The sequence below is a fragment of the Canis lupus genome, chromosome 5 (assembly GCF_048164855.1).
Source record: "Canis lupus baileyi chromosome 5, mCanLup2.hap1, whole genome shotgun sequence".
Classification (NCBI taxonomy): Eukaryota; Metazoa; Chordata; class Mammalia; order Carnivora; family Canidae; genus Canis; species Canis lupus.
Window position 1 is genome coordinate 48494747 of NC_132842.1, and position 288358 is coordinate 48783104.

General features: G+C 40.8%; 2 protein-coding genes, 2 long non-coding RNA genes and 2 pseudogenes across 5 annotated transcripts; 5 read left to right on the plus strand and 1 right to left on the minus strand.

Annotated features, from left to right (window-relative positions):
- The first annotated feature begins 3241 nt into the window (after window positions 1-3241).
- LOC140633673 (large ribosomal subunit protein eL31-like) lies at window positions 3242-3715 on the plus strand. Its single transcript, XM_072826589.1, has one exon. It carries the CDS (start codon window positions 3265-3267, stop codon window positions 3640-3642), a length of 378 nt encoding a protein of 125 aa, XP_072682690.1. The 5' UTR covers window positions 3242-3264; the 3' UTR covers window positions 3643-3715.
- Window positions 3716-23084: 19369 nt separating this feature from the next.
- LOC140633677 (uncharacterized) lies at window positions 23085-32760 on the plus strand. 2 transcript variants are annotated; one of them, XR_012031259.1, is made up of 3 exons: window positions 23085-23398; window positions 31480-31593; window positions 32567-32760. It is a non-coding gene; the product is annotated as an uncharacterized lncRNA (long non-coding RNA). The 2 variants fall into 2 exon arrangements; XR_012031258.1 differs by having other exon boundaries at window positions 23087-23398; window positions 31480-31626.
- Window positions 32761-36053: 3293 nt separating this feature from the next.
- Window positions 36054-39084, plus strand: LOC140633678 (uncharacterized). The gene is made up of 2 exons (XR_012031260.1): window positions 36054-36482; window positions 38342-39084. It is a non-coding gene; the product is annotated as an uncharacterized lncRNA (long non-coding RNA).
- Window positions 39085-48678: 9594 nt separating this feature from the next.
- Window positions 48679-242708, plus strand: ZSWIM6 (zinc finger SWIM-type containing 6). Its single transcript, XM_072826598.1, has 14 exons — window positions 48679-49357; window positions 173392-173748; window positions 188312-188460; window positions 191894-192044; window positions 218175-218354; window positions 222656-222832; window positions 223108-223254; window positions 226880-227026; window positions 228322-228582; window positions 232410-232545; window positions 235596-235753; window positions 236391-236554; window positions 238228-238309; window positions 239955-242708. Exons 1-14 carry the CDS (start codon window positions 48694-48696, stop codon window positions 240815-240817), a joined length of 3636 nt encoding a protein of 1211 aa, XP_072682699.1. The 5' UTR covers window positions 48679-48693; the 3' UTR covers window positions 240818-242708.
- Window positions 84593-86247, minus strand: LOC140633101 (membrane-associated tyrosine- and threonine-specific cdc2-inhibitory kinase pseudogene; annotated as a pseudogene).
- Window positions 209612-210975, plus strand: LOC140633102 (cytochrome b-c1 complex subunit 7 pseudogene; annotated as a pseudogene).
- Window positions 242709-288358: the final 45650 nt, after the last annotated feature.

Here is a 288358-nt window from a genome sequence, read left to right on the forward strand (position 1 = left end):
AATTGAAGGTGGCGCATTCATCCCCAAAATCCCCATGTTAAACCAGTCAGGCCACTGAAGCAAACCAACTGGCTCACCAACAACACACATCTTCCCACGAGTTCCACTCAGCAACCAGTTCGTCAAACAACTCCAAAGCCACTGTTATCCTATCCTTTAATATTTACTCATATTAATGTGTGAGTAGTTGTGTCGCTTGTTTCTTTTGTGTAGAGCTGAAGACAGAGATCAAGGGTAACCATTCTAGTAGCCCCCACAATGGCTAGCTTAGCATTTTTCACATGGAGGCATTCAATGAATGATAGAACTGCAAAAGGAGCTTCCTTTGTCCAGAGTCCATACTGAAAACTTATAAACTCTTTCAAAAAACTGACAAAATCTTTCTCAATTTCCCAGATGGATTTATTTTTTTGAAATTTATTAAAAACTGATTTTAATATTTATTTTTTTTAAATCAAACACACAAGAATAGCTAGAAAAAAATACCGTGAACAAGTTTAAAAACCAAATACAGACTCGGAAAAGCATTTGCAAGACTGTAGATGTGAATAACAAAGGGTCAATATCCTTAGTCTATAAGAGTGGACAAAGAATGTGATCTGGGAATTTACAAAATGAGAAATGACTATTCAACATATGAAAGCATTTTCAACCTTCCTAGTAACCAAAGAATACAAATGGAATCAGATACCTCTTTTCATCTATCATATAAAGAAAAACCTGAGTTGTACTAGATGTGGGTTATTTGACTGTACTAGATGTGGGTTATTTGACACTTTCACGCACCACCCATGGCAATGCAAAATGAAATGACCTTTCTGGAAGGCAAATTGTCAATGTATATTTAAAGGTGAAACTCTATGACCTGCAGAAATTCATCCCAATTGAATGACTGCCTCCCAGATAAATATGTAAAGATCTGTATAAGCAAACCAGAAGAGCTTAAATGTTGAACAACAGAAGATTAATCAAATGAGATAAACTACACCCATCATGTAGCCATTAAATTGGTAAAATTCATATTTATTAGTTGGACTAGAAAGACATTTAAAACATATTAAGAAAAAAAGCAGGCCACAGAAAAGTATGATCAAGTTTTTGAAAAACATATTTATACATATACACACATCTGTTTATATTTACACACATGCACACAAACATATAGGTTTAGCTCTGTAAGATAGCTGTGATTTACACCTTCCTCAGTGTTGTTTTCCTATGAAAAGATTGATTGAGCTTAGCTCTGTGATAATAAATATAGGGTTTTGTTCAAACATACGTAAAGCTTTTATTTATTATTTATTTATTTATCTATTTATTTATTTTCAAGCCAAACATTTAAAATATTTAATATTAAAAATATTGGAGTATTAAATATTTAAACCAAACAAAAACCGAAGATTTAATTCAGCTGACAGAGGTTTGGACATACAGAAGAGTGTATCAGAGGAGAACTTCTACAGCTGCTTGCTTGATTAATGATGAATGTACTAATGGTTTTTTTTTTCCTTGCCAGAGATCAGACTGGATTAGGTTTTTAGACTTAAATATTAGTCAGTGTGAAATGTGAATATATACATATGCATGTAGGAATGGGGAGGTTGGATTAAAATGAAACCTAACAAGTCTTCCATGCTTCAGATTTGCTCCATTATAACTATATGCAATCAACCCTTGACTTATGCTGCACTGGATATTGGAGGATTATTTCAAGTCTGAGGTTGGTTGTACCGTTTCAAATATTTGGAGGAGGGGAAATTAATGGGGAAGTGAGGGAGAGTAACAAAACAGGAGGGAAAAACTATAAAAGGGTAGGGGGAAAAAGAATCTTTGTTTTAATGCCTTAGAAAATCAGTTGGTGGAGAATAGTTGAAAATTACTAAAGTTGAATATAGTAAATCAAATTAGCATTAGTATTTGTGAGTATGTGATTGTGAAAAGATGAGCTAAATGACTATCTAACTGTCTTTTCAAGACCATTGGTAATAGAATCAATTATGGTTCATTATTAACTATATTAACAGAAAATTAGCCTTACCAGCTCCTAAAAATATGAGGTTGTTATAATAGACTGTGGTCCCTTATCAGCATATGTAAAACTTAGAGGCTTATAAAGCAGCTCCCTTCCCAGAACTACACTAGATTAGATGATCAATTAATGGCTAAAATGTTATTGTATCTCTTTTTAATATTTCTTGTCAAAAACTTAAATGTTCCTGATTCAACTTGTGTTTCTATTTGAGTAATATAATTTGGTCATAATTGGTTTCATTTCGATTGTCTTTACATTTTGGGTACTTATTATCTTTTCTCTCACCCACTGGGAATGCCAAGTACCAATTTTTGCTGTTTAGCAAGTCAGTAAGGAGCTTCCCACTGAGTTCCTTAATTATTGTTAATTGAATATTGTAAATGGTTTTTCAGGATCACCGTCTTGGCAATCTATGTGACATTTTTCTCAGTTAGCAAGAGTTAAAGCACCAAGAATCCTTCTACCCCTTTCCATACAATCATCCTATCAAATAACCAGTTCCTATAAAAACTAGTCTCCTCTCTTCATATGTCAAGTCACATGCATGCTTCCTGTGGCACTTAGAACATGGGGACTACTCAACGAGTATTGAACAACAGCTGTCCTTTAAAATAGAATGATTCCCAGGTCCAGTATGTGAGGGAACATACCCTTTCACTTTCCAGAGCTCTTACCATGCCTCTCATTCAGCATGTCAGACCTGGTACTCTTAGGTAGAGTTCGTCCATTCTCACGTACCAGGACCAAGCTTTCTAGTGCTTTTTGCTGCTCTTTAATCAAAAGAAAGTAAAAAAAAAAAAAAAAAAAAAGTAAATAAAAAGGCTCAGAAGATCTGAGAATGTCAGAAATGCCACAGGCAAAAAACTGGAGAGTAGAAAAATCACTGAGCCAGCCTTCCTATGTCCTTCTTGCCTTACGATGAACAATAAAAAAGAAGTGAGAAATCTATGATGTGCCTTTTGAACTTTCAAACTGTGTCTCTGTTTTGGGGGGAGGCAAGTGGGTGAGGCTTCAATGTACTGAAGTTGTGTTGGAGGTTGGTTTTTAGCTACATGAAATCTTCCCTTTCTTAGTGATTTGTCTTCTTGCCTGGTCAATGAAACCTCAACCATCCTTAAGAGATCAGGACCAGAAGAAGCCTTAGGACATGATCTAGAGTCTTCTTTTCTATCACGGTGCCCTAGAAATTACCAGAAAGAGAGACAGAGCCTTTCCAACTAGGGCCCGGCAGAATGGCTCCCGCAAAGAAGGGTAGCGAGAAGAAGAAGGGCCGTTCTGCCATCAACGAGGTAGTGACCAGAGAATACACCATCAACATTCACAAACGTATCCATGGAGTGGGTTTCAAGAAGCGTGCCCCTCGGGCACTCAAAGAGATCCGGAAATTTGCCATGAAGGAGATGGGAACTCCAGATGTGCGCATTGACACCAGGCTCAACAAAGCTGTCTGGGCCAAAGGAATAAGGAATGTTCCATACCGTATCCGTGTGCGGTTGTCCAGAAAACGTAACGAGGATGAAGATTCACCAAACAAGCTCTACACGCTGGTTACCTACGTACCTGTCACCACTTTCAAAAATCTACAGACTGTTAATGTGGATGAGAACTAATCGCTGATTGTCAAATAAAGGTATAAAACTGCAAAAAAAAAAAAGAAAGAGAGACAGAGAGAGACAAAGAGTGATTGTCTCTTTGGAGGGGCAAGCTTCCTCAGGCTGGGCTAGTAATCCCTTTGAACATAAATGACATTTTCTGCCAGGACTTTTGCCTCGTATCTGGCCAATTGCTACTCAATTTGGCAGGTTTCAGGTGGAGATACAAATGCAAGGCCTACCTTTACTAATTTTCCAATGTTGAGTGCTCACTTCGGCAGCACATATACTAATTTTCCAATGTTGAGCTTTATGGACTACATGGTGATCATTCTGTCCATGGCTTTTTATTTTTCTATTCTTAGGAAAATAAGAATTTACATGTTTCTCAACTATTTGATCCTTGTTTATTATATATAGATTTTACAAGCCACCCCAAATCTTCTATGATAGATGAGTCAGAAGGAATAAGTGATTAAATGAATAAAATAATAATAATGTACCAAAGCTCAAGTTTAAGAGCACGTTTGCTAGTTCTGAAGAAGACCTGGTTATCATTACTTTTTAATTAGAGACAGCAATCAGAGCCTGCTTACACCACAGCCGTTTCTCACGAGAAATGCCCTAAACACACCCTTTTACTTCCCACCACTCGTTTGCTCCTAGGAATTGGACCAGAGGCAGACACCTGACCTGTGGGGAATCATTGCATTGGCTGGAAATGGCCTATCCTGTCACCTGGAAGCAACAGGTGAATGAGGCCAGGCAGATTCAGGCTTCAGGGAATTTAAAGGATAGGAAGAATGTGCTCAGTAGTAGGGGTGAGTTCAAACCAAAGGGTGTCCGTTATAACCGAGAGGGGCCTGAGAGCTGTACGGCCAGGCTGAGGGAGCAGAGACTGCAAGGAAGCCACGGAAGTGGGCAGGGGGGAGAAGAAAACACAGATCGGGCAGGATAGAGATGGGGAAGCCGAGGAGCCTGACCTGCCGTCCTTCCTGGAAGCTTCCACACCTGCTTCCCCTCCACGTGCCTTCTCCCGGTAAGTAAGCCTCCCGTTTCTCCAAGGAAACCCAACAGAACCTTTGTTGTTTGCAGCCAAGAGTCTCCCTGTGTGTCCAGGCATTTTCCCTTCTTCCTGTTTTTGCTCACTTGTAAAGTTTTGACCTGATCACTTTGGGCTTTTCCGTTTTTGCAAAAATATTAAAAACTGTTGTCTCCTAGAAAGATGTTTGGGAGCAGAAGTTTAAAAGTAGCCAACAGAAAGGGCCAATTATTCCCATTTCCTTGTCTCTAAATAAATACTGTATTAAAAACCCCTTAATATTTGGGAAAGGAGCTTCCCTTACTTCCTCCAACCGCTCGCTTGTTTTTCTTACAAACAGTGGAGCTCGTTTGCCGTGAGGCCCTGCTGTCTGATATTTGCATCCACTGGGGCTTTCTCCACGTTGTCAAGTTGCCTTGGATAGAAACTCTGGCTCCTTGACCTGACTTGGGGCTGGGACAAGCCCCCTGTCTCCACACATGCTTCCTTCTCCAGGGCTCAGTTCCCCACACGAGGCCTGTCTATCCGGGTGGAATGGGAGCAGCATGTCAGCCTGCCTCTGTATGTGACATGGAGCCTTTTTAAACTTTAAACATGGTCAAGCTGACTTACCGTGCTACAGAGAGATCCCAAGCTCTCCATCACTCCACCTCCTACAAAGAGAAGAACTGGTGATTAGCTTGATGGAAATGCAGACCCCATGGGGGTTCCACCACAATAGACATCTCTTAAGTCACCATGTCAGCCGCTGTCTTTCATTTCTCAGAGCCACCTCAGGCTTTTCAGAAATAAGGAGACCTTTAAACCCCTAATGCTTCTCATTTTCATCACTTTGGTATTCTTGGGGCCTAGAATACCTGTCACAAAGAATGCAAAATTTTAAATAATTCACAGATTTGCCAATGTTTCCTTTCTTTGGGGTGGGGGGAGGTGTCATCTTAATGACAGCATCGGCTACATAACCACTCAAGCCAGTTGTGCAAAATCCAGTTTGCTCATCAGCTGAAAATATCAGAAGGACTTTTCTTTTCTTTTTTTTTTTTTCTCGATAGTCACACAGAGAGAGAGAGAGAGAGAGAGACAGAGACACAGGCAGAGGGAGAAGCAGGCTCCATGCCCCAGGAGCCCGACGTGGGATTCGATCCCGGGTCTCCAGGATCGCGCCCTGGGCCAAAGGCAGGCGCCAAACCGCTGCGCCACCCAGGGATCCCCAGAAGGACTTTTCAATCTATGTGTGGATGCTGGATGTTCCAAGAAGTATGATTCTGAGTCACAGTATCTTTTATGGCAGGGTCCTCTAATTCTTAACCTTATGAGCTGTTCACACCCCCTCTACTGAGAAGCTTATTCGGTAAACCTCTTGCTTACTTTCTATGGGAGAACCCAGCTGCTTAATGGTACTTTTGCATAAACACCCCCTTCTCGCCCCCCTGGCACTCATGCCACCAAGTGGCCCTTAATGCTCTCATTCTACCCAGCTGGAATGTCCTCCTTTTCCTGTCCAGCTGTCAGAGCCCAGCTTAAGTCTTCCCTTCTTTCCAAATTCTTCTCTGATTTTTCCAGTTTTTCTGAACTCTCACAGCCTTAGCCCTCTGTACCAATCTAACTCATTATAAACAGCAATGGATTGTTTCCTGCCATTTGTCAGATCAGACCTGCAGCCAGATCCCAAGCTCAGAAATGGAACTAGGACTGTGGCCTTCACTATGGCTTTATGCTCTACACTCCTTGCATTTTGCATGAGCATATTCATCCTGATAGTAAAAAAAAAAGTTTGGGCTGCTTTACTGCAACTGTATTTTCTTTGCATGTGGGAAAGCAATACGAAACACAGTCCCCGTAATTTCCTCCATGGGAAAAACTGGAGGGGACACAAATCCCCTTGCAGGTTTGAATCATTGTAGAAAAGGACCCTTTATTCCCCCAGGAACTGCCATTGCAGGAGGGCAGCCTGGAGAGAGGGCAGCTTTCCAGTTCTCCATCAACTTGCTTCATTAAGTTGTTCCAAGGCAATGCTCAGATGCTCTGACATGGCCCCAGATCAAGCATACGTATGAAAACCTACCCATGAATGAAACCTAAATGATTCTTCCAAGAGCAGACAATGGAGAACCGACCACAGCAGGACCAGACGTTGGCAGTACTGTTCCCTTCCTTCCCAGCTCACTGGAAGACAGAACAGTTGCAACTGAGACGTGGTCTCTGCACTGGGTATTGTTTGGAAGGCATGAACCACTGAATTCTACTCCTGAAACCAACATTGCACTTATGTTAGCTAATTAGAATTTAAATAAAAATTTGAAAAAGAAGAAAAGCGGTCTCCAAATATTTGAGTTGCAATGTTGCTAGAAGACTTTCTTTTTCTCAAGTTTTTACATATATTGGATGTCAAAGGCCACATTTATTTTTATCATGCAATTCAATGGCTCCATGCTTTCTGACAATTAAGGTTATTGTGGCATTTGCTCACAGCCAGTAGGTTTAAGCTTGTGAGGCAAGCCCTATAAAGCCAGGCTAATTTCCCCTAAGCCCCAGGACTGGAAATTAGGTTGCTGCCACTAGGGTTTTCACATGATTCAACCCTCCTCCAAGCTCTCTCTGCTGAGGCAAAGCATTTAGCACACCATCTAGTCAGTGCCTCCAAATGAGATCATAATTGGGAACAGGCTTTGTAAGTGTCCCCTTCAGAGTGACCAGAGAATAGCACAGGGAGTTCTCACTGAGCCAGCCCACGGGACTCTAGGACACAAGGCATCCCAAGGCCTTGGCTTCTCACTCTGGGGTAAAGGAAGGCAGTACCTTTATTACACATAGTGGCCCTAAAGGAGCAAAAGGCCTGGACAAGTCACCTACACCAGATGCAGGATAAGCAGAAGCAGAGCCGAAAGGCGAGGAGGTGTGCAGGCCCACAGCCACATCCAAGTGGGGAAGACTGCAAATGCTGCAGTCCCAGAGAAGGTTCATGCTGAGGCCAGGCATCAGGGCAGACAGGCTCAGGAAACACACAGGGTCTGGACCAGGTTGGCCATTGCAGCTCTGCTCTGAGGAGTTCTCTTTTGAAGGCTTATTGGCATCACTGGCTTTGAGGCACGTCCGCCATCATTAAGAGACCACGATTCAGAACTGACTGCCTCCCACCGAACACCTGGAACAGAAAAATAGGCTGAATTTAAGAAATAGAGTCAGAAGTCTTGGAGTACAGGAGGCAGCTCTCTCCAGCCAATGCATCTCTTCCCCAACTCCACATTCAGTGAGGTCAGGTGGATGCCTTGAAGTTGGCCCTTGTCAGAATAGTCACACCACAGAAATTGGCAAACAAATTCAGTGTGGCGGGGGGTTTCCCCTGCCAAAAGTCACTACTGCATATATGTCCCGTGAGCCGTGTGAACCTTGGGGGATACTTATTGTACAGGGAGATTAGTGTGAATGAGACCTTTAATGTGGAAGTCCCCTGCAAACTGTAAAGGTTCTACAAGTGTTAGATTCTATTATTTGACATAAAACATTAAATATAAAGTTTTAATGTTTATTGGAATGGAAGAATGTAAGTATTACCTTTAACTGCAAGCTTCAAATATGACATAGGACAAGGTTTCAGAAAGCGAACCAGTTAGGAAGCTAGCATATTTGTGTCAGTGAAAGCAAGTTACAGAACTCCTAACTCCCATCGGCTTCAACAATGGAGTGAGTTCACTGTCACCTAAACGAGAAAGGTCCAGGAGAGTGCGAGCTTCATTCAGCTGGCCTGTTCCAGGGGCAAGGCCCAGTCCAGCAGGCCAGATGACGCCATCGTAGAGCAAGATGACCACATGTTCCTGTTTGCCCAGGATCTTCCTATTCATGTATCCGACCCAGTTCGGCGTATGTCTTGCCCTGTTTCGTTCTCCAAGTTGTCCTGGTTTAGAAGATAAAGATAAGTTTGCTTAACCAAGGTTTGCTCTCTCTGCTCAGTTTTTTGTGTGTTGGAGGCTTCACCCTCGGGTATCACATGATAGGGTTCCCGGCCACTCCCTGTCCCTCCAGCCTCTTCCACGTAGGGAGCGTATGTGTGGCCGCTGCAGACCTCCCAGCCTTACTCAGTCTAGCGGGACGGAAAGATCACTTCCAGTAACACCTGTACAAGTGCTGGGGATTCACTGTGTCTCCCTGGTCTGATTTAGGTCACACGGCCATACCCGCAGCATCCATTTGGGTAAATGGATTCACCGATGGACCTGGGCAGTCACGCTCACCCCTAGAGTAGGCCCTGAGATCATTGCAAACGAATCACAGAACTCAGACTGAGGCGACTTCTCCCAAGGAACAGCAAGTAACTGGCGGCAGCACAAGAGGTGAGTGGATACTAGAGAGGTAGCAAGAGTGATCCGTGGCGTTGCGAGCAGCACACGCGCTGGGATGGGGATGGGCTGACCCGGCTTTCAGCCTTGCCACCCACTAGGGTTGGCTGGTGGGCAAGGCCTCAGTCAGATTTTGGAGGTTCTGTTTCACTAAATGTGTTTCTTTTTTGGCTCTGTCCTCTCGTTAGTCTTCAGGGTGATCAATCCCAGGCTTTTTTCCTTCCTGGATTTTTCTCGCTGGCCTAAATAGAACTCACCTTGGCTTTATTCCTAATGCTAGAAAAACTTCCCACTCTGGTGGAGATCTGAAATGTTCCATCGCTCCTATGAAGTAAATCATATTCTTTAACTAGCTAACTTTCCCCACAGTTTACAACTTGTGTCAGAACCCTGGGAAGATTTGCTTTTACTTTTTTTTTTTTTCCCTGTGAACCAAACAAGTCATAAAAACAGATTTATATCACGGTTTCCTTACAGCTGCATTTTATCCTAGGTTTCTTAAATCAAGGAATTGACTACCATAATGGCTGAATGAATAAAACACGGCAGCAATGAGTGACTGCCTTTAGCAAACTGAGAGGGAGTCTTATTATTTAAATGTTCCTGGTTATATTAAGTGGAGCAAAAGGCTTGGAATCGAAAGTGAGAGAAAGAGGCAGCCAAGTCAAAAACGCCACCAAGCTGTAAATAAAATATGAAACTGGCTTGGAAGGGGAGCTTTCCTTCGAAGTCAAACGTTGATATATAGTCCCTAATTGTGGGACGTTTGTAAAAGGTGACATGACACCTGTCAATTATCCTCAGCAGTCAGGAAATGTAGATTACATGAATAATTCACCAATCCGGTGCCCTTTGTTGCTAAACCGGCTGAGCCCAGTCCATAACATAACTGCGATAGGAAGGAAGAAAAAATATGTTTAAATTGCAAGAGCCGTATGTTACACACGGAAATGTTTTCAAGGCCGTTTCATTATACAACCATGTTCCTTCCAGTTGGCACCGTGGCTAAATAATTAACATGTGAGCTTTTATCAGGTGTAACAAAGGAGGGGTCTTGGGCTCTGGAAACTTTATACGTCCCCGTGGGGAGGCTACAGAAGAGTCTCAGTAACAGGAATATCTCAACCCATATCATCACGTCTCGCCCTCCCAAGGAGCACGCAGTCCTTTAAAAAGGCCACGTCTGAACTTTGGTTTTGGAATCATGGAATCATGGGATAATAAATTCAGAAGGTCACTGAGAGAGAGCCTAGTCTATTGGTTTTTAGAAGCAACAGAAACCTTTTTTTCAAAGAAAATCTTATGTGCATGTATACAACATAAGACAGATAAGAGAAGAGGGGGGGATCCCTGGGTGGTGCAGCGGTTTGGCGCCTGCCTTTGGCCCAGGGTGTGATCCTGGAGACCCAGGATCGAATCCCACATCGGGCTCCCGGTGCATGGAGCCTGCTTCTCCCTCTGCCTGTGTCTCTGCCTCTCTGTCTCTCTCTGTGTGACTATCATGAATAAATAAATAAAATCTTAAAAAAAAAAAAAAAAGAGAAGAGGGGGATTGTTTCTGCTGACTCCAGGTTGGGGGGCTGTGGAGGATGATAGGAGATGCCTGCCATCTGCCTCCTTAGCAGCCCCCTGCCCTGCCCCTCACTCCCTGATCCTGCCCGAGCACCACCAGGGATCCTGCTGTCCCATTTCACAGATAAGGAAACTGAGGCTCCTGAGAGGCAAAAGCATTCCTAGAATTCCCAGAGGGAGTCAACGGCAGAGCTGGGACCCGAAGCCAGGCTGCTGCCTCCCATGCACCACGCATACACATGTACAGCTGTAAGTACAGCTTGTCTACACAGCCACACGAGCTGCCAGGATTTGGAGAAATACCAGTTCTGCAGCTCCCAGGACCTCACAAGTGAGCACCAGGAATGGAAACAAGTGACTCTTTCATTTGTGGCCTGGGCCCCGGCAGCCTGATACCTATACTCCCCCCACCTCCTCCACTTTCGTGTTGGCCACAGGGCCCTGGTCGAAGGTCACGGGCCAGGTGGAAGGTGGGGCCTTGGAATGCCCAGGGGACCAGGCAAGCCGCCATAGGTCACCAGAGCCTGCCATCCAATCCACCTGCTTCTCTGGGCTGCTGCAAGAACAAGCCTCCCCGGAGCCTCCCCTTGCATGCTCATTCCAGGAGCAAATCCAGCAACACTGCAGAGAAAGACTTTTCTCACCTGCACAAGACGGTTCGTTCCTTGTAACTTCCTTCCCCCATAGCAAAGATCCTAGGTAGGACAAAGAGGAACAAGAAAGAGGGTCCACTTCCTAGAGTGTGTGTAGAAAGGTCCATACCTCCCTCCTCATTTTAGGCCTATTTGCTCCACAGGTTTGGCTTTGGTCTTGGAGGTTTGCAAGGAGGTTTCCTTCCTGCGTAAACCCACTGGGTACAAGTGCTTTGGCACAGTTTTTCTCTAACGTTGTTATTTTTCTCTAATCATTCAAGCTGATACTTTATATCTACATTTTTAGCTCGTTAGGAGGCTACCGGGAAAGGGAACCACATTTCTGATGTGAGTTAAAGGCAAGTATAATTTCAAGGCTTGCTGAAATTCTCTCTTGGCAATCAGTCCTCCCTTTTGGAATGAACACATTATATTTAGTTATACAGAGGCATAATAATGTGCTGCTGGTTTGCTTGTGAGGAGCTGAGGTCGAAAACTTCATGTTTTCCCTTTGATCATTCCAACTGGCACAAAGCAGGAGAAGTTGGGCATCTTGATGTTACGGCTGCTTTGAGACGGATTCTCTTGGTGCGTAGGTTATTTCATCCCTTTGACTGTGCAAGGCCAAGGGAGCTTCTTTCAACAAACAGAGTTCATTATTAAATGAGTCGATGGTTGTCTAAACCAATTAGTGCTCATTCCGATAATGCTTCCATGTGTCTCAAGAATAGTGTGGAGAATTCTTCTCTTGTAAGAGCTGGAGCAGCTGAGCGTGAGTTCTGGCAAATGGATGGAGCCTCCTGAGCCTCAGTTTCCTTATTTGGACCCTAGGTACCATCATGATGACAACAATGCCTCTCACAGGATGGCTGTGAGCATTATGGCTACCTCATCACCCGGCAAAATCCTTGCCCAAGGGGGTTGGGGTCTGGGTTCCCAGAAAGCTGGGGCTGAGCCAAAGGCTTACGTGCAAGTTCTTTATTGTGCATGAGATTCCAGGCGCCTGGTTGGGAGACGGAGGAACCGTGTAGGGAAGGAAGCAGGGCCTGTGTGCTGTATGAGCGTGCATGTCAAGTTGGCTACCACTTAGGGTTATATGTAGCAAATGAAAATACCAACCCCCACTTAACTTTGTTTTTTTAAAATTTAAGTAATTAGTTAATTAATTAATTTATTTATTTATTTTTCCCCACTTAACTTTGAATTCTAGGAAAACAACCAAGAGTTTTTTGCAATAAGTATGTGCCATTCAATATTTGGGACATAACGTTTAGTTAAAAATGATTTGTCATTTATCTGAAATTCAGTCAACTGAGTATCCTACATTTTATTTGGTGACCCCACCGCTGCTACTAGTGATGGGTTGCTTGTTCCTGCGAGACCATCTGAGAAGTTTTATGAAATCTGTTTTGGGATTGAACCATTTGTCCCCATTCCCTATTTGCCGACGTCAATGTTCCCCACGGGTCATAACTTCTCTAAGGCTTTCTGTGTTGCTCCTGTGGGTTCCCATGCCATTCTGCGGGGTCAGATGAGGGGCCTTCAGTCAGATGCTGTCAAGTTGCTTCTCTAGGAGGCTGACCCAGTACCAGTGGCCACAACCAACATGGTGGAGGATGTGCAAGAGGCATCTGTACAGGTGCCCAAGCTCAGTGCTGGACAGGGCAGATCTTGGATCTAGAATGCCTACATTCGACTCAGCTCTGCCAATGCCAATCTCAGCTTGCAGGATATTCAAAGTCTCTGTGTCTCAGTCTCCTCATCTTTAAAATGGGGATGATAATAACCCTCACTTAGTAGGATCATGATGAAGAGTAAAAACCAATATAAAGCTCTCAGGATGGTCCTTGCGCCATTCTAAGTGTTTGCTATTATTATTCCGACGGTAGTAGACTTCAGGACTGTAGCTTGGCAGCTGGTGTATCTTGAACACTTTGCAACCAACTGTCGTATTTGATTTGACAAAATTTGCCAAATTTGATTGATGTCTAAAACACAAATTTTTTCATAAAAGAGGCTAACTGGTTATCACCTCGGTTTTGTTTTTTGTTTTTTCCCAGCCCTGAGAAAAATTATTTCCAGCCCTGACTGCGGTCTTTCATACAATGAGGAAAGAAAGGTTTTTCACCCCCCAACCCCCGATGAGCACGTGGTCTTCTTCCCCTGGAACCTGCTAGACATGCTGAGCCTCCCAGGGCTGGCTCTCAGGGTCCTTCTCCCTCCCATGCCACAGTACCTGCTCCGCTTGACACTGTCAGCTGACCCTGAGGTATCAGTATGCACCCCCCCTCCCCAGTTGGAGCAAAATCAAATCTTGAGTATTGATCAGAGCATAAAATCATGTTATATTGCCATATACTGAGATGAACAGCAAGTTCCTACAATTCCGGGAGACTTGCCTCTTTGGTCCAGTGTGTCTGCTTCTCAGTTCTTCAAGTGGCCTGCCAGAAAATCTAAAATTTGAAATTGGGCCTCCAAAACAACATTGCTGAAAAATGCTCTCTTAAAGAGCCACTCAAGCGATGCTGCCTCTATGGAGCTGTCCCCCCACCCCGTGTGGAGTTAGGAACCGGGCCCCCTGCTCTTGGGGGCCCCCACTGACAGCCTCCCAGGGAGCCCTGACTGCAGGGCACTGTACTGGCCTGGTTGCAGGTCTGCTTGCCGGAGAGCTCAGCTGGGCTCCATATCCTCTCTTCTTCGTATCTCTAAGCCCCAGCCCACATCTGGTCCAGGCTGAGGAGCAGGGCTGGTTTATCCACTGAGTGCAGGAGGCTCAGGGTCCACAATAGTTTTTAAGGGGCCCTGAAAATGTTTAGTTTTTTTTTTTTTTTTTTTTTTAAGTTGGAAGAAAACTGTTAGAATAGAACTGGTTTTCGTTTTTTTCTTCCTATCAGAAAAATGAAGTCTTTTTTTTTTTTTTTTTTTTTAGGGCCACAGGAATCTATTAAACTATTTAAATGTTATTTTTAATGGTAGGAAGGGTCCATGAAGGCCAACGCTCCTAGGGCCTGTAAAAGTCACGATGCGGTCCTGGTGTTGAAAGAATAAGTAAACAAATGAGTCCATATTATAGTGACTTGTGAAATGCTTCACAAATGACAAAGTGCCACACAGATGCAGATTATTATTAAAAACTGACAGTTTTACTGCTGTTGTGAAGTTCTCTTGCCCGTTAGCACACAGGACTCTACGGAGTTTCAATTAATTCTCCAAATTGAAAGTTTTTTCTTAGTTATATTCATATTCTTTCTTCCTGTGAAGGAAAAGCTCTAAGTGGCTTTATATGAGGAATATTTTAGTGTGGATGGGAAGGGGGCAGCGAGGGCACAGAACAGAAAGGCTCCACCAAATCCAAAGAGCTATCCCAGAATACACACCACACTTCAAGGGAATCCCCTCAATGGAAAAGCTGAGCTCCCACAGAAGGTACAAAGGTGGCTACTGTTTTCACAAAAAAGGGATCATGGGCCTTATTCTTCATATATGTATTACTGGTATCTCACAATCCTGGCTCACCTCTGAGAAAAATGAACTCACCCACTTCTGAGGTGAGCTGGGGGTGTAGTCTGTCCTTTGAGTTGATTGATGATGAATGAATCCTATAGTTTCTCTCTTGGAAAATATAAGTGGAAGGGACACCGATGTCCAGGATATCCTCCGAGGGATGCTGAGAGTGTTCAGACCTCCTGAAGGAGGTATCACTTGAGGAGGTGATACTCGATGTGAGCTTCCTCCTATTACCACCCGGCCACATCCTTATCTTGCAATCTTGAAGAGCCCAACTCCTGTTGGAAAGAAACTTCACTTTCTGAAATTATTCTCAGTAGGATTCTCTTAAAATGTGAGTTCTCGTGGTGCATTAAAACTTGAGAGTACAACATGGTCATAGGTGGTTAGTTTAGGAAAGTTCTTCCCTCTTAACTTTTTCTTCTGAGTTTCCTATAACGGGGCCCAATTAGACTCACGAAAATGAAACAAGTAAGAGCTACGATTTTATGGAGTCCCGAGCCCTGCTCTAAGCTCTTTGTATACATTTTCTCACTTCAGGAGAGAAATTAAATATCATGTGATTTGCAAAAGGTGTTTCACCAAAGTATTGAGGTAGATGCTGTGTTCCACCTGTAAAACTATAATAGAAAACCTGCCATATCATTCCCTTCTTTTTCTTTCAGTTCTTTAGCTGTACGTTTACAGGCCAGGCTTCTCCACGGCTTGGTTTTCATTTGGTGCAGAAGGCAGAGAAAAGCTCTTACGAAAGCAGACTCTGAGCAGAATGGTCACCATCAGGCTTCCCAGGAGAGGGGCAGCCAAAGAGCAGAGAACAAGAGGAACAAAAATTTCTAGTAAATGGGTAACTATCTCCTCTTGAGAGTCGCTGGCTATTCTAAGCAGCCCTCCTAGGCCTCTTAGATCCATGAATAAGCGTCACAATGGACAACTTTGGGGGAAGGCTCCTGTGTTCCAGGCACTATTCCAGGTATTTTTATGTTTATTAACTAATCGTCCCAATGTACCAAGAGGGTAGGTCCTATTCTTAGCGCTCTCATATCATAAGCAAGGACCCTGGGGGCAGAGAGAAGCTCAGTTTCTTGGCCCCAATCACTCACCGAGTAAGGCACATGGGTCTGGAAACCAAATCCTGGAGCTACGCAACCCAATGAGGGGCTTGCAACGGTTCTGAGAAGTAGGCATTTTCATGATCCCGTCTGAGTGGCAGAAAGCAGGGGATGGAGAGGTGCCAGATGTCTTCTTGGAGTTGACCCTGCCGGTAAGCAGCAGTGCCAGGTTGTCCAAGCAGGGGGGCCCATGCGCCGAATCATCTACACCTTCAGGATGGCACCTTCAGGATGGCACCGCCAACCTGCTTGTCGAGGGTGGCTGTAAAAGTGACCGAGAGAGGCCGGGGCCGGGGACAGGAGGTGACCTCACACGTGGGGCAGGGCTGGGGGCACAGAAGGGGCTCTGGGGAGAATGGGAGAAAGAGAAAGGGGCTGGGCTCGGAGCTACAGGGAACAGCAGTGAGGATGCGAGGAGATAAGGCAGAGAGATTTCACAGAAGCGGGGAGCAGGGGTGGTGCGGAGGGAGGGGACCCACAAGGGGGAAGAAAGAGGAAGGTGAATAAATGATCAAGAAGGCCGCGGTGGAGATGCCTGGAGCACGGGCTCCGAGGGCTGCGGGGGGCGTGGGAGCACAGGGGCACCCGGCCTGGGTGCCAAGGCCACGGCTGCAACAGCGGGCAGGCCCCTCTGCGGGGTGACACACACGTGAGGACTGTGAGCCCGGGCCCTGGGGGCTCTGCTCACAATGCAAACATTGTGCGGGCCTTCCACACATGACTCAGTGCGTATTGTGTGTCTGGCCGGGAAGGAGATCTGCTTTACCTGCAAGTGCAAACGTGCTGGCTGGGTTGAAACGAGTGCACGCTTACATAAGAGACAAAAATACGGGGGAGCCAGCAGTTGACCACCTTCTAGGCGACACGCAGGATCCCTAGAGGAAAACTGCCAGGTGACTCCTTTGCCAACTGTGAGAATAGCGGTGGTTGGACTGGGTGTTTTGTTTTGTTTTGTTTTGTTTTGTTTTGTTTTGACCCTGGCGTTTGGCACAGAATCCCGAACGCTGAGCGGGGCCCCTGAACCCTGCCTGACACCGGATTGCGTTGTCTAATGTCATTCCTGTCTCACTTTGTTTGAGAAGGACTGGAAAACGGCCGAGGGGGAAGGGAAGAGTAATCCAAATTTGTTCTCTGCGAGGACTTGGAGTGCTAAGCTTGCAAAACCCAGTGTAATGTTTGAAAGCAGGGCTCTAGGGCTGGACGTAGGTTTACGCCTTGGCCCCACCACCTCTTAGCTGTGCCACCCTTGACAAGTGACTCAGCCTTGCTGGGTCTTCATTTTATCATCTGTAATAATAATAGGACCTACCAGGGGGCACTTGGGTGGCTCAGTGATTGAGCATCTGCCTTCAGCTCAGGTCATGATCCCGGGGTCCTGGGATCGAGTCCTGCATCAGGTTCCCTGCGGGGAGCCTGCTTCTCCCTCTGCCTGTGTCTCTGCCTCTCTCCCTCTGTGTCTCTCATGAATAAATGAATAAAATCTAAAATAATAACAATAATGGGACCTACCAGAAAATTCGTGCGAGAACTGTATGAGATCTTTTAGGCAGGTAGCTTAGCTTAGAACCAGGCACTTCGTGCCTAGCAAGTGTTCACTAGTATTATCAGTAAAAATGAGAGAGAGAACCTGCCCAGCTCCCTCGAGGGATGCTAAGGCTGCAACAAATCTTAGCAAGGTGAGAGCTATCTGAAAAGTACTTACTGGTATCTATTTTCTACTGAGCAGTGTGGTGCGGTAAAAACACACAGCGTTGGCATGCAGTTCCAGTGCTTAGATTCTGATCTCCGGACCTTCGGCTCTCACCACTCGGTGGGCGGATTAAATTAAGTCCCCTTCAACATCACTGTCAGCTCTGAGAGCCAAGGCCCATTCATCCCTCTGCCTCTCTGCAGTGGCCCGGGAGAGACCCTCACTCTGGTGGGCTTGTGGCTGTAGCTCCCATCCCCTCTGGCCTTCCAGGGCCCCATGTGATCGACTTGAAAAAGGAAAAGAAAGAAAAAGAAAGAAAGAAAGAAAGAAAAAAAGAAAGAAAGAAAGAAAGAAAGAAAGAAAGAAAGAAAGAAAGAAAGAAAGAAAGAAAGAAAGAAAAGAAAGATTACCTGGGAAGATGTCCCAGATATTTTAAGTGAAAAAAGGCAAATTGAAGAACTAGAAGCAATTCCATTGAATAAACATTCTAGAATAATTGTAAAAAATATCAATTTGTATATGCAGGGATTATCTTGTGGGCAGGATTGAGAGAAATTTTACTTTATATGTTTCTGTGTCGTTTGAACTTGATACTGTGAGCATGTTTTATTCGATAATCAGAATAACAGTACTAAAGATGTAAACAGAACTAAAACACATTCGTCGTCGACAGTTTGGAGGGGAAAAAAATCCCTTATAACCCAGCCCAACATAGAAATACTGCAATTGACATTTTATTTTATATCCTTTCAGTCTTTTTTCTATACATGGATATCACGTAGAACTAGACATACGTATTTACAAAACGTAACCACGTTTGTCCATGCTGTCCCATAATTGGCTTCACTTAACAATATACTGTTTATATGTTTCCATGTCATTAAAGTTTCTTCTACAATCTACAGCACGATTTTAATGACTGCTTCTTTTTCCATATTACATGTGGCCAACTTTGTATTGCTGCACATTTTGGCTGTTCTCAGTTTTCCCCCATTGTAAGTATTGACAGGCTTTTGGAGAATAATGAAACGCTGAAATGCTTGGCTTTGTTTCTCTCTTTGGGTAGAGCCGGCTGCTCTCTTTTCTTCTTCCTCTTTGTATCCTTTAGCTTTTGGGTGGAGGCCCAGAGAGCTCCGCAAGGGGTGGTGTGTGTTTAAGAAACTCAGCTAAAGAAACAAACTGATCGCAAAGAGCTCTGAACCTACAGTGTTGGGAAAATGCTGAGCGTTGTAATTGGCCTAATGTCGCACCCGTGAGAGATGCCATCTCCCTGGGCCTCCAGAGCTCTGGCCAGGATTTTAACTTTTCTCATTCAGCTGATGACAGACAAATATTCCTCACTTCAACGGTTATGTGCAACCCCCAAAATGTTTCCTCAAGTCTGTCAGGCACTCATTGGAAGAGCCCACCGGCTCATCCTGGGAGATGGAAAAGCAGGCAAGGTCACGTCGGCAAATCAGGACCGTGGGCCTTAAGTTTCATTGAAAAGCTAGCCTCTTGGACGGCACTGGGCCACGCTCCCTGAGCCAGGCTGTTGGTCCAGTGGTTGCTCGGGAAAGAATGCCACTGATGAGCCCTGGGCATGCCAGGGAATTACTCAGCACATGCCAACGAGTAACCTCATACGAGAATCAAACGCGAGCCAATCTGCGAACACTTTGCGTAACAGCGTGTTTGGATTTGGGGCTTAGCTTTCAAAGCTTGAGTTTCACGTTTGCCTGAGCACAGTCCGCAGCCTCCCAGTGCCCCTCCCCTGTGCCCTGCCTCTGCTTGCAAGTGGAGAGAGCAGCTCTTCCAAGGGCCAGAGCTTCCTGGCTCTCCCCGCAAGGCAGAGCAGGACTCCGCCAGGGATCAGGGGCCTCTCCTGAGTCCAGAGGCCTCACTCTGGCCAGCGCTGCTCCCCCATAGGCCCTGTCTCCTACCCCTGGGCCAGCAACAGGGGTGACGGATGCCTCCTTTTGCTGTGAAGCCCCTTAATAGTCATTCCTAGTACTGTCATGGTCTTCGTGCACCTTACCTGTCAGAGGGAGGTTTGCTGGCCGTCGGCTGCTGATGTAACCACATTCCATCCAGTCCTGGCTGTAGGAACCGGCATCATCCACAGGTGTCTGAGCTGTCCCAGAGCCCCGGAAAGGACAAAGAGGCCTGGGGCTCCTAAAACCCCTTACTCCTGGCTCTGGTCCTTCTCCCGCATCTATCTCTGAGGGCCCAAAGTTTGAGGGAATAAGATCCATCCTATGGTGACACGCTGTTTGCTTTCCTGCGCAGATTTGCTACAGAATGGCAGCCACACCCTGAGGTCCTAGTGACCTGGGGAAATGCCCCTGCAGGCTCACCCACCTTATCAGTTCTTTATGTCAGAGTTTCCCTGAGACCTTGGGTATTTGTGTGCGCAGGGCGATGCTGAACACCAGGTATTCAAACAGCACTACATTGGGTGAGAGACAAGGGCTAGTCACTGATCTTATTCATCATCCTTGCAGAGAAGAAGCTGTTCCCTCGAGGGAGGGCTTTTAAAGTTCTCCAGCCCTTGTCACAGTGCTCTGAGAGAACTCTGACCTGGGGCACCTGGGTGGCTCAGCTGTGAGCATCTGGCTTGAGCTCAGGGCGTGACCCCAGGATCCTGGGATCGAGTCCCGCATGGGGCTCCCCGCAGGGAGGGAGCCTGCTTCTCCCCCTGCCTGTGTCTCTGCCTCTCTCACTGTGTCTCTCATGAATAAATGGATAAAATCTTGTAGAAGGAGGAGGAGGAGGAGGAAGAGGGGGAGGAGAAGGAGTCATCTGACCTCACTGGGAGAACGTGGCATGAGTGGAGTACCCAGGTTAGAGATGCCGAGAGCTGTAGCGTCACTCAGCGACATGGGAAACACAAAGCCCTCCCCGGGCATAAGGGGATAAGGACTTGGTCCCGAAACATAAGACTTCAAAAGAGAAATGAAAGATCCTGGAGACAGAAGCTGACCTTCCAACACAAACTTAATAAGAAGGCCTTGGGGGACAATGAAATATTCTCCAGGGTCTACGAGCAGTGAGATCTCCCTTGCCCCATCAGGCAGGCCTGGGTCGATCCCTTATGGCGTCTCTCTGATTCTAAGCGCGGATGAGAGAAAGCAGGGGATGGCCAGCCTCAGCAGGCATCAGCACTTTCTTAGCACTGCGGAGAGCTGCCAGCCAAGGTCATTAGGAAAGCGGAGTTCCTTTCAAAGTGAAAAATAGGCTAGTTATCTTTTACAAGTGCACGAGTAAATTCACGGTGATTATCAATGCTTTGCTGGCAGCTGTAGGCCTCCACAAATCTCACCACGTCGAGCCCATGCACAGGAACGGAAAACGCGGCCTTCCGCGATGAAAATGAAAGGCAAGAATCCGTTTGGGCAACTCTCTGCACAGGTCATCGTAGAAATTAATCAACCCAAAGTCCCTAGATTAGAAAGACAATGTTTTGGAAGTTTAAGACGCGTGCTTCACAGAGCTATTTCTTTAATATGAGCTCTGTGTGTGAAGATGGTTAAAAAGTTTTGAAGTCACAGGACATGTAAGAACACCTCAGGCTCCTGAGGAAGCTTGGGGTTTAGAATGGAAGCCCAGGGGCACCTGGGTGGTTCAGCGTTTGAGGGTCTGCCTTCCGCCCAGGACGTGATCCCAGAGTCCTGGGATCGAGTCCTGCATCGGGCTCCCTGCATGGAGCCTGCTTCTCCCTCTGCCTGTGTCTCGGCCCCTCTCTCTCTATGTCTCTCATGAATAAATTAATAAAATAAAATAGAATGGAAGCCCAGATGTTTGGCCCAGATGTTTGCTGCTGAATTCTGATGCTGGCAGGTAAGGTTCTATCCCAGGAAGGACCCAGCGGAGCCTCTGAGTGGCACGGATCTTGCAGGCAAATCTCAATGGCCTCTGTGCCCAAGGATAGGGCAGCCCAGCTTGACCGCAGCTGGCTGAAGCACTGGCATCCCTGGCAGGCAAGCTGGTTGCTGGAGTTCCTTGTCTGAGGGCGGCAGGGGCACGGGGGCCCCAGGGCATCCCCTGGTCATGTTGCCCGTGAGCAGCACCGTGAGGGTGTCCTCAAGGCAGTCCATTTCCTGATCCCATCCCCTTCCGCTTGACGGAAGCCTCCAAACACGAACAGGGCCCGGTGCCACCCCACCTCTCACTCTGTGGCTGATCTGATTTTTTTCTTTCACGTGGGCTCTTTCCAGTTAGTGGGCAATCATATCCGATTCCAGGGGCCCAGTGCTTACTTTACTTTTCTGATCTCAAGATGAACAAGAAGTCGCCCTTCTTCAGTCCGATGCATCTCGGTGAGCTCTCTCAACTTACTCTCTTCGAGGAAAAGAAGTCTCTGGAAAAATCTTGCATGTGTTGTAAGTTTACACACATGTAATAAAAGGCATATACGTATACGGACGCAGCATCCCCTCTCTCAGGAAGACTAGACTCCATGCACATTTGCATGCACCTGGAACACTTTCCCACACTGAGGATTCATTAGGATTAAGGAGTATAAGTCTTTTGACTAGGGTTGGGGGACGTAAATGTGGGAAAAGGGATGAGGAAGGGAACTTAATCATTTGAAAGTATCATTAATTCTTATTCTTTCCCTGGGTCTGTTGCCTTCAGTCTATGCAACATTGGGAGTCTCTATGTCTCAGTTTTCCTTGTGTGCAAAACTGGGATCATAATATGGCCAAGCCTGGAGAGGTGCCGGGGACCACAGGTTACTATTTTTTCAGTGCTTTGATCACTGTTTGGCACATAGTAAGTGCTCTTTTTGCACCCCATCCTTATTCATATACTAACCAAAAATAAGGAGTGGGAGGGGTTGGGCCACTGGAAGCAGAATAAGTCATGTCAACACCACCATCACACATTATTGAGATTCGGGTGTGAATGGGGCCAGTTGACACCCCACCTTCCCATGCCGCCTTCCCCTGCGTGGTGTCTCTTTCTCCCCAGCCTCAGTATCTTTCCTTGATCTACCTTAAACTGCAGATAACTTATCACATTACTGTCCTGGGGGAATTCGTATTTTAATGAGATTCAGAACCTTACTTGAAAAGGTGTCATTTTGGGGATCCCTGGGTGGCGCAGCGGTTTGGCGCCTGCCTTTGGCCCGGGGCGCGATCCTGGAGACCCGGGATCGAATCCCACGTCAGGCTCCCGGTGCATGGAGCCTGCTTCTCCCTCTGCCTGTGTCTCTGCCTCTCTCTCTCTCTCTCTCTCTGTGACTATCATAAATAAAAAAAAAAAAAGAAAAGAAAGAAAAGGTGTCATTTTGGTGGAATTTCAGAAGGTGGGGGGTGGAGGAGTGTCTCTAAGACCCCTCAGATCACACCCCAGATGCAGCTGCCTGCCGGTGAAGCTGACCCTGGCAGGAAGTCACCTGCACTTTTCACTAATCGAGGTCCTGCCCTCCAGAATCTTGCAATGGAAAAGAGAACTTTGATCCGGGGTGATAATAAAACAAGTTAGTAATCAAAGCCCAGGGATGAGGATTGAGTAACTGCTCTGTCCCAGGTGTTGGCATGGACGCGCGGGGCACACCGAGGTGGAGCAAGACTCGTCTGGCTTCCAGAACGTCACAGTTTTTTATTGGAAGGGACAAAATACATCCGATGGTGATAAGGAAAATGTGTGTGAGCGAAAGGGAAGGAGGCGCGTGTTGACAGAAGACAGCCCGAGGAGTTTCGGAAACAGGGACGTTGCTCAAGAACTTGAAAGCGTTGGAGGTCTTTCGAAAGGGTTCGGTTGTGCACCGCCTGGAGCTAAGGTAGGAGCTGGAAGGGACTGCACGGGCCCTGCAAGCTTCGACCCAGGGAACTTCGCTGAGGAAAAATGAGAGGCTGAGGGGCCATGACTCATTCTCATCTCCTTGACATCATCTTCAGGTTTGCACTTAAATTATCCCTTCCACATCAGACACCCCCAAGTCTTGGGTGGTCTGCTGCTCCATTTCCTGCCAAGTCCCAGCAACTTTATTCTGGGCGGAGGTACTGGGGGTACTGGATCTCCTTTCAAAAGGAGAAGGGAAATTGAAACCAGAAAGGCTTTGTGACAGCCTTTAAGAGATTCTTTTTTTTTTTTTCTCCAGCACAGGTTTCTCAAGGTTGGTATCTCTAGCTTAGACTGTTTTTTGTTTGTTTGTTTGTTTGTCTACTTGGTTGGTTGGTTGGTTCGGTTTGGTTTGGTGAGAGTTAACCATTCAAAATGGAAGGCCTTTTATAATTCGATCTAGTTATGTGAACACAGCCCATTGATGTTAACAAATAGAGACCAGATGCAAATAACCCACTGGAGCATAACATGGAATAACTAGCAGGAGCTAAAGCAAACTCTTTCTCTCCCTCACCACCCTATTACCTCATAAGAATTCCTTCCATTTGGAAAATGAGCATGAGGAGAATTAAAAAAAAACAAAACAACAACAACAAAAAAAACAGGACCGTTAAGATGTTTCAAATGGCCTTAAAAATGACAGCAGTAGTGGAGATTCTCGGATCACACAAGATTGCCACACAAATGACAGACGTACTTGGAGAGTTATGTGGAATCAGGCATGTGTCCCTAAGAAGGGGTAGGTGCCTCCATCTCATGAAGGATAAATTAATTACAGTGGGAAAGCAGATTGCAAACGGAGGTCACCGAGTCAGTGACTCATACCCAGGTGCACACAAGAAGACTTGGTTCCCTGCAGACCGTTGAACAGGGCCTCACTGAATATGATGAAATTTCATGCCATTCCCTGTGGCACGGGGCGTTTCAAATGTCCTGGATAGACAGCCTAGAGGTTTGTTGGGTGAGGCCAAATGCAGGGACTTCTAGAATGGTAATGGTGCTGCCATTTTCTCTGGCAAAGAAAGTTTTAGTTGAGTAAAAGGCGTTTGGTAATATAAACAAACTCACTGCGAGTCACCAAACCCCTCAGCTGGCTACCATTGCTGCGGCTTTTCTCAGAATGCCACTGGCTTTATAAGTGGCCTATTTGATCAAGAGGCCCAAGGCTCCACCAGTGTGGTGGCTCAGATCTCCTACTTTTAGAATAACTCTTAATTTTCAAAGTTTTGTTTGGTTTTTCATCTTTTGTGGGGTTTTTTTGTGGATGGGGGGAGGTCATCTCCAGAACTCTGAGCCCTTCCTAAGTGACCGAGAATAAGATGAAAAGTTTGAGGGTGCGGGGGTGGAGATAGCAATCCTTTGTGAGGAAAACCAGAATCCAGAAAAGCATTTGGGTGAAATCTTCCTGATTTAGCTCTGGGACAGAGCTAGCCAGCAGACAGGAAATCCCCAGAAGATAGTCAGTAAATGTCAGTGGAATGACTGTTCACCAAAACCCTCAAGCTCCTCCTGTGAGATCCTCCAGGGCTGCACTGTGGTCCAGAGAAATTCTTCCTGCAGTCAACCCTCCATCTCTTCTCCAGCTCCTTTCTCTCTCTCTGGCTCAGAGGAGAAATAGGAAAGGTGCTGATGTAGCTCTTCTTAGACCTTTATTAAATTTGTACATGTTAAACCTACCCTCCATGTTCCATTCTGCAGACTAAATAACCCCAAGTTTGTAAGCTTTTCTTTCAAAGAGGTAATTTCACAAACATTTCCATGTGCCAGTCTTAAGGATCACGAATGTTTAGAAATAACTTACATGTTACCATACAGACGGAGGCACACCGGAAGGAATAATGCGCTTGATTCACCGAGGTGCTGCTTCCTGTCGAAATCCCTGCGTCCTGGGCAGTGGGCCGCAGTGCTGGGGGCTTCCGTCTTCTCTCTCTGGAGCCTGGAAGGAGGTGATAGCCGATGAGCTAGACTAATAAGATGCAGCCTCACACTGATGAAATGTCCATTTTCTTGGGGGAAATGGCTGACAGGAGCAGGATAAAGCTGTCAGGAAGCTTGTAGCAATTTCCCAAATCTACCACCACCAGGAGCTTTATTTGTGTGCTTAGAGCTATTATTAGCAAAACAATGGCTGGAAAATGTACTGGGGAGAAAATTAAGAAATGACAGACCTGTTTTAAAAAAGAAAGACGAAAGTTTCTTTTGTTAAATTTTGTTAATTTTTTTTTATTGTTTTTGTTTTTGTTGTTGTTTTTTGCAGCAGGAAGTTTCACGTAGCGAAACACATCATCCTGGCCTGGTGCCTGCTTAGGGCAAGGGAAAGGGCAGCTCGGTTATGTTATCTGTGTGCAGGCTCCCATCTCAGCAGGAGCTCAGGGGGGATGTGACGTTGGGAGGGGGGGTGACAAAGGGGAATTTAGCCGCCCAATACCGAGTGTGCCTTAGAATCCTAAAGCCACCTGTCAACCTTGGTGTAGGTGCTGATGGGGTGGAGGTCAACGGAGACAACTGTTGTTTTTAAAGGGTAACAGAGGGGTCTATGGCTAGGGTTGTGCTTGTCCAACACCGGAGCCACTACCCACACGCGGCTCCCGGGCGCTTGCAGTGTGGCTGGTCTGAGATGTGCCTGAATGTAAGACACAGGCTAAAGCTCAAAGAGTTTATATAAGAAGGACGATTCTCTAGGGACCCCTGGGTGGCTCAGTGGTTTGGCGCCTCCCTTGGGCCCAGGGTGTGCACCTGCAGTCCCGGGATCGAGTCCCACGTTGGGCTCCCTGCAGGGAGCCTGCTTCTCCCTCTGCCTGTGTCTCTGTCTCTCTCTGTCTGTGTGTCTCTCATGAATAAATAAACAAAATCTTAAAAAAAAAAAAAAGAGAGAGACGAATCTCGAAACATCATTAATCGTTCTTCAGTTGACTACATGTCGAAATGATATTTTGGATGGATCCAGGCAAATAAGATACTATTTTACTTAAATGATATATTTGTTATATTAATTATTTTATTTTATGTAATATAACTACGTTTTATTATATTTATATTACATTTTATTTACATAAGATCAGTTTAAATATGCTTCTTTAAATAATAATAAAATACATTTATTTAAATAATAATAAACTATATTATTACAATGAATGCTTCAACATAGATGGACCTTGAGAACATTATGCTAAGTGAAAGAAGCCAGATGCAAAAAACCACCCATGGGATAATTCCACTTATATGACGTGGCCAACAGGCAAATCCATAGAGACAAAAGGTACCTGAGTAGTTGCTTAGGGCTGGAGGGGACGGGGTGGTGGGAAATGGAAAGTGAGTGCTAATGGGTATGGGCTTTTTTATGGAGGGATGAAAATGTTCTAAAATTGATTGTGGCAATGTTGCCCAGCTCAGTGAATACACTCAGTTGTACATTTTATTTTTTTATTATCTTTTATTTTTTACTTATTTTAAACTTTCAAATTCAGTTATATATTTTATTTTTTTCTTAAAAATGTTTTATATTTTTAAATAAGCTCTACACCCAACGTAGGGCTTGAACTCATGACTCTGAGATCAAGCATTGCATACCCCACCAACTGAGCCAGCCCTGAGGTGCCCTCAGTTACTCATTTTAAATGTCTCAATTGTACTGTTTGTGAATTATATGTCAATAAAGCCACTTAAAATAAATTAAAAATTTTGGATGCAGGAGCGCCTGGGTGGCTCAGTGGTTGAGTGTCTGCCTTTGGCTCAGGTCATGATCCCAGGAATCCTTGGATGAATCCCACATCGGGTTCCCTGCAGGGAGCCTGCTTCTCCCTCTGCCTGTGTCTCTGCCCTTCTCTCTGTGTCTCTCATGAATAAATAAATAAAATCTTAAAAAAATTTTTTTTGGATGCAAAAAAACTAATTTTGCCTGTTTATTTTAGACTTTTAACAGTGTGGCTCCTAGGAAATTTAAAATCATTTAAGTGGTTAGCATCATATTCTGTTAAACCCTCTGGGCTAAGGAAACCAAGACTGAAGAGACTGGGGGAACCCAGGGCTAGTGCTGCCCAAAGTCCTAACCACAGGGGGGGTGACCAGCCAGAAACGTTCACCCTTGGTGCAGGGCGACAATGAACGAGGGGTGAGGGGGAACCTGACCTGGAAGGTTCGGGGGTGTTGAGGATAAGAACTCCAGGGCCCGGTCAGGCGTCTGTACCAAGTGCCAGCACGTGGGACCGAGGAGCAGACCAGGATTTCCGGTCCCTAGACAAACAGGGGGGCTATCTTTAATCACCCCTGGGGAGATACCTACCAACCTAGCCATGGCAAAAGCGGTGTTCTCTTTCCCAGGTGGCGGCCCCAGCTGCTGCGCTCTGTTCTGCAGACTCTGGGGCTGATGGGGGCCCAGGCTGGACTCACCTGTAGCACAGTTGCATACCTGGAGCCTGGCCTTGGTGAGATGCAGACGCAGACAGCAGCCCTGCCCCTATCCTGGAGGATGGAAGCTTCTTCAAGGAGGACTGGCCAAGGGAGTTTGGTCTGTTTACAAAGGGCCATAAACAAACCTGGTGTTAGAGGTTTTGCTGATTGCAGCATAAAGGGAAGCCTTGGGTGCCTGGTGTCCTCTCTAACTGAGGCTTCCTTCCGATCCAGTTACCCTCCCACTCCCCAAAAAGCATAAGAGTGCGTCAGAGGACACAGCCTGGTGGACGTCGGATAAGGAAGCTACACTTAGGGCCTCCCCAGAGAAAGGATCCCATGACTCATTTCTGGAGACCAGAGAGATAATGGGGCTGAGGGACACACTGGGGTGAATCAGCCAGAGGAGTTGTAGCCCCAAAGGCCTAGTTCTGGAGGAGAGGTCAGTAGCCTAGAAAGGGGAGAAAACATCAAATGCACTGTACGCAGCGCAAAGTGAGTATTTGGCCGAAATATGTCCTGACATTTTGCCACCACTGCCGTAGACTTCATTTTCCTCAAGACTGAGAGAAAGTTTCCGTGGACAGCGTGGTGGCAAGCAAAGGAAATGGGGTAGGCACAGATCATGGACCTCGGGGCACGGTCTGGGCAGAGTAAGATCTGCTCTCTTGCCCTGATGAAGTAACAGCAGAAAGTTAAACGTGTTCCACGAAGGCAGAGGAGCCACGGACTCCTGTGTGACTGCAAAGCCCTCGAGGGGCAAGGATTAGAAATCATTTAGTCTCAGGTCCACCGTGGGGCCCGGGGTGTGGCGAGGCCTCCAGGAATATCTGTAGCATGGACGGACAAATGGAGGGCGGTGGGAGGGAGAGGACACAGTAGATGATCAATTAACATTTGTATTATGTGACGGGGTCTTGGGTGGTGGGTGATGACAAGGAATGGCTTGAGAAAGATTTCATTTGTGCGACAGGGAAATACATTGTGAAGGTGTTAAATTAAAACTAATACGATAGCATATTGCTTATTTGGTTTTGTCATCTTTCTAGCTGTTTTTTGAGCAGGCCTTGGACAATGTTGAATATGAGTGAGGGCGGCAGGGGGAAAAGATGCCTAGAATTACAGCTCGTGGGCCTCTCTCCGTCTGTATCCTGTAAAATGCAAGCCACTTAGGAGGGGACAGATGACTTAATGATGATGTTGTCAGGGCCCTCAGAATAAATATTGCCTTTTCCATTCCCACTGCTGGTTCTACACAGGGCTGCTGACATATTGTCAAAAGGTTGAGATCTCCTCGTTCTTATATTCTGAGTCAGGCAGCACAAGATGGTGCAAAACTTGCTCAAAAAGCATTTGTATCACTCGTCCCTGTCCCTTCAAGCTGAGGCAATCCTTTCTGACCAAGGATCCTGTTCTGTAAGTGGGTTGGCTTCTTGCATTTGGCAGTTAGACATCTACATTTTGGGTTAAGGTAAAGGTCAGAATACAGGGGCACCTGGCTAGCTCAGTCTGAAGAGCATCTGACTCTTGATCTCAGGGTTATGAGTTCAAGCCCCACATCAGGTACAGAGATTACTTAAAGAAAACTTTAGGGGGAAAAAGTTAGATTACAGAAAGAGTTTCTTTCTTTCTTTCTTTTTTTTTTTTAAGATTTATTTATTTACTTCAGGGAGAGAGAGAGAGAGAGAGAGAGAGAGAGAATGCTCAAATGGAAAGAGGGAGAGAGGAAGCCAGTTCCCCTGCTGAGCACAGAGCTCCTGACACAGGGCTCGATCCCACAGCCCTGAGATCATAACTTGAACTGAAACCAAGAGTCTGACTCTCAACTGACTGAACCACCCAGGCCCCCCCAGAAAGAATTTCTATCTCCAGATAATTATATCATGGGGTTCAAAAGGTTCATCTGGAATATTAGAGGGCAGTGAACTTCAAGGAAGGTAAAACCATGTGTTGTTTTCAGAATGAGCTTAGATCTCTAAGAATGCCGTGAAACTGTCTCATGTGGGTCCGTGGCATGCTAGTAATCGAGGTGGACGTGACCATGGCAGAGTGAGCTAAGAAAGCTGGATTCTTTTAAGGAAATCGCTTTCTGTGATGTCACGGTGGGGATGCTGTAGGCACAGCTGGGTGGGAGCCCTTGGCACCAGGACTCCCTGTAATGGGTCCAAATCTCTGGTGCCCATGCCCTCCTGCTTGAGTCGCTTCTGCTCATGAACCTGTACTATGACTCACAGGCAGCCGCAGCAGCTGAGAGGAAATGATGTGGCAACTGTGTCCAGAGATGATGGCTAGACGTTGAAAATAAAAAAGAAAAAATCCATGAAAAAATATGCCGTCATATTTTACAAAGGCTCTGCAAGATTTAAGAAGCATGTTTAGCATCCCAAGTATTTTCCCTTTTGTGTCTTGAGACACTAGCTCTGAGAGTGATTTTTTGTTTATTTAACATTTAATCAAAAGAGATTTGGACCCCACCAGCTTTTGAACAACAGCTTCAGTAGCACTGCCTCTTTGCATTTAGTGCGAGGAGAGAAACTTCAACCATACGGAGAATTTGATGTCTGTAATATGCACTAAAAGATCAGCTGGTCTAACTTTACAGGGCTAATAAAAGGGAAGAATTTTCCCGTGCTCAGGTCTTTTATGAATTATAAATAACCATTCACTTTGGAAGATAGCACATCATAAAATTTTTTTCACAAATATGCACAAATCCATTTTAAGATCCAAGAAAAAAAGATGTTCAGAAGTCTCAGATGTACTCAGTTTTGATTTCGTGGGGAAACATGTTCTTTTACCATATGGATGCTTTTAAGGGGGCCTTCAGCTGGGGCTCAGTAATGGTACCCCAGTGGCTAAATAAGGGATTTCTTTCCTTCTAACATTATTTCTCTGTTATTAAAGGTGGAAAAACCTTCCACAAATAGCATACTATTAGACTGCTTTAGGGGGTGTCCTGGGAATCAAGGTTATGTGTCTGCTCCAGAAATACTGTCTGTAATTATCATTCCTCAGTGGTTCTGAGGATGCAGTCCGGGTGTTTTCATTAATTTCTTGATTCTACAAGTCTGGAGTGTGTGCTTGCTCTTGATATTCAATATTTTACAGTAGGAGTTTTTTGTGGCTTTTTTAGGGTCACAGGTCTCTCCCCCTCCCTTCCTCTCATAATAACCATTTCCTGGCTTCTTTTGTTTGCTAAAATAAAAAGGTACGAAAAACAAGATTTGAAAAGGAAGAAAATTCAGATGTGAGATTCTTTCAAACCCAAGCCTTGATCTTCCCTATTTATAATTTAATATGAATATTAAGAGACAGAGCATTCAGCTCTCACAAACAACTGAAGAGAATCTGCAGGTCAGACTAGCACCCGATTTCCCACCCCGCCCCCAGCACTGTATTATGATTGTTTCCAAATACAAAGTTGAAAGAATTTTACAGTGAACACCCGTATGCCTACCATCTAATTGTAGATTCTAACCATCAATATTTAACAGCTCTTGTTTTGTCACACATCTATATATACTTTCTCGATTAATCCATCGTACCTGAGTCATGCCTTGAAAAGTAAATTGTAGGCATCAACCAGTTTCCACTTAAAAACTTCAGTATTTCCTTTTTTAATTCTGATGTGAAGTTTTTATACAATGAAACATAAAATCTTAAGTGTACATTTTCTGAGATTGGACAAATGTATGCCTGCATACCCAAACTTCTATAAAGATGTAGAACATTACTATTTTTCCAGAAAGTTTCCTCGTGCCACTTCCTGTCGATCCTCACCCCTACTGCGCTTCCCAGAGGCAACCACTGTTTCGAACTTTGTGACTACAGATGAGTTTTGCCTATTCTAGAAGTTCATGTAAGTGGAATCAAATAAAATGAGTGTTTTAAGGTAAGACTTCTTTCACTTGGCTACTGTTTTTGAGAGTTAGTCATGTTACCGTGTGACACTAGTTCGTTCATCCCATTGTATTGCTGAGTAGTATTCCATTAGATGTCTATACCACAGTTGGTGTGGCAATTCACCTGTTCATGGATACCTGGGCTGTGCTCAGGTTTTGGCTATTGATCCTAAAACTGTTAGGAGCATTTTTATACAAGTCTTTTATTTTTTTAAAGATTTTATTTATTTATTCATGACAGACACAGGGAGAGAGGCAGAGACACAGGCAGGGGGAAAAGCAGGCTCCCCATGGGAAGCCCGATGTGGGACTCGATCCCAGGATCCCGGGATCACGACCTGAGCTGAAGGCTGATGCTCAAGCACTGAACCACCCAGGTGCCCCATATACAAGTTCTTTTAACAGCTTGTGTTTCCATTTTCCTTGGGAAAAGACACATTTATATTGATTGCTAAATCACAGGATAGATGTGTGTTTAGTTTTAGAGACTGCCATTCCTCTTTCCGAAGCGGATGCACCAGTTTATATTCCCACCAACAACGCATGAGAGTTCCAGTTGCTTCTTGTATTTGCTGATGTTTAATGTTGTCAGTCTGTTTATTTTAAGCCACTTCAGTGAGCGTGTAGTAATGTCTCTTTGTGGTTTTAATTTGTGTTTTAAGGACATTAAACACATTGTCATGTGTTATTTGCCATTCATACCTTCTTGTATGAAACGTCTGTTGAGATCTATTGTTCATTCAAAAGTTTGTCTTTATTGTGAAGTGGGAGTTCTTTAGACATTCTGGACCAATGTCCTCTGTTAAGTTTATGTTTCACAAATATTTTCTTCCAGTCCATAGCTTGCCTATTCATTTTCTTAACGGTCTCTATTGATGGGAAGTTTTAAATTTTGACAAACGTTGATTTATCAGTTTTTTTCTTTTACAGTTATCATGACCTAAACAAAGCACACTGAGGGGAATCCCTGGGTGGCTCAGCGGTTCAGCGCCTGCCTTTGGCCCAGGATGTGATCCTGGAGACCCGGGATTGAGTCCTACTTTGGGCTCCCTGCGTGGAGCCTGCTTCTCCCTCTGCCTGTGTCTCTGACCCTCTCTCTCTCTCTCTATGTCTATCATGAATAAATAAAGTCTTTAAAAAAAAAAAGCACACTGATTTTACTAAATTATGTACCCAAAATCTATTGTGGGCTCAAAAAAAAAAAAAAAAAAAAAAGAATCAAGGCTTCCTAGCTTTAATTGTAAGGGATGTTTTTGAAAAAAAAATCTATTTACATGCATATTGGGCACAACTGAAGAAAACCTAGTGATCTGTAAATAGGCTCTTAGAGAGCATTCCAGAGAATGAAGCAAATTCTAGATCTTCCTTGTAACTTTGCATTATAATAACGGGACTTCTGTGGGTTTTTTAGTTTGTTTTGTTTTTAAGATTTTTTTAATTTAAAAATAATCTCTCCACTCAGCATGGGGCTTGAATTCGCAACCCCAACAGTCATCTGCTCTACCCCCTGAGCCAGCCAGGTGCCCCAAGACTTCTGTTTTATTGGTGGAAAGAGTCACCACCTGGTCAGGGTCATGTTTTGGTATCAAGTCAGTCCTTTGGCCTATAATCATCATAAAGTTTTTTAAATAGATTAATCATATGTTATAAACAGTCTGACTGCGGCATGAATGATGAAGTCTTCCCCAGATAGGCTTTAAGGCAGTGAACTGAAAGAGAGGAATCTAAAGAGACCCAGGTGTCGGTCAGGGCATGGAGCAAAATTAAGAGCAGATTGGAAAGGGGAATGGCTCGCGATGGGAAAAGCAGACCTTGGAAAAGTAGAGACCAGCTGAAGGGACGTAGTGATTCTTTCAACCTGTTCTTAGGCTTCATACTGGAACTTTTCCAGAGATTGTACCCCAGACTCTTTGCCAACTGCTGTGTTGTCACCGAAGTTGCTTGCTCCCTTTGTTTCTTGTTGGGACCTAAGGGACACTCAATACAGACATGACATTTTGAAAACTAAACTCACGTCTTTTTCGCCCTATATTCATTGTTGTTCTGCCCTACTTTCTCTCAGACACCTTCTTGAGGGTGCAGACTGAATGTGGCCTTTCAAACTCTCATGCAAACTCCCTTGCGTATCTCTTGCTCTCTGATCCCACTTTTTCCTGTGATCATTAATGTTCTGAAACTGCTCATTTCATTGTGGGTTACCCCGGGCCTTCTGTGTCTTCTGTCCTCTATTGAAATGCTTTCCTTCTTTATTAGCGGCCGATTCAGGGAAGAAAAGGGCTCCGACTTCAGTGCATGATCTCTGCTGGTTGACTGCAGGTTGAAACAGGCAGTCAGATTTTTGTTTTTCATTGATCCAGTAGGTTTTCATAACCAGCTATTTTGGTAACTGACTGTACGGCTCTCATTGAAAGTTATCTTGAAATAGGCACTAGGGAGAGAGAGAACACCAATTTGCAAAGCTCTGGGCAGTTCTAACCCCGGAGAATACTCACCAATGACTATGTGGGTGTGCCTGCCAGGCCGGGAGAGGATGAGTTTCCTAACCCACCAGTCCTCATCCAATTGCTTGAGTGTGAAGATTAGATGTGGGTGGTAAGATTTCCTGGCCTCCTGGAATTGTTCCTGAAGAGAGCAGATAAGGTCAGGATGAGAGAAGACTAGGTTCTGAGTTAGAAAAATCAAGTAGGATTTCAGGGTCTCTGAAATAAAGACATGTCCTAAGTAATGCATACACAAACATGATTGAAGTAATCAGAAGGGAGAAATGAATGGGGTTAAAGTCACAGGGCCACATGATAAATTATGCCTGGCGATGCAAGTGGGTTAAATCACTTCCTAAGACGTTGCCAACAGCGCAAATATCTGCATTTAGCAACACATGCAACCGAAAAGTGAACTGAAAATATTCTCCAAGTTTCTTCCCCCTTGGAATAGTGATTCCTGCTATTTTACTGTCTCCCCCGAGGCTCTCGGGGATCTTGGGTAAAGTGGGCTAGGTCGGTCTCCCTGGCCGGCAGTGTGGGTAGACTTAAGTGGGTACTCCAATGTGAAGCTGTACTTTCTGTGCAATTCTTAACAGTTTTATTGCCAACCCTCCTCAAGACCATTTTTCTGCTCATGCATATTCTTCTTTATACCAGTGGGAGTGGGAGGTAAAATTGTCCAAAACTCAGTCTTAGAATCTTTTTCTTTTTTTCTTCTTTCTTTCTTTCTTTCTTTCTTTCTTTCTTTCTTTCTTTCTTTCTTTCTTTCTTTCTTTCTTTCTTTCTTTTTCTTTCTTCTTTATTTCTTTCTTTTCTTTTTCTTTCTTTTTTTTCTCATCCTGAGCTACTTCAAAATGTATATAAAGTAAAATGCAGAACTCCAAAACCCTGTTTCAGCCTGAAATGAAGCTCAGTTGGCTTGGCTGGGCTGTGGGCTCCTTCACCAGCAGAAGAGCCTGCACCGGCTAAGAGATGTGGACGCTGCAGGGATGGGACCCATGGGAAACGAACACTGATTCTTTCCTCCTCTTTCTTTCTTCCTTCCTTCTCCCCCTCCTCCCTTTCTCTCTCTCTCCTGCCTTTCCCCTCTTCCTTTCTCTCTTCTTGGATGGCAGCTCCATCTTCCAAGGAATAGGTCTGAGAGCAAAGGGAGAGGCCCAGTAGGGAAGAAGAAGACTACAGAAACTTTTCTTGTGACTGCGTCCAAACTGCCAATAAAAACACTAAAGTTTGGAGATCATGTTGATAACTGGGCGGGAAATCAGGACGGTACAGAAGCTTAACTTATTTTCTAGGCAAGATAATTCTGTTTGCTTTTGATCCGTTACCTGAGTTCCGCAGGAACACCTGGCCCACTGGCAGCTGTGTGTTCTAAAGGGAGGGTGCAGCCGTCAAGTACACTCTCATTTCCCTGAGTACCACAGGGTTTATCTGAATCCCAGAATATCTCTGATCTTCTAAGATCCAAATTTCCCTTCAAGCCGATGTTTGTCTTTCATTTGGCTCCTAATTAGCATTCAGGTTTCAGCCCAAGAGTGAGCCGGGAGAGGCAGAAGGTCTCCCTTGGTGGTGACCCTTGCTGTCATCCTCCTACAGTGAACTCATAGGGACTGTTCTGTGATTTTCAGCTTCGCTCTGTGCTGCGAGGTCTGTGAATGTTTAGTTGACAATACGTGTGCGCCTCTCTCATTTCCTGTTTTTAAGGGCTGCACTTAATTTATTTGAAAGGGTGGAATATTTCAAATTACAATTCAGCAGTTTTGCTAAGGAAGGCTGTAAAACACAATGAGCAAGGAGTTTTACTTCCTCCTTACAATTGCTACTCCCCTGTTTTGAAATCTTGATTTCCTCCAATCTGGGAATGACTTTAACTTAGGCGTTAGCACTTTGAACGGCAACCAAGCCATGGCTGGAGCTGTAGAGGGGCAAGGGATTCCTGCACACTATAATTCCATTTTTCCAGACGCCTTATTAGTACCCGGAATGTGTCTGCCTATGCTTGATATTGTTCTATCATGCTGAGTCCCCCTCCCCCAGGCACAGCCTTTGGATTGGCCACAGAATCCGGCCGCTCAGCCAATCGAGCGAATCCTTTCTCCTGCAACCCTAGCAACACCTGACAATGGTCATTGACAAATGTTAAGAGAAAAATCCCTGACAAGTCCAACCAGCCATGAAAGTGGTTGCTGTCGAGGGCAAACTGGCTAGTCCTGCCCACAGAGCACTTTGTGTGGCCGGAGGACTTCGTGGTTTGCGCCAGACCTGTAAAAACAGAACCTGTTTGTGGACGCCTACCTCAATCTGCGGCCACTTAGGGGAGGCCGCGTCGTTGGCCAAAGCCATCGGTGGAGCTGGGATCCGGGGTGTGTGTGCGTGTGTGTGCGTGTGTGCATGTGTGCATGTGTGCGTGCTGCAGGGGCGGGGAGAGGGTGGAGGTGAAGGTGGTGGTGTGTCATCTTCTCCCACACCAGGCCAACCTCCGTATCCACCAGAATATTTTCAGCGGTTGGAGAAAGAATCCACAGAAAACTGGCTCCAGGGTCACGCTTCTGTCTGTGCTGGTAATTTGTTCCTTAGGGCAGGGCAAGAGGAGCATTTTCTGAGGGCGGCAAGACACCTGGCTGCGTCCCCAGTGGCACAGTTCCAAGCCTTCTGGCTACCCATCTTTCACCTCCCAGCCAGGCTCTGAACCCTGTTGGGGTGCAGTTGGCCCTTCTGGCTCACCGGAGGGCACACTGGGACACTCCTCTCAGGAGGCCGCTGGACCTAAATGAGCTCTCACTGCTCTCTGGGAGGCTCCAAGACCGGGGGGATCTGTAGGCAGACCTGGCAAAGGCTGGAGTGGAGGAGGGGGCAGGGAATGGAGAACAAGAAAGGGGACCTGCCAAGAACATGCACAGACAATTCATACGCAAACGCATGTTCCCACAAAGACATAATAGCTGTGTGTATATGATACCCGCCTGAAGTCCCCTTACGCGATCATTCCAGTTAGTCTAGCCACCTTGGAGGCATATTTCAAACCCTGGTTGAGTAATCCATTGTGTGGTGATTAGCTGTTAATGAAGCTGAAAATACCTAAATCATCCAACAAGTAATCTGAATTAATTTTTTCTTTTCTTTTTTTTTTTGGTTACACTGCTAGACAGTGTCAAGTCAAAGACCTGGGGATATATACAGACATCTGCACACACACACAGATAGAACACACACACACACACACACACACACACACACACACACAGTCATACACATAGCTAGGCCTAGGTAAGAGGGACAGAGGTGGAACAAGGCAGGGAAAAGAAGGGAAGGGAACTTCAGGGACAGACACGAATTGAAGAATGTGAAACTTAAGATGTTCATTCATTGCTCCCCACCCACACCCCAGAGCCCCTCTCTTTATGAGCACCACCCCGAGTGCCTGTCCTGAATTTAATTTTCCCTGGGGGTTGAGGGAGGGGTTGGCAGTCGGTTTTAGTTCCTTGGGATTATAAATTGATAATGGCTGTCAGCCTTAGCCTTCCAGGGGGTATTGATACTTTTCAAAGGGGGCTCATTAAGGTCCAAAAGAACCAAATCTCTAAGAGGTGAATTGTAAATTGAGAGAAATATCTTCAGTCTGGAGACAGAGCCTTACTCAAACACATTTTTAAGGGAGATGCTTCTGGATATTCCTCAGGCAAAATTACAGGCAAGGAAAAGTAGTTGGAGTGGGGTAGGTAAGGTGGGGAATTGCAGGGGTGAGCCATCCATCAGGTGCCGCAGGCTGGACTTCCATGCAGCAAGGAAGCAGGAGTTGGTGTTAGAATCTTCCATGCTGGGATCCCTGGGTGGCTCAGTGGTTGAGCATCTGCCTTTGGCCCAGGGCGAGATCCTGGAGACCTGGGATCTAGTCCCACATCGGGCTCCCTGCGTGGAGCCTGCTTCTCCCTCTGCCTGTGTCTCTGCCTCTCTCTGTGTGTCTCTCATGAATAAATAAATAAAGTCTTTAAAAAAAAAAAAAAGAATCTTCCATGCCTGTCCTCCAGGGAACTTGGAACCTTTGTGGTGACATAAGATATGGAAAAATTACAATGAGGGTTATTATAGAATGTATTAAACACCAAGCTTTATATAGCCATAGACGTGCACGTGGTTCTCAGTTTCTGAAAGAAATGAAGCCATTCTGAGAGGAGGTAAAATTGTGGACTTTGGCAAACAAACAATTTTCTTCCTTTCCCAGATTTTTCAAGTTTTGTTATTACTGGTCAAGTTTTCTGTCGGTATGAGCAACTATCAACTACCAAGATTATGGAACAACAGTAATAAAGAGCAACATCACGTGCTTATTTGCTGCTCTGGAAGTTAAGAAATTAAAAAATATAAGTATCATTTACTCATGAAACAGAGAAAGAAAAAAATAAAATTGACCCTGCATATAGTAATATTCCTTGTAACCCAACATGCCAATGTGCCAGAAAGAGCCAGAGCCTTATACAATATCTGAAGCTTTCTGAAGGTATGTGGAAGGAGGAGGTAAAGGTTCTTTCTCACTTAGACTGGACAGTTCATGCTCCACAGTTTGAACTTGCCTTAAGGATAAACCAAGAGCCTGCACCTGGAACAGGGCATGTTTATCTTTAAAACATGGCACAAAAATAAGCATTTGTTGGTGACACAGAAACACTGCCTCCAAATCAACATTCTCTCAACTCACAGATACTATCAAAGGAGAAAAACTCCAGAACCCCAAGAGAAACCCGTCCCCCTCCTCTTAATCTCCACGAGATCATTGTTTCCTATTTCCATGGTAACCAGAAGACTCAAAATTGCCAAAACTTGAGAGACACTTCAGACGAAAGCCAGAAAAAAAAAAAAATTAACAAGAGACAAATGTTGCAGACAGCATGTATGACAGTGTGCAAGTTTTTGAAATTTGGGAAGATTTTATTTCTTTGCTCGGAATAATACAAGGGTGTCCAGAAAGTAGCAGTGTAGTTTCTTGCCGTGCTGCTACATGTTCATTGGTTCATTGAGTAGATTTTATTCTTTTCTTGAAAGGAAAGGAGAGACCTGGGGGCCTTGACAGCAATTAAGTGAAGGTAAGCTGTGAGGAATTGGTCTCCTGGCAAGCCTTCATGTTAACCATGATGAGGAGGCCTCGTTCCCTTCCTCCACGGAGTGAACCCATATTTATGGGGCACCTCTTATTTTCTAGGTAATCTATTCTACACACAACTAAGTGAAAGGCTTGCAACGGTGATGAGGGCTCCTAGGAGAAGTGCGGGTGACTAGTAGTGTGGAAGAAGCAGAGCTGACCCGCCAGAGCGCCAGGCCCTCCTAAGGAAGTGTGATTAAGCTGAGTAGGAGGAAACTGGGCAGTGGTTGCCGGGCCTGGGGAGGGAGAGCATTCCAGGCAGTGGGAACTCTTGGGCAGAGGCCCTCCGAAGGAAGTGAGCCTTGAGTGTTCAAGGAACTGAAAGCAGGCCTGAGCAGCCTGTGTTGGCAGAACCCGAGAGTGAGAGGAATGGACTTGGGTCAAGGCCAGTTGGAGACGTGAACAGGAGCCAGGTCATTCCCCGGCGCTGAGCCTTGTGTCTTGCAGGGTGGGTTTGTTAAGGGTTTAGGCGACTCTCCTCATCCTAGGGTGAAGGCCAGCTGTGACAGGAATGCACGACAGGCCCTTCTCTTGTGTGATCTGGGAAAGGCAGCTTCTGGTTCATCAGAAATCCGTCAGAATGCTGCCACCAATTCCAGCTGTGAGACACCAAGTTTCAAAGGATTATGATTTTATGAAATACTTTAAAATTGAAATCATATTCAAGATAGATTATTTAATGTATGAAGATTCAGCAGGCACCTTAGAGCCATCATCATGAATTTCACTTATCACTGTATATTAACCCCTAGAAGCCAGAGTTTGACCATCTGATAACTTCCCCTGTTTCTGCGAACCACTTGGAATCTGGGAAGTTTGCAAGAAGCCAAAAAACAAAGAAGTGACAAATTTTAAATATCTATCTTAATCAGAGGGGAGGTCCTCATTAAGGGTTTAGTTGAGTTTCATTTTACACGCAATTTTTTTTTTTAAAAGATTTTATTTATTTATTTATGAGAGACAGAGAGAGAGGGAGAGGGAGAGAGAGGGAGAGAGAGGCAGAGACATAGGCAGAGGGAGAAGGAGGCTCCCTCTGGGGAGCCTGATGCGGATTCGATCCTGGGACCCCAGGATCATGCCCTAAACTGAAGGCAGATGCTCAACAACTGAGCCACCCAGATGTCCCCATTTTTCACACAATTCTAACAAATGGATTTTCTGGGCTCCAAGGCCACCGCAGATAAGGAGCAGTAGTTCAGACAGGTAGGAGGAATGGGGTGGTATACACCAAAAATCACAAGTAACGGGACAACACAACTGTAGAGAAGGAGACCAAAAAACCAAAATAAAACAAAAAACCCCTGAGACAACAACAACAACAAAAACCCAAACCCCAAACAATAAGAACTACAAACAGCATAAAAAATAAAGTAAGGAAGATAGAGAAAGAAAGAATAAAAGCAATCTGGGGCTTTCCTTACAGACAAATCTTCTTGCGTGCCTTAAGGTCTTGAGGGCATCATGGTGTTTATAGTAAGACTTTGTTCTTAAGTCAGTCATGATTTAGAAAGATTCCTAGCCCACGGAGTCAAGCTTTTTAAAAGGGCTTTGGTACTTGAGAAGTAGACCTTCAGTCGTTTGGGGAATTGTCTGGTTGAAGGTGGTTCTTACAAGATTCTGCATAACCATGGGTTCATTGTAGTATGGTTCTGTGGACGTGTTAATACAGATTTTGGGCTGAGAGAGTATGTGACATACCAGCTTTTGCTAAGACTGCTTCATTTTCACAAGCTATCCAATTCTGAGTTTGAGCAAAGTCATTGGAAGTGACATTTTTCATATGTGAATTGTCATGATGCTATTCTTAACGAATGGGTTCTTGAATATTTAAAAATATTGTAGGTGATAAAATGTCTTCAGTAAATACATTTGAAAGTTTGGCTTTCACATTTTTAACTTTAATTTTCCATGCTATCTCTTAAATGCAAATAATCTTTCTCCAGGCATAAGGTGCCCCCTAAAGTTATGTGGTTGTCTGAATTGTATGTCTTTACTTCCTCCAGATGGGAATGAGACTGAACAAAATACAGTTCGGTCATTTTGGAGAATGCTCATGCTACGTGTTTGTGAAATGATTTGGGGGATGACATAATTCTCTGCACATGTATCCTCTATACATGTCAGAGCATCTTTTGTGTCCCTAGAGACTATGTTCAAACTGCAGTAGTTGATGTTTTAATTGTGTTTTTCTTGTGCTATCTCACTTATCAGACATATTTGCGAAAGAGTGATGCAATTTTGAGGAAATCACTAATTTTCTAAATGAGAATTCTTTTATAGTGCTACTTTTTCAGTTTTTAAAAGTAGGACAGTTTTTCCCCCCAGTTGAAATAGGTAATTAAATATGAAAGTAAATATTTTCACATTATCCCATTAAATAGTGTTCTTGTGTCTATTTTGTGACAAGCTTAACAAAATACTTAGTAAAAAGTTACAGCTATTAAAAAGGGGAAAGAGTAAATGCTATAATTAAATGTGGCATTTCCTATTTCTTTTGGCTATCACTAGTTTCTAAGCCTGGTTGGAGGCCAGTAAATTATTCTGGTTCTGAGATGGCTTTTGTTTGATGAGACTCACCACTGCACTTCGGATTGGAATGAATAGCAAAATGATAATAGTCTGGTTGGTTTTCACAATACTGAAATTGTACACAGGCTGTATTTACACTAAAATATTTTTGCTAAAAATTAACATTATGTAAATAAAAATAATAGAGTGGATTATCTAATGTTTAACAAAAGCAAATGCCTTTTACCTTTTGAAGGAGGAATTGCTGTCCAAATTATAAAATATGTTCTTAAAATTAAAAAAAATTTTTTTGAGTCATCTCTGTACTCAATGTGGGGCTCAAAGTCACAACCCCAAAATCAAGAGTCTGAGTTAGCCAGGAACCACACCAAATTACAAAATTTTTAAAGATTTTATTTATTCATGAGAGACACACAGAGAGAGGCAGAGATATAGGCAGAGGGAGAAGCAGGCTCCATGAGGTGAGCCCGATGTGGGACTCGATCTTGGGACCCCGGGGGTCACACCCTGAGCCAAAGGCAGACGCTCAAGTTCTGAGCCACCCAGGCACCCCCGTCCCCCATTACAAAATATAAAGCAAATTAATTTGTAATCAAGTTGCTAACCTGATCATTTTGTACATGTTAAGATGTAATGATTTCTTTTTCAAGCTTCCAGATTGTAATTTTGAGGCTTTTATCTTCACAGAAAAAGTGTTTCTTCACAGAAACACTCTTCTTATTATTTTTTAAAGATTTATTTATTTATTTATTTATTTAAAAGAGAGAGAGCATGTGCCCATGGGGGCGGTGGGGGGGGCAGTGGGAGAGGTACAAGCAGACTTCCTGCCAAGCAGGGAGCCAGATGCAATGTGGGGCTTGGTCCCAGGACTCTGGGACCATGACCTGAGCTGAAGATAGATGCTTAGTGGACTGAACCACCCAGGCACCCCAGAAACACTGTTCCTAGAAGGATGGCAAAGATTGGGTGATGGGTCACTGGTTGAATACACTTTGTTATAAGTACAGCAAATTTTAGAAGGGTTGGGCAGCCCCCGTGGTTCAGTGGTTTAGCGCTGCCTTTGGCCCAGGGGCGGATCCGGGAGATGGGGGATCGAGTCCCACGTAGGGCTCCCTGAATGGAGCCTGCTTCTTTCTCCCCCTGCCTGTGTCTCTGCCTCTCTTTCTCTCTCTGTTTCTGTCATGAATAAACAGATAAAATCTTTTAAAAAAATTTTTAGAAGGGTTTATCTGAAGGAATGATGACACAGTGTGGGTTAGTGAGTAATAATGTGGCATCAAATTATGATGTTTCCTAATTTTGCATATTCAGAAGAGTTATCCAGGGCATTAAAAAGTTTTTTTTTTTTTTTTTTTTAAGTTAAAAAGATTCTAAGCCCCTCACTCCAGCCCTCTCCATGGGAGAGGTAAAGGAAATCTGTATTTTTAAAAATATTTTATTTATTTATTCATGAAAGACAGAGAGAGAGAGAGAGAGGCAGAGACACAGGCAGAGAGAGAAGCAGACTCCACGCAGGGAGCCCGACGTGGGACTCGATCTCAGGTCTCCAGGATCATACCCTGGGCTGAAGGCAGTGGTAAACCGCTGAGCCACGGGGCTGCCCGCAAGTCTGTATTTTTAACCAGTACTCAGGGCAATTCTTCTGATCTGGCAAGTTTGGGAAATACTGGATAATAGAGAAATCCTGGCTTTCTCCTCAGACAAACTAAATTTGAGTCCCCGATTGACCTGATTAGAACCGAAAAACCTTTGGCAAACTTCTTCGAGTGTCAATTTCTTCATTTGTTTCTTGAGCAGCGGGACTGGAAAAGCAAACGAGTTACTGTTTGTAAAGGACCTAGCCCTGTGTCTGTACCCACTTTCTAAAAAATATTAACAATAAAATATTAGTGGTTTGATTCTTGGGAATTTAACAAAGCTAAAAAATTTTTTAAAGATTCTATTTTTGAGTAATCTCTAAACCCAATATGGGGCTTGAACTCACAACCCCAACATCAGGAGTTGCATGCTCTATGGACTGAGACAACCAGGTGCCCCAACAAAGTTGAAATTAATCAAAATTTCCCCCTCGTTAGGGATGGAGCAATTCTTTTAGTTCATTCAGCTCTGCGTTGATCATTTCCTGCCCACCTCTTGTTTTGCCCAAGAATCTATTTGGTGGAAATGATTGACCAGAAAGATTCTTTGGGTACTTTTCCCTATTATTGGACGTTTTGCCTTGATGGAGTGTCATTTCTAATAACTCATTCTTCACTCTTTTTTTAGCCATGTAGAAGACAATTCTTTGTCATTCTACTGGATGGGCGAATAATGTCTGGTTCATCGGCTAACCATGCTGTTTCAGGCTTTTCTTCCTCTCTAAACAATTCAATTATATTCCAGGGAACATAATGGGATTTGGTTATAATATAAAAAGTGTATCCCAGTATTAGGAAGTGCATGGGTATAACTTTGTGTTCATCTTCAAATGACTTGAGGTTCCTTCGAGCTAATCCAATCTAATCTAATCTAATTCGATGTCTTGGAATCTTCCTACTAAAGGCAAATTATTCCCTTAATTAGCTGAGATGACTAGCAATAATGATGAGGCAATGTCATTTTTTTTTTCTTTTTGAAGGCTTCTTCCTAAGCAATGGGACTGTTTGAAGTTCTTGCCACCAAAGAGTAGTTTTCAAACTTGAGTGTAAAGAAGCCTTAGGTGGGGAGCGAGTGATTGTCCATTTCTGGTTCCTAAGCTCTAAAATTCTGTGAATCATGCTCAGGGGTATGCTAAGGGTCTCTCTTTGAAAACCACTGCTCCTGGGATTTGATAAATCTCTATTGAATTTAATTCAAAATTTTCATTTTTAAATTAAAGGTGGGTACAGGAGCCATGCTTGGTCTCTGGATAGGACTCTACCGCCCCTTTCAAATAAATTCCTTTGCCATACATCCATGTGTGCCTCCAACTTCATGGACCAGGGGCTAGGTATGGTGTTCCAGGAGGGGTGTTTCTCTTCTTGAGGCTATCCGTGTAGCTACTGGAATTCCTGTTAATGAAGTCTGCTTGTCAGCCTAGCACCTGACCACACTGGGAGATGTGGTGTGGTGTGGTGTGATGTGATAGGATGAGTCACTGCATTTGGGAAGCTGTAGACTTTCTGTACTTTGATTTCCTACCATTGCCTAATGGCAAACATTGGAGCATAACCAGGGGCCTGTAGCCCTGATTTGGTCCCTGGAGTCGGGTCCTGTTTGAAAAGGGCAATTATAAGTAATTTAGTAAGGATTTCTATGAACACCAGGAAAACACTGTAAATACCCCTCAAGCGAGAGCTGGCACAAGTACCAGCCAATGATGACACACTGTGACTTACTTCTTCCTTGGCTCATGGGTGTAGCTAAACTCTGGGGAGACAGAAGCCTTGCAGTACAGTGCTGGGCGCTTGGGACTACAGAAATGGCTGAGGCATAGCCCTAACCCTCAGAGAATTTCTAACCAGGGAAGGGAGAGAAGGCGAATGGCTCAGGCAAGTGTAAACATAACTGTGATGCCAGGCAGAATGGTATAAATGCTGTAGGAAAGATCCAAAGTGTTAGAAGGGCTGGTGGGGAGAGATCACACATTTAGGTGGGTTTTTCCAGAGGAAGCAGCATCCGAGCAAGTCCTTGAAGGAAGGGTAGGGATTTGACAAGTTGCAAGGGAAGAGGGAGTCATTAGAGTCAGCAGACTGTCTTGAGCAAATGTGGCAAGTAGGAATATGGGGACGAACTCCAGGGAACTGAGAGAAGTCCTCTTGGAATATAAGAAAAATCCTGTTGGAGAACTGGAAGTTCTGTTGGGTCTCAGGGAGATGAGGCTGGAAAGCGGGGTTTGGTCAAGATCATATCTGAGTTTGGTCTTTTGCCAGTAGGCAGCAGGAAGCCATTTAAAAGGACTTGAGCAGGAGGGTGACACCATCTGAATCGTACTTGAGGAAGCACAACAGCTGGGTGGAGGAGGACTTGGAGGAGGAAAGGTTATACAGACATACCAGTGAGGAGGCCCCGCAGAGTGGAGAGGCGGAATAATTTACTGAGCAGAGAGAGGGGCTGGGACAGACAACCCAGCAAAGGAACCTCAATGGGAGTTGCAGGCAGAGGCAAAGAGGAATAAGGCTGGGAGGCCTGTAACAGGCAGCAGCAGTAATAACAGTCTAGGGGAAGGAAGAGAGCCTGATTTCCAGGGAATGGTGGTGTCTGGGTTTGAGGTAGCCGTGCGGCACCCTCAGGGCAATAGAAAAGGGGGCGGCCACCAGAAGAAACAAGTGAGCTGAAGCAGAACCCATGGTTGGGAGTGGGAGTGGCAGAAAGTCTCTAAAGGGCAGGTCACCAAAACTGGAGAAGAGGACCACGATAGGCTGTAAAGAAGGGTATACGTTGAAGAGTTTGGAGGAAGAGACACCCAAAGACAAGGCAGAGAAAGATGACTTGGAAATGCTGGATCCACAGTAACGTGTCCGGACAACCAGGGGGAGAACAGCTCAAGACAGAGGGAGTGCTCTCAGTTTGAGCGCCAAGAGGGGAGATGGAGCCGAGATGGTGACTCTGGATTCTTCTTTGAATTAAACCCAACATCCTAGGTAAACTGCAGGATGATGCCTTAAATCTAGTCTCTTTAGTTCATTACCAAATCTAAGTCTCTAACGTTAGGTATCTCCAAAGATATCTGTTTTTCTGTTCAATATGAATTAATTTCTTCCACTAACACATCCCATGACCCTGAGTGAATCATTTGCCCTGTGTGAGGGCACCTGCTTTGTCTTCTTTCACTTTCCAGATAAGTGACTCTGTGCATATGGATGAAGATGCTTGCTGATCTACACACTGTTATAGAAGCCTGAGGCTTAGCATGACTGTGCTGGAGAACAGAAAAGAGCTCAAATTGTACTTTACTTTCGACTTAACTTTCTTCTCCTATCACCTATGTTTTTCAAAAGTTTAAAAATCATTTTTTTTAAGAGATCTAGAAGTGGAACAACTAGAGGAAAGAGCCTTCCCCTCCCATTTGCCTATAAAGACATTCTTCCATTTTTTTTTTTGCACCGGCCTTCCCCTTATGCACCGAGAGGTGCATCCCAAAATACCGGACACATGCACAGAAACATAACGTCACCAAAATTTTCCTGGCAAGTAAGGCAGCGAGGGAGCGCCTGCCAGCAGCCCTTCTCTCGGGGACCTGCAGCTTTGGGCTTCCTAAGGGCCTGACCAGGGTTAAGAGCCGAGACCTACAGTTCAAGGTCTCCCGGGCCTGGGCCTTCGGTGGGCGATTTTCTTTAAAAGGCAGAAGCGCTCTCTTCCCTTTAATTTCAATCGAGGCGACGAGGCAGGCGGGTGGGCAGCACCCGCCAACAACCCGCAAAGACGTGGAAGTGTCGAAGGCGCCACGGCTTGGCTTTCACAATAGCGACCGTATCAGCAGCACGGTTTACAGTAAAAACAAGGTGGGGCGAAGAGTGAGGAAGGATGTGCCTAGGGAGGTCATTGGGTCTGTGGCTCGGACCCAGGTTTGCCCGGGCTCTGGGGCCTGCGAACACCGTCCGGGGATCCACCCCCCGCCCCCGCCTCTGCCGCAGAGGAAGGTCGGGTCGGGAGCCACCAGCGCTGCAGGGAGCGCGGCGCGCGTCCCGGGCCGTCCCGGGCCGCGGCGGCGCGACCCAAGTGCGCCCCGAGCGCCCGGGGCGCGCCGTCTGCAGCCGGCGGGGCTGGGAGCGCGCGCCCGCGGGGTGCGCGCGCCCGCGGCGTGTGTACTCAGAAAGGTGTGTTTGCTCAATCCCCCGCCCGGTGTCCCCGCCACCTCGCGCAGGGGCAGCGGGGCCCGGAGCAGGGTCTCGGCGGCGCGGCCGCGGGGCGGGCGGGAGCCGGGGCAAGGTCCCAGCCCCGCGCCGGCGGAGGGTGCGCTGGGCGGGGAGGCCACGCTCGCCAGCCCGGGACGCGCGTCGCACGGCAGCGGGGCAGGTCCCGAGCGCTCGGCGCGTCCGCGGGGGACACTTTGGCCGGCTCGGCCCCCGGACGGGCCGTGGGCGCGGAGGGCACACGGGCACCGGGGCAGCGGGGCGCGCGCCCCCCTTCCCGGCCCGGGTCTGCAAAAGTGAACTGGAGCGCGGCCTCCGAGCGCGGCCAGTCCCGGCGGGGGCGGGGGGAGTTCCCCGGGGCCGTCTGGAGGGGAAGCGGGCAGCCCGGCCGCCCCGGCCGCACCCCCTCCGCCTTCCTCTCCACCCCCGTCCCCCGGGTTCCACGCCGCATTTCTTTGTTTTGAAAGCGCCTCCTCCGCCCAGAGGCTTTTCCCCGGCGGCCGGGCTCTGACGGGGGTTGGGGGGGTGGGGCATTGGCTCGCGGGCCCCGCCCCCCACTCAGCCTGGACCCTTCCCGGGGCTCATCCCCCCCCTTCGCCCTTTCCCTCACTGCTCGGACCCACGAGGCGCGTCCTCACTTGCCGGACATCAAAGGCAGACGGGGAATTGGAGGGGGAAGCGGAGTTGGCCGGGGGCACGGGGACCCACCCGCCCACCCGAGGCCCGGCCCCGCTGCCCGGCCCCTCCCGCGGGAACCCCGCCTGGGCCCCGCCCCCCGCGTCACGCCGGCCTGACATTCTCACAACCCGTCGGGCACCCAACCTCGCCGCCCCCGCTACCCCCGTGTCCGCCGAGCGCTCTATTTATGTTTCAGCTCAGCGATTTGCATAGTCCCCGCCCCTGGCCCTAGGTCCCCCTATCGGTGCCCCGCCTCCACGTTGACGTCACGGGGGAGGCCCCGCCTCCGGTGCCCGTACAAGGAGCGGCGGGCCCTAGATGGCAGCGTGGCGTCGCCGCGGCGTGTGCGTGTCGCGCTTCCTTGTGCCGTTTATAGGGTCCCGGCACTTCCGCTGTCGGGTTAGAAGCGGCGCGGTCATGGCGGAGCGCGGACAGCAGCCTCCTCCCGCGAAACGGCTCTGCTGCCGGCCGGGCGGCGGCGGCGGCGGCGGCGGGGGCAGCAGCGGCGGCGGAGGAGCGGGTGGCGGCTACAGCTCTGCCTGTCGGCCGGGCCAGCGGGCGGGCGGTGCGGCTTCTGCGGCGTGCGGGGGCGGCGCGGCGCTGGGGCTGCTGCCGCCGGGCAAGACCCAGAGCCCCGAGTCGCTGCTGGACATCGCGGCGCGCAAGGTGGCGGAGAAGTGGCCGTTCCAGCGCGTGGAGGAGCGCTTCGAGCGCATCCCGGAGCCGGTGCAGCGCCGCATCGTGTACTGGTCCTTTCCCCGCAGCGAGCGGGAGATCTGCATGTACTCGTCCTTCAACACCGGCGGCGGCGCCGCGGGCGGCCCCGGCGACGACAGCGGCGGCCCCGGCGGCGCGGGCGGCGGCGCGGGCGGCGCGGGCGGCGGCGGCTCCTCGTCCTCGCCGGCCGCCACCTCGGCCGCCGCCGCCGCTGCCGCCGCCGCCGCCGCCGCCGCCGCCGGGGCCGGGGTCCCGTCGGTGGGGGCCGCCGGGGCGGCGGACGGCGGCGACGAGACGCGGCTGCCCTTCCGCCGGGGCATCGCGCTGCTGGAGAGCGGCTGCGTCGACAACGTCCTGCAAGTCGGTGAGTCACGGGGCAGCCCCGGAGCCGGCCGGCCGCCCGTCCGCGCGTCCGTCCGTCCGTCCCGCGGGGGGAGGGGGCGCCGGGCCCCGTCCTCCGCGCAGCCCCTCTGCCCGGCGCGGCCGCACCCCCGCCCGGTGCCCCGGAGCGCTGCGCCCATTTCCTCCTCGCCCCTCCCCGCCCCCGTCTCCCCGGACGGGCCAGCGCGAGTGGGAAATGAATCAGCAGGACTCGCCCCGCGGCGGGGCTGGCGGGTGGGTGCCGGGGGGCCCCGGCCCGCCGCCTCCCGCGCCCTCCTCCCGGGGAGCACGTCCCGGGGGGCCGCTCGCCTTTTTTGGGGGGGGGGGTGGTGGTTGTGGACAAAGGCGCCGGCGGACGGCGGGGCTCCGGCGGAGGGTGTGTGTGGCGGGGCCGTGCGGGGCGGGGGAGGGGGCGCGGGCCGCGCAGACAATGCCGGCGGGGCCGAGCGGGCGGCCGGCCGCGCTCCTGCCCCTGCCCCTGCCCCTGCCCCTGCCCCGCGCCCGCCCTGCCCTCGTCCGTCGTCCGCGCCCGCTCCTCTTTCTTCCTCCGCTGCCCCCTCCCCGCGCCCTGGGTCGGAGGGGTGGGGACGACGGTGCGCTGCCTCTCGGTGGCTGCGGCTCGTGTCGGGGCCCCGACGGGCCGGCGGCCGCGGCGGCGTCTGGGCTGAGCCCGGGGTTGGGATGCCCGGCCCGGGAGGCGCGCGGGGTGGGGGGGCCGGGGCCCCGCGTCCTCGGAGGCCGCCCCCCCATCCCCCCCGCGGGCGTCCCGGAGTCGCTGGGCGCTGCCCTGTGTGCGGGGCCGGAGTTTGGTGGGCGCGGGGCGGCGGCGGCGGCGGCGGTTACGGGCCCTGCGCTCGCAGGCGGCGGCGGCGGCGGGAGCGCGAGGCGGAGGCTCAGGCTCGGCGGCCGCCCCGCAGCCCCCGCGGCCCCGCGCGACCCCGCACTTTGTTCTCCTTTTCAGGTTTATTTGTGCCCCTTTCAGTGTCCCGTCGTCCCCCGAAAGGGGGGACTAAACAAAAGAGTCTCTCTATTTCTTTCCAGAGCTTGTAAAGTAGAAGCTGTTTGACAAAGGCGAGAGGAGGACTTGGGATTTAAAGCTGCGCAGCCCTCCTTTCTCTGACAGACCCGGAGAGTTTCCTCCGATGCCGACTTTAAAGGCTCCCCCGGCCTCGCCCCCGCCCCCGCCCCCGCCCCCGCGTTCCCCTCGGGCCGAGCTCTTGCCCTGCGGGGCTGCGAGAGGAACAATGCTGTCCGGGCCCCCGCGCCTCCCGACTGCCTCCCGACTGCCGGCGCGCTCCCCGCGCCCCTTGGCCGAGCGCCGGCCGCCGAGCGTCCTGGTGCCGAGCGCGGTGGTGCCGAGCGCCGTGGCCGATGCCGGGGACCGGGCTGCACGCGGCTCCGGCCCCGAATTCCCGTCTTTTCTTCCCGTAGTCCGTTCTTTTTGTCCTTCCCTCTGGGAGTCGAGCGGGGGTCTGGGTAGGGGCCCCCAAAGAGAATTAAGGTTTGATTAATCCTCTCTGGTTAATTTGAATTCTAATGCGATCTGCAAACGTGATTTTCTGCATGGTCATTTGTTTCCAAAGGCAGCCCCCAACGTTGTCTCTTCGAGGTTCGGTACCTTTTCCTTAGGTCTAGAGAGGGTTTAACTTACTTTTGAGGCTCTCCATCTTTTTTTTTTTTTTTAATGTAATTAGCATTCTTTAAAGTTACACCTCTCCCCCCCCCCGCTCCCCCCCCCCGCCCCCCCGCCTGGTTCCTGCTGGGTTGAAATGGATTGAAGCACATCCATGGTTTCTCAGTATAACCAAACCAGAGTTTGGGAATTTTTATGGCTTGGCTGGCAATGTTGGATTTTTTTTTTTCTTCTCTCTCCCCTTCTATGCTTGACTCTGCTTGCAAGCAATGAGGAATGACAGGAGAGCACATAGGGAGGGTTTCTTGGCTGATTACATTTAAGCCAGGAATTCACTGTGAAAATAAAGCCAAGGGGCGATAAATAAAAGATGCAATCTTCTCTAGGAGACAGACACACAGCGTGGGCTTTGCCTGCTTTCATCAGCGAAGAGGCCTGGGTGAGTTGTAAAAGAAAATAGTAACTTTTTGAATAGTCCCCAAAGGGGAAGGAGGCCACTGAATGGAGTTGGCAGTGGTTGATGTGAAACAGTATGATGGTTCTTGCAAAGTTTGAAGAGTTGACCACCCTTTCGGAAACACTTACATACGTGCTAAACAAGTGCTGTACAAATTGTGGAAAATATTCTTTTTTTCCCCTCTGAGTTTTGCCAGTTTCCTTAACTTCCAAGTTGTATTACTTGTTGTGCCAGTGAGCTTACGAGATGGAAGGCTGTTAAATGCCTGACAGCTGGCACTGAGATAGAAGACTTACGACCAGGATTTTTTTTTTTTTCTTGGTGGAGAACGGAGAGAATGACTAGAAAAACCATCTAATTTGGCTTTAATTGGTAGGTCAAACTGGTATACTAAGGCAAGAGGTTTATTTTATAATTTTGCAGTTTGAGGTAGAAGTCCTTTCTGCTTCAGAACCTGAAATTGGAAAGGAACACGATACTATGACAGGACCAGAGCAGTTTTCTGGTATTGCAAAACTACAAGTTTGTTCGTACAGAAGTATTCATGTACTTTTGTAGAGGTGACTAAATTATAGATGCAATAGGTAAAATCTAGTTTTTGGACTTTATTTTTTTTATATTGACACTGTTGATTATCTAGGGATTGAGGGTCAGAGAATTGGGACTTCCGGGAAATTAAACATACTTGTTAGTTATTTTTCAACTCCCATTTTAAGAAGAAATTTCAAGGAAAAAAAATTTAAACCTTTGGGGTAGTAGTTGTAAACAGTATTTAATTGGTGCAGAGCTGTCCATCAGCTGATTTTAGGAAGTTTTAGAGAAAGCGTACTTTGCTTGTTTTTACTGAATAATGATCTGTTAGAAGGGAGCCATTGCTTGAGGGTGCTTGTATGTAAATATTATCGGCATTATTGAAGTAATTTTGGAAATCACGTTGAAAAACTTCCCCAAAATTTTGCCTGGCAAAAAGCTTTCCTAATATGATCTGGAACTCAAATTATAAAGACAAATGAATTAGACGACAGACAAATTTAACTGGATAAAAAACTGAAGATCTCTGTAGGGCTGATAGCATAAGTTAAGCAGCTAACTGTGGCAAATACTTGCAGCCCGATGGAGGCTAACGGAACTCTGAAAAATTGATTGAAAAATAAAAAAGATCAAGAAGTTAGAAAATGGGCAACACCTTTCATAAAGAAATGCAAATGAGTGATAAAATCATTTGTCTTCACTCTTACATAGGAAGATACAGGTAAAGGTGACATGCCATGTTCATCTGCCAAGTCAAGAAAGGTGGGGAGATGGTACCCAGAATTGGGTGAGGAGGTAGGAGAAGATGCTACCTCCCCAGCTGCTGCTCGGCTCAGTCTTTCTTGTGTCATTTCTAGGAATTTATCTGACAGATACATAGATATTAGTGCCCAGAAATGTTCTATACAGTGAGCAGTGCTCACTGCAGTATGATTTGTAATGCTGAAAAACTGGAGTCCATGGAAATTTCCATCAGAAGGGCAGTGGTTAAGAAGTACTCAATGGAATTCTATGTAATCATGAAAAATAGTGAAGGAGAGAAATATGTACCGACAAGAAAAGATGACCAGAATATTTCGTTTAAAAACAAGTCAGCTGTTCATATAGTGGGCTGTAATTTCAATAAAAATCAAGAAAGATAGACTTTACTTACAGATGCATAAAAATGAAGGCTACACAAGCAGCCATTGCATAGTGGATATCTTTGGGGAAGGGCAGTTAGGTGGATGGGCAAAGTCTTGGGGAGGATTCTACTTTTCTTTTTATGATTGTGTTATGAGTCAGATTTCTCTTCAAAGTAGAAAAAGAAGCATGTATTTGTTGTCCTAGAAAATCTTAGACAAACTATTCTTGTGTCTTTTAATTAGTTTATATTTTTTGTTTTGGGGTGTGTATGTTCCCTTTCTGAAGATTGGTGTGCATTCAGTTTTGTTTTGAAACGGACAAGTTTCCTTTTGTGCTAATTTTAAAAGCGAGAAGTGTTTAATTAAATAAAACTGGGATCTTCTCTTTATTTTTTTATTTTTTTATTTTTTGGATCTTCTCTTTAGTATGGGCAAGAAGGAGATAAGTTTCAAAAGGAGTTGCTTTTTCTGTTTGTTTTGTTTTGCTGGTAACTTTTGGGAGAAAAGAATTTTGTTCAGAATTCTAATTCTTTGGTAAGCACGTTATTACGGTTGTTTTCGGATTCATGACTTAAAATTTCTTGTTTTAGAGGGTGGCAAGGCAGTAAAAGGGAACCTTTTTTAGAATTAGGGTGGATAAAATTTTAATCACTTAATTGACTTAAGGGTAAGTTGTACTTGAGGGTTTTGATTTTCTTTGTAGATCGGAGATTGTTATGTAAAGATGTGATTCTAGGTGCACTTTCAGAATTGGGTGTTCCGTTTATTGGTGATAGTATATTTCATTGAAAGCATTTTCAAGAGTGAAGTGATAATATAGAATGGCTTAAAATCAGATCCTATACATTTTTCTGCCTTTTGATTAATGAAGAAGTACACAAAAGAAAAAAAATTGAAACTATAGTGGCATTATGTGTTTATTCCGTGCCAGTTGATTTGCTTACAGTTGTTGATTTTTGAAAGTGTCTGTGTACCTCATGCGTGCTCAGCATTGTTCTGAGGAAAGTTAAAATTTCAATTTCAGGTGAGAAAATGTTGGAATTTGTGGTTAATATTTAGTTCTTTGATGGCTAGTATTGGTCCGGTGAGGAAATCTAAGTGTTCAGGAAACAATACTTTTTGTAGCCTAAAGATTTCAAAAATACTGGAAGGCGAATTGCTGATTTGAATAAGCGAACATCTTTACTGTTGCTTCAGTCTTTAACTTCTTGCGGTAGCGTCGTATTCTGAGTATACCTTCGGTTTGGAGGAGAAAAGGCCATCCCCATTATTTTATTTCAACTGTATGTTGAATTTCATCCTTTTTGCAAAGACTTTGATGCCTTTTCTTTTAGAAACATCAGGATGCTGTGGAACACATCCTCTAATAGAAGAATTATTGCAATTAATTGAACAACTCAGGTCATTATTGTCTTAAGTATGTCTTGGCCAATTTTTTAGATGTTTATCCTGGGCCTTTTTTCTTTTTCACAATGGATAATCAATTACCATCAATTCTAAGTCTAAATGTTTCATTTGGAAAGACGGGGGACCAGCGTATCTTTCCTGGTCCCACTCATACTAAGGGTTTAGTTAGTAATCTTTGATTTCAGCTGGTAATATTTTCAGTGAACAGGATGGAAATGGATCAATACTGATTTTTTTTTTAAATAAACTGCCCCTTTTAAAAATTACATGTTTGGATCTGTAGTAGTAATTCCACATGCTTACATGCTCTATATTTTTGTGTTAGAAAACCAGTTTTCTTCAGTAATTCACAATGAATATGGTACCTTTAAGAAGCTTAGTTACATATACTTAAGATAAAACAAACTCTTGAGGGGATCCCTGGGTGGCTCAGCGGTTTAGCACCTGCCTTCTTTGGCTTAGGGCTGATCCTGGAGTCCCAGGATCGAGTCCGGTGTCGGGCTCCCTGCATGGAGCCCTCTTCTCCCTCTGCCAGTGTCTCTGCCCCTCTCTCTCTCCTGTGTCTCTCATGAGTGAATAAATAAATAAAAATCTTAAAAAACAAACAAACAAAAACAAACTCTTGAGGAGTTAGAAATTTTTATAGGTGCAGTCATTAAATCTGACCTGCCATTGACCTACAACTGTTATATTTAAGAGGACAAATATCCTAAAAAGAAAGAAGATTATAGGTAAGTATAAGCATTTTAGGAACAAAGCAGATTATAGGCAACTGCTTTTAAGTGATAGATTACATGGAACCCACAAAACCATTTTTAGTTATCTTTCAAATTACTATGGTGTAAGTTCAACAGCAGTGCTTTCTCACAACAAAAAAAGCCTAATTTAATTTTCTTGGTTTATTAATTTTTTGACATATGTAACTGGGGATTACTGTAAATTAGAAAACACAAACTTGTTTCCTTCTTGAAATGGATGGAAAGACTCTTGGACTCCTTTTGAGAGAAATCAGTATCACATGGTAATTTGGGGAAAAATTTTACATAGTCTTGCCCCATGAAAGGAGACTCTAGTTTCTCAGTCCTAGCCAGAGTCTCAAAAATAAAGTATGTTGGTTAGATTTGTTCTAAAAACCTAAGTATCTTTACAGTTTTTGGCTTCAGTGCCCTGTGTTTTGCTAAGAATATGCTTTGTACCTGGTTTTTCAGTTCTTTAAAAATAGGATGCTTCCTTTATTTTCCTCATTTAGAAAAGGTGGCTATATCAAGCTTTAGAGAGAATGCAGTACAAAATCTGGTTTTCATTGGAAACTTAAAGATTGAATTTCAGCAAATAGTAAGTGAATTCTGTTGCTGAGGATATGCTAAGTGTTTTCTATTTGTGGGATTCTTAGGTGATAATTAGTTTTGTGTCAGTTAATATGTATTGTATATATTTACATATGCTTATTTATGTATTTGTAACTAATTTGATGTTCACAAGTGAGCACAAAAGGAGATGAACCCAGGTGTCATTTGAGTATCATTACCCAAAACATATTTCGGCGACCCTTGTGTACAGATGCATTGTGCTGTTTCTTCTTAAAATATGCTAACAGATGAGAAGCTGTCTTTACAAAATACTTTTGCATGATAGTCATTATCTACTTGTAGAGCTGAGGCCCAGACATGTTGAGTAATTTGTCCAGAGAGGGATAGTAAATTTTTTTTGTGTTTTGTTTTTGGTTTTTTTTTTTTTTTTGAGGGATAGTAAATTGTAAAGCCAAACTTTGAATTTCTGTTTCTTCACTGCCTTTGTCTTTGTGTGGATTGTTTGGTGAGTTTCACAAACCCCAGAACTCAGGACAAGCATGTTCTTTTTTTTTTTTTTTTTTTTAACATTTTTTTTATTTGTTAGTAATCTTTACACCCACCATGGGGCTTGAACTCAACCACGACCCCGACAAGAATTGCATGCTCCACTGACTGAAGCAGCAAGGTGCCCCAGCACAAACCTTATTGTTGTTATTTTAATTTTTTAAAGATTTTATTTTTAAGTAATCTCTATACCCACTATGGGGCTGGAACTCACAACCCCAAGATCAATAGCTGCAAAGTCCACTGACTGAGCTAACCAGGTGACCCAGGGCAGGCATATTCTTGTAGCATGACCGGACTGTTGGAGAGATTATTTGGCTGACATTTTGTTGAATGTTATAAAAGTATTTCTAGATAGCATTTTAGTATCGGGCCAAAATATAATGGCTTCAGTTAAGCACTGGTTCTAGCATGCTAAATACGTGCTAATGTGAAATATTGGTAGACATTTGGAAATTTTAGAGGTTCTAAGATGAGATTAAAGTTTTGAAAAAGTTAGGAGTGTTCACCATATGAAACTGTGTTACGGTCGTGTGAATACACTTGAATTTACTCTTATGCCTTTACATCTGTGCAGTAAAGAATTTACCAAAAGTTTAAAATGCTGGGACTCCTGGGTGGCTTAGCGGTTGACCGTTTGCCTTTGGCTCAGGGCGTGATCCTGGGGTCCCCGGATCGAGTGCCACATCGGGCTCCTTGGAGGAAGCCTGCTTCTCCCTCTGACTGTGACTCTGCATCTCTCTCTGTCTCTCTCATGAGTAAATGAATAAAATCTTTAAAAAAACAAAAAACAAAACCCACAAAAGTTTAAAATGCTTATGCGGAACAACAGAAGTTAACAGCTGGTAAGAAATGTGATGCTCTGAATTTAGTATATGTATGAAAACTCAATCAGTTTTGCCTACATTTGACTTGTTTTTGTAAGTTTTTCAGTGTTTTTGTCAGTGTCCCCTTCCCTTAGGCCAGTAGATGGTATGGCTGCTAGATGTAAAGGGTCTCGTAGGTGATCCATGTGGTCTCAAAACTTGAGTACTCTCTCCAACTCTGAAAGACCTCTTGTATGATTGGAGGCGTTTCTTTACTGAGCTGAGCGCGATTTACAGTGGGCCTGTTTAATACTACTGCAGCAGTACCTACTAATAGTAATAATAGTAGGTAACACTTTTTCTCATAGCATTAATCTTGTGCCAGATACTGCTCCAAGCACTTTATGTTTCTTAACATTCCTAAGAGGGTAGGTACTTTTATCATCCTCATTTTACAGATGAGGAAACCAAAGCATAGGAAAAAGATGAGTGACTTTTGCCCAGTCACACAGGCTGATACATTAGCGAGCCAGACACAACCTCTCTGACTGGTGCTCTTACCTTCTAAGTAAGTACTGCCCGTGCTGTGTCATCATTAATTATTCCAGAAGGTTAATCTTTAGATTTCTAGTCTTTCTACTTTCTAGAGTGATTTTCATAGTATCCAGAATTTTAAATTGTAATCACAGCTGTGATTTTTAGCATGTATTTTGAAATTTGACTTGAAACACTGCATTTCAAAAGTTGGAGGTATTTGGAATCAAGGTATTTGGAATATCATGATCTGGGTCTAGATTTTGTGTACTCAACAGCCAGTATTATGTGGATTTTATTAGGTTTGGCAGATGGTTGTGTGGGGTGATTTTGATCATCTTCCATTGGGCATTTTTAATTTTTGAAAGAGGAATAACTTCTAGGTTAGGTCTAAATGTAGTAAATATGAAGCCAAGATAATCTCTTGTGATATTTTTAAGAAGTCATTAAACGTTATGATTAAAAATCGTACTATTTCTTGTTGCTGGTAAGAAGATTTAATATTTTTTTTTGGGGGGGGGGTTATTGGAAAGATGTTAATTTGAAGGATGCAGTAGGACCTGTCAGTACATTTAAACTCTTACTAACGGAACAAGCTGATCAGATAAATTGGAAGCTCATTTAGTGAATTAATGTGCTTAAAATTCAGGTGACTCACTGCCTGATCCTGCCTTATTTAACAGTCTCTCTGTTTACTTAATGCATTTTTCATTGTTAATTGGTGTCAGATCTCTAATGATAGAAGTTATTATATAGAAAATATACATAGGAAGATCACATGTAGAGTGAATCTACAGAAGTAAGATTTAAATTGTCTTAATTGGATTAGTACAATTTCGAATGCTGTATGTGCCACGTTGTACCTGTTAAAATATTTGCTGACAATGACCAGCATTCCTATGAATGAGGAATGTTTTATAATTTCAGTGTAGCAGCAGAGCCTGGAGTCTCTTCTAGTGTTGTGATGGTCTTTCTTGGTGAAGGCCTGCAGAACTTGAAGGCAGCACTGTATTTGGTTATGCTCAACCTTTGCTCCTGCTACCACTTTATATTAATTCCTACAGAGAAGATGGTCATGGTTTTTTTTTTTTTTTTTAAAGATTTTATTTATTTATTCATGAGAGAGACAGAGAGAGAGGCAGAGACACAGGCAGAGGGAGAAGCAGGCTCCATGCAGGAAGCCTGATGTGGGACTTGATCCCGGGACTGCAGGATCACACCCTGGGCTGAAGGCGGTGCTAAACTGCTGAGCCACCTGGGCTGCTCATGGTCATGGATATTTTTCATAAAATAAACCCCTAAAACTCAAGTAACAGAAATTTGTAATCTGATTGGTGTATGTGAGTGAGGACCTTTTTTTGTATATGTTTGCCCTGTTTCTTTAGGACCTTATTATTTTTTTCTTTTAGCAGTCTTTACGCTTCCTTAGGGCTTCGGATTTTGTACTCTTGGCGCCATCTTTTAGGCCTCCCCTTCCTTGCCAGTCACCTGTGTGATATTTGACTTCTCCTTCCTGTGGTCGGTGGTAAAGCTAGGACAGATGTGACCAGTGGCTGCTTTGTGATGATGGATAAAGTCAAGTGAGACTTGAGGGTAGAAGGTGGAGGAGCCTCTGAATCCAGCCTTCTTCAGTGTTATACTGTCTCCTTACTTTCTCTCCTTTCTTCACTGCCCTTCTTCCTTTTTTGAGTGGGGGGAAATGGAGTGGAGGGGATGAGGGGTAGTAGGGAGCCAGTGGTAGGAAAGACTGCCAGAAATCCTGAAGAGGTAGGAAATAGCAGCCAAGAGCTTGTTCTATTCCCTTCCTTGCCTGCATTGTCTCCTCCCCTCCAACCTCCCCTGATTTAGGGGAAGAAAGCTGAGGTCACGAGGACCTGTGTGTTCCAGCTGCTGCTTGGCTGCTATTTTTAGCCTGGCCCTGCGTCAGGCTGGCACCAGGCCATGAGGGCACAGGGCCAGCACGTTCTGGGACTGCTGGCACATGTCAAAAACTGAACTTTTCAGTTATCTGACTAAACTAATTTTCAGACGTATCCTCCACTATGATACTCTACTTATCTCTTCGTTTTTGAAGTGGGATGTACATGTTTGTTTTAAGAAAGGCTTGATTTTTGATAGTGGTCATCATACTGTTATAACTATTTTAGATGGGAGAAAGATTTACAAATTGCCTTATCAGTTCACACTTAGATCCTGCTTGGTAATTTTGGTTTTGTGGTGGCACCAAGAAGTGTGAAATTTGCCACACTTTTTTAATATGCCTTAGGCGTCTTTTAAAGTTGCCACTGCTCTTGAAGTTGTAGAGTCAGAATTGGTTTATGTAATTACAGGTGTCATCAGACATTTTTTAAAAAACACTTGTGCTGTTTTTTTTCCTATAGTTGTCAGTGTTCCCTTTGCTAACCCAGCAAAGGGTGTGTTTCGATTTGGTTAATGCTATAGAAATGTGTGTGTGTGTGTGTGCCCCGCCAAAAAAAAGAGCTTACTATTCTTGTAGGGAGTAACGAGGTATTTGGAATATCACGATTTGGGTCTAGATTCTGTACACTCTACAGGCAGTATTATGTGGATTTTATTTGCAAACTTAGTTTTAAACTTTCAGATGTACATGTGAATTTCAGGACTTACTTGATTTCTAGATGTGCTCAAAATGAAAAGTAAGTTGTATTCTTGAATATTTTTGGAAAAAAAGTACAAAGAATGTTGGAGAGTGAATCTGTATATTTGGAAGGGGCTGCCATGTGAACATTGCATATATTCTTTCTGGGGTGGTACGTAGACAAGCTGAGGTTACGTTAGGGATGATTTTCAGTGTACCATCGACTACACTGAATATGAATAGAACCAGGGATGATGGTTATTCACTTATTCAATGAGTATTGGTGTAATACACTTAGATCTGTTTAATGGCAGGGTAACATTTAGTTCGTGAATTGATCTGATGTCCTTCTTAAGGTAGCACAAAATAATTGGCCAAAATAACTAGAAATAGAATCAAATGGATTTTTTCTTCACTTTGTCTTTAAGGTTGTTATTGGATGGATTCTGCTGAATTCACTTTTGTGAAATAAAGTTTTAGGTGAGGGATTTAGTGAAAGGTGAATTTCTGGTCTAATAGCTTAGAGAAGGCAGATGTTTTAGAGTTTATTTACATTTTTATTTTTATTTGTTTATTTAAAAGATTTTATCTATTTATTCATGAGAGAGAGAGAGAGAGAGAGAGAGAGAGAGACCGAGACACAGGCAGAGGGAGAAGCAGGCTACACGCAGGGAGCCCGACTCAGGACTCCATCCCCGGACTCCAGGATCACGCCGTGGGCCGAAGGCGGCACCAAACCGCCGATCCACCCGGCTGCCCTTACATTTTTACATCTTAAAACAAGGTGCTTACTTTGTGGATAAGAGCACAAGCTGTGGGCAGCTTGCTGTTCCTGAGCTAAGAATATTTTATTCTTTTTACTTACAGTACAAATAAAAATTTCATTAAGAAATGTAATAAAAATGTCTTGGGTATAGATTATCAAGTACTTTGATCTCTTACACAGTGTAGTAATTGTACCATTTGGTGTCTTTCTGCAGTTAGTGGTTATAACTAGGTATTCCAAAGGTGTCTTGGAAAAAGATCCATTGATCTATGTATGTTTCTCTAGATGGGTGTTCACTTATATAGATCTATCTGTATAACTTAATATGATTCATAGAACACTGCAATCTACTGGATGATAGTAGGTAAGTGACTGTGTTATGGATCCTTACTGTAATTTATATTTTCTTTAGTTGAGTCATGTAAATGATGTCAGTACCAGGTCAGCTTGTCAGTGTTCCCTTTGCTAAGGGCTTTAAAACCAAAGCCCAGAAGGTACTTTGACTAGTGTGTTTTAGAGTCCTTATAAGCAAAATGCTCAAATGATGTTCCTTAGTGGAACTTGCCAGAGAAAATGTCTTTGCCATTTTCAGGGATCTCTCTTAACAACTTACTAAAAAATTAGCATTTTGTGTAAGCTGTTTCATACGTAGGAAATTCCAAAGTACAAGATAGTATTGTATTTTTGCTTTTAATAAGGACTATTGCAGTGGAAAAAAAGTTTTCAAAAAACTATTAATTTTATCGATTTATGGCAAAGTACTTCTATTTTAAAATGGATAGATTTTTAAAAAAAATTTTGTTTTAAAGGTAATTTGTTTCTTTTTTTTTTAAGATTTTATTTATTTATTCATGAGAGACAGAGAGAGAGGCAGAGACACAAACAGGCAGAGGGAGAAGCAGGCCTCATTCAGGGAACCTGATGTGGGACTCGATCCTGGGTCTCCAGGGATCATCACACCCTGGGCTGAATACGGCGCTAAACCACCGAGCCACCCGGGCCGTCCGGTATTTTCATTTATGATTTTTCATGCTCATTTTTTTTTTTTTTTTTTTATTATTCATGAGAGACACACACAGAGAGAGAGGCAGAGACACAGGCAGAGGGAGAAGCAGGCTCCATGCAGGGAGCCTGATGTGGGACTCCATCCTGGGACTCCAGGATCACACCCTGGGCCAAAGGCAGGCGCTCAACTGCTGAGCCACCCAGGCGTGCCTCATGCTCATTTTTAATAATTTGCTTTCATAGTTTATAAGTTCTGATGTATTAGAAAAAATTGGTGATAAAGGAGCCAGTGATTATGGGTTTATTCAAAATTCAGTGCATGTATTAAGTCTGCATTTGTCTTAGTAGCTCTTAGTGGCTTGTGTTTTGATTTTGGTAAATCATGAGACTGCTGAGTTCTTGTGTTCTGTTAAATTTGTGTTTTGACATACAAGTATATATATATATATTTAAACTGTGTGCATGCATGTGTGTGTTTTGGGGTCTTAGGAAGGAATGGTGGTTGTGATGGGTTAAAGCACAAAAAATTCAAATAGCCATGTTCAGGTATACAATGCTTATTTTAAGAATTTATATTTCTTTGGATTGCGTATTTAACATTGTTCTATAAAAATTATTTTTTACTCAACCTTCTCCCTCCCCCAGTTCCTCCTCTTAAAAATAGTAATAACTGAGAAGGTAATCGTGAAAGTTCAGTGTATAAAGACCGTCTGCATTATTATTTTTTAAAAGATTTTATTTATTCATGAGAGACACAGAGAGATAGATAGATAGATAGATAGAGAGAGAGAGAGAGAGGTGCAGAGACACAGGGAGAGGGAGAAGCAGGCTTCCCTTCCCACGCAGGGAACCCAATGTGGGACTCCAGGATTATGTCCTGAGCCAAAGGCGGCGCTAAACCGCTGAGCCACTGGGGATGCCGGACAGTCTGCATTATGATAGTTTTAGGGGTGTATTGGCTGTTGCATTTTTGAAAGGTGATTTAAAAAATTTACTTCGAGTTGCTCCTTCCCTCTTTGATCCTTTGCAGTTGTGGAGTTGTGGATCAACTAGTTGTCTTTTTTGGTTTGCTCTTTTAATCTTAGAATTGAGCTTTGATCCTGACTCAAGAAGCCTTATTTAATAAATCTAGAAAATTCTATTATGTCTTGACTTTTTAAAGAATCCTTATTTAAGGGGATCCCTGGGTGGCTCAGCGGTTTAGCGTCTGCCTTTGGCCCAGGGCACGATCCTGGAGTCGCGGGATCGAGTCCCACGTCAGGCTCCTGGCATGGGCCTGCTTCTCCTTCCTCCTGTGTCTCTGCCTCTCTCTCTCTGTCTATCATAAATAAATAAATCTTTAAAAAGTAAAAAAAATAAAATGACTTACAAAAAAAAGAATCCTTATTTAAAAAATCTAGAACTGTCATACTGTTCTAAGAAAAGATACAGTAAATTGGGTGCGTTGAGATAATATGGTTTTCCTCCAGTGAAAAAGTAGGCTGACCTTCTGAAATTCTACGAGGGGTTGTTGTGGAGACTGATACTGGCCTATCTGATTCATGACCTTTTCCAAACTTGAGAACACAACTTAGAACTTGTCCTAAATGTAAATATTAGAGGAAGTGAGAGATGATTTCTTAGGAGAAATCAGAAATCACATCTTTTGTAGGACTGCAGATTTCTAAGCTTCTTTAATAGAGGGAGCAACAGTTATCACATGACTCAAAATATGAGGTGCTAACAAACAGATGTAGACATATTTTGCCATACACAGTTACAGAGTCATTTTGAGTTGTCCCTTGTTTATTTTTAGTCTTATTCTTTGGGATGAAAATCTGAGAGTATTTAAATGCAAAGTCCCTTTTTGGTGTAAAAGATGTGAAAGATGTATCTGCTAGATTGAAAAAAATAAGGTACTAGCAAATTTTAAATTCAGGTGAGCCAACTATTAAATAGTGCCCATGCAGCGTATATGTAGTAGATGTCAAAATGTTACTTGAGTAATAAGCTTAGATTACATCCCAGTCTTTGTGGATGCCTATGTGAAATTCTCTTAGATGGAAAAAAAGCTCCCAAGTTGTAATTTCTATTTAATTTTCTGAATCTGAGTTGCTAGAACTTAATCTATTAAGAGGTATTTAGGGGCACCTGGGTGGCTGCTCAGGTGGTTAAGCATTGGGCTTCTTGCTCAGTGGGGATTCTGCTCCCCCCCTCACTCTGTCACTACCTCTCTCCAACTTCTGTCCCTCCACACTGCTCATTCTCTCTCCCTTTCTCTCTCTCTCTCAAATAAAATCTCTTAAATTAAGAGGCATGTTAATAGGAATATGACCACAAGATAGGTAGATTAGTTGTTAGGACTTGGTTTATTATCATCAGTTTAATTTCTGCAGATAGAAATAACCTTATAGATGTAGTTTCTTTCTTCCTTTTTGTTATTTGAGGGGACTTTTTCTTTAAGCTTACTAACTTGTTAACAGCATTGACCAAAAGCTGTTATAAAAGCAGTTTATTTATTTGATCATTCCAACCCTAAAAAGAAAATAAATTGGGCATTCCTGTGTAGAACAGTACTTTTGAGTTATCCAAGAAAATAACTTTCAATTATAAATGCCTTTGAGGGATTAAGAGATTGCTTTTTCCTTTTATTGGCTATTTTACTTTTTAAAGAAACTGGCAGAAAATAAATTTAATTAGTTTTTTTTTTACCTTTTTTTCTAGATGACTTATAAAGCACATATAACTTCAAAACATCCCACAAGATCTGACATCTTAAGAAAAGACATTGGCTAATTAATAGGAATGGTCTACAATATGCTGATGACTTTCTTTTGGGATGGAATTTGCTTCAGACTCATTTTTGCCTAAAATGGGATAATCAAACTGTGTTTTGAACAATAATTTGATAATAAAAGTGCACTCCCAGTGCGTTATTGGGTGGCCATGTGTTCCCATTTGTCCAATCTTAGTTTATGCCTCATTTCCTGGCACAATTGTCAGCAGTCCTCTCTTCAGATCATAAAGTATGTAGTTACTACAGTCATATGTATATCTTGTTTTTCACAAAGGGGGGGCAATTAATAAATCATTTTAAAATTAAATACTCTGTGAGTTTGCACACACGTGCTCCAGGGTGTGTGTAAGGAGAGAGGGAGAAAGGAAGAGGGAATTTGTTTGAGAAGGAGTTGTTGGGACTGAAAGGAAACTTTTGTCTTAACTCTGGTCTTCATCAGCTACTCAATCTCTTTCAGATAGGAAATAAATGATTTCTGTCTGGGTTCTTATTCACATCTAAAGGAAACAAGAGAGTCTCATACTCTCTGGGTTTGATGTGTCTCTTCTCTCAGGCACCTGCTCCCTTGCCCTCTTTACCCTCTTACTCTCCTCTACACACCCCCACCCCATCCCTTGCACTTTTTTTTTTTTTTTTGACAATTTAAAGATAAGTGGGCAGCCCCGGTGGCCCAGTGGTTTAGTGCCGCCCTCGGCCCGGGGCATGATCCTGGAGACCCGGGATCAAGTCCCACTTTAGGCTCCCTGCATGGAGCCTGCTTCTCCCTCTGCCTGTGTCTGCCTCTCTCTCTCTCTCATGAATAAATAAATAAAACCTATAAAAAATAAAAAGTATCTTTTTTGAAAAAAAATAAAGACAAGTAAATTTTCCTATCCTTATTTGATGTCATAGCATATTAGTGTGTATTAACACTACAATTCCCTTTGCGCATTTTCTTGCCTTAGATTGATGTTCACAGGTACTGCTCATTTTACGTACTGGCAGGTGGCCACTTATGTGAGTGTATCATTTGCTAATCATGTGACCGTGACCGTGAGCTTGGAGAGCATTCCTGACCCATCATGAGGCTAGAGTCCTCTTTGCTGGCTGTTGTCTTACTACCTGTGTACCCTTAGGCAGATCACTTACTGGCTCTGGGCTTCCTTGACTCCTTATAAAATGTTAATAATTATACCTCTGTCACCTCTATCATGAGGCTGTTAAGAGACCCACACGGGAATGAATACATGAAACTACTTGAATTCTAAATTACACTAGAGGAAAATACATTGTTATGCAGTGTTTCCCTTTTACCTAATTTTCTCCATTATTTACTTAATTTCTCCAATTTACCTAATTTTCTCCATGACTATTTTTTTCTGGTTTTCTGTATTCTCCAAAATCCTGTAATCATCATGTATTGATTTTGTAATCAGATAAGGGAAACATTGTTTCAAAAAACTGTTTAATTACCATTAAAACCTCAAGTTTCACCATCTACAGATTAATCTCCATTACGGTTTTACTGTGATTTGTACCTGTTGCCTGATCTAGTGCAACTAAACATTTTCTGTATCGTCCAACAAGGTGTGCCATGGCCTTGGTGTCTTAATGCCTCCCTTGTTTTTGACCCTAATGATTGATGAATTTTCTCTTTACTTGGAATTCTAGAATTATTCTTCTGAAAGTGAAAAAGAGGCATGTATAGTATCAATTCAGTGATATTCATGAATAGAATGGACAGCTTATGGATTAGCGTGGTGACTTGGGTTTAGTTTTAGGTTTCCATGAGTATTTACTTACCATCTGCAAGCAGAGAATGGAAGAAGTTACAAAGCACTCAGTTTCAGATACAGTTATGAATTTTTCAGGTCATATGACTGTGCTGAGATCTACCTGCCCTTCTTTTGGCAACTTGAATCAATAAAAAGAGTTGATTAACCTTTTTCTTCTCATTTAAACATTTACAGATAAAGTGTTGAGAAAAATAGTTTCAAGGAAAAATTTAAGAGCTTGGTATGAAATGATATTTTGGGTGTTTTTCCCCTCAATTCTATTTTTAGGTGAACTCTTAAGTCTTGCCCTTGAAAGCTGTGCTGATGTGACTTATCTACCTCACTCTCTTTTCTAGCTATACAGTGAAAGGCCTGTTAATGGCCTTCTGCACTTCCAATATGTACCACAGAGGTTTTTTTATTTCACAGAATATGCTTTCTTTCTGTGTGTATACATATGCATGAGAGTGGACTTCACGTATTTGTAAGAGTGTTATAATCAGCCTGTATACTTTGTACAGAGCATCAGCTTTTAGAATCTATAATGCGGTCAGGGTGACTGTTGCCCATACGCTCCTTTTGCAGCACCTTCAGTGGCTTCCTTTGCTCAGAGGACTTAAAATTGTTTGTGGGTGTGCAAGGCCTACCATGGTCTGGCCTGGACCTTCATCTGCCTCTTGCATATTTCTCTCTGCCCTTCAGTTGCCTCCAAGCTGCCCTGCTGCTGCTTTTGCCCACGTTCTTTATTCTGATTGGAATCCTCTTTTTGCCTGGTTGGTGCCTTGGCATCTCTGCTCAGAGAAATCTGGCAAAGACTTCTCTCCTTTGTAACAGTATGGATGGTTTTCCCCATTAGATTGTATGTTGTGTTTATGTGTATGTGTAATGTATTTTTGTATCCATAGCTCTTAGTACAACCCTTTGCACATAGTTGACTCCCAAAAGTTTGTTGAATAAATGGATGAAATAAGTAATGTTTTACTTTTAAAATGTTTTTCTTACTCTCCAGGAAGAGGCACTGCTTCAACTCAGTGGTTCCATCTACCTTTTCTTCCTACACCTATGCCACAAAGAATGTGTCAGTTTGAGAAACAGTCCTGTCGTATGTTTGTGGTCACTTTGGGCTACCTCCAGATTCCGCAGCTGTACATTTTCATGTGTCTCTCCTGTTAGAGGGACTTTTGTAGAAGAGCTTGAGAAGCTCCTGTATCAGGATCACTTGTATTGGTATGTGGGTTTATATGATGTGGGCTGAGAAATTTGTCATGTATCATTGGGGAAAAGCCAAACAGCCAAAGGTTTTAAGTGGATAATAGGGCATGCAGTTAAAGCAGGAGACTCTAAGGCCTTGTGTGGGTCGGTTCTTGTTTCTTTTTCTCATTTTTCTTGAATGGGCATCTGTATTGCATCTTGGTGAGGGGAGACAGAGCTCATGTACAGGGTCACTGTGGGCCACATTGAAGGTCTGTATGCAACTTTTTTTTTCCTGTTTATTACTCTGCATTCTTGCCTGTGCTTGAGACTTTGTTTTTCGGTCTCTTTTTCTTTTTTGCTCACATTAACCTTTGATTCTTCATGCTAGTACAACTTAAAAGTAGCAGGCTAGAGTGATGCATATAAAAAATACCTGTCAAGTGTCTACCACATAAAGTTTTTTTTCCTACCATTAAAGTGGTCTTGGACAAACTTGGCTTCTCTCCAGTATCTTGTTTGGGATGGTGGTGGAAATCAACTCTAATTTGAAACTTGTATTCTTTTACTATTCTGTGTAGTTGCAGCTTAAAAACATCTACGACTTTTGAGTACCAGTTTCAGTGCTTTACAGCATGATCTCCAGCCCTCATAACAATTTTGAGAAGATGTTCTCTTCACTCTGTGGCTGAGGGAACTGAGGCATAAGATGCTAAATCACATGTCCAGGAGCACTCACCCAGTCTGTGCCAGACCTGGACACTCAGGCCTCCTGCTTCTCAAGTGGGATCTTTTCACTCTACCACCTTTTCCTCTGGTGTTGCCGAAGGCAGCTTGTCTTCCTGTACAGACATGAAAGAAACTGTTCAGAGACCCTCTGGGTCTATAATCCCATTCAAAAATCAGGTTTGGGCAGCCTGGGTGGCTCAGCGGTTTAGTACCGCCTTCAGCCCAGGGCCTGATCCTGGAAACTCAGGATCGAGTCCCACGTCGGGCTCCCTGCATGGAGCTTGCTTCTCCCTCTGCCGGTGTTTCTGCCTCTCTCTCTCTGTGTCTCTCATGAATAAATAAAATCTTAAAAACAAAAACAAAAACAAAAATCAGGTTCCTCACCTTTGAACAGTGGCCCATGATTTTTGGGATGTGCTACATTTTACTTTTTAGGTTTTGATAGTGGTAATGGGTATATGACCCATAGTATCTTCTTGCTTATTGGAGCCAATAGTAAGTTGAATATGACTTTCTTTGCGAGCCTTTTTTTTTTTTTTTTTTTAAGATTTTTAATTTATTTATTCATGAGAGAGGCAGAGAGAGAGAAGGAGGCTCTCTCCGGGGAGCCTGATGCAGAACTTGATCCCAGGACCCCGGGATCATGACCTGAGCTGAAGGCAGATGCTCAACCGCTAAGCCACCCAGGTGCCCCTTTACCGACCTTTTTATAGAAGAGCTTCATTTACAGCATTTGATGACATTTATAGTTGGGCTTAAAACAATTACCATTTTCTCTTTCATCAGTTCCTTGATTTCTCTATTTTTTAGTGGGAAACTTGGGGGCAGTGTATGTAGGAGATGCTACAAAGAGGAAATAAGTGCAATAGAAGCTACGTGAAGCCTCTGAGGTGCACACACACTGTTGCTGGAAGGCAGTTCCGAGTGCTGATGGCTTGTGTTAGCAGCCTGACTGATGGAGAGATTGAGTAGTTTGCTGAAGTGCTGTGAACCTTCTCTCCTTACTAATAAATTATAGCCTCAAGTCTTGTCTAACTCTTAGAGTCAGCCTTAACATTTTCCTTCCCTCTTTTGTTTTTGGGGAAGCTCCTCTGTTTGCCGGGAAGGAAAGATGAGATATGTCTTTCCAGGCAACACCAGGGTCTTTTCCTTTTCCTTATTTCCTCCTGTGTGTAGCCATGAGATTGTATAAAGGAACATTTGTAGGGGGATCCCTGGGTGGCTTAGTGGTTCAGCGCCTGCCTTTGGCCCAGGACATGGTCCTGGAGTCCCGGGATCGAGTCCCGCGTTGGGCTCCATGGAGCCTGCTTCTCTCTCTGCCTGTGTCTCTGCCTGCCTCACTCTCTCTCTCTCTCTCATGAATAAATAACTAAAATCTTAAAAAAAAAAGGAACATTTGTAGAGGCTGTTCAATCCACTAGTCTGAAATGCCAAGACAACTAACCTATCTACCCTACTTACCTTTATTTCTCTCTCTCTTTTCCCTCCCTCTCATTTCTTTCCTCCCTTCTGTCCTTCCTTCTTTTTTTCTTTCCTTTATTTTTTAAAGATTTTATTTATTCATTCATGAGTGACAGAGGGCGCGGGGGCAGAGAAATAGGCAGGAGGAGAAGCAGGCTCCCATGCAGGGAGTCCGACGTGGGACTCGATCCCAGGACTCCAGGACCACACCTTGGGCTGAAGGCAGGTGCTAAACCTCTGGGCCATCCAGGGATCCCCACTTTCTTTTATTTTTCAATTGGGAGTAGGCAATGTAAAGATGCAACCTGACTGGCTAATGTAAGATAGTAAATAGGACATGTTCCTTCCTTAGAAGACCTGGATTGTTTGATTTGCCTTCTTGTGACCTCATTCTTGTTGTCACCATATCTTCTTCTCAAATTAGTGAACTTTGCATATGGGTTCAGCTTTTATTCCATAGCTGGGTCTGTCTGTAGCAACTGCAGTTTACTTTGTAAAAGGCTTATTAGTAAGTCTATATAACTTGTCATAATTCTAACACTTTAACTTTTTAAGGTATATGTTTTGATTATCTGATTTACAAAAGTGCTATATAAAAATCCACCTATGCCATATAATTGCTGAAATACTGAGTAAGCTCTGCTTTTTATGACCAAGTTATGGGATGAGTAATTACTCTCCAGAGTGAATGGTTCAAAATGAAATAACTATATGCCTAAGGTGTGATGTGACACCAGATGTATTTAAGCCCCAAGGGTATGTAATTATCTCACTACTCTTGTACATACACATGAGTACACTTATGCTTATGGCAGGAGTTTTATGTGCAAAAGAAAATTCACTTCTGGAAAGTGAAGGAGCAGTCCATTATTTTTGAGAGGCTCAGAGGTGGTTTGGTATTAGAGGCCCGTTTCACTCCTCCCCAACAAAATTGGACCTCACTGGACTGTCGAGTAAACCAGTCTGAAAACTCTGGATTTCAGATATTAAGGATAATGTAGGGATTTCCTCAAAGCACCATGTTTATAATTTATATTCTGCTGCTCTGTACTCAGTGACTTGTTATATACTCCATTTTGGACTCTATTTTGATCATCAGATGTATGACTTAAAGGCAATAAATGTACTCTGGCTTCCTTTTGAAAATAAAAATGGTTGTAGTCTACTTAAATTTTTAATTTTGTATACAGGTTATTTGTCTAGTCTCTTTCTATAGATCATGAATAATTAAAGTTAGTACCTCAAGCTGATTTTTTTTCTAGTTTTAATTTAGTGTTGAAATAATATTTTAAGCGCATTAAAAATGTGCTTGATACATTTTATCACAATTCTGCTAGTCCCATCAGTTAACCGTGCTATTGTGTAACATGATCAGGTTACACCAGTCTGGTACCCTCCCAGCAAAGGACCAGTACTTCAGTTTGGGGATTTAGTTGGTACTTCAATTTGGGGATTTGGTTGGTAGTTCTGACAGTTGACAAGCCTAGGAGATGAAAACGTCCTTAGTGTGGGGACTAGTGCAGAGGCCCACAGTGGCTGCTAGGTCTTCCCTTGGGCTAGAGAAAGGCCAGTTGAGATACTGCTGGCTTTGGGACTCCAAGTAAATCAGCAGTTGATGGGAGCTTACCTGTTTACAAGGTGATTCTCTTGGGAAGCTTTTTTTTTTTTTTTTTTTTTAAATAATGTCAGGGGCCAAATGTTTGCTTAGTTTTGAAACTAAGTGAGAGCAATACAAACATTTAAAGCTTTAAATTCTTAAAAATATAATTACAAGTAGTTTATGAAAACCAAACAGGACATGCATGCTGTGCTAATAATCAGTATGTTAGGGCGCAACCACTGTATCAAATATCCATGTACTCAGTGAAGAGTTGTGAATTTCAGATTGTTTGTATTTGTGCCGTCTACAGTGGTAGCCACTTGGCCACATGTGACCTCATTTGAAATGAATTGAGATGTGTAATGCATGGACCAGAGATAAGACTTGGTGCAATAAAAAGCATGTAAAATATATCATTAGAAATTTGTTGAAATGATGATATTGTGGGTATTTTGAGTTACATGAGATGTATTAATTAAATTTCACTTCATTTTTATTTTCACCTTTAAAAATTTTTTTACCTTTTTTTAATGTGGCTACTAGAAAATTTAAAATTGTATGTGTGGCTCACATTTTTCTCTCAGTGCTGGTTTTTAGACCCTGTGGTCTCATATAAGTTCTTTTTGTTTAGGTATACATTTCAGCTATGATTCAATTACATACTTGATTTTAACTTTTTGCCAACATATATCTAAATATCTTGTAGTGATTCTTAAGCCATCATTACAAGCACTGTTCTTGAATTGCTCTTCGTGGATTATTTTCAATCTTAAATTTCTAAGGTAGAAGATCCATCTGCCAAGTGATTATTTTCTAGGTTTGAAACTTCATTAGCTAAGTTATTTCCCATAGTCTGAGAGTCTAAATCCATTTTATCTGCCTAGGAATCGCTCAGTGGATTGGTTTTGATATTTAAAATTGAGATTTTGTTTAGGTGTAAGATATGCATTGAGAGCTAAAATTATATTTACTTTCAAAAATTGTTCAAAAATTTTCAAAAATTTACTTTCAAAATTGTTAGAAATCTATTGCCTTTGTAATAATGTAAGGAAACTATCTTTTTTTTTTTTTTTTAAAGATTTTATTTATTTATTCATGAGAGACACACAGAGAGAGAGAGGCAGAGACACAGGCAGAGGGAGAAGCAGGCTCCACACAGGGAGTCCGACATGGGACTTGATCCTGGGTCTCCAGGATCAGGCCCTGGGCTGAAGGCGGCGCTAAACTGCTGAGCCACCCTGGCTGCCCGTAAGGAAACTATCTTAAAGGTTTGTATTTTCATATGAAGACAGAAGGGTGGTGTTTCCTTGAGTTTCAAAGTGTTTTTTGGATCTTACTGTCCAATGGAAAAAAAGGAGGGATAGACCAACAACACATGATGGTCAATTCTTTGTTTTGTCATAGTTTTCATGGTGTGGTCCCTGGTTTAGTAGCATCAGCATCTCCTGGAAATTTCTTGGAAATGCACATTCTTCTCTTCTAGTCCAGATACACTGACTGGGAAACTCTGGAAGTGGGGCCCAGAACCTCGGTTTTAATAAGCCTTCTGGGTGATTTTTATCTATCTATCTATCTATCTATCTATCTATCTATCTATCTATCATCTATCTATCTAATCTATTTTTAAAAAAGATTTTATTTCAGAAAGAGCATGCAAACATGAGGTGGGGGGTAGGTAGGGAGTGGCAGAGGGAGGAGACTCCCTGCTGAGTAGAGAGCTTGATGTGGGGGCCTCATGGGGCTCCATCCCAGGGCCCTGTGATCATGACCTGAGCAGAAGGCAGACACTTAACTGACTGAGCCACCCAGGTGCCCCTCCAGGTGATTTCATACATATAGAAGCACTGGCTTAATATACTGGTTAGGGTTCAGCCAAGAAAAGGGAAACTACTCTCAATTTTTAAAATAGGAATTCAGTGCAGGAGTTTGGTTACACAAGCTCCTGGTTGTGACAGAAGAGATGAGACAGCAATATAGGATGGTGAGGCAACCAAGAGGTAAACAGCAGTGGGAAGAGAAGAGTACCACTAGTGGTAGGGTTATGGGAGCTTTGGGAGCCAGGGCTGTTCTGAGATTGGAATCTTCTGGTAGGAGCTGGGGTCATGGAAGAAATTAAGCCATTCCTGGGAACACTGCCTGAAGTGGAGAAGGAGAGGGAGAAATATCCTGGCTCCTCCCTTCTTCCCACCTATCATTTCTCCACACGTGCTTCCCATAGACTGAGCCCAGAGAAAAGCCAGGTGACCTGGGAGCCTGAGAAATGATGTTTTGTAGTGATGAGCTCTCCTGAGATAAAGAGCTCTCAAAGAATAGATCTCTGGGAATAGGCCCACGACTGGGACACCTGGTATTTACACGTTAAAACACAACAAGATTTTGACATAATTAAAAAATTTTTAAGTCACTCTAATACCAAAAGAAATCTCAGAATAGAGGACAGTCTTCTTAATGGGATAAATTTAGCTTTCTGAAAATGAACATGTCGTTTTATAAATTCACTGTTGGCCAGGGAAGTCTTTTTAGGGGACCAGCATCTCTGAATGTGGGAAACATTACTGTATACCTTGGAAAGACTTGGTTCTTATTTCCTGCCTACTCCAGGACTTATTTTAGTCCTGTTCCTATTGAGGAGTTACAGAGCTGTCCATGGTTGTTAGAGCTGTAATGTGGTAAATGTGTGAAATTTGTTTCCTCAGTTTCTCTGACAACTTTTCTGGAATATCCTGAATGTTTTTCTTTTCATATTTCTCCTTTTCACTTGTTTCTTAGAGCTTAGTTCTACCATTTTGTATGTCCTCTTTGGCTCATGTGTTTGCGTTTCCTCCCTTGGTTTCCTGTCTTCTCTCCCTCTTTCTTTTGTTGTTTCAGTTTTGATTAAACTATGGTTGATAGGAGGAGGACAATTACAGTGATAGAGCTGTAACAAGGAAGATGCAAATTTTAGATTTTCAAAGTAAAGTTAGAAGTAGTGTCTTGAAACTTGTAAACCTTTGAAAAGATACTGAAGATCTCATCAGAATCTCTGCGAAAAGTCATAATGCGATCCTTATCCTTTTAACATAATCTCTCTCTCTCTTTTTTTTTTTAAGATTTTATTTATTTATTCATGATAGACATAGAGAGAGAGGCAGAGACACAGGCAGAGGGAGAAGCAGGCTCCATGCAGGGAGCCTAACGCGGGACTCGATCCCAGGACTTTGATAGTTTAATCAAAACTGGGCCAAAGGCAGGCGCTGAACTGCTGAGCGAGCCACCCAGGGATCCCGATCCTTATCGTTTTAAATGAATGTATGTTTTTTTCCAGACAGCAAGTATTTAACTGCCAATATTTGAGACAGTATTGTTTTATACTGTATATAACAAATGGAAGGGAAGAAGCTAACTACAATTCCCCCCCCTTGAGAGGCACCATGTTCTGAATTCCAGTTGACTGTCTTAGAATCCAATTAAGTGTTTAACGGTCCAAAATCAAATCTAATATTTCTGAATGCAAATGAGTCTGAAACATCTATTTTTCTTATATTTGAAAGATCTGTGCTTTCTTCACTGACTTTTTTGTGTTCATATTTAAAAAATAAAAAACGTTGCAGGTAGGTGAGGAGTTGGTATAGTTTTTGTTTTACTTCTAAGTCTTAGAAATAGGGAATGCTGCCATTTACAGTTTGTAATTGGGAGAGGAGTTTTGGTTCATGAGGTCTGGTAAAAGACCAGTGCTATTGTTTTGTGTGAAGGGTGCTGAGTTGGGATGCTTATAGAGTAGTGCTTCCAACCTCTTACCTCAGAACACACAGAAAATAATATTTTGTACAATTCACTGGGGCAGGAGGTTTTAGACTATAGAAAAGCTGCCCCTGGGCTGGTAGCCCCAGCTGGCTGCCCCAAGAGGTGAGATATCAGTATCTTACAATATTCATTGGTAATATTGGGATGTCTTGCTGTATGGAGGGCATTATTCAAGAGGTAATGAGTCCTAGTCTCCAGAGGAACTCAGTACTTACAAGTTCTAACACAAGCATCTAGTGTTAAGTTATAATAGTTATTGTTTGGTGGAATACTTGGAAGAATGGAGGTTGGCTCTGTTTGAGGTGGAAGGGATCTAGCAAAGGCTCTATCGAGGGAATGAGACATGGAAGGCATCCTGTATGGAGGAATTACCTTGTGCAAAGGTAGAGAGGGAGTAAAGGGCAGGGGGAGTTTGGGGAATGCCAAGGATTTCTGATGTGGTTGGAGTGTAAGATTTGGAGATGCAAATAGGGAGTAGTATAGTGGGAACTACTGTTAAACAAGTAGGCGGGGACTGGCCTCCTGAAGGCCTTTATGTGATTGAATGAGCCCAGGACCTTGGGCAACACTGGTAGTGACATGATCACAAACCTCCCTTCTTCCTTTTAGGAAAATCTACCTGGGGCAGTGTAGAATGAACTGGAGCCTATAAGCTAATCAATCCCTGGGGAGGGAAAAGCATTGATCCATCTACTTAAGGAATAATAAGGGCTTGCCCTTAGTGAATGGAGATTCAGAGTGCTGCTTGACCTGGGATCCTATAGATTTTGCTTATTGATATGAAGAAAGGTGACTCAGATTTGGCGACTGGATGAAGGAAAGGATGATTGGGACTATTTTCAGAATTAGAGTCTTGTATGGGGGACAAGGAACTTGATTTTGGACATGTATATTTTAAGATGCTTGCAGAGATACAATTGCTAACATTTATAAAGTGCCAGGTTCTTTTTTTTTTTTTTTTTTTTAAAGATTTTATTTATTCATGAGATACACAGAGAGAGGGTGAGAGAGGCAGAGACACAGGCAGAGGGAGAAGCAGGCTCCATGCAGGGAGCCCGACGTGGGATTTGATCCCGGGGCTCCAGGATCAGGCCCTGAGCTGAAGGCAGGCGCTAAACTGCTGAGCCACCTAGGGATCCCCAAAGTGCCAGGTTCTGATCTAAGTACATTTTATCTTTTTTTTTTCCTAAGTACATTTTAAAAGTCCTTATGTTCTCATGACAGTCATAAAAAGTAGGTGTTATCGGTTAGTGTCCAGTGTCCAGTCAGGAAAACCCAGTTGTGGGTTGTTTTAAGCACAGAGGGAGTAATGCAGGGAATTGCATTACAGTGATACTGGAAGACAAAGTTACAATGAAACTGGAAGGACTGGAGGAACAAAAAGAAAAAGGTGTGTGTTGGAGGAGTGGATGTTGGAGCAAAAGGAGAGAGAGAAAGTATGTGTGCAGATGAATGTGGGAGGAACAAAAAGGAGAAGGGGATGTTAATCAGCTATCAGACAGCTGCTGCATAAACTGGATATTCTACAGATTTGCTGGAGATGTTAATTGGTTCTGCTGCTTTGGAACCACTGAAAATGCTGCTGGAGCCTGTGGTTGTCTGCTGCTACTTTTGGAGGTACCACCAGGAACAGGAAACAAAGACATTTTCCTTTCTTTCTTTCACCTTGCAGTCTCCTGCCACTGTTTCCCAGGAGCAGTATCCAACAGGAAGCTAATTGGCAAGAGAGTTTGGAAAATGTAGTTTATAGATTTCTAGCTCCTTGTGATACAGAGAAGAGATGAGAACCAACAGAAAAATAACTAGTACGGTGTGGGTACTGTTTTTATCCTTATGTTACAGGTGTGGAGACCAAGTCACAGAGAGGGTCACATGCCCACGACTTGGCAGAGTTGAGATGTGAATCTAGGTTAGTCTGGTTTTAGAGTGTGTGCGCTTAGCCTCTGCACTTTGATCTTGCCTTCACACATGGTTATTATTTGCTTTTTCTCTTTATTGCTGAGCACTTGAAATGAGCAGCTGTTTCCATTGATTTTGCTTATTCTGCACTTATTTTTTCTTTTGATATCTCTTACTGGCTTCAGTTTTTCACAAACTCAACCTCTGGAACCCTCTGTCTTCTTGGTCACTATTGACTTTATAGCCAATGTGATGAGTTATTTCAGAAGAAGAATCTTTTCTCATTTCTTAGACCACTGCCATATCTTGCCTTTAGATTGGATTTCATAGGAAGCTACTTAATGTTAATTTCATATTTAAATCAGAACCAAAGAAAACTACAAGTATATAGTTCTTGTGGCCTGGGCGCCGGGGTGGCTCAGGCGTTTAAGCATCTACCTCCTCCGGTCATGATCCCCGGGCCTTGGGATCTAGTCTCACATCATGCTCCCTACTCAGTGGGGGAACCTGCTTCTCCCTCTCCTCTTGCTTTCCCCTTCTGGTCATGTGCAGCGCATTTAATTTCTCTCCCTCTCTGTCAAAAAAATAAAGTCTTAAAAAGACAGTTCTTGTGGCCTTTTTTTTCCTTTGTGTGTTGTGAAGTCACAGGCAAGTCAGAGCAGGGCCTTAATTTGTGCTCTGCCCTGGCTGGGCAAGTAGGAAAAGAGTAGGGTGAGTGAAGGAGACAGACTCGCTCTAGTACCTACCATGTGTCAGCCCCGTGCTAAGTGCTTCAAAAGCATTGCTTCATTTAAATTCTCCTGTGTGAGATCAGTTGTTACTCTTCTTTTGCAGGTGAAGAAAAACTGACTCTTTGTAATGAACCAGTAGTAGAACTGGGGTTGAAACCCTCCTCTGATTTGCTCTGACAGCCATGTTTTTTTCCTCTGGACCGCCTGGGTGAAGCCCCCACTTTCTTGTCTGTTGAATGAAGAAACTGGGCAAGATAATTTTTAAGACCCATTTCAGGACCATCGTTCCGATTCTGTCACACACTGGTTGTCCTGAGCTTTGGTTGCTTCTAATACTGAAAAAGGAAGTTGCCATCCCACTCTAGGAAACATCCTGTTTTATTAAGACCAAGAGTACTAACGTGTTATTTGTAGAAGTTGTGAAGTAGGGCAAAGGCATTTAAAGTAGTCCTGATGATAGATCTTCATATAAGTTGCAAGGGAGCCCCATTACCTCCAAATGAGGCTGCTGCCTAGAACATTAGAGTCTGTGGCTTTTATTGACAGGGGCTCAGAGTAATAGCTTTGGAACAACTCCAGTCTAAACAAAGGGCAATTCTGTTATTCCATTATACTTTCTGTTGAGAGCATGTGCTTCCAAGATTATTAAGAATTCGGGATCCCTGGGTGGCGCAGCGGTTTAGCGCCTGCCTTTGGCCCAGGGCGCGATCCTGGAGACCCGGGATCGAATCCCACGTCGGACTCCCGGTGCATGGAGCCTGCTTCTCCCTCTGCCTATGTCTCTGCCTCTCTCTCTCTCTCTCTGTGTGACTATCATAAATAAATAAAAATTAAAAAAAAAACTTAAAAAAAAAAAAAGAATCCCTTTCTTGGGAAGGAATTTAGTCTGCGATTTGCAAGAAGATAGTGAAAAATATATTTTATTTTATTTTTTAAAAAGATTTTATTTATTTATTCATGATAGACATAGAGAAGAGAGAGAGAGAGAAGCAGAGACACAGGCAGAGGAAGAAGCAGGCTCCATGCCGGGAGCCCTACGCGAGACTCGATCCCGGGACTCTAGGATCACGCCCTGGGCCAAAGGCAGGCGCTCAACCACTGAGCCACCCAGGGATCCCTGAAAAATATATTTTAAAGATAAGATTCACTACAGTGTGGCTTGATAGCTTTATAACGTCAGTGGACAACCCTAAAATGATTAACTGTCATATGATTCGCCCATATCTTGTCTTCAAACATGCAAATAGATGGTTTAGGTGGGTACCTACATTTTTTTTTGATTTACACAGTACACGTCACAAAATACTTAGCTAAGTATTCCTAGATATGTCTATATCCTTAGAGTAATAACTATATTTCCAGGTTATGTAGAATCTGTTTTACCGTCCTTACTCATAAATATCCTCCAGCCCCTTCCTCGTTTTCCCATTTTATTCTGTAAAAATGGGAAATTGAAAGGTTTATATCTCTTCTTTTGATTTTTTTACTGGCTTCCCCTGCTTTAGAGGAAGCCTGCAGGGGGAATCGGCTCCCTGGCCACACCTTTATTTGGTTTAGTTGGTTCTTCTTTTAGCGGACCTCTAACTGTTGATGTCCCCAGGGTTTGAGGTTGGGTTCTTTTCTCCTGCCTCGTGTCTTTTTCCTAGATGATGTCAATCATCCCCCAAATCTTCTATGCCACCAAGTGATGGTGGCTCACCAATTTTTGTTTCCAGGTCTGACTGCTGTCCTGGTTGCTTATTTACCTCTTATTTCTATTAACTTTGGCAGGTTTTTCAAGCCATTTTAAGACTGCCACTCCTGCCCAGTAAGAAACTACATCACAGCCATGTACACACATATATTACTGTAAATAATAGGAACAAAAGTTTCACAAAGACAGCAGTTACCTTTAAAACATGACATACTTGGGATCCCTGGGTGGCGCAGCGGTTTGGCGCCTGCCTTTGGCCCAGGGCGCGATCCTGGAGACCCGGGATCGAATCCCACGTCGGGCTCCCAGTGCATGGAGCCTGCTTCTCCCTCTGCCTGTGTCTCTGCCTCTCTCGCTCTCACTGTGTGCCTATCATAAATAAAAAAAAAAAAAAATTAAAACATGACATACTTGCTGATGTTTTCAAAAGTATTCTGTTTCATTTCATTGAAGATGTTCTTTTGACCCACAACACTGGTCTCTAATCATCTACTCAATTAATGGATGATGTCCTACTACTTGGGAAACACTTTTCTAGAGCCACTAGATGTGTAGACATATTCCAGGTTGTAGGAAGTCTATCTACTTATTTGAAGACTGTAAATATGTAGAGTGCGATAGTTAATTATGAAAGAAGGCTTGACCAGATTCCTTGCTTTTCCCTGTTTCAGGAGCCCAAAATTTCTTGGACTGTCTGGTCTTACCGAGGTCACCAATAATCTAACCACCAGCTGGATGACCCTCTTAGGAAATTGTAGTTTTGCCAAGATCTGGATAAATGGAGTTGCGAACTTTTTAAAAGTTATGAAGTGAAACCAATCAGAATTCCCAGGTCCAAAACAAATGTCATCAGGCATACACACACACACACACGTGTGTGTGTGTGTGTGTGTGTGTGTGTGTTTATTTATTTATTTATTTATTTATTTATATTTCTTTCAAATGCTTAGGAGATTTTGGTATTCCAGAACAAAATATGTTTGTTCCTAGTGAATCAGTGTCTTTCAGATACCCAAGGTAAATCACTCTGGTTCCAGTTTGTTGTCCCTTTTCCCCTGAGGTTCTTGATGAAGAGCTCTGTTGTGTGTATTTTTTTTTTTTTTAAGAAAGAGCAAGAGCAGGAGCACTTGTGCAAGGTTGGAGGGGAGGGACAGAGGAAGAGGGAGGGAGAGGGGGAGTCAGGGAGAGAGAGAATCGCAAGCAGGTCCCACACCCAGCTTGGAGTTTGATGTGAGGATGATCTGACAACCCTGAAATCACGACCTGAGCCAAAATCAAGAGTTGGGAACTTAACCGACCGAGCCACCTAGGTGCCCCTGTAGAGCTCTGTTTTTTACCACCTGTCCACTTAGCAGCTCTCTGACATCTACTTGAACAGTGCTGCTAAAATGAGGAAGCTTATTTCCTCTCATTTTGACTGCACCGGTCTTTCCCCACTCCACAGGGGGCACTGCACACAGGGAAGGTGGTTGATTGGAGTCCACTGAGGCCAGGCAAATGGAAAAGGTTCATTAGAGGCAACAACACCCATTTAAAAATTTATCTGATATTAGAGTGACCACGTAAACTCCTCAAGAGAGTCAGTATGGAATCAGAGCTAGTAGCTTTTGGTTGTTCAGAATTGTTTATTAGTTAAAATTGGTAAGGATACTCTCAGTCACCTGCTGACATGTGGAAATTGACGGATTATATAGTACCTGCTTTGAATATGTCTGTAACAGAACTCCCTATAATACGATTTTATAGGTACTTACCTTGCACGCTTCTGCTAAACTCACAGAAGGTTGACTAATCCAATGTTCTCAAAATCCTCCTCTCTGATCCAAGAGTGTTCTCATATTTTACACCCAACGTTTATTCTAATGAGGCTTTAGGAAATAGCTTATATCATGCTAAAGAAATTTACAGTTGGCATAGTGACTTAATGGTTGGTTAGTTGACTTGTGGGGATTATGCAGGGATGCGGGGGGACCCTAGCTGTGCTAGTAGCATGGACCTAAAAATACTGTGCTAATGATATGAACACTGCAGAGGTATAAGTCATTCTTGAGGGAAGCTCAAATATGTTTAAAGGTTATTACAAAGACACACTTCTGTTTAACATTTTAGTATTAACTTAGGAGCCAGTATTTTTTAAATGGCCTGTAAAGCTTATTTTCTAATTCAGAAGCACAATAGCACATTGTTTAACCTTTGGATTATCCCACAACTGCTTCCAGATTTGAGGGGAACCTAATCTCAGAATTGCGGTTGGTGAGGTTTTTTTGCATTTTCATTTTTGAATATTAGGGTCACCTGTGTCAAAGATCTGAAAATTATGGTCCATCAGCTAAATCTGACCTGCCACCAGTTTTATATACCTTGTAAACTGAGAATGGCTTCTACATTATTTTAATAGTTGGGGGGGGGGAGAAGAATATTTTGGGACATGTGAAAATTATATGAAATTTAAATTTCAGAGTCCATAAATAAAATTTTATTGGAACACATTCGTGCTCATTATTTTACATATTGTCTGTGGCTGCTTCTGTGGTACAAGAGCAGAATTGAGTAGTTGCAACAGACTTTATGGCCTGCAAAACGTAAACTAGGAAATGCCCTTTACAGAAAGTTTGCTCACCCCTGGCCTATATATTTTCTAGCCTTTTGGAATGTAACATATTTTATCAGTTTTATCAGTGAACTTGATTTTTATTTTTTTTGAGAGAGAGAGTGCATGGGGGGAGGGGGCATAGGGAGCGGGGAGCAAGAATCCCAAGCAGGCTCTGTAGGGACCCTGTGGGGATCGCCGTGTGTGGGGCTCAGTCTCAGGACCCTAAGACCGTGACTGGAGCTGAAATTAAGAGTCAGATGCTTAACTGACTGAGCCATCCAGGTGTCCTGGTTATTTTAAAAGATTCCAATGTGGAATATCATGTTCATAAACATAGGTAATAAGAAGGGTTTGGAGGTTAAAAACAGGTATTTGTTTCTATATAAATAGTTCCTAGACCAGCTTCTTGGGTAGGGAATGAATGACTTGCTGAATTTTGAGAAATGGCAGTTAAAGTGCTATGACACAGAAATACAGCAGTGCTGAATATAGTTACTGTGATAAAAGTGGAATATTTTAAACTTTGTTTTGAATTTGACAGCTTCTATTTTTGAGGTATCTTAAATACATTTTGTATGATCCCCTCCATTTCACCCCTCCCTTGTATGCTTTTATTTTAATCTAGTGAAGATAGTCTCACAGTAAACAGTGTGATTATATTCTCTTCTAACACTTAGTGGTTTTTGATACTTAAGTTTGTCTAATGGGCCCATCACTAAAAGTTGGAGCCATTTCTCTCTACTGCCTTGCTTTAGAGACCATGTGCACACAGCACTGGGTTGAGGTGGAGAAAAGTTGTTGTGTCAAGCCCCTCACCCCCCCCCCCCCCAATATCTGGCAGTCGCCCCAGGCAGACAGACGTGTCTGAGATGAGGGAGTTTTCTAGATGACTTAGTTCCTCTCCAGTTCCTCTCAGACCCCCAGCCCTATCTTACATTAGCTGTCACCTCTAATCTCCCCTGGCCCTTAGCCAAAGGAAAAGGGTTGTTTATGCTTTTGAGGACGGTTTCGGGCAGTGCGGTGTCCTAGCCTGCAGCTGCCATCCCTCACTGTCTTGTGTATCTGATTTGATGTAATAGTAGCAGAGTCACATCCAGTGTGCAAGACCCTGCTCCTCTGTAGGTCTGAAACACACAGTATTCTTACACTCTTGAAAATTACAAAGAAGCGGAATAAGCAAAAACAGAACTCTAAAACCAGATGTTACAAAGCACTGAAGTTTTTCCTCTTAAATAATTATTAGGAGATCCTGAATCCTCCTTTACAACCTGGATATTCTTACTTAGAAATCATTTAGGGGCACCTGGGTGGCTCATGTGGTTGAGCTTGGTTCAACTCTTGGTTTCATCTTGGGTTGTGATCTCATGGCCATGGGATTGAGCCTTGTGTCAGGCTCCATGCTCAGCATGAACCTGAGATTCTCTGCCTTTCCTCCCCCTCTTCCTTTCTCCCTACTCCGTGTGTGTGTGTGCTCTCTCAAATAAATAATAATAAATTAAGTCTTAAATCATTTAAGAAAGTCTGGCTGTTTAGCTTTCTAGTTTACAGTATATTTGAAGGAGGTGTAGAAGAGGGGAAGGGAGAAGGGGATGCACACCCCATACAGGCCTCTTAGCAGCTCAAGAAAGTGATAGCTTGAAAAGTTTAAAACCTTAAAAAAGAAAAAGAATTCAAGAACTCAGCAAAAGCATTTTGAGGCCGTTTGGTGTGGGACCAAAGCCCCAACCACCTCACTGTTCCTTGAAGGATCACTGTGTTATTGCTTACTGATCTTTTTGAGTCCTCTGTTTGAGCCAGTTCTGTTTATTAAGGCGTTACATGCTCTCCTCCTAACAGCGCATGATGCAAGAGCGGTTTTATCAACCCTTATATTCATTTTGTAGCCAAGAAAATGAGAGATTTTTCTCTAGCTTTTCCAAGACTCATTAAGCACGGAAGCTAGGATTTGAACCTAGGTAGTCGGATTCCGGAGTTCATGCCTTTCCCATAATCTCCAGTCCCCAGAAGACGACAGGCAGAGCACGGACAGTTATAATGTAGTGGTTAGACTTTCCAGCTTCAAATTCCAGTTCAGATACTTTCTGACTTGTTAACAATGTTCATTGCCTCCATTTCTATATTTATAAAATACTACAGTAGATATTTTTCATTTTTTTAAAAGATTTTATCTGTTTATTCATGAGAGACCCAGAGAGAGGCAGAGACATAGGTAAGGGAGAAGCAGGCTCCCCTTGGGGATCCAGGATTTTTTTTCCCCCCCAAGATTCAAATACATTTTATTAGACATGGGTAGGCAGGAGGCACCAGTGGAGTTCCCAGAGGGAACCCCGCCTCCAGGAGGATTGGGGTGGGGGTGGCTAAAAGGTTAAAAGCGCCAAGGCTGGCTTGTGGACTCAGCCTGGGCCCAGTGAGTCCTCAAACAGACTGAGAAGGTTCCGAGGTTCAAAGGAGGGGAAGGAGCCCCGAGGGGGCTCGGAGTCAATGTCACTCAGGTCCAGGGCATCCCTCAGTGTGTACCTGTTCTGGCGGGCAGGGGAGCCACTGCGGGGGGTGGAGGTGTTCCCAGTAGCCCTGGCCAGGACAACCTCTGCAGAGAGTGAGAGCCCCATGCTGTCATCATCCCAGCTGCTGGAGAGGCTGCTGTCCAGGAGGAGGATGCAGGGTGGGGAGCCAGGTGGGGTGGCTGGTGGGCTCGGCGGCAGCAGCCAGCTGGCAGGGTGAGCCAATCCGTGCCAGAGCCAGCACAGCAAGGAAAGCAGGGCCTGCCACAGGGCCCACCCTTGGCTGAGGTACCACAGAATGCTTGAGGGCCGAGGCCGCCTGAGCATGGCAGAGCCAGCAGGGCCTCAGCGGTGGCCTGCAGCTTGGGGTCAGGTTCCAGCATCATGGTGAGGACAGAGCGCAGTTTGGAAGATAGGCCAGCAGTGAACTCGGTGGGGCAGATAGCCCTGGCGAAGCTGCTGCCAGCCCTCCCCACCGTGGGGCAGCTCCATGTTGCATGCCACTTCCAGGACTGTGAGACCCAGACTGAACACATCGGCCGCTGTCCCATAGGAGCCCTGCAGCAGCTCAGGGGCCATGTAATGGGGGTCTCCCTCCTGGGCCTCACCAGCTCCAGATGTACCCAGCTCAACCAGCAGCCCAAAGTCACCCAGCTTGCAACGGCCCCGGGGCCCCAGGAAGATGTTGGCAGGCTTGACGTCAAGGTGGACCAGGCCTTCCAGGCCTGCATCACCACCTGCACCAAAGGCAGACCTCTGAGCCACCCAGGTGCCCCTACAGATTTTAAAGTTGTTTGTACTTACATCATAGGGTTGTTGTGAGGATTCAGTGGGACTTTATATGTAAATAACCCAGTTATTTCTCGACAGCACATGTTGAGAGCTCAAAACATGTTAGCTACTATAGTTTATATAAAATACAATTACTAATGATTCCCAGCAGATGCACCAGTAATTCTTTATATTTCAAAAGATAGATGTTTAATAAATTCTAGAAACATATTACTCACTTAAAATATTTAAAAAGTGTTAATGCTTATTAAGAGGTCGTCATTTATCAAAATAAGGATAATTGGCATTGCCATTTTAGATATTGAGATGTTTTGCTTGATGTAAACATTAGAAAAGAAGGGGGAAACAAAACCCTTGAGAGGTCTGTCTTTGATTTTCCTTTATGATGTTCACTCCTGAACTTTTAAATAAATCCTTAAAAAAAAGTCTGGGCTTTCGCTCAGTAGGAGGCTTACCTTTTTAATTACCAGTTTGCCTTTTGGGTAAAGAACTGTGGGTTTTCTATTATGTGTGTCAGTAGATGAAACAACTCTTACTGCTGGCTGGCTACCAAGAAAGGATGTATATCTGGGATGTCATCATAAAGTTTCCCTTTGATCACATTGCCTGCACAAGATGCAAGTTGGCTAGCTCTCTGAGGGAGCTCTGGCATGGAGCGGAGAGGCAGGCAAGAGTGTCCTTCACTCCAAAGTGTACTTTCTGCTTTGCCATATAATAGCTGTGTGAGCTTTGGGAAATCACTTAAGCTTTCTGAGCCTCAGTTTCATCATCTAATACCTGCCTTGCTTAACTTAAAAGGCTGATTGGAATGCCAGATGGCATATAATGTGAGAAGGAAGCACCTTGAGAGAGCGCTATAAAGAAAGGTCTAGATACATTTTAGCTATCCAATAATATTCTATATATGATGACTTTTTAAAGCTTTTAAATGTTGTACAAATGTCTGTTGGTGGTTTTAGCGATACGGCATCTCTTCTTTGGGTACTGGATATAGATCCCTGTATTCTAAGATCTGAAGACCCAGTGGTTTTAGTAATAAATGTGGCAGTTCTTGGAGAGCTAAATCTCTCATTCCCCATTGAATTTCTCATACAACAATCAAAAGGTCTTTGGGCATAGGTAAGTGAAAGTGTAAGTTACTGTTGCAGAAGGAAATAATTTCATCATTGGATTAAGCTTTAGTAAATGAGCATTCTGTATTAACCACCATTTTATATAGTAACTGAAAGAGACAGTTCTCAACGTCTCTTGTAATAAATGTGTTCATTTATGGTTGGCTAGAACTGAGTCTTCCTCATTTCAGGTTTAGGTGACGTGGAGGTTTGGCTGAAATTTTTGGTTTAGTGTTTTGGGTGGCACATCCAGTTATTTCAGAAATGTTTTAATACTGTACATAGGTGTGTTTGGATTCGGACAGCCTATGTGCTTACTTGAGTTGTGATTTGTGATTATCCTGACTTAGGGGACATTAGTCTTTCCCCTCCTCAAGCATAGCTCTGTATGCTTGTGCAAGCACCAGCCACCCTGCTAAATTAAGATAAAATTCCTGTGGTCTCAGGAACTGCCAGTCTAGTAGAGGAGACCTTATTAAGATTTAAAATATTGTTAAAAAATAAATAAAATATTATTAAATATGATTTTTATCTAATGAAGTTAATTTTTTCTTAGTGTAAGTACTTCTTTTCCAGCAAAGATTTTGCTAAGTATTTAGAATGTCAGTTATTACAAAACAAAACCAAACCAAAAAAACCACCAAACCAAAGTAAAACATGGACAGACTAGCATAAATCAGATAATAAAACACACCGGCTTAAAATTCAAATGGCTTTCCTACTGCATTTAAAGTAAAATTACTAGTGAAATAACTTCTAAGGCCCTAAGTAAGCTCACAATCCCCCGTTTTTTGCAAACTCTGTACAGTGGAACTTGGATCATAGGTAACAATGTAGCTGAGGCATCTTTATTGTTGTACTTTTTCAGTTTTGGGAGAAGAATTTAAAGAACACTTCGATTTCTGTTCTTATATTGTAAATTTGCAAAAGGTCTGTGGATCACCCATTTTTCAAAGCTTTATTAAAATAATAGAAGTAATTAAACTGCATTTTGGAATTTTTGTAAGATAGCGGGGAAGAAAATTCCATACCATCACATTGACCAGCCGTACTCAGCTTTAGTGTTTTTCTTTTTTTGTATTTTTCTGTGCATTAAAAAGAGTTTCCATCTAATGCATATTTTTATATCCAGCTCTTTTTGTGTCTATGCAGCAAGCACCCCCTTCTACTCTGTCCATATTTTAATTTTTTTCCCCCTTGGAGTGGGACACAAAGATAGACACAAAGATGCTTTTCGGACAATTATTCTTAAAATGAAAACTTGGAAAAAATTAGAATTTTAGAAAAAACTCTAAAAGTGGACTTTTAGGAGAAGAAACTGGGCCAAAGGGCATGTGGATGTTTTTACGGCTTTTTGTGCATATTGCCCAATTCCTTGCCAGTTTCACACCTCAGTTACCAGTTCTAGATATTACTGTGGTTGTATATTTTTACCAATTTTGCAAGTTATCAAAAGTTTGCCCAAGACAAGTTACTACCTATTGTTTTATTTATTTATTTATTTTTAATTTATTTTTTATTGGTGTTCAATTTTCTAACATACAGAATAACCCCCAGTGCCCGTCACCCATTCACTCCCACCCCCCGCCCTCCTCCCCTTCTACCACCCCTAGTTCGTTTCCCAGAGTTAGCAGTCTTTACGTTCTGTCTCCCTTTCTGATATTTCCCACACATTTCTTCTCCCTTCCCTTATAACTACCTATTGTTTTAATGTGAAAATTTCAGGTTACTCAGGAAGTTAAATATTTTCCTATATGTTTGCTTATTTGTCACATTTCCTATTTCATGAATTTTATTCTTCTTCACGTGTTGATTTAGATTGGATAAAGGGGCACAGTGGTGGAGAGCATGAACTCTGGAGACAGATGTCACCTGCCTTCAGGAGTCAGCAGTGTTGGGCAGGTGCTGTCATCTTGCCAAGATTTTAGTTGCCCATTTTGGACATTTGGAAGATTTTTTTAATTTTTAGGAATTTAAATGATTTTCCATTGTGATTTCTTCTCTGAATATAGGGAATATTTTTCACCTTTCCAGAAGTTTAAAACTTATTTCTGTTTTTCTTCTCCTTTAAAAAATTATTTTATCTTTTACCAAAATTTTATATTTTCAGCCCTTATAAATGAAGTTTCTCCCATTTGAAATTTTGAAATTGGCACTGTATTTGTAGTACAGCTAAATGTCCAGAAGTTTGTTAATGTGTTCACTTAAGTCACTTTTATTTTAGAAAAGAACCAGATCAGAGAACCAGAATTTTATTAGCTGTATCAGCTACTGTATCAGCTAATGTTTGATATGGTGATTTGTTAAATTTTGAGTATTAAAAACAATTTTATTGGTTCAGGAGTATTTGGTGAGATATTTATCTTTGATTTTTTTTTTTTCTGAAGGTGGGTTTTATATAGGAATCTGTACTTCAGAAACACGTGGCCTTGTGTAGTGTCCAGGGAGCAATTAGGAGGGCAATATGTTAAATCTCTTGCCTCAAGGCAAAACCATTAGTTGTGCTGTGTATGAGCCTCAAGGGGTGTAAATAACCAAACCATTCATGAAATCATCAGTTTCCTTTTATTTCAAGGCATCTGTAAAACCTTTAATCTGTGGAAGAATCAGAGAAAGTTGACCTATTGGATTTACAGATTATTTTCCTTCATGTGATTATTTTGAGTACTGGTTGAACATAGGGAATATATATAAACTTTTAATTCCATTTTCTCTTTTGTTGCAAACATCCTAAAGTTCTGTTAAAATTTAAATGTAAGCAGACCTCTCTTACAAACTCTTTTGTGTCTGCATAAAAGATTTTTGGATTAATTTTTTCTTTTTTAGAGATTTATTGTTGATATTTTTTGTTGATATATGAGACCTTATCTTTAGGAGCAAATAAATTCCATTTTTTGATGGCTAATATTTCTCACTACCTTAAAGACAGACCATCCCCAGAAATGAGCAGCAATCCAAGCTGTTTCCTTTGTTAATTTGGAGGCATTATGGAAAGGAAGGAATATTCTTTTTTCCTTACTACCGTTGTGCATACACAGGGAAGACTTACTACTGTTGTTGAAACATAGGGAAGACTTTTCCACCTTAAAAGAAAATTGTCCTTTGGGGTGCCTGGTGACTCAGTCAGTTAAGCCTCTGGTTTGGCTCAGGTAAAAGATCTCTGGGTCCAGTGATCGAACCCCGCGTCAGGTGCTCTGCTCAGCACTGAGTCGGCTTGTCCTTCTCCCTCTGCTCTTTTCCCTCTCTGCCCCTGCCCCACCCTGGAATAAATACATAAAATCTTAAAAAAAAATCTCCTTTGACACTCAGCCTTCCCACTTCATTCTTTCCATCAGTAACTTCTTTGTTGTTGGTTTTTTTTTTTTTTTTTTTTTTTAACATGTCCAGATTTCTTAAAAGAGTGATATCACTCCCATTGCTTCACCTCCTACTTCTTTCTTCAGTCCTTTACGCTCTGGTCTTTGTCCCATCACTCCACCCAAGCTGTAGTTGTTAAGAATACCAGTATAACTAAATGCAATGGACTCTTGTCATTCTTTATTCTTTTTTTTTTTTTTTTTTTAAAGATTTTATTCATTTATTCTTGAGAGACACCCAGCGAGAGAGAGAGGCAGAGACACAGGCAGGAGAAGTAGGCTCCATGCAGGGAGCTCGACACAGGACTTGATCCCAGGTCCCCAGGATCACACCCTGGGCCGAAGGTGGCACTAAACCGCTGAGCCACCTGGGCTGCCTCACATTTTATCCTTTTTGACAGCTGAACAACACCTACTGAAGCTGGCCTGATTGCCCTTTCTTGTAACATAGTCTTTATTTGACTTTTATAAATCTAAGCCCTCCTGGTTTCCTCTTGCCTCTCTGGTTAACTCCACTCCTCTTTGCTGGGTCACCTTCTACCTCTCTTTTTGGGTCATTTTCCTATTCTTACCTACCTACTCTCAAAACTACACATACCTGCTTGAAATGTTTATTCTCATGAGTCTAGTATGTTTACTGGATGTCTTTACTTCCTAAGTCATCAGTGTCTTACCATTTTTAACTCTTCAGTATCTCTAAAACAAATCCTTTCTTCATCACTACTGCTACTACCCTAAGTCCAACCATTACCGGTCTGGTTCATTGCTATAGCTTTTTCTGTCTTCCTATGCCATACTACAAATAACCCATCCTTTACTGTATGCAGATAATTTTTAAAAAGCAGCTATGGTCAATATTTTTTGTATATTTAAATTTCTTTAAGGCTACAGTCTAAAATTCTTACTGTTGTCTTTAAGGCTCTTTGTGATCAGGCCCTGCATACATCTTTAATCTTATATCTTGTTCCCCCCACCTTTCAGCAGAGAGAACATGTTTCTCTTTTGATTTCTAAGATTTGTAGCATTAAAATTACAGGATACAGTAGAAATGAATATTTTGGTTTTAAAATACTGCTTATACAATTATTCTTCATTTTTATGTATTTTTCATGTTTAGGCATATGTATATGTATATCAAATGAGATAGTGTATGTCAAGGTGTTTATAATTTTGTAAATGTTAATATAAAATACTGTTTCTCTCAACTTTTTGCTCCCATCCATCATTCCTTTTGCTTCCAACTACATGATGGTAAAAGATATATGTACATCTGGTAACAATTCCATAGGAATGCTGGGGTAGAATAGACATGATTTTCCAATTTAGAGTGTCCTTTGAATGGGAAATTAGGAAATAGTCCATAAAATAAACCATTATGATAGGAGTGATATGTTTTGAAGAAAAGATTGCTTAGAACCTGGTCTGGATCATCTGTAGAGGTCTTTTTCAGGTCTTTACACTTGTGTCTTTAGCTTCCATGTTAAGAAAACATGTGACCATGGAATAATTTCCTATATATGTTTAATTTATGGATAAACTCCATGAATGTACTATTTTAGCAGTACTTCTGGCATTCATACATTTTTCATATAACCCTTGTGTCTGTAGGAGGAAGGTTAATGCCAGACACCACCAATACCTGTGAAGACGACCATTATCTTGTGATTGGGGACATGCTAATATGAAATGTGAATGTTCTAACTAAGTCTCAAATCACACCATTAGTACTCAGTGGAACAAAATCGCCAGCTATTGAGGTGGTTTCTTTCTTTCTTTTTTTTTTTAATATTTTATTTATTTATTCATGAGAGGCACAGAGACAGAGGCAGAAACACAGGCAGAAGGAGAAGCAGGCTCCATGCAAGGAGCCTGATGTGGGACTTGATCTCAGGAATCTAGGATCACACCCTGAGCCAAAGGCAGACGCTCAACCACTGAGCCATCCAGGTGTCCCTTGAGGTGGTTTCTTTTTCTTTTTTTTTTTTTTTTTTGAGGTGGTTTCTTAAAGGTAAATAAGCTCCCTAACTTTGTCTGTAAATTAGAAGTAATCCCCCCCCCCAAAATTCTAACGGGATTTTTTTTAACTTGACAAACAAATGCTAAAATTAATATAGAAACATGCATACAATAATGGCCAGGAACATCCTAAAAAAGAAAAGTAATGAGAGATGGAACCAGCCCTAGAAGATGTTGAAAGATATTATTTAGCCACATTAATTAAAACCATGTGATGAAGGCACATGTATAGATCTACAGATCAATGAAATAAAATAGGAGTACAGGAAAGAGACCCCAAAACACACAGGACATGATAAAATTGGCATCTCAAATCAGTGATGAAATTTATTCAGTAAATGGTGTTGGCATACCTGGGGAGCCAACTGGAAAAGAAAATAAAGTGGAATCTATAATACATACTTTGACCGGAATGAATTTTAAGTGGATCATGCTTTAAATGTAAAAAGCAAAGTTACAAAAGAAATAGAAGTAAATAAGAGAGAAATTTTTTACAATTTAGAATGAAGAGGGTTTTCCCAACTTTATAACTCTGAGGCAATAAAAGAAAAGGAAAAGGTAAGTTAGACTTTATAAAAATAAAAGAGTGTTTCTGCATATTAAAAACTAACACAAGCAGGATCAAAAGATAAATTGAAAAATCATTTAACTCACCAAAGATTAGAGGCAAATTTTCTTAATGTGTAAATTTTTCTACACATCAATAAGAAAAAGACCAACAATTCAGTAGAAAAATGAGCAAAGTGGATGGAGATTTTACATAAATGAGTTACAGATGGCACTAAATATAAAGGTGTTCATTTTATGGGAAATACAAATTAAAACTGTGTTAGGTACCACTTTAAACAACTCCCATCACATTGGTAAAATAAAATTTAACACACTGTTAGCATAGGTGTGGAGAAAGACGCTCATAGGTTGCTGGTGGGATTATGAATTGGGACACTATTTATTGAGGATAATTTGACAGCATACGTTAGAATTATAAATGTACAGACTTCATGGACCCAACAGTTCTGTATCCAGGAATTTAGCTTATGCTAAATTGAAATGAAGTAGTGTATTCAAGCATTGTTTATAGTAGCAAAACATTGGAAACAACCTGAATGTTCATTATAGAAGACTGGCTAAATAAATTAACGGTCCATCCACCTAATGGAATATTGTGCAGTTGTCAAAAAGAATGAGGAAAACTGTACTGATACAGAGTAATATAGGTATTTGTTAAATGAAAAAAAAATGTAAAATGGTGTGGGTTATGCTGCCATTTTAATAGAGGGGGGAATAAAAATATACAAGCATTTATGTTGCTTGTATGTATGTGCATGCAGCATCTTTGGAAGGATTCACAAGAAACCATTAAGTGTCCTTGAGAGAAGCTGGGGGGCAAGCACATGCTTTCAATTTTTTTTTCAATTTTACGTCATAATAAAAATCAAAAATAAAAATTAGAAAAGTAGATGTAGAACAGTTGAGAAGTTAACATTGTCTGTATCTTCAGTTTATCAATTCAGAAATGTTATTTCTTGTTATGATTTCTTGGGTTAGACCTTGTGAAGGAATTCTTTTTCTGTCTGGCGAATTCTTTTTCTGTCTGACCTTTTGGATTTGTGAAGTGTGTCTTATTGCTTCTTTTTTCTTTTAAACTCTATGATCTAAACAACTGCACAGAAGTATACTGTCCTCTTAAAATTGTAAGGATTTACTTGTGGTCGAGTAATGCATTGCCTTTTACATTTTCATTTTTCCAGAAGGTCCTTTGACTTGTTTTGAGTTGGTTACTGTATGAAGACAAAAATAATTTGATACCACAAAAAATGGAAACTTTTTTTTCCTACTATATGTCTGAGAAACCGCTCTTTTAGGGATTTTTCATTTTCATTGGTGTTTGCCTTGTGAGGGATATCTTTAAGAGAAATAGATTTTATTTGGACCCACCCTTGTTGAATATCAAGTAAACACTAGAACAAAGCAATATGAACCTTCCTATATACAATATTTTCCCAAGAAAATATATGTCCTCTACAAAAAATTTTCCACTCTGGTGATACACCAAACATGAAAGGATGATTAGCTGCATCTTGATGTTATTAGCATGTCCTGGTCCTATAGCAGGTAGGAGATCCAGTTATTGCTACTCAGAACTAAAAGTATGGGTACACTTTGAAAAAGGACTCTTAGCAACACAAATGTCAAGTTACATCTGATAGCAAACAGAACTGTCAAGCCCCTTTTGTGTGATGTTTAAGATGAAACGATGGCTTTGTTTGTTCTTTATGATTATTTTAAAAGATTTTATTTATTTATTCATGAGAAACACACAGAGAGAGGCAGAGACATAGAGGGAGAAGCAGGCTCCCTGTGGGGAGCCTGATGTGGGACTTGATCCCAGGGTCCTGGGATCCCACGCCCTGAGCTGAAGGCAGATGCTCAACCACTGAGCCACCAGGCATCTCTATTCTTTATGATTTTAAATAGCTTTGGAACTATTTTGTTCTGTTTATCACTATCCTCACACTAGATTTTGTAGAACTTTAAATGACTGCCAGCATTTGGACATCCAGTAAGTAGTTAAATCTCCTCGTAAAAGTAGAGCTCCAGAAAAATGTTCCTAACAGTTAGCATCTGTAGGATGGTTTTCCTACTATATATAAAACTAATTTTTGAAAATACTAGTACTATAATATCCATTTCCAGCTTTTAGGACTTCAGATCTTGACAAAACCAAGGTTATGGAGTATATTGCATCAGGAGTCCTTTCTGGGTGGAAGTGCAGGAAATGCTGAGCTGGCTAGGATTTTCTGGCACTTAGTAGGTACTGAAGAAATATTTGTTTATTGGAACATGTTGGCTGGAGACCTGGGAGATATACCTCTCTGCACTGACCATTAAGTCTTCAGTGTTGACTTTTGTTCCCTTTGGTTTTTGTGCCGGCAGTTACCAGTCCCTACTTTAGAATAATCACCACAAGTGCACACTCTTTCGTGTGTTCATAAACACCTTCTACTGCTCCTTATGGAGTGAGTCATTGCAGGATTTAATATGTAAAGAATACCATTGCAATTTTTTTTTAAAGTGAAAATCCTCTCCAGAGTTTTCTTTGTGAATGATACTGAGTTTATTTAGAGTTAGGTACACATGTCTTGGACAAAGAGCTCAAAGTAACTAACATTGTGATGGATGTCATGGCTTCATCTTAAAGCATGAAGGAAGGCACACACATGCCTCAGTGGTGAACAGACAGTTGCTGCAGTTTATTTTGTTCTAGTCTGTGACATGTGGCCTCTTGGCTGTGGAATACCAGCATACAGTGTATTATGTCTTTGATCATCAGAGTAATATATTTTTCCCTGTTGTGCAGCTGGAACTGCATATAGCAAATGAGTGCCATGAGAAGGACTGTTTTTCTTTCGCAGTTGAGGCATCGCTGCAGTGTGGAGTGAGTAGATCTCTCCATCACAGTGTATTATGTAGTTTACTGCTAAATAAATGCAATACAATTCATTCCAAACAAATGTAAAATTTAGTAGGGCTTTTCATGGAGAAGTGGAATGCAGATATCTTTCTCCATATAACAGATGAAGTTGGTTATAACTAACATGTGTTACACCAGTAAAGGTCCCACCTGCTAAACTTTTTGTTCTTTGTTGAGGGAAAGAAAGTAGAGTGATACAGATATGCTTAGGAAAATGAGAACTGGAATGCAGGCCAAAAGCTGCTCTGTTCCAGATGAATGCAGCCAAGACTAAGTAGCATCTTGTTTATTTGATAGACAAGGGTGTCTGGTGGTGGTTGGTCCTGCTTGCTCTCTTACGTACCTTCTCCTTCACTCTGCCTAGAGTTAGCAGTCCTTTGGTGATAAAAATAGCCAGAATATACAGCTGTATTTTGGAGCTGAAAGAGATATAATCCTTTTCCACCTCAACTCTTCTCTGATATTTTTGCAAAGGGATTATGTGAGTACTCTACTGCCCTTGCCTTTGACACTCCCATCAGCATCGATAATCTTGAGATGTGTTTTTTATTTGTGATTAGGTACTTTCATATAGTTACACAGCAGATAGTGACAAAATTAACTGGACTCTAAGAGAGGTAACAATTCTCTCTTTCTCTAGCATTTTCCCCCCCAGTTTCCTAAAAGTGCTATACCAAAAGCAGTAAAGTTAGGATGCCTTCTGTGAAGAAATTTAATGTTGGGGGTTGGTGAGGGGGTAAGTAGGAAGTTAAAGAGCTAATTTGCAATGAACTGAAATAGAGGGTATCCAAAAGCAAGCAAGAGAGCACAAGCCAGGGGGGAGAGGCAGAGGGAGAGGGAGAAGCAGGCTCCCAGAGCCTGATGCGGGGCCGGATCCCAGGACCCTGGAATCATGACCCAAGCCGAAGGCAGATATATAACCAGTTGAGCCACCCAGGCACCCTGATAGACTTATTTTTAAACAGCATACTGGTTTTACTTTCAAATAACATGCTCAGTATAATTTCTTTAACCTCGAAACACTTTTCTGGAGGTTTTCCTCCAGGTAAAGTTTCTCTAAATTCAAAGCAATGGATGCAGTTCTTAATCTGAAATAAGTACAGTAAATAGTGTGTCCAAAATGGACACACAGGGAAAATAATGTGCTTACTGATTGAGACTATTATTTGAAAGTATAATTTAGTTTTACAATGTAAGAATGAGTTTATCTTATTTTTAAAAAAGTTTCAGATAACCTATATTTTGTTTCTGTTTAGAATTTTTTTCTTTTCAGGTTTGAAGCATAGTGCTCAAATAACTACAGTCAGCAGAGAGACTAGGCAGCTGAGGAGTGTCCCCTCCCCATTAGGTTAAAGATCTGGGCAGCTTGGAACTGCACCTTCAGCTTTGGGAGGTGGGGGAATGGTGACAGGCAGAGGATGGAGTTGGAGGGCAGTGTGGCTGGCTGGCTTTTTCACTCTAGCAGCTGGCTGTAGTCATAAGTGAAATCATGACCCTGTTTTGAGTAGGTGAAGGCCCAGAAAGGTTGATGCCTAGCATAACAATGTTATTGTAACATTTCTTCTTTTCATCTTGTACTTAATGATGTATAAGAATTTTTTCTTACACATGCCAGTGGCTTTTGGGACTGTTCAAGTAATACAATCATCTTACTTAGAAAACATGAAACAAATGCTAAAGTCATCAGAAAGACTGATGGAAAAACTACCACTTTAATGATACTTAACAAAATTGCCAGGGCCACCTGGGTGGCTCAGTGGGTTAAGTGTCTACCTTTGGCTCATGTCATGATCCTGACGTCCTGGGGTTGAGCCTGCCTCAGGCTTCCTGCTCAGCAGACAGCCTTCTTCTCCCCGTCTACTCCTTCCCTTGCTTATGCGCGCGTGCTCTCTCTCTCTCTCTCTTCCTCTCTCGCCCGTTTTCTCTCAGATAGATAAACAAATAAATAAATAAATACAATCTCTTAAAAATTTGCCAGATAGGGATCAGGTTTATACTGTTAAAATGTTGTTTTTGCTACAACAGAGAATCTCTGATCATTCTTGACAGAAAGTCTTCCAAATGATAGTTTTTAGATCAAGTGTGGTAGTGAAAAGTGTACATAGCTCTGAGAGTCTAGGCAGGGAGGAAAGATTCACAAGGGTAAAAGAATACTACCATTCCAGCACAGCATTTTGAACAGTTGCTTTACTGTTGTTCAGTTGAATATGAAGTCATGCGACAACAGGGTTTAAGAAATGTTAAGATTACAGGTAACCATTTTGGCCCTGATGGGTATTATTTCTCTTTGCTGGGAAGAAGCCCAAATGTTGGTGGAGTGACTTTGAATTTAGGCATGTTGGAACCTTTGTGTCCCCAAAATTGCTGAAATAAATTTTGGATCCAGTGAGCCACATGTAAATGGTCTTTTTTTTTTTTTCTTCATGTTTTAAACATTTTGGCTCTCTATCTTAGATGAATCTTATGAGGGAGATCCTGCAGTCATGGGGTTTGACTATGTTGTCATGGCCCCTTCGATTTATAAGATGAGTGTGGTCTTTCATCTCAAATAGTATGATACCATGGGCTTGATGTAACACACTTACTATTTAGTGATGGTTGGTATGTTACATTTAAGAAGGCAGGGGCGCCTGGGTGGCTTAGCGGTTGAGCGTCTGACTTTGGCTCAGGGTGTGATCCTGGAGGCCCTGGGACTGATTCCCACATCGGGCTCCCTGTGAGGAGCCTGCTTCTCCCTCTGCCCTGTGTCTCTGCCTCTCTTTCTCTGTGTCTCTCATGAATAAATAAATAAAATCTTTAAAAAAAATAAGGCAGTTAATTATTTTGAGAAAGCTTTTCACTGAAAGTGGCAAGAATAGAAGCATTTTAGTGTTTATTTTTTTAATTTTTATTTATTTATTTATTTTATTTATTTATGATAGTCACAGAGAGAGAGAGAGAGAGAGAGAGAGGCAGAGACACAGGCAGAGGGAGAAGCAGGCTCTACACAGGGAGCCTGAGGTGGGACTTGATCCTGGGACCCCGGGATCATGCCCTAGGCCAAAGGCAGGCGCCAAACCGCTGCGCCACCCAGGGATCCCGCATTTTAGTGTTTTTTTTTTTTTTTTTTTTTTTAAATTTTTATTTATTTATGATAGTCACACACAGAGAGAGAGAGAGAGAGAGAGAGAGAGGCAGAGACACAGGCAGAGGGAGAAGCAGGCTCCATGCACTGGGAGCCCGACGTGGGACTCGATCCCGGGTCTCCAGGATCACGCCCCGGGCCAAAGGCAGGCGCCAAACCACTGCGCCACCCAGGGATCCCCCCGCATTTTAGTGTTTAAAGGAGTTCTTCCGGGACGCCTTGGTGGCTCAGCGGTTGAGCATATCTAGGCCAGCGCATTGGTGCTTTATCACTGTCTCTTTTCCTCTTTCATTGTTTCATGATGGAATGTACATATTTTGTACATAATGTCTCCACCAGGCAGAGTAGTTTATTTGGCTCTATCATTAACCGTCCACCGTATCTTGGTTCTTTTTGGAGCATATTCTCTCAACCCCTATATCCCTTGGGCAGAGAGGTGTGCATAACTCTTGCAAGCCTTGTTGATCGTGCCCACTTACCTGGGGTCTCACAGAGCAGCTAACCTGACTCTCTCTCTTCCTTTTGAATGGCAACAAATACATCAGACTGTTTGGTGCCTGGTTGGATATAATTTACTGCCACCTCCAGATATGGAGGTTTGCACTCACTCAGAAGTCCCTCCTCATAGCCACACCACTTGCGTGGTGGGCACAGGAGATAGGGCATAGGAGATAATGGGAACAGTGGTAATGTTGCCCGGCAATTGGACATGGCTAAAGATGGAAAAATCTCCAGCTAAAGATGGTAAATATTTGAGAGCTAGTCTGCATTTGGCATTTATATATTACATACTAATTGAGAACACATTTTTATGCTTTGAAGTTGTGAAAAATTTTGCCTACATTCCAAATTGATGTCTGTGCCCTGAGCTTGCTGTTTGTTTCAAGTACTGCGTTAAGGAAGCACAGACCCCTCAGAGGCCTTTGGTTTATCCCCAGTACATCAGTGGACATTTCTCCTCCTGCTTCTGAGTGATTTTGCCTTTGCCTTTGTGCTTTGGCAATTTTTTTCCCTCCCTGTTTCAAATACGGATTAATACTTCCTTTACTTGAGCTGTGGCTATTTTACATGGATTGGTGATTGCAATTTTTTTCCGAGCAGGTGTGGAGCAATGAATAGTCTTTTTAATTTTGTTTTTTTGGATTTACATTTTTTTTTATAACCTCTTCAGTAACAAATGGTAAAACTCCATGTCCACACTCCTTTTCAGTCAATAGTTAATGTTTCTTCCATACTTCCCAGCTGCTTATCATGGGCACAGCTGACAGAACCAGAAGAGCCTTTGCAGTAAGGTGAGCTGAGCTGGCATTTGAGTAGAACAAAAGGCTTTGGTATAGAATTAGGGCTTTGACAAAGTGAACAAATGTAAAGGCAGCTGGAAACTTGAGTGTTGCTAATCAGGAATATATTTGGTGATTCTGAAGTTTCTAAAACATATATGCTTAAGCAGAATAATTCAACAACTTGTGGGTTAATCTTCCTGCTTTAAAATCCTTTTGTGTGGATTTTAAAAATGTTTTTCATACCTTTGAATATCTTACTTTCTCAAAAAACATTGCCAGCTCTCATTTTCCTTTATTTTTCTATCTCAACAAAATCGTGATGGACTTTTGAGGCTGTTTCTCCATTTGCTCTTGCCACATGCCTTCTATGCAACTCAATTATGACAGACCTCTTTATCTTTAGTTGCTAAGACTCTTTTGAAGGGAGTATTTGCTTTTATTATTTTATTTATGATACTGATAATGAGTACTATGTAGAGTTCAAAGGGGGCGTATTCTAACTTTTGAGAATTTAATACTTTACCTGTAGTTGCTTGGGTATAAAACAGCTTTTCTACAGTAGATTGGCTTCTGCTTTTGGGAGATATCTATACTTTTCCTAAATCAGCAAGTGGGTAATACTAGTAATAAGATACAGTAAATCCGTTACCTATCCAAAACCAGCCATATGTTTATATAAGTTGCCTGAAAACTAGGATTGTGTCTATTTCCTGTTCTCTTCTATGCCTCAAGCTGGAGAAACTTATGGTTATGTTAATTAACATTCCTGCACTATTAAAAATAATGGAATATTTTAAATGTTGCAAATATAGAAAAGGGCTAAGACAACACTTTTGAGATTCAAATATAGAAGTTATAGGTTGAGAAAGTGCCTTTTACAATTAATTGGGTGCTTATAGTAGTCTGTACTCTAAATTGGGTGCTTACAGTAGTCTGTACTGTAGAGCTGTATGGCAAAAGTCCTTCACATGTTGAACACTCTACAAATGTATTTAAGACTAATTTGAATAAATGAGTGGTCAAAGCTACTCTTTGGGAAACAGAACAAAACAAAAGAAAATACCTCCCAGACCATCTCTTCCTTTTCCTTCTCCCCTTTGAAAGGTGGAAGAGATAACAGGTCACATTTCAAAACTGCTTGGTGAACTTATTAACTCCTTGAAAAATCACTATTAGCTGAATAGCTCCCCACATAGCAAAATATTTTTTTTAAGATATAAGAAACATTTTGGTTTTATACTGTTCTTTTGAAATTAAGAAGAATGCTTTAGCAGTGACATTCTTGTTCTAGGAGAGGTTCGGTTGAAATGCTTATGGTAAACTCGCTAGACAATGATGACAGTAATAACAGCAATAGTCATTACTTTTATAATAAGGGGTACATATGTTCTAAGAGTTTATGTATATTAATTTGTTTAAAATAAGAGGTACATAAGGCAACTGAGCTACAGGCATTAAGTAACTTGTCCACTGTTAAATAGCTGGTGAATCGCAGGGCTAGAAATTGAGCCCACACAGTGGCTCAGAAAATCTATGCTCTTAACCACTTCACTATCTAGTGACTGAGAGGCTTTAAGTTTTCTTGGGTTAGAATTGTGACTTTGGGTATTTTGCTACTAGGAAATCTTACAGTGGAAATCTATTTTGTTTACATAGAAGTAGGAATAATGATGAAATTGACAATTTCACAGTTGAAATTGGTAAATTCTGATTTTGGTTCTGCAGTAAGCAGACTGCCTTTAACCTGTCTTTTGAGTCCTTCTAAATCACTGTTTTTTCATTCTTTGTCACTCGAAGACCCATAAATGCATTCTGGCACACTGGAATACTTGTCCTCAAGTTTATTTGGGGAAAAGAAAGGGAGAGAAGAGGCAAAAAAATGATGAAAGTCACTGTGTGTCAGTGGAACTCTGGTCCGTTCTCCTGCCCTTGAGGCACACTCTGTGTGCTCTGGAGGGCTCCTCCCACTTGGAGGGTTCCTCCCTTTACGTAGGCCCTCCTCGCCCGAGACTTGTGGTACTCTATATACTTGTATCCTGAAATGGAAGTATGCTTTTCTTGCAGCTTTAAGAACTCTGCAACTTAAGGAGAAGGTAAGGAAATGAAAAACTCTGTGATGATTTAGAAACTATCTTGTGGAGGAAAAAACCCCAGTTTAAGGGTCTCAATACAATTTTGACATATATAAATCTGTTCAGTGTCTGTCTGCCTGGGTCTGATGGTTCATGCAACTGTCAGTGTTGTCATTAGAGGTTCTCGCAGCCACAGATGCATCTCAAGGAGGACATGCTGGGTAGAGAGTAGGCACATCTGTATCTGTGCCAGCCTTGATGGATAAAAGGTGCCTGTAGTTTCTGATTTGGAAACCACAACAAAAGCAAGTCCCTTGGCCAATCTGGGGAATTTCTGTAATGAGAATGTGTCACTAATGACATTTCTTGAGGGCATCTGCAGCACGAGGCAGAGTTGAATTTTTATTTCTTTTATTCTTTTCTTTCATCTCCTTTGCTACAGAGCTCCTATTCTTCTTCTTCTTCATTTTCTCTCTCCTTTCCTTGATGCTCTGTTGGCCAGCCTGTCTACCATTCTCCCTGTTTACATGTAGTATGTCCTGCCTTCCCCAAAGAATTCAAGGGCAGCTAGTTGGCTACAATGAAGAGAATATGACATTTCACAATTTTTTTACTGTATTTATTTTAAAAAGTTTTTTTTTCCTCTAGGACTACTCATTTTGAATAAGAAGGTTACTATAGTTAACATTTATCTTATTATGTCTTTCATAAAGGGGAAAAATACTAGAATTCAGAAATACTGTGGCCCGCAATATGCCCAAATCTCAATTTTTTTTTCTTCAAATACCTTCGAATACCTTATTCCTCTCTGTTATTAAACCTGTGCTTATATTATAAGAAAGTAATATTTTTTTGTATTTTTCAAAATTTTTTTCCAAGTGAAATGGAAATTCCTATTCTCTTGTGCTCTGTCCTCTCATCCTTGTCTTTGTTCCTTGCTTTGAAGAACTCACAGGTGATAAAAATTTTTGTGGATGAGCATTGTCATTTGGGCAGCAATCTCCAAAGTAGTACAATTGATCCTTTACCAACTGGGTTTGTATTTTGTGGATCCAGTTACATGGATGTTTTTCAGTTATTCTACTGGAAAATTTTTGGAGATTTGTGACAGTTTGAGAAAACTCCAGAAGAACTGCATAGCCTAAAAATATTGAAAAAATCAAGAGAGAGATATATAGTGAACGCATAAAATATATATAGATACTAGTCTATCATTGACTACCATAAAATATACACAGATCTATTATGAAAGTTCCAATTTATCAAAGCTTATGTACATAGACTGTATGTGGCACCATTCACAGTGGAGAGACGTAAATGGAAAGGTGTATTATTAAATCATAGTCACACAAAATTAACTGTTGTACATATTGTACTGCTCTAATATTGTAGACACTTTTTGTTGCTTTTGCACTGAGCTCAAGTGTTGCAAGTATCTGGTTAAAACACAGGGTGACACTAATCTTCTAGTGAGCAGTTCATCTCTTTGATAAACTGTGCATTGCAGTAAAAGTGATCTTGTGATTCTCGTGTATTTTTTCGTTTAGTGCAATACTGTAAACCTTGAATAACAACAAGGGACCCATAGAAAGTGCCACTAGTGATGCTGAAAGTGCTCCCAAGAAACAGAGAAAAGTTATGGCATTACAAGAAAATGTGGAATTATTTATTATCTACCATACATTGAGGTCTGCAGCTATGGTTGCACCATTTCAAGATAAAGGAATCCAACATAAGGACCACTGTTAAAAAAAAAAAAAAAAGAGTTGTATTAAGCAGTTGCTGCAAGTGTGCTATAGGCACAAAAACCTTGAATTTTTTGCAAGATACTTTTTCATCTCATAATGAACATGTGCTTCTATGTGGGTGCAGGGTTGTTGCAAGAAAGGCATTCCTATAGACTCTTAATGTGATTTGAAAAAGGGAAGTCATTATATGACAACTTAAAGCAAAATGAAGGTAAAGGATCTAAAGCTGTAGAATTTAATGCCAGCAAAGGATGGTTTGATAATTTTAGAGAAAAGTTTGATTTAAGCATGCCAAGGTAACTGGAGAAACGGTTTCTGCTGACTAGAGGTAGCTGAAGAGTTCCCAGATGCCATTAGGAAAATCACTGAGGTGAAAGGATATCTGCCTGAACAGGTTTTTAATGCAGACAAAAGTGCCCTATTGTGGAAAAGAGAATGCCCCAGAGGACATTTAATAGTAAGGAAGAGAAGTGAGCACCAGGATTTAAGGCAGGAAGGGTAGGCTAAATCCACCATTTTGGGCAAATGCAGTTGAATTTATCATCAGGACTGCTCTTATCTATAAAGCTACTAACTCCTCAGCCTTCAAGGGAAAGGATAAATACCAGCTGCCAGTCTTTTGATTGTACAACAAGAAGGCCTGGACACTGAGAACCCTTTTTCTGTATTGGTTCCATTGATGCTTGAAATCAGGAAGTACCTTGCCAGTAAGGGACTACTTTTTAAAATTCTTTTGATATTGGACAGTACCCCTGGCCACCTAGAACCCCATGAGTTCAACAGTGAAGGCATCCAAGTGGTCTACTTGCTGTAAAACACAACATACCTAATTCAGCCTCTAGATTCAGGGAGTCTTAGCACCTTTAAGGCTCATTACACATGGCACTTTATGGAAAGGATTGTCAGTGCTGTGGAAGAGAACCCTGATAGAACATCATGAAAATGTGGAAGGATTACATCACTGAAAATGCTATCGTTGTTTTAGAAAAAGTCAAGAAAACCATCAAGCCAAAACAATACATTCCTGCTAAAGAAAACTGTGTCCAGATGTTCTGCACGACGGCACAGGATTTATAACAGAGTCCAGTCAAGGAAATCATGAAAGAGATTGTGGTATGGGAAAGAAGGTGGGGGCGAAGGGTTTCAAGATAGGGACCTTGGAGAAATTCAAGAGCTAATAGACACCACACCAGATGAACTAACAGAAGATGACTTGATGGAGGTGAGTGCTTCGGAATAAGAGCCACACAATGAGAAAGAAGACGAGAAGCTGTGCCAGAAAACCAAATGATATTAGACAGTAGGGCAGAAGAGTTCTGGTTACTCAAGACTGCTTTTGACTTTCTTTATGACATGGAACCTTCTATGATGCAAGCACTGAAACTAAACAAATGTTGGTACCATATAGCAACATTTTTAGAGAAATGAGAATGCAAAAACGTCAGAAATGACTGTGTATTGCCATGAAATTATGCCGAAGTGTGCCTGTCTCTTGCTTCCATTCCACCTGCTTCACCCCCTCCAACTCTGTTACTCCTGAGACAGCAAGACCAACCTGTCTTTTTCTTCCTCCTCCTCCTCAACCTACTCAGCCTGAAGATGACTGGCAAAAGAAGACTTTTATGATGATCCACTCCCATTTAATGACAGTGAATAATCATCATGCTGTACAGTTAATGAATTTATCTGTTGTATCTATTCATGTGGAAATCTAGTAACTATGGCAAGAACTGTTTTTTGTTACCATCATCATCACCTAAGTATTAATTGTGTATAACATTGTGTGCAGGGGCAGCCCAGGTGGCTCAGTGGTTTAGTGCCTGCCTTCAGCCCAAGGCCTGGTCCTGGAGACCAGGGATCGAGTCCTACATCAGGCTTCCTGCATGGAGCCTGCTTCTCCCTCTGCCTGTGTCTCTGCCTCTCTCTCTCTCTCTCTCTTTCTCTCTGTGTGTGTCTCATGAATAAATAAAATAAAAAATCTTAAAACAACAACAACAACAAAAACAACAACAAAAAAACCCCATTGTGTGCAGGACGTATGGAAATGGATATCTTATCCTTAGATAGGCTTACAGTGACCGGTTTTTAATATAAAATTAATAACACATTACATTAGTATTTCTACTGTCTTATAATTGCTTTTAAAGAATTACATTATTGTACAGAATACCACTCATAATTGGAGAAAATGTCTGTCAGCCTATCATCTCAGGTAAGTGGTTTTAAAAATGTAACAATGTTCCCAATACTGTGTTCTAAATATGGCTATAATACTGTATGCCATAAAAATTTTACAACAATTAATTCATTAGTGTATAAGCTATGTGAAGTAATCATATCAGTTACACTAGACTACCATAAAGCAATCATACTGCTGTTTCTTTGTTATCAATGTATGAATCTTATACCCGTAAATAAATATGAATTTATTTTTTACATTCCTTTTTTTTAAAAGATTTTATTTATTCATGAGAGACACAGAGCGAGCGAGCGGCAGAGACATAGGCAGAGGGAGAAGCAGGCACCATGTAGGGAGCCTAATGTGGGACTCAATCCCAGGACTCTGGGATCATGCCCCGAGCCGAAGGCAGATGCTCAACCACTGAGCCACCCAGGCGTCCCTATTTTTTCATTTTTGATGTCTGGTGTTAGTAACATATATAACATCTACAGTGTTTTTATATTATTTATAAGACAATATTGATGTGTAGATACTGATGATTCATTCATCATGTAAACAGACAACATAAGCTTGTGGTATCAATAAATACGGTATAGCACTGTAGCTGTATTTTCTCTTATGATTTCCTTAGTAACACTTTCTTTTCTCTAGCTTAGAGAAAATACAGTGTAAAATAAACATACACTATAAGAATACAGTATATAACATGTAGAACATTCTGGAGGCAAATTTGTATAAGTGGAAATGCCAATATAATTTTATTTTAAATATAACCGTAGTTAAGCTGTGGAAATACGTGAAAACATATATAATTTTGTATAGTCAGCATTTCCAGACAGCTGATGATTTGCCCCTTTAAGAATCTCAACTGTGCTCTTTTAGATTGTGTAGCTATTAGCATCTAGATATGTAGGGCCAAAATGGTCTAGATTGCTGGACTTTGGGGGTTTTGGGTCTGCTTTTTTATAGATTTTTTTGTCTTCTTCCTTATAAAACTCTTCTCAAACAAGCTGTTTTAATCTGTAGGGAACTTGGAAACAAGGTAACTAGCCTTCTTGCATGATATATAAAATTATAGCAAGTAGTCCCTGAGTCAAAATCTGTGGAGCGTCCCAGTTATAGGGTTAGGATAAAGTTGTTGACTGGTTGAATTTAGGATATGTAAGGAATTTTTTCATTTTCTGAGCTGTTTATTTTATGCCCATGTTCTGTTGTATTAAATTATTTCTACTACAAACCAGCAATGTATCTTTGAGTGTAGGAGACAAGACTATGTGAATTGAAATAAAAGGTAAACCTTTATGATTAGATGATTAGAAAATTCCCTCCAGGTTGATGGAAATGCTGTTGTGTTTGCTTCCTCATTCCTTCTCTGCCTGGCCTAGCCCACTTGTACTCTTCACTGGGGAAGTGTATCTTTGTCTCTGGGCATGCTCCCTGGGCCGGCCCACTCTGCCTTCTTCAGGGCTGATGATGAGGGAGTCAGCCAGGACCTCACTGCCTGGGCTCTGGGAACCCCTCCATGGGACCAGTTTCCTGGGAGAACTGAGCCTGGGCTACTGAGCAGTATCAGTCTTCCCTCTATTACTGTCTGATGCGTGCCAGCAGGAGTGCAAAACTGAGGCAGACCCCTTCCTCCTCTTATGGGAGTTCACCTGGGGGAAAATAAGACCGTCTCAAGGCATGTAATGTAGCTCACCCAGTACCCTTTGAGTGGTGTGTTTGAGGGGGGAGTTATCAGTTCTTTCTGGGGTTCTGTAAAAGCTTCCAGAAGAGAAGGGGTAACTTGGAATCGGTGGTAGAAAATGAGAGGAATTAACCAGATATTTACTCTTAGGAGGTGGAAATGTGGTTAGAGGAGGGGGTATGGAAATACATTATGGGCAGCAGATAAAGCTTGTGGAAAAATGTGGAGATAGGAAACAGTTACCTCTCTTTTATGATTCACATTCTGCACAGCTTCCAGCGGCTGGTGCATTGGGTGCTGGAGGAGGGTGGTGGTGGGAGAGGAGGTGGTAGAGAACGTTGTGGGCCTTGTGTGCTGTGATGAAAAGTTGGACTAGATCTTCTAGTGATAGTGGGGCACCATCACAAAGCTTTAATTAGCTTTGTAACTTGAATCAGGGCACAGTCATGAGCAGCAAATGAAAACCTATTGTGCTCATTTCATGGAGTAATAAAATCCCATTTATGAGTTAGGGGATGTGCTAAACAGTAGTACTAGAGGAAGTACATTTATAATATGACTCATCTCTTCAGCAAGGCGATCACGGCCTGTAAGGTAAGCAGAAAGACTCCTTTAATAAAGGGGATGCCATCTCGGACAGGTGGTATAACTGCTTAGTGCTGACAAAACTGTGCAGGCAGTCCCACCTAGTGAAGGGATACAGGTGTAGGTGGTACCACAGGGTGTGTCCTTACCCAGCTTTGCTTGACAGCCCAACACAGGACAGACAGCAGGCTATGCAGAGAGGAAAAGCAGTCTTTGTGCAGTGCAAAAAAAGACTGTTGTGCATTGATTTTTTTTCCCTCCAATTCATACCTGCACACAGATATGGATCTGTCAGAGTGTCATCTTTGAATACTGAGTTAAGCAATATCAGAGTTAAGATAAAAATCAATGGTTTAATTGATTAAATGAGCATAGGGCTAGACACATGGTGATAACTCAGTGGATACTTAATTGATTTTTTAAAAACTGACTTTAAAACAAAATGGATTTTCAAAAATTGAAAAACACTTGGTTAAAAATTTTTTAAAAATGTTTCAAGAGAGATTAAGATTTAGAATTTCTAGTGTGTAAATTAAGACATTTTATTCACTTGATCTTTTAAGCAGAGTTTTGCAAGACATGATAGGCCATGGACTATATTCATAATCTGATATTAAAATGTTCTCAAAGAATTTATTCTTCTATAAATTATTCAGATGGAGTAAATAAGAAGGGTTTACGGGGGGTGGTCAGTGGCCTGTTGACTTGAATATCTTACTAAGCTTTAAATATGTTTTTTTGAAGGGTAGATGTTGGCTTAAGGAATTCTTAATCAGTGTATGGAAATGAAAGAATCTGGAAAGCTTCTGCTTCTTTACAAATCTATTGCACATAATGAGATCAGAGGTAGACTGTGGTGTTTGGAGACAGATGTGATTTTGGCAACATTGATCAGAAGGTTGAGTTTCCTGCTTGTGTCTCCACCACTTGGAATATTGTGCCCTAGATGTCTTACTTATCCTGTCTCTTTCATCTTCTTTTGCTGACTTATCCCTATAACACTTCTTCCTAATTGTACAGATTTACTCTGAGAATTGAATGTTCTCAAATGTGAATGAAACCTTTTTATTTAGCTTGCAACATACTTTACAGATGTAAGATGGTAGTATGAGATGTCACATTAAAAAAGTGCTTTTTAGTGGCAAAGCACACACACACACACATATATATATTTAAAGATTTTATTTATTTATTCATGAGAGACACAGAGAGAGGCAGAGACATAGGCAGAGGGAGAAGCAGGCTCCTCTCCTTGTGAGGAGCCTGACACAGGACTCAGTCCCAGGACCCTGGGATCACGACCTGAGCCAAAGGCAGACACTCAACCACTGAGCCATCCAGGCATCCCGCAAAGCATGTTTTAACTTCAATCAATTTAGTCTGGGTTGAGTAAAGAAAAGGACAAATCTACCTTCACAAGTGAACTAATTAGACTTTTTAAAGTTTAAGTTTTTGGTTAAAATTTTTACATGCTGCTGAATAAAAATATTCAGGAAAAACTTGGCTTTTTTTGGGGGGGTGCCTAAATGATCCTTCTTAATGTCTTTCAGATATTCCTTATTAAAATTTTTGAACTGGACATACATAGTTAATCTCTATTAACTATGGGAGCGTTGTATAGTAATTTGATCAAGTTGCAGGATACAAAATACACAAAAATCTGTTGCATTGCTATGTACTAATAACCATCAAAGAAATTAATAAAACAATCCCATTTACACTTGCATCAAAAATAATAGAATACCTAGGAATAAATTTACCACTAACAAAATTTGATTAATCAAATTCACTTTGAAGTGTTAGGGAATCAGTGAAATGCTCTAGGGGGTGGCAATTGTGACTGGATCCACATTTCAGGAGAAAAATGACATTTCGTTTTGTTGGTCTGCACGTGCAGTGAATCTTCAGCCCTGCAGTGGGGGCCCTCCAGGGATGCTGGCACACGCAGCTCATCAGTGACAGCCAAGCTGTCGTGAGGTGACTTCTGAAGGGGATGGAGTTATTGCTGCGTGTACTCTAAGTGTACAGAATGGGCTCTATGATCCAAATCCACTTAATCCACACTGAGAGGGAAAAGAGAAGGAATTTGATTCCAGTGCTTAATTAGCACATTAATCATTATTAATGTAACTATTAGAGTTTACCTTCAAAGTAAACGAAGTTTGTTTTCATGTCTACGTTTAGTCCCTCCTGCCATTTATGTCTCTGGTTACAAAACCACATCTCAATAGTGTTTCAAAGAACTGTATTTTGTGCCACCTGGTCCCTGTGAAACTCTTGAATGAACGCGGTACTCCATTCCTTACTGTGGTTCAGTTGTTGCTTGGATCCTAGCCTACAGGACCACTCTTCTTGAGCAAGTGAGTAGGCAGGCAGCATTGTATGGGGGTGAAACTGTAGGGATTTTGAGTTTGTAGTTTTGATGCCTTGGTCCTAAGATTTTGTAGTTCTTGACCTTGGGCAAGTAACAATCTCTTAGAGCTTTATTTTCTTCATGTATAATATGAGAATAATATTTACTTTATCAACATGCTGTAAAGTACTTAGCATCTGGCACCTGGTGAGCCCCAGCAGAGGTTCGTTCAAATTGTGTTTTTATGATTTAAACCAGGCATTGTGTGATTGCAATTTTGAGAATAATTTTTCTGAGTTAGGGAGCATGCAATTGGTAGACTCTTATTATTAGGGTGCTTGTTAGTGAGAAAAGGAAGGATGACCTTGGGTAGTATGGCTGAATGGTAGGCAATTCAAGGGCTGAAAGGGAGCGAGTGTTAGGGCTCTTTAAAAAGTCAGTCAATGTCTGTTACTTGAAAATGTGTTCTGATTGAAAACACTGAGTTTGTCTGATTGTGGATTTAAATCCTTATAGGTGACCATATTGAGAAAATTACTGACACTGGTATTCCACTTTCTCTTACATGCTGAAATCTGTTTCTCTGCCAGTGCAGACTTCATCTCTGTCTTTTTGACTGAGGGGGAAAAAGATCCCCTTTTGCCTTTTCTAGAATCTGTCAACACTTACTGAATTGGGTGAAAGGTTTGAGCTGTGAGGCATTCCTCTGTGGGCCGGAAGGACCTGAATCCTCTAGGTGTAAAGCTCTCAGTGCTGAATTCTTAGTGGAAGAATGTGTATGGTATTTGTGCACATTAAGGATTGATGTTTCTTGAGCTGAGTAACTTTGAACAGTACAGAAAGAAGTGAGAAACAAAAATCACTTGTCCCGTGGGTTCTTCCAATTCTTACTTCTCAAGTGTGAATAAATCATCTCTTAGGAAGACCATACTTTCTCTATGAGTGAGGGTCGAAGTGGTCTGATACTTGGAGTAAAAAGATGGAACAGGGATCTGGGAGTCTAGATAGCTAGCCTCCGGTTCTGGCTTTGCTATTGTATGATTGTGATACCTGAGAAAGGCAGTTTCCTTGTTTGGCTTCAGGTTTCTTTTTCTTTTCTTTCTTTCTTTCTTTTTTCCCCCCTTTGTAGTTAGGGGCTGTAGGTGATCTCCAGGGTCTTGGGTTGGAAGTACCTTGGTGCAGTGTTCTGGAAGGGCACATCCTTAAAGCATTCTCGTAGGTTGTTATTCTGTCTCTAATGGCTGTTTCATTCAGCCTCAGGTTGGCTTCCCTTCTAGAGTAGAGATGGGGAACCCTTTGTTTCCAAGGCAGTTTTGAACAACTTAATATTGAGATGCTTTTCATGTTATGTGGATTCCTAGGCCTCTGATAGTCCTAATTTTATCTGTCTTTCATGCAGTAGATCTTTAGATACTGAGCAAGAGCTATGTCCATTTTTTCCAAGTTACACTGCCACAGGTCTAACCATTGCTCTTCGATGTAGTTTCAGAGCTTCAGAGTCATGCTAACTTTTCTGCAGTGTTCCAGGTTTTCATTGTCACTTTTGACATGTAGTTGGAGAAGCATATAGTACTTGAGCTAGGATGTGACCAGCACAGGGCATGCTAAGAAGGTTTAAAAACTATAATTTAATTAGCATAGTCCAAGTTGATTTTTTTTTGTTGGTTTCTTTCTTTTTAAAAAATTTAAATTAAAAATTTCAAGTTTTGTTGGTTTATTTTATAGACAGATTTGTGCTGTGTTGAGCATGTAGCTGTCATCCTTGGAGTTGTCTGTCACATAAATTGCTCATAGGTAAGGCCTTATGTTATAGATGAACAGCTTATGTTTTTAGCTCCAGGGCAGTACTTTACATTTAATCTTGTGTGTGTGTGTGTGTGTGTGTGTGTGTGTGTGCGCGCGCATGCTCATTGTTTTATGTCTCATCCTTGTTCTGAACTGCTGCATTTTCTAAACCTTCCATCTGCCCTGGATATTAGGGTATCCCACTGGTTGTTTTCTCATTCTCACTAATCCTGTCCCTGAGTCCATCCCAAGTGATTGATGAAAATGTGGACCAAAGCAAAGCCAATTGGAGACTCCTGTGTCAGGATGCCAGGGTCTATGTTCCTTACATTTGACTGGTGAGGACCTGTCCTTGTGGTTCCAGGTTCTTATCAACATTATATGTATATTTTAAGGATTTTATTTATTATTCATGAGAGACACAGAGAGAAGAGAGGCAGAGACCTAGGCAGAGGGAGAAGGAGGCTCCCTGCAGGGAGTCCAGTGTGGGACCAGACCCCAGAACTCTGTGTCATGCTCTAAGCCGAAGGCAGGCATTCAACCACTGAGCCACCCAGGTGTCCCTCAACATTTTATTTTTTAATCATGGTTGGATGTAATTTGTCTTGATTTGAAGCCTTCAGTTACAACAGGTTTCCCATTAAATTAACATCTTCTATCTTGAAAAATCTGTATTTGTAAATTTTTACTTTCATGTGCATTTGCACTGCTGGTGCTAGTGGCTCTTTTCTCAGTTCTTGTGTTTTGGTTAGGTTAGCTTTTCCTTAAGTGATCTCCAATAATACTGCCTCTTAGTCCCCATCTTGTTTTTTTCTTGGCATTCCTGGTCTTCCTACTGCTTCTTGACTTCTGGAGTGCCGGTAACTTACTATTGTTTAAACAAGGGGGCTCGTGGATCAAGAGAAGGAGATATCCTAATGTTAAGAAGGTTTCTGATCTTTTTCTGGAGGTACCACTACAAGTATACACCAAGAGTTTTCAAAAGATTGTAACTTTAGACAATTTAAATATGGTCTTTGGGGAGGTAAAGTTTAAAATGCAGTTCACTAGGAGAATATACTGAAATCTAATTCCAGAAATTCTGAATGCTGTATGTTGAAAAGTATTTTTTAGAAAATAAAGGATGTATAGATAATGATGAGATAGGTTAAAAATAAGAATGAAATTTACCTGGCAAAGAGCTGGTAAAAACATTAGTATGAGTGCGTAAATGTGATAGTGTTGCATCACAAATACTGCTTTGAGGTCTCTCTGTAGAGCCGAGCCGTCTGAAGAGAAATGTCAGAGTTTGACATGGAGATAGTTATGTTTTGTACATTGGAACTGCATATTTTGCACTTTGGAACTTGTACTTTGTAATTGAATTTCCTTAGTTGCATAAATTTATATGACCTTTTCTTAATTTGATAATTTACAAATAAAGCTTTAGTAGAAATGTTTCCACAATATCACTGTCGGAATGTTCCATTAAGCCAAGCATTTTACAATGATCAGCAAAATGAGTCCCCCTCTCTCCTTGCTGCCAGTTCTTTTGTCTTCCATTCCCCCATTACCCCCAAGTAAGTGCATATCTGATATCTACTCTCTTTTCTCACCCAAGCTCCAGGAGTAAAAGGAGATATTGGAAAAAGCATTCCAGAGGTCTTTTAAGGATAGAACCAAATTCTAGGAATTATTTCTTACTATTTTATCACTCTGAAAATATGCTTTATGGAACATGTATCCCAAGTAATGGAAGGAGTTATTAGAGATTTCTGTGTTTGAGGTGCTCTTTAGTATAAAGTATTAAGCAGTATTACAGCACACAGCACGTACAATAGAATGAAAGGACTTTATTCGTGAGGATTAGAAAAGATAACTTGTACTTAACAGTTTAGGAACAAGAACATTTGGGGAAATGGAGGATTAAGTGGTGAGAATGATTTTGAACATGTATCTATAAATGCTTGAAATTTTAATGTGCTTATTATTTACAGGAGAACTTTTAGAACTACAATGGAATTTTGCCATTATATCACTCATTATCATTGGAATTTTGCTTTAGCTAGATTTGGGTCACAACTAATATAAACCCTATATCACTTGAAGTACTATGAATGTAAGTCAGACTTTGGCAACACAGATTCCAGTAGATGAATCTCTATGAATATAGGAAATACTGTGTCCAGTCCATATGAAGGTGTTTTTAATGATTAACTTTCTGCAGAGAACAAGATATTGTATGGTTTCTAGATTACAGTGCTGTAGGGGTACCTGTGGAAATTGGAACTCTAATGGGATTCAGTTTTATTAAATACATAAGGTTTTGCAACTTAAAGGTTAACTATCCAATTGCACCCAACTTAGGAAATTCAAAGTTATTATTCTCACAATAATTGTTACTTTGTCCCCATGGACAGATTTAGAATTTGCATTGTTGGGCATAATGTATAATTTATACTTCAATATATACAGTTGAGTCTTGTATCTAAATGAATGAGGGAAATTAGCTTCGTTTCTGTATATACTGTAATTGGGCAGCATTCATTAACCAATAATGATTTGAACATACATATACTGTGTGATAGGGCCTGGGGATATAGAAATGAACAAATAAAACAATCCTTGCTATTATGTTGTACACATAGGTAATATGGAGGAAACACATGTATCTAACTCCATGATCTCATAACATTAGGGGAGTAATTGTGCATTGCACTAAGAATAATATGCTGTCTACAAATGATCTCACTTGCCGAGTTTACACATCTGATGTAGAAGAAACAAAGATCTCAGACTTAATTGAGGACACATGTGTTTGGTATCTTTCTTGAGGTAATTTTAGTTCTCAAAGACTATCTTGAAACTATCAGCTGGACTTATTTTAAAAAAAACCTGTTCAGTTTTTTTTAAGGTTTTGTTTATTTATTCGTGAGAGACACAGAAAGAGGCAGAGACAAGGCAGAGGGAGAAGCAGGCTCCATGCAGGGAGCCCGATGTGGGACTCCATCCCCAGTCTCCAGGATCACACCCTGGGCTGAAGGCGGCGCTAAACCGCTGAGCCACCTGGGCTGCCCAACCTGTTCAATTTAGGCAGTAATTGAAGGTCGAGTGATTATTTACTGGGGTACTGTTTTCATATTACCAAAAAATTTAAGAGTTTTTCGGGTTCAGAACTCTTAGGGCTGTTGAAATTACGTTATTGTTTAGAAAAATAAAACTAAAATGCAAAAAAATGCCCTGGAATTTCTAAACTGTGTGACTTGTGGTCAGTCCCATTTCTCTTGATATGGAGCAAGGAGCCATTCTAAATAGGACCATTCTAACCCGTGTTTAGTCATCAGCTTCGGGTTTTCACAGACTAACAAGTAAGATCACTATGAACCCTCTAGCTCCTTTAGTTTTTACACGGGTGCATTCACATGGAGAGCCAGGGAAAAGGAACACTTTGTCACTAGACTCAGAAAGTACAATTGGAAAGGAAAAGAGAATATTTGAGTGAAACCAGAAGAGAAAACACACATGTAAACAGGATTCTGGAATCATACAGAATAATGGATACTTGGACTTTGTGCAGGGGAGTTAAAAACGTTTTTGGCTAATACAGATCTCTGTCATAAAAGGAAGCAGTTTTTAATGCTCAGTTCATAGTTTCCAATCTTTTGAGCTTCCTGGTATTTAAGTAATATTTTTGACAGTGAGAGTAGTTAAATTATTTAGACATTCAGCCCCTCAAGTGTATTTTCTAATTTCTTCCCATAGATAGTATTAGCTTTTAGTCTTTGCTGAGAGATGAGTTAGGTATCCTCAAAGTCTCTCTATTAGCCATCTTGGGAAGTTTAAAAAAGTTATTTTTTATACCATAGGGAACACCCCCTTGCCTCTCCTCCTTTCTCCTCTGTCAGTGGAATTCTTAAAATGATTGCATTTTAGGACTTAATTTTTTTTAAAGATTTTATTTATTTATTCATGAGAGATGCACACACACAGAGAGGCAGAGGCACAGGCAGAGGAAGAAGCAGGCTCCATGCAGGGAGCCTGACATGGGACTTGATCCTGGGACTCCAGGATCACGCTCTGGGCCGAAGGCAGGCACTAAACCGCTGAGCCACCCAAGGATCCCCCAGGACTTAATTTTTAAGCTAATAATGGTTATAAGGCAGATAGAAAACTTCAGAGGGTTTCTAACACCCTCCTGAAGGTCATAATGTTGCCAGCACCTCTAAGCCATGGCTACCACCTCACAAGGAGAACTCCCATCTCTCTGCTGTCTTTGGTTCAAATTTGTTGTGGGCAGCAGACCTGAAGGTAGACAAAGGCAAGATTGGCTTTAAAGAGGAGACCTTTACAGCCACTGTTCCTGAGACTACTACTGTTGCTCTTCTCCCAGTAATTGCCTTTTCCTTTTTTGGGGTTGACACATGGGAGAGAGAAAGTGAAGTCCAGAGAAAGATTCTCATCACTTCCTCTAGCTGCCCCTTGTTCCCTTTATGGTCCTGCCCAGTCTACTCCTTTTATTTACAAACTACTTGTTTACAAATCAGAGTCACCTAGGAAGGTTTCTTTTTGTTTTTGTTTGCTTATTTTTATTAACCAGGTAGTTTCCTGGGCTCTACCATTAGCTGTTAAACGTTAAGAAGTCTGGAGTTTGAATCCTGAAAATGTGTGTATTTCTTGAGTTATGCTGATGGTGCTTTTGATGTCTGGTTAGATTTGAGAATTATGGGATAATTCTCAAATCTAAGAAATTCCGAGTCCTAAGTCATAGGTCCAGTGGTACTTGCAACATGACAAAACCACGGGTTCCAGGGGTTCATGAACTAAGAGCTAGAGTTTCAAGGAATGAAAGAGTATTTGAACTTCTCTCTAGTCATCCTGTTGTGGGTAGTTTTTTTTTTTTAGTACCATACTTAAATATATTAGCTGTGTCCTCTTTTGTATTTGTAAATTGATGGAAAGCTCCATTTGAAGATGTGATGGGTAAGCTAATAATCCCCCTCCCCTAAAAAAAGATGAGACTAATAAACTGTATACTTTGTTTATATAAATGGATACCTAAGCACATTTTTTCCCCCTAAGTACATTTTTTTATAAATAGGATCTACATTGTTCTTCATAATCATCCATCTTTCCATTAGTGGAGTGTGGTCTTTTCTTTGTTTCTTTTATCTTTACATTAATTTGAAAATTTTACACATGTATTTTGATGGCATTTGTCTTTAGCAGTCTTCATCATCATTGGGAGGCTAATGGAGTTTATGAGGGGCTGACTCCTCAGGGAGGAAATTATGGGAAACGTGGGAGAAGATGTGAGTTTAGAGATTGGTATTCTCTTGTTGGGAGGATATTCCAGATACAGGAAAATGTGAGTGAACTCAACAGGCATTTTTGAGAAACTGCAGGCCCTGCTCCCATGGGGCCAAAGTGTAGGCTCCTTGAGAGAAAAGAGGAGAAAAGTAGATTAGGGGCGGAGTGTCAGGAGCTTTAAAGAATTTCTGTTTGGACTTTATTCATTTCTGTTTGGACTTTATTCTGTGTGTCATAGTTCTTATAGGGAAATGGACTCAGAGTTTAAAATACTAACTTCATAAGTATAATTGTAGCACCACATTGTAGAAGGATAGTCTTTGATTTGAATTATATTTCAGAACTTTAGAAACTTCGTATGTGCAGATACATGCCTGTATCACACAGAGCAAATACCTTTAAGGGCTTTCTCCTGACACATACTTTGTGGTTCTGTGACTGGCAGACAGATCCTGAGAAAACTGGCATTTAGGACTAATGAAATAAATAACCTCATCATATGGAGAATAGCCTGAGCTGCATTCAGATCGTTGCCTTTCAGAGTGTGGGGCCTCTTCCTGCTTTCAGGGGTTGTTTTCTCCTCCTGCTCCTTGCCTCCTGTCTCCAGCTCTCCCACTAACATACAGGGACTTAATGCTTGAAGGTTGTGTCTTCTTGCTATCCCTCTTGGAATATTCCTCTTGGAACTAGTTGCCTAACCTTATGAGGTCCTGTTCAAAATTGGGTTCTGCTGTGTTTTTAGCAATTGATGAAAGTTGCATATTGCTATTTTTGCACATCTTTGTACACTTGAAACCATTTGTATGCTTAATAGTTTGTATACTTAATAGAATAAGTTTATTAATACAATGGTATACATAAATATAAAACCTTGAAATTTCATAGAGACCTCGGTAATAATCTTTGTTTTGGAAAGAAGGTCAAAGATGAGTTGAAAGGCTTAGTTTATCCTCATCTGTCACCCATTTTTCTTTATAGAATATTCTTTAAAGGATATATTAAAAGGCATGATTGTCTATAAACAACATCAAAATTTTGCTTTAACAGTGTTTTCAACATTTGAAATCTTTCTGGTAATTATATGAAGTCTTTATGAAGACTAAAGTACTTGCCATAATTGGTTGAGAGTAATGTTTCTGAATTGATACTTATTTTCAAAAAGCTACTTTGAAATCACATTAGATACTATTTCAGTATGATACTTTAATTTATCCCAGAATTCCTGAAAAGAATTTAGTTTGGTTTAAAAATAAACACAACTTCCCAAATCTGAAATGTAATTATTGAAACCAGGTCTCGTCCATCATCTATGAAAAAAAACACATCTTACTTTCTACTAGATTTTAAAATGATTACTACAATAAGTGCTGCATGAAAATCCTATGAAGGAAAAAAAAAAAGAAAATCCTATTAACCTCGTAAACATAAAATAATTTGGTAAATATAATAAAGGTAACATTTCAAATTGAGGAAAGATTATTCAGTAAATAATGTTGGTACTAGTGAGTATTCATCTAGGAAAAAAAGTATAAATTTCACAAATATTGAAATGTGAAACTAAAAACATAATAGAATAGGTATTAGAAGAAACCACAGGAGAGTTCTTTTATAAACTGCATAGGAAATGACAGTCACTGTATGATGCATTAACCAGAAGCTACAAAATAATTGATAACAACCCACCTATATGATAAACTTCTGTGTGCCAGAAACTACCAAAACAATTCATCAGTCTGGAAAAAATATTTTTTTTTGCAACTCATTACAGACAAAGGCTAATTTCCTTAGTATATAAAAAGCTCCTTCAAATTCATTGCAGACAAAAAGTGCTTTCCTAAAAATGTTTCTTACAAAGCAGTAAGAAAATCATACCCAATAGAAAAATGGACACAAGATTTAACAGTTCTCAGGCTCTTAAGTGAATAAAAAGATGCTCAACTTCATTCATATGAGAAATGTAAATTAAAATTACATTGAGATGGGACGCCTGGGTGGCTCAGTGGTTGAGCATCTGACTTTGGCTCAGGGCATGATCCTGGAAGTTCCAGGATCAAGCTCCCTGCATGGAGCCTCCCTCTCCCTCTACCTATGTGTCTGCCTCTCTCTTTGTGTCTCTTATGAATAAATAAAATGTCATTAAAATTTAAAAAAAAATTGAATTACATTGAGATAACCATTTTTTAAAAATCAGATATGTTTTCCAAAAATAAAAAAGCTTGGTAACAATGGCCTGACATAGAATCTGGGATCTGGGACCACTATGAAATAAAGGAGAGCCTCTTCATTCTGAGTGGAGTGAGGGAAATAGAATCCTACACTTCTGCTGGCTGGTTACAACCTCAATGGAGGGCAGTTTGCAGGCACCTTCCAAAATTATAAATGCATGTTTTCTTTGACCCAGCAGTTCTCCATGTAGCAATTTATTCTAGAGATATAGTCATACAAGAATTTCACTGCATCATTATTTGTAGTAGCCAAAAATTGGGAATTACCTAAATACTCATATACAGGGGATCAGTAAATCAGTTGTGGTGGAATTCCATGCAGCTCTAAAAAAGAAGGAGAGCCAAGGAGAGAGAATGGCACGTGTGGTGTTCACCATTATGTAAAAAAGGGAGAAATTAGGATACACACTAAACTACTTCTGGGTGAATACAAGGGAAATAAATCACATTCATTTTCATGGAATGAGAACCAGGATAACCGGGGCACAGGGTTGGAGGAAGATTTTGTCACTCTTGTTCTTTTTGTGTCTAGACCATTTGAAGATATGATCTCTTGAAAAAAAAAATTCTAAGAAATAAAGGTCTTGAAAAGATTGAACATTAAATACTACTTTTAATAAAATGTTTTAGTTTCTTTGCTTGAAAAGTAGCATTGCTTTAAGGGGGGGGAAAAGTGGGCCGTTTAGGGGGAGCATGTGTGTTTAATTTAATTGCTTCTTCAGCGATATTAATAATCAGTCAGTTGTGATTTGGTGCAAGAATATATTCAAACCCCGTAGGAGACCGAATTCGGAAGTTTGCTTTGAAGTTCCGAGAAAAGAAGGGGTTAAAGGTGTGATGCAGGTAAAGGAAGGGTTAAGGACATTATGCAAGCTGTTAAGTAAAAAGGAAGTGCATTACAAAATGCTGAGCTCAGGAGTCTGGCTGCCAGCCAAGCCTGTGCTTTCTTCACTACAGCTGAGGGCTTTCGAAGCTTCCCACCAGTGGGTTTGTCTGAACTGTTTAGGAATGCGGCCGCGGTCGCCAGCTGACGTCAGCGCCGCCGGTTCAGCCGCGGGCCAGGGCCTGGGACTGACAGCGCGGGGGGCGGGGCGGGGCGGGGCCTGCGTGTGACGGGGCGGGGCGTGGGCGGGGCGGGGCGGCGTGACTGACAGCTCAGCAGGGTGGCGCGCGAGTTTGCGCTTCCTCCGTGTAAATACCAAAATCTGATGCTTTTCCGTGTGGTAAGGTGAGAGACTTTGTTTTTTGTTTTCGCTTTCGGAAGCTAGCGCTCTATATTGCTTCTTTTTAAATAGCAAAAACTCAATCAGTCAAACGTTTGTAACTTCTATACCAAATTGTCAGATTTCAAGGGCCATTGTGTTTTTGTTTCTTATAGGGAGAAATAGTAAAAACCATGGCAATTTTTGATGGTAGAGGGGCTAGAGAGATGATTTTTCTGGATAATGAGGTTCCTTACTTGTTTGTTTGTTTATTTATTTTTACCTAAAGTCCATTTTATTTCAGAATTGTACCAGAAAGAAATTGTAAAGGCTCTCAACTACAGATCTGTAAATCACAACACCAAAAAGAAGAAATGCTATGTGGAACACTGCCGAGGTTGGATCCAGTTATGTCACAAACACCTTTGGGCTTGATAGGTTTGGGTTATTGTTGCTGATCCTTACATTCTTAAAGAAAAATAGGGACTTTTTCCTGGTTGCATCTTGCAAAGATCAGGTTTAGTGCTGCATTTTCTCCCCTTTTATCAGAACCTTCTTTGGGCTAAGACAACATGCATAGCTCTGAATTAGAGGCTCAAGTGCTCGGCCTTAAATTGGCAATTCCATAGAACTTAAGAGTGTTCTGAGTTTGTAGATAGCATTGTAATTATTTATTTTCTTTTTAAAGCATCAGGCTACATATTAAGGACTCGTGTTTTTTTACTTAAGTATCTTTTGGTGATAATAATACATCTTATGAAGGTTAATATAAAAAATAAAAAACTATAAGGCATTCCAAATATTAAGGTTCTTTCATTGAGCACATAGAGTATCCAGAGGTATATTTGGCATATTCAACTAACATTCAGAAAGAGGTTATGAATTCTTGCTTGGTCACCAGTTATATGACGTTGTCCACTCACTTTTGACTGTACTGTGGCTTGGTTTCACCAGAGGGAAATGCTTTTAATTAGTGCCCCCCATTATGAGACTCAATGCGCAAAAGGTTATTATCAAAATATAAAAATTCTGAGCAATGATATAGTATGGTTGAGCTCCCTTGGCAGCAGAAGAAATGAGCCCTTTATAATCTCTCTGTCTTCCTGCTTGTCTGAAGCACCTAGCACTGTTGTTGAGAGGCCCTCACTGGGCTGTTCTGTGTTGTGGGAGTGGAGTCTGAGCACTTTGAGTGTGGATTTGTTTATTTATTTTTAAAGATTTAATTTATTTATTCATGAGAGACACACAGAAAGAGGCAAAGACACAGGCAGAGGGAGAAGCAGGCTCCATGCGGGGAGCCCGATGCAGGACTCGTTCCCAGGACACCTAGATCATGATCTGAGCCAAAGGCAGGTGCTCTCCTGAGTATGGATTGATTGATTGATTTATTTATTTATTTATTTATTTATTTATTTATTTATTTATTCTGAGTATGGATTTAGAATTAGAGTTTTCTTCTTTGCTTTTATAAAAATAGTGACCATTTTTTCTAAGGACTCCTTCAAAATAATGTCAAAATGCTTATTGTCTTATTGAATGAGTCCGTATTTGGACTCTGTAGAAGAAAAGTATGACTTAGTAAATCAACTACTTTTTAAGCTTTTTTATTACCAACCGAGGTAAGCACATTTTAGTTTATAAAGGATGGAAATACGGCAAAATTTCCTGTGCAGCAGTCTTGGTGTTACTGAAGGAGGAACCCCTTAATTGGAAGCTTTTGCCCAGAACTGCAGGTTTTTGTTTTTTTTTTAAAGATTATATTTATTCATGAAAGACCGAGAGAGAGAGGCAGAGACACAGGCAGAGAGAGAGAGAAGCAGGCTCCATGCAGGGAGCCTGATGTGGGACTTGATCCCAGGACTCCAAGATCATGCCCTGGGCTGAAGGCAGATGCTTCACCGCTGAGCCACCCAGGCATCCCTGCAGGATGTTTTTACTGCCCAAATACTATGATATATTTTAGAGGTTTCAACCTTGTCGTCAATAACCCTTTAAAATTACTTTTGTCTAGTTAATTCATGTTTTAAAAGATACTATCACAAATATATTAGCATTTGTCACTACTGTGTGTTACAACAACAAAAAAAACCCCAAAAAACCCAAGAGCATTATAGCAGGCAATACTGAACAGCCTCAAATAACCAATATAACCTTACTGAATTGATTTGATTCCAACCCACAAGAAAACAAAACAACTGTTTTTAGCCTTGTAGCTTACCCTTAGGAATTTTTTAATTTCTATTGGATGGTTTAATATTTTAGGGAAAACACGTGGATACTTTTATTGCTGTGTCCAATGAACCAAGGGACTTGAGACTGGGACCCCTATACTGAGACCTCATGATTGAAAGAGAAAAACCTCACAAGAGAAAGTTGAGCTACTTTTTTGTGCAGGGCAAGAGCGGTTGGATAGGTCAGAGTTGGAACCATCCTACTTCAGATCTGGCATCTGGGACCCCTGGGTGGCTCAGCAGTTAAGTGTCTGCCTTCAGCTCAAGGCATGATCCCAGAGTCCCGGGATCAAGTTTCACATCGGGCTCCCTACATGGAGCCGGCTTCTCCCTCTGCCTGTGTCTCTTCCTTTCTTCCTCTGTGCCTCTCATGAAGAAATAAATAAAATCTTAAAAAAAAAAAGATCTGGCATCTGATGGATTTGGAATGGAGTAAGAGGAAAAGCAGCATCCTTGATGTGATCCTTTGAAGACTGATGGCTCAGGAATAGTGGTGTGGTTTTAAGTATGTTTCAGGACTTAAGTTTAGACTCTTCCCTTTCCTTTGCTTCCATATCACTAAAGAGTGATATGAAGGCATTTATTGTTTACGTTATTTGAAGCAACTGGCCTCACATTTTTGTCTTAATTTTGGTTAGTGTTTTAACTACTTGCATATTCCTTTTATGGGCTACTTCTTGGTTTTTTTGAAATGGAATCAAGGAGAGCAAGTTCAGCAATGAAAAGATTGTCAGAAGCAGAAAAGAAGCACATTGTGCTCAATTTTCAAAACTCTTGTTAATCTCTGTTTTTGGTTCCTAAGAGCATTGCTCAACAATCTGTTTTCTTAGGAGTATCTATCTTGAATATTAAATTTAAAATGGTTTATTGCAAATCTTCTCTCTCTGAGGCTGGTTTCATATATTGCTTTTCATTTTGTTGTTGAAGATGTTTGTCATTACAATTTATTTTCTGTTCTCATTCATTCATTCTTTTCTCAGGTACTTTTTCAACAACCGCTATGTGCCAAACTTTATGTCAGGTGTTGGTTACATATTGCCAAATAAAAACAGTTCTCCTGCCTGATGGGTCTTACAGTCTAATGGAAATGAGAAATACTAAAGTATGTGTGAAGAAAGGTTTTTTGGGGGGAGGGGAAGGACCTGACCCATAGAAGGAACTAGCATTGGTTAGTGAAGTAGAGGAAGATGAGGAGGGGGAAGTGATGCTAGATAGAGTAGGAGAAATGAGCAGCAGCGCAAGATCCTGTAAGGTGTTTTTAAGACATTGTAGGTGTGAGAAGCTTTTATTCTGAGTGTAGTGGCAAGCCACCCCGTGGCTGTGTGTGGAGAATAGGTTGGTGAATGTAAGAGTGGAAGCAGGACACCCAGAGGAGAAGATAAGGTGGTTGCAGTAGGCCAGGCAGAGTTAGCTTGTGCTTTTGTGGGCTGGTGGAGATAGAAGATAAGTGGACAGATCAACAGGGTTTGGTTTTGCTTTGAGCAGCTGGATGGTGCCTGTTTACTGGAAGGGCTTGGGTATGACAAAGCAAGGTTTTAGCTTGGCACCTAAGTTTGAGCAATTCAGCGAGGTCAGATAGGTAGGGTGGCTGAAATCTTTTTTTCTTTCACTTTGTAGGATTAGTTACACTTTTAAAATTTGAAGATACTGGGACGCCTGGGTGGCTTGGCAGTTGAGCGCTTGCCTTCAGTTCAAGGCATGATCCTGGGATTGAGTCCCACATCGGGCTCCCTGCATGGAGCCTGCTTCTCTCTCTGCCTGTGTCTCTACCTCTGTGTGTGTGTGTGTGTGTGTCTCGAATGAATGAATGAATGAATAAATAAATATATATTCTCAGATTTTTTTTTTATATTCTCAGATTTAAAAAAAATAATAGCAATATATAAATTAATATTTAACATTATTTTAAAAATAAAATAAAATCTGAAGATTCAGGATTTTAACTCCTGCCTGTTCGGCATCCTGTTCCTTCAGACTGAGTTACTTTATGATAGATTTCTATCTTCTATGGGGAAAGGTGAATACTTTGTAGTAGATAAAATGGCCATAAACAACCCCTGGACTGAGGAACTTGACATGAAAGTACTCTGCTATGCTCATGAAATATGATTGGAAGGTAAATCAGGTAAGACTGTTTGTTTCAGAGGAATGAGCCCCCAATGCCAATTTTGATTGATTGATTTTTAAGTTTTGTTTTTGCTTATTTTTTGAATTACTTTTATCCAAGGGATTTTAAGTGGTTTAGGAAGAAGACTTAATAAAATTACAAAATAGAAATAAAAAACAAAGAGAGATATTTATCCACTGATTAGTTTATGAAAATTAGAAATAGCATACAAGTGTGTTTTTAGAATAGTGTTAAAATCACATTGTTCCACCCTCAATACATTTTTGTATTGGATAGAAGATTGAACAGTTACTGTTTATCTTTTTTTTTTTTTTTTCGTTTCTGCAGAGGATGCCATTGACCTATTCATAATAGGACCTGCCATTGGTTTGTTTTTCTGACATTGATATGTACAGATATATTTTTTTAAGACTTTATTTATTTATTCATGAGAGACACAGAGAGAGAGAGAGAGAGAGAGGCAGAGACACAGGCAGAGGGAGAAGCAGGCTCCATGCAGGGAGCCCGACGTGGGACTCGATCCCGGGTCTCCAGGATCACACCCTGAGCTGAAGGTGGCACTAAACCGCTGAGCCACCGGGGCTGCCCTGTACAGATATTCTTGTGATTCTCTGTTAAAACCAGTCACACATTTGTGATAGAGCCACTTAATAAATTTATGGCTGTGGAACAGAACAAATAATGCTTCATTTGGCACTTTTCTCTAAGTAGTTGAGATACATGATTATAGAGATTACATTGGATTGGGAATGCTATTTATTAGTCTAAGGTAACACTTTATTGAATCTGGCTATATGGCAAATAGGGTCATAGGGAAATAGAACCAAAGGTGTTTGGTAACAGAGACAGTTGACCCACATAATAGAAGCTACAATAAAAGTTGAATACATTATGTCTTGCTTTATACTAATCCCCTTTCTCTGTACTATTTTCTTCAAGCTTTAATCCTCACAAGAGGGCTGTGAAATAGGTAGCATTTGGATCCTCATTTTATAGATAAGGAAACTGGATTGTGGGGAGGTTATTCCTCATTTAAGAATGTAGAGCTTAACAACATACGTGAGTTGAGACTTGGACTCAAGTTTGGATCTAAAGCTCATGCTTTCCATCACTGTTGTCTGTGGTTGGAACAGAACCAGCAGTCCTGTGTTTCTGCAGGCTTTTCTGCAGTCATGTGGTACACAGAAGTTAACGTGGTGGAGCTCAAGTAGGCTTTCGCTTCTTACTTTAGAAGCCAAAATGTATGAAATGGAGTCTTTAATTTGGAGGTCCTTGGTATGTTATAAAGGGAGTGTTGTTTTAATGTATGGCACAGGGGGATTTGGGATAGGGATACTTGCTCATTCCTATATAAGACTGTTTGTTGTTGAGATAGATAGGAGATGAGAACTGGGATTGGCCACAAAGATTCTGGGCCACATTTCTCTACAACTCACAAAGGTCACACAGTTAGAAGGTAGTATCACTAGTCACCTAAAAGCCATCTTTCAGTATATGGTGCTGGATGAGCTTGAGTCAGTTCAGGTATATACTGTATTCTACCTCTGAGGAAATAGAATTTTTGTTCCTCTTCATCCTCCTCCTCCTCCTCCTGTTTGTTTTCAACAACTGAGAACTTTAAGGGCAAAAAGCCTTCATAAAAAATTTACCAATGAAAGGTAATAGAAGCTTAAGTTATTCAAGATAAGCTTATCAGGGCTTGGGATACCAGCAGCCTGATTTTACTATAAAACCAAAAGCACAGATCATAATCTTTGTCTAACCTTCTTACGTGTGGGTTGGAAAGAGAAGTATGCAGATTGTAGGAATCACTGAGGACAGAAAGGGCAGATAGGAATAGGCTTACTGCACATGAGCTTGTAGAACAAAAGGCATTTCTTTGTTGCTCAATGAGTCCAAATGCTGGGAAGGAATATAGAAAAAGGAAACAAAAAGGCTTGATTCTCACAGTGCTATTCTACTTGCTCATACCTCATGGAGCCCTTCTTAAGATGTGTCAATTCTGGTTACCCTCGGGATTTTCCTACTAGTGAAACTTCTCTTCTTATAGCTTCATCTTTTCCTCCCAGAAACTATGAGACTTCTTGAAATTTTTAATAAGAATTTTAGATACTCCAGCAGTAATTTCTAGGAGCCACAGCTTCTGATATGCTGCTTTTGATCTTTTCTCTTGGGTGATTACAAACCTGTCAGGGCTTATATACTTCTGATTGCCTCCTGGAGGTGTGATAACATACATTTCTTAATTCTCTCAGAGCCATGAGTGACCAGCAAGTAGGCTTTTCAGCCAGCCAATTAGGGCCTCTTGCCAGTGAGATTAAATCAAGGCTTTCATCCCCATAGGTCCATCCCCATGGGAGTGATCTAGGGTAGCTTTGCTACGTCCTTTGGCCTCTTCTAGCCCAGTAGCCCTAGCTTGCAGTCTTTCCAGGTACCATGCTTGGATTGCAAGACAGAATACCTAAAATGATGGATGGTCAAAAATCAGTAAGTTACTAAGGCTGGAAAAACATAAAGCCCATGTAAAAGAACAGAAGTTAAGGGAAGTGAACAGCTGTGGAGAAAATGAATGAGAATGATCAACTGAAGAAGTCAAAGAGTTAATGTCTACATTTGGTTGGATTAAGTGAAACTAGGTTGGATCTGCTATTGTAGAAATGAAAAGGACCAGTTCATAAGGCACTTACTGCCTATCTTTGTTTGCTAAAGTGTCTTGCTTTGGTATATATTATCTACATTGAACAGATTTAGAAGATTAGTAAACTAAAATTATTCAACTATGCCAACTGAGTGCCATCTAAGATTGCTTGGGTACAGTTTCCAAAGTTGATTTTTTGAGTATATATTGATCTAAGTTCCAAAGAAAGTCTTCACATAGGTAGAAAAGTTGTTTGTTATTCTCACATGCATATCTGTCTTAGATATTGTTAGAAGTCACAGAATTTCAGTTCAGAATTGCTGAACACGGGAGCTGGAAAGGCTGTTGAAAAGGGTGTGAGTGCAGTGTGTGAGTAGAGTTTAGAAGAAATAAAAAGCAAAAACTAACCAGAAAATGTCCATGTAAGTATGTGCTTTTCTTAGCATTCCAGGTTGTTAACAGTATAATTAGATCCTTACCTCTTAAGAGTGTACTTTTAAATTTGTACAGTTAGGAAGGATTTGTGTTTTGAAATATTAGAAATGAATGTCTTTTTCTCTCCTTAAAAACTGGTATACTCTGAATTTTGAACAGTGGGTGGATTGTTCATCTTTGAATTTTTGAAGCAGATTGTACATCTCCTAGGTTTTGCTATTTATGTGATGTTTCTTAATGGGAGGCTCTGAAAAAGATATATTTTTTAAAAAATTTATTTATGATAGTCACACACACAGAGAGAGAGAGAGGCAGAGACCTAGGCAGAGGGAGAAGCAGGTTCCATGCACCGACAGCCCAACGTGGGATTCAATCCCGGGTCTCCAGGATCACGCCCTGGGCCAAAGGCAGGCGCTAAACCGCTGCGCCACCCAGGGAGGGATCCCTCTGAAAAAGATCTTGAGTCCAACTGAAAGCCATTGAGGATATTACAGAAGAATTGAGTTGGTTTTTTAAAAAAGATTTATTTATTTCAGAGAAAGAGAAAGAGAGAGCGTGCAAGCAAGCTATGGAGAGGGACAGAGAGAAGGAATCTCAAGCAGATGCCTCCTGAGTGCAGAGACTGACTCTTGGCTTGATCTCACAACCCAAGATCATGACCTGAGCTGAAACCAAGAGTGCATTGTTTAATCAACTGAGCCACCCAGGTGCCCCAGAACTGAGTTTTAAAACCCAAGTTCTGAGGTGATCTAATCATCCCATCAGTTAAAAATGAGAAAACTGAGGCAATGAGAAATTAAGTGGATTATAAAGAACAAAATAGTAGCCAAAGAATCAGAATAAAGACTCTAGGCCTTGACTTGTAGTTCAGTTCTGTTATCAGCACCAGTTAAGTGCTTTGAACATGGGTAAAATTAAAGGAATAAGATATGACAAGTGCTTTTGTTCATGGGAGTCATAAAACCTATCTGGGGGTTTTGAAAGTGCCAATACATATATTTTTCATTTTAAAGATTGATTGATTGATTGATTGATTGATTTATTTATTTATTTATTTATTTATTTATTGGAAGGCAGAGATTGTGTGTGTGAGCAGAGACAAGCAGAAGGGGGGAAGAGAGGGAGGGGAAACAGTCTCAAGCAGACTCGGTGCTGAATGTGGAGCCTGATGCAGGGCTTGATCTTAGGACCCTGAGATTGTGACCTGAGCCGAAAACCAAGTTTGGGCACTTAAGCGACTGAACCACCCAGGCACCCGAAAGTATCAGTAATTACAAAACAGAGGCATTTGTTGCCAAACTAGTCTATTTTATTTAAGTGAAACCTCTTCATACCCAGTGAGGTGAATGAGATGGGAAGACCCAGAAACAGATATTTCCTAGGGAAGTGATATGGATAGTGCTAGAAGTGCAGATGTGATACTTTAAAGGCACAGGCAAGTGGGTGGCCTGTCCTATAAGATGTTCCTTTAAATTCTTTGGTGTAAAGATACAGCATTATTAGAGAAATAATGGCTGGTTTACTAAGACATCTTGTTTTGCACATCCATCACCTCCTGTTTATAATTTAGTTATAGTTTCCAAGCAGTGATAAGCTCTTTTTTTTTATCCCCCAAGAAAGCTATTCTGACGTATAGAATAGAATTGAGTTCCTTGCCCTTCATAGTTGATGCTATCAGCAGGTCTGGACTTTTACAGTCACTCATTAGATTTGGCTGACCAGAGAGCTTGCAAAGATTGAAAGATTATTCTGTGATTATCTTTTGGTCGTATTACTTTTGATGGTATCACATCCATTCTAGTTCCCATGAACTACTGTTGTGCTCTGCACTTGATATTTAGTTGATTTTCTTTTATATTTGTGCTTAAGTTTACAACAGTGAGGCATTAACATTAAGCTTTGCCTTCCCATTTTCACTCCTCTTCTAGAACTGAGTTACCCAGTAAGCTAGCCACTAGCCACACATGACTATTTAAATTTAAAGTAATTAAAATTAAATAACAGTGAAAGTTTGGTTTCTCAGTTAGGCATTTAAAGTGTACCATAACTGCAGGGAGCTAGTGGTTACTGTAAGAACAGTTCAGGGGTATAAGAACATTGCTATTATCGTAGAAAGTTCTACTAGCACTGGTGTAGAGTATCATTCACCTGGTGTAGAGTATCATTCATCGTCCATACGATGCACAGCATTTGGCATTATCATTATATAGTGTGTCAGACAAGTTGCAGCAGTGGAATGGGAGCTGGCTGGGGTGTGGAGTGGGGTAGTGTGTGAGGAATTGTTCTTTGGGTCAGCATTACTTTGAATCAGTCTGACTTGGTCACTGATTATTAAGAAGCAATTACAGAGATTGCATTTGTGCTAGTTTCTTACCTTAGATTGGTAGAAATGAAGTATATGAGGCAACCTTCTCTTAGTGAAGAACACAAAATTTTCAGCAAGTGATACTGCTCCAAATCAGATGGCACCACCCAGATGGTAGGTTTCACTTTGTTTATTCCAACCCTACATTCCACTGTCATTTGGATGGTTATCTATGCATTCAGCTCTGCACAAATTGTCCAAGCCAATGAGCCTTCTGCCCAGAATCATAAAGTGAAAGCAAGAATGTTAGAAACCAAAAACATTTCATATGTTTAAAAGTTCAGCTTTTTGTTTCTATAAAATTTTACCCCAGTCTGATACTGAATTTTGACACTAGTTGACAACATTTTATCCCTCAAAAGCCACCTCCTGCATGAACCTTTACTGTCCCCCACAAATGAGCTGCCCTTTCTCTGTTCTTCAGAACTTTACTTATGCCTTTGTTATTACTAGCCCTTTCTTTCTCCATTACTTGCTTCCGTTAGTGCTGGCAAATTTTGAAGTAGGCAGGGTGCCTCTGCATTGTTAGCTCAAGACTACAGTTTTTGAAGGGTAAGGACTGTCTTGAGTAAGAGGAAGTAAAATTTGCTGTGCGGGCTCTGATGGCAGACAAGATTGAGGGTGGAAATTAGAAGGATATGGACTTTTATATGAGGATTATCTTTTTCCGTCTTTCTGAAAATAAACTTAACTGCTTAAGTGTTTGAGCTGAGGGTAGATAACTACTTTACCAGGGATGTTGTTACAGGGATTAAGATACATGGCAGACGACTCGATTAGGTCACTTTGTTGGTAATTACTAGGTTGGAGAGAATTAGGATTATATATATATTGGGAATTTGAGGACAAACCCAGGGAGAAAACAAAGATGTGGAGCATATCTCCTGAGGGTGGGAGACAGAGAGGGAGCCAGGACTCAGGCCTTGTCTGAGAGAGCAGATGCTGACAGGAGCTCTTGGCTTTCTCTTCCGAAACTCCACTGCCTCTGATCCTGAGCTTCATCTCCACCATTTCTCAGGATCGTGGGAGCAGGCTCCACTTTTGGATCTGGCCTGGCTCTAGTGCCAGTAGCCTATCCGTGCTATGGGATCACTCTTGTTCCGGGAGATAGTATGACATCGTGGTTTACAAGTATGGATTTTGGAGTCAGTTTGGCTAAGATTGAATCTTGACTCCTCAGTGCAACTTTCAGCAAGTTAATTAAATTCTTTTGTGTGCCTCAGTTTCTTTATCTGTAACTATACAGGAATATCTGGAAATATCCTAGTTTATCAAAACTCACATCATTGTAAGAAGCACCATTGCTTTGCTCTAAGAAAAATATATTATCCATTTAATTATGACACATCCATTCCAGGGAGATTAAAATAGAGGAAAAAACCTACCTGTTAGGATTGTTCTGAGGTGTAAGTTGGTATTTACAAGCCACTTATACTAGTATTTGATACAAAGTAAGTGTTCCAGGTGTTAGCTGGAACACTGCTTACTGTTAAACCTGTTCTTTTTGGAGCAGTTGATGTAGTCATCTAGTCAGTGTTTAGGAAACATTGTGCATGAAAGACACTGTAGCTCTAGACCACGCTCCTTGCTCTTAAAAAACCTTATATTCTAGGTTTTTTTTTTTTTTTTCCTTTTTTTTTTAAATTCTAGTTTTGGAGAAACTCAACAGAAAGAGAAATCCTCACACGACCCAAAAATATGGACTTCATTCTTTGGCAGCAGAGCATAAGGAGTAAGACTAACTTGGCTCAGAGAGTCGGGAAAGGCTTCCTTGAGGCTGTGGCATTTAAACTTAACCTGGACGCATAACAAAAGGGCTCACCGGAAAGCGGAGGCCATCGGAGAAGGGTGGTTCACCCAGAGGAAATAGCATAGGTAAAGGCAGAGGACTTAGCATCAGCATGACTGCAAAGTTGGGGGTGGTGGTGGCAGCAGAAAATCTCAAGAGGTAAGCTGCCCCACATTGCGAAGGGCCTTGTGTGTCAAGCTAGGGAGTCTAGACTTTACATTCTGTCCAGTGGAAAATGGGCAGAGAACTGGCGATTTTAATCCATGGGGTGATGTGAACAGAGTAGCTCTTCTTTCACTCTCCTGTTATTATACGGTTATCCCTTGTGGAGCAGCAGCTGCTCTTTTACACTCAGCCATGGAAGTATGGAGACTGCGCTTAAACCGTTCTTTGACACGGGTATCCTTCTCTGTCACGGTGAGGCTGTTCAGGCTATTGTGTGCTTTCCAAGGTTATAAAATGAGAATATAATGAAGCCCCTTTTTCATAATCCTATTTAAAGACAAGCACTGATTTACCAAACTAGGTGTCAGAACACTCGTGATGCATATAGACTTTCTATGTTTAAAACTTAAAAATACGATAATTTCAAAACTGCAGAAAACTTGTCTGAATAATAGACTATTTGTAAATTTTTGCCTTTATTCACTTAACATTTTAGTTTATTTTCTTTATCATTGAGCTCTTTTTCTTCCTACACACACACACAGGTTTTTTCTGTACCATTTGAGAATGAGTTTCGTGGGGATATTTTCTTATGAAACCACCATAGAGGCAGTACAGCTGTTATCTGTAAACTTACACTGATGAAACTTTTAAAACTAATTTACTCTTTATATTCCCGTTTTTTCAGTTGATCCAATAATGTTCTTTAGAGGTTGTCCCCGGCCACACCCCTCTTTCAGTAACAGGACCCAGTCTAGAATTAGGTACTACATTTAGTTCTCTTTCTTAAGACTCCTTTGATCTGGGATATTTCTAAAGACCTATTATTTTTGGACAGTTGACATTTTTAAAGAATAGAATCTTCCCTCTATTTCCAATGGGATATTTCTTACTTGGTTTTCTCATGATTAGATTCAGGCTAGGTATTCCCTGCCACAGAATGCTCCGAAGGAATGTGTTCTGCCTAAAGTATCACATACGGAGGCACGTGAAATCCACTGCCCCTCCTTGGTGTGGTGTTCTTTATGATCATCACTTGGTCAAAGTGTTTTTCCAGTTTCTTCACTACATAGTTACTATCTTTCCCCCTTGAAACTAATGAGTATTCTATGGGGAGTATGAACAGAACCTTCTCATCAAAATTTCCCCCAGACTTGGCATCTACAGGTGATTCATGCTTGAACTAATCTTTCCTATTATAGTTGCAAAATGTTTAAATCATATATATATATATTTTAAGTTTGATGGTGTTTATAAAAACTCTATACATATATTTCTTTTCTAGTAGTAATCAAACTATTTTAATAAAATTCTTATACACTGTTAAAGACGTTATGTTTACAATGGATTCTTTCTGGCTCAGTTAATAAAAATGGGATTTGGGGGCTCTTGGATCAGTTGGTAGAGCATATGACTCTTGATCTCTGGGTCAAGAGGCTCCACGTTGGGCCTACAACTTACTTTTAAAAAATGATATTTTATTGTCCATTCCACTTTTGTCATGGTGAGAATTCCTTTCCAGCTACTGATGATGGCCTCCTCAGTTCCTTTTTTTTTTTTTTAAAGATTTTATTTATTTATTTATTCATGATAGTCACACAGAGAGAGACAGAGAGGCAGAGACACAGGCAGAGGGAGAAGCAGGCTCCACGCAGGGAGCCCCACGTGGGATTCGATCCCAGGTCTCCAGGATCGCACCCTGGGCCAAAGGCAGGTGCCAAACCACTGTGCCACCCAGGGATCCCTCCTCATTTCCTTTGTACCTTGATGATGACTCCTGGACAGGTTAGGTAGGAGCTTGGTAGATATTAATATTATCGTTGGAGGGGACTGGGAACATAGGAGACTTACATTCATAATGGGCAGTATCTAAGGGAGCTCTAATTTATATAGGACTTTCTTAATCTTTTAATATATTAGTGTTCTAGTCATTTTCCTTAGCAAACCACCATTTTGGTGATTCTCTTATGCTATTTTATTTTCAGAATTATAGGGATACCAGAAATACATGAAGAGTTAGAGAATATAGTCATAGTTCATTAAATGTCTTCATATTGTTGTAACCTCTTTTGTTTGCTCCAGCTTTTTACATTTTGGTTTTCGTTTAAAATACATCTTTTTTTTAACTTTAAAATGTACTTTACATGTTTGCTTTCTGGATAGCTTTGTACTTTTTAATGACTATGGCCTGTGCCTCTCACTTTGACTAACTATGTTACTCTTTTCGGAGGAGGGAAAGGAAATATTGTGAAAGATTTACTACAGGTCTGTTGCCACCATTATAAAACCAGTTCTCAGTAATTTAGAGAAAAAGTTACTTCATTTCTTGGGTTTGTTACACTTTTATCATTTTATGTTTTGAGATGGCAGGGGGACTAGCCTCAGTTAAAAACATCCCCTGTTGGCAGCCTGGGTGGCTCAGCGGTTTAGCGCCACCTTCAGCCCAGGGCCTAATCCTGGAGTCCCGGGATCGAGTCCCATGTCGGGCTCCCTGCGGGGAGCCTGCTTCTCCCTCAGCCTGTGTCTCTGCCTCTCTCTCTCTCTGTGTGTCTCTCATGAATAAATAAAGTAAGTAAAATCCTCCAAAAAAATCCCCTGTTTATGCCTAGAGGGACGGACGGTGAGGTGTTGCTACTCATTTGAGGTGCAGGTGAAACATTTAGTTTGCATGAAGCACTGCTTATGCAAGGAGGTTTTGTTATAGAGAGTGATGATGTGATGCTTCTTGCCTTAATCAGATGGCATGATTATCTTTTTTTTTTTTTAAAACTGGATAGATAATAAAGAGCTCATACTTTATTTAGTTGCTGGTAAGTATTTTTTATTATTTTCTTTTTTTCATCATTATAATTATACTCTTTAATCCCCATCACCTTTTTCACCCTTCACCCTTCATGCCGCCCCACCTCCCCTCTGGTTTGTTTTCTGTATTTGAGTCTGTTTCTTAGTTTGTGTTTCTTTTTTATTTTGCCCTTTACTCATTTATTTTTCTTAATTTCCACAGTGAGTAAGATCATATGGTATTTGTCTTTCTCTGACTTATTTTAATTAGCAGTATATGCTCTAGCTCTGTCCATGTTGTTGCAAGTGGCAAGATTTCATCCTTATGGCTGAATAATACTCTGTTTTATGTACTTACACACACACGCACGCACGCGTGTGCACCTTCTTTATCCATTCATCTATTGATGGATACTTGGGTTGCTTCCACAGTTTGGCTATTGTAATTAATGCTGCAGTAAACATAATGGTATCTTGTTTAATTGAAATTTGTTTAGAAAGGTAAATTTAGAAATAAACAGTTGAACTAATCTAATTTTCATTGAAGTGTGTATATTGACATGTTTAAAAATATATTTCACAGTTGACTAGTTTCACATGACTGTAATTTTGCATGTGGGGATTTAATGGAGGAAAATTTTAGGTTTCTTGATCTATTATAGTTAATGACAATGTTTATTAAGTGGCTGAAGTAGAAAATATAAAGATGAAGGAAAGTGGATGAGAGGTGGGGTCTCAACCTGAGGCCCTCAGTTTTCTTATAGAATATAGTCACAATTCTAGTGGAGAATACAAAGTTAGTCTGAGCATAGGGCAATGCAGTGCTCCTGTGTTTTAGGTTGGTAGTCTAGATTGTCGTGGCAAGATGGTGGAGGCAGGCAGGGAGAGCTCATCCACGAAGGTGAGAGGTAAAACCTGATTTAGAGAAGGGCTTTGGGAATGAAGGTGTAGCAAAAGATACAAGAGAGAACATAGAGGAAGGCATTTGCAAGATCCACTGTGGCCAACATGAATGCAGTGAAGGGAGTCTGACATGGCCTGGAAAAGGTACTGATTTTGTCAGGAGATGAATAAGATACAGGTGGATATAAATATATATTGTACCTATGGAGATAGGTAGCAAACACTTGGGCAGGGAGGACTGGTCTTCAGAAGAAAACAGATGAAGATGCAGATTTGGGAGCTTGCTCTATGTGTATGTGTATACCTGTGTATGTATTTCGTGTGGTTTGCAGTAGAAGGTGTGGGAATGGATGTTGTTCAGAAAGAGAAAGCCTTATCCATGCTAAGGCCTGGGGACAATCCAAGGACAGGGCCACTCCATTGCTCAGCTCCAGTGGGTACCAATTTGCATTATTTGTGTGATGATTGGCACCCCCAGGATTTGTGCAGTGGGGCAGATCTATATAAAGGGCAGATCTGAAGTTTGAATCTTCTACTCAGACTTAGGCTAATTTAGATCCATGAATAAGTGAAAGATACTGAAAAGAGGTGTTTTGAGGAGTTGATGGAGAGTGATGCCAGTGCAGTATTGCAGAAGCCAAATCAAAGGTTTTATGGAGTAGTGTCAGATGTTGTAGAGAGGTCAAAGAGAATGAGTCCTGAGAGAAGGCGTTTGTGCTTTTCATTTATGAGATTATTTAATTACCTCTAAAGGAACCCCTGACTATGGGATGTTTGAAATGGAAGCCATATTGCAACAGGTTAAACAGTGAGAAGAAGAGAGGTTGGAACCTGCTTGAGGAAGCAGCATCATTGTGACTTGATTTTGTGAACTGTATAACATCATAGAATATTCTGGATGAGGTAATTTTTAAAAAATAAATTTGCATTTTAGGGGCACCTGGGTGGCTCAGCTGGTTAAGCGCCTGCATTCAGCTCAGGTCATGATCCCAGGATTCTAGGATCTAGACCAGCATGGGGCTTCTTGCTCAGCGGGGAGCCTATTTCTCCCTGTGTCCCCTCCCCCACTCATGTGTGCGCTTTCTCTCAAATAATAAAATCTTTTTAAAAGATCAAAATAAATTTACATTTTAGAAATTATTCTGAATGGTTATAGTAATGTTTTGTAATTTTCCTCATTTTAAAAATTTTCTTAAAATACTTAGGGAATTAGTAAGATTCTCAAATTTTACTTTCCATATTGTTTATATTATCTCATTAAATCATACTAATTTTAAAAATTACATTTCCCATAATATTCTAGAAGCTGGTTTGTGGTATTCTCAGTATACATCTATAGAAAATAAATCACTTTTGCAAGGCTGTACAGTGAATTTCATTCTTTACATCCCTTGGTCTTTCCAGTGGAACCAAAGTATTTTCTGATCTTGAATGCATATTTATGTAGTTGAAAATTGTAGTTAGTAATGACAGCTTACATTTCAAATATATATAAATGTAGATTTGTGTTGGAAAAATAATACATGAACTTCAGGAAAAAAGGTGTTGTTTGTACCAAAACAGTACTAAGAGTGTTAGGAGTTTATCCTGTAGTCATTACTGGTGTTGGGGCAGAAGGGTTATGAGGGAGGAGTCTTATGATTTGCCAAAACGTCATCTTATTATAATTAGTGATTTTTTTTCCAGTATTAAACATTTAACAATCTCAGCTGTCTTTGTAATTCTTCTGTTAAAGAATGGGACTTAATTACGAGATAGCATGTGTTGACGTGGACATAAAATCAGTACTGGGTTTGCCTGGGGAAAGTTTGGGGTTTCCTTTTTATGTTTTTGTTACTGGTTTTTAGTCTTTTTTGAGACTTGGCTAAGACTGTAGTAGGTTTTTCTCCTTTCCTTTTTTTGTGAACTACATTAGCCATTCACAGAACAGAAGCAAATAGCCATTTTTAAAATTCATGTCTTCAAATGTTAATTTGATGCTTTGAGGCATAAATGACCTTTCTAGCTGGCCCAGACTTGTCAAACAAAGGAATGATAGGAACAAGCTGCTGTTTGTTCTAATACAACAGGCTGTTTTTCACAGAGAATTTCAAAACAATTTTGCTTCCCTCTTTTCTAAAACATGAAACTAAAGCCTGTGCTAGGTTTGAGTTTAGGAAGAATTGTGTACACACAAGTGGTTAAATGGAATTCCAGCCACCTGTGCAAAACGAGCCATAGGCTTCAGTTTATAGAATCTACAGATGTGTGTAGGAAGTGCATGCCTGGCTTCTGAGCCCAATGTTGGGCTCAGATATAGTTTCAAACACTGGGTTCATAGAGTGTTGGAAGCGATGAAGGAAGACCAAAAAACAGTAGGTTAGCTTTTCTGTTTTGTTGCAAATTAATTGAAATGAGTGAAATGAACTGAGGCAGTGTTGTGGAATGACTGCCGGACTTGGCACCTAAGTACTTTGGTTTTCATCACAGCTGGCTAGCCAGCCTTGGGCCCTGATGTGTCATCTAACCTCCATGAGTTTCTTTATCTTGCACATGGAAATAATAGTGCTTGTTCTAGTCCATTAACAACTCTACAAGGATGTTTGTTGAGAGACACCTATGACATGGATGTGGAAGTGTGAGCTCTATTGTACATTTGCCTCAATAGAGAAACTTATCCCCAATTTATATTAGATGTCAGCCACTGATACCAATTCTTCTTTTTTGGTTATGTTAGGAAGTAAAAATGTTGAGTTTGTTTTTCACTGGGTTCCCATGTTCTAAAATAAATGATCAGTAATCCGGAAGCCCACAAAACAAAAAAAGTTTGCCTATAAATACAAACCACTCATTTTATACACTTACTCCCAAATGGTTTAATATCCACTTATTTCCTTTGAATGTTTCATATTCCATGTAAAAGAGTGGAACACGGGCTTTGTTTTGGTGGATGGCTAGTTTGATTTTTCTTCTTAGGTATCATGAGAAGGCACTAAAGAAGGAAATAGTTCATTTTTTTGTCAAAGCATTTTGTTGTCATTAACCCACATAAGCTTAAAATAGTCACCATTATATACTGAAAATACGTTTTTTAGGTTCACATTGCTAGTGCTTAACAACAGAAGATTTCTATCAAGTTCATTTGTCTTATTGCCTTTCATTCCTGTCTAAGCAAGGTATAGAACATTTCTGCATTAATTTATATTTGGGGATTAGGTTGATTCTCAGGGGTGAGAGAATCATTTGGAAATGTGATAGTTCTGGTTAGGAAAAGACTTTGTATTTACAGGAAAGCATGCAGTGTGGCATATAGTTCTATTAAAGTAGAAAAGGGAGCATTAGGATGTGTGTAGAAGTTAAGAAACTAACTTTGGATCTAAAGTAATAGCTTAGCCTCTTGACCAGGATAATAGGATTGGTTTGTAGACTTACTTTTACCATTTATTTATGGGAGGGGTTGGGAGACAGAAGTGAAAAGAAAGGGAAAGGCTTATGAAGTCAAATTCTTCTAAATTTTACAGGGTACTTTAAGCTTTTACCACAGGAAACAAAAAATGAGGCAGGTTTTATAATTTATGATGAGCTGTTATATTTTGTGAAAATGCTGTGCCCTTAAAATAAGTTTAACTTGCGTTTAGTCAGTGGTATTTTCCCTTGACATAATTTTGTTTCTAGGACCCCAGTATTCAGTTGGGGCAGTTTTGTGAAAAGACCCTTGTACTGAGAACCAGAAGATACCCATGTTTTGGATAGAGTTCAGCTCCTAACTAGTTGTTTGGCCTTGGGTAATTCACTTGATATTGGTGGAACTTCTGTCATTTGATAAATGATAGAAAATATAAATAATTAAGATGTCTCAAATACCACTTAAAATCTTACTATTTTTGTCCTTGGGGAATGTTATTAAAACCAGTAGTGGAACTTAATTTTAAGGTATAAATTCAAAATACTGTATTTGTTTTTCCCCTTGAAGAGTTTTCATTTAGCCAAATGGATTGATTTAAAGTTTTTGACCACAGCTGCTACAGAAATGTGTGCACAGCTACTGTTTTGGTAAACACAGACTAGTAACCAGATGGTAGTAATACTTTAAAAAGTTAGGCTATATGGGCTGGGAACCATCCAAATGAAATTTTCAGTGTTTTGCCTAGGTGCATTGGATTTAGTACACACTAAATGAGTTTCAGTGTGTTTTATTACTGCAGTGGCTAGAAAGAACAAATAGAGTATTATGTGGAATACAAATAATGCTTATTAAGCTTGCAGTTGATTCCTTCTGATAGATGTTCCAAATTGCTGTCAGACTATATTTACTTACTCATAAACAGATGTGCTTTTGCTTTAAATCAGGATAACTATTGCAAACCTAGTTATGCATATTTTAAACAACTGTTAAGGATTACATTTTAAAATCATTGTTGATTAAATAAGAGGCTGATTTATATTTTCTAAGGTTGTTGGTTTGTGGTGGTTGTAGATGACAAAGAACTTTTTGTTTTTGCAATGCTGATTAAAGGTGGGATATCAACAACTAAAAAATATTTTCTGGCCTGTAGTCTTTAGTGTATATCTAAGATTAACAATTAAATTATCATATTAAAAAAAGGTTTAGTCACTATTTAATTATCACCAAATGAGATGTCTGTATCAATTTAGAAATCACCCGACCAGTGTTTTAAGTAAACAATGCAGTCAGTAGCAGTAATCTTAGACTTAAATTTTACAGGTTGATAGATTTGGAGCATATTCTCTCTAGTTTTTCTTGCTTACATGTATGCTTTTGTTAGGGTTTATTTGTTAAAATCTCGACTAGGTAGGTGTTATACTATTCATTAAATACATGAAATGAAGTTTCTTTAGCCGCAGATTATGATATTAGTCACACTGTGAACTAGTGTAGGCATGCAAATTTTGGTCACCATCAGCTCTTTTCCGGTTTGATGATAGGTTCTGTCTACCTCCTTGGGTTTGTTAGGATAGTTCCTACTAGTTCCAGATTACTTACTTATAGCATTCACGCCCACATGGATTCACAACAAATGTTTATTGAGTCCTCATCCTCCAAGTTTTAGGCATTATGCTGGGACAAATAGGTGACCTTAGTTTTCTAGGGTGTACCTCCTAGTGGGAAGATAAATGTTAAATGTATAACAAATGTAATATTGCAGTTGTGATAAAGTGCCTTAAAGTAGAGGTACCTTAATGATTTCTGCCCATCAGAAACAGGACTAGTTTTGTGTACAATATAAAAGCAATGTAGGGGTGCCTGGGTGGCTCAATCAGTTAAGCCATCTGCCTTCAGCTCAGGTGATGATCCTAGGACGCTGGGCTAGAACCCTGGTTGGGGCTCCCTTCTCAGTGGAGAGCTGGCTTCTTCTCCCCCTCCATCTGCTCATGTGCTTGCTCTCTCACTCATTCTAATCTCAAATTAAAAAAATAAAATTAAAAAAAAAAGTGTAACTGGCCTGTCTTCCTAGATTATAATGAGTTTTCATCCCGAAATATTCTTGATGGTTTTATGTATATCAGCCTGCACTCATTTTTCCTGCCCATCATCTAGCTTGTGTTTTGCCAGTTGACCAGAACCAGAAACCATTCTTGCCCTGCCTACCTCTTCTAGTTGAGAGGAGGGTAAGGCTAAGAATATGAACACCTGCATCAGATTGCGCACACTCCCAACTCCATTAGCTGCTATAGAGTTACACTAAAACCAAACAAAAAAGACACTACAACATAAGGGAAGGGAAGTAGAGGCTCTAGGGTTGCTTCAGCAGTCACATGCTTGCTTGGGAGCTTGTAAAAGATAGCGTGGAGTGGATGGTAATGGTTGTGCATTGGTAGATTTATTTTTTGGACTGCTGGAATCTGAACTGGAATCTGGAATTTAAGATGGAGATCTGAGAGAAAAACCAATTACTCTTTTAAAATTTATGACCAGGGCAGCCCAGGTGGCTCAGCGGTTTAGCGCCGCCTGCAGCCCAGGGTGATCCCACATCAGGCCCCCTGCATGGAGCCTGCTTCTCCCTCTGCCTGTGTCTCTGTCTCTGTCTCTCCCCTCTCTGTGTTTTTCATGAATAAATAAAGAAATAGTTAAAAAAATTATGAGCAGATTTCAAGGCCTCGTGTTTTGGACTTGTGGGTAAAAACAAATGGTACAAGGCCAGTTATTCACTGTGGGCACCTCACATGGCCACTGTGTATCTACATTATAGCAACAAGCCTATATTTAGCATCCAAATACATACAAAACCAAAATCCACTAGTTGCCTTCTGTAACCAAAGTCAGTATTTGTTAACCAATGTGGATGATTGATAAAACTAGCATAACCTTATTTATTCATCTGAGGATGTCATATTAATCAAAGCAGTCCTAACTGTGGTAAAGTAGTCTAGATGATTATGCCAATGTGGCACTTTTAATTTTGTTGACACATGTGTTAGTTCTTTATCACACATCTTGTATCACATAGTATAATACTGCCATTTAGAGTGCTTCTTAAATATTGAACATTCTCAGCTTCCTGCTCAGCATGAAGGTTAATGAACAAAAGCAATTAATCTATAGTATGAGGCTTGTAGAACTTAAAATTAATCCTTTCTCCTCACTCCATTCAGAGGCTTATATAATGACACATAGCACCACAATTTACAGAAAAAAAAATATCTTTAATATGGAATGAATTGCTGAAAAGAGAGAGACTTGCTAGAAATATGGCTTTTAGCATAAGTATGTATATATATATATATATACACACTATATATATACTATATATATATATAGTATATATATATAGGCCTTCCAGAAAAACAATAATTCCAATATTCTGGGTTTATAAACAACTGTTAAAAATTTATCATGTCTCCCCCAAGACCCTTTTCCCTCTATGGCAACCTAATGTAAAATCATATCCAGGAATAAAGGAGCCTAGGATTCAAAGTAAATTGCTAGTAATTACAAGCCAGAAATTTGTCATGTTTGGTTATATTACTCTGAGTCATGATTTTTTGGTTTCAGTATTCTGTATGCTACTGATTTGGACCCTTTGTTACAACACCAGAGAAGAGACTGGGTTAAAAAAAAAAAAATCCCACATTTTTCAAGGGGAATAATTGAGAATAATGCTGCTTAAGAGTACCTAATAACAAAAAAAAAAAAAAAAAAAAAAGAGTACCTAATAACAGAACAAACAGGCAATGAACAGCATATAATTCTGCACATTATGCAGAGACATTAAATATACATATTAGTAAGGTAGCAGATGCTTTGGTTCTGAAATTGACACGTGAAATAGCACTCTTTCTCTGCAGGGCTCTGCTCTAGCCAGCGCTCCTTCACATGTAATGAATAGCTAATTTCAGTCCTATGGTCCATAGGAGACTGACGGGGAACTAGGAAGAGGAAAGCATTCCAGCTCTAAGAACAGCAGGATGTGCTGAGATGTGCTTTTTAATGGAGAAACATTTTAGAACTCTTGGGGGTAAACTCGTAAAGAGGGTTGTGCATGTGTTTTTGTATTTAAATTAAGGAATTATTAATACAGTTAGACAACCAGAAGTCTGGCAGCTGTATTGCAAAAGGGAAAATCAGAATTTGGTGATTGAACCTAAGCTCAGAAATATCTTGCACTTTTGGTAAATTACATGCCCTAACTATATTGTGTCTAAATGGAGCCATTTATTAGAAATAAGCATCTGAAAATGTATTTAACTTGTTGAAATTTGGAACTAACTTTAAAAACTGATTTTTTCCTGTATGTAAGAAAGGGGAAGTGACTTATTCTTCTGCCTCATGGAGATTTCATTTGCTGTATTGAGATTTCCCTGTGTCCATAATTCATTTGTTCTATCCATTTAATATTTGTTGAGCATCTGCTGTGTACCATGATGTTGTGGGAGCCCAAAAATGAATAAAATCAATCTCCACTCTCAAGCAGTTTGTAGTCTGGTGGAAAGCAAACTTACAAATGGTGTAACTGAAATGAAAATAAAGGTTTTATGTGTGGAGACTAGAGTTTTTAAGCTAAAGACTGCTTTTTTATTGTAAAGTATAAAATACATATTGAACAGTACATAAAACATATGCCTGTAGTTGAACAGATACTTATGGAACTACATTTTATGTATTTTTTGTTTGCTTCTTTTATTCAGCATTATGTGATTCATCTATGTAGTTGCTTGTAGCATGTTCATTGCTGTATAATAACCTATTTTATGTCTCTACCCTACTTTGGGTTGCTTCCAAAGTGGGTATCATTAACAATGATGCCAGGAGTGTTGTTGATTATGTATCTTGGTAGGTGTGTACACACAGTTCTGCAGTGTATATATACCCAGCACTGGAAATGTTGAGTCACAGAGTGTATACAATTTCAACTTTATTAGATAAGGACAAACTATCATTTCTAAGTGGTTTGTTCCAGTATAAAAAGACTTTGGAGGTATTTTTGATACTGTTTTGTTTTTTAAAATAGACTTATTTATCTGAGAGAGAGAGAGAGAGTGAGCGAGCTCTCGAGCTCGTGTCCTCACATGTGGGGTGGAGGAGAAAGGGCAGCAGCAGAGGGAGAGGGAGAAAGAAAGTCTTAAGCAGACTCTGCTGAATGTAGAGCTCCACACTGCTGTTATCTCACCAACCTGAGATCGTGACCTGAGCTGAAACAAAGAGTCAGACGCTTAACCAACTGTGTCACCCAGGTGCCCCAATATTGTTGGTGTTTTGAGTCAAATATTTTCTCATAGAATTTGGTTTTCTCATGAGATATGGTAATTATATATAGCTAACATATAGTCCAGAATGTTTTTTTTACGTGGCCTGCATTGCAGGAGTCTTCTTGAAATGCCAAATCATGACTTAATATTTTACTCTGATAATTGGAATAGTCTCTGGCAAATTGAAGAATATGGGAACGATCTTTGAGACTAGAATCCATGCCATAGTTTTGTTTAATGCTATGAAGAAAAGGTGAAAAAAAAAAAAAGATCTAGAGTATGTTGAGGATGCAAAAAGTTTAGTGGTTTTAAAATGTTGACCTCACATTTTGAAATGTACTTCTGTTTTAATCTCTTTCCTAATGGAAGAAGAAAGAGGACTGATTGGTCAGGTTAGTCTTGTTTGAAAAATTGACAGTTCTTGGGCGTGAGGCCCAGATCTCTTTTCAGATTTTGTGCAAAATAGAAAAATGGCAGTCTCTTAGGTGCTATTCATTGGAGATGGTGTGGGAGAAGTACTAATTCTTTATATAGAAGGAGACTAGATAATATGAAGTAGTGGATATCACATGTAATCAACCCATTACCTTCCAGATGGAAGAATGTTTGAATATTAGAACAATTAGCAGAGCATTACTTTGAAATACTAGGGATATTCACCTTCGTTTTTATTGGCCTCTGAATCCATTAGAAATATGAATTATTTTTGTTTTTAAATTATAGCGAGACTCCCCTTTTCAATCTGTATTCATACTGACAATCAAGATCAAGGAAGCTTTTGCTTCCTGGGTATGAAGACTTTTAAAAAACTGCTTGTAAAAAACCTTTTCCCCCAGGTTTCTCTGAGACCTGAATTTACAGGATGCTTGGAGTGTGCTTTTGCTACCCAGTATTGCAAAACATGTCTGAGCATGAGTGTTTGGGATGTTCAGGCCCAAAGCTATGCTGGTTGGGTGAATAGGAAATTTTCTGTTCTATTCAGTTCAATTCAGTGAACGCTTAGTGTGTGTCAGCCATGTGCCTGGTCCTAGTAGGTACTGAGGACACAAAGATGAATAAAACAGTTTACAGTCCACTGGGACAGACAAGCATATAAACAATCCACCATAGTGTTGTACGCTGAGAGGCTATAATAACAATCTGCAGGAAGTATTTTGGTGCATAGAGGACAGAACAAATACTTTTTGTGTGATAGGTAATGAAGTTTTACATAGTAATGACCTTTGAGTGTGTGGATGATCAAATTTGAAATATAAATTTCAAATACAGGTGACTAGAACTTTTAGAAAGAGAAGGGGCATATTTAGCAGAGGAAATTGTATAAGTTAATGAGTTTGTTGTTCATAGATTATGAATAATCTACAGGAGATTATATTATGTGTAAAAGCTAAAATTTCATGGCAATTTAGGCAGTGATTCCAAGTTTGAAATTGTTAGTCTTCCTTCCTTCCTTCCTTCCTTCCTTCCTTCCTTCCTTCCTTCCTTCCTTCCTTCCTTCCTTCCTTCCTTCCTTCCTTCCTTCCTTCCTTCCTTCCTTCTTTCAAGTTTGAAATTGTTTCAAGTTTGAAATTGAAATTGTTTCAAGTTTGAAATTGTTAGTCTTCCTTCCTTCCTTCCTTCCTTCCTTCCTTCCTTCCTTCCTTCCTTTCTTTTTCTTTTTCTTTTTCTTTTTCTTTTTCTTTTTCTTTTTCTTTTTCTTTTTCTTTTTCTTTTTCTTTCTTTTCTTTTCTTTTTTCTTTCTTTCTTTCTTTCTTTCTTTCTTTCTTTCTTTCTTTCTTTCCTTCCTTCCTTCCTTCCTTCCTTCCTTCCTTCCTTCCTTCCTTCCTTCTTTCTTTTCTTTTCTTTTCTTTTCTTTTCTTTTCTTTTCTTTTCTTTTCTTTTCTTTTCTTTTCTTTTCTTTTCTTTTCTTTTCTTTTCTTTTTTCTTTTTCTCCTCTCTCCTCTCTCCTCTCTCCTCTCTCCCCTCTCCCCTCTCCCCTCTCTCCAACAGATACTCATAACATTTGGTACTCAGGCAGACTCACATTGACCCCCTCCTGGATGTAAAGATAACATTGGGGGTAGACTCTGGTCAGTCTACTTTTCCTCCTTCAAGAGATTTTTTTTTTAAGTCCAAATCATCTGGGTAGAGGAGAATATATGCAAGGCTTAATAAACTTAGTTCTTGCTCTGTAGGGTGGTGATTTTTAAGACTCCTTCTCCATGTTTCATATGTTTACAAAACAAATTTTTTTTGTTAAAAAAAAAGGTAAAAATCATTTGTACAGTTGAATATTACCATTAGAGGGAAATGAAATTGTGGTGGACATAACCTTAAAAATTACCTGGTTTAGTCATCACATTTTATATGTAGAAAACTAGGGCCTAATTGGTTAAATAAATGTCTTGTCTAAAGCCATACAGCCCATCCATAGGCTGGGCTTTGGTGAAGGGCTGGTGCAAAGCCTAGGACTCTGTAGGCCCAGGCTATTTCATGTGGTTACTCTTCATGGTTTCTGTATGCCAGTGTTTGTCACAGATCAGTCTCCTATTTACTGTACTTATGGTTTAGAAAACTTAGCTGATTAAGCTAGATTTGAGATAGTCTGGTATAAATGAGATAGTGTATCTGACCATGCAAAGATTCTCTTGGGAGAGGAGAGATGATAGAATTGCTGGTAGGCAGTCTGAAAGAAACGGTTGAAGGAATTTGCAACCTCAGAAATGCATATAGAATATAGCGCTTAATCTGATATATATACTTAGAGGCAGTAAAATAAAAACATTGAACCAATTAGTAGATGGGAGTATGGTGAGAAGATTTGTCATGTGGATGTCAAAAGAAGCCTATTTTAGGAACGAAGAGAAAGGTCAGAGCATAGTAGGCAGTGAAGTTGAATGGGACCAGCCTTGACTTAGGAACATTGAGGTATTCTGAGAAAATCATGGTGCCAGGAGGAGTAGAGTGTAATAGGTGAATACGGGATATTTTGACATTATGTACTTGAAATGCTATTTGGAAGGGAAATATCCTGGGAAACCTCATAAAATGGTAAAACTATCACCCTGGTTGTCCTTGTAACCAGAGCATCTTTTCCCTCTTTGAATCTCTATAGCCATTCTGTAGGATTTCTTTCTGGCATTTGCATTTAAGAGTGTTGATTCCTGGTAAGTGTTCTCTATAATCCTGGGTTCATCTTCATAATACAGTTGAATAGTAAGTAATAAAATTACTGTACTTGTAGGATATACCAAGTATTTTCAGTCACTTTGGTTTCTCATGCTAAGTTACCCAAACTAAGTTACAAGAGAAAACTATTTTTGTTTGAGTTCTAAGCCCAGTATTTAGCACATATAGGTTGCACATTGACTTTTCTTCACTGTTTAATATTACTAAAAGGTATGCCACAAAGTATTCTTTATTAGGATTGCAAAGCTTTTAAAATAATTGTTATTATTTTCTAATTTATTGAATTTCCAGAGTTTTAATACTTTTTTATTTGATTGTTTTAATATGGCCTAGGTTTGAATAAGGCCATATATCCTAACTCATGACTCTTCTGCTTAAATTATCCCAGTCTGCATCTCAAAAGGTGTTGAGTAGTTGTCATGGTCATGATGGTGGTGGTGGTAATATTTTATACTGGGATTTTGTTGTCATAGTTCCAAGAGTCACATTTCCAGCATAGTTGGCACAGATAGTGATGCTGACTCTACAAAGTTTTGTGGGGTTCCACTCCATCTCTTTCTTGCTCTTTCCTTCTCTGCATGCTAAGTATGGCTATGTTAGGGCAGGAATAGATGTGAAGCAGATGGGAGGGCAGTCTGAGTGAAACACCTGTCCCCTGACTGATCTCTAGGTGTGATTCAGGCCGCAACCAGAACGAGGTTGACTGGAAGTATGAATAATCATTTACCTCTCTGCCAGGTTAACCAAAAAGGCACAGAGATGGACTGGGGTGCTGAACAGTTTGGAGTGACTGCTAAATACTTCATTAGAATGAAAGAACACCTTCCTTTTTAGAAACATTATGTGTTCCAAATTGATATACTTCTGCTGCTTCTTAGAAGCTCTGAACCTAGTAGTGTCCGTAAGCCTTTTGTATTCTGCATCCTCAGCTGCTTCTTTGTCTCCCTTCTTTCTTTCTTCTGCTCTTCTTGGATTATATTTTCCTCTCACTTTATCCCCTCCAATAATTTGGTAATATCAGGTGGGAGGAAAAAATGGTGATTTGTTCAAATTCTTCTATGCCCCATCTCTGAAATGATTATCACTGAAGGCAGTGAACATGGATGGCTGTAGATTGATTTTGACCCATCAGCTTTCCTTTCTGCTGGGATGGGGAAAAGGTGGCAACAAATGTGGATGTATCCCAGAGACTTAATGTGTTCTTGCTTGAAATGGTTTCTCATTTGTATGATTTATTTAAAAAAATAAATAATTGGTATCACAAAATAAGGGTGTTAAAAAGTATGCAGTCTACTGAATTGCCACCTTGAACCACATTTTCCCTAAAGTGGGTTAATGAAGCCCTCTGACAGTTACAGGCTACTGTTGGAGATTTTTATCACTTCCTGGTACTCTAATGGTTACACTGTTATGAACTTTGAATGCTTGACCTGCATAATCAGTAGATTATCATTATCGTTACTCAATATTTACAGGACTCCAAAGTAGTAAATAGTATAGAAAGCAAATACTACCCTTCCCTTAGGAGCTAAGAAAAAATGATTCATGAAGGTGAAGCTTGGGGCAGGGATAAGCCCGCTCTCAAGGGAGAAATGAATGAGAGCAGGGAGCAGGAACCCAGGAACTTTGCCATTGGTCATTTTGGGAATACTTAAGTAGTGAGGTATATTTCTTAGAGCTATCTGTAATTTTACTTCATTCAATTGAGGTTTATTTATTTAAAGATAATGTGGTTCCAAGAAGTCTGCTTCCAGGGACTATAGTTTGAAGCTTCTTTTACCTTAAAAGTATGTCCTGACTCCTTAAGACTGACCGGCTGGCTACTGTGCTTGTTGTCTTTGTGATCAATAAAAATTGCTTTGATTTAGGAGTGATTTATCCTTAGAGTTCACTGCTTACAACTGCACCGAAGAGGCAATGGTTTGCATTTTGGCTCCTGCTCAGCTTGGGAAATTTGAGATTCCTTAGTCTTTTCAGAAAGGCTGACTAGGAAGCTGGCATCATGGCAGGAATGTTTTAGTTAGATTCAGGAAGTCAGGGTACAAATGGTAGAATCATTTAGATTGATAGATGAACTGGACTATATGTGTGTGTTTTTTAAAAATCCTAATTGTGCTTTAAATTATAATCCTGTTAAATACATTATTTAAAGTTCATATTTCAAGAGACCTGTAATAAATAGAAATAATGAAACCTTCTATAAGTTCTTTTTATTTTCTTTTGATTTCTCCAGTGACTTTAATTTCTCAATTTTATAGTTTTTCAAAAGCAAAATTTCACAATACCATAAAATGCGCCTGTGAAAGGAAATGTGGTTTTTAAACTTCACCTTGGTTAATTTTGTACCCTCTAGGTGTTTGGGAATTTTTTCTTTTGAACTCAAAACTCAGCCTTACAGCACAATTAAGTAAATAATTATTTTCATGTGGAATCAAGTATTTCTCACTGAGTAAGGACATAGTAAATTTAGGCTGAACTAACTTACATTTAAAGAAATAGTTTAATGCTGACCGAGTTAGCATTTTATGAGTATACTTTTGATATAGCTTAGGCTTGTCATAGTGATGCATTTTGTCCAGTCTTCTCTGTTGGATGGACATACTGTATTCAGGTATGGGTATTGAGCCTAGGGCCACTTTAGTATTTTGTATTTAGAAGAAGCCTACTGTTTCTATTATTATTGGTCATTGCAATAATTAAAATGTTGAAGGAAATATCTTCATCTTGAAATTTTTATACTGTATTTTATACCCAGGTGTGATAACTGACCTGTGGCATTTATTGTAAGAATCTAAAAAAGAAAATCCTGATATTTAATTTCGAGAGCCTTTTATAAGTAACTTGTGGCTTTTAGAAAATGAGGTGGATAAAATACTTCAAAATCTGAGGATGTGTTATAGTCTGGAGTTAACTTTGGTCTGACAATAAGGGATGAATATTCAGAATTATGTGATGTCCACCCAAGTGGGTTGACACTTAATCTTTTCTGCTATTCACAAATTTCTTGTTTTTGTAGAGGGAATACTTTATACTAGAATGGTAATAGAGATAATGGGAAAAGTTCTTTTCTTCTAAATGGAGGAAGGGTAGATTTCTCAGTGTAACATTAGACTTCATTAACTAAACTTGCTTTATGTTGTAGCCCTAAATGGGTGACATACTTTCTGCAATTGTTTTTAGAAATGGCTATTTTCTAGATTCAGAAAATAAATGCAACCTTTTTATAAAGGTTGCATTTATTTATTTATAAATAAATTTAAATATTTAAATATTTATATATTTTATTTATTTTTTTAGATGGTGGTGGGAGGGGCAGAGGGAGAAGGAGAGAATCACCAGCAGACTGCTGAGCACTGAGCCTGACACCAGCCCGATCTCAAGACCCTGAGATCGCGACCTGAGCTGAAATCAAGAATCAGATGCTTAACTGACTGAGCCACCTAGATGCCTCAAATGTAACCTTTTAAGTTTGGAATTTTATGGAGTGAAAAATTACAATACCTAATGGATTATATTTAGTTGGCGGGCTCTGTTACAGGTGAAACTTAAAAAGATAAACTTCTTCCTAACCCCTTTTATAAATTCAATAAATATAAAAGAATATAATACATGGATGAGCTATAAAATAAAACAATATATTTGTGTACCTACTAATCACCTTAAAAATATAATATTACTGGTAACTTTGGAGCCCTTGGCTGTATCCTTCTTGGACACCTCTACTTTACTTCCTGCTCCCTTCAGAAATTACCAGCACCCTGAGTTCTGTATGAATCATTTCCTTGCCTTAATTTTTTTTCATTTCGTATTCTGCCAATGTCTTTATAGACTGTAACTTGCAGTCTTTAGTTCTTCTCTTTTAAAGTAGTACATTTTGAGATTCATCAAAACAGATGTGATTGCATTTTCCCCAGAATGAGAACAAACAATCCTAAGATATATATAGAAACACACACACACACACACACACACACACACACACACACCCCTCCAAATAGCAAAAGCATTCCTCAGAAAGAAAAGCAAAGCTGGTGGCATATCATACTCCCTGATTTCAAACTATGTTACAAAACTATAGTAATCAAAATAGCATGGTGCTGGCATAGAAGTAGACACACATTGCTAAGTTGAACAGAAGAGAGAACCTGGATATAGTAAAACCCATGCATATATGTCAATTAATTAATGACAAAGGAGCCAACAATATGCAGTGGGGAAAGGATGGTCTCTTCAATAAATGGTGTTGGGGAAACTGGGCAGTCACATGCAAAATAATGAAACTGGAACAATATCTTACACCATACACAAAAATAAAATCTATCAAAGATTTTTGTGTAAGACTTGAAACCATAAACCTAGAAGAAAACTTGGGCAGTAAGCTCCTTGACATTGGTTTTGGTGATAAGTTTTAGGATCTGACCCTGGAAGCAAAAACACAAAGCAAAAATAAACAAGTGGAACTACATCAAACTACAAAGCTTTTGCACAGTGAAGGAGATCATTAACAAAATAAAAAAGCCTTCTAAATGAGAGAAAATATTTGCAAATCATATTTTCTGATATTAAAATGATATAAAGAATTCATACAACTCAATAGCAGAAAAACGTGATTAAAAATGAGCAGGCGCTATGTATAGACATTTTTTGAAAGAAGTCATACAAATGGCTGTCAGCTGCAGGTACATGGATGCTCAACATCATTAATTGTCAGGGAATTGCAGATCAAAACCACAGTGAGATAACATCTCATACCTGTTAAAGTCACTATTTTCAAAAAGACAAAAATTGTTGGTATTGATGTGGAGAAAAGGGAACCCAGGTGCATGATTGGTAGGAATGTAAATCAGTGCAGCCACTATGGAAAACAGTTTGGAGGTTAGTAAAAAAAATTAAAAATAGAACTGTCACATGTTCCAGCAATTCCACTTCTGGGTATTTTTCCAAAGGAAATGAAAGCTAACTCAAAAAGATATATACACCATCATGTTCATCACAACACTATTTATGATAGCCAAGATGTGGAAACAACCATGAATGTCTTTTTTTTTTTTTTTTTTTTAAAGATTTTATTTATTTACTCATGAGAGACAACAGAGAGAGAGAGAGAGGCAGAGGGAGAAGCAGGGTCCATTCTGGGAGCCTGACATGGGACTCAATCCCGAGTCTCCAGGATCACGCCCTGGACTGAAGGTGGTGCTGAGCCACCGGGGCTGCCCATGAGTGTCTTTTTTTGATGGATGAATGGATAAAGAAAATATGATGTGTACATGTGTACACACACACACACACAAACACACATACACAAATGCATATTATTCAGTTCTAAAAAAGAAATCTTGCCATTTGTGATAACGTGAATGAACCTTGAAGGTATTATGCTAAGTGAAAGAGAAAATTAAATACTGTATAATCTCTCTTATATGTGACATCTAAAAAACAAACAAACAAAAAAAACAAGCTTATAGATACAGAGAATACATTAGTAGTTTCCAGAGGTGAGTGTGGAGATTGAGCTGAATGGGTGAAAAGGTACAAACCTCCACTTACAAAATGAATGAGTCATGGGGATGTAATATGTAACATATTTACTGTGGTTAGTAATACTGTATGGTGGATTTGAGTTGGTAGGAGAGTGGAACTTAATTTTTTTTCCACAAGAAAAAATTTATAGCTATGTATGGTTAGGATGTTAACTGGACTTACTGTGGTGATTGTTTTGTAGTGTATACAAATACTGAATCCTTACGTTTTACACCTACACTTCAAACTAATATATGTCAATTATACCTCAATAAAAAGAAAAACTCAGATGTGATTATAATCCATTCTTTTTCACAGATGTGTAGTATTATACCATATGAATATGTCACAACTTACAAGTCTGCTACTGATGGATATTTGGGTTGCCAGTTTTATAGTACAAAGCTGCTTTGAACATTATTTCGAGTCTCCAACTTAGAAATGGCACACATTTCTCTATAGAGTCTTCCTACTCTTTTTTTTTGTTTTGTTTTTTGTTTTTTGTTTTTTTGAGTCTTCCTACTCTTTCTCTTGGCATGAAAAGTCCTCTTAATCTTTAAATTGAAATATTGGGAATTTATATTAAAGTGGCCCAAAGGATCTTTGTGGCTCAGGTATCTGTGACCTGTTTGCTAGGGTCTAAGTAATAACCATACTAAGTTAACTGTATTGGGATGCCTGGGTTGCTCAGTGGTTGAGCGTCTGCCTTTGGCCCAGGGTGTGATCCTGGAGTCCCAGGATCAAGTCCCACATCGGCCTCCCTGCATGGAACCTGCTTCTCTGCCTATGTCTCTGCCTCTCTGTGTCTCTCATGAATAAATAAATAAAATCTTAAAAAAATAAGTTAACTATTAAGTTTCGATTTTTTGGGGGGGGGCATCTGGGTGGCTCAGTGGTTGAGCATCTGTCATGATTGAGCTCAGGTCATGGTTCTGGGGTCCTGGGATCAAGTCCCACATCGGGCTCCCCGCAGAAGTCTGCTTTTCCCTTTGCCTGTGTCTCTGCCTCTCTGTCTCTCTCTGTCTCTGCGTCTCTCATGAATAGATAAAATCTTTAAAAAAAGGTTTTTTTTTTGTTTTGTTTTTGTTTTTTACTTTTTGAAATAAGTTCAGATTTTACAGAAAAGTTGTAAAGATAGTACAGAGAGTTCCCATTTGCTATTTACAGAGCCTTCCCTAATGTTAATATCATACACAACCCTGCTACTTTTATCAGAACTAAGAGATTAACGTTGTTACAGTATTATTAACTAAAGTACAGACTTGTTTCAGATTTTTCCAGCATTTTACTAATACATTTTTCTCTTTGAGAATCCGATCTAGATACCATAGTGCTTTTTATTCATGTTTCCTTTATCTTCCATAATCTGTGACATTTTTCCTTGTCTTTCATGATGCTGACACTTTTGCGGAGTACTGGGCAGGTACTTTTGTAGAATGTTCCTCAATTTGAGTTGTTTGATGCTTTTCTCATTATTAGACAGAGGTACGTTTTTTGCAAGAATATCACAGAAGTAATAGTGTTACACACTTACTGCATCAGTGGATTCATCGATACCAACGTGACTTATTATTGGTCATGCTAACCTTGATCACTTGCTTAAGGTGATATCTGACTAGTTTGTCCACTATAAAGCCGCAGGGTGGGTTTTTTTTAAAAATAGATTTTATTTATTTATTTTGTTTTAGAGAGAGAGCATGAGCTGGGGGAAAGGGGCAGAGAAGGAAGGAGAGAATCTCCATGTGAGCAGAACTCACAACCCCGAGATCATGACCTGAGCTGAAACCAAGAGTTGGACGCTTAACCTGTCTGAGCCACCCATGGCGCCTCTGTCTAGAGCCACAGGTTTTTTGCTTTTCGTTAGAAAAGAGTTGCTTAAGTCCAGGCCACATTCAAGAGGTAGAGGGTTCAGCTCCACCTTTGGAGGGAGGCATATCAAAGATTTGGTGGATATATGCTAAATCCCACAGTTACCTATCTGGAGGGGAGATACTTTGAGGCTGTGCAAATATTGTTTCTTTTTAAAGCTTTTATCCACTAATTTTATCATTGTCAACATATCATGCCTGCACCAAATATTACTGGGGTTGCTCTAATGATGGTTTTTATTTCCTTCAGTCCTTCTACATTATAAGTTGGAATTCTTCTCTAAGGAGGAGGTGTTCCTTGTCCATTTATTTATTCATTCCATAATTTATATCGATATGGACTCATACTTACTGAGTTATATAATACTAATGTTATTTTGTTGCTTAAACAATTGCAGCCTGGCTAAGTGGACTCTTTCAGGATGGGACGGTTGCTTCAATTTTTTTAAAGCACTTCCTTTCTGGCGCTATTAGCGTTTTCTTCATCCCAGGCCTAGAATCAGCTGTTTTTCCAAGAAGCTTTGCTTCCTTTTATTGGAGAATGGCATTTAGAAACCAAGATCTGGGTGTGCCTAGTTTTCTTAAAAAAGGTGTTTGTCTTAAAAATCATAGAGCCTTCTTATGTTAGACTAAAGTATGTTTGTTTTAAAAGTCATTTTTTTCTGAGAGAAAAGTGAGATTTGTGTGGTGACCATTAGGTAAGTTTACTCCGTTGCTGTTGGCAGTAGTGATTAAAGTAATCAGAAATGCTCTTACAGCCTATGTTTCTAGTAATGAGAAGTACTTAGAGAATTTGCCTTTTTGAGCTTATGGCACTTTTATGGAAAACTTAAAAAGTAACTATTTGTTCTCTCTAATTATTATTTTCTATCTGAAATACAGTTGAGAACAAACAAGAACAAAAAGGTGGGCTTTTGAAGCTACCAAGCTAAATCCACCAGTATCCCCAGACTCAAGCCTAAGCCCTTAACTCACAAAAGAAAACCTCAGGTCTGTATTCAGAAGTCATTTACTTTTATTTATACACAGCTCTAAAAACGATGGTTATCTAGTTTCCAAACTCCTAGAGGATGTAAACCAGCATTTTAGAAGGGAGGGGGGAGATGCAACTATTAAGCAAAATGTCAGCATGAGAAAGGAGCACCTGACTTGTACAAGGAAGGAGAGAGAAAAAGAGCAGACCAGGCACTGGGCCAGCAGGGCAGTTGCTCTTCAGCTCTTCAGCTCTTCAGCTCTTCAGCTAAAGGGCCAATAACCCTGTTGAGTGAGGCCTTGAGGGCATTACTGGGAGGACATAGTATAGTAAAAATATGGTTCATAATGATAGCCTTGAGCCATCAAATACGTGTTAAATTAGATTTTTTAATACTGTTTAGGGAGTTTATGAAGTGTTGATACATTTTTGAAAGATTTTCATCAACCTGGTGAAATGAAAATGCTGATTTAGGGAAGAAACCCTCCTTTCCTCAGTTTTTCCAGCTGAACCTTTTGTTCTGAGGAATTAAGAGCCAAAGTTTTTGAGCTTACAGAACTGTTGTTTTAGTGAGGCCATGATGGTGAAAATGACATTCTCATTTAATCTGGTTATTTGGGTGTAGTCTTCTTTTAAGGTATCAGCCTTTCATTTCTGATTTTCTCCCTTAAACATGCATTATATCATTACGTATGGCTGTCATTTTTGCATCAGGAGAATTCAGTTTCTTAGGAAGATTTAATGTATCAGAGGCATTCTCAAAAAGAATGTGTAAATACAATTTTTATATATTTAGGAAAAAACCCCCAAAATTTATTGAGGAAGAATCATCAAAGAGAATTAAGTGTGATTCTTTACTGTTTTAGATAACATTTTATGGCTGATATTTCTCACCTTAACCTAGATTTTTCCTTTTCTTGTTTGACAAAATGCCAACTTTAAATATGCTAAAAAGAAAAAAAGTCAACTTAGACTTGTAGAGCTGTCTCCAAAGGAAGAAACTATTTGTTGGCTCAGAGGAACAGCACATAGCCCCAGTTAGTTAAATGGTCCAGTGGAGTTTGGGCCTGCTGGGTAATATAGTCGACCCAGCAGAGATTCTCTTGGCCTTCGCAAAATGGAGTGAAGCTCAGGGAACGAGGTAAGGTACGAGTGTGTTTAGCAAAGGTTGAAAGTGTGGAGAGAATTTGAAAGAACAAATGTTAGGAGAGGGAGAGAAATGAAAGAGAAGGACCCAGGTAGATTAAGATCCTGCTGTAGCTATCATTTATCATATCTTCACTGCTTCTGTATTTTACGGTCCTAACATCTGTAGGTTTCTGAAGCAGGGAAACAGATTTCTGTTGGATATGAGACGTTTTACAATTTCTCACTACCTTTCTCTGTGAAAGAGGCAAATTTATTTCAACCTTAAATAGCAGGGTTCATCCTCTGCCAGAGAAATTAGTTTGAATTAGATGGAACATTTGTTAAGCTAATGTATTTGATTTACAAATGTATGGCCATTTGCCTTTTCCTCAAAATTCTGGAATTTGAAAACTGTTCTCTATGCTTATGTAGTTCATTCCTCAGATTTTTTTGGTTTTGTTTTTGCTTTACACTGCAGAATTTTGTTTGACAGTATATCCAATATATTTGTATTTTAGGCAATTAAAGTAGCTTTTATAAACATATTAACTCTGATTAAAAAACTAGACCACATACCTTTTGAGTAGTCTCTTATGTGGTTGAAGTACTATACTTTTGTCTACATTCAATATGTCTGTTGAGTTTTATGATGTAATAGAGTTGTCACCAGTCATTGGATCGTATACATGATGTCAGTCTTTTCTCATTAGTTTTCCCCCTTTAATCCCCATTAAAAACCTCTTCCAGAGTTATTCTTGTTTCATCATTTGATGCTCAGTATTATGTGGGCTATATTTCAATTTGGAGTTCCCTATTTTCATGAATAAGTTTGGTTACCTCCAAGTAAGTGGATCCTTAAGGGTATTCCAGTTGCTTCCAGACATCTTAAAAATGAACCAAATAAACATACTAAATACAATTAAATTCTTAAAAAAAAAAGCGCCCCTGAAAATCTATAAACCAAAGAAAAAAATAATTTGAGGCAAAAGTCAGGATTTTCATTAGCTATTTTGAATATGACTATCTATATTTTGGTTTTCACTTGGTTAGATTCTAAAGTTTAGAATTTGAGGGTCTGTAAGGAGATCTATCTACAAGGATGCCCTTAAGCTAAATAAATGGAGAGAACAGAACTTGAACTCTGAAATACTCTGCATAATTTCGTGCATATTTGGGAGAAACATCTATTGCCCTTTTTTAGATTCTCAAAGGATCGCTACCCTCCCTCCCGCCCCACCCCCAAGAAGGTAATGGACCACTGATCTAGTCCTTTAGCCTCTTTTTGCAGATATGAAAATGAGGCCAATGACTGAAGGTCAAATAGCTAATTAGTAGCAGAGCTGGGATTAAAACTCAAGTCTCTTTCCCAGGTCACTTCTTATTCCATTATACTGACAATCCTTAGACACATTATTATTTTGATTCTGAAACACATTAATCTACTATATACATAATTGGTACTTAATTAGCACTCTTTAATATTTGAAGCCATTTGGGTTTACATTTCTTGTTTAAAAATGAATGGTATTCAAAAATTTGGCACAGGAGCTCTGTTATCCATTTTAAATTATTAATTTTTAAAAATCCTAACATTTGGTAATATAAAATATTATTCATAAACAATTTTATTTAACAGTTATTTGATGTTGAGAGGAAAATTGTGGTTGGAGCTCTGGGCCAATATTTTGGTTCTGGTTCTTTCTATAATGTTAACTAGTATTACATCCAACAGAAATGCTCTCCTAGCCTAAAATGGAATGTATCTGTTCATTTACATTATAAACACTTGGTTTTCAGAAGAAATAAATGTAACCAAGTTGTTATTTAAAATAGTGTATATTTATTATTAGTGGCACTTCTGTGAGATTTTGAAAGAGTCACACTTAAACAGGGTAATTATCTATAGTAAGAGTTTAATTCTCACTAGTCCTTCACATATGCTTTCTGTGTGCTAAGGCACATGGGTCATTAATTTTCAGACTTTGTGATCTTGCAGCTTTTCACACCAGAGCAATTTGGTATATTCAGATTTCGTTTAATCAGTTTACTAAATAAAATTCTTACTTTTTTGTTTATTGATTTGCTCACTCAAATGCTGAGTATATGATATATGTCAGGCACTGTTGTATGTACTTAGGAATGTCATCAGGATCTTAACTGTCTCCCCTTCATAGGACACCATGTACTGTTCCATTCTATTATGGAATAAACTCTAAGGTAGGACTTGCATGTTAGACTCTCTTGGGTCCTTTCTCAAACAGATATTTCAGCTTTGCCACTCATGTTTCTAGTATTTGGAGGGAAAATATAGTAAACCCCTTTCTTGACCATTATGGCTTGATAGTGTCTGGTGTTCTGGTTAATGGAATTATTAATAGATACTTCTAGTTGAGAGGATGTCAGTGAACTTTTTTTTTTTTTTTTAAGATTTTATTTATTTATTCATGAGAGACACAGATGGAGAGAGAGAGGCAGAGACATAGGCAGAGGGAGAGAAGCAGGCTCCTTGCAGGGAGCTGGATGTGTGGGACTCCATCCCAGATCCCGGGATCACGACCTGAGCTGAAGTCAACTTCCCAACCGCTGAGCCACCCAGGCGTCCCCGCCAGTGAATGAACTTTTAACTGTAATTGTGCAGATAACAACTTGGGTTTGCTTTCTTTTGTATTGCATTATAAGAAGATTGACTTTCAACAATCAGCTTACTTTTCCCAATAAATAATTGGTTCTTTAATAGTAGAAAGGGAATATTGTTGATTAGATGTGTCCAGCCTTTAAGCCACTCATGACTGTTTTTTTTTTTTTTTAAATTTTATTTATTTATTCATGAGAGACGCACAGAGAGAGGCAGAGACAGAGACGCAGGCAGAGGGAGAAGCAGGCTCCATGCAGGGAACTCGACACGGGACTCGATCCCGGGTCTCCAGGATCAGGCCCTGGGTTGAAGGCGGCACTAAACCCCTGAGTTACCCCGGCTGCTCCATGTCTAAGTTTTTAAACTCGTGGAGAAAAGTCACAAAAGCCTGTTGATTGGCTCATGCTGATTTATGATTCTAAACTCTCAGTTGAGCCTCTAGTGAAGAACTCCTGCTGCTCACCTTGATCTGTGTTTTTTTGTTTTGTTTTTGTTTTGTTTTGTTTTTTTTTGTTTTGTTTTGTTTTTTTTTTCTTTCCCTATAGCTATTCTAGATGTTGTACTACCATTCTTCTTAAGCATCCAACTCTTGGTTTCTGCTCAGGTTGTGATCTCAGGGTCATAAGATCAATATCCACATTGGGCTCTGCTCAGTGTAGAGTCTGCTTATGACTCTCTGTCCCTCTCCCCTTCCTCACTGTGCTCACGCTCTCCCTCTCTTTCTCTTTCTCTAAAATGAATAAAATCTTTTTTTAAAAAATATTTTATTTATTTATTCATGAGAGACGCACATACACACAGAAAGGCAGAGACATAGGCAGAGGGAGAAGCAGGCTCTCTGCCGGAGCCTGATGTGGGACTCGATTCCGGACCTTGGGATCATGCCCTGAGTCAAAGGCAGACGCTCAACCACTGAGCCACCCACGTGTCCCTCCTTTTATTTTTTTTAAGTTTTAGTAAATAAAGTTCAGTAGCACTCCATTTATTGTATAAATTCTTAGAGCTGTTACCATTCTGAGGTACATTCTCAGTCTCCAAAAGGATGGTGCTGGGTGCCACTTAATCCAAAGTTCTGTGACCTTACAGAACACCACCCTCCCCTCTCCCCTTTTGATAAATACCTATTAACATACATAGAGTGGTTTGGGAAATGGGGGTCCCTGTTTTTTGGGAAATGGGGGTACTCTTTTTTTCTTCTTTCTTGTTGCTGAATACAGCCTTGATGTCACTTCTTAGCTATCAATTGTCCAATAATCCAGTGAATTCTCAGAACCGGAGCCCCGTGTTATTCATGGATACTTCTCCAGAGACTTGTACATTGCCTGTTACCAGGTTAGGGGATTAGGGAAGTGATTGTTGAATGGTATGTATAGCCACTCATATTCATAATTACTGAATGGAGAGGGAAACAGTACTGCTGCTTAGGTGGTAAAGGCAGACAAGATGATCTGATGCATTTGTTTTGTTTCATTTTTAATGGATTTTTGTGTTTATTTTTCTATATTTTATACATTTTGCATAAACTTTACCTATTTTTATACAATCTGAGATTTTTTAGATTAGATTTAGATTTTGGATATAGAACATAAAAAGCTATCATGCCTTAAGAATATCAGGTGTAATCAGATGGTTAAAACTTATGTAGATAAAAATTGTTTACTTTTATATTGAATTCAGAGTTTTAAAAGATTCTCCCCACATGCCAGTGACATACACATAACCGCAGCAATAGCAGTATGTATCAATTTTCTCTCTCCTTCCCTGAGCCATAACTTCCAAATGATTAGAGAAGACCATTGCTTCAACTCTGTAGCAGCAAGGGCAAGTCAAAGGTCTTGTGTGAGTGAGTGTGACAACTACCATCCTTCATCTTGTCATGGATACTCTCCATTACTGCTGCGTGCCTTCCTAATTTTCTAGAAATCATCTCCTATAATCTCTTTTCCTTATTTAATGCATGAGAAAAGAAAAAAGAACAAGAAATAAATATGAAGCAACTTGCCCATGGGGCTGACATTAGATAATGACTGAAATTAGAACCAGGAGCCCAATCTTTCTCTGTCTTGTTTACTTTGAGTGCTGTAATCCATCTTCTTCTCTGGAGAGTGGCTGAGCCATGGGAGGGCTGGGAAACCATGAGTTAAAGAGAGCTTTGGAGTGTCCTGTTGATGAAATAGGCTTGACTGGCCAGTAGGGCAAAGCTTCATTGATGAAGACTGCAGTGTTTACACTTGGTGTGTGGTCATTACCAGGCTCCCAGAACAGGTGTTGGATGTCATGTATATGGCAGATTTTTTCCTTAAGAGCACCTTTATGATTTTACCAAAAGTCCTTTTGTATCTCTTAAGTAATTTGTATTCACCGTAGAGAGTTTAGAAAAAGGACTTATCCACTGTAGAGAGTTTAGAAAAAGGACTTACCCACACCAGCCAACGCAAGGAAAAAAAAATTCGTCTGTAATCTCAGTGCTCCAAGATATGAGTAGGAATAATCTTAGTGAATTTCATCTACATTTTGAATAGGTGACCAATTTCTTTGCTTCTCCTTTACTATATACTTAAAGAAAAAAAAATGTACCATTTAGCCAAGGTATAAATTCCATCTATTCACTGTTCTGAAATATACACATATGGAACAGAGAGGATTTTCTTCTCAGCCGGACCTCCATATACAGGGAAATAACAATACTTACAGCCTTGGTGGCAAGGCTAGTGTTCCTTGGGATTCTTTGAAGATACCAGAAGTTCTAACTTCACTCTGCTCCTCAGGCCATAAATTACCAGGAATGAAAAGCTGTGGTCACTTTTTCTTCCAGAATAAGAACTACAAGTTTCCTTATAGTTGCATCCAACTTTAAATTAGTCTTCAGCTCAGTGGCAAGATGGATTTGAGCTGTGAAAATAATTTTATATACATTGACACGGAAGGCAAACGCTAGGGATTAAAAAAAGGTGTTTTACATTTTGGAAGAGAGCTCTTATAAGGTAGGAGTGAAAAATTGCTTATTGAAACTAGAAGTTATTTTGAGACAAATCAAGTCTTCTAATTTTCCTTCTTTTCTACCCTGTTTGGAATCCAATCACTATTACAATGTACTATGTAAATGGGGACAATTTTTTAAAAAATGATTGTTCCATTAATTTGGAAATGTGAATGTTAGAGTAGAATTACTACAATAACAACAACCTTTGTCCATTATTTTAATGGAAATTCTAGCATGCTCCTGGTAGCTTGGCATTTCCAACAGCTTGCATACTCTCACCAAAGAGCCAGGGTTTTAGTACACATGTAGAAAATGCCAGGCTTTCTTTCATGCCATTACAATAATGATAGCAGGCATTCCATACAAGGAATCCCTGTGGTGCTTAATGTACATTGTCAGTTCTACAACTTAGAGCAGTCTTGGAAGATAGGTATTATTAATCCCCTTTAATAGATGAGAAAATCAAGTCTAAGTTACTTGTCTGAGGTTATTTAACTGAGATGTGTTGGAATTGGAAGGAAATTCTGAAGTCCTACCTCACCTTGTGTTATCCTGTATGCTCTGTTGCCTCTGACTTATTCATATAGGGTATACTTTCCCTTAGGCAAAAAATGTGTTACTAAACTAGTTGCCGATATTTTTTTCATTAATTGGTTGTTTTGAATACACAAAGAATCATCAGTTATGAGGGATTCATGGGACATTGTGAAACACTTTATAAAAGTAAATACTCTGTTTTTTAATTTAGATTTTGAATGAAAGTTTTACTTTAAGTAGGATGCCTTAGGGGTGTTTGGGTGGCTCAGTTGGTTAAGTATCTGCCTTTGGCTCTGATCATGATCCTTGGGTTCTGGGATTGAGCCTCATCTCGGGTGCTTGTTTGCACATGGGCTCACTCTCTTTCTCTGTCAGATAAATAAATAAAAATCTTTTTTTTTAAAAAAGTAGAATGGTATAGGTATAAGTATTAAGTTATGATAGTAGTACATTTTTTTGTTACTGTGGAATTTTTTTGTTATTTTTCTTTCTAAATGCTGGGACCAGTTTAATATCCCATACCTGACTTCTTGGAATGGGGAGCATATAGGTTACATATCACAGAGTATATATTCTTTCCTGTTCTATTTACTGTGTTCACTTAAGTGTATTTTGACTAGAAAAGACTTACTTAGGTTGTAATTCTAATAATCTCTATCACTGGTTCCCTGGGCCAGTAGCAGCATATCACTTAGGATGATAAAGTGGGGCCCAGCAATCGGTAGTATCACCAGTTTTCCAGGTGATTCTGATGTACATTCTAGTTTAAGAAGCCCCATTCTATATGGTCCACATACCCAGAGCCTAAGAGGATTTGTGCATTCTTTCATCCAACAAATGGTTCTTGAGCACTTCCTTCAGGGTATTCCTCTGTGATGGCAATGCCACAGATTTCTGCTGTCTTAGATGATGTCAGAGACTTCTGTTGCTAGCTTAAATCAATGTAAGAGGGGAGTGGACTCTAAAGAGGTAACTATTAGGTAAGTTTAAAGTATCCTGGGCTCGAGGCCAGAGCTTTTAGTTATTTGTGAATTCTGCAAGGCAGGGCAAGCATTGCTTGGAAGAGCATTACTTCCTTCATATGACACAGTTACAAGGGCCTGGCCTGTTCCAGGAGCTGTTTTGGATCTTCAGGCTACCAGAGATGAAAGGCAGTGCTCTGCCTCCAGGGGCCTTAAACCTTAACACTCTTTACTGTCTGGATCTGTTAATTTGTCTCCCTTCATCCTTTTAAATCATTTTTTGTGTTGGTGTGGAGAGATTTTACATGTGCAGATTTATTATTAGGGTTATAGAAACCCATGTTCCTAACAGTCCTTCAGAGCCCTCCTTATTCAGACAGAGTATATTGTACCACTACCTTTCAGAGAGAACCCTTAGCTTTTTTTTTTTTTTTAAAGGGGGTGGCGGGGAGTGTGATCATAGCCCACTCTGCAGTTGTGAGAGCTGCATGTGTCATAGTCTGTGCCTTAGGTAGGCATCAGGGATTGGTTAGGGCCAAGATATGGGGGCTACTGTTGGGATTGAGGGCTCATGCTCAGAGCCTCAGGGCATGGGTGGAAGATGTTGACCACTGAAGCGTGCATTCTCCCCTCCTTGGTCTGAGCTCACTTTTCTCTTTACCTCTTGGCTGTGTGGGTAAACAAAATTAGTCTCTAGAGTTTCTCTTTTACTTCCGCTCCTAAAGCAAACAGCCAAGCATTTCTGAAGGTTGTTTGGCTGTAAGCAACAACAGGAAATAAACAGGTAAAAAGGATTTTCTGTCCCCTGCCTGATTTAGGCCTGGACCCTGGGAAGTAAGACAAAGGTGTGCAGAGGTGCTAAGAGTTGGTGTTTGGACACCAAAGGGCCCTTATAAACATAATTTGTATTTCAGAAGTTCAGGACCCAGGTGAGAGACCAAATGGGGGAGGGGAAGAGGAGGAATCACTGAACTGTAGGGGTGGCAGTATGGATATTGGGGGCTATGCATATGGCACAAGGGATCCTGTCTCATCTGGCCTTTAAGCAGAGTGGAAGGCTAGAACACTTTGCCTGAATTAGAAAAGGTTGGGACATAAGAAAGTGGAATTTAGAAGATTCAGCAAATGATTAAAATTCCTAAGCACCGTGCAGCTTTACAGTTGTGCAAATAAGTCACATCCTACCTAATTTGTTTATAGCCCCGTCCATAGCCTCCCCCTCATCGCCTAATTCTGAGGCTAGGCAATGATTGTTTCCCTCAAATATGCGTGTTAAAATACAGAGATGCATTCCGGAAAATTATTTGATGGTAATGGTGGTGGTGGGTAACCCTTATGTACTTCAAGATTTGGCATGACAAGTAATGATGTGATTTTTTTTTTTTAACCCCCTACATTCCCCTTAAACTAATGTTCCTTTCAGGTGCTTATGGCAGATAACTAAATTAGTGGATAAGTGTCTTTTCTTCAGAAATAATTTTAAATAACTACCTAGCATAGTTATTGTGATCATATGGATCCTTGTAGGAAATGGTGCAAGAATATACATTAACTAGAAAATGAAACCGCTACTGAACAGAATGCCGCTGGGAACTCTCGGTTGGGCCCATCCGGTGCATGCTCCGTAAATTTTTATGTTGTTTGTATGGTGTGCTATGGTTTACAGTCTGGTCTTTGCATTAATTTCCCATTGTCTTCCTCTCAAATATTAATGAACTGTAGGAGTGATTCCATCCCAGATAGACGTTTTAAAGGTGAACTTAAAAATAACGCTTTTCCTTTAAAAAATAATTTTTCTGAAAGATGGAAACTGCTTCATTAGTGATTGCCGGCAAAATCTCCTAATGTCTTTCTATAAGCTGTTTAAGCTTAGTATTAGAAATTAGGGCTAGAGAATTTAATTAGCCAGCTTAGAGGATGCAGTCTCTCTAATTTAGGATTTCCCTTTGAGAAAATTATGTAGTTGAAGAAGGAGTATCATATTTTAGACAAGTTGATTTTTGAGTTGTTTTAGTGCCTCCATCTTGGGCTCTTATCGCATCTGTAGTACTGATCTGGAAATTGTGCTTGATTTGAATTAAATTTTTTTGTTTTTAAATTGATAATTGCAACATGGCATGTTGTTGGATTGTGTGCAGTATTTTTTTTTTTTTTTTGATTGTGTGCAGTATTTATCAGAGTTAGGAAAGGTGAAAGTTAGGCATTTGGAGGCAATGATTAACTCATCTGTTTTACCAAGGACATAATCAGATATTAGTTACTTTGCATTTAGTCAATATAATGAGTTTAGTCAACCAATGAATATTTTGTTATGAGAGTGTTAAATGTTAACACTTTTGCATTTTTAGACTTAGCTTAAAAAAAATACAGAAAAACCTCTCATAACCCTTACCACCCTTTCAGCCATAACATTACATTGCCTTGGTTTCTGCCTTTAATTTCCCCAGGGGTTCTTTTTATTTAGGAAAAGGGTGAAAGATGTATTTGTATAAGTACTACAGCAGTGCTTCTGTTAAATTCTTTATCAACAAAGAATATGTTACTTGAGTGCCTCATGCACAGGGTGCATATTTTTCTGAAAAGAATGTACCCTGAAAGAAGGAGTTTTTAGTGTATATTTATTTCAGGTATGCCAATTTATTTTAGCTTAGAAATTTCCTGATGCTTTGAATTTGTAACAGTTTTTCAGTTAACTTGAGTATATATATATATATTATATATATACACACACACACACACACACACATACATACATATGCATATATGCACAATATAGCCAACCTTTAGAAATTCTTTGTGTATTTTAAAAGTTACCTTTCCGGTCTGATATCATAGGTCTCCTTGTCCCCTTTAAAATGCAACGGAAATTCAACCTTAGATATGGAAAATCAGCTTTCAAGGAATTGAAAATATCAGTGACGGAGTAAATGTTTGCTTTCTAGAAACTTTAATCCTTGTTAATTTAGATTACTGTAGATGATATATGAATATTCATTCGTGTGTGAGAAATTTGCCCCTTCAGTATTTCTCTGCTGAGTCTTATTCACTACTGACCTAGTCTAAGATCCAAGTGCAAATAATGCCATATGAAAAATGATTTGGTGAAGAGGATTTATTTTTTCCATTTCTTAGCAGTACATTTTAATAGCAATTTTTTTGTCATTCTGATCTCATAATGATTGAGATCTTCTAAGTCCTTTGCTTACGAGGATTATGCCTGTTGATATTTACTGTTGGATATTAAAGCTGAGAAAAAAATAATGACTATTCCCTAGTAATAAAGTGGTTAGCACATATTTAATAATAACATACTTTTATGGAAAAATAATTCTAGCCCCCAAACAAAAGATATTTTAGTGGAAAAGGTGGCATTGTATTACATTTTTGAAAGTCTTTGTAATGTCTGTCTTTATGGAAAAGAGCTGGATTTTCCTGTCCCTGTGTTCATTCTGCTGTGATATCACATATCCTGTAGCTTCTGGAAAATTAAATATACACTTACAAGAGAGTTCAAAAGGTCAGCAATGTCTAGGTAAAATTATGAGAAAAAATTTTGATCTTTTAGATCAAACCTGTGAAGGGTTTTGGGGACCCTGAGGGTATGTCCCTGGACCATATTTTGAGAATCACTGCATTGTAACATTTTAGAAACAAGGATGGGTGTTTGTTTGTTTATTTATTTATTTGTTTGTTTGTTTTTAAAGATTTTATTTATTCATGAGAGACAGAGAGAGAGAGAGAGGCAGAGACACAGGCAGGGGGAGAAGCAGGCTTCATGCAGGGAGCCTGATGTGGGACTTGATCCCAGGACTCCAGGATCACGCCCTGGGCCAAAGGCAGGTGTCAAACCACTGAGCCACACCCAGGGATTCCCCAGGATGAGTGTTTATAAAAAAAAAATCTCTCCCCTATTATTTTCTAGTTTCTCTGTGTATTAAGTAACAGTCATTGACAAAATTAACTGCATGTTGGTAGAACTTAATAGGAAGGTGGGGACAGAAAGCTGGATTAAACAAAGGTGTAAGACTCTGAAGATTTTTGGTTTTGTTGTCAAGCAGCAGTGATCCCGCTAGTGCCATCCAACTCAGTATCTAAGACATTCTCAGTGGCTACGCTTAATTTTACAAGCCATTTCTCAAGTGAGACCCCTTGCTCCCCCTTCCAAGGTTCCAGTAGCAAAGATTTTAAAAAGTGTTGTAGGGAATGTATCCAACATCCCTCCCCTGTTTCTCCAGCTGGGAAGGGAAGGAAAGAGAAATAAAATTTAACGAGTGCTTTTACTATGTGCCAGGTGCTTTACATATGTTATTTAATTTAAATCCCCAGAACAACCCAGAGGAGGTGTTTCTAGCCCCATTTTGCAAACGAATAGAACAAGACTCAGAAAGGTTAAAGAACATGTCCAGAGCACACAGCATTTAAGTGAGAGAGCCTGATCAGAATCAAAATGTCTCTATTACCAAACCTTCTACAGTGCTGTGCCTTGGTTTCTGCTTTGTTTTTTTTTTTCAGGTCTGCAGATTGAGAATGTGAATACTAACATTTTATTGGGCTCACTGATAAAACTTCATGGTGATGAAAGAGTTTGCCCTGTGAAGTTTGCTCTTAGGAGATTAACTATCATTGACAGATTATAAAGTCAAAGAAATATATTTATAAGAAAAGGTTTATGTAATTTTTTCAGTTTTGGTTCTTTGAGAATTAATTGCTTGCCCCTTTCTTTGTCCTCAGGTCTGTCATATAGAACAGTTAACTGTTTCAGAAAGAGATTTTGTATTTGCAATTCTAAAACAGTGGGTCATCAAGGTTTGTCAGAACTCCAGAAAGGTAAAATCCATTCTTAAGAATATTATTTTGTTTCAGGTCACCCACTCCCTAAGAGATAAAACTGGCTGTTGGTAGGGAGTACAAGGTGGAGGAAGGATGGCTTATGTAGCTGTCTAGGGGTTGTTGAGGGAGGAATGTTCTCCTTGTTTCTTTTGCGGTGTGCTCTGGAATGATTTAGGACCAACTGAGAGGGAGTCAGAATTTCAAAGGTTTCTCAAATCAGAGACGACCATGCAGTCCTGAAGTGAGTCCTGATGGATTTCGTACATACGGACTCAGTTTTGTATAGTCTAAAAAAACAATATATCAGCTGTCACTTATAGGTGTGTATGTAATTTTCCTGTATTTAAAGTAAAGCCAGTTGCCTTTAGCAACATCAACCATCCCAATCTAAAAGTAAAGAGGGGGAACCCCCAAACAAATAAGCCTCAGAGTGTTTAATAGTTGCCACAAGGTAGTCAAATAAGAGATGCAGATGACCGAGGACAAAGAATTTTCCATGAAAAAGACTAGCCACATAGGAGAGGAGTCCTTCGGAAGGCTGATAAGTGGGGAAAAGTAAAAAAAAAAAAAAAAAAAAAAGCCCACTTAAAAATATTGCCACCTGCAGTTGCCTGTTATAGGGAGTGTTGCCCACTCTCTTGGTAGCACCAGATGGGTCCAGTTGATTAGGGTGGCAGGGTAGTATTTAATTTACATTTAGAAATATTTCTTTTTTTTTTAATAAAATAATTTTTATTGGTGTTCAATTTACCAACATACAGCATTTAGAAATATTTCTAAGAAAAATGGTTGGAATTCTTCAAGGAGTTTGGGTGTTTGAAAGATAATCTGGAATTTCTTGGAAAATGAACATTCATGAAATGTCTTAATCTTTGATGGTATCAGATTAATGAAGTGTTACTCTGTAAGACATGTATATGTTTATGTGTGCTCTCACAGTCTCTTGAATTAAATAGTTTTGGAAGTCACAGTATTTTATAGTTTGCTTTTTAAAAGACTATATGAGAATAGTAAATATTTGTTGTAATGAAATTGAGTAATGAGTTTTTCCTTTGGCATAATTTCATTATAGCAGCATTCAGTGTACTTTCTTTCTGACTTAAACATCTAAAACAGTTTCCTGCAAAACTATTTGAGGGATTCATCACTTTTCTTTAGGGCCTCTTCTCTGGTATTTAACTCAGTCTCTTTTGAAGCACCTATTATGTTATACCCTTACAGACTAAATACTAACTAGTCTAACTCTTGGATCTTCAATTGTCTTGGCTTAGCCTGTGATTGGAGAAGTTCTCCAATATCACTTTCATGGAAAGACAAAGATGTTGACTTTGGTGGACCAGGAGAGAGATGATAGTGTTAAGCTGGAGAGATCAATTTTATAAACAGTCAATTTATGATAAATCTTTCCCCATAGTTAAAATTGTGTTTTTTTTTTTTTTTTAAGATTTATTTATTTATTCATTCAGAGAGAGATGCAGAGACACGGGCAGAGGGAGAAGCAGGCTCCATGCAGGGAGCCCGACATGGGACTCGATCCTGGGTCTCCAGGATCACACCCTCGGCTGCAGGCGGTGCTAAACCACTGTGCTGCTGTGGCTGCCCTTACAATTGGTTTCTTTGTATACATATATGTATGTTACAGGTGGAAAATGTTGAGAGATTCCTTGCACTAAATGTACAGAATATACTTGAGGACTCTTCGAATTGTCTCTTATGATCCATTGTTTTGTTTTGTTTTGTTTTATTTCTATCTTAATCTGTGCCTGTCCCATTGATTTCTAATTACTGGATGCTTATAGTGCATCTGGTATATAATAAGATAAGTTTGCCCTTATTATTCTTCACTTTTGAAATTTTCTTAGGGGTTTACCTTTTTTTGTGACTTTTTTTCCCCCATGGGAAAATACGTTAATTTTTTTAAAAAATATGATTTTACATCACTATGTATCTTTAATTGTTGTATTCAAAAACTTCTTGACTGAAAGAGATAAAAGAGACTGGAATATTCATTCTGAAACAGGGATATAATCTCTTTGTAAAGTTATCGTATTACAATTCTGTAGGTTTTTTATCATGAAGTTTACTAGTGACTTGTTTTTAGGGATTGTTCTCTTTAATTTGATTAATTTGGTAAAATTATTACCACACTTTTCTCTTTCCACTAAGTTACTAAATACAAATTATTAGGATGAAATTATATTACTCTGAAAGATATCCTTGGAGTAGTGAGTAGTGTTTCTTCCGACTCTCTGCCCTGATTATCATCCCGTGGGGGAGACCATACGTAGGGTTCAAGTGTCTCACATGTGAATTTTAGGCATCATCAGCTGTCAGTCTCCTGTCCTGCACCTACCATCCCTCTCAGATTTCCTTCATAGTAAAGATCTTTCTCTTTGTGAATTAAGACCGTGTCCTGCTTCATAAACTTTATTCTAGTAGCATAGATAGTGGAAAGCTGGAAGAGAGCCAGAGGCTTCATTTTGAACTTTGGTTTCTGTCGGGTACCCAAAGTCTTGAGGTAGATCACTCTCCTGGAGGTTCCCAAAGTGATCTCCTTAAGGTTCAGCTCTTGCCTCCGAGTTTGGCTGTCAGAGGAGGAAGGTGGAACTAAGTGGATGTGCCAAAACAACAGCAAAACTTAGAATTAGCTTTCCATATATTTATGGCAAAGTAGTGAGGAGGTTTTGTCCCCTGGCCACATAGGCAGTGTGGTGGGAGGCAATTTTCAGTTGGCTGTAAGCTCTTCATACAGTGAGTGTCTCTGGACCATTATAAGCAGTGGCCACATGGCTATTATTAGTCCTGGAGGGTGTGGAGGATTTGTGTGTAGATCTAAGTTGTAAAGCCCCTTTCCGCTTGGTGATTTTGTGTGCTCATGTGTGTGTGTGAATATGTTTAAGCATGTTTAAACATGTAGCTCATCATGAGCTACTCAGACTGTGGTTTGAATGAGCTTTGATGGGCTTTTGCAGTTCCACCAGTAGACATTGCTCATAGACATTGCTGTATTGGGGCATGTGTTATGCACGTTACATAAAGACTTACTAAATAAAGAAATTTGATCAGTGTTGTGTGAAAGACCCACTCCAGAGTTGCATTGTTGGTTGGAGGATGCTAGTGGCTGCCTAGAATAAAGGTAGAGGGTAGGGAGGAGTTTGTTGAGCAGAAAGCCAAGCTGGCCTACCCTACTTTGAAAAGGGTTTTTTTTTTTTTTTTTTTTTTTAAGGGAAGAAAACCACTGATTTTTGTCAGTTATATAACAGATTCAGAGTAATCATGGCTTATTAGCTGTGATCTAACAACTTCTTATAGGTTTGATGGCAGTGTATTGCTATTAGTGTTCTTGCTTTGGTGTATCAAATACTTGAGTATGTCTGCGGAATACCATTTCCTTTTTTACCTGTAAGATGTCAAGAAGGGGAGGTAGGGAGGATGTTTGAGTGGCCTGGATGTTTTTACTTGAAAATGAAAATTTTTTTTCTTGCAGTTGTCAAGTACTGTGCGTTTCAAAGAATTAGAAGTACTTCATAGGATCTGAATGCAGCAGCTAAACTTTCTCCTTCCTTTCTCTCACACAGGTTTCCACTTGAGTGGCACAGTGACAGAACCTGCAATACAATCGGAGCCAGAAACTGTTTGCAACGTGGCCATCAGCTTTGATCGTTGCAAGATTACCTCAGTGACCTGCAGCTGTGGAAACAAGGACATATTTTATTGTGCTCATGTTGTGGCGCTGTCTCTATACCGCATCCGCAAGCCAGAGCAGGTCAAACTCCATCTTCCCATTTCAGAGACTCTCTTTCAAATGAATCGAGACCAACTACAAAAGTTTGTACAGTATTTGATCACAGTGCACCACACGGAAGTTTTGCCAACTGCTCAGAAATTAGCAGATGAAATTCTTTCTCAGAATTCAGAAATCAACCAAGTTCACGGTGAGTTACAGACATTCATTCTGTAGATTTTTTTACTGTGTTCTTTTTCACTTATAAATAAAGTTCTTCTGCATAAAAATGAATTAAATGTGAATCTAGGTCATCAGCATTGCTCTTAGGTAACCAAGAGAGATTTAAAAAGATTTTTTAAATTATTTTTTATTATTGAGGTATAATGGACATAACTGAGAGAGATTTTTTAAATTTAGTTTTGCATTGTAAAACATTCCTTTCAAAGTGTTGTGTGTATTCTGCTAGAATACCAAGCCTTTTGTGCTCAGAAGAATTTCTCATTTAATAAAGCTTGGCTCTTAAACTATTTCATTTGGTAAAATTTCATCAAATACTAGATAAATTAGTTATGGGAAATACTGACTTAGTCATTTAATTCACCTTTTGAGCCTTTGTCAGTAAACTGACTTGCATATACTCCAGATTTTTTTTCAATTTCTTTTAAAATTTGTTTTCCAAAGTAGGACATTTCTTCCCTCCCTCCCTTCCTCCCTCCCTTCCTCCCTCCCTCCCTCCCTTCCCTCCTTCCCTCCCTCCCTCCCTCCCTCCCTCCCTCCCTCCTCCCTCCCTCCCTCCCTCCCTCCCTTCCTTCCTTCCTTCCTTCCCTCCCTCCCTCCCTCTTTTAGAAAGGTAGAGAGGGTGATGAGGGAGAGACAGAAGGATAGAATCTTTTTTTTTTTTTTTTAAGAGGGGTAGAATCTTAAGCAGACTCCATGCCCAGCACAGAGCCCAACATGGGGCTCAGTCTCACAACCCTGAGATGATGACCTGAGGTGAAATCAAGAGTCGGACACTTAATCATCTGAACTACACAGGCACTCCCAAAGTAGGACATTTCTGTCAGGATGCCTCATAATAAGAAAATAAATTAATTTTAGAAAAATATTACAACTTGTTCAGAGAGAATTTAGGAGATAACTATCATTGTGTATAAGAAATCTCAAAAATGGTTTCTTTTGGATATTTCTACACTGAACACAGTATCTCACTTATTTGTAAACACATTGATCAGCTCCTTATTTTGTACATTGCAAATATGTTGACTTACAAGAATATATGTGCAACTTGTCAGAAATATGCCCACCACCTATTTCATGGGGCACATTAACACAGGATAAATAATATGGTTAAATTATAGGTTGCAGTGCCTTAAAAACATTTAGACATAATTTTTAAAATACTTTAAAATATATGGAAGAACGTAACACAGTGATGACTACGCACCTCTGGAGCCTAACATTTTTCATTTCTTTGGTTATATTGATTTGAGATCTAGGACCAGTCAGTTCTATTTTTTTTAGGTTTCTTCAAAGTCATTAATTGCTTTGGTTAATACAAATGTTTAAGGAAAGCAAGTTTAAAGTTATTTCTTGAAAACTTTTTAAATTGTGAGATAAAACATGTAGAAAAGTGCATAAAATATGAATGCAGATTAATAAAGTGAACCAACATCCAGGTCCCAAAAATAGACTACTCTCCGCACTTGAGAGAGGGTTCCATATATCCCCTATCACAAGCTCCTTTCTCTTCCCCATAGTAACCACTGCCTGGTTTTTATGGTAATCACTTCCATGGTGGTTTGTGTTTTGTTGTTGACATTATTAAACACTAGTTTTAGTTTTACCTGAGTTTAATTCAAATCATGTTTGTAAGATTTATGCTATTGTTTTATGTACCTATAGGTCATTCATTTTCATTGTTCTAGGGCAGCACTGTCCAATAGAAACATAATGTGAGCCACATGTTTGATTTAAAATATTCTAGTAGCCTATTTAAAAAGAGACCAGTAAATCTAATAATGTTTTATATATCTCAATATTCATAAATATGAATGCAACAAAGAATTGACAGTTTATTCTTTTATTCTTTTTTCATATTAAGTCTTTGAAATCTCATGTCTGTTCTATATTTATAGTATATTTCAAACCACAGCATAGTCACAATACAAATACCTAATAGCCACATGTGGCTAGCGGCTACCTTATTGGACAGCACAACTCTAGAAATTCTAGCTAGGAGAACATCACTGTTCGTCCATTCTGCTGTTGATGGATCTTGTTTTGAATAGAGCTACTGTGAACATTCTTTTACAAGTCTCCTGGTGCTGTAAGATACTTTTAAAATGGCTTTTATGTCAGAGGAACATCCATATAGCCATATTTCTTCTAATACTCCCCATGTTAGGCTCAACTTTATTAAAGTGGATAAAGCATTTTACTTGGTAGAGTTTGCCATTGTTAAATAACAGCATTGTAAACAACTGTGGCACAGAAGTACCTTTGACCCACCAAAAGCATATGCACTCAAAGGACTTTTTCAGGTAGGCTCCTGCTCTGTCCTATCACCTGCCTCAATCTTGTTCCTTTGTGAAAATTCAGGCCAGCTAACAGTCATCTCTGAGATTTCTCAGGAGCCTATCTGTGGCTTCTTATTAAATTGTTCAGTGGAGGCAGAAGAATAGGATATATCGTTTCTTTAAACTTTTATGTGTTCTGTTTTTTTCCTGAATAGGGTTATATTATTCTCTGAGTTTCAGTTTAACCAGAGGTCCACATCAACAATCAGTTGTTTGTTCTGCATATGTCTTCCTTGTTCTGAAGAACAGTAGCCCCAGAGTTTCTTATCTAATAGCTTCGAAAATTCATTTCCATGTTGAAATAGTAAGACTAATGAATCAATGTCACTGAAAGTTGGATGCAAGAAAGTGTTCATATCACATTATAGTTCTTTCAGAGTTTCTAAAATTAGAAGAAAAAGTCATCTAAGGAAATAGCAAGGACAGAATGCAGGTTAGCTTTTTAGGCTTAATGTGATTTTCAAATACCTTTGTATGAAAGCAGCTTCACGAGAGCAGGGAACTTGAGCACTTTATCCCACCCGCTTCCTCTTCACTTAATTTGTCATCAGATTGGCTCCTAGCCTGGCAGCGGGCCAATTACATGAGTCCCCTTCCTGCCTTCCATCCTAATGTGACAAGTGGTAAAAAGAAGAGAGGTAGGAAGTAGGCCATGACCTTAAGTGACAGAATGGGGAGTCTGCTCCCTGGAGGGTCTTATTTTAACTGTTAGATTGATGACTTACTAGAGGGTGGGATTAAAAGTGTTTTTGCAGTTATCTGACTACATGATCTCACCAGCTTCCTAACACCTCCAAAGCATTCTCCAGACTGTTAAAGCAGTACTTTTTTTTTGTATGGTCTTTGTGTGTGTGTGTGTGTGTGTGTGTGTGTTTCCTTTAAGAAGAAAGATGTCCTCTTAAACACAAATATTGGTAAGAGTTAAGTTTTCTTTTAAGGAGAAGAATTACTTTTACTTGGCTATATAAATACAGTCCGGATAGGATTTAGATTTCAGTTATCTTAATAGGTATCTTAGAGACAAAGAAGTTTATCTTATCCAAATCCTTTTTAGAAGAAAATCATAATTTGTAAATAATTACAAACTATGTTGATAACAGTAGGGTTATTTGTTCTACTTGTGAACGCATCCTAATACTTCTTAAGATTCTGTTGGTTGCTTTTCCTTATTACAGTTGACCCTTGAACAACCTGGATTTGAACTGCACAGTTCTTCTTACATCTGGATTTTTTCAGTAATATATGTATCTTGCTGGGGATCCCTGGGTGGTGCAGTGGTTTGGGGCCTGCCTTTGGCCCAGGGCGCGATCCTGGAGACCCGGGATCGAAACCCACATTGGGCTCCCGGTGCATGGAGCCTGCTTCTCCCTCTGCCTATGTCTCTGCCTCTCTCTCTCTCTCTCTCTGTGTGTGACTATCATAAATAAATAAATAAAAATAAAAAAAATATATGTATCTTGCTATAAATGTATTTTCTATTACACATTTTCTTATATTTTCTTTTTCTGTCTTTATGATAAGCATATAGTATATAATACATAAAATACATGTTCATCGCTGTCAACATTATTGGTAAGGCTTCTAGTGAACTGTAGGCTATTAGTAGTTAAGTTTTTGTGCAGCCAAAAGTATATGTGGGGTTGGGCACTGTAGGGTCAGTCTACTCTGAAATATTTTATTTTTACAAGAATTTTATTCTGAGGAATTAAAAGCTTTTTCAAGACAATATCAGGTGCATTATTCCTAACAGTTTCCTTATCAGCTTGGTGTTGCAAGTTTATAATTATAGTAGTTTTGAGAGGAAAAAACTGAAGAGAATGGGTTAGTGACATCCAAGGTCACAGATTCAGTGAAGGTAGTTGGAATATATAGACTTAGTTATTGTAATAGTTCAGTCCTTTTCAGTAGACTTTTTTTTCTTGCATTTCATTGTGTTTTTATAAAATTTCCCCCACGTAATTTTGATTAGATTATAAAACTAGCTACTGTATGCTAAATAGTGGCTGTAAGATAGTTGATGTTAATGGCTCTCCAAGGAGATTACTGGTTGTAGTTTCGCATTTTTTTTCAGCAAAATTGTTTGCTTTTGGTTTTATATTCTAATAAAACCACATTCTTAAAAAAAGATGCTGGTATCTTTGCTAACTTCCACATTCTTAAAAAAGATGCTGGTATCTTTGCTAACTACTTCTCTAGAAATTTACTGATTTCCAAGTGCTAGTCCACTCTTAGTTAACTCTGCCTTTTCTGGTCCTTTATGTTTCCTATTAAAGGAGATGTATTATATAGATTGGTAAATCATGGTATAGGGACAGAACATTAAACTTAAAATCTGGGGCCTCTCTCTCTCTCAGTCTGTGACTATGATGAATAAATAAATAAAATTAAAAAAAATAAACTTAAAATCTGAAGGCATAGAGTCCAGTAGTGTCTCTACTTTGTGTTATCTGAGTGGCCTTGAGTCAGACTCATTTTTTCTCATTTAAAATGGTCATGATTTCCTCTAATAGCATTGGGACAATTTTAAGAAGATATACGTGTATAATCATCATCATCATAATAATAAAACATAACTGAGTTTACCTCATGTTTGGGATATTAGAAGTACTCAAAGAAGAGAGAAGAAACCAGTTGGGGGATGGATATCAGAGTCGGAAGTCATCTTACTTTCCTCTGACTTTCTGGCATGTTTTTCTTCTCCTTTCTCTCTTCATGTTGTTTAGTGACACCTCCACCCATGAGCTAGCTTGTCCTGGGCACATTACCACAAAGAAAGATAGACTGAGGGAAAGCTGGCATTGGTCCAGACTTGGAGCAGGGTCGGGGAGGGTGTTATTTCAGTGGCCGTTTCACTCCTAGAGCTTGGACCAGTTCCAAAAAGTAGGCTAGACTCTTCCCTGATTTCAGGGTCGTCACGTGCCCAGAAATACCATTTCAGTCAGCCAGAAGTAAAAGAGATACGTGCCTGTGTCCGATGCAGTCGACCCATGGCATGTAAGGTCTCTTCCACGTCTGATTTTATGACTTTGGTGGTGATAGTTCTACAGAGACACAGGAGGCATCTAGTATCATGCTGCAAAGGTGCACCTCCTGTAGTTCTACCCATGTGTGCATTTATGTACTGTTCTTTCATCAGACATTTCAATTTGTTTGAGTGTAGTTCTAATAAAACCAACACCATAAATTCCATTCATGCCTGCCAGTCCTGCTTAACTTAGACTCGAAATGCCTCTGTGTCCCAGCCATCTTATATATCAGTCCATTCAGGCTCTCTTAGAGATTCCAAACAAACAAGCAGACCTACTCAGCAGTCCTGTGTTTGTTGTGTAGGTAGCTTATTTTTAGTTGATTGTAAACTCCATCAGGACTGGCTGAAACTATGACTTGTGTATCTTAGTAGCTTCCCTAAGGTCAGTACTTTAGAAACATTAGGTCCTCGGAATTTGTTAAATGAAAAGTATCACTGTCATTTTTCATTCCATTTTGTTCTTAGTGGGAACTTGGAGATTTATTCCTGTACACATGCATGTTCCAAATCTAGCAGTGAGTGACAGTTGGAGTTGTTTGATGGAGGCCTTATGTCACATCTTTCTTCCTTTTTGTTTCCCCGTGGATGGTCGTGTTCATTGTAATTGGGCTTGATTTAGCAACCAGTTTTTACAAGTATCCTACGGAGAGAATTTGGTTATTACAAGCATATTCTTTCTATCATAGAATATTCAGGCATTGACATTTGGTGAAAAAAGGTAAAATCTACTGGTGATTAATACAATTTGCAAATATCTCCTGTAGGAGAGAATTGAATTTGCTCTCCTAAAGTGCAGCAGTGTGATACTTAGAGGAAATGTAAATCAATTATAAAAAAGTATGTTGAAAAAAATAAAATAAAAAAGTATGTTGGGAAAATGTATAGTAGTATAGAATTATATGAAGATGAAAAAACAGATCCTCTTTGGCTCCTTCTCCCATAGCTCCCCTCCTTAGTCTCCAACAGCTCTCTTACCCCCCAAGGCAACTACTGCTGACAGGGTGGTTTGTATTATTTGAGACAGCTTTCTTTATGAAGACACATAGGTAGTTTTTTTAAAAAATTAAAAATATTTTTCTGCATTTTGCCTTTTTTCTCGTAATATATGATGGGTATCTTAGGCTAGTTACAAAACAGCTCTATTACTGTTTTAAATGTTGTATAGTATTCCATAGTATGGGTATATTTAACCATTAACCTACTGAATGATTTTGAAGTTGTTTCTGTTTTTTCACTACCATATGCAGTACTGCTGTACCTATCCTGTGTGTGTGTATGTATGTGTGCACACGTGTTTAAATTTGTGCAAATATTTTTGAATAATAGGTTCTTAGTAATAGAAATGCCAGAACAAGTAGAACATGCATTTTTGAGTAATTATTGCCCAGTTTTCCTCCAAAAATCACTAAGTTTACATTTAAACGGAAACTAGATATTTCTCTAACATGATTTAAAAAAATTTTTTTTAACAAAATTGATGGAATGCACAATCACATACATGACTGTCTTCACATGAAAAAACATTTCACTTCAGCCAAAGTAATCTTAGAACTTAGGTGTCTTAATTTAGAGGAATCACATTTCTGACCCATGAGGAATTTGCTAGGGTAACAACAGAGACAACCGATTTTCTTTTAGCCCAATACCCTTCATTCTTTTTCTTTTCACCTCCAAATCATGCCTTCCCTCACACACTGTAGTCATCTCTGACACTCCTCACTCTCATGCTTTACAAAGAATCGCTACCAGCTGTGATCCGTTTCCTCACCAGTCCTCTGTCCTTTAACTGACCTCACATTTCTCTTCACGTTGGCTCCATGAGCTTGTTCCTGTCTCCTCCACAAATGGGGGAGTTTGTTCCCATCTCCCCCCACAAATTTCTCTCAGTGTGAGACCCTCAGAGTGTTGATGAGCTTAGAAGTTAGCCTAAGCGACAATACCTTTGCTCTCAGCTCTATTACTGGGGTCAGGTAACTGAATCTCTTCAGACATCATTTTTTTAATTTGTAAAACATGGACAAAAAAGAGTACCTGTTTCATAAGGTCAGGAAGGTTAAAGAAGTAAATCTGAATTGTCATTATCACTGACATTGTGAGGAGTCCATTGACATGAGTCTTCAGGGCAGTGGTAGATAGTTGAGGAAAATATTTGTAAGCCGGTTTTTAAACAACATTTTAAAAAATAATCTGAGCAAACTATTCTCGAAGCTTGCAAACATAGATTTAATGAATCTGAAGAGTTGGGTTATATAAAAATAAGACTTTCTGAGAACTTTGCATTTAAATATTTATGTTTGTGTACTGAGTAATACATTTTTAGCTAAGTTATAGAAAATGACCTACCTGTTATGCACTTCGTGTTTACACTGTGCATTTTTAAATGAGCATGGAGAGTGTTCAAGTGCTTTACTGCTTTTCATCCATATAAAAGACATCATTTCTGTACATGAATAGTTTATTATTGAACTTTTGAGGTAAGTTCACTGATGGTAGGAAATGAGAAAGTCAGATGAGAGGAAAATGATATAGGAGGAGCTATAAACCTTGTGATGGCCTATGTGAATTCCCTTGAGATCTATGCTGTTGACAGTGCTATTTACTTAACCTCTTTGGCAAATGCCAAAGGTGGCTTACTGAGGGAGCACAGCCTAGCACATGCCAGGGCTCCCCCTGTCAGTAGCCTCTGAGATAAAGAAAGAAGATGGGCTGTCTCTAACAGCTCCTGCAGAGGACATCACACTTCTGTCATTGCAGTAACATTATATAGGCTGGCCACAGAGAATGGAAGGTGAGGAAGGATTTGAGTGTTGTAGCTATCACAGAATTGTAAATCGAAATGAAGGCATTAGCCACTACTTTAAAATGAGGGTTTAAGGAAGAATAAAATGAAAATCTTTTTTTTTTGAGTCTATCACTAAAATTTGCTGCCTTGCCTTTTCCCATCTCGGTGCCTGTGGTTGATGTCAGGATTTTGCCTTCAGCTTGTAAGACAGGTATACTGGTGACTTTGTAAGTCACAGACTTAATGTTTCCTGGCTTTAACAGTGGTCCGTGAAACTTTAGGCAATGGCATTCCTGTAGGCCCCCTAAAAGAGGCTGAATTAATTACTCCTGCAGTGTAGACATTGCCTTGCATTCTGCCTTTATAGACTGAAATTGACCATTTAATTTTAACCAAAAAACCCCCACTTATACATAAATATAAATGGTTAAAGCATTATTTGGATAACTGTATTACTGAAGCAGTTAGGTCACAGTTAAGATGAGGAGGTAAACTAAAGCCTTTCATTTCTTTTTTGTTTGATTTGTTTTCCAGCAGATTAAGAAAAGAAAGCATTAAGTTCTCTATTAGAACCCAAAGCTGTGAATAATTCTACATACCAAACATAGCATAAGCCAGTTGTGAATGTGTCTTGGTTTCTCAGTTTAAAATTTGCAGAATGCTTTGGTGCTGCTTAATGCTTAGACGCAGCTGTTTCCTTGACATGAGACAGATAATTCATTTAGTGTGTTTTAAATATACCTTATTCAGTGCGCTGGAGAGGTGTCTGATGCCTCTGGAGCCTGAATACTTTCCAGTATGAAGATCTACAATGTGCCACCATGCTTAACATTCTCTCCAAATACGGGATCATCCTCCTACCCCCTTGGCAAAGATTCGGATTTAGTATTTCTGAAGTGGTGCCTGGGTATCCATTGTTTTTCACAGTGTGCCTCAGGAATTTTGATATACTCTTAATTTTGAGAATTCCCAGGGTACGGGAGTTTGGTATTGAGGTAAATCAAAACTAAATCAGAAGCAAAGCAAGTAGTAGGCAGAGGAAGCCAAGGACATGGACAGTGGTCCTTCATGTCCACAAATTCACCATTTGCAGTCTTCCTATGATATAGTCATAACCAATGTACAGGGTAAGTGAAATTCACACATCCCTAGCTGGGAATGAGAGACAGTTAAACTGTTGGACATTTTTTTTTTTTTTAAATCAGATAATTTCACTTTCCCTGAAGGCTTGAAACTTTGTAGAATTAAGCTTTGGTCATAAAATGCTCACAAAGATTAATTATACAGTTGTAAAAGTTATGGCATTTATAATTATAAATATAAATAAGGGTAAAAGATATGATAGGTTTTAAAACACTTTAATGGACCATTTAATTTACATACATAGATTCTAGTTCCTGCCCAACTTGGGGGAATATCTACTACCAGATGTATAAACACATGAATAATGTTTTTCTTTGCATACCTTTCTCAAAGCTAAATGTGAATGTTTGTCTTTGTTTATAGATAACCACTAATAAGTGGAAATAAATTTTGCAAATCTACATTTTATACAAGGCTTAGACAACGCTTACATGCATATAATCAAGACATATTAAGATTTAAATAGTTAAACTAAGGGAGGATGTTTTCTACACACTCCCATGGGAAGATTTCTAATTCTTATCACCTAGTTAATCTTTTATTACTACGTTATAGAATTTTAGGTTTGAGGAAATGGAGGTCTGAGGAGCTTAAGTGATTTGCTGGATGACGTGTAGTTTTCCCACCTGTGCCTAGAACTGAAATCTTGAGAATTCTAATCCAGAATTAGGAACCCCACATATCCTCTCAGCTCATGTGTAGACTTTATTGAATGATTTGCAGTAAAATTTTATCTATGGGCCATTTTCCCTCTGCAGTGTCTCTTCGTTCCCCCCATACTCTTTAAGAAATACGTTAATTCTGACACTAGCTTACCATACTCCTCCTGCCCCCAAAACATAAAACCCTTGGTTTTCTTAACTTGAGAAACATTATTCATGTATTTATGCATTTGCTGTAAATACCTTCCTACACCTAGGCAAGAACAAAAATCTGTATGTGTATAAATTAAATGATCCATTAAAGAAAATTAAAAAGTTATCATATTTAAACAAAAATGGGATAGTGTTTTCAAACCTATTGGATTTTAAGGAAAAAAATGCATTGTATATTTCAAGCCAATTAAAAGTGATTCCAGGATTATTCTTTTTAACATTTTCCTTTTTTAGTATGAACAAAAGTAAGAGGATATTCTGAAGTTTTTAAAATATATCAGTGTTGATCCCTTTGCCATTTTAGGCCAAGGAGAGTGGAATTTTCTCTAAACCGAATTGAAATCTACTTAAAATATTTGAATATTTATGTGCCAAACAGAAAAGTCAAGTCTCAGATGGTTGTGACCCAAGCAGTGAAGGAGGAAGGGTAGCATGCCTTGTACTACAACATAGGACAGTCAGTCCCCATCCAAGTCCTTTGTGGGCAGGATTCCTTGTAGGTCTTGACCCTCAGTCCCCAGTAGAGAATTGAGGGAAATAACCACTGTGAGGATAGAAATTGAATTTATTTAGCTCAGGTTATTAGAAGGAACAGTGAGTGTGGATCATCAGTAGCTTGTCAGAATTTTCCCTATGAGGAGGTTAAAGAAGCATGTGTCAGATTTCCCAGAAGGATTTTAGCAAGATACTGGGAACAGCTTAAATATGAAAGTTGAGAGCATATAGATGAGTTGTTTGGAAAGTCTCTTCTGATGTATTTAGATTGTCTTTGTGCATTTGTATGTGTGTGTCTGTCTCTAGAACCATGGGGATGGGCTGTATTACAGGCTCCCAGTCCCTGTGGGATACAGATGTAGCCCTAGTAGTTGACTCTTAATAGCACTGTGTGTCCTTAGGTCTTCCTGTGAAAGAGAAATGTGCTAACAAATGCTCACAAACATCCCAGTATCCTTATATTTCTGTTTGATTTATGCCTGATAATGCCTGCTTTGATACCTTCTTGGCTCAATTTTAGCTTCAAGGTTCTGGGGTGTATTCTTCAGCAGGGGAGAGAACCAGAAGATGGATTTGGCATTGTAGCTGTGGACAAGTCATAATTACCCTGAACCTGTTTCTCTTTCTGTAAAATAGGGATCATAATGTTTACTTACTACTAGGATCGTGGTGAGGAGAAAATGAGATAAATGTATGTGAAGATGCTTTAGTACTTGTTCTTTTTTTGGTAGGGATCCTTTTCTCAGGGGAGGAATGTACACAGATCTTTCTCCTCCCTCCTTCCCCCTACTTCATTCCTGATAGAGGCAAAAACTAGTTAGGTGTCAGGAAGTGGTGGTGAGCAGGGCAGCTATAATCCTTGCTCTCTGGAGCTTTAATACCTACTTACCTAATACCTATTTGGAATGACTATTTCTGCCTTACTTCTGGAAGAACCAGTCTCTCCAGCTCTTCGTAACAGGTCACTCATTCCCATTGCCATCCTCACTCATTTTCTTTCCTAGTCTTTCCTAGTCTTTAAATGTTGGCTTTCCTTAGGGCTCTAGCTTAAATGTTCTTGCCCTGTAGAGCCTCCTGTGAATATCCAGTTCCCTTCTTGAAAACCTTTCTCCTCTTTTTGGCTGTACTTTAAATTTACCGTGTCTGAAACTGAAGTCAGGACCTAAACACTGCCCCTCCTATCCTCCAACCTGATTGTGCTCTGATCTTTGTGTTACTGAGTTGTCCAGTATCTCATCCAGTTATTTAACCCCAAACTTCATCCATCTCTCAACCCCTTGATCTTCCAGATTTCACATACACACTTCATTGCCAAGTCATATTGCTTTTATGTCTCAAATTCCTGTCAGATTCTCCATTTCTGTTCTCAGTGATGTTTTCAAGCTGCCATCATCATCTTTTGTACAGACCATGCATGTGTCATCCTCACTGTTATGTATTTTTGCTTCCCAGTCCATCCTCTACACTTGAGATTTTTTTTTGGTATTTAAATATATTTGTGCGGTTCTGAAATTTTAAAAATTATGAAAAGGTGTTTAGTGAAGAGCCTTCTTCCCTCATGTACTGAGGTTACCCATTCCATGCAAGTGTAACGAAATACTAATACATAGGCTCTTTCTAAAACTTCATTATCTACATAAAAGGTATATTTGTATCCTTTTCTTTAGCCTGTTTTTTGTTTGTTTGTTTTTTTTTTTGTTTTTTTTCCATTCAGCAGTATATCTTGGGCAATGCTTGGGTGGCTCAGTGCTTGAGCGTCTGCCTTTGGCTTAGAGTCCCTGGGTCTAGGGATCGTGTCCCACATCAGGCTCCCTGTGGGGAGCCTTCTTCTCCCTCTGCCTGTGTCTCTGCCTTTCTCTCTGTTTCTCTCATGAATAAGTAAATTAAATATATTTTTTAAAAAAACACAATATATCTTGGAGATTTTTCCATTGTAGTACAAAGAGAATCTCCAAATTTGTTTTTATGGCTGAATATATTCCATTGTAGGAATGTTGTAATTGATGCACCTTAGGACAAAATATCTTTTACGATCTAGAGTATTTCATTCTTCTGATGATGACTTTGTTGTGATTCCCATTTATTATGCTTACAGAAGAAAAAAAACTAAGCTCCTCACTTGTCCAGGCTCTCAAGGTCTAGCCCTTCTTCTCCAGGATTGTCTTATACTTGTCTTCTCCTCATCCTCTACTTCTGAGTTGTATGGACATGGACTGTCTTTTATTTCATTCGTGTTCTGTGTTCCTTCCTGCCTGAGACTTCTGCCTAAGTTCTTAGTCTCAGATCCAGACCCATTTCTTCCTTTTCCTTTTTCCTTTAATTTCTAGTCTACTAAGGCAAATCTCAGCTCAATTTCCATTTCCTCAAGGTGTGCTTACCCTGGCAATCCATGGCCAAGTCAGAGATTTCTGATAAACTCTGCTGGCATTTTGGCTTCTTCCTTTGAGCAGTTATTATCATATATTTATATATGTGTGATTACTAGATTGATATTTATCTCATACACTTAAAATAGTGTTTCTCATATAGTGGGCTATAATCCATTATGAGTTATGAAATCAGTTTTAAAATTATGATACGCCTTTTAAAAAATATAACAGAATATCAGACCCTTTCACTTATAGTAAGGGTCTTTTTTCATTATACTTTTGCTTCAGATAAAGATAGATATATGTCAATCACATGAACACCCAGATACATACATATATTGGGCTTGATGTAAATTGCATTTGTTATTGTTGGTCATAGTCAAAAATAATTTGATGGTAAATTATATGAGGACAGGAATTCTTTCTATTTTGTACACCATTTCCTCCCCAATTTTAGCAGAGGGCACTCAATTAAATATGTTGACTCAGTGGATGAATGAATAAATGCACACCTTTTCAGGGAGATTCACGGACTCATTGCTTTCCTTTTAGGGACTAATGGACCCTGGTTCTAAGCAGATGTTAGTGATTATTTCCTTGGTCAATTCATTCTGCTTTATTAGATCATTAGAAGAAAAGAAAAGGAATGTAAAACCAGACTTATAAGTGTGTTTTTTAAGGGTTGATGAGATAAAACACTATTGATGAAATTCTTAGATTTAAATTTTTTTTATGTTCCTTAAATACCATTTCTTAAAAATAATGAAATTTAATTTTTACCTGCCAAAGTATCTGGATAATTTTTGAATTTCTAAGGTAGTTTACACACAGGGCTTATGACATAGCTGTCATCTTTTGTGTGTACTTCAGCAATAAAATATTTACGCCGTTTGGCAAGGTGATACTACAACCTGGTTTAGTACAACAGCTGCGCTGCCTGTTCCCATGTGGCTTGATTTCCCTTTTTAATCTTCAGTTTTCTGCAACTAAAGACTATGTCAGCATGTAGTTTATTCAGCAGCAGATAGCAGTGAAAGCTTCTTGAATTAACATAGTAAAGAGAAAAATACTCTGCTCACTTTACTTGGTTTCACATTTTTCTCATGTCTTTGAAAAACGTTTTCCTAACATATCCTACACAGTAGAGCTTTATAAACATCATGTATTTATAAGGAGACATTTTTGTGACTTTTTTATTCTTTAGAGAACTTGTAAACTCATCTCCAAAGGTTTAGTTTCTGATCTTTAAAAAAGAAAATATCTTAGTTCTACAGTAATCTGCATTTTAGCTTAGCACAAAATCAAGAAAGTCTTGAAAATAAGAGAATGATTTTTATATTTATTTTCAGTCATAAATTTGTATGTATAATTGAAATTGAGATTGGCTTAAAAAGTGTATAGGCAAAAAGTGCAGAATCTTAATTCTTTTCAAGTTTATTATCAGAGCCCTTTAGCACAGAGTTTTTATCTAGCATATGTGTTATTTTTTCTTTCTATTTCTAGGTGCTCCTGATCCAACAGCAGGTGCTAGTATAGATGATGAAAACTGCTGGCACTTAGATGAAGAGCAGGTTCAAGAACAGGTTAAACTGTTCCTTTCCCAGGGCGGGTACCACGGATCAGGGAAGCAGCTTAATTTGCTCTTTGCAAAGGTATGATTTTTTTTTAAAGAAATATTCTAAATATATACATATATAGAAAGTATCTATATATGATTATGTGTACAATAGAATAAAGGCTTCTTTTTTATTTCTTATTTTTTTAAAAAGAAGAGCATCTAAGTTAATCAACCAATTAGAAACTATTATGTTGTAATGCATTAATTTACTTAGGTGTCCTTAGTCAAGATGTGAAACATTTTTGTTTCTCTCCATTCCCGTTAATAAATGGTGACACTTTATACAGTTTTGAAAACCTTTCAAAACTCAAAAGTAAATAGCTTAATATTATTAAAAATGCCATCTTTTCAAGTTCTTACTTTTTCTAGTTAATATTCTCAAGTAGAGCGTAACTTTGAATATAGTCCTTCAAATGTGCTTTATTATATATTTAAGGGTTTTTTCTTTTGAGGTTGAGAAATATCTCTCGTACCAATCCATAATCTGTATTTTTGAATAGTTAATTATTATTTTTGAATAGTTATTTTTGAATAGTTAATACGTGCATATATAACATTATATATATTTAGTTTAATGATGTTTAGTATATTTAAATTTGTTTCAAAAGCATGGACTTTGGAGTCATACAGACCTGGCTTTATTTTTTAGTTCTAAATCTTATAGAATGTATGAACTGTGGCAAGTTATTTAAGTCAGTTTCCTCATCTGTAAAATTAGCTAATGATAACATATCTCCTCAAGTTGTGATTAAATGACAAATGGTGTCTGAACGTCATTTTGGCCTTGGTAAATGTTAATTTTTATCACCAAAATGTGATGATGGAAGAAACAGTTATCTTCATTGTAAATTCTGTGTGAGTAGAAGCTGTATCTGTTGCTTTATTTATTTATTTATTTTAATTTAATTTTTTTTAATCTGTTGCTTTATACAGAAATTTTGGTACCATAAACCCAATTCTAAATACTGGGTAAAATGCTCTTTTAATAAATATTAAATCAATGTCTTTTCCAGGGGGTTACAGCTACTATTATGGCTAGTGTATTCAAATTGGTTTTAATGAAAGAAATTATTGATTGATACTTTTGATAACTCATTGACAGTTTTGTTATACAGTTTTTCTAATATTTATAATAACTAATATATTAACTAATATATAATATATGTGTGTGTGTGTATATATATATATATATATATATATTTTTTTTTTTTTTTAGTTCTGAAGAATTAGAGTATATTCCGTTACTGGTTATGGCCAGAAAAGAGTGTATTCTGATTAATCAGTATCCTCTTACTAAAGATTTATCCCATTTTCTGTATATAGATTGCCCATTTTCTGAGAATTAGATTATAATATAATACATTTAACCCTAAAACTACTTCACACATCATTTACTCATTTTTGGTAATTCACAGGTACATCAGACTCTTGTAATATATCAGAGTCAGCTGTCTGAAAATTAATTACCATTAAACTGTAGATGTACTTGTGTGTTGCTTAATAGTTGTGGTTTATATGCTTAACAGTAAAGTGTTTATTTTCATTGCTATTGCTGAGTAATAGGTTAGAAATCTGTCAGGAAGATGAACATTAAATCCTATCCATGATATGGTGGTAATATTAAAGGTTTAGTATATTTAGATACACAGAAAGTATTTCAGAGATTCTCTTGTTAGCAGATAGTACACTTTGGTCTAGTGGAAGCAAAGTAAAGAGGTATTAGACTGGCCTATAGCTGCTATTTTTATCCCTGTATACAATATGCACATTATGTATGCCATATGAAGTAACAGCATCATCTAATTTTGGAAATGGCATAACTTTTTTTTTTTGGCATAACTTTTAGAGTTAAGACAGATCTGGGCTCTGATTCCAGCGATTCCTCTTGTCCTTTGGGCAAGTTACTGTACTTCTTTGAAGCATGGTTTTTATAAGTCATGAAATAGGGATTATAATCTGGCCTATTTTGTATGGTTGTTGTGAATATTACATAATCAATATAAATGTAAAACTCTTTAGCGTGATGTCTAATAAATAGTAACTCCCTTTCTTCCTCCCAGTCTTCTTCTGTTCATGATTTTTCAGAGCTTCCATATTGGAATAAAAAACTTTTTAAGATTATTACTGAAATAATCCTGGAAGCACAACACTTGTGATTCAGTGTAAAAATGCTTTTGAGTTCCTTACAGGGCTCCCATTTGAAGCCTGTCATGGGCTTCCATTACTTGTCAGGGCACAGACCTGACACAGGATCAATAGATCTTGAGGTTTGGGCTGCTTTATTGAATATCTGCCATTTCCTCATTCATTTGCCTTTCACATAGAATCTTGAGTAAAAGGACCCTCTTTCCTTTTCTGCTGCTTATGACCTTGCTCCAGTAATTTCCTATAGGGAGAACTGGTAGTGTTCACCTGGGATTCATGTTTGTTGAACACATAGCAGTACTCACTTTTGGAATGGATGGATTTATTTAGGGTTTCCTATAGAGACACTTAGTCTTGTGATTTTATTTTATTTATTTTATTTTTATTTTATTTTATTCTATTCTATATTTTATTTATTTTATTTATTTTGTTTTGTTTATTTTATTTTTTATTTTATTTATTTTATTGTATTGTATTGTACTGTATTGTATTGTATTTTATTTTAGGGGGTTGGGATTTGGCTCCAGAGTAATGGACAGAGCTTGAAGTTCCAACTTGAGAGACTGAGTTAGCTCACTAGATCACAGGTTATAATTCTGCTTCCTGGACTGATCGCTCAGTTGGGGCCAGGGAGTTCTTTAACCTACAGCACAGCCCATTTCCTCTTACAGCCCCATTGGGGTGAATATAAAAGTATGGCATTGCTTTTCTTCTCAGAAAACTTTGGTGTGAGAACTTATTGAAATTCTAATTTACCTCAAAAACTAAAGGACTTCACAATTCTAGAAATACATTGAAAAACATTGAAGTGCACAGTTTAAATTGTTGAAATGTATGGTTTGTGAATTAGGTCTCAACAAAGCAGTTTTTTAAAAACAGAAAGACAGATGCTATTATTATAAACATTATCCAGTCAATTTAGAAGATCCCTCAAGAGTTATCAGTAGACTGCTTTCAGCTCTTCTACTTTAATGGTAAGTACAATCAGTTGGAAGGGTCAGGAAGGTACCAAATGATTTGTCTTGTTTATTTTGGTATTATTTTTCTGTGGGTTAGCAGAAAAGTTTTATTGCAATTGGGAAGTTAACCAAATTTCTTTTCCTCATTTGGATTATGAAACATGATTTTAAAAAACCAACAGTCATTTCTGATTAAATTGCCATTTAGGATAGAAACCAGTTTTTAACAACTTTTGTATGCCAAAGAGGTCTGGTATCAAAAATTAACTGCCTCAGACCCCAGAGAAAGAAATAAAGTGGTCTGTTGTCATATTGCTGTGTATTTTTGAGTACTTTTCTAAAGGTCTGTTCTTTCCCCAACAGGTGCGGGAGATGTTGAAGATGAGGGATTCTAATGGGGCCCGCATGTTGACGTTGATAACGGAGCAATTCATGGCTGACCCTCGTCTGTCACTTTGGAGGCAACAAGGCACTGCAATGACTGATAAATACAGGCAGCTCTGGGATGAGCTGGGTAAATATAAGTTTCCTGATGGATTGCCATTGAGTTGTGTATGGATAAAATCATGGTTGAATGTTGAAAGTGCATGGTTAGAGTGTTACTGAAGGGAGATATGCTCCTCTGTGAACTTATTGCCACTAGACACTGGTTAGAAGAAGGAGGGCTTGGGCTGGCATTTGCAAGAAATAATCTTGGGAGAGTTTGGGGAAAGTTGTTGGATCTTGAGGAAAGCAAGCACAGGAATCTGCCTTTAAATATTTGGAAAAAATAAGTCATTATTTTAAAATAGGTGTTTCGTCTAATAAAGCTGGTGATTTATTTCTAGAATAATACTGTAATCAGTTTAGCTAAAATTTGGCTGTTTTCCCCCTTTGAGTACATTAAAAGTTTCAAAAGTAGTTTGAGCATTTATGTCTTGGCTGTTAGAGACTTAGGTGAACTGTTGATAGTCAGCATTTAAAAGATAAAGTCAACTATAATTTTTATTTCTTCCCAAATCTCTGTAATAAAGATAGAAATATAGCAGGTGATTGAAAAAATGAGAAATCGGCTAGTCAGGCTCACTGGGAAATTTGGAGGGATGATTATTTTTACTCAGTGATTATTGCTAGGGAATTAACAATGCATTTGTTACATTGTCTTTCTCTTAAGAATGTGACAGGTGGAATTTTTGACAATATCAATGCCTATATTAATTTTATGTTCTGGGTATGTTTGCTAGAAGATTCTAGTTTCTTTGAATGGTAGAAGAACTCTTTATCCCTTGACTTTTCTTTCCCTTTTTGGCTGATGGGAGACCATATCCTGCGGATTGATCCCATGTCAAGCCTAGACAAAGAGAAATTGTTGTTTGTGCATATACCACATGATTGGAAGGGACCTTTGAGGTGAACTGTTTTATCGATAAGGAAACGGAACTCTGGGGAAATTTAGGAGATTTCCAGAAGAGGACATTGACCAATCTAGGGTTAGATTGATAAAAACTTGGGCATCAGAGTTTCCTCCTTTGCCACTAATAGGATATGTGTTCAGAAACTTGCTATAGAGGACCATTTTTTTTTTTTCTTTTTTTGTAACATATATGTCTGCTACTATCCAACTGTTAGACATTTGTTGGCTTTTTTCTCTTGATATTTTTATTAAAGTATCTTGCTATAACTTAATTTTGGTACTTTCCCTGGTCACCTGAAGTAATGGTTAGTGGCTTTTACTCACATCAAAATGTAAATCAGTCCATAATTATAGTAGATTGTTTCTACTATATTGGAAGAGTGTTTGGGAGCACAGGGTGGTGTTTGGAATACACAAGTGTGATGAGTGGTTTAAACATATTTTTATAGAATACTGAGTGACGACACTTTTCTAGGTACACCCTCCTCAGTTTCATAATTCTGTAGTAAATGTTGATTTGACTGGTTGATTTATGACATTTGAAAGGTCTGGCATTGAACAAAACCATAATGAAGTAAATTATTAAGGAATTTATTTAAGGAAATAAATTTAAAATTTAAGGAAAAAATATTGGAACAATATTAAATGAATAAAATTTAAAGAGCTTTGGTACTTGGAAGAACTTAGAATTACAAATAACTAATTAGGAAGAAAGTACAGACTAATTTTTTTGTCTACCAAAAAACTTTCAAGGGATATAGTTAAGTAAAACTCACAGTGTTCATATTTAATTTGTTAGTCCATCTCACTTTTCCAAGTTGGTTTTGAAAATTATGTGCCTCACCCCTCAATCAAAAGTATAAATTCTCATTAGGAGGGTGTTTCCACCAGCTGATTCTAGTTACACTGTCTGATGAACTGCTTTCTGATTATAGGCCAGGCTTTATATTATACAAGTTCTTTGATTTTAGTCTAGGACGAAGAATATATCTTCTTGCCCTGTATTTTCTTTCTTCACAAATCAACCCCCCCCCATCATTATTAGAATGCTATAAATTCTCATGTACCCTGATGGCAAGCAGAGGTCACTGGCCATTTTAATGGTGGTCTAAGTTTTGTAAAGAATCTCATGTAGAAGTAACAATAACTATTATATCTTAATATTCATTCACCAAAAAATTAACTAAAAGTTGCTCCTGGACTACAAAAGGAAAGGATTTTACTTCTTAATAAAATGAGAGAATTTGACTTTGTGCCCCTGCACAGGGCTCACATTGCTTCAAGGCTCTGCTTTGGAATTAAATGCTGAGCACTGCCAGATGCCAGACATTGAGAAGAGGCTGAGTTTTGTCGGCAAATGGGATCTGCAAGTTAATTGGTGTTTTCTGCAGGCTTCTGGCTGTGAAATGAAATTGGAAGCCCTTTAGCCACATGGATAATACAGGACCTGAATACAAATGTCACATGTCACCATCAGGACCCACTGTGAGACAATAGTGTTCCCACTCCAACACTGCACCATTACAGATCATTTAAATATGGGGATTACATTTAAACTAAAAGCCCCATTTGCCTTTTACTGCAATTTAAATGTCCTCTTAGCAAAAGCTAAGTGACAAATTAAATGAAAAAAGTGCCCACATTTTTAAAGCTGTAATGCAAAACAACCTTTTATTGCTTCTCATGTGCCACGAATGAATCATTATACTTGTCAACCCTAAACCAAGCCATAATTGGAACAGCTACTGTTATCAAAGTGGGGCTGCTCTGTGACAGCTTAATAAAGCTGAAACTGTTAAATTAAATCTCAGATGCTTAACTCCTTAGCACTGGTGAATTCGTTGGGTCCATTTCTGGCAATGGCCAATGCACCAGGAAGAAAAAAGGATTCCTGGCATGAAAGTCTTAATCTGATGAAAGTGTACAAGTAAGAGTATCTTAGCCAAGTAACTCTGTTTTTTGGCAGAGGGATTTGGAGACATCAGATTGTCGGCCTGGTTACAGAATTTTACTTTTTGATAGGATCATATATTCCCCTCCACCATATTTTCAACTTACTGAGTATATATGATTTATTAAAATGTAAGTGTTGATGTTTCAAAATTAATTTTAAAAATAATATTCATATAATTTTGTCTCTCTTTCAAATAAATAAGTTGTATACAAACTACTTCAAAGTAGCAACAAGCCGGATTCTTTTCCCCATCCTCTAACAGAAGGATTGATTGTGCTCAGTTCTTCTTTACTAAAATAAGTGCCTGTGGTATTCATTTGGTCTGAGTTAATTTTCGTGATTTATTCCCTGATTTTCATAATGTAGTATGAAATAGATACGGATGCACACTATTAAGATCCTGTTCAGTGCATCTCATTTGCAGATACATTATTCTTATACGTGAATCTTTTTTTTGTACATTAATTTTACTTTTTCTCTATGATCATTTTCTGAAACATACAACAGTCTTCTCAGTGAGTGATGTATCATGATCAGCTGTAAGGAAATGTATACATTAAAATCTTAAGACAGAAATAGTGATAGAAGCTGCATATTTGGTAGAGCTATAGAACCCACATCTCTTCAGTTGCATTCTTTTATTCTATGACATTGCAAATATTCTAGAAAGCAGATCACAGCAATAACCCTTAGATTTCAAAGAATAACCCAGTGCTGATTGGTGGTGAGCACACCTACTGTTAGCCCTAATGGCTGTCTGTTCAGCACACTTAATTACCATGGGGGTCTTTAGGGATGAGGGGATATATTGTAACCTCTCATCTGTGTTGATAGGTTTCTTTCCTTAAATGTCTTCCTAGACTGTAATTTTACTTTGCTTCATAAAACTATAGGTTGTGGCTGCCAGTCCATTAAAACCTAATTAAAATGGATGTCATTAGAGGAAACAGTTAAATAAGATTTAATTACAGATTTATCATAGGGAAAAATTCTTAAATTTTCATTTTCAGGTATTACATAATGTGCTTTTTTCCCTAAAATTTAAATACTTCCTCTCGGAGCTGAGTCATGTGCTTTCTATTTCTAGCATGTAAGATCTGTTTTTGTTTTAGGGAGAGTCTGGATTCCCATTGCAAGAACCTTGCTGCTTTGAGTGGTTATCTCTCAGAATTATTTTCAAAGGTTTTGGTATGGGGGCATCAGGCTGGCTCAGTTGGTGGAACATGTGACTCTTCTTGATCTCTGGGTTGTGAATTTGAGCCGCACGTTGGGTGTAGAGATTACTTAAAATCTTAAAAATAAAAAGTACTTTCTTTCTATTTTGAATTCCATTGTAAGGTTAGTTTGACCACTGTTACTAGGCAACAGCTATAATATTCCTTGTAAGGTGCTAGATAGATTGGGTATACAGATTCAAGGTACACAATAAATCTTTGTTCAGCAATAGAGAATTTAAACTTAGCTCATCCACCATTCCATCCACTGAGACCAAATTTACTGCAAATACTAAAAATTACCTACTCCATGTACTCAGAATACTAACCTGTCTACACCTGTGATACAAGTGTGCATCTCTGTGGGCCTCTTCTGTACCCACTGTCATTACTCTTGAATCCTATGCTTAAGTCACACATTTAAAATGATGCTCTAAGTCATTTATAAGGGCTTTTGTGCACATTCAGAAATAAGATTCCAAAGACTGTGCTTTGGAGGTCATTGTGGAGAAATTTCCAGAGAATGCCACCTGATACCTCCCAACATAGTAGGCTAAGTAATTTCACCTATGGTATTGAGCCCCTACTCAGTTTATATGATAAATTCAAATCCATGTTTTCCAGAGTTTGAAGCTGATGGTGGTTAGGAATGGCTAACAAGTAACTGCTTTTCGGTGAGAGCTAGGAAGCATTCCAGTGTAGTTTGCCATATAAGTAGTGTTCTCTTTGCTAGTGCCATGGAGAAAACAGCAATTCCTAGAGCCCCCTTGCAGCAAAATGATGTCAGGCACAGAGTTGGAAACTTCTGTGTAGCTCTAAGTGTACTATGTAAACCTAACGAATAATGAATCACATGTTAGGGATTACTTCTCACCTATCAGTTTGTCTTCCCTGGGCTTAAGGAGAATATGGTTTTACCACTTAAACCACTTCAGTGCCTTCCATTAACCCTTCTTTCCAGAAGTTTTATTATGGTTGGTTTCTGTCTCAGTACATATTAAGTGTTTTCAGTGTCCAGAGGAATAGATGTATTAAGTGTTTGATTTTACTGTTGGTAATGGTTCTTGTAGTAGAGAGGGAGCAGAGAGATTGAACCATCAAGAGACAGAAATTAGAATAGGCATGAATGAACTAGGAGCACTTTGATAGTGTTATTTATCACATAATTGTTACAAATACTTGTACAGATGGAATTTAACATGGTTTTTTACAAGATGTTCATGGAGGTGAGTTGTAGGGAAAAACCAGTGAGAAGGAATAGCATGAACCAAGACAGGGATGAATTTAGTGGGAGAAGGCTCTAAAGGGTTCAAATTCATTATCACCAATGTCATCTTCAAGATTTTCAGTCCAGTTTTACTTTCCTTTGTTGTTACTTCAGAGGAAGGAGAGTAAACATAGGATCTAGATTTGTCTTTTTTTTTTTCCATTTTAGTCCAGCTAGGAAGGATGACATAAATGTCAGCACTTCTTTATCAGGCACTGTGCTAAGCTCTTGATGCATGTATTATATTTTTATTCTTAATCCAGTGAAATAGGTATAATTATTAGCCCAAATTTTATAGCTGAGTAAACTGGACCTTAGAGAGACTAGAGAACTTGCCTGAGGTCACAGCAGCAGAGCAGGAATTTAATCACAGGTCAGTGACTTCAAAGACACAACCACCAAACTGGACTCCATCCTCACTTGCTTTAATTTGCCTTTCCGCTAATGGGGTCTCTGCTCAGGGCAGAGCGGGGGCAAGGTGAAGCTCACCTGGATGACAGTAAGCCCTGTAAAAGCTACAGGGCCTGGTCTGCCCACCCATGGTCCTGCAGGTCTAATTGTAGTAGTCAGCATAGCTTCCCTAGTCTAGTTGCTCATCTGGGTTTCTAAAGACTCTCTAACTTCAGTCTAAAAAAAAAAAAAACACACACATTAATGTAGAAGAGCCAAATACATACGATTAAGAACTGTCATAATAAAGTTAAACTTAGCACAAAATAGGGATCCCTGGGTGGCGCAGTGGTTTGGCGCCTGCCTTTGGCCCAGGGCGTGATCCTGGAGACCCGAGATCAAGTCCCACGTCGGGCTCCCGGTGCATGGAGCCTGCTTCTCCCTCTGCCTGTGTCTCTGCCTCTCTCTCTCTCTGTGACAATCGTACATTTAAAAAAAAAAAAAAAAAACTTATCACAAAATACGTGTAGTACATACTGAATATGGGTTAGGGTCAAGTTTTCATTTCATTTTCCAGGTTCCTTTGCTAAGGAGCCAGCGAGACCCTTAGGTCAAGGTCTTTGTCCTGGCCTATACCAGGCCCTAATGATAACACAGTTGTCAACACGTTTATATCTATGGTCTGTAGCTCTGTAAGCCTCCTGCACTTGGGCTGGGTTGGGCTGGCCTCGCCTGCTCTGGAATGGGGTTGCACATTCCTGTTTCAGTCTGTGGTTTCTTCTTATTATTGAGAGCTCCCTCTAAATATGGAGGTTTTGTCTGTTGTATTGCTCAGGAGGCTTTGCTTCTGTCCAGCCGTGTTCTCAGGACGCCTGTCGTTGACTCCACCCTCATTACCTGGGCCTGTTTCTTTTGCTGTTGTATGGTCTTATTGCTTTCTGTCTCTTAAAACGAGACTTCTGTGTTCGTTGGTCAGAGGCCTTTGGGTTCAGCTCTACTGTAGGGATGGGAAGAGGGGTTTGTTCTCTGTTTCTTTAAGTAGGCAGAGTTCATTTCTAGTTAAGGATCAGAAGTTAACCAAAAGAGAGATTGCATATTTCTTTACTTCCTGTGCAGTATATCCTTCTCTTGAGTGCCACTGCTGGGGTTGAATTATCCATTCAGTACCCATTTATGGGAAAAAGTGGAAATAAAGAGAAAAAATGTTAAATATTAGCAGAAAGTGGTAGATTTGCAAGATTAAGAGATCTTTACAGACCATTTGATCCTATTATCTAACCAATTGGAGATTCCTAATGATAGTCATTCTCTTAGTTATTTAGGTGTACAATTGGATAATATGTAACAACACTTGGAGATTACCCCCTTGTGTATTTTTATCAAAACTTTATTCTAAATATAGATCACAGGGATTGGGTTGGAGTTAAGATGCCTTATGGCTCATTGTGTACTACATGTTAGTGTCCTATATTGTATATGTAGTATGCTGGTAGCATTATTTGTACCAAGAATGGATTTGGAATCCATTTTTTTCCATTCTTTTTTGTTATCTTTGTTTATAAAAGATGAGTCCACTGGTAGTAATCCTCTTCTCACATTAGTGGCTACTAGGAGTGTCAGAGCATTGGTGTAAAGTATCCTTTTCTTCCTGCCAACAGTTTTAGAAAAGTTCTCTTCCTGTTTCCTAAGAGTTAGTATTGTACTTGCCCTCAAGAAACTGCCACCAAAGGGAAATGTGGTTGGGAGAGGGAGCGGTCTCCTTGCTAGATTGTGGATCTCTAGAGAGCACCATCACACTAGAGTGGTGGGAAGTGAGAGAGAGAGAATGAAGGAAGACAGGCTGGGGATAATTTCCTCTCACCATTTCTTACCCTAAAGTGGCAGCATACAAAAATTAACGAGGTCTGAGAAGCCTCATTTAAGCCATATGAGATTCCCAGGGGCTTCGTGGGGAATCGGAGATGCCAAGAGCTAGACTGAAAGAAGTGGAAGCTGAGGGAGGACCGAAGCAGCCACTTAGGCTGTTCTTTGTGTCATATGGAGCAAGGGGCTTTATAAATGTTTTTGTAGTTGATTCAAGCTTAGGTGGGTTAATGAGGGGGCAGGGGAACCCAGGAAAATGATTAATGGGTGTTTCCTAGACAGGGGGTGTTCAGCAGTGCCTCATAGAGCCCCTGAGGCAGGAGAGGGAGGAAGAGAGTGTGGAGAGGGAGGCAAGTCCTCTGAGTCCCAACAGAGTGACTTTCACCACTTGACACATAGGCTTTCTGTTAAGATTTCTCTAGAACAAAGGATTCTGAGATTAAAAATGCATTTTTGATTGTGACTATATTCAATAGGCTTTTAAGTAGCCACTCAGAGGTCTACTAAAGAATGACTTTTTTATTATTATAAATAATTTTCTCTTTTATTTTAAGGAGAAGGCAGGCGCTGGTAAATGATTTATAGCAGGTGAATTTTTGTGAGGCTGCTATAAGCTTATGTAACAATTGCATAACATTGTTTTATTAGTGTTTAAAAATTCCAGCTTGGAATGAGAATAGTATACTGTCTAGTAAAATACAGGTGCCTTCTACCATTAAATTGCTTGGATGAGTCATGACTGGGTTCTAGGCTATTTTTCTTAGGCTCTGATCTAGAAACAAATAACTGGGAGTAGTGATAGTAATTGTCTGAAATATGGCTAACTCACCCAACTCTCTGTGTTTCCTGTTGCAAAGATAGTCTTTGACATAGGAATTCAAATCTCTATGAATTTGAACTATGACCAGCTCTACCTTCTTGACCCTATGTGGTGCTTGTCAACCCCTTTTATTTTGGGGTATCTTAGTAAATTTCAAAATTTGCTTGGGCAAACCTAGAGGAGAGAGTAAGAATTCATCAATTAAGAATCAGACTTAGTTGTCAAACCACCTTTAAATGGCTTATTGGAAGCTACAGTCTCTCTTTGTGGATGAACATGGGCTGAGGAGGTTGGATGGGAGGACTGTAAACAGGGCATTTGAGTCGAATATAAGCTTGGAAATGGAGGAAAATCCTGTTAGGAGGAAGGCTTTCAAAATGTTGCCAAGACCACAAAAGTCTGACACCCGCCCCTCCCTGACAGACATTTAAAGATGACATTAGGGCAGCCCGGGTGGCCCAGTGGTTTAGCACCGCCTTCAGCCCAGGGCGTGATCCTGGAGACCTGGGATCGAGTCCCAATTCGGGCTCCCTGCATGGAGCCTGCTTCTCCCACTGCCTGTGTGTCTGCCTCTCTCTCTCCTCTCTGTGTATTCTCATGAATAAGTAAATAAACTATTAAAAAAAAATAAAGATGACATTAATGTATTTAGGAACCTATTCACCATACATATTGAGCATACACAGAAGATGCTCTTTGCTAAACACTAGAGTCCTAAATAGACTAACTAGTCTGAGAGATTTTTTGTTTGTTTGTTTTGGAATCATTTAAACCATTCCCTTAGTAATCTTGTCAGTTGCTGTCTTTTCAGGGGCATTGGAACTAGTTCCAGAGCTATCCTTTTTCCATCCCTATATTAGTGTTCAATCTCACCCTCCTTTCCCTTATTGTCCATTAATTAGAATACTGAAATTGAAACTTTTTAAAGTTAGTGTTCCTGTACAGGTGGAAAATAATGTGCCTGGTATGTAGTTGGTCAGTAAGATATTTGTAAATAAAATAATAAATAATTGAAGTGTAATGTTAAACACCTATCTAGAAGCCTTAAGAAGTGAGTATTTTTGGTGTACTAAAAACAGTGTTTGAAAGGCTATAATCTTCACTGTGCCTTCAGTTTTCTTTTCCCCTTCTGGCTTGTCCCGCCTTCTCCACCCATGATGGATATTCATGGGTGCCTATGTATATCTAAATGCTTGCCTGGGCGCATGCACGCGTGCGTGCTCGTACACACACACACACACACACGCACACACACACACACACACACACACACACAGAAATACAAACAGTTTAGAGTACAGAAGGGCAATGATTCCCCCTTGCCATCCATGCTGCAGGTAATCTATTGCATTAATCAGCCAGCCAGTGGGAAATGCATGGGGAGTGATTATACTATCATACACAATACAATCAGCATGAAGCACTTGTCAAGACCAATACATCAAAGTTTAATTCAGTAATAGAATGAATTAGAGCAAAATGAAACATTCTGTTCTCCAAGAAACTCAGCACCCTTCACAGATTCTTTCTCAACTCCATGGAAAAGTCAGTGCATTAAGAAACTGTTCTTATGAATACAATTACTGTTCTTTATGACCAAATACTGCAATCCTTTTTTTTCTCAGGATTCTTATACAACTGTAGTGCTAAAGTATATTCATCAGTATTCCATAATCATAACCATTAGTAAATATGATTATTTTTTGTTAGGGCTCCTGATGATCTTTTATCCTTAGTGTTCTCCATGGTTAAATGAAGGGCAGGTTGTTGTCCTACTTACCCATAAGTATGGCTGGTGGACAGTAGAGTATCTTAACAGAACAGCAGGTAAATTAACAATAACCTGCTGTTTACAGTGCCTTATGGTAAGCATTGTTTAGTTAGGAAACAAAATGAGAAAGGGAAAAGTAAAAAGCGGCCCAACACTGCCTAAGACAGCTGAAGAAATGAAGTTATATACTGTAGGACTTGTTTCAGAAAAATTTGAGGATAGATCTAATACATTTCATATTCACAGTCACCATTCTGTGTCAGTTTATAACATCTATTCAAATGTGAGACACCTAACCAAGCGTGCTTTCTCAAAGGGGCAAACAGATATAAACTCTCCTGGGCTATTTCAGTTTTCAGAGCCCTCAACTGGAATATAAAGAACAGGTTTATTGGAGTCAGATGGTCTTAAGTATGGATTCTGATTCTCATATTTGCCAACTGTGTGGCCCTGGACAGACCCTTATCTTAGAGAGAACCATAGTTTCCTTATCTCTAAGATGACTACAATGTGGATTCTTTTTTTTTTTTTTTAAAGATTTTATTTATTTGTTCATGAGAGAGACACAGAGAGAGAGAGAGAGAGGCAGAGACACAGGCAGAGGGAGAAGCAGGCCTCATGCAGGGAACCCGATGTGGGACTTCCCGGGTCTCCAGGATCACACCCTGGGCCAAAGGCAGACGCTCAAACGCCGAGCCACCCAGGCGTCCCTACAATGTGGATTCTTAAGTTCTTAAGGCCTAAAATAAGATGATGAGATAATGCATAACACTTTCTTTCTCATTCTACTAGTCTTTTGCCTATGTTGGGAAAGTGGGCCCAGGGGAAAGCTTATCAGAGAAAGACATCATGAAGACCTAAGGAGTCTTCAGGAATAGATTTATATAAACTTGGAGTGTTGGACAAATCATAAAAGTGTTCATGGAGGCGGCTTGGTGAAGCAGACAGTGCAGAGCCCACTGAAGGTGTGCTCTGCAGGTTCCCACGGTTCACATTCCTTCCCCTCACCGACACTGGCTGCCCTTCTTGTGTATCAAAATAAGAGGTCTGTCATTGTGGCTTACTCTCTTTCTGATTTTTTCTGTCTTTCCTCCCTCCCTCAGAAAGGAGGATGGTGAATGGTGGGAGTGCTGGCTCTGGTCATTCCCACAGAACCAGATTCCCAGTAAAGTTAGGCTATTTTTGGTGAATTTTGCATGTTGACCCGAAAGCACCGACAAATTGAATGGAACGGGAAGACTGCGTATTAGTTGAGGGCCACAGGTTTGCTGGAAGGGAACATTGTCCAGGATACCCATTAGGTGTTTTGGAATATCTGTGCTTTATTTTCTTTTTTGACAGCAAAAAAGATGGTTATTTCCTTCTGTCTTTTCACAGAGCCTGGTCAAATGATAATCAGTTCTGTGCCCTTCTGCTTATTGCCCTGCTTAACTTAAATGATCTCAAAAGTTTTCTCTATACAGTGTACCTGAGGCATTATTTTGAAATTTTCCCAGAAATGTTTTATTAGTGAATTAGGAACTAGCACACCAGATTTATTAAAGTAAGGAGAACATTTTCATGAGTTGAACTTATTTTTCAAACACGGGTGACTAACATATTAAGACTGAATTGTGCTGAGAACAATACTCTTAATTAGGGTCACAGTTTTTGTGTGGTCTGACCCAAGAAATTTTGTGACTGTAGTTGCTAGCACAACTAATTATACCAGTGATCTCCTATTTGTGACTGCAATTAGGCATTTCATGGCCTCTAAATAAGTATAATTAGTTAATTGGATCATGCATGAAATTCTAGCCTCTCATAATAGCCTCTGAGAACAAAAATAAATATGATAAATATTATGAATTGTTTTATAACTATGGAACCCTGGGAAATACCACAAGTGATTGTTCTGCTTCGTCTGTGACTATTTCATAAGAATAAACATGATGTTAAGAAGTAGGAATTAAGCTATGAAATAGTCTTCATTCTCTGCCTTTGAGACAGAGGGAAAAGGGAATCACTTTTTTCATTCTCACCATTAGAGCAGGTGCTGGTTGCCTTGCTTCTCAGCCTCCTACCCCTCACTTGCCACTGTGCCTGTGCTCTCTCCCTGTTAGCATTATACACACTGTGTCTTCTGGAAAATAGGGAGAAGAGCCACATCTGTCAAAAACTCCAAAGTGTCTTTTATGGAAAATGTGCACCTTTTGTTTTAATTACTGAAGTGATTTACATATTAACAAAAACCTGTGAAGTAAAAAGGACATGAAAAACAAGCATCACTGATGGGGTGGGGGGGGTGGGGGGCTTGGCACTAGAGAATGGCCAGCCGATTTATTCAGTCACAAATCCTAATGCTCCACACAGCAGTACGCCCTGCAGGCAAAGAGCAGACTCAGTCACACGCAAGAGCATTATCCTGGAAATGCTGATGCAACTCTATTCTAGCAGACCTTATAGTACATCATAGTTTCAGAGAAAAGATTTCTTCCACATTGAATAATCAGTCTTGAATTATAAGGTGAGCTTTTGATTGTTTACCTGTTGTTTTAATCTACAGTGAAATGACTTGTTTGCTGTGACTGTCAGTCTTAAAAAGTGTAATTTTCTTCGGTTTAATTAGGCTCTTTTTAAGTTTTTGCTGGAGATGCTTTCTTTACGTGGGAGAGACCTGTTCTAAGTACATACAGAATACAAGGTTAAATAAAAGTACAGGGTTTCTTAGCTGTGTCCCTTTGTATTATATTGCTAAAACATGAGGAATGGAATGATGATTCTGTCAAGAGACAGAAGTGACTAATCTTGGAATTTATATATGCACAGCTGCACATACGGATCCTAACGTACAGAAGTTCTTTTTGACCATATAGATAGGCAGAGGCTAGATACCTGAGTGTTGAGAATGTTGGTTTTTGGGGACTGTGAGTCTGGCTCCCATCACAATACCTTTCTTCTTTTCTCTGGACCTCAGTTTACTTTTCTGTACAGCGAGTTTTCGTGAGGTGAAATGTGATTGATTGTATGTGTAAAATACATAGTATAAGGTTAGTGTGAGATGAATATTCAATAAATGGCAGCATTTACTCTCAGGTGGATAAGTAAAGGTGCCATTCACTTTTAGAAGTATGTTCGCTAAACTAGATAGAGTGATTTGTACCCTAAAGACAGACATTTAAAAATTTTAAACGTAGACTCTAATTAGAAACCCAACATGTGTAACCTGATATTGTTAGGTTTTTCCTTGAAGGAATAAAAAATTAGCATACAAACCAGCACCTAATATTGCACTGTGTGTTGGGATACCTTTTATGTTGTTAAGTTTTCATGACTTTTTTGTTTTTGGCTTTATTCTTTTTGGCAGCTCTTCTCATGTGTTCAGTGGCTTATCTGGGTCTGGTTAGCTTAACTAACAACATTCTCATGCTCATTACTATTTACTTTAATGGTTAGTATTTACTTAATACTCATAAGTACTTACTTTAGTTTTCCATTTTGTAATCTAGCAGATTTATAATTTTTCTTGGTAATTGTAGTAGATTAAAGATGGCCACACATCCTTTGCTACTCCCTTTGTTTAGACTTGGGGTCTTTGTTTTTTCATCTTGTCAATTTTTTTTTTTTAAGATTTATTTATTCAGACAGGGGGGGAGAGAGAGAGAGAGAGAGAGAGAGAGAGAGAGAGAGAGAGAGAGGCAGAGACACAGGCAGAGGGAGAAGCAGGCTCCATGCCAGGAGCCCGACGTGGGACTCAATCCTGGGACTCCAGGATTGCCCCTGGGCCAAGGGCAGGCGCCAAACCGCTGAGCCACCCAGGGATTCCCCTCATCTTGTCAATTTTTAAAAAATGTTTGACCAACAGAACATGGCACAATAGATGCTAGGCCAGTTTCTGGGCCCAGGCATTAAATGACTAGACTAGCAGGTTCACTTCCTGTCTTGTGGAAGGTTTTTATCTGAGTTTCCCTGTAAGTGGTCTGGCTGTCCTGAAGCTACCAAGCTCTGAGAAAGCCCATACTGTCCCTCTGGAGGGGCCGTGTTGAGGCAGGGAGAAAGTTAAGAGGAGAGCTTCTCCCCTGCAGAATCATGGGATCCAGTGATACATTCTGTATTAAAGCCAGTAAATTTAGGGTAGATTTTAACATAGGTCATAGATAACCAGAATAGTGGTTATCTATCTGATAATACTTCATTCATGCTTCTCGTGGTTATTTATTTTTCCAAATGCTAAATTTCTCTTAGAGTATAGGATGTAACAATGTGTGAAAATGAAGTTCTGTTTTTCAGTTTTTCTCTAATGTTGGATTGAGTTAGATATTTGTCCAAATTGAATGGTTATTAATAAACAATGTAGCATGATCTTGCATATTCTGCAGCTCCATTTTTTTTAAAAATAGGTTCCACGTGCTTCATGGAGCACAACACAGGACTTGAACTTGTGACCTTGAGATCAAGAGTAGAACGCTTAACCAACGGAGTCACCCAAGCACCCCTGCATCTCCCATTTTTAATGATTTTTTTTGTTTTTAAACAGTAGTTCTTCCTTACCTTCATGTTCTCATTATACCAAATTTCACCTGGTTTGACTTCAGGGTTTTTTTTCTCCGATAAAAAGAACTTGAGATCAGGTAACTTAATTTTGTGTTCCTGTGGAAGACTGCGGAACCCTAGGCATTGAAAATATAAAAGGAAGGCAGAGTGGATGGGGTGGTAGCTAGAAGTTTTGACAGAGATGCTAAGGAAGAGTTGCTAAAAGGAACAGTATGCACAGGCTTCAGCACCACACTCTTTGTCCATCCCCTGGCATGAAGTTCCTGTGGGCAGCAAAAATGGAGGGATAGGGATGAGTTTGAAAAATGCCACCTTTGTGACAGTAGATGAGGACAAAATTACCCAAAGCATCTCAGACTTCTAAGTGGCCTTGTGGGCCCCCCTTGGGGCCTGGCAGGCTGGAGAGAAAATGCCTACCGGGAAACAAAACATTTAAAAGCTGATTGTTGAAACCAAGGGAAAAGGAGAAACTAAAAGAGGTTTCCTGCTAAAATCACACAGCAAGTGGACATTAATTTACAGGAACCCATTATTACTAACTTAAGCATTTAATGTCACTGATATTTTGCTTAATTTAATATGTTTTCTTAATTGGTTTATTAAATATAAAATACTTGTAAGGGTATTCACAGAATCACTTGCAATCTGAGCCCTCCAGTCCTGTTCTACCCTTTGAGTCTACATGTACTCAATTTCAAAGTCCTCTACACAGAGGTTTGCTGGGAGTGTACCTTTTGGATCTGAGTAAACTCTGCAGTTTTCAAACAGCTATCTGTATGTATAATCTTAAGTCTAAACAGCCCTACGAGGTAGGTAGGAATTATCATCCCTATTGTTTAAATAGAGAACTGCCACCTCAGAGACACTAAGTGGGCTAGCCTGGGGCATATCTTGTCCTTTCCAGATCAGAGCTAGTTGATCAAACATTCCTTCCAGTTGGAAATGTAAAACAGTGGGTATGTGAGGTGGGGCAAAGTGGTAACGGCTTTGTACACCTAAATGTTTGAGGGAAAAGATAGTCTCTCGGGGCATGTAGAATTCATTAATTCTTGTTACTCCCATTTTCTGGGAATATGGGGTGCTTGTCCACTGACACTGTTACTGGAGAAGTGCAGAAGTAACCAAAAAGGCCTTTGTGGTGATTTGCCTTCTGCCTCAGTGTGAGTCTGCCCACATTCGCTCACTCTTTGGTCAGTTATAGGATGTGAACAGGTTTAAGACTACTGAGTGGATTGGAACTGTTTGCCTTGTGCCAAAGAATGCTTTTTTTTCCCCCATCTTTTTCTTCTTCTCAGGGAAGTTGCCTTTCTAGTTTTGGTGTACTTTGGCTTGTATGTTGTTACAGGGCATCTTTTTGATAGAAATCACGGTGTGCAGATTAGGTGGTAGAGTGGAAAGAAGAGTAAAGAGCGTGCTGGATGGTGGAGAAAAAGCTGGACCAGAGCTGAAATGTGATGTGGATAATTCAGAAACTGAATGATGCACACACCAGTGATTTGATAATTGCCTTTATACACTTTGAGGTATTGAAGCTAGGAAAGCAATTTAAAAGTATTGAATTTGTTTCATTGTAATTCATAGCAAATAATTAAGTGTCCTTTGTGAAAGAACCAGTAATACCTTTATAGATGTCAGGTCCTCTGGTAAGTGCTAGAAAGGCTGAGTTCTCCCTAAGTTCTGTATAGTATTTTTGGTTGAGTCCTTACAAGGGTTAATATTTCTGACGGACAGCAGAATGAAGTGTTTAATTATCAAAGAGCTTTATTTTTAAAACTACAAATGTTTCAGGCATGTGTTGGAGGGAAAGAAAATAAATGCCCAAAGTGGGACTCTGAATTAATAAAATTTGGAGAATGACTTACTCAATTTGGTTAATTTGGTTATTAAGGCTAATTACAGCTTTTGTAGTGGTGACTGTTAAGATAAAAGACCATATCTATTATAGCTCTGAACTTGAATCTAACATTAAGAACATCCTTTCAGGATGAAACCTCTCTTTGGGGAGGTGAGCAATAAAAGAATGTTATAGGCAAATTAATAAAGGCTTGGCTTTAAAAATTCTTTTCATTCTACAAAATGGAGATTTTCTAATTAGAGAAATGTAAGCATGAAAATCTAGGATGGATCTCTTTTTTCCTCAAATCATAGAAATCATTATTTAAAGTTTCCAAGAATATTTAGGATTTTGCTTTTAAGGACTATAATCTCTATTTGATTTTTTTTCCTCATCTTTTCCCTTCCCTTCCCTTCCTGTCCCTTCCCGTCCCTTCTTTGATTTTTTTTCCTCTTCTCTCTTCTCTTTCTTTCTCCTTCTCTTCTCTTCTCTTCTCTTCTCTTCTCTTCTCTTCTCTTCTCTTCTCTTCTCTTCTCTTCTCTTCTCTCCTCTCCTCTCCTCTCCTCTCCTCTCCTCTCCTCTCCTCTCCTCTCCTCTCCTCTCCTCTCTCTTCTTTTTCCTTTCCTTTCCTTTCCTTTCCTTTCCTTTCCTTTCCTTTCCTTTCCTTTCCTTTCCTTTTCTTTTCTTTCCTTTCTCCTTTCCTTTTTCCTTTCCTTTTTCCTTCCCTTTTTCCTTTCCTTTTTCCTTTTTCCCCTTTCCTTTCCTTTCCTTTTTCCTTTTTCCTTTTTCCTCCTTTCCTTTCCTTTCCTTTCCTTTCCTTTCCTTTCCTTTCCTTTCCTTTCCTTTCCTTTCCTTTCCTTTCCTTTTTCCTTTTTCCTTTTTCCTTTTTTCCTTTTTCCCCTTTCCTTTCCTTTCCTTTCCTTTCCTTTCCTTTCCTTTCCTTTCCTTTCCTTTCCTTTCCTTTCCTTTTCTTTCCTTCTTCTTTCCTTCTTCTTTCCTTCTTCTTTCCTTTCCTTCTTCTTTCTTAGAAAGGGAGAGAGAGACAGCAGAAGGGAGATGGGGACGGGGAGCTTTAAGCAGGCTCCATGCCCAGTGTGGATCCCAATGCTGGGCTTGCTCTCAGGACCCCGGGGATCATGACCTGATAATGAAGCTACTAGTCACAGCACATCTTGCAGGGCAACCTCTTGATTTTAGTTTTGTCTGATAAAGTATTCATTTAAGATTAGTAGAAATATACGATTAAAAACATCTTAGAAGAGAAACAGAAAATGTTCTTTTTTAAAAAGATTATTTATTAGAGAGTGAGAAATAAAGTGGGGGGAGGGTCAGAGAGAAAGGGAAAGAGTCTTAAGCAGAGTACATACACACTGACTCAGGGCTCCATTTCATGACCCTGAGCTAAAACCAAGAGTTGGACACTTAACTGCACCACCCAGGTGCCTTTGAAGTATTCTTAATTTTTAAGCATTAACTGTTGGCTATTATGATTTTACTTTTTAAAAAGATAATTTGATGATTTGGAAATTTTTTTAGTTCAGTGTAGCCTCTTAAGTATCAATGGCAATTTTTGATCCAATGTGTAGCTTTTATTTAATTACTTGTATGTAACTTTTTTCATGTTAGGGTAACCATCCACAACCTAAAACATGGTAAAGTTATATCCCATTTTCTAATGGGATTCCATGGAAAAGGCTATTAATTTCAGGTTCTTTAGGAACCATTTGGATTTGTCCCTTGCTTTGCAACAGTGTGTGGTCATGTTTCATTTGAAGCTCATTTTCCTGTTTCTGGGCATAGGAAAGGCCTAGGATTAATAAGGTGGTCATTTATGCAATGTCCTTTGGCTTGTTAGAGGATTTCTGTAGAAAGAATACTCGCTTAAATCTTTGGAGTACCAGTAGACAGTATTGTTTGATACAGATATTATGTAGCAGCAGTTTGCTTTAGACTTTACATACAGTAAGATTCTTACTGTACTGTAAAATATTGCTATAAATAATATAAAAATACATACACTTGTGGTTCTTGGATCATCATGGAGAGCAGGCTTGCCATTGCAGCATCCAGATAGGGCCCCAGGGATATTCAAAAATGGTATTATAGTGCTGCAGTGTTCAATAAACTGTGGGGTTAATGTAAGATGATACAATATGTGAAAATGATGGTGTAAAAGAAGCCATAAGAAGACTTCCTAAGAATCTTTATAATGATAGGATGATTTACATTAAGAGAGCACTGCAACTGACCATGAGGCAGCAGGTTTTCCCTAACGAGCAATGGACAGAATGTGAGGATAAATTCTACCTTGAATGATACCTGAAAGAGGTTAGGTGGGAAAAAGGAGAGAGCAAAAAATGAGCAAAGAAAGAATCATGTTTAAAAAAAAAAGAATCGTGTAGTTGAAATCTCTGGTTTCACCTGTCCTCAGAGTATTTTTATAAAGTTGGTTAAACCTGAAATGAACAACTAGAGAACTCTTTGAACTGGACAGCCCGGGTGGCTCAGTGGTCTAGTGCCACCTTCAGCCCAGGGTGTGACCCTGGAGACGGGATCGAGTCCCACATCAGGCTCTCCGCATGGAGCCTGCTTCTCCCTCTGCCTGTGTCTCTGCCTCTCTCTCTCTGTCTCTTGTGAATAAATAAATAAAATATTTAAAAAAAGAACTCTTTGAACTGTGAATGTATTACTTTAAATAAATGTCTATTATAATTATTAAAAATACATATTGTCTAAATATTTTGCAGTACAGTTTTGAGTTTGGACAAATGAATAGATTCCTGTAACAATAACTGCAATCAACATATGAAACAGTTACATCACCTCCAAAAATTCCCTCATACTGTCCCTGTGTGTCATTTCCATTGCTAACCCTTAATCCCTTGCATTGGTTATCAGTCCCTTAGGTTTTACCTTTTCTAAAATGTCCTATAAGTAATGAGAGTGTATGTATGTATACCTATACATATTCTTTTGATTCTGGTTTCCTTCATTTAGTATAATCCATTTGAGATGTTATGTGTACATCAGGGATTTGTTTCTTATTGCTGAGTAGTTATAAGTTGTACCAATGTGCCAATTTATCTGTCCATCAGTTGAAAGACATTCAGATTGTTTCCAGTCTTCTGCATTTATGAATAAAGCTGCTGTAGAGGCACCTTAACTCAGTTATGTGTCTAACTCTTGATTACGGCTCAGGTCATGATCTCAGGGTCCCGAGATTGGGGCCTTGCATCAGGCTCCATGCTGGGTGTGGAGCCTGCTTAAAGATTCTCTCTCTCCCAGTGTGATGTTGAATACTAGAGGTAAGAGCAGACATCTTTGCCTTGTTTAGATTTCAGGAAAAACGTTCAGTCTTTTTCAATTATGATGTTAATGTAGGATTTCTTTCACAGATGCCTTTATCAGGCTAAGTGATCTTCTGTTTTGCTGCGAGTTTTATTTATTATGAAGTAAAGTTGAATTTTGTCATTTACTTTTTCTGTTGAAGAAAATTAAAATTACTTTTTCTGCATCTGTTGAAATGGTCATGTTTTTTATTTTTTCCTTAATCTGTTAATATAGTGATTTACACTGATTGATTTTTTTTTTTTAAATGTCAAACCAACCTTGCTTTCCTGGGAAAAACTGTACTTAGTTGTGGTTTATTTTCCTTTTTGTATATTTCTTAATTATATTGTCTAATATTTTGTTGAGGTGTTTTACTCCTATGTTCATGAGGGATATTGATTTGTATTTATTGTAATATCTTTGGTTTTGGTATCAAGGTAGTGTTGGCCTCTTAAAATAAGTTGGAAGCCATTCCTTTCTCTGTTTGCAGGAGGATATTGTGTAGAATTGGTATTCTTTCTTAAATGTTTGGTAGAATTTTCCAGGGAAACCTCTGAACCTGCATTGTTAGAGATTTTTAATTACAGATTTAATTTCTTTAATAAATTTATTACTATTCAAGTTATTGCTTCTTGAGTGAACTTTGATGATTTTTGATTTTTTTAAGGAATTGATTTCTTTTATCCAGTTAGTAGAATTTATAGGCATAAAGTTGTTCATAGAATTCCATTATGAGCCTTTTAATGCCTCTCTGGGACCTATTATGATGTGCCCTCTTTTATTCCTGATACTGATAGTTTGTCTTTCTTTTTATTCTGATTGTAGCTTTATTGATTTTATTAATCTTTTTAAAGAACCAACTTTTGGTTTCATAGAATTTGAGGGGTGGGCAGTGTTCAATTCAAGTTATATCCTTCCTTCTATTTGCAGGCTTTGATTTCTCCTTCTCTTTCTAGTTTCTTAAGGTAGATATCTAGATTAGTGCTATGAGTCTTTTCTTCCTTTCCAGTATAAGTATTTAATACTCTACATTTCCCTCTGAACTCTTTTTAGCTATAGATCACAATTTTTGATGTATTTTATTTGTAATTTAATTCAGTACAGATTTTTCTTATCGCTTCCTCTTTTAGTCATGAGTTATTTATAAGTGTTATTTATTTTCTGTTACTGATTTCTGGTTTAATTCTGTCATATTAGAGAATATACCTTGCATGACTTCAGTTCTTTCAAATTTGTCAAAGTTTGTTTCATGGCCTAGAATGCAGGCTATCTTGGTGAATGTTCTTTGTGCATTTTAAAAAGAGTAGTATTTTGTTTTATTTTTTCTAGTAATGGTAGGTGAAATATTCTATAAACATCAGTGAAGCTAAATTGGTTGATAGTGTTTAGTTATTCTTCATCCTTGTTAATTTTCTTTGTACTTGTTTTATTAGTTATTGAAAAGGAGTATTAAAGTTTCTAAATATAAATATGAATTTGTCTATTTCTCCATTAAGCTAAATACTTTATATATTTTGAAGTCTTAATGTTAGGTTTAGCTTTACTCATGTAGGATTCTCATGTGTTTTTGGAGAACTGACCCTTTTATCCTATTATGTCTCACCTTATCTGAAATAAATATTCCTTGTTCACAAGTCTACTTTGTCTGATATTAATATTGCTACTTCAGCTTTATTTTGTAAGTGTTTGCATAGTATATCTTTTTTCCATCCTTTTCCATCTAATCCATCTATATCCTTATATTTAAAGTAGCTCGCTTATAGCATAGAGTTGGGTCTTGCTTTTTAATCTGATTTTACCATCTTTTTAAATTTCTGTGTTTAGACCATTTACATTTAATATGGTTATTGATGTAGTTGAATTTAACTCTACCATTTAATTACTTGTTTTCTGTTTATCCCCTTTTTTTCCTTTGTTCCTTTAATGCTTTCTCTTCTTTGCATTGTTCTAGCTTTTTTTAGTATTTTATTTAATCTATTGTCTTTTGTAGGGATCCCTGGGTGGCGCAGCGGTTTAGCGCCTGACTTTGGCCCAGGGCGCGATCCTGGAGACCCGGGATCAAATCCCACGTCAGGCTCCCGGTGCATGGAGCCTGCTTCTCCCTCTGCCTATGTCTCTGCCTCTCTCTCTCTCTGTGTGACTATCATAAATAAATAAATAAATTAATTAATTAAAAAAAAACTTTTATTGTCTTTTGTATTTGTATCTCTTTGTATCATTTTAATGGTTTTAGTATTAAACATACATAACTTTAACCAGTCTACTTTGAGTTGATATTTTCCCACTTTAAATAGAATGTAGAGTCTAAAATCTTATAGGTCCTTTTACTCTCCCTTCTTTATGTTACAGTTTTTATGTGTATTACATCTACATACATTTAAAATGCCACAAGGCAATGTTCAAATTGCTATTTTCAATAGTCATATTTATTTTAAATAACTTAAAAGGACAGAAACATTTTGTTATACGTAGTCAGGTATTTATCATTTCTATTGCTCTTCTTTTATTCCTATGTTTCCCAGTTTCCCTGTGGTATTATTTTTCTTTAGCATGCAGAACTACCTTTAGCATTTCTTCTAGAACAGATCTCTTTGGCAACAAATACTTTACTTTTCCCTGATGTGAGAACCCTTTATTTCACCATCAATCCTGAGCAATATTTTTGCTGGATATAGAATTTTGTGTTGACACTTCAGTTTCTTTCAACACTTTGAAAATATTGTTCCAGTGTCCTCTGTTGTCTGTGATTTGTGAGGAGAAATATCGAATTATTTGAGTCATTCTATGTATGATTTTTTTTATTATTTGCTTTCAAGATTTTGTTACTCTATCTTTGGTTTTCAGTGCTTTGATTATGAGATTTTGGGGCATGGCTTTCTTTTTTGCGGGGAGGCATGGCTTTCTTTGAATTTACCCTTTTTGTGGTTGGCTGAACTGCTTCTATAAAATTCATATATTTTTCCAAATTTGAAAATTTCAGTCATTATTTCTTCCACATTTTTCTGTATCTATGCCTCATCTCCTGGGACTCTACTGACACAAATGTTATACCTTTTGATAATTTCCCACTTGTCTTTAAGGTTTTCTTTGTTAAGATGAGACCATTATTATATTCACATTCACTAACTTTTCCCTTTCTCATATCCCTTTTGCCACCGATATCCCATCTAGTGAATTTCTTATTTCAGACATTTTTTTTTTCAGTTCTAAAGTTTCCATTTAGTTCTTTTTATAGTTTGTGTTTTACTCCTTTCATTAGTGTTTACCTTCATCTCATGGAGCATAGTTAAAATAAAGTTTCTGATTTATAATTCTAACATCTGGTTCATTTTAGTTGGCATCTGTTGATTGTTTTCTTCCTTTGAGAATTGATCACATTTCCCTGTTTCTTTGTAAGCCAAGTACTTTTGGATCCTTGACATTTTGAATACTGTGCTGTGAAAGTCTGGGTCTTTTTTTTTTTTTTTTTCAAAGATTTATTTATTTGAGAGAGAGAGCTACCAAAGAGAGAGAGAGGAGTGGCTGGGGTAAGGGGGAGAGGGAGAAGCGGGCTTCCCACTGAGCAGGGAGCCCCACTTGGAACTCTATCCCAGGATCCTGGGATCATGAACCTAACTGAAGGCATACATTTAACTGACTGAGTCACCCAGGCACCCCCTGAAAGTCTGGATCTTATTAAAATCCTCTGGAGAATTGTTTTGTTTTGTTTTTTAAAGATTTTATTTATTCATGTACTAGAGACACACAGAGAGAGCAGAGACACACACAGGCAGAGGGATAACTAGGCTCCATGCAGGGAGCCCGATGTGGGACTCAATCCCAGAACCCCAGGATCATGCCCTGAGAGGGAGGCAGCCGCTCAACCGCTGAGCCACCCAGGCGTCCCTTGTTATTGTTTTTAAAGCATACAATCAACAACTGGGGTAGATTAAGACCATGAGTTCTGTTTCACCTTCTTTGGATGACGATATCCATAGTTTTCAAAGCTTTGGCTCTGCTGCTGCCTTTGGTCTTTCTGGTCCACAGGACTTGGGCCTGTTGATAGATAGTATTTAGGGATCTACCTCTCCAACTCCTGAGTAGGAGGAGGGCCCCTTTTCTCAGTTTTCTCACCAACTAGATGAGATTTCTCTTAAGTTTTTGTTGTATGTGCCCTCTACAGAGTTTTCCTAATGGCACTAATCTTCTGTCCAAGCCAGGAGACAAAAGACGGGGGAAAAGTAACAGGAAATCAGCCTGATATAGCTTACTTCTTAAACTTTTATTTCTCCAGTCTGCTTGCCTTTATTTACTTTGTAGAGTACTTAGATTGCTGCTTTTTGTATTCATGGGGAGAGAGAAATTTAGTGGGTTTATTTCATTTTAACTGACCACATTTTGTTTTTAATTGGCATTTTAAAATAAAGAAATGTAATTTTTAAATATCTGTGGCTTAAGTCAGTTGTGGCAATTTTTATTTTCTATTGGTAAAAGTTACTTGATCCTTAAAACGTCAGATTCTATAATAGAAGAATTTTATAATTGCTAATTTTATTTATAATTGCTAATTTTATTGCTGGTTTTATTAAGTTTTTAATTTAATTTTTTAAAAGATTTTATTTATTCATGAGAGACACAGAAAGAGGGAGAGAAGCAGAGACACAGGCAGAGGGAGAAGCAGGCGCCATGCAAGGAGCCTTATGTGGGACTTGATCCTGGGTCTCCAGGATCATGCCCTGGGCCAAAGGCAGGCGCTAAACTGCTGAGCCACCCAGGGATCCTAAGTTTTTAATTTTAATTCCAACATAGTTAACATACAGTGTTATGTTAGTTTCAGATGTACAATATGGTGATTCAACAATTCTGTACATTACTCAGCGCCCATCATTGTAAGTGTACTCTTTAATCCCCATCACTTGTTTTATCCATCTTCCAACCTACCTCCCCGCTGGTAACCAATCAGTTTATTCTTTATAGTTAAGAATCTGTTTTTAAGTTTCTTCCTCCCCTTTTTTCCTTTGTTTTGTTTCTTAAATTGCACACATTAGTGAAATCATAAGGTTAAATACCTTATACTGTCTTTCTCTGACTGACTTAATTTCACTTAGCATTTATAATGTCTAGCTCCATCTGTATTGTTGCAAATGGCAATATTTCATTTTTATGGCTGAATAGTATTCCACTGTGTGTGTAAGTGTGTGTGTCCGTCAGTACACGCCACATCTTTATTCATTGATCTATTGATGGATACTTGGGAAGCTTGTTAATTTTAAATGTGGAAGAATGTAAAGCATCTCTTTTGGACAGAACAAACTGTTCATTTCTGTCTTTGTTTTTCACTTGGCTAACACAGTTGATTAAAATAGACACAGATACACGTACCTTTTCAAAGAAAAAGTTTTGTGAATGGGTCTGAAATACCAGAAATTAATAAAGTAAAACTTGAAATTTTAGGACTTGTGAAATAATTGTTTGAATTAGCTATCTCTTTGAAGAATGTAGAAAGGAATGATAATTTTTATCAGTACTTTATTCAAATTATGAGCTATACTATTTTTTTTTGAGCTATACTATCTAAATTCATTATAGCTTTTCCTTTGAAAAACAAGTGAAATTTTGATTGTTTCATGATTTCATTCACATAAAGACATAAATTTACTGATTTCACTTATAAGATCAGTTTCTGGTTAAATCATTTAGAGAAATATGTTTAAGTGAATTTTGGTTTGAAAAGATTTATTGATATATAAATATGCAAATTATTTGATATGCAGATATGCATACGAATTTAAAGACATACTAAAGTTTGGAAAGCTTATAAGAAGACTAGGAAACTATTTGTGTCCATTGTATACCTTTATGATTTTATTGTAAAAATGTAAGTTTAGTTTTTGCATTGAAGAACCATTTAGAGTGGTTTGTTGCAGCTTTCATATATAAATATATAAAACCTGTTTGTACATTAAAGTGGCAAATTGGACTGTAGGGTTGTATTCTTTATTGACATTTTTGTTCAAAATGTCACATAAGTAGGGAGATGATTATAGTTGGCCTTTGAAATATCTTTCATCTTTATGTGCAACAGTGTTTGGATCTTTGGTTGAAGTTTGGACTCTGTGGTCCTTCCATCAAACTCTGTATGAGATTTATGGCTTGAATTAAATAAGGAGAGAATTGAGTTGTAAAAATGATAGACCTGGGTCCATTCTGAAAGCATTTAAAATGTATCATTAAGTTATTAGAATTGGAAATTTTTCTAATTTTTGAAATTGACTTCCCTCCTCCCTTTAAATTAGGTGCTCTGTGGATGTGTATAGTTTTAAACCCCCACTGCAAATTGGAGCAGAAGGCCAGTTGGCTAAAACAGCTGAAAAAGTGGAACAGTGTTGATGTCTGTCCATGGGAAGATGGAAATCATGGCAGTGAATTACCCAACTTAACCAATGCTTTGCCTCAGGGTGCAAATGCCAACCAAGGTGAGACTGCAGTAATATTCTGCTCACTTTGTAGTTGCTTAATTGTAGATATATGCCTATAATAATAACTTATATGTAGGAAAATTATTTTGCCCACTAGAACTTAGTACAATTTAAGGACTTGATGTTTTGAATATGAACGTATGTATTTTTAATTTTTACCTGATCCTTTGTGTGTGTGTTTTCATATTAGGATACAGATGGATATTATACTTTTATGTATTAGTATGTGTCAAAATTCCCTATTAATTATTTACTTTGGGAAATAATGTAAAAAGTCATGGAATAGGGTGGTAATATATTACCTTGTAAAAAAAATAAATATCGAGAGGCTTGAAAACTGTGTGTTTTTATCGCTGTTGGTGCAACCCAATTTGTATTTGAGTTACTGTGTAATTTGATCAGTTAAAAATTGTTAGTTTTAAAATAAAGCAAGTAAATGTTTATGACTGTGCTGGAGGGGCATGGGATGCTGTTGGCTTTTGGAGTAGGAGAATTCTTTATTGTAAAGGATTGTTCAGCATACTTGTTCCCACCTACTATAAGCTAGTAGTGCTCGCCAGTCTTGGGGACAGCTGAGAGATGCTCTCAGACATTTCCATATGTCCTCTTATGCTGTTTTTCTCCAGCTTCTCCTTTTCTGTTGGGCCTACCTATTTAGCTCAAGTTCTTCTCATCTTCAAAAAAAACCAAATCTTTCCTTGGCCTCATTTTCCTTTCCAGCTACTATACTATTTTATCCTCTCTTTCAGAACCAAGTCCTTAAGGAACTTAAGTCTTACAAATAAAATTTTCATTCACTTTTTCATGTCATTATTTATGTGTCTTTGTGCTTTTTGGGGTTCAGGGGGAAGGATGCTGTGGGGGATTTGACCGACTTGAACGTTGTGATCCATGTAAGGTGGGAGTTACATTACACTGAAAGGATCCAGAACAGAGATTTTCATTCTGTATAGGCTGGCCCTGTATGGAGTTGGTATTACTAGAGTGAGTCGGACATTGTGTTGAGTATGAATGTTAGAATAGTGTTTTCAATCCCTACAAAGAAAGAAAATGAGATGTATTACTCCACAGGGATTTGTCTAATCAAAAAGAAGTTTTAGGACTTGGAAAAGTTGATTATCTGGCCTTGCTTTGTCTGGAAATATATGTCTTGGGAATTTAGTATTTTTATTGCCCGTGATCATTTTGTTTAATAATTTCGAAGAAAATTAGTTTATCCCAGTTTTCTTCCAGAAGCTTAGGATTTTCAAGTTCAACAATTCAACATTTATTTTCTTCCATTGCTAGGAAAGTGTTTCCCTATACATAGGTAATTACTTTAATCTCCTTTTCCTTAACTATATTTGGAAGTTTCACTCCCACCTGCTTTTTGGTACTGCCATCCTAACATTTTACAGTTTATTTTACTTTGCATCTGGTCACTTTCCCTTTGATTAAACATAAATATTCCATAGGCTTTGGAGAGCCTTTAAGAAAGTGGTCTAGACTCCAGATGAAACAGGTTATTTTGTGTATGGTTTGGTCTAAGCATAGAAGTCAAAATCCATTCTAAGGGCAACATTTCTCACTGTTGGGCCTGAAGGCACCAGGGTTCCTGTCTTTAGCAGAATATCCACATCCTCCAGCAGAAGAGATATCTCTACAGAGGGACTCTGATGTTTAGCCTGCAGTACTTCTGCTGGAGTACTGAGTAGGCTTGGTAGGGGAGAGTCTGCGGTAGCCAGCAGAGCCCAGCTGCCACACATTGCAGCTGGGTAGAGTGTGTACATGACGTAGGCCGTGGGCAGAATTGGTTGTGTTGGCACATTGGAGTGAATATTTAGGGGGAATCAGGCCTTGTCTTTGCTAAGGTTATTTGTTAGAGTTAATTAACAACAACAGCAACATTAAAATCTACACTCTGAAAGAGTAGGGTTTTTTTTACATATGCCAGAATGATAGCCAATTTTTTTATTTTAATTTTTTGATAAAAGAGCTATTAGTTTCTCCCTTTTTATATTTCTGAATTTCCCAAATTTTCTTTTATCAGCATGTATTAATATTATACCTACTTTATTCAAGATTTTAAAAATAAATTTGTATATGTATCATTTTGAAAATTTGGGGTTTTTTTCCATCTTGATGCAAAAGTCTCCAAAAAAATTTTCATTTTTCATCTTGTTGCAAAAATTAAAAAAACCCACAAACCTACAAACATGTAAAAAAATTGACTATAATTTCAATGCTAATCAAATTTTGTGTATCTTCGTTAATCATTGTCTATGTACATAATCTTTATTTCCCATGTTATTAGAGACTATATCTTACATTTTCATTTAGTTATTATTTCATTAGTATTTAGCCTTGTTTTCTTTTTTTTTTTTCTATTCAGAGGAGCTAGAATACTTAGCCTTTTTTGTTGTTGTTAGAATTGGTTTTATTGATCTTATGTAGCTAACCACCATTCAAAGTGTGGTGTATTCCTACACCTTCTCTTTGCTCCTACAGTTACATACAAACATGTGAGAAGTTAAGGGTTTTGCTTTTTTTTTCAAATGGAGTCATGGTCTACCACTTACTTTTTTATTATTGATTACCACAGTGAGCCAAATTGAGAGGTAGAACTCTAATTTTTTAAATACATGCATAATACTAAGATGCTTTTTCAAGGTCTCCTTTTAGTTTTAAGTTCTGTTTCGGAAATGACAGAGCCACTTAAAATGTGTAAAATTTGAACTTGGGAATATTTTAACAAATGACAGTGAGAGGTAATGGAACCAGTTTCTTGTCAGGTAGGACTATCTTTGCTCAGCAAAAAGCCCTGATAGATTCAAAGGCCCTTAAATGTAGGGTCACTCCTCCTGTTTGCAAGGTGTGCTCCTCTGTGTACTAGGCAAGGGCCATAAGAGATCCATGCCTCTCTAATCATGCTGTCATACATTTTGATATGTCTCCCATTCAAATACAGATATCTAAGTTGACCTGAAGCCAAGCTGGAGTAATGTCTCTTATCTGTTAAAGACCTCTCAAAGCCTTTCACAACAGCTGAAATAGCTGAATTTAGAGTGTGGATATTTATGTCTTGATTTTCACTGCCATTGCCTGGCCATGTGACCTTGGCAAGTTATGTCACTTCTCTTGGTTTTCAGTTCCTTCTACAGAATTAGAGGAGTTGCACTTGACAAATTCCCAGAGTTCTCATTTTGGTTGTTTTTTGGGTTTTAAGATTCCCTTTTTGCCTTTGCCTAGCCAAGGCTCCAGTTTGCTTCTCATTGAGTTAGGCCTCAGTACAGTGAGGGATAATACTTGAGCAACAGAAAATACACATAAATAAGCATAGTTTGTTACCCTGATTTTTCAATTGAGGCTCGCTAAGGTTTGTGCCACAGTTGAAGGTAAGTCTGGAGTGGAGACCCAAGGGGTGGGATTGTAGTTACAGTATTTGAACCCTGTTATCCACAAGAACTGAATAATCCCAGGAGTTGGGATGAGAATATTCTTTATTCCCCAAACATTTCTTTTCTCCGTCAGGTCCTGAAACTTGAATCCTCTTCGGAGTGTATGCTTCTGCTCTTTTGTGATGCCCCGGCATACACTATGCTGGGGACATCACACCAGTCATGGAACCTGCACAGGAGTCAGGAGGCAGCCTGTAGGGGCAAGGTAAGTGCGCTGGTTTGTTTTGTAGCTATGTTGTGTGGCTTTGTGAAATGTTAAATATATGCATTTATGCCCTTTGGGATATAAAGTGGCATTTAATCATTATATCCCAAGAAGCATAATAGTTTTAATTGTGCAAAACCGCACAATATAGTTAAAAAATACAACCAAAAGCACAACCCTTCTGCATATCTTTAAAGGCTGATTGCATCTTCCTGAAAGGTTCCATGGCTGGTGTCGCATCTCTTGCATAGTGTTTGTGAGAGCTGTTGATCCCATCAGGGCAGCCCACCACAGCACCTCAGAAGTGGGGAGCAGTGAGTTTTCATGTGATTTTTGTGCCGAGTGCCTCCTCTGAGTGTATTTGGCATGGAAACTAGACTTGACACTTCTTTTTGCAGGATGCCTTTAACCTTAGCTTTGATGGCTGCAGAGTGTTTGTGTTTGATAAAACAAGTGAGTGGATGGTGGCTCTTTGGGCTGATTTGCCTCCTTAGTACTTTAGGACATGAGAATATTCACCCTTCATCCTTCTGCTTAGGGGGTGCAGGATAGTGTGTGTGGGTGTGCTCATGAACATCTGGCCACAGAATGGTATGACTGATTTATTTACATGTGAATAATAGCTGACACGGCTTTCTGAATTGTGGAAAAAACAGATTCATCGAACAGGCCACATCGGACAGTGTTCACCCGAGCCATCGAGGCATGCGATCTCCACTGGCAGGATAGCCACTTGCAGCACATTATCAGCAGTGACCTATACACCAACTACTGTTACCATGACGACACTGAAAACTCCCTCTTTGACTCCCGCGGGTGGCCCCTCTGGCATGGTAAGTGGCCAAACCGGAAAGACATTTCCATGACTTACTTCTTTGTTTCGTTTCTATAGCATTATTGGAGTGGGAGGTGGAGAGTTGAGGGATTCAATGGGAGATGGATGAATGCTTGGCAGTAGGAGCTGAGCGTTTCATTCAAATCCAAGTTCAGAAATGGTTCCTTGTGTCTTTTTAATAGTATTTTGGGAAAAAACATCTTACTACTTAAATGCGATTTTTGTAGATCTGTCTGACGATGGCAACTTTCTCCCCTTAACTTTTTGTTTTAGAACACGTTCCTACAGCTTGTGCAAGAGTGGATGCATTACGTTCTCATGGGTATCCCAGAGAAGCACTGAGATTAGCAATAGCTATTGTTAACACGTTAAGACGACAGCAACAGAAACAGTTGGAAATGTTCCGAACTCAAAAAAAAGGTGAATGTGAAGGAGTTTGTTTCCATTGGAATGGGATTCTTGGTGACGACATCACTAGATTTTGTCCCCTTTTAGAGAGATAGCTTTTAAAATTAGAGCAATGGAGATGACTTTACTCACTACTCATTTAGAATATTTCATAGCTGATCTGCAAGAAATTTTAGGCTTATTTTTTCCTGATTGCATGTGTATGAAATAAGATTCTAAAAAACATTTCTTAGGTTAGTTAATTCTTTAGGGGGATAATTTTTTATTGTTCAAGTAATTATTTAGTGTGTCTGAATTATTGAAAATGCCAGTTAGCCAATTCTCTGATTTTGTGAAAGTGCATTTTCATTCTAACAGTAAGGGGTCTAGGGTCAGACTGTTTGAATCCTAGCCCTAGGTCCTAGCTGGCAGTGACATGAAGCTCTGTGATTTAGATTCCTCATCTGTGGAATGGTCTTCAGTAGAGACTGGTCTCTTAGAGTTGTTGAAAAAAATTAAACTAGTTAATTCCTGTTAAGCTCTTAAAAGAGCCTGGCATAGTGTGTAAGCACTCTAAAACTTTTTAGCTATAACAATTTGTATTTCAGGATATGGTATTTATTTTAAGTGATCAGAACTCCTGTATTTTTCAAATTCTGTAAATAACATTTGATGAACTGCCAACTGCCAACACATTTCAGTTTAACTTCTCTTTATCTTAGTTTACTATTAATCTTTTAAATTTTAAAGTATTACTGAGTAATAGCATTTGCAGAGAGTTATATTACATGCATAAGGCTCTGATCAGAAAAAGAAATATATATGCTTTTTCTGTTTAATCGATGCACTTCTTGTTCCTTCTATAGGTATAAATCTTTTTGTGTGTCTTTGATTAGGTTTGTTTTTTCAGTCTGGAGTTTTCTTATTCAGAGAGATATTTTTAGTACCTGGGTTTTTTGGTGTTGTTTTTTGTTTTTTGTTTTTTTTTTAGTCCTGTTTTTGTTTAATCCTTCTGTGATTATACACACACCAAGGGTACAGCTGAAATTTATCAAGAGTTGTTGAAATGAGCTGAAGGTTAGAGTGAGTGAGTGTTGTAACTTTTAGTACCATCTGTCTGTATCAGAATTACTATAAATGTTAACTAACATTTAATTCACTTATATGATGAAAGAAAAATTTGAAGTTAAAATTTGAACCAGAAGAAGGGGAGCTCAAATGGAATTGGAATGTAATAATATCCTGGTGATCACTATTGTGTCCATTTCTTCATGTTCTTCACAACATAACAGGTTACCAGATATGTTTGCAAAATATATTCCTTGAACCTTTGGAAATTTTTTTTGCAATCACTCTTCCCCCAAACACAATCTATAGCCAAAAGGTAGCTACTTCTGCAAAATATAAAGGATAGTAATATTCAGGGTAAGAGAGGGTGAGGTACTTTTTATACTGCAAAATTAAAGCTAGCTAGGTTAGGATGATTATCAGATTTTAAAATCATAAACTTTTTGGGATCCCTGGGTGGCGCAGCGGTTTGGCGCCTGCCTTTGGCCCAGGGCGCGATCCTGGAGACCCGGGATCGAATCCCACATCGGGGATGTGGTGCATGGAGCCTGCTTCTCCCTCTGCCTCTGTCTCTGTGCCCCTCTCTCTCTCTCTCTGTGACTATCATAAATAAATTAAAAAAAAAAATTAAAAAAAAAATAAAATAAAATCATAAACTTTTTAAAGAAATGTTTTTAAATGAAAAATATTACAATATCTATGAATTGAAAGTGTAAAAAATGTTAGTTTGTGTAACTGAATTAAAATATATGTTAAGTTAGACTCCTTTAATTGTCTTTAAAACCACTCTTACACCCATTTCTCTTTTATCTTATGAGGAGTGAAAAGTTATTTCAGGCTACTCTTAGGTACTACTGTCTCTATACCTTTATCTCTCCCTCTTTTTTACTTTTTTGTCCATATTTAAAGAATAGGTTTTTCACAGCTGTTATAATTCCAAATTGCTATGACAATTATTTGTTATGTGGTCAAGATTAGTAAGTATATACCTTGTACATTTTCAATACTATTTGGCATAATATGTCAGGTTTTCTTGTTGTTAATTGAGATATAATTGATGTATAACATCATATTCAGGTATATAATAGAATTCTATTTATATATTTCAAAATGATCACCACAGTAAGTCTAGTTATTATCTGTCACCATACATGATTACACTTTTTTTTCTTGTGATGAGAACTTTCAAGATTTATTCTTAGCAACTTTCAAAAATAGAATACAGTATTATTAACTATAGTTGTCATGCTGTACATCACCATGACTTGTTCATTGTATAAGTGGAAGTTTGTACCTTTTCCCCGTTTACTTCTTTTCACCTGCATCCACCCCTGCCTATCAGTTTGTTCTCTGTATCTAGAAGCTTGGGTTTTTTTAGATTCCACATTAAAGGGAAATCATATGGTATTTGTCTTTCTTTGTCTGACTTAGGTTTACTTAGCTTCTTGATTTTGAAAAAAAAAATTATACTCCTTTTTGAAATTTGTTTCCCTCATTTTTGTGTTGTTTTCACTAAGTTTTGTGTGGAAAAAAAAGAGGAAATACCTCATAAAATTTGCTCTGTTGTTTCCATTGCTTGTAATAGATTTATGTAACTACAACACTTCCTTTCACCATATAGATTTATACACACACACACACACACACACACACATTGTGCCAGGCTTCTTCACTGTTATGTACTGGTAGTTGATAGTCCAAAACCAGAAGACTTCTAAAAGAATATTGGATTCATGGAATGGTTCTTTAGCTATTTATAAAAAGCCAGTATTTGTCTTGGATAATTTATATTGTTTATAGATTTCATTATATTTTCCTTTAAGAAGAAGCTACTATTATTTATTTAGTAAATATTTGGATGTAAAGCATTGCATTCTTTACGAAAAGAAACATATCTTAAAATATTTGTAGCTTTTTTTCTCAGGACTTTACAATTTAACTTAAGGACTTTGAAAGTACTACCATTCTGCAAAGAAAATGAAAAGGATGTTTCATCCAAATTATATGTTACCTTCTGCTATAGTTTCCCTTTGTGGCAAAGGCCCTCACTTAAATGGCGTACAGATCCATGATAATGAGGCCTTCCATAGGTGCAAAGGGAGTAGTTTAATGATATCCATAGGGGAATCTAGATTGGACCCAGGTTACTGCTGCCTTCTGATCTCCGGTGTAGAGGACTTAGTGAACATTGACTTTAAGGTTATCTTCTTAATATAGTTAGCAAGTGATCATTCCAGGGAGACTTCCTAGTCTTCTCTAATGCCACTTTTGGGAAAGTGAGGGAAGTGGTTCCTTGCTTCTCAGGTGAAAATTTGGAACTTATTTTTCCTCATACAACATTGTTTAATAGCATAAATAGGTTAACCCAGTACCTTAGGCACATGAATTAATGTTTGGGGGCGGTCCTGGAAAATTGACACTATTTATACTGATTTAACAGATGAACTCTATGAGCACAAAATAGTTAACATGTTAGGGATTATGTGTACCTAATTGAATTCAGTACTAATTTGTTAGAATGCCACTATTAAATGGTAAAGCCTCTCATCTTCTACTTGTCTCCATCTCTCAATTCCCTTTTCTTACACAGAGCTACCCCATAAAAGCATCACTTCGATAACCAATCTCGAGGGCTGGGTTGGACACCCCCTGGACCCCGTGGGCACTCTTTTCAGCAGCCTCATGGAAGCCTGCCGAATTGATGATGAAAATTTCTCTGGGTTCTCGGATTTTACAGGTAACACCAGTAGCATTCATTTCGTGTGCTTTTTTCTCTTTAAACCCTGAATGGCATTGGTCATTGTTTTTTTCACAGGTTTTTTTCTGAATCCATATAGTTACTAGTACTTATGGTTAGCAAGGGAGCAAGGAAATGGGTGCTCCTGTTGCTTTGTGGAGGCTTTATAAACTAGGAAAATTCTGTCTTAGAAGCAACAGTTGGCAGCATGTGTTAAGAACCTAAAAAATGTTTATTTTCTTCTAGCCATTGATTCTGCATCTGAGAATTTATCTGCATTTATGGCTGTTTTCCAGTCTCAAGATTTAAAATAAAGATGTGTACCAAAGCATTTAGAACTAGAAATTTAGTTGCTTTTTAAATTTGTCTACATCAGAAGTTACTTGTCACTTAAATGGGTTGTAGTCTCCTGTAAGAGAAGTATCTAATGTCACTCAGAAGTGTTTTACATCACACATTCCTATAAAGCAGTGTTTTGAGATTTCTCTCTGGCCTCTTGAGACTAAAGAATCATCCCTAAAATGACTGCCTTTGGGCTGTGAGCAGAGGTTTGGGAGGCAGGAATGGTTGTCCCTCTGCTGCTCTTATACCTGGGTAGACTCAGAGGAGTAATTATATTGAGCCTCCATAATTTCTCCTGTGGTGTCTGCTTTCATGGATTATGGGTGCCCCAAACTCCTTCAGGATGGTGAAAGGTATGATTCTGAATTCACTTTCCTTGGGAGTTCAATGGTTGAAGTTTATTAATATTTCTAAGAGAAACACTTTAAGATAAGAGAATGCCCAAAGAATCATTCCTCTTTTGTTAACTGATGACTCTTTGATAACAGAAAGGACCTTGAAATTGGGTTGTGTCTGTTGTTTTCTCTACACTTCTCATTAAATTTCGACATAGTGGTAACAGTTTGGGAACTTTTTTTTTAATGCCAGGCTTTAAAAAAATCAGCAACTGTTGTAGTCACTGTAATTTTGCTCTTGTTTAAAATCTTTTTTCACTCTTAAGTATTCTTACAATGTCTTCCTAGCTTTGTAGGGTTTTTCTGGTGATTCATTTTCAGTGGGAGAAAAATATTTGTAATATTCCATCCCCCAAAACATACACATCTGGTCATTCACCGTCAAGTTTTAAAACATCTTAGAAAAACTATTCACTTTAACGTAAGAAACAATTTTCTGGCTTTCTTGGAATAAAGTCAATAATTCATTTATCAGTAGTGGGTAAAATAAATACTTATACCTATCATTACATGGAAAAGTAATATCTGAACTCTGATTTCTTTTGTGACATTTTACAGAGAATATGGGACAGTGCAAGTCTCTGGAATACCAGCATCTACCTGCACATAAATTCTTAGAAGAAGGGGAATCCTATTTAACACTAGCTGTGGAAGTAGCCCTGATAGGGCTGGGACAGCAGCGTATCATGCCTGATGGGCTGTACACACAAGAGAAGGTTTGCCGGAATGAGGAGCAGCTCATTTCCAAGCTTCAGGAAATTGAATTGGATGACACACTGGTGAAAATTTTTCGCAAGCAAGCAGTCTTCCTATTAGAAGGTAGTGTGATACAGAAGTTTTCCACTTGTTCTGCCAATTTTATTGAGGCACAAGCTTTCTTATGTTGGGAGTATTGTTTGAATGCATTTGGTGTCGTAGTAATTCTGATTGGTATGGTCACTGAGTTGTCATGGGAATGTTTACTATCCAAAAAGTAGTATCACTTGATCAAAAAGTATAGTCAGATGTGTGTCTTTTAAGTGTCGCGTAAGATAGCATGTTAGAAATGAGCCCCATTTAATGCCACAAACTTTGAAAAAGACTGTTGTTATTTAGTCTGTGCCATTACTGAGATAAATGCAAGTTTGATACTTAGTGAGTTATTACTGGTAGCCATGTATCTATTTGATTGACCAATTAAATAATGGAAAGGAAATTCGTTGGCATTCCTGTGAATTATTATTATGGCTATTACATGACATCCGGGTTTTGAATATGTCATTTGCACATGCTAGCAAAGGACTAGAGGCCCCAGGAATGGATTTCCACTGTGCTAATTATTCCAGAAAATTCATTAGGCATAGATTCACCAAGTTCAAAGTTTCTTGGATTCTCTAAGGCAAAGTCTAATTTTCTTCTTTTTGTAAGGTCAAGAGCTGAATGGCCTAAGAAATTTTGGTTGGCATTATTTTTAAAAAGTAGTGGGTTTTTTTTTTTTTTTTTTTTGCTTTTTTTCTAGAAAAGATTAATTAAGTATAATAGCCTCATCTTTTACTCAAATTTAGGGGATGCCTAATTGGTAAAATTGCTTCTATCTCTTCAGTCTATGGGTGTTATTATTGTGGGATTCTCTGTGATTGATAGTTGAATAAAGTGTGGTATCTTCATCTTACATTCAGAACTCTTGCATACGGGGAAGGGATTTAGAAAAAATAACATTTCACAACCTCTTTTATTTGTCCAAAGCTCAAGATCTCTTTGAAAGAAAATATTTTCATCAAATATATTATACATTTGTATGTTTTAGAAGTGCATTTTAAAGGGAACATACTCTTAGAAAAGTTAAAACATGTTAATATTTTGCTTAATTTTGGTAAAATTCCTGATCATGTTTTGAAGCCCTCGCCTTAACTTTTTTTTTCTTCTAAAGATAAAAAAGCACATGTTGGCAAATTTCAAGTGATCTTCGTTCTTTCTTCGTTCTTGTTTTAGTTTCCTCCTATATAATTCCTTTTGATAAAAGTATCATGAACCACAAACTTAGTGCTGTCACTGGCTGTTAGTGACTGACTTTTGATTTCCACTGTACTTAAAGGATAGGAAGAGGATGTGTGCTTTTCAAAGTTGGTAGTATCTGATATCTGTTTATCATTTGCCTTTTTAAATGTTTCCATGTTCATTACTCACGAATATTTCACAACTGTTTCTTAGATTTTGATTAGAGCATTGTTCCCCATTAAATATTTTTTTTAGAACTATGCCTGATAAGGAGTGCTTTTGACTCATTGCAGTCTCCTTTCCTTTCCTGATCCTATGAGGCTTGTAGAGAATGGCTAGTGCAGAACAGGAAGCAGTCCAAGGGGAAGCCAAGGGACCATTTCTGTAAACTCCCAAAAATAAGCACTCCATGGTTGAGTTGACTGCACTGGGGCACCAAGTTCTTCATGTATTTACACTCTGTAAATTTCAAGCACAAAATAGCAGGCACTAACTCTTCTGAAATAAAAGATGCTTAACTTTTTCTGAAAAAGAAAAAGCAGTCGTCCTGTATTGTTGCTGTATGTAAATCACTTGACCATAATACAATACTAGCATATTGGGTCAGTTGGCATATTGGTAAAGCACTTTTGGGGAGTTCAGAGACTACACTCAATTACTAATCCACAAATAATTCTGTGATATCTGACTGAATATTTTTCTTGTTGGGGGATGTCATAACAATAAGTGTTGACTATTATGTCCTGGGTTTTTTATTTTATTTATTTATTTTTGCATAGCACAAAAAGGTAACTTGGTGACTTAAGGGAAACATTGAAAGGAAATGGAGGAGAAATGAAGGAAATGAGTAATCTACAAGTTTTCTATAATGAAGCCTTCAGTAAAATAGTATTCTAGTCTGCCCGGGCTGCCATAACCAAATACTACAGTCGAATGGCTTAAGCATTAGGAATTTCTCACAGTTCTGGAGGCTGGGAAGTCAGAGGTCAAAGTGTTTGTCAGTGAAATTTCTGGTGAGCCCTCTCTTCCTGTCTTACAAATGTCTGTTTTCTCTTTGTGCTCTCAACACAGCAGAGGGGGAGAGAGAGCAAGAGAGCTCTCTGATGTCTGTTCTTATAAGGTCACTAATCCTGTTGGATCAGGGCCACATCCTGTGAACACATTTAACCTTAATTACCTCTGTGTAAAGGCCCATCTCTAAGTACAGTCACACTGGGAGTTGGGGCTTCAGCATATGAATTTGAGCAGGGAGAATAAACATTTAGTCCATAATAATAATCTAAAAATTTAGCCTTGTTATATGAACTAAAGGCAGAACTATAATGCTATATCAACCTTTTAAGAATATCAGGTCACTAAAACATTTCTAAATGTCTTAAAAATATGAAGAAGGTAATATATTTGGTAAAATTAGAAATCTAGGATGGATTTTACTTTGCCTAGGCAAAAAAATAAGGTTTTATAAAAATATGATTTTCAAAGTACTTAAATAATGGGCACTTGAAAAACACTAAACAAAAAATAAAATAATGAAATGTTAAAATAATCTCTGTTAAAATGATCTAGAATGTATCATGCTCCTACCCAGTAACTCCTCTCACCATTTGTTCTGAACTGCCATTTCTTGCATTCTAAACTCTTCACCAGACTGATTTTTCTCATGGAAAACAAATGTATTATGTCCTTTGAGCAGCAGTGTCATGGTTCATAATTCTAGAAATCATGAAACAGATGTTACCCAAAGGTGACATGGAAACTAATTTATTAAACACTTTACAGTAACTAAACCTCAAAGTACCTAAGTGGAAAGTAGTTGAACTAACCACTGTGGTTTCCTTTCAAAATTTATTTTAAAATTCGGTATCGCCTTTCTTAGGGGCGGCATTCAGAGAGCACACAGGGGAAGTTAGCTCTACTACCATGCCTGTCATAAGTTACTAAGAAATGAATTTTGACAGCTTAAATGTAATTTTGCTTTTGAAATTGGTCTTTTGGAGTCCCTGAAGTGGTAGATTTCCAGTTACTTTAATTTTTTTTCTTTGCCTATGGTGAGTATCAAATGAGTTACTAACTATTCTTTTATTATTAATCACTTTCTGAGAATTAATATCTATTTCTGCTTATTAGAAGCAACAGTATTTAAAGTCTTTGTATTGGAATTTGTGGTTTAGATTCCTCCCCTGAGGCAGAGCACTCTTCTGGAAACCTGGGCTTGTCTGTGCCCATAAGACTGATTGGATCCAGGGGCAGATTCCAAAGTTAAGCTGCAGAGTCATCTATGCATTTGAAAATCTGTATGCTCAGATGTCACACATTGAGAAAGGATGTCTCAAATTCAGTGAGATTTTTTGTGTTTCAGAGGGTTTCTTTCTCTGAAACAGTTATAATATGAAAAAGCTCTGCCCCCTAGTTCTTTGATTCTCATTTTAACTATGGTATAGTTAGTTGGGGGGTCGTTCCTGAAATGAATTCAATACTGAATACTATTCCCTATAGAATGATTTTTGACTAAGAATTGTAATTTTTTCTACTATGTCACTTTGATTACATTCTTAACTAGATTAGCTTGTGTATGTTATAACTTTACATAAAAATTTTAAAAATATAGTTTACAAGAAGTCTTAGTTCCTTTCTTAGGAATGTAAAATGTGTATGCTCTCTTCCCACAGCCGGACCATATAGTGGTTTAGGCGAAATAATTCATCGGGAGAGCGTTCCAATGCACACATTTGCCAAGTATCTCTTCACCTCTCTCCTACCTCACGATGCTGAATTGGCATACACAATTGCCCTGAGAGCAATGCGGTACGTATTCACGGCCCAGCCGGGCGGAGGCGACCCAGATTCCCCATGGGGAAAAACAGCTCTTAACTGACTTCTCACTCATTCGTATTTCTTGTAGGCAGCACAAAAGCTTAAGAAACTATTTATACTTCTTGGATTGTTGTAGTACTGGTTTGTTTGTTAGTTGGTCTGGCTTTTGTTTTACAGTAAAGGAAGAATTCTATCCTAGACTGGTCATGATGGCTTTTTTTTCTTACTTTTCTTGATGCTAGAATTTGGGAATTAGAGAACAGTTTCAGGCCAGGTTTAAACACAAGGGAGCACCAGTTGAAACCTTCCTAAATAATTGATCGTTTTGAAAAAATTCGATTTTTGAAACAGTGGTAAATACTAAGTATACTTGACTGAATGTGATCCCTCAGGGAGCCCTTCACACCTGCTGTAATTCCATGGTCCATCCATCATTAGTGCAAGGAGGCTGTAGGATCATGGAAGCACCTTTGGGCTCACCTGGAGGGCAATGGAAGATGGGATCAGGGGCTAGGGTTAAAGGTATCACTATCAGGCATCTTTAGGACCTGCTCTCCTCACTCGGACTGCTCCCAGCCCCTCCTTTTCAGTAATAATAATTAGAATAGGTTGTTCACTGCCCTTGACCTTGCTATTTTCACTTTCCTTTTTAAAGTCTATTCACAAAACAACAACAACAACCAAAAAAACCAAAAATAAAGTCTGTTCACCAAATATTTTTATCATGAGTTTGCCTAGGTGAATATTTTTTAATGAATTCAAGATTATATTTTTGAATCTTACATGTTGCCTTTTAAACCTAAAGGACCTGAAAGGCTTATCTACCTTTCTTAAAGTGTTTTAAAAAATTAAAACACTCCTATGTTAAAGTGCAGATTAGATCCAGTTATAGTCAAGTCACCAAAGGTAAACCATGTATACACCCAAGAGCTTGAGATGTCAAAGACCAGTTTGACCCCATAGAATCTTGTCACCAAAGATTCTTTGTCTGCAACCAGTATAGTGGATTCAAAAGAAAGTCTTGCCACTATGAGGGTAGCTTATATTTTTCAGGGGGCCTCTTTTTTATGCAGTGTGTGTGTGTGTGTGTGTGTGTGTGTGTGTGTGTGTGAGAGAGAGAGAGAGAGAGAGAGAGAGAGAAAGGGAGAGAGAGTATGTGTGTGTGTATATGTGAGAGAGAGAGTGAGAGAGTACATATACCTATGTGTATGTCAGTTTGTAGTGAGACTGACATCCTTTAACTTGGCATTCTTTCCTTGGCACCATGAAATCTCATTAACCCATCAGAGAGGCCTTGTGAAGTTCTTGCTTGTTTGTTTTTAAAAATATCCCCAAATAAATTAATAAGTAACATAAGTAAACCCTCCACACATACTAAATTACTTTATGCCCCTTGGTTTATATTTTAGGACACAGGTTTTTTTAAGTTCCTATTCCCATTTTTGGAAGCTGAAATAGAAGCTGTCAGACGAAGACAGATGCTCAGCTCTATACTTACTTAAATCATAAGAATTTTGCTCCTGTTGTAAAGGGAAGGAATGCTAATGTTATGATGCCACCAGATGCTATTGCTGTGACCACTGTAAAGTTTAAGGATAAAATATCATGAGGTTTCTCTGTGATTCTGGCTTATGGGAAAGTATCTGTCAGGTGGAAAGGTTTGCTTTTCTAACACACGGAAACGTATTTGTCCTTGGTTGCTGCCAAGGCAGTTTGTTCATGGGGGATACTAGTAGGGCACCAGGGGATTATTTTCCACCTCTTTTCTTGACTTGCCCCTACCTCTGCTACCGGACTGCCATGGAAGGGGGGTAGCAGACCTACTAGGGCATCTGAAGGGAGCCAGGGGAACCGGCAAGAAGAGAGACCTGTAGCTTACTACAAGTGGGAGAGGGGTTGGGGAGCTGGAAAAGGGTGTTTTTAGCACTCATGTTCTCATCTTTTCAGGGCTCTTAACTAGTTTCTGCTGCAGCAGTTCTGGAAAGATCTGCCGGTGAACACAGGGACAGTCTGGGGTTTTTGAAAAGTTAAATAGGAACTCCACCAAAACTCTTATTACCTAATTGCCTACCTTGTCACCCTTTAATGCTAATTTCTCTTTGTCCTTAGCTAAAAAGAAAAGAAAATGAGGCATTTGGCCTGCTTTACTGCTCTCGGGTGCGACCCCAAGGCCCAGCATCACACCCTGGCCGTGTTAATTCCTCTTGATCCTTAATTCTTATTCCATAGGCCCAAACACTAGTATCCTTGAGTTAAGGTCAGCTTTTTGATGATTGTGAAGGAATAATTGTAGTTGTAGCTACTCTGTTAATCTCTTCAGTACTTATATTTGGAAGAGATTGCTAAGCACGGGCTTTGTTTTCAGTAATTGTTCTTTATTTGTTGGCATATTCTTAATCATAGATTGATTAAAATCAGATCACGCTGAATTTTTGCAAGGCTGTCAAAGTACAAATACTTGGATAGTTTGCATTTATCATCTCTGATAGGATTGATACAACATGCTCTAATTATAAATTCTTAAAGTAATAAGGAACTAATTTTGCAGAAAGTATGAATCTATGGAAAGGAGTCCATTTTTGTTTAGCTTCCCCTCTTATTTTGTGTTTTAATGAGTTAGCTTATCCATTTCAGCTATCTACTGTTCCCTGACTGTTTTTATCTCAGTCTTAGGTATTCACTTGACTACGAGCTTCTGTTTTTATTTTTTAATGAGTGATAAAATTCAAAAATTTTACAGTAGGTGAACTCGTCTTGTGTTTCAGATCTCTTCAGTGTTACATATCTTGATTTCCTTGAATCTTGCAGTTTTTTTGAATGATGCTAAAGAAAAGAAATCTCTTAGGTTTGGGTACTGAGCAATTAACAAGGTGACTTTGGCATCCAGATAGCAGAGTGTAGCCGTACCAGCTCTTCCTGCACAAGGACCTGAACAGTTTCTCCCAGCATCTACCCACTCATCTGCCTTCTCACCAGATCCTGTGGTCAAGGTGATGCACAAGGAATAACTAGGAGCCAACTGTCTTGTTTTCTCATTACAGGTTGCTAGTATTGGAATCTACTGCTCCAACGGGAGACCTCACCCGCCCACACCATATTGCATCAGTTGTTCCCAACCGATATCCTCGTTGGTTCACTCTAAGCCACATAGAATCCCAGCAGTGTGAGCTGGCGTCCACCATGCTAACTGCAGCCAAAGGTACTCGATTGTCCCAAGACCTCATGATTATTTTGTTAGTTTGCCCCCTTTTTTGTTTTTAAAGAATCATGCTATAAAATTATCAATAGTGGTGCCAATGTCCAGTTGTGGGGGATCCTTTTCCTTAGATGTTAGCTTATGAGGTAAAACGGGTGCTACTCACTTGAGCCTGACATTTTCCTCTTTTCATTGTATCATTAAAGTTGGTGCTGCTTGAGTTTAGGTTTAGATACCATATCATGTCAGTAGTGGTTCTGGTTTCAGAAACAGGTTAGGTTACATTTTTTTTTATCCTCTGAAAAAATATTCATCAAAAATACATAATAGGAACTAGGAGGGCTTTTTGCTATCTCATGTTGGTTCTGGTTAATATGTACTCGTAGTCAGTAAGGGTGTGTCTCGGTGTATCTTCTTTGTGAAACTGAGATTTATAGGCATTGCAGTAGCTCTGGGACACTTAGCTGTAGTAACAGTTGTGCCATATGTGAACATTTCAGGTAAATTAACTTGTGCTTTATGTCTTGTTTTATTTCTCTCTCTTTTTTTTTCCTCTCTGTGTGTGTGTGTGTGTGTGTGTGTGTGTGTGTTGTGGTGGTTTGATTTTTGGTTTGGTTTGGTTTTCCCTTATTTGTTGCAGGCGATGTTCGAAGGCTGGAAACAGTATTAGAATCCATCCAGAAAAACATTCACTCCTCATCCCACATCTTCAAGCTTGCCCAGGATGCATTTAAAATAGCAACTCTCATGGACAGTTTGCCAGACATCACTCTTTTGAAAGTATCTCTGGAACTGGGCCTGCAGGTACATGACTGGTGGTCTTTCCCGGGGCACCAAGGACTGCTAAATAAAGGCGCCATCTCAGGGTTGTTTCTGTCTGGGTATTTTAGTGTAGCCACATGACTCTTGAGTGCACAGACTTTAGGAGAGCACTGTGCTTCAGAGCCGTGGACATCCCCAGCTGAACCAGACTGCCGCCTGAGGTGCAGGGGCTGCACTTTAGAAGCCCTATTTTTGTCCTTCAATAAAAAAAGTCATTTTCTGAATTATAGCCTTAACATCACTATTTCTCCGTTAGTGAATAGAAGCGATTATTGCTAGAAAGGGACTTAAGGGAAACTATCGTGTATAATAAAGAACCAGTTGTTGGGGTTAAAGTTTTAGAGGAATTGTGAATTTTTATTGGTGTTTGCATGTTCATAATAGATGGGCAGTTATAGCTCCTTTTTATAACCCTGAGAAAATTAGTTAAAGGGGGAGTGATGGGTCAGGGTCCAGTTTCACCTTTCCACAGGCCTGCTTAGATGTTTTACCAAGGACATTTTGAGTTAGTCATATAGGCAGATGTTTGCTTCCTTATAGTCTCTAAAAAGATTACTGTATAAACCAGAAACTGAGAAGTCTTTAGTTTGATTTTTCTAAGGAATTCTCTTTTTTCCATTTGCTTTTTTTGGTTACCATTAAAAGCAGTGAGAGAAATTGTTTTCCATTTACCTTAAGTATGAGGAATAGAATGCCCTGATTAGATGATTAACCTTTTTTTAGTTATGGATTCCCCTTATGATGATTAATAAAGTTTAAAGAATTAGATTACAGGAAAATGCACTTACCCTATATAGTACTGTACAAGCAGAGGTATTTAAGGTATACAGTGACATTTGTGCTATTTGGCTTATTGTTGTTATCATTGGCCTCTTAAAGATATATGCAGAAAGAATCATTAACAAGCTTTCTGGTTATTTGGAATTTGGGCAGATTTTTTTTTTTTTTTGTAAATGGTAGATTACTGAGTATTTAGTCCCTGTCTTATTATTTCTACAACTCAAGGAGGAATCCTTGCTGAGACTTTAGGCATGTTATATCCCAAATGTTCTCAATCTTAAAGAGTGGGAGAAACAGGAAAAGATGAATGATTTATTTGGGGATCTTACTAGAAAATGAAAATCAGACAACTAATGATGTCAAAAATGGTCTCTTTCCCTAGACCTGGGGTTATCTTCATGCTCACCAGGAAAAGGAGCAACCAGAGATTGAAGGAATAATTAAGATGATTATTCTAAGAGATCTCTTTGCCAACTGAGGGCTACTAGTCGGAATTTGTTCATGAGGAGCCTCAAAAATCTAGAACCATAGAATTTGTTAAAGCTGGGGAGGAGAAGAGGGCATAGACTGTGCTTAATGTTGCAGTCCAGCCCTCTCATTCTGCAGATGAGAAATGTGATTAATTGAGCACCTTGCCCAGGATGCTGCTTCTGTTCACTCGGCCCACCTGGAGTAGAATGTGGGCCTTCTGTCTCCTAGTCTAGGGAGCCATGAACGAATCCAAATTGATATGCAGAACTTTGCTGTAAATGTGGCTCTCTGTCCTCTTGGTAGTAGGGAATATTCCTAGTCGTTTATGCCTTGGGATGAATTGTTTCTTTCTTCCCTTGACCTAGAATAATCTTCAGAAACGTTTTGTTTTCCTATCTTTATAGGTTATGCGAATGACACTGTCAACCTTAAATTGGCGACGGCGGGAGATGGTGAGGTGGCTGGTAACGTGTGCTACTGAAGTAGGTAGGTAAATTCTGGAGGAGGAGCTCTCCCAGCTGCCTCATGGTTGGATTTAACTCGTCATTTACAAACACAAGAATGTTTTCTCTCTTTTACCTTGACTTCTCCAAGGCTCCCTGCTCCTTCTATCAACCTGCAGGGTCTTCCTTTCCCCCAACCACTGCCTCCAACCTTTACTTTTACACACTTGCATTGTCCTTCTTCCAGACTGTCACATTTGTGCGGTTTCAGACTCTTGTTTAAAATTGAGTAAGTCACTGAGTAGACACTTCTTGCAAGGTTCTATCACTCTTAAGGTGCTTTTTAGTCACTTTTTGTGATAATCAGGTTTATAATTTTATTTTAAAGAGTTCCAGAGTGAATCCCTAAGTGGGTTGGAAACCACCTTTGAAACTAAGTTGAGACTGTGGTTTAGTGGTTTCATTTCATTTTAATGAAAATAATATAAAGTTATCTAGTTGTGCTGAGATTTTTCTTCATCATTTGAGGGCATATGTCATCGTATCCATTCAGATAGATGATTACTGGGTGTGGTTTAGTTGAGCTTTCAGGTGTGGGAAAGCTAGGCATAAGAAGATCCTCTTGGTTGCCCATAATCTGCATTTGGTGAGACCGTCAACCAACTATTTCCCCTCTGTAGTGGTAAATCAGTACCAAAGAAAACATTTCCAGTAGGAATGCCAACAAACAAAATGGTGGCTACTTTAAATAAATGCTGGTTAAATTATCTCTCTTTCTGTTTGTATCAGAAAAGGGTACACTTTTCTTGCTGAGAGGACACCCCCACCTCGGTTTTTAAATACTGTAAAGTCATTCTTCTTGTTTTTTACTTGTATTAATCATGATGGTTTGTGACTTTGGAAAAAGGGAAATTGGTCTGAATATAAAAATTACATCATTAAATTGTTGAAGTGATGCTTCTTCAGTGAACCAATACAAAGATAATACCAGTTGAAGAACTACTATACAACTTCTTCCCCACCTCACTGTACCAAGGTGTATAGCTGACTTCTCTTTTAGATTTTAGTACCTTCTCTTTAAATCACTCACAAGTTAGGCTTTTCCTACAGCTCAGGCATATTGGGTCTCTGCACTTAACATGATTATTTTAGAAAGATCTTATCAGTCATCATTTCTAACATCTAAGTCATCTGTAGGTCTGCTTCTGTTGATTCTTTTCTCTTGATGATGGGTCACATTTTTCTGCTTCTTTGCGTGTCCTCATCATTTTGTATTGTATATTCTTTAAACTTACCCACAAACACACATACCACATAAAAACTATTTTGGTGAGAGTTGTAGTTTTTTCTGACTCAGATTCTGTTGTGGGTAACTGACAGGAGGCCCCAGTGAACTAGAACTCATTAGCAAAAAGCCATTTTCTGAAATGGCAGAGCAGCACAGTACAAATACCAACTACGGAGGAAGTTTATTACAGGAAGTTCGTGTTCCTTTCAGGCCTGTCACTGAATAGCAATCTATAATCACCTTATTCCAAAGGTTGCTCCCAGGCACATTACCTTACAGGATTTTCTGGCCTGATGTCCTATGATAGGTAACCACGTAAGCACTGATTATTAGGTGGATTTAAGACAAGACCTCTGGGAGCCTCCTCGGCAGTAATTGGTCTTCTCTGTATTCCTTGAAGGTGTTTATGCCTTGGACAGTATCATGCAGAGTTGGTTTACCCTCTTTACTCCCACTGAGGCCACAAGTATAGTTGCGACCACCGTGATGTCCAACAGCACCATCGTCCGCCTCCACCTGGACTGCCACCAGCAGGAAAAGCTGGCCAGCAGTGCCCGGACACTTGCACTGCAGTGTGCCATGAAGGACCCTCAGAACTGTGCCCTCTCCGCGCTGACCTTGTGTGAAAAGGATCACATAGCTTTTGAGACGGCGTACCAAATTGTTCTTGACGCTGCTACAACCGGCATGAGCTATACCCAGCTCTTCACAATAGCACGGTACATGGAGCACCGCGGGTACCCCATGAGGGCCTACAAGCTGGCCACCCTGGCCATGACCCATCTCAACCTGAGCTACAATCAGGACACACACCCTGCCATTAATGACGTTTTGTGGGCCTGTGCGCTCAGCCACTCCCTTGGCAAAAATGAGCTTGCAGCTATAATACCTCTGGTGGTCAAGAGTGTCAAGTGTGCAACGGTACTGTCAGACATTTTGCGCAGGTGCACTCTGACCACTCCTGGCATGGTGGGACTTCACGGAAGGAGGAACTCTGGTAAGCTCATGTCACTGGACAAGGCCCCCTTGAGGCAACTCTTGGATGCCACAATTGGGGCCTACATCAACACGACGCACTCACGACTCACGCACATCAGTCCTCGGCACTATAGTGAGTTTATAGAGTTCCTCAGCAAGGCCCGAGAGACCTTCTTAATGGCGCATGATGGACACATTCAGTTTACACAGTTTATTGACAACCTGAAACAAATCTACAAAGGCAAAAAGAAACTGATGATGTTGGTTCGGGAGAGGTTTGGTTGATAGAACTTGTATGAATGGGGGTGGGGGGGTGGGAATGGGAGGGGTGGTTTGTTTTTACTTGAGCCTGCCTTTGTACCCTTTTTAACTTAAAGAACAGAGCCACACCGGTATTATATGTGTATAGTTATATTGCGTTTGCAGACTAAATTGTCATGTTGTGAAAGTTTGTGTGTTTTTAATTTTTTCCCCTTTTTCTTTCTTTTTTTCCTTTCCTTTCCTTTTATTTTATTTTATTATTATTATTATTATTATTTTTGGTTTTGTATGAGCGAGAGGTTAAAAAGGTTTGGTTTACACTGAGTATATGTTGTCAAGTGGCGAAAGTCCACATAGCTCTCCTGTTTTCTGTATACGTTCACAGCCTCAAAAAAAAAAATAATTGAAATGGCTTTAAAAACCAAACAAAACACCTCCATCCTGTGATAAGTACCTCGAATGGATTCAGCTTTACTCCTTTGTAACTCATCTTTACATTTTCAGCATATTTAAACAAACCAACAAAATGAAATACTAATAGTTAAAAGGCTGACCCACGTGGCTTTGCAGTGCTGTTCGTCCAGAAGCATGGCACACGATGCTTGTGCATGTGGAAACTTAGCGACTGTCAACATACATTCTCAGGGATTTATCAAAAAAAAAAATTAAAAAAAGAATGAGAGCATTTATTGTACTGTATATATATTATAGTATATGTCTGAATATTGAAAATATAACATTAACTAATTTATAAAAAATATTCTATGTAATGCAAAATACTTGAAGCTGCAGTAGCTTGGTTTTAAACAAAAACAAAAAAAAAAAAACTGAGAGAAAACCTATCAGAAGGACTAAAAGTGCGCCTTGCTTCAGGGTTGGCTCAGGCGGTGAACTTCATGCTGGGCATCTATGCAGAGCCACCTTTTGGATTGCATGGTTGGACTGAGATCTATTGGGAAAGATTATATATGTATATATATTTATACAGCTTATGTATACATATATATATGTATACACACAGACACCAGACACACACCACCACCAACAACCACTACACCACACATGCTTGTAACAGGCACTAGAATAAAGAGGGACAACAAAATACACAGCCAGAGCAGCAAGCCTTAGCATTAAGAATATACAGTATGCCGGAATTGGGGTTCGTGCCTCCTAGCCTAGGAAACTTAAAAGAAATATCCTTTTGACACAAAACGGAAAATGTTTTCCAAAACAATTGACATATGATACATTACGCCTTTGCAGTGAGCTAATAATAAGCTAACCTTTGTGCACAAATAACATTATATATATTATATATCTATTCTGCATAGGTATTTTGACTTTGTGCAGGACAGAAAGTTGTGTAGGTATGACTGTTCTACTTTTCAGTTTTCTTTCTTTTTTTTTTAAATATATTTTATTTTCTCTAGAATTACTCAAAACAAAAGCAGCCTTCTATCTTGCCTTGTCTTAATGCTTTAAAATAACCAAACTGGAGATCTAACTACCAAACTGTTCATTATATTATTAAATACCAACTTTGGTTACAGTATAGTGTCTTTACTTTAGCTGATGGTTCTGTAACCTTGTGCTTTTTAAAGCAATTTTTATGTTTTGGTGCAAAAGTTGTCCAGTGTCTCCTGTTCCCTTCATTAGAGAACATGCTAGAGGTATGTTTGTAGGTATTTTTGTTTAGAAGAACTATTTCATGCGCTCCATTTTATTTATTATAATAGGTAAAAAGAAAAAAAAAAGGTTGTACTTCATCACCCATGTAAACATGCTCATGAAGTTGAAAGTAATTAAGATTTGATACACTGATATCAATTTATTTATGTAACTAAATCACTGTTTTATAAACTTGTTAATGATCAACAATTTTTGTTTTGATTAAAATTAGTTTTTTGAAAGTTGATTCTGCCTCCTTTATGGTATATGTCGTATTACACTTAAACTTGGTAATTATTAGACCTGGATGTTACCCCCTCTCCAAGTGTCTAATACTATATTCATTCATCCAGTAAATATTTATGTACTGTTTTCTAGGCCCTGGAGATATAATGGTGAACAAAACTAGGTGCCGGCGGTTACTGGCTACCTAGTGGAGAAGACCGGCATGCAGCATCACAAAGATCAAACACGAGACAGGCTAGCTGACTTTTCCTCAGTCTGTACATGTGGTCATGCCTCCCTAATTAATAAACTATAATTTAAGATGCTCAGTACTTGATATTTTTAATAAATGCTGAGTTTGTGAGAGGTTTTTCTGTGTGTGAGGTTTAAAAGGAAATTGCCTTACAGCAGGTAAACGCTACCTACGCGTGATATACATTTGTGCCACCCCATCTCCATCAAAGATCTATAGCAGAGTAGATTGTGTGTGTATGTGTGTGTGCGTGTGTACTAAAAACTGTATCACAGACCATGTTAATCATTTTTAAGTATACAGTTTGGTAGTGTCAAGTATATTTACATTGTGCAATATGTCTAGAACTTCTCACCTGAGAGGACTAAGTCTTATACCCATTAAACAACAACTACCCTTTTCTCCCTTTCCCCCAGACCCTTTTAACCACCATTTTACTTTGTTTCTGTGAATTTAATTACCTTAGAGACCTCATATAAGTGCAGTTATACGGTGTTTGTTCTTTGTGTCTGGCTTATTTCACTTAGTATCGTGTCCTCAAGATGCATCCATGTTGTAGCATGTTACAGGTTTTTCTTTTTCTTTTTTTATTTTTTTCTTCCTTTTTAAAACAATATTTATTACTGAATTATAGTTGACATAGAGTGTTATATTAGTTTCAGGTATACAACATAGTGCTTCAACAATTCTGTGCATACTACTGAGTGTTCAGTGGTCAGTGTGGTTACCATCTACCAGCAGACAGCGTCATACACCAGAGGACTGTATGCCCGGTGTTGTATTTTGTACTTTATCTCTGTGACTGACCTATTTTATAAGTAGAAGTTAGTATCTTAATCCCCTTCACCTATTTTGCTGTAAAGTCCCCCCAACCAGCAGTTTATTCTCTGTATTTATGAGTTTGTTTTGAAGCTTAAATTCTACATAGAAGTGAAGCCATGTGGTATTTGTCTTTATCTGACTTAGTTCACTTAGCATAATGCCCTCTAGATCCATCCATGTTGTCGCAAATGGCAAAACCTCATTCTTTATGACCAGGTAATACTCCTTTGCGTATATATATGTATACACACACACACACACACCACATCTTAATCTATCATCCATCGATGGACACTTGGGTTGCTTCCTTATCTTGGCTATTGTAAGTAATGCTGTAATAAACAGTAATGTGTGTATCTTTTCGAATTAGTGTTTTCATTTTCTTTTTTTTTTTTTTTTTAAGATTTTATTTACTTATTCATGAGAGACACACAGAGAGAGGCAGAGACACAAGCAGAGTGAGAAGCAGGCTCCATGCAGGGAGCCCGACGTGGGACTTGATCCTGAGTCTTCAGGATCACACCCCGGACCGAAGGTGGCGCTAAACCACTGAGCCACCAGGCTGCCATTGTTTTCATTTTCTTTGGGTAAATACCCAGTAGTGGAATTACTGGATCACATGGCATTTGTTTGGGGGTTTTGTTTTGTCTTGCTTTTAAGTGGATTCCCCCACCCAGCTTGGAGCCCAACTCAGGGCTTGAACTCGTGACCCTGAGATCAAGACCTGAGCTGAGATCAAGAGTCAGCCGCTTAACACACCGAGCACCCAGGCACCGGCATTTGTATTTTTAATTTGTTGAGGATCCTCTGTACTGTTTTTCACAGTGTTGTACCAGTTTACTTTCCCACCACCAGGGAATGAGGGCTCTTTTTTCTCCATTTCCTCACCAGCACTTGTTATTTCTTGTCTCTTTGATACTAGCTGTTCTGACTGGCAGGAGGTGGTATCTCATTGTGCTGTTTTCATTTGCATTTCCCTCATGATTTAGTGTTATTGAACATCTTTTCACATGTCTGTTGGCCATTTGTACGTCTTCTCTGAAAAATGTCTGTTTAGGTCCTCTGCCCATTTTTCTTTTTTTTTTTTTTTTTTTTCTCTGCCAATTTTTCAATCGAATTTTGGCCTTTTTGGTGTCAAGTGTTTAAGTTTGGATATTATATATTTTGGATAGCAATCCTTTATCAGATATATCATTTGCAGATGCCCTCTCTCAGTATGTTGCCTTTTTGTTTTGTTGATGGTTCCCTTTGCTCTATAAAAGCTTTTATTTTGGTGTAGTCTCTAGTTTATTTTTGCTTTTGTTTCCCTTGCCTGAGGAGACATAGCCATAAATATGTTGCTGTGGCTGATATCCAAGAGATTACTGCCTCTATTTTCTTTTAGGAGTTCTCTGGGCTCAGGTCTCACATTTAAGTCTTTAAATCTATTTTGAGTTTGTTTTTGTGTATAGTGTAAGAAAATGGCCCAGTTTCATTCTTTTACATGTAGCTGTCCAGTTTTCCTCAACACCATTGATTGAAAAGGCTATCTTTTCCCTGTTACATATTCTTGCCTCTTTTGTTGTGGGTTAATTGACCCTGGAAGTGTGGGTTAGGATTTTCTTTATTTTTTTTTTAAAGCTGTATCATATTCCACTATATGTATATATATCACATTTTGTTTATTGACCTATCGATGTACATTTGGGTAGCTTCTAGCTCTTGACTATCATATGTAGATAGTGCTGCTGTAACACGGATATATAAAAGCTCTTTAATACTCTGCTTTAAATTCTTATGGCTAATACCCAGAAATGATCATGACAAATATGTTTTTTATTTTTTAATTTTTAATTTTTTTAAAGATTTTATTTATTTATTCATGTGTGTGTGTGTGTGAGAGAGAGAGAGAGAGAGAGAGAGGCCGAGACACAGGCAGAGGGAGAAGCAGGCTCCATGCAGTGAGCCCGATGTGGGATTTGATCCTGGGTCTCCAGGATCACGCCCTGGGCTGAAGGCAGGCGCTTAACCGCTGAGCCACCCAGGGATCCCGACTAATATGTTTTTTAAAACTGCAGTTTTCAAAATACTTAATCCCTTAAAATACTCTTAAAGTTTCTCTTTGATATTCAGTCTTAACAGTGCATTCCAAAGGTTTAAGAGTTGTAAGTCAATAGGTGGAAGTTAAAGGAGTCTGGTGACATTTTAAAATCCCATTAATGCCAAGTAGAAATAAAAATTAAAACTATTAAGTGGTATGAGGGTTGGTTCTGTTTTGCAAGTTTATTCTTGGTTTTTTGAAAGTTGATGCTGCGTAAGGGTAAATATAAATTCACGTGGGTCCATTAAAACAGACATTTCATAATGAAGTGGACTGCTGAAAAGTCAGGAGGAGTGGCATCAGAGGAACAAAAGTGACTTATGGTAGTAGTATAGAGTTTGATATCTCCCCTGATGGAAAATTATTTTGACCACCTTTGCAGAGAGATCTTAAAATGATTTTGGCCTTCAGAGAAAGAATGGAGCTCAAAGATGTCAGAATGAACTCCCATTACTCTCTCATTTCCATTTTAGCTCACGTTCTTGAACCACCTTGACTTCAACTCCTTGGTTAGATTATGGTCAGGTAGACGAACAGATTCGATAAGTACATGTTTCCTTTTCAGTGGGCCAGTGCTAGGAAAAGTCTTGAGATTGTTAAAATTTGAACAGCAGAGGAGAAATGGAAGAAGGATTAGATGATTCTGAGGTGAGAGAACTTGTTCCTAATTGGGGCTTGGACTATAGAATGCTGCAATTCGCTGTTAATGATTTGTGATTTCATTTGAGAGTAGAAACTCTAGTGCTTGCTTCGGTAGCACATCTACTAGAGTTGGAGAAGAGAAACTAGTTTTGGGGGAAATGGATGTTTCATGACTTTCAAATATTGTCATTTGAGTAAAATTGTTAAGTCACTGTAATCACAATATCATATTGAAGGAAATCTGCTTTTAACAAATTGCTGAAAAAATGTTAAATGGCATCTGTTTTAGGAATTAATAAATGGTCAGTGAGAAGAATGGGAGATGTAGGGGAAAAAGCAGTATCATTATGCAATCTGATATATTTTAATGAAAGAAACATGACTGAAATAAAATTTAACTATTTTATACCAGTATGAACACCGACTCAAGCTACGTTGAATAAAAGAGATTGAAATGTGAGGTGTATTGGAATGGTTCCTTTAGCCAACATCTTTGTGTGCCTACCACGTGATAGCCATGGTTCTAGGCTCTAAGACAAAAAAAGTGCCTTTTCTCATGGAGCATATATTTTAAATGGGAGGAAGACATAAATAATATATTAGCTAGTGGTATGTGTTAATAAGGAAAATCAGGGGAAGGGGTCCTATTTTAGGTAGAACAGAGAGAGGTCTTCTGTGTTATGATGAAATAGGAACAGATTCCCGAGGGAAGTGGGGGAGGAAGCTGACCACATGATGTCTGGCACAAGGGTGTTTCAGGTAGAAGAAACAGCAAGTGCACAGAACCCAAGGTAGGAGTGTGAGCACGCATTTGCCTTATCTCAGGTCAGCAAAGGAAAGGGACTGTGACTGGGGTGGTGGGGAGAACGGTGTGGGGACAGCAAGAGGCAGAGAGAGGAAGAAGATATGACTAGAGAGTCAGAGACTTGGTCTATATAAAAATTATGTTTCACCATGATTTCCTCTAGGGGCTTGTAGGTCCTGGTGAGTGAAGATCTCTACTCTGTATTTGAAGGATTCGGAGTAGAGAGAGGCATCATATGACCTGATTTATAAGTGAGATGAGAAACCATTCACTGGCTGCCATGTGATAAAGAGGGCAGGAGGGATACAGGGAGACAAATTAGGAGGCTGTTAGAATAATCCAGGCAAGACATGATGGAGCCTGGCCCTGTGCATGTCAGTGGAGATGGGGACAGGTGGTTAGAGTCTGTACATCTAGCATATTGACTTTATTCTCTTAAAATAGTTTTCACCACAGGGAACAAACTTCTGATCCTCACATCTCACAGATCTTTGCCAGAGAAGGATCGTCTTAGTTCTAATTTGGCAGATCCCAGGGGAGGACCTCCTGTTATGCCTTGGCCCCTGACAGAAGGAGAAGTGGCAGGTAGCACAGACATGGCCAAGCAAGGAGGGGTCCTGTTTACTGGGATGTGGGATTCCGGAGAAGAGAGATTTATTTTCAACTATGCAAGCATCATTTTTGGTGCCTTTATGCCAGGAACACTAATATAACCTATTGACAGCCAACCTTACAAATTTATAACCTTACAAATATAACTGCCTCATGAATATTTTGACTTTTTCCTATTCCATGCTGTCATTTGGCAAGAATTTTACACTTTCTACATAGTGGAGAATCTTGGGTTGCTTAAAGGTTACATAAGGGAGTAATGGTCCCTATTCTTTCCTTATATTTTAATTTTTCTTGTTTCCCTTTTCCCAGCTTGTTGTCCTGCAATTTTCAAACATGTAGAAAAGTTGAAAAAGTAGTGGAAAATGTTACTTCCTGAATGTTCACACAAGCTGTAAAACTTGAAGTGTGTTTTGGCGATTGAGGTTTGTCCTTTTGTGACTCAGTGTAAATGTGAATTGCTCCTGCACAGGGCACCCAGTTTGAAAATACGAAAGGAAGAGACCAGCCTCTTTCCTCTTCTATTTGCATCAGAACCAAACTGGAAACCTATTCCTTTTTTTTTGGAAACCTATTCCTACTCTAGGTAGGGAGAAGTATGAAGAAGAAAAACATGACTACTTTTGGAAAGAAATTGCCTTATTTTACTGCATCTTAAGAAAAAAGAATACCTTCGGCTCTACTCAAATCCTAACTTGAAGGACGTGCAAAGGAATTTTGCTTTCCCTCCACAGATGATTTTTAAATGGGCTGCTGCCTTATAAATACATCCTTCAGGTAACATCAGCTGTAGAGAAGATGAAATGTACTTCAGAATAGTTTGAACATTGCTTCCATTTTAGAATAGTGCAATGTGCACATCCACAGATACTGAAAGTGTGTAAGGGACCAGTGCTAGCACACTTCAGTCCCGCCCTGTGGTTTTGGTCATCTCATCAACTCCATAACTACAATCATAATAATGATGATGATGGCAAACACATTTAGCAATGCCTGTGTCTCCGGCACTGTTCTATGTACTTTATGTTAACTAATTAATTCCTCACACGATCCTGTGAAGGACGTATTACATTATTGCCCCCATTTTGCCAATGAAACTGAGTCACAGAAAGGTTGTCCAAAGCTGCACAGCTAGTAAGTGGCACTTTCAAACGTAGGCAACTGGCTCCAAAGTCCCACTCAAGCAGTCCACACTCTATTGCTTCTCCAGGAATTAATTGTGTTAAATGAGCATTCTTGGAACTGTAGAGGACCCACAGAAATGAAAGACATGGCTCTAACCCTCAAGAAGAAAATACTGCAATAAATTTTAAAATGGAGAAAGCAAGGTGGGTGGAAATCCTCAACAACCGTCTTGAATTTTCATTAGTGGAGCAACATGACGTGAATAATTTTGCCTTTATTTGAGCCAAGGAAATGCGGTTTCATGGGTGTTATGTGTTGTGTGTGCTCGAAAACAAGATGGAAGCTTATTAGCTCACCTAACAGTCCAGACAGAGACAGTCCAGAGCACGCCCACATTTTCCATATCTGAGTTCAACTTGACTAACCCAATCCTCCTGTCCTATCACCAGGCAGTGGTTAGGAGCAGATAGTAGAAGGGGAGGACCAGCCCATTAATTTTTTTTTTCACAATAACAAAGTACATTTTATTCTCCTTAATCTATGAATGATTGCAGTGTTTATCAGAGCATGGTCCACGGACCACCGACATTAGAATGACCTGAGGCACCATCAGACGTGCTAACTCCTGGCCCCCAGCCCAGACTGATGATTTTGACCTTAGGAGCGAGAAATCTGTAGAAGGAAGCCCAGTTTTAAAGTTGGTGGGATTTTTTATTTTTTATTTATTTATTTATTTTTTGCCTCCACATCGAACATTCCCAGGTCTGTGTGAACGGTCAATTATGAAACAAGGTGGACTAGAAAGAGTAAGTTTGGAGGCTGGGCTGTGGGCCAAGCCAGACCACCCCAGATATTGGAGCCCTGCCTTCTTCTCTGCCAGCAGCTCTTTGCTGAAGCACTTCTCTTTGATTCCCATGTATGCACCCAGAGAAACAGCGTCATCGTCATGGTCAGGGAGTGCCACTGCACATGGATGGGACATACAACCAGAGAATACCTATGGGCTAGACACCGGGTGAGCTCTAAGTGAAGAGTCTTAATGGAGCATTCAGCAAAGTTTTAGGCCGGGATGGCTTCCTAGGGCAGTCAATACTTCAGTCTGTATGTACAGCACCAAAAAACAAAACAACAAGTGAGTCTGGAAAAAATTAGGCAGCAATAAACTTGGAAGACATGAGCCTTCCTAAAATCACACTGAGTGTGTGGCCTGAACAGTTTCAGATGGTCCTGCCAACTCTGGCTCCCAGAGCTGAAAGTACACCTGTGTCTGCTTGTAAACCATTCAATTATGCCAGATGATCACATGCTTTTAGTCTTTTACATGCCATACCTCAAACATTCTGGTCACCTCACTGGCCACGTGATAAAGCCACTGAGCTTCCATATTGGAACCGGTAAATTTAATTTGTGGATGAAATTCCCCAAATCAATTTCAGTTGCTGTCACTTCTGGGAGATTTGGGGGACTCAGAACTGATGATGATGTGTGGAAAACGTTCCTGTAAATTGCTAGGCAGAGAATTCACGCTAAGGTCTCCTTGCCCTTCAGGTCCCACTGGATTTTCATGAATATCCTGCCAGTGGTTCAGGTGAAATTGAAGTGGGGGCTGTGCATTTCTCTTTGTCTTGATGACCTTCTCAAGTCCTCTTTCTCCTAGCCCTTGGTCTGAAAGCCCCAAAGTTCTACCACATGCTTTACAAGGGCAGTGCCTTTTCAGGCAGTGGTTTATTCCCTCCGAGGCCCTTTTGGTAAGACTTGGTCTCACTGTGCACCACGAACCTCTGTCGACAAAGTGGCTTCCTGTATTTGCAAAGCATTTCCAACCAGCCGTGTTCTCACACTAGATGACAAATGATTCTCTGCTTTGCTGATTTGGTAATTTGGGAGTCCCCGTCTGGCCCTGCTCAAGTCCAGTAAAAAGAAAACCAGACAAACTCTCAGATGTTTTTGTTTTTTAATTAAGGAGACATTTAAAAATATTCTTATCTGTTACCGACCAGTTGGTGCTTCTGTTTCTGGTTACTGTAAGGGGAGGAAGGCTCAGTGCCTGCTAGTCAGTGAGTGAATATAACCTTTTAATAACACATCACCAAGAGAAAGTGCCTGGCTTATCATGCTTCTCCAATTAAAGCTTTGACAGACACTGTCACAGCCGTGAAGCATAATAAGGAGATTGCATGATGTGGAAAAATGCTTTATTTCACCAAGAGCAGTATCCTGGATCTCTGAGTGATCATGTAAAGCTATAGGATGGGCTGTGCTCCAAAGGAAAGACAAATCTATCAGTGGTGTAAGGCCTTTCGGTTGCTCATTGAGCCTTCCAAGACCTCCCTCCCACAGTGTAGCTGCCTGATGGAGTCAGAGCTGTTGGAGGCTCATAAATACTGTTGGAGGCAAAGGCATTGGTAGGGCTCTTTGCCCTCTCCTCTGACAAGCCATGAGAGCTACAGCCTCACCAAAGCAAAAAGGGAAATCAAACTCCTATTCTTTCTTGGGTAAAACTAAAAGGCATCCCAAGACCCTTGCCCTCATGTATGGGGAAGGGCTGCCAAATCTAGTGGTATAGGAACATTTTGAGGGAGGAAGTTTCCATCTGTACATCTCAGGCAGTCTTGGGAGAGCAGAATTCTCTCACAAATGCTAATGGGCTCAAATCCCCACCCTTTACTTGAATCAGTGGTGCTAGGATACAACAGCAGATGATAGGAGCTTCTCTGGCTCCTGTTTGATACCAGCAAGTGGCAGAGGTGTGAGGCTATGTGAGAAGCACACAAATCATCTTTGAAAGAGGTAGTTTGTTGGAGGGGGTGGAGAGGAGCAGCCCCAATTGGTACACAGTCTTGTAACTGTGGTGATTTCCATGAAAAACAGATAATTCACTCATATATGCCACTCTGTTTCCGTTGGCCTGAAATTCAGACTAGCCTGCTGTGAGAATGTCCAGCAAATGGCTGGTCCAGGAAGAACTAGCCTCATTGAATGATATATAATAATTTAAAAAGAATTAATACACAATCTACATGAACAAATTACAAGAAAAGCATGAGGAAAAAAAATGAAAAGATGATAGGGAAGCAGGCACCAGAAAAACATGGCCATGAAGTAGATGAAAAGTATGACTATATCACCATAAATTTGAAAGATGTTACAAGTTGGTCTAAGAACACAAAGGAGAAATAAGAGCCTCAGAGAAGAAACAGCCATCATCATCATCATCATCACCATCATCCCCTTTTGCTAATTCATAAACAGACCTTAAAATGGTTTGAATTGCTTTTTATGTATTCACTCGTCAATTCTTACAATAGCACTAGAAGGTAAATGTTCTTATTTTACTCAAAGTGCCAAAAGTCAAGTAACTTAATCAGATTTACATTCAGCTAAGTGATATCAAACTCTGACTTCAAAGCTCTCATGTACTTACACTGCATGGCCCAGCAGCTGGGAGAGGCCAGGAAGGAGACAAAGAGAAATGAAACCCACACTGGAATCAACCCAAGAAGGAATAAGCACTGGAGAAGTGCAAGAAGGACACGGGAGAAAGGACTGGAAAGCAAGCAAAACGAATTGAAAATGAAGGAGACTGTGACAAGGCTAACGTGAAAATAATAGATAGGGATGTCAGTCAGATGAGATCCATAAATCATATCCCTGTAGAATAGAGCCAGGCGAGTAGAGAAAAATAAATAACTTGAAGATATAATTCAACAGTATTGCCAGAAATGAAAAAGATGATTTTCTACTATGGAAGGGCATGCCATGTCCCAGAAAAATTGATATACAAGGCATCAAGCCCTAGTAAAGTAACTAAAACTTCAAAGATAAGGAAAGAATCCTGTGAGGACTCTAGCCAAAAGGAAAAGTTACTTATACAGGGAACAACATCAGGCTGATACTAAGCTGCTCCAGAGAAACAACCGTTTCTCTGATATGTAGATTTACATTAGCAGAATTTTATTTTTTCAAATTTTATTATTTCAAATTATAGAAAGTGTGAGAAATCCAAGAATTTTATACCCAGCAAACATGTCGATCAAATATGAAAGCAGAAGACAAACATTTTCAAATAGATAAGACAAGCAGCTCTGTTGACCCCTTTTTGAAGAAATTACAGGAAGGCAAATTTCCCCAGCCAAGAGATCAGTGGAAAAACCTTGGCTAGAGGAATGGTGGTAAGCAGTGAATCTTTATAACTGTAGAAGTAAGAATTAAGACATCTGTGGAAATTATGGTTGAAATAAGGAATGTAAGCATCATACAGAATTTCCATCTAGAAGGTTCTGCAAGGGAAAAGGAAAGCAAATCTACATTGATTTCCCAAAATTTTAGAGCCGGAGGGCAGGTGATACTTTTTATAGCAGGAAAGTGACTATAGCATAAATATATTTAATTGTAGATGACTAGACAAAACTACTGGGTAATTTCCAAGATACATTGTTAAGTAGAGAGAAAGCAGGTCAGAACAATATTACAGTATTAATACTGTATAAAAGGCAGAGAAGAGGGATCCCTGGGTGGCGCAGCGGTTTGGCACCTGCCTTTGGCCCAGGGCGCGATCCTGGAGACCCGGGATCGAATCCCACGTCGGGCTCCCTGCATGGAGCCTGCTTCTTCCTCTGCCTATGTCTCTGCCTCTCTCTCTCTCTCTCTGTGACTATCATAAATAAATAAAAATTAAAAAAAAAGGCAGAGAAGATTGTGTGTGTGCATGTGTGTGCACATGTTCTTGCTTATAGACACATGGATTACCTCTTAAAGAATATGCACAAACTTGTTAATAATGCTTACTTCCAGGGTGGGGATCTGCTTGGTTAGGATACATGGGTAAGAGGAAGACCTACTTTTCACTCTCCAGAATTTCATACCAGGTGTTTACACTAACCAATCGATAAGTTATTTTAAACCTAGGCTTTGTTATATTTTCCTGAGCCTCAAGTTCACACCACTTTGTCCTTGAACTCTTTTTTGGGGGGGGTCCTTCAATTTTGGTATATTTCACTTGGCTCTGAGCTCCCCTCGCTGGTCTCCAGGTTATCATGCTAAGCCTGCCTCAAAAGATGTGCACTATTTTTTTTTTTTTCATCCTGAAACCTCTAAGGCCCTGGTGAGAATCACCTTGTGGTACAAAGATACCCTTTCTGGTCCTCATCCCTACCCCTCGCCTCTTACCATGTACACTCTCCCTTGATATGAAAACCTCTACCTCTCTGACCTCTGAGATGAGTGTGCGCCATTGGAAGGGGTGAAGCCTTTTGTTTTCTGACAAGGTTAGGGGAAAGTGATAGCCTATGAAGACAGTTAACAAAAGTGATTATTTCCTCCCTTTGCAGACAACCTGTAACCTGCTGAGGCAGAGAGTCAGCACAAAGGACTCAGGATATAAACAGCGGCTCTTTCTTTATTATTGATTCTAAGGGCTCAACAGAAGCCTCAGACTGAGACAGTGGAAGAGTTGGCAGGTGAATCAGGCCAAATTGTCACATTTCTCTCTGCCTTGCAGAAATCCGGACACTCTGAATGAGCTGGATAGGACAGCTACTGCCAGTTGAGGTCAAATATTGGTGATCCCTATTGGATGTTTACTCCCTTCTCATATTTGTAAATCCACACATCAGGTATACCCTTCTCTTGCCAGGTTGACCAGTTCTTCCCAATGAAGTGTCCACCTTCCTGCTCAAGGCAGCCTGGGGTGGTGGTTTCCCCCATGGAAAACTTCCAGCCACGACAGAAACTGCTTCATTTCTGAGATCTGGAGCCAAAATTGCCCTTGGCATGAGGTTGCCAGACTAAGCCACCTACAATAGCTCTCCTCTTGTTTCTTCCACACTGGGGTCTTCTAGGCCCTTCCTTGCATCTATTTGGCCTCTTCTCAATCACATCTTGGCTGTATGACCCTGACTACCTTGGGAAACAATGTAGGCAGGGCCTATGACTGTGCCAATCACTGTGAAAAGTGCTCTTTCCCAACGATTTGTTGAAGCTTACTGACCCCATGCGCTGCCCCAAGTACTTTCTGAGTAGATATTTCGAAACAGTCTTTTGAGATTGGTAAGTGAAGTTTAAAGCAGTTTCAGACATAGGCCTGTTTCTGCCTGGCTCCATCTGCAGTTTGCTCAACTGGGTCACCATCTTCTTTCTCCACAGTGACGCTATGAGGTGCTTACTATTTTTTTTAAAGATTTTATTTAATTATTCATGAGAGAGAGAGAGAGAGGAACAGACACAGGCAGAGGGAGAAATAGGCTCCATGCAGGGAGCCTGACGTGGGACTCAATCCCCGGTGTCCAGGATCACACCCTGGGCCGAAGGTGGCGCTAAACTGCTGAGCTTACTATTATCTAGATCCCTCCTATATCACCATGCAGAACACTCTTCCTGAATTTCAAATGGGCTAATTGAATTGAAAATCAGAAGCTGAGGTTTTAACTGTATACCTATTCATTTTTCCCTCTTCTTTCCCTGTCTGTCAAAAGAGATATGTGCTAAAGACACTGCAGAGGGATTAGCAGAGCTCATTGACTGATGTAGATGTACTGCTTCCTCCTCTACCCTCTAAGGTCTGGGGAACAAGGACTGTTCTGAGGCCATTGGCCTAGAATTTGGATTTGGAAATGGGAATATTTGAGGATAAATGAGATGAATGAAAATTGAAGTCAGATAAATCTAAGTAGGGCCACCTTCTTTCTCCCATCCACATGGCATGTTTTAGATAATTTCACGGCAACGAAATAGGTCTTTATAGATTCACATGGCCCCATTTGGGATGTGAATAATTGTTGAAGGGCTGGGCTTACTCGTGTAGCTCTGTTTCTTGCTTCCCACCTTCCAGCCCTGCTTCTGAAGTCCTCACCCTCTGCAGCTGGAGCCTCTACCATCTCCTCAGGCCTCCCATAAGTTACAGAATGAAATGTGACAAGGACAAAGAGGTGTTTAATATCTCAAAGTCCCCTGCTTGAGGCTCAGCATGATCACTTGGTGGTGGATTGGACCCAAATCTTGGGCTTCAGAGTTTTCACTGAGTTCAAGTCCTCACCCTGGGCCAAAAGACTTGTGACAGGCTTCAGCTTTACCCCTAGTCCTAGCATCCTGTTGTCATCCCATGACTTGTGCCCTCATCACTTTTCAGGGCTGGGACCCTAGATTGTTCTTTTGAGTTCCCCTTCTAAGAAATTGTAGCTGTAATTCACATATATTCAAACACAAGTCTACACGGGAACTTGTGACTGTTATTATCCAATTTTATCTTCATAAAAGTCAGAGAAATTGGCACACAAGAACTGAATAACTTGCTCGAGGTTACCCAAGTCCAGATTTTTCTGTTACTAAAGCTCTGTGCTTTCGACCATCACATATAAGTAAACCTGGTTTTGCCTTTCAGGTCAGAGGTACCTTTGTAGGTAAAGATATGCCTTAGGGTTCAACCAGCCATGTTATTTTTTTAAAACAGTTTTATTGAGACATAATTTACAAGCCATAAATTTCATCCATTTAGAGTATACGATTCACTGGTTTTAGTATGTTTTACATAGTTGTGCAGCCATCACCATAATCTTAATTTAGGATATTTTCATCAGTCCTAAAAGAAACCCATGCCCATTAGTAGTTGCTCCCAATTCTCCCCACCCACTGTCTTAGGTAACCACTAATTTTCTTCTGTCTCCATAGTGTTACCTATTCTGGACATTTCATATAAATGGAATAAAATGCAGTATTTTGTGTCTGGCTTCTTTCACTTACTGTTACATTTTCTTTTTTTTTATTTTTTTATTTTTTAATTTATTTTTTATTGGTGTTCAATTTACTAACATACAGAATAACCCCCAGTGCCCGTCACCCATTCACTCCCACCCCCCACCCTCCTCCCCTTCTACCACCCCTAGTTTGTTTCCCAGAGTTAGCAGTCTTTACGTTCTGTCTCCCTTTCTGATATTTCCCACACATTTCTTCTCCCTTCCCTTATATTCCCTTTCACTATTATTTATATTCCCCAAATGAATGAGAACATATAATGTTTGTCCTTCTCCGACTGACTTACTTCACTCAGCATAATACCCTCCAGTTCCATCCACGTTGAAGCAAATGGTGGGTATTTGTCATTTCTAATAGCTGAGTAATATTCCATTGTATACATAAACCACATCTTCTTTATCCATTCATCTTTCGTTGGACACCGAGGCTCCTTCCACAGTTTGGCTATCGTGGCCATTGCTGCTATAAACATCGGGGTGCAGGTGTCCCGGTGTTTCATTGCATTTGTATCTTTGGGGTAAATCCCCAACAGTGCAATTGCTGGGTCGTAGGGCAGGTATATTTTTAACTGTTTGAGGAACCTCCACACAGTTTTCCAGAGTGGCTGCACCAGTTCACATTCCCACCAACAGTGTATGAGGTTCCCTTTTCTCCACATCCTCTCCAACATTTGTTGTTTCCTGCCTTGTTAATTTTCCCCATTCTCACTGGTGTGAGGTGGTATCTCATTGTGGTTTTGATTTGTATTTCCCTGATGGCAAGTGATGCAGAGCATTTTCTCATATGCATGTTGGCCATGTCTATGTCTTCCTCTGTGAGATTTCTGTTCATGTCTTTTGCCCATTTCATGATTGGATTGTTTGTTTCTTTGGTGTTGAGTTTAATAAGTTCTTTATAGATCTTGGACACTAGCCCTTTATCTGATACGTCATTTGCAAATATCTTCTCCCATTCTGTAGGTTGTCTTTGAGTTTTGTTGACTGTATCCTTTGCTGTGCAAAAGCTTCTTATCTTGATGAAGTCCCAATAGTTCATTTTTGCTTTTGTTTCTTTTGCCTTCGTGGATGTATCTTGCAAGAAGTTACTATGGCCGAGTTCAAAAAGGGTGTTGCCTGTGTTCTTCTCTAGGATTTTGATGGAATCTTGTCTCACATTTAGATCTTTCATCCATTTTGAGTTTATCTTTGTGTATGGTGAAAGAGAGTGGTCTAGTTTCATTCTTCTGCATGTGGATGTCCAATTTTCCCAGCACCATTTATTGAAGAGACTGTCTTTCTTCCAATGGATAGTCTTTCCTCCTTTATCGAATATTAGTTGCCCATAAAGTTCAGGGTCCACTTCTGGATTCTCTATTCTGTTCCACTGATCTATGTGTCTGTTTTTGTGCCGGTACCACACTGTCTTGATGACCACAGCTTTGTAGTACAACCTGAAATCTGGCATTGTGATGCCCCCAGATATGGTTTTCTTTTTTAAAATTCCCCTGGCTATTCAGGGTCTTTTCTGATTCCACACAAATCTTAAAATAATTTGTTCTAACTCTCTGAAGAAAGTCCATGGTATTTTGATAGGGATTGCATTAAACGTGTATATTGCCCTGGGTAACATTGACATTTTCACAATATTAATTCTGCCAATCCATGAGCATGGAATATTTTTCTATCTCTTTGTGTCTTCCTCAATTTCTTTCAGAAGTGTTCTATAGTTTTGAGGGTATAGATCCTTTACATCTTTGGTTAGGTTTATTCCTAGGTATCTTATGCTTTTGGGTGCAATTGTAAATGGGATTGACTCCTTAATTTCTCTTTCTTCAGTCTCATTGTTAGTGTATAGAAATGCCACTGACTTCTGGGCATTGATTTTGTATCCTGCCACGCTACCGAATTGCTGTATGAGTTCTAGCAATCTTGGGGTGGAGACTTTTGGGTTTTCTATGTAGAGTATCATGTCATCGGCGAAGAGGGAGAATTTGACTTCTTCTTTGCCAACTTGAATGCCTTTAATGTCTTTTTGTTGTCTGATTGCTGAGGCTAGGACTTCCAGTACTATGTTGAACAGCAGTGGTGAGAGTGGACATCCCTGTCTTGTTCCTGATCTTAGGGGAAAGGCTCCCAGTGCTTCCCCATTGAGAATGATATTTGCTGTGGGCTTTTCATAGATGGCTTTTAAGATGTCGAGGAATGTTCCCTCTATCCCTACACTCTGAAGAGTTTTGATCAGGAATGGATGCTGTATTTTGTCAAATGCTTTCTCTGCATCCAATGAGAGGATCATATGGTTCTTGGTTTTTCTCTTGCTGATATGATGAATCACATTGATTGTTTTACGGGTGTTGAACCAGCCTTGTGTCCCAGGGATAAATCCTACTTGGTCATGGTGAATAATTTTCTTAATGTACTGTTGGATCCTATTGGCCAGTATCTTGTTGAGAATTTTTGCATCCATGTTCATCAGGGATATTGGTCTGTAATTCTCCTTGTTGGTGGGGTCTTTGTCTGGTTTTGGAATTAAGGTGATGCTGGCCTCATAGAACGAATTTGGAAGTACTCCATCTCTTTCTATCTTTCCAAACAGCTTTAGGAGAATAGGTATGGTTTCTTCTTTAAACGTTTGATAAAATTCCCCTGGGAAGCCATCTGGCCCTGGACTCTTGTGTCTTGGGAGGTTTTTGATGACTGCTTCAATTTCCTCCCTGGTTATTGGCCTGTTCAGGTTTTCTATTTCTTCCTGTTCCAGTTTTGGTAGTTTGTGGCTTTCCAGGAATGCGTCCATTTCTTCTAGATTGCCTAATTTATTGGCGTATAGCTGTTCATAATATGTTTTTAAAATCGTTTGTATTTCCTTGGTGTTGGTAGTGATCTCTCCTTTCTCATTCATGATTTTATTAATTTGAGTCTTCTCTCTCTTCTTTTTAATAAGGCTGGCTAATGGTTTATCTATCTTATTAATTCTTTCAAAGAACCAACTCCTGGTTCTGTTGATCTGTTCCACAGTTCTTCTGGTCTCGATTTCGTTGAGTTCTGCTCGAATCTTTATTAACTCCCTTCTTCTCTTGGGTGTAGGATCTATTTGCTGTTTTTTCTCTAGCTCCTTTATGTGTAAGGTTAGCTTTTGTATTTGAGTTCTTTCCAGTTTTTGAATGGATGCTTGTATTGCGATGTATTTCCCCCTTAGGACTGCTTTTGCTGCATCCCAAAGATTTTGAACGGTTGTATCTTCATTCTCATTAGTTTCCATGAATCTTTTTAATTCTTCCTTAATTTCCTGGTTGACCCTTTTATCTTTTAGCAGGATGGTCCTTAACCTCCACGTGTTTGAGGTCCTTCCAAACTTCTTGTTGTGATTTAGTTCTAATTTCAAGGCATTATGGTCTGAGAATATGCAGGGGACAATCCCAATCTTTTGGTATCGGTTCAGACCCGATTTGTGACCCAATATGTGGTCTATTCTGGAGAAAGTTCCATGTGCGCTTGAGAAGAATGTGTATTCAGTTGAGTTTGGATGTAAAGTTCTGTAGATATCTGTGAAATCCATCTGGTCCAGTGTATCATTTAAAGCTCTCGTTTCTTTGGAGATGTTGTGCTTAGAAGACCTATTGAGTATAGAAAGAGCTAGATTGAAGTCACCAAGTATAAGTGTATTATTATCTAAGTATTTCTTCACTTTGGTTAATAATTGATTTATATATTTGGCAGCTCCCACATTCGGGGCATATATATTGAGGATTGTTAAGTCCTCTTGTTGGATAGATCCTTTAAGTATGATATAGTGTCCCTCTTCATCTCTCACTACAGTCTTCGGGGTAAATTTTAGTTTATCTGATATAAGGATGGCTACCCCTGCTTTCTTTTGAGGACCATTCGAATGGTAAATGGTTCTCCAACCTTTTATTTTCAGGCTGTAGGTGTCCTTCTGTCTAAAATGAGTCTCTTGTAGACAGCAAATAGATGGGTCCTGCTTTTTTATCCAGTCTGAAACCCTGCGCCTTTTGATAGGGTCATTAAGCCCGTTCACATTCAGAGTTACTATTGAGAGATATGAGTTTAGTGTCTATTGATATCTAATGATATCTATTCAGTCCTTGTTTTTGTGGACTGTTCCACTGAACTTCTTCTTAAAGGGGAATTTTAAGAGTCCCCCTTAAAATTTCTTGCAGAGCTGGTTTGGAGGTCACATATTCTTTTAGTTGCTGCCTGTCTTGGAAGCTCTTTATCTCTCCTTCCATTTTGAATGAGAGCCTTGCTGGATAAAGTATTCTTGGTTGCATGTTCTTCTCATTTAGGACCCTGAATATATCCTGCCAGCCCTTTCTGGCCTGCCAGGTCTCTGTGGAGAGGTCTGCTGTTACCCTAATACTCCTCCCCATAAAAGTCAGGGATTTCTTGTCTCTTGCTGCTTTAAGGATCTTCTCTTTATCTTTGGAATTTGCTACTGTTACATTTTCAAGGTTATCCATGTTGTATGTATCAGAACTTCCTTTCTTTTAACTGCTGAATAATATTCCATTTTGTTTATTTGATGCACACTTGGGTTGTTTCCCCCTTGGGCTGTTTTGAATAATGCTGCTCTGAACACTCGTGTACAAGTTTTGTGTGGACATAGGTTTTCAGTTCTTTTGGGTAGAGAGTAGAATTGCCGGGTCATATGGTAACTCTGGTGTTTAACCTTTTGAGGTGCTGTCAGACTGTTTTCAGAGTGGCTGGACCATTTTATATTCCTGTTCACAATATATGGGGAGTCTAGCCATGGGTTTTTAAAAAGTCATTTTGATAATCCTTTTCCTCACCCATAAAATGGAGCTAATAATTTCTACCCCACTTAGTACTTGTGAAGCTTGAGGACATATCGCTCAGGCTCTGGAGTACAGGAGGTGCTCAGTAGATTGAAGTATTTCATTACCCAACAAGTGGAGGTATTTGATTCACAGCTCATAGTGCAACAGCCACGATAAGCTGCTGGGTGTGGAAGGCATTCTCAGCCTTTGGTTGTTGCTGAAGATGGTTTCATGAAAGCTCCTGCTATCATCGTTAGACAGAGATACCCCAGTTTCCTCAGAAGAGAAGAGCGGTCCCCCCAGACTGGACCAGAGGCGTCAGGACTTGAGGTAGCTCACAGACCAGCTTTTTTCTCCCTACCATGGGATCTGGGGAAGTCTTTCTGTGTCCTTAGACTCTTTGCATGGGCCCCAGTTTGTGTGGCCTGAGTGGATTCTTGGAGAACAGCGAGCTTCCTCTGTTTCGTTCATTGGGAATGGCTTAGGAGTCAATTCCAGAGTTCTCCAAGTGTCTGGAAATGCCACATATCACTTCTGCCAACAATGGGCCTGCAGAAGCACGCCCACCAGGTTTGTGGTGTGAAGCAGCAGCCTGGCCTCTGCTGCACCCCGGGTGTAGCATGGAAGCCTCCTGGAGAAGCCCAGCAGCAGCCAGATCTGGGAGCTGGAATTCCTACTCACAGACCCAAGATTTAACAATGAGGACACGGAAACAACTCACGGCACAAGATTTGACACTTGTTGCAGTTTAGCAAGATGCACGCTCCACTTCCAGTAGCAGAGGTCAGTCGGCCAGACCGCCTAGCACCAGGTCTGAACCTTTCCCCCTCTGAGCAGCCTCTGATTTGAAGTCCCATCTTTATCCCTTTAAATATTGCCTGGCCCCCCAGATTCGTGCTTTTATTTATTTTTTAAATTTTTTAAAAATTTATTTATGATAGTCACACAGAGAGAGAGAGAAAGAGGCAGACACAGGCAGAGGGAGAAGCAGGCTCCCTGCGGGGAAGCCCCATGCGGGACTCAATCCCAGGACCCCGGGATCACGCCCTGGGCTGAAGGCAGACACTTAACCACTGAGCCACCCACGTGCCCCCCCATTCTCACTTTTAGTGGGCCTTTTGGTCCTCCGTTGGCTGTGGCACATGTGGTGTAAGGGCTGGGAAGAAGCCAGAGGTGTGTGTCTTCCGTGGTTCATAGGGTGCTGTTATCATGTGTGACTCAGAGGCCAGAAGCGCCCTCCTGGTGGGCTGGAGATCATCTGCGCACAGAGGCCTTCCGAGGGGCTGACAGCTGGGCCGATCTGAGGCCCCAGGAGGCTGGGACCGCGTCCAGTTCCTCATCACTCAGTCAGCTGGAGGCTGCGAAAGCTCCACTAATGAAATCAGCACATAACGAGAGGATCCTGAAGCCTCCCCAGGCCTGTGGAAACATCTACTTCATGGTGGCTTAATCAAGAGATAGTAGCACACTTCAGGAAGGCGCAAGGCAGGCCAAGTCTGCCAGGAAATTCAGAAAAATGGGTACCCCATGGACAAATGAGCCATGTGGCTCCCTGCCCCGAGGAGGGAGAGCCTCAGTCCTGGGGATGTCAGCATCCTGGACAGGGTGTTGTGGGTGCTCCAGATACTGGAAGGTGAGCACCTCTTCCTTGTCCATCCTCTCCCCTCGGGGTCACCACGACGGCGCCCTGGCTTATCCTTGGGCCGCCCGGGACGAGGCTTCTGCACCATCCCCGAGAGATCCCTGAGAGCACGTGGGGCGGGGAGGACCAGGCCCTGCCTGAGCTGTGGGTCTGTTGGTGACGAGGCTGCCAGCAGGCGCCCTGATGACACCTCCACCCGGCCACGGGCTCTCTTTCCAGCCCCCACCCAGGGCCTTTGGAGAAAAGCCAACGAAATGGTGGGCAGATAGGCAGGGGGACTCAGTGGGGTGATCAGGGCAGGGGTGTTGGGTTTCCCGGCGGGAGGCATGGCCCGCACGCCTCCTAAGTGCCTGCGCTGCTCCCTCCTTTGTCTTATTTTACCGTCCCAGCCACCACCACCCCCCTCCCCGACTTTCACATGATTGCCCTTACTTTCTGGATGCAGGGGGCTGAGATTCAGGAATGTGAAGCCTCCCGGCCCCGCAGCCAGGCAGAGACCCTTCCTGGAGGCCCTGCCACAGGCCTGGACGGCTCTGCTCCCCGGCCCTGATGCCTCCTCTCCTGGCCCTTGGCCCTTCCCTGGGCTTGTGCACTGCCGCCTTGAAAGGATGGTGGCGGGGCGGGGGGGGGGGGGGGTGTCCACTCGCATCCAGGCCATTCCCTAAGCACTAACCTGGCCAGTTGGCCAATTCCTTCTTTGTTGGGACAAAAGAGGCTCCAGGCATTGTTCTCACAAGGCCCAGAGTGGACGGGGCCCCAGTCGGGAGAAATATGCGGCAGCTATTCTCCGTGGCAAGGCAAGGAATTCATTTGTGAAGGCATCAGCTTCCCAGGGAAGGAAGTGCATGCTGGAAAGGCTCCCTGCCAACAAATTCTCATCAGCATGAGGGGGAAGAAAGGCCATTTCCACCCAGATCTCCGTGTGGGAAGGGAGGAAAGGCAAACATCCTGGCCAGGGCGGGAGCCGGGGCCGAGCCTCCCAGTGAGTTGTCTGTGGCTGCGGTCACAGGGCTTGTGGGCCGCCTTTGGGTTGGTTGTGAGGCCCGAGATGGTCTTTCTGGAGAGCCCAGCTTGGGCCTGCAGGCCCATCACGAGGAGGCCCAGTGACATGGCTTCTGGCCAGAGTCCCTGGTTCCGAGAGCTCCCGGTGTGCGCCGGGACGTGGGTCCTGTCCCTTCGGGTCCTGGGCTGGCCCTTCCTCTGCTCCAGCACCCTGCTGGCACAGCCAACCCAGAATGGGGCTCTCGGCCTCTCTGAACACATGTCATCAGTTTATCGACCACGCTGGACTTGGTAAGGTACCAATCTGGACCGTCCCTCCGTTCTTCCTTCCACAGCTCCGAGTCATCATGTGACTTTTCCACACAAACTCACCATCAAAAATAGTTTCACTATGCACAAATATTAAGATCTAGCACATCTGAATTAAAGCTCTGGTCACTTCTATATTTCAGATCTTTGCACCTGCCCACCCCCTATAAAACACACACACACACACACACACACACACACTGCAGGGGGAAGCCTCCCTTCCTTGTTCTTGCATAATGAGGTTATAATCTGGCGTCTGGGCACTCCGGGATTATCCCAAGTATGTTAGGCTTTTGATTCTTTGGAGACTCCGCCCACCCCCACGGATCCGTTTGCAGCGACACAGCATGGGCGATGCCTTCTCCAGGGTTCTTCCTTCCACAGGCTAGTTTCCAAAAGCCCATCCCTCTTTTGGCGGCCCGTCCTCCGTCCCTGGCTTCTGCAGCTGGTACTGCTCCTGGGGCCTATCACCCAGCCAGAGCTTGGCCCCCGGGCTCAGCCACTTGCCTTCTTTGAGTCGGCATTCAGTGTCTACAGCCTCCCTACTTCCAGGAGACATGGGTTAAGTTCTCCTCTAGAGACTTCCTTGAGAACCTCCTCACTTTCCTCCTCACGGTCTCGCCTCTTCAACCTCCTCCCCACCAAAGTGGAGCGCACTCCCCACACTCACCGGCACCTCCTCCAGGCCGCAGAGCAGGAAAGGCCCTCTGCTAGCTGCCCAACACCTCACTCCAGAGGGTGCGGTTTGCGGTTTGAGGATCTACTGTTCTCAGTTTGGGGGCCTCAGGCAACACTCAGAGACAGGAAGAGTCCTGTTTAACAACTGGTTCGACAAGGTAATGCCCAGAGAGACTCCCAGCACGCACAGGGTCGGCCTTCACATCCTGTCCAAAGGGCTGGCAGGCCGTCTGTGCCCTCTCACCGGTGGAGTTCCCAGGCCTCGTCCTCTGCTTGTCTTTGCTTCCTGGATAGACGTCAGCCCAACGAAGAGGCCTCGTTATGAGAGAAGAGGCAGAGTGGGGCTGAAATGCTTCCAAATCACTTTAAGCCCCAGCTGCCCTGGCCAGAGAGGGGGCCACGGCCACTTCAGTTTGGAGACTGTGAGATTTGTGAGGAGGGTGGAAGGTAGGGCTCTGCTTTGTGTTCAGGGCTGGGGTTTTGGGCTTAGCTTTGGATGGACCACTGATCCGCAGGGGGAATGTTGGCAAAGTCGCCGAGGCCCTTGGGCCTTAAGGGTTTCCCCTGCAGAATGGAGCTGGGCCTTATGTCTAAGGGCTCTTGCAGCAGCAAGGTGACAGTGAAATACAGATTGGCGTGGGAAGAGGCTGCTGGTCCCCGACTGCCTCCGCGTGTCCTGTAGGCTCCAGCCAAGGCCTCTGTTGAGATTGCATCATGACCCACTTTCTTTCTCTGCCCCCTACTCCCGCCTCCCCCCCTTCCCTCTATGGCTTTAATCCCAAGAGTACTCTCTGAGAAACATCTCACACATGAATCTATGTCGGTCCCTGGGGACCCTAAATTGAGACGGGGCCCCTCGCTTGTTTCCCTCCTTGGTGTCTCTCCATAGCCCTTATATACTTTTGCCATACAGATCAGAGCCCTGAGGGTAGTGCCTCCTAAAAAGCCATATAAATTCTGATCAGACTCTGGGGAACTATGGGAAGTTTAGGAGGAATAACTGGAGTGGCTTTTGAGTGTGTGTTTCAAAAGCTATGAAGGCTTTGATCACTCTGATGTTCCCTGGTTGCCCTGTTTGGGACTATTAGATCCCTTTATCCTGTGAGTCCCCAAGCTCAGAGCAGGGGGTTACTGTGGCAGTGCCTTAGAGCTGATAACACAGGACATTGTAAAACAGAGACAAATGCCCTTTTTGGTGTGGGACATCGAAGATGCCACACAGGTAGGACTCGGAGTATCTAGGATTTTACACACAGGTCACGTGATCTGGGCTCTACAGCTGGCACCACTGTACTAAACTGTCCATCCTGTGTCTGGCTTGGAGGGGGACAGGCGCATCTCCAAATGAGAAAAGGGTGTAGGCAGAGGTACTCCGTCCTAAACTATGTCTACACTCTGGGCAGAGAGCTGGAGGGAAACAAAATGACAGAGGATTTACAGTGAAGACAAGTAGGGGACTAGGCTTTGGCACAGGAGTCCTCCGTGAGCTTTCTCTGGTTTCCCCCAAGTTTTGAGCGCACACCTGACACCTGGCAAGGACACCGGGAAAACTGGGTACAACTGAGCCTCCATGCCCTCCCACAGGGCCGCCATCTCTCCTTCCTGGAGGCCTCCTCTGAAAGGTCTGCCTTTACTAAATTGCATTTATTCAAATGATCTGTCTCAGAAGGATGCCAGGCCTCGCAGAAACCCTCCTGGGATTTGAACCTGCAGTTCCCCGGAGCAGAAGTATTTCAAACCTGAGGCTTAGGTCACTGAGCCAGGCCCTGGGGGGACCGAATGCAAATTTCGTACTTTAATTTAAATCTGGGCAGGAGGAAATGTGCCACAGACGGCGCTGTGCCACCTGGGAATGCCGGAACCCCCGACGGCCGCGGTGGTCCGCCCGGCGGCAGCAGGCACCCTCAGCAGCAGGACAGGCCCAGCGCCTGCACCCCGGGGCTGCCTGCACGCCCCCGCGCCTCGCTGGGAGGCTTTCCTCCTGCAGCTGGGTGTCCTTGCATTTAGTGAGTACCTGCTGTGTGCCCAGCACCAAGTGTCCCCGTCCAGTCCTTGCCGCAGCAGTGAAGGAGGCTTTAGTGGGCGGGCGGTGCTGGGAAATGGCACATTCTTTGGTAGACAGTTCAGGCTTTTATTGAGGGCCCACATCTAGGCTCACACCACTGCGTTTCAATTATTCTAGTTTTAGTTCTGGTAAATCAGAATGTCACGGGCTGTAAAAACAAAAGCATCCCTGTGTTCTTTAGCGCCCTTTCTGGGGCGAAGGCGCGCCATGCACAACCTGGGCGAGGCTCCGGGAGGCCAGGCCCCGCTGCTTGGCCACCAAGGCCTGTGCTTCGGAGGGAGACCCAGAGAGTGACACTCGTGTGCCCACGCTAGTGGGCAACTCTGTGACACTCCTCACCACGGCTTCAGGAACCACGTGTCACTCGTTTGCTGTTGGGGATAAATATCGTGGCCCCTGTCCCCCAGAGCGTCTGGATGGGAGCTGCGCGCCGGGGCCCCCTTGGGTGCCGGCAGCTTTCCCTGCTCTCGGGACATCCCTCGGCCATCCCCGGCTGCAGCAGGGCCAGTGGCGCGTCCCTTGAGCAGGCCCACTCCTGCTGGAGGGATTCCCTCGAGGGCTAGCCCACGCGTGGACGCCTCGGCGCAGGAGCCCTGGGGGGGATGTCCGCGTTGCAGGCCCAGGTGCTGGCACCCGGGGGCTCCAGCTGGACAGAGATGGGCCTCTGTGCGTCTTTCCTAGACAGGCAGGTCGGGTCCAGCTGCAAGGGCTGCAAGGGGTGGGGGCCAGGAGGTCCATATGGCTGGACAGTGGGTGCCTTAAGGGAGGGCCTGAGGATGGGGGCGCAGGCTCTGAGGCTGGTTTGGGTCAGCCCGGCTGACACCTAAGTTCCTTCCCCGGAGAAGCAGCGAGGGGGGCAACCTTTCTAGACAAGGTGGAGAGTGTTAGGGGTTGAGGTGTGTGGCCCCAGCCCCACCAGAATTCATATATGGAAGCCCTACTCCTGACCCCCAGGCCTGAGGCCTTGTTGGGAAGTAGGATTGTTGCAGGTGTCCTTAGTGACAATGAGCTCTTAAGGTGGGCCCTCCCAGGACGACAGGGGCTTTGATAAGAAGAGGAAACCTGGACACGTGAAGACAGCAGGGATGGAGGTGTCGCTTTCACAGGCCAAGGACAGCAAGATTGCCAGGTAGGTCCCAGGGGTGAGGGAAGGGGCCTGGGGCAGAAGACATCCTCCCTCAGCGTCCTCACGGGGCCCTAACCCTGGAGACCCTTTGGTCTCGGGCTTCCAGCCTTCAGAACCGTCAGACAGCAAGTTTCTGCAGTTGCTCCAGCCCAGTGATGCGGGGGTTGCGCCGCTCAGCCCGCGGGGGCCTCGCACGGACACCCCTCTCCAGGAGGGGCAGCTCCCGCAAAGCTCACGGCCCCCTCCCCATGCCAAGGGCGCCTTGTAGTACTGTCTCCTAACACTTCCGGTGATGCCAACGCCTCCGCTCACTTGATATTTTTAGTGCACGTAGCATCCACCCTGCACCTGGCACTGCTGAGACACCGAGGGCCCCGCAGAGGACAACACGGCCCTCGTGGAACTTCCATCCTGAAGGGGGAAATAGGGCAGCAAACGACATGTGTGAGAGAAGCGACAATATGCCAGGCACCAGGAGCAGCAAAGGCGCCTAAAGCTGGAAAGGGGAGAAAGGGGCGCCTGGGTGGCTTAGTCGGTTAAGTGTCTGCCTTTGGCTCAGGTCATGATCCCAGGGTCCTGGGAAGGAGCCTGGTGTCGGGGTGGGGGGTGGGGGTGGGTGGGTAGCCTTCTTCTCCCTCTGCCTGTCGCTCTCCCTGCTTATGCTCTCTGTCAAATAAATAAAATCTTAAAAAGAAAAGGAAAGAAAGAAAGAAGAAAGAAAGAAAGAAAGAAAGAAAGAAAGAAAGAAAGAAGAAAGAAAGAAAGAAAGAAAGAAAGAAAGAAAGAAAGAAAGAAAGAGGAGTAAGGATTGCGGGAGAGGCATGGGGAGCAATTTTCCAGAAGGAGCTCTCTAAGGTGATATTTAAGCAAAGCTGAGTGAAGGAAGGAAGTATCGGGAGGACAGCTAAGGAAAGAGCATTCCCGGCAGAGGGAGCAAGTGCAAAGGCCCTGAGGCTGGGGCGAGCCTGGCTTGTTTGGGGATCCACGGAGGACTGGAGCCACGAGTGGGGCGAGCAAGTGAGAGCGTAGAAGGAGATGAGTGGGAATACTGCAGGAGCAAGCCCCGGGCCCCCCGCCGCTCCGTACGGGGTGGAAGCCTTGCGGAGGAGGAGGGGCCGTTGGGGCACTTCGGGAGGCAGGCCGCCCACCTCACGGGCTAGACATGGCTAGAGTGGCCGGAGACGCCCGGGCCTGCTGATGGCTTCTCTGTTGCCCTGGAAAAGCACGAAAGGTCTGTGTCCATCTGCTACCACCAGGCCAGAGCTGCTCGCTTGGTCCTCGGGCCCTGATCGGAAGGCATTTTGTGTAGAGCCACGTTTTTCCCTCGGAGGAGCAAGTCCCTGCGCTCGTGGGGTGCCCCCCCACCTGCCTGGGGGGACGGCTGGACTCTGGGCCCTCTCAGGCCCCGGGAGAGACGGCGGGCCCGGCCCGCTCCATTCTGAGGAGCCAATTTCCACATGTCGCCCTTGGGTGACCTTGACGTCCTGGGGTTTGAGCTTCCAGCAGCCACGGTGGAGGAGGAATTCGAATCGTTCAAGGTCCCTTCTGACTGTCACAAGTCAGTTGTCCTCACGAGTCATTCACTGACCAGCATCCAGGAGACGTGGAGAGCGGACGGGGCAGGTGTTGGCGTTGGGCCACGCAGCCGGGCCCCGGCAGGCGCCTCTGGATCTGAGCGCGCAGGCGGCTGCCCGCGGTTACTGCCTCGTCTTAGGAAGGGCAGAGAGGAGGAGCCCTTCCCGAGAAAATCAAACCAATTGGCCAGCTGTTGACGTTGCCTGGGTTGTATCACACCAGGAGGTGTGCAGGTGTGCAACACACCGCGGAGGAAGGAAGGAAGGAGGTGGCGGAGGGCCTGCCCCCAGGAGGCCAACAGTCCTGCTGGAGGAGTGGGGCCCGCGTGCCCGTGGCCTTGGGGCAAGGGAGATGGAGGAGAGGGGGGCCAGGAAGAAACCACGGCCGAGAAGAAGCAATTTTGAGTCTGCTGGCCCCTGGGGGGAGTGGTTTAGTTTAGAGGAGGAAGGAGGGGAGGATGAGGTTATGTGGGTAGCCCCCAACCTGGATGCCCAGACTCCTCGGGGATCCTGTCACCCCAATGTTAAATGCCACAACTGCGGCCCTCGAAGGGCTGGGCTGGTTTGAGCCTCTGAGTCAGGGGCACCTCCCAGACCTCACCCTGGGCCTTCCTTCCAACGTTGGCTTTGTCTACGGCAAGTCTACTTTGTCTGTGAAACGTCTACAGAACCTCAGACCGTTTGACCCGCGGCCGTGTTTAAAATGCGTGCACACACACACACACACACACACACACTCGCAGAAGCAACTCTGAATTCGCAGCATTACTTGCTGAGAGCAGGAGGGACGTCAGCCTTCCAGAATCCAAGCCATACACCGTCCCGAGGATGGGCGGATACAGCCTCCCTTTGTGTAGTGTGCCCAGGGCTCGGGGTGCCCTGGGTGGCTGCTCTCCTTCTGTCCCCTCTGGTTAACAATGAGGCCTCCCTCAAGCCCAGGAATCTGGCTCATTTCCTGTATCTCCTATTTCACTCGACATGTGGTGCCTGATTCCTGTAAGTAGCATGATGCAAGCCTAGTGGTTAAGGGAGGTGGCCGTTCAGGGAGGCTTAGGTGACTCCGGCTAAATGCAGGGCACATCCCACCCCGGCCCCTTATCCCATGCCCAGGAGCAGCCTTGGGTGGGAACCCGCCTGCCTGCTTGTGACTATCTTGGGGGATCAGCCTTAGCATGGGGATGGGCTACCAGTGGTGGAATTAACAGATGTGCAAAAGTCTCTTCGTCAGCGTGATGCTCCACGTCCTTGGGGTCCTATCACATCTAGAAAATTAGAAGATTAAATACAGAAGAGAGTGGAAAGATGCTTCTGTATTTTAAGAATTTTTTTTTAAGGCTACTTGGGGCCTTGATAAGCAGCCACCCTGGGTTCTGGTGAACATTTATTCTTTATTTGATTTTCCCAATGTGGGAAGGCCTCCCAGGCAAAAAGAAAAAAAAAATCATTGTACTCAGCCAGGCCTCCAACAAAGGTGATTTCTGGGACAGTTGGGGTGTTTTTGAGCTTAGGATGAATGCCTTTAATCGATAAAGTAAGAATGGCGCATGGCTGGCTCAGTCAACAGAGCATGTGACTCTTGATCTCAGGGTCATGAGTTCAAGCCCCATGTTGGGCATAGAGATTACTTAAACGCAAGTAAAAACAGAGTTAGGTAGGTTTCTAACGAATCTTCTCTTTGACAGAAGCATCGTGGGATGGCTCCCACGAGTCCAGTTGCCTAAAATTTCAGTCTAAACGTGTGAAGCAAGATCTCCTCAATTTTCTTATTTTCTGTACAAACCGAGAATCCAGCATCCATGAATTCCATTCAGTAAATGTATATCGAGCACCATATATTAGAATATGAACGCAGCTGTTGTAAGGCGGAACCAAGGTGACACAGAGTCTTCCTCGTGTCATCGCCTGCGCATATGGGGCGCATGCGGCGAGGAAGGTGGCTCCGTGTCCTGTGGGACCAGCTCTTTTTGTCGTTCTTCTGTCCTGATGCGGTGGTGCTGGCGCACATCTGCTTGGAGCAGCACCTCTGCATTCCAGCCAGAGAAGAGGAGGCCAGGAGAAGGGGCGCTCCTTCCCTTTGAGGGCAAACCCCAGAAGCTGTGCTCACCCTACGGGGCATTTCCCTTTGGCCTGGACTTTGGCACAGGCTCCGGGCTAACACAAGGGAGGCTGGGACATGTCCTCTGTAGGATGGCCTTCTGTGCAGCTCGGAAGCAGAGGCGGAATGGCCCCAGACAGTTAGCAGTTTCCGTCTTATATGTTCGGTCCGTAGATGCCAAGTCAGGAGAAAGAAGTTGGGGTCCTCCCCATCTCAAAATAGATGCATTTTGAGTTTAAGAAGTCTACAGTCTAGCACACTTCCTGAGATCAGGGCAAGGCTGACTGTGAGAAGAGGAGAAGAAAGAGAACGGAGAGAAGGAAATGCCTGTTGGCCTGGGAGCTGGGATCCAGGAGGAGGAGAGGCAGTTCCGGGCAGCGGGGCGACACCGAGGCCCCGAGTGGGGGTCTCCCCACGGCCTGGGCCATCGAGGCCTGCACTGCGTCTGTGGAAAGGCTGCAGTGGCTGCCCCGCAGCTGTGTGGGAATTAGGGATGGGGCAGTGTGGGCCTGCCACCGTGGATGAAGCTTCTGGACTCCTCTGGTGCAAATCAGAACCCGGGGGCCAAGAGTCCTTCCTCCTTGCCCTTCCTCCCAAAGGTCTTCCCCGCTATAGAGACAACACATACCCTCCTTCTTGACCAGTGTCTCTGGAGTCTGGGGCTGCCTCTCTTTCTCCCTGCTGCCTCCCCTTAGATTCTTTTTTTTTTTTTTTTAGATTTATTTATTTATTTATTTATTTATTTATTTATTTATTTATTCATGATAGACATAGAGAGAGAGAGAGAAAGAGAGAGGCAGAGACACAGGCAGAGGGAGAAGCAGGCTCCATGACAGGAGCCCGATGCGGAACTCGATCCCGGGACTCCAGGATCGCGCCCTGGGCCAAAGGCAGGCACCAAACTGCTGAGCCACCCAGGGATCCCCCTTGCAGTGTTATCTTCATCATCTGCCTGCCAACCTCCTTCTCACTCCCACCCCCCACTCCTCCAGCAGAGGTGCTCACGTGCACTCCCACACTTCTCACACTGACTCCTGGCCCTGCCACCCCATCCAAACGCTACTCTGCTTCCAGAATGGTCCCATCCGGGGCAGCTCTGATAGAGTCCCATCGTAGCTGGAGAATGCGGCTGAGGCATGGGTGGTCCACCCCAGGCTGCCCATCCGCACCCACCCGCGCTCCTGCCGCTTGGCCCCACTGTTCCCAGACACCCGGGTCCTCCCGCCTCCAGGCCTCAATCTCGCCCTGCTGCCCGGAACTGCCTCTCCTCCTCCTGAAGCCCAGCTCTCAGGCTGAGAGGGATTTCATTTTCTTTTTCTCTGTTCTTCAAGAGCCCTTCGCAAAGTCTGCCTCGTACGTTTCTCGTAATGTACACTAGATTACAAATTGATTTATGGCAAGACTGGAGTGATGTTTGATTTTGGAATAGATTTAAAAAAAAAAACTAATAGAAAGACCTCAGGGTCAGATTATTTTGGTGAAGTGCTGTTTGTTCCAAGGAGTTCTGATCTGGGTGGATTGAAGATCTGCCTCGGACCTTCCGAAAGTCAGGAAGGTTGGAAACATCTGGTGATGTGCTGGAACCCGGTCTCACTGGCTCCTAAGAGTCAGCTGCAAGCGTCTCTTCCTGATTTCTTATTTGATGAGGTTTAATTGGCTTTTGGAAATTGGCTGTGGTAGGAATATTTACACCCAGAAATTGGTGTAAATTTGAGGCTTTTTCCTCCAGAGTCACCCTGAGTTTAACATTTACCAACATGTTACTAGGGTCACCAATCCAGACTGGCCACTGAGCCCCTCGCTGATCCCGGCGTATCCCTTTCCTTCCATCCACCAGGTCTTCAGCTAGCTGCCCTCTACTACCAGGCATCATCTCAGTTCCTCTCTTTCCTTTTACTTCTTCCCCATTGTTTTATCAGCTTGAGTTTAACAGCTTGACCAACAACAATGCCATGTCTTGATCTTAGAAAAGTTACTCACTGGATTGTTCTGTACCTGCTAATAGTTTTCTTGTTTACACTAGTAATAGCAATTGTTCTACAATTTTCTTGATTTGGTTCAACGTAGCTTAGTTAACCCATCTTTTATCAACCAACCTGACTCTTGGGCTTTATGAGCAGACTAGAGGTTTGTTGATCTGGTTCTCTGGTTTATGAGTCGTGACAGTTACTGCTGGATTTTGAGCCGCAGTGGCTGATTCTTTGGCATGGACTTACGGACTTAGGACACTGGCTACTGTAGGGGCAGAGTGTTAAGGAAAGGGTAGCATTAAGGTTAACTTGGAAACGTTAAGCTGGGGGAGTGAGCTGATGTTAAGTCATTAATTAAAATAAGGAAATAAGAGGAGATTGTTTAAAAGGGTTTGCCTTGATTTTGGATACGTCCAGTTTGAAATATGACAGTAGGGGCTAGCGGGAAGAGCACGACATGGAGTCAGAACACCTGGAATGGTTCGCCAGCCGTAAAAGGCACCCTTTGAGAGCACCTGCCCTGTCCATGCTTCTTTCTCTGTGAATTACCTCTCCGACAGCCCTCTTTGGTGCCCTTCTAATCTCCTTCCTCCTTCCCTGGCTATAGCTGATGTGGTTGGAATTTGTTTTCTGATACAAGCTGGGCTAGTCAGGGTCTCTTTCACAAGATTTAAAAATTAGTAGACACAATTATGATGGGTCTTTGTGGGTAGTGGACTTGTGAGGTGTTGTAGCCTGGGGGCGGGGGGCAGGGAGGGTGTTCAAGGGTTTGGACTCTCCATGATGGTAGCATGGGCCATGCTAAGGAAGAAGAGACACCAGCGTGCAGATGCAGGAAGAGGCAGAAGGCCGGGGCACACAGAGAGGGATGGTGATGCGAGGCCATCTGACAAGGGAGGCAGAGAGAGCAGCAGCCTTGGTCCAGTTGGCCACCAGGCCCCACACCCCGGCTCCGGCTCCTTGTGAGCCTGACTGTAGCTCTTACCCTCAGGTGCTAGGAGACATCCAGGCTACCTGCCTGTACTTCAGCTAGCTTGTGGAGTCTCTGTTCACGGTGCTAAACCATCAGCCCCTGAGCCTCTGGCTCTCCTGAGCTGTATGCCTTACCCAAGTCACCGAGTTCATCTTATGGATGGCTTTCAGTTCCTTCATCAAGGTAATAATGTTTATTTTGTGTGGCTCTTTGAAGATTAAATAATGTATTCTTTGAGAGGGACTTAGAAAAGTGCTTTCTACTTAATAATCACTGTGTAATAGTGATATAATACTATTTTGTAAAAATGCCTAGCCTAGTGCCTGGTACTTGATAGGAAACCAATAAATGTCAGTTAGCCAATGTATTACCTTGTTTGCATTCATGCCTGTGTCCTCTCTCTGCATAGGATGGCCTTTGCCATCACATCCCCTGGGCCAACCCCTACTGAGCCTTGTCCTGGAGGTCTCTCAGGTGGCCCTCTCCTTTGGTGACCATTGTTGTTCTGCATGATTGTCATTTTACTTCTGTCTCCTCCCCTAAGCTTTGATATCCTTGAAAGAAGTCATATGCTTGTTGGCTCCCCAATTTGTAGCAACAAACTTTATGCACAACAAGGCCCCTATAAATGGTCAGTTAATGAATTAATGGGGTAAATGGAGATGTCTGGTCTGATCCTTGGGGCCAAAGACATCATGTAAGGGTCATTTGCCAAAAGAGGACACTTGAAGATGTAGATATGTACAAAGTCACCAGGAGAATGTAGCATGAAAAGAGAAAGGATGAAGACAGTATGTGACAAAAACTTATTGGGTGGGAAGGCGTGGGCTCAAAGACAGCATTAGGACAGCGTCCAGGACGGAGTAGGAGAGTGCCGGGAGGCAGAAGTCTAGAAAGGAGAGCATAGGGGAATTCAAGAAGTTGTCAGAGTATCACAACTCCACATAATCAGAAAAGAAGATGATTTAGACAACAGTATTGGATGTTGCTGAGATCTTGAAACAGATTTGGAAGGTTGGCTATGAGGAAAGCCAGATTTATTTGTGTAGATGGAAGGTGCACACTATTCCTTGGGGAATTCAGTGAAAAACGAGGTGGGAGGAGGGATGACAAAAATAGGATAAAGGAAGGTTGGAGCAGGTATTAGGTTATTTACATACATATACACCGCCTCCCCCCCCCCCCCCCCCCCGCCAGTGAGTGGGTTCTCTAAGCTCTCTTCTTGGCTCTGAGAAGTCCTGTCATACTTGCTCTTCTTTTCCATTTGTCATTGTCATGAAGTTTCTTCTGACTTGACATACATGGTAAACAAGTTTTTATCCATTACTGTGTATTTTCTATGATTTTTATGCACTGGTTATTTTACTTACACCAATTTCTGCATGGAAGTCCATCCATCCATCCATCCATCCATCCATCCATCCATCCGTTTATCTGTCCATCTATGCAGCCATATGTGGATCCTTCCACACAGTGAATATTTATTGAGCCACCAGTAAGACTCTGGCACTACTGGAGGAGTTGTAGGGAACCAGGACTGCCTTCGAAGTGTCTTTAGTCTGGTTGAGATTAGAATGCACTCGCTGCCTTCTCTAGAATTTTCTAGTTTCGTTCCCTTGGGAGCCACCTCTTGGTGTTGCAGATTCCCTGCCGGTCTGCCTGGCCCCAGGAATCATGTACTGTGAACTGAGAGACCCACGGTGCGGGGTTCCTAGTGATTGGCCAGCGTAGAGCTCACCCCACGCCAGGCTGAAACCAGGCTCCGCTGAAGTGGAGAGTTTCATAGCCGACCGGAGCCCAAAGGCAACAGCAGGCGGAGGGTTTGGGATCCTGTCTGGGAGACACATGTACATTATTCATGGCTTGTCATTTGCAGTCGGAGAGACAGGCTGCCCTCTGACATCTCTGAAAAAGTTCATGATTTATTGGAGGCATCCAGAAGAAATATAAAACTAAATAGTAATATAATCCCCTGAAGGAAGCCTTGCTTCAGTATTTTACATAATATTAGAACCTCAGCAAATAGTTTCCCCGAGATAAAAACTTTGGCAAACATTCAACTGAAATGTTTGAGAAGTGAAACCATTCATGTTTTGATGTCAGGAGACTTGGGTCTCATCTAGCCTTCTAAATACCAGAGTTTGAAAAATCCCCCACTACAGAGGCACAGGAAGTCGGCAGCTCAGGCACACGAGGGGCAGCAGCTCTGATCCCTCTTCTAGAGACGGTGGGTGACTCTGAACCCTTCCCCTTTGCTCCTTTCCCCATCTCACCAAGCCGAGGGCTAGGCCACCCTTTCCTTAGGGATTCTTTACGGTTGTCCAAGTTAGAAGTCACCCAGCAGAGCTTTCAGCTCCTGAGTTGGGCTGAATTTCCCTCACAGGGCAAGCAGGCCGAGGTGGGCAGCCCAGGGCTGGGCTGACTGCTCGGACCCCCCAGGCCCTTTGGTGCCTTCCAGGCCTACTCTTCGTAGAATGCGGCCCTGGGCTTCCTGTTGGCAAGGCCGCGTCCGGGCAGGAAGAGGAGGGCATGCCCAAAGCTGTCTGCTGGGGGGCATTATTGTTCATTTATTATTTTTATTATTATCATTTTTTAAAGATTATTTTTAAAGATTTTATTTATTTATTCATGAGAGACACACACACACACACACACACACAGGCAGAGACACAGGCAGAGGGAGAAGCAGGCTCCAGGCAGGGAGCCCGACGTGGGACTCGATCCTGTGTGTGCGGTTTTAGATAAGTCAGTAAATTAAATCCAAAGATTAATAGCTGACCCAGGAGCTGCGATGCTCTGCATACAGTGGTACCTCAATAGGAATTTTCATAATGTTTGACTAAGAAGCATATTTCATCACGTTTCAGTCTGACTCAGAGCTGGAGATAGAAGAAGGTGGGGGAAAAGGAAAGAGCAGATTCTCTTCCTTTTCCCAAGAAAGCGGAGTGGCCTCGACTGGAGCCCCTCCTGGTGCCAACCCCTGAGCTGAGAGAAGACGGGTGAGCCGTTGCGGGGTGGCTTGGCAAAAGCCCCTGAAAAACAAACCTAAAAGGAGCTGTTGTAAAAGCTTTTCCCTTGGGGCGCCTGGGGGGCTCAGCGGTTGCGCATCTGCCTTCGGCCCAGGACGTGACCCCAGGGTCCCGGGATCGAGTCCCGCGTCGGGGTTCCTGCATGGGGCCTGCTTCTCCCTCGGCCTGTGTCTCTGCCTCTCTCTGTGTGTCTCTCACGAATAAATAAATAAAATATTTTTAAAAATATCTTTTCCCAACACACGTCCCCTGTAGGAGCCTGCATGTGCTCATGGTGCCATGTGCCATGGAAGTAGAACGAGCAGCCGGAGAGCCAAGGCACTGAAGTCCTGAAGGCTTCGGCAACAGGTGCCACCCCGTGTCACCTGCCTGCCCGCCGGGCTGGCCCTCCACTTTGGATCAGGTGGTTCGTTTGTCGCACCCGGGGAACCCGTGGGGCGCCTGGGTGCCTCAGTGGATTAAGCACCTGCCTTTGGCTCAGGTCATGGTCTCCGGGTTCTGGGATTGAGCCCCGAATTGGGCTCCCTGCCCCACAGGGAGTGTGCTTCTCCCCCTCCTCTGCCCCTTCCCCCTGCTGGTGCTCTCTCTCTCTCTCTCTCTCTCCCAAATAAATAAAAATTAAAAAAAATAAATAAAAAAATAAAACATGAGTTTGCTGTGTCCCACGTGACCAGGTCTGCTCCTCTGCTGCCTCCCCCTCCTCTGCCTGCCCAGGGGGATGGGGCCAGAGCTAGGAAGGCTGGTCCCTGCGCCCCCAAAGGCCACACTGCTGGTTGTCATTTAAAGGGGCATCAGGTTTACTTAATTAAGACAATGCAATTCGAGGAGATGGTGTTGAGGGGGCAGGGGTGCTGCAGCCAGAGGGAGGAGAGAGGACGCCGGGCTGGTGGGCTCCGGGACAGGGCCGAGGGAAGCAGGGCCTGGGGACGCAGGACCCTGGCGCCAACGTGAGAGCGGAGGAGTTAGGTCTCTTGAAGGCAGCCGCCTCTTTGGTTTGCCTCCTCACTTCATAAGATCTGGAAACCGGTGGCTCGTAAAGCAGAGCAGACGTCCTTCAAATGAAGCAATTGTGGGGTGCGGCCTTCCCTGAGAAAATGGGTGAGGGAATAAGGAGGGAGGAGGGAATCCAGGCAAGTGAGTTAATCCTCACAATAATCCTGTGAGGTAGGAAAACTCCGGGAGGCTCAGAGAGGTCCTGTGGCAGCCAGTGAGGAGGGGCCAGCACCGCGTCTGGGGCCGCGTGGTGACAAACCCCGCCAGCCCTTCACTAGGCCCGCGGACCTTCAGGGCCCCCATGGAGCTGACTTGGGAGGAAAGGCCTAAACCGAGAAGTCCCCCAGCCCAGCCATGTGAGAAGTTTCTAAGAAACATGGGGTGGAGGTCGGGTGGGGGGTGAGGGGCGGTGCAGAAGCCCCTCGGTCCTTCAGAGCAGGACCACCAGGCTGCCAGCCCCTTCAGGAGCAAACATGGCTCCTGACTGAAATGGCTGCAGAGTTCAACTCAAGTCACTTTCTGAGTTCCATCTGGAAGCTCTTCAGAGGCATAATTTCATTCCAGCCAAATGTAATTAAGAATTTGATTTGATTAAAAAACAAATCGAAGGAGAGAAATGAGGTTTCTCCTCATTCCCTCCCTTTCTTCACAAATAGGGCACTCATTAACAAGGCATGTGCACATGGCCAGTGCCCAGTTCAAGGGAGGGACGCCCCCTTGCCCCTTGGCCTCGCTTCCAAGGGAACTATGGCTCCTGGGAGGGGGGGTGGGGGGCTGAGGGGTGCATTTCCCACCAGAGACCAGGGAGTTCAGCAAATGAGAGCGAAGGATTTTTAAAATTCTAATTTGGCTTCAAGATACTAGGAAAACACAGCAGCTGCACACCCTCTGCGGGAACGAGATGTCCGCTTAATTAAAGCATGGCCAGGCGGCGGGCATCTCCCGGGGAGAGAGGCGCAGCGATCCTGGGTACCCATCAGACTAGACCTGCTGCCAAGAGAAACCGTGGTCAGCAGGGGATCACCAGCCTGCCTATCGGCAAGATGGGGTTCCAAAGCCAATTTGGGTAAAAAAGAAGAGGAGAAAAGTAGGATGAGAGGAAGGGATTTGCGATATTGTATTACTGGCCGTGACCCAAATAATCTGCCTCTGACCTACTCCAGCTTATCTCAGAGGCCCTAATGAGAATTGTGTGGTGAGCTTTTATAAAGGGCATTTCAAAATGAGAACAGGGAGGTCAAATACTGTGTGGGCTGCTCCTGTCAGATTTCTGCCCAGCGCACCCTCCTGCTTGCTCCCCTGTTTATAGGAATGTTCTTTTTTTTCATTTTCTGAGTCTGCCCCCTGTCTCCTCTTTGAAGAAGCCCTGTGTGAGAGTATATGCAAACTGAGCTAACTAAGCAGGAGCTGGAAACTATTTTCCAATGTTGTCTCTGCAGTTAAATTAAGGCAGAAGTTACTGAAAAGAAGTGGAGTGTACAAGGAAAGTTCTAGAACTCGAGTCTGTCATAGATGGGACTCAAGCACGGACCCTAGGGCTAAGGCGGTTGCTGGAGTCCGTTGACCTGCTCACCATGCCATCATGGACTCAGGCTCAGGGTTTCCACTATACTATTCCTAGCGTATTGCCTCTTGGCCTCGTGTTCGTTGATTCATGGAAGCAAGAGGGCTGCTGTAGGTCTAGACATCACATTTACACTCAAGGTAGGAAGGAGGCTGGAGGAGGTGGCACTGGTTCCACCTACTTCATCTTATCGGAAAAGCAAAATCCTTCTAAAATCCCAGCAGAGAGATCCCTGGGTGACTCAGTGGTTTGGCGCCTGCCTTTGGCTCAGGGCATGATCCTGGAGCCCCGGGATCGAGTCCCACATCGGGCTCCCGGCATGGAGCCTGCTTCTCCCTCCCTCTGCCTCTCTCTCTATGTCTATCATAAATAAATAAATCTTTAAAAAAAAATAAAATAAAATCCCAGCAGATTCCTTATATTTCATTGACCAAAACTGTCACATGGTCACTCCTGGCTGCAAAGGAGCCTGGGAAAGTGAGTGTTGATCCAGGAACCTTGTAGATCTGATCAAAATTGGAGTTCCATTTACAAGAAATGATCAGTGTCTTCTCTAGGTGCTTAGACTCCTGAATAGCAGCAAGGTCTAGTAGGGAAAATAGAAGCCAGTCTAGGTATGTCACACAGAGAGAAGTCAACGCAGGGATTTGGTTTTTCTATAAGAAGTGTCAGAAGGAATTGGAGAAAAAATTAAAGAGGAAGACAAGCCACGAGAGACTCCTAACTCTGGGAAACAAAGGTCTGCAGAAAGGGAGGTGGAGAGTGATGAGGTAGCTGAGTGATGGGCACTAAGGAGGCCACATGATGTGATGAACACTGGGTGTTATACTCTGTGTTGGCAAATTGAATTTAAATTTAAAAAAAAAGGAAAAAAGAAGAAAAAGTGCCAGAAGGGCCAAAGGCGAAAAAAAGAGGAAAATGAAGTTAGCCTCGAGGAGTTATTGACATTAGGAGTTATGTGGAGTCATGACCACGACTAGGCTGGACCTGCAGAAAGACACGTGACATTACCCCATACTCAGGACTGCTATACTCCTGGGCTACTGGTATACCTGCTGCTGCTGCTACATGGCAGGCAGCCAGAAGCCTGTGCTCTCGATGACACTCTAGGAGCCTGGGAACCTGAATACCTCCACCCTGACAGTGCTGCTGCAGAGCTAGAGCCCTTGAGCACCGGTCTGCCAAAGCTTCCATCACTACTGCCCAGGAACCCAAGAGTGAGAGTGACCCCTTGCCTGCTACTGCTACTGCACTCATGACACCAGAAGCAGAAAGAACAGAATGATGTTTCTCTTCCTCCTTTCCAGGCTCCTGCCAGGGCCTGCTATTGACAGAACCTAACTAGAAGCCAGTTGGCATGGGAATTGACCTGGGAAATGTTGTTTGCAGGCTTCCAGCCCCATGTGATATAGAGAGGAGCACAGATGGCCAGAGTGACATGAGACAAATGATGACACCAGCATCAGTCGCTGCAAGGCGTGTAGAGGTGGGGGTTGACGCCATCAGGGTTATGAGGTATCATGGGAGTGCGCTGTCCTCTGTCTGCACTGGCTGGTTGAGGAAATGGAGGGACAGGTGACAAGAGTAACCCGACTTCAAATACTAATGTAGTGGGAAATCCAGAAATAATTCTGTTAATTGTCTGTCCAAAGAAGTAATGCCTCAGTCAGAAGATCCCTTCATTTAGTTCTACTCAGAATGACCAGGAAATCACAGCACTTGCATGGATTTCAAAAATGCCTACCTTGAACATTGTCTCATGTTTGATGCATTTGAGAGGATAGAGACAGATAAGGGCCACTCTTAAAGATGTTTCAGGCCAAAGGATCTGTGTCAGTGAACAAATGCTTTCTAGCAGTGGGTTTAATATGGCCATTGGAGAAAAAAAATCATAGCAAGCTGATTATGGTCATATTTCCACTCTAATATCAATTGTGACTCTCTGAATGTAGGACTCTGGTTCATCATGATAGTGAATACCTGTCCATAGGACGGATATGCACGGATTCTGGCTGGAAAGACATTAACTTCAGAAATAATTTAGGGCTTCTAGTTCTGAGGGCACAAATGGACAGGGGAGCTTGTATCTCCATATACAGCGGTATGTAGGTATTGGGAAACCCAGGGTTTGAAACATCAGCTGTGAGTAGGATGTAGGGATGAGAGTGTGGTCAGGAACCTCAGTAAGCAACCCCAGGGGTGTCTCCCTGTGATCTTGGTCTCTCTTAAAAGCTCACCTGGAAAATCTGAGACCCAGGAACAGAGCCAAGTCAGAAAATTGCTATGGGCTGGAACAAGGGTCCAGAGCTGCTCTTTGCGAGAGGACAGAAAGGGCATTGCTAAGACTCACAATATTGACAATAAGTCTTTACATTTGTAGAGTACTTTATGGTTTACAGGTGCTTTTCTATAATCTTGACAGTTAATCTCACACAGTAATCACTTGCTATGCAAGTTAGGTGTTCCAATGATCTATTGTTGCATAACACACTTCCCCAAATGTAATGCCTGGACATCTAGAATGGCACATTCACATGGCTGGCAGTTGATGTTGACCACTGGCAGGAAGCCCAGTGGGAGTGGTTGCCCAGAACGTGTACAGCTGGGCTCTCCATGGTGGGTGGATCCCGAGAGAAAGCATCCCAAAAGCAAGTTGCTGCAAGAGGCCTCTGTGGAAGTCCAAGGCTCCGATTGATTTAGCCTTGACAGATATAGACCGTCACTTCCTTTGCGTTCTCTTGGTCAAGGCAGTCATTGAGGATGGCTCGGATTTCGGGGGCGGGAGGCAAATCAGACGGCCCCTCTCAGTGGGAGGAGTAGCAGAGAATTTGGGACTATCTTTAATTTCCTGCAATAGGTATTATGAGCCTCATTTGGCAGTTTTTACACAAAACTTGGTCGAAGTGCTCTAGTGAGTAAGTGCCAGAATCGAATTGCAACACAGGTTTGCTGAATCTAAATCTAGTATTCTTATAAAAAGTGTGTGTGTGTGTGTGTGTGTGTGTGTGTGTGTGTTTAAGCCCATGCTCTGGATACTGCACGTCATGGCTTCATAGTTGCATGGAGAGCATAGGGCCCTCCCAGTGAGCTGGTTCCCCTCTTGGCTATCTTTTTTTTGGTGATGATTTCCCGTGCTTGTACACCAGAGAGGCCCCTCCATAGAAAGTAGAGGGCCAGCCATTCTGGGTCCCAGCTGCCGATGGGGGGCAGCCCTTCCTGAAGTCCTGGAAGTTGAGCCCTCCCAGGATCCTGAGCCAGTTACCTGACTTGGCTCCCAGAGACTGCTGCCCTAAATCTCAGACCTGGAGGGGATCTTAGATCCCCTCTGCATCTCACTGAGCAGGTGACAGGGCCTCAGAGGTGTGGGGAGAGTTGCATCAAATTCCACAGCTAAGTCAGAGATGACACCAGGTCTGGGGTCTGATCCCAGCTGCCCCCAACGCATCCAGCTGCCCCCTCTTAAGGAGCACGGCAAGGGGGCCTCCGAACCACAGCTCAGCCTTTCCATTGCTATAACTTCTTGGACGCTCTCTTGCCAGCCACAGTCCTCCATGTGGGGAGCAGTACAGAGAAAGCCAAGAGCATGAAGGATGGCAAGGGTTTCCCACCAGGGTAGATGGTAGCTTACTATTTATAAAAAGTTTTGCCCTGTACCGTTGCCCTGACTCTGCAGGTAACGTTCATGGTTCTGTCTTCAGGGGCGCCCTGTTATGTGATCTTCAAAGATCAACCCTTCTGATACTTGGACTTGCCACTACCCCCCCCCCTTACCTGTTTTATTTGTGTGTGTATATCTGAGTCAGTCCCAGTGAACACGGTGTTAACTGCCTTTGGAGATTTTTTTTTTTCTTTTGGCATTCAGTAGCTGTAAGAGTATGGTGTCTGAGCTTCTGCATGGTAAACTAGTTTACGAAATTGCTTCTGGAAAACAAAACCACAACTTTGGTTTGTTTCACAGTTCATTTAAACAAAAAAAAAAGGGGGGGTGAATATTTAGTCTCTTTTTAGGTTGGCAGCTCAGCAAATTACAGAAGAATGGTTTGCTGTGGTTTTGGGTTTGTAGAGGCACAGATGTTGGACCGGGATGGGAGGGGTCCTTGAATACGGAGTGGGGGGGGAGAGGTTTCTGAATGAGAATAGGCAGGTGGCTTGGCGTAGGGGAGGGCAGAGGAAGAGAATCAGAGAAACAGGAGAAGCAGAACCCTGTGGCTGCCCAATACACAGGAGCCTTGAGGTCAGAGGGCAGCGGGAGGGTTTAAAAAAAAAAAAAAAGATCTGTCGCCTTCGGCTCTGGGCATGATCCTGGAGTCCCAGGGATCAGTCCCACATGGGGCTCCCTGCAGGGAGCCTGCTTCTCCCTCTGCCTGTGTCTCTGCACCTCTCTGTGTCTCTCATGAATAAATAAATAAAATAATAATAAAAAAAGTTCCATGCTACTAATGATTCTAAGTTAGTGGTCTGAAAGTTGAAATGGTCTAGGGCTATGCTATTATTTATTTATCGCCCCATATTTTTCAAGGGAGAATTTGAGAATGCAGGTAGCTACTCATCGTCCACTGAGGAACTTCAAAGAACCAGTTCTGAGGTCCTGATGCCATTGGGCTGGGGTGTGGCCTGGCATCGGGATTTTTAAAAGCTCCACAGGTGACTCTAAAGTGCAGCCTAGATTAAAGGCCACTGACTTAAGCGATATGTAAAAATAGAGACAGTGCAAAAAGGCAAAAGAAATGAGCAACAAATGGATGAGGCCATTAGGATAGTGGGGACATATGGGTAGGAGGGAGGTGATACCATTAAGATTTCATGTCCACATGACAAATAGGAGCCTGTTTCTCCAGAGGAGCCCCACAGTACTCAGTCTGGAGATTATAAAGAAATGCCTCTGGTGAAAGTCACCTAAAAACAGTGGCTTCTGTGCACTTCAGCAAAGATCTTCCAGGATAAAAGCCTACCATCTTTAATTCTGAAAGTGGAGAATCTTCCATGCTTAGCTGATTTGCTTGTTTCTCTTTTTTTTAAGTAGGCTCCACACCCAGCATGGGGCCCAACTCGGGGCTTGAACTTAACCACCACGACGATGAGTAGCTACCTGCATTCTCAAATTCTCCCTTGAAAAATATGGGGCGATAAATAAATAATAGCATAGCCCTAGACCATTTCAACTTTCAGACCACTAACTTAGAATCATTAGTAGCATGGAACTTTTTTTATTATTATTTTATTTATTTATTCATGAGAGACACAGACGCAAGCTGAGATAAAGAGTTGAACACTTAACCGAAGGAGCCACTCAGGTGCCTTAGTTGACTGAGTTTTTGTAGGAGTTGCACACACAGGACCTAGTCAGGGCGCACACTGAGATATGCTGAGCCCAGAGTAGTTGACCATGTTGTGGAAAGTTGGGGAAGGTAGGGCTCCAGAGGTCAGTGGGGATTTGAGCCACTACAGCCTTCCTGATCAAATTCCCAGCTTGGATAATCATGGCTCAAGCTTCAAGGAAGGAGGATAGTGTGGTGGTGAAGGGTTGCATGTCCTCATTTGGGATTCTCCATCTGCCGCTTACAAACTCTGTGACTCTGGCCGTAGTACTTGACATCACGGAGTCTCGGCTCTCGAGCCTCTAAAATGGGTATAACTGTGGTAACTGTGATTATGACGCTATCTTGACATTTAAGGGAGATAACTCATGTAAATAATCTAGAATCATCCCAGCCCTGTAGCTGGCATGTGAAAAATGTGAAAAAATGTTGCCTTTTATTAATTTTGTCACCTCCCTTCCCTGATGAGCAAACCTCAGGTTTTCCCCACATGACATTTGCTCAAAACAAAGACTGATTATAATGAGATTTAAATTTCTCACCGTCCCAGTGACCTCTCTTGGTTTATTCCATTGGCCCCAGGTGGCTTGGGCACTGCTTCACTAGGAAACCTCTGCAGATGGCTCTCGTGTGCAACCCGGGCTGAGAAGGGGTCTGGGTGCCTGACACTGTTGAACCTGCCCTCCCGGGCCCCTCTCACAGAGGTCTCGTCTTCGGCCCTACTGATCCACTTCAAAGTGGCTCTGATTCCAAATGACTGACCTTTGGTTTTCATCTTTACCGGTTTTCTATGCAGAGTAAACATAGATGATTACTTCTATTGAATTGTTTTTGTTTTTCTAACTACCATGTTTCCTGATTTTTTTAGAAACAGTGTTCATTGTCCACCCCACCCAGAGATAAATAATAAAAATATTAAATCACCTCTTCCCCTGGCCTTTTGTCTACATACTAATATGTGTATAAATATGTTTTAAAATTCAAAGATTAGTTTTGAAATCTGCCTCTTTTGCTTAACTTTATGTCATAAGCACAGTCTCAAGCACTAGGGATTTTTGACAGTATAGGGATTTTTCCTTGCTCATCACTCTCAGGTACCTCACTGTATTACACGGTTCTCTTACATCAGCTGTGTTGGTTTGGTGGCGCTGCTGGAACAAAGTACCACAGACTGGGTAGCCGAAGATCACAAAAATCTATTCCTGTGTTTTCTGGAGGCTAGAAGTTTCAAATCAGGGTGTCAGCATGGTTGATTCCTTCTGGAGGCTCAGAGAGCAAATCTGTTCCTTTCTGTTCTCCTAGCTTCTGGAAGTTGTCCCCAGTCTTTGTTGTTCTTTGGCTTGTATGCCCATCTCTCTAACGTCTGGCCCCATCTCCACATGGTGTCCTCTCTGTGTCCCTGTTTATCTGTGAACAAATTTCTCTCTCTTTCTTTAAAAGATTTTTATTTATTCATGAGAGAGAGAGAGGCAGAGACACAGGTAGAGGGAGAAGCAGGCTTCCTGTGGGGAGCCCAATGTGAGACTCGATTCCAGTACCTGAGCTGAAGGCAGATGCTCAACCACTGAGCCACCCAGGCGCCCCAGTTTCTCTCTCCTTTTTTTTTTTTTTTTTTAATATTTTATTTATTTACTCATGAGAGACACAGAGAGAGAGAGAGGCAGAGACACAGGCAGAGGGAGAAGCAGGCTCCATGCTGGGAGCCTGACTCGGGACTCGATCCTGGATCTCCAGGATCACGCTCTGGGCTGAAGGCAGATGCCTAACCGCTGAGCCACCCAGGTGCCCCAATTTCTCTCTTAGTATAAGGTTACTAGTCACTAGATTAGAGCCTCCCCCCCCCCCAAATCTAGTAGGACCTTATATCAATTTGACTGTATCTGCAGAGACCCTGTTTCTAACCGAGGTCACACTGACAGGTACCAGAGGTTAGACTTGAAGATATTATTTTAGGGGGACGTAAATTCAACCAAGTCCTTTGGCCAGCAGTCATTTTATTTATTTTATTTTTATTTTTATTTTATTTTATTTTATTATTTTTATATTTACTTTTATTTAATTTTATTTTATTTTTAAATTTACCTTTATTTTTTTTTATATTTTATTTTATGCTTTCCCCGGCTGTCCTTTTAAGGGACTTTTTAAAAAAGATGTTCAATGTCTTGCTCCTTCCGCCCCGGCATCCTGCAGTCTCCCAGCCTGCGCTGAGTTGGGGAGCAGGTGCCGAGAAAGCCAAGGCTACACGTGGGGGGACAGGGGCCCTCTCTGGGGTGTGCGGACATCCCCAACCTCGAGCTTGGGAGCCAGTGGGGCGCCCTCGGGCTGGGGGAGTCCAGGCAGGGCCAGAGGTGGGGCACAAAGCCACAGGTGGCAGGAGCGGCCAAGGGCTCCTCGCAGCTGCCCGGCCACCTGGCCCTGCAGCTGCTCCCCCTGCCAGGTGGCTCCGTGGGGCGGGGCCTGCCTGGCTTCCCA

Bases quoted from the DNA above. Each gene is read 5' to 3' on its own strand.
- LOC140633673 (XM_072826589.1), top strand. From the start codon at position 3,265: ATGGCTCCCGCAAAGAAGGGTAGCGAGAAGAAGAAGGGCCGTTCTGCC.
- ZSWIM6 (XM_072826598.1), top strand. From the start codon at position 48,694: ATGGCGGAGCGCGGACAGCAGCCTCCTCCCGCGAAACGGCTCTGCTGC. The intron at 218,355-222,655 runs GTGAGACTGCAG...TGGAAAAAACAG, and splicing joins GGGTGCAAATGCCAACCAAG to ATTCATCGAACAGGCCACAT. The intron at 232,546-235,595 runs GTACGTATTCAC...TTCTCATTACAG, and splicing joins ATTGCCCTGAGAGCAATGCG to GTTGCTAGTATTGGAATCTA.